At 45.6% G+C, this 288,358-nt stretch overlaps 1 protein-coding gene across 2 annotated transcripts; it reads right to left on the bottom strand.

Moving 5' to 3' along the window:
• Window positions 1-49,225: 49,225 nt before the first annotated feature.
• EGFR (epidermal growth factor receptor) lies at window positions 49,226-260,928 on the bottom strand. 2 transcript variants are annotated; one of them, XM_039242949.1, is made up of 28 exons: window positions 260,606-260,928; window positions 114,836-114,987; window positions 113,746-113,929; window positions 110,671-110,805; window positions 105,722-105,790; window positions 104,764-104,882; window positions 102,599-102,740; window positions 100,669-100,785; window positions 96,821-96,947; window positions 96,646-96,719; window positions 95,699-95,789; window positions 92,665-92,864; window positions 91,601-91,733; window positions 88,761-88,851; window positions 86,419-86,576; window positions 84,405-84,443; window positions 81,365-81,506; window positions 80,379-80,501; window positions 79,381-79,479; window positions 73,332-73,517; window positions 61,806-61,961; window positions 60,811-60,886; window positions 57,190-57,336; window positions 55,676-55,773; window positions 54,169-54,336; window positions 53,726-53,773; window positions 52,922-53,024; window positions 49,226-52,018 (listed from the first exon to the last, which is right to left on the bottom strand). In XM_039242949.1, the coding sequence occupies exons 1-28, from the start codon at window positions 260,691-260,693 to the stop codon at window positions 51,660-51,662; spliced, it is 3,624 nt and encodes a 1,207-aa protein (XP_039098880.1). In that variant the 5' UTR covers window positions 260,694-260,928; the 3' UTR covers window positions 49,226-51,659. The 2 variants fall into 2 exon arrangements, with proteins under 2 accessions (XP_039098880.1, XP_039098882.1); XM_039242951.1 differs by lacking the exon at window positions 84,405-84,443.
• Window positions 260,929-288,358: the final 27,430 nt, after the last annotated feature.

Raw genomic sequence — 288,358 nt, 5'->3', positions numbered from 1 at the left:
AGCCTCCGTTCAGTGTCTCAGCCACAGCTGAGCCTGCGCCCTCCACCTTCACGGACCTCCGGCCACCTGCTTGGCCCTGACGGCTGCCTTCCCAAACGGGACCAGTTGAGTGGACACAAGTGCAGTGTGGCCAAGGGAAATTGTATCTACACTCTACTTTTGCTTGTGAGGGCCGGGGGGCCCTGAGAGCAGTGCCTCGCGCTAAGCGCCATCAGCGAGTGCCTGACATCTGGTCACAGAAGCCCCTCACAGCAGCTGAAGGCCTAGGGCAGCCTGAGAGTTGGTCTGCATTCCATCCCCACTGTGTCTTGTCGTCCACATCTGAAACGAATCATAGCATCTCAGCGACAGCTTAATCCCCCTCACAGATTCCCACGCTGTTCCCTCAGAGCAAAAACCTGTTCCAAGAACCACACTTAAGCACGCGCGGCCCTCTGCGGCCAGCTCCCACCTCCGTCACTGGGCAGCAGGCGGGCCCCTTGTCCATTTCATGTCTTCTGGTCTGCAATGGGCAGAGCCATACCCGACCTAGAGGTGATTCAAGCCCAGGGCCTTTCTGCTTGGTTATCAAGGATGACTGTTGTGGGTAACTGAGACGGTAATCGAGAACCGAATTCACCAGTTCACTAAACATCTCTTCTGTGTTTCCCATGTGCTAGGCAGGGTGCTGTGCGTTAACAAGTGAGAATTTCTTCTGCTGCTTTCCCGGTAAGATCAGCAAATCGAACTTCCCCCCGCTCCCCGTTTCTGCACAAAAAGGTCCAGGACCTACATTTATAGTAATTCTCTGGATGACAAAATAATTCTACTGCTGATCATCTATGGAATACCAGAAACGTCTCAGCTTTAGATCGGGCATGAATCTTGATGTGTCCAAGAGGTGTTTTTCCTGTCCATTTTATTTCAGGTGGTTTTCAAATATGTCTGCACATTCCTTGACGCTTGTCTTATCAAGAGGTGGAGTCTATGACTCCTCTTTTATCTTAGTCATCTCGGACTGCTATAATGTATAATAAAATACCATAGGCTGGGGCTTAAACAACATTTATTTCTCACGGTTCTGGAGACTAAGTGTGAGTGAAGGGGCAATGTGGTTGGGTTCTGGTGAGCGTCCCCCTGCTGGCTTACAGATGGCTGCCTTTCTGCTATGTCTTCACTTGGCAGAGACAGAGAAGGCGCAAGCTTTCTGGTGTCTCTACGAGGGCCCCGCCCTCAGACCTCGTCTAATTATAATTATTTCTCCAAGACCCCATCTCCGAATATCATCACATTAGGGACTTAGGCTCTAACATATGAATTTCTGGGGCGACACAAGGCAGTCCACAGCACCTTGATCTTGGGCCTTTGTGACTGCCTTGATGACAAAATGTGGTGCTGATGCATGTACTATAAGGCTGGCTTGTAACAGCTCCTGTGGCTTGTGGGGGTTTCCCTGGGATGCTTACTTTTGGAACTGTGCCATCATGCCATGAGGAGACTCAGCCCACATGAAAAGTCTGCATGTAGATGCTCCACCAATAGCACAAACAAGACCCAGCTGACAGCCAGCATCAACCACCAGACAGTCTTTGAGGAAGCCTGAGAGAGGACTCCAGCCCTGGCCACTATCTTTCTAGACCACATGAAAGAGTCCAAGTAAGAAAGAAGCATCTACTGAGGCCAGCCCAAGAGTGATAATTACAATAAATGGTTACTGTGGTTTATGCCACACAGTGATGGATAACCGGAACAGCAATCCCATTGGCTATTTGGTTACTGACTTTCAGAAGAGGGCTGACTTTAGTGTGCACGGTCCCAGCACCCCTGCACATTAGGCTACATTAGAACAAAGGGGCCACGGTTTTCTGCCTCCCCTCACTGCACGTACATTTAGTGCAGCCGTAGAAAGATGCTGAAGCTCTTTGACTGTAGCAGTGATTCTCAGCCAGAGCTGCATATTAGAATCAACTGGGGAGGTTTTAAGACCTCCCTCCCCCATGCCCAGGCTACAGCCCAGACCATTTAAACCAGAATCTTTGGGGACGTGGTCCAGGAATCAATTCTTCTTAAGGTTCCCCAGGTGATCTTAATGTGTAGCCCAGCTTGAGACCCACGGACCAAGGCAGTGAGCATCCAGGCCCATTTGTTGGAGCAATGTGGGCATTCCTTGTCACCGAGCACAATGACACCTGTCCTCCTACGCCCCGGAGGAGCACTGTGGCTCTCGCTGGGAAAATAGGGACAAATGTACTCTTCTCCATTTCACTTTCAGTAAAATATATTGTTTCTGACCCTGATTATTGTTCTACCTAATGCCCTTCCCTTCTGTCTCTTCTCTTTCTCATCCCTTCTCTTATCAGTGCTCAGAGTCCAATTTCCCTCATGAAGTGTTCCTTATCATTCCAGGTGTATTGATTTTCTCTTTCTGCTGAATGAACCACCCCAAAACTCAGCAGGTTAAAACAACAGTAAACATTTATTGCTTCGTATCAGTTTGTGGGTCAGGAATTCAGGAGTGGCTTAGCTGAGTATCTGCCTTGGAGCCTTTCATGAGGAGTCATGTAAGGAAGGACTAACATTTAAAGGTTTCACTGGGGTTGGAGGATCCACTTCCAAGGTGGCACTTTTATGTAACAGGGAAACTGATGTTAAACTGTTGGCCAGAGGCCTGGGCTCCTTTCTATGTAAACTTCTTTGCAGGATTGCTTGAGTGTCCCTGTGACACAAAGTGTCAGAACAGCGATCTGGAGAGAGTGAGGAAAAACGCTGTGATGTCTTTTATGACCTAGCTTAGAGCCACACATCATAATTTTTGCAGTATCTTATTTTTTTTTTTTTATGTTTTATTTATTTCTAGGAGAGAGAGAGAGAGACAGCGTGAGCAGGGGAGGGTCAGAGAGAGAGGGAGACACAGAATCTGAAGCAGGCTCCAGGCTCTGAGCTGGCAGTCAGCACAGAGCCCGACGCGGGGCTCGAACCCACGAACCGCGAGATCATGACCCAAGCGAAAGTCGGACGCTTAACCGACTAAGCCACCCAGGCGCCCCTTGCAGTATCTTATTGATTGCACAGGTCAGGTTTATTTGTTGTAGAAGGAGACTCCACAGGGCTTGACTATCAGAACGTTTGAATTATTGGGGGTCAGCCCAGAAGCTGGCTGTCATGACAGGCCTCAATCATCTCTTCCTTCTTCCATACTGCACAGGTAATTCTCAAATCTGGATGATCTACAGGATCACTTGAGAAGCTTCTAAAAGTAAAGATTCCCAGATGCCACATGAGATGTTTTGATTTAGTAAGGCATAGAATCCTTAATTTTAGTCTCACAAAGCAATTCTGGTGGTCACAGTAGGAACTTAGGGTCTATTTGATTTGGGCACTTAGTTTCTGGTCTGGGTGGGACTCTTCTAGATTCTGTCTCCATAGGGGACTCTGGAATCCCAGAAAGCAGCCTCTGTGTTAGTTCAAGAACTGCTTTTTTTGTACTTTGCTCCTCTTCTGGCCACTCCTTTATTCCCTGCATCCCCTTGTCCTTACTCTCACCAGACCAATTGCCCAATTGATGGATCCAGACCTTTAACTTAGCCTCTCATCCTGGGAAGAGAGTGTTTTCAAAGATGGAAAGATGGCCTTATGACCTCCTACAACCATACATGGCCTATCATCATGGGAATGTGTGGGTGGCAAAATGGAGGAGATTTTGAGTAAACCTAATTTTTTTCATCTCAAAAATAAAAGTTTCAAAAGTCAGTTGGACAGTTCCTTAGGCATGCTGCACACTCCCTTCACCCAGCCCTTGTGTTTAGTGTCATTGAGAGCACAGACTCTGGAGTCAGACTTCCTATTTCCTGTCTTTACTGTCTGTCTGTGGTCCGGGTCCTGTGTGTGGTAGCCAGTGAGAATTGCTCTTGACCTTCCTTATCCTTCACAGTCTGTCCTTCCTCATGGGCTGTGGTGTTCACAGCATGGGCAGCAATCTGTGCTAGAGCCTGGAGAGGTGCCATGAACCTGAACACATGGACTGGAAGGTCGTGATGAGGCGGGTTTGGATTCGGGGTTCACAAAGGAAGAGTGAGTGTGACCTGCTGAGGAATTCCAGGAAGAATTCCAGGGTGTACAGGGAAGAGAAGGTAATGAGGATTCCCAGGGTTTTGACTTGAAAATGGGGGAAATATTGGTACCATTTTCTGAAATGGGAATGATCAGAAGGATCCACGAGTTTGAGTGGAACTGGTAGGAGTTTTGTTTTGATTTTATTAAACTTGAGACACCTATTAGATATCTGAGTCAGCACTGAGATATTTGAGGTTGGATCTCAGAAAAGACACTGGGCTAGAAATAGACATTCAATAATCATGAGCACCTTGATGTCATTGAAGCCAAGGGACCAATGAAATATGATGGCATATGACTAGAGATAGAAGAGATGTAGACTCTGGGTTCTGTTTAGAGGATGAGGAGCCAGTGAAGGCCCCTACAAAGGAGCTGTGCCAAGGCACAGTGCAAGGGGGAACATGGGTGCCAGAGAGATAACTTTGTAAGTGGTGGGAGATATTAGACCTTATTATATGCTCATGGTGATAAGCCAGGAGACAGGGGTAGATTTATGATGCCAGAGAGAGGGAAGATAATTATAGAAGAAACGTTCTGGAGTTCACAAGAAGAGGTGGGGTCCAGAGCATATGCAGAGGGGTTGCTTAAGGAAGAAGTAAGGACCGTTGGCTACCTTCCATGGAAAGAGCAGGGAGTGGAGGAGTCTAGGTGCAGGGAGTTCAGGAGATATGGTGGCAGGAGATGATTGCATATTCATGAGGATGGGGTGCTGGAGTCCAGCAAGAGGGAGGTGTGGGAAGTTCAAGCACTGAGGAGTAATGAAATAACCTTCAGAGGAAGTGAGAGAGCAAAAGATTCTAGAAATGTAGTAGGATGAACCCCCTCTCCCTGACAGGAAGCAAGAGTCCAGCTGAGGCAGAGGATTTGCCTCCACTCGAAGAAACTAGGAAGAGAGCTACAGGATGGAAAGCCAGGCCACATATCGAGGACAGATGACCTCTCTCTGGTGTAAGAACAGATGGGGCATTTCTGTTACTGTTGCTTGGAAGCAGCCAGAAAAGTAGCCAGGAATTGGCCAAGGGACCCGCTATTTCCCCTCACCAGGGAAACAGCTCTTCAGCCTCTTGCCTCTTTCTGCACTAAGCACTGGGAAGTGAGAACAGCCAACAGGGTCCTGCCCAGAGAGGCCATTTTCCATGCATTTGTCCAGTGTAGCTGCTCTGCTGAATAATTGTCAGAAGAAGGTTCTTGACTGCAGCCCGGCTTCTGGCACAACTGAGGCATTTGTAATTGGAAGGTGTGCTTCACTGTGTGCCCACTTGATGTACTTCCAACTTTGAGGCCAGTTGAGTAGGTGGGCCTTGAGGCACGACTTTGCCCAGCACTTAATTGTCCTCCAGGTTGTACCAGCAGCTTTGACTTCCTTCCTGAGGGAGGAAATCGAGCTTCTGGTCATAAAGTCTACCTTCAGGTCTGCTGGCCTCAAGCAGCAGGCATCTGATGAGCCATGATGTCCTCCAGCAGGGGCAGCCCCTAGCTGCCAGCCAGCAGCCAGAACACAGTCCCCATCCTTTACGCATGTGGAGTTCAATGTTAGCTGAGGTTTTATCTCAGGTTTTGTCCAGAAAACCACAGTATCAGATGGGTGTCATATCTACCAGACATCTTGGGACATAGCTATCCAAGAGCTTCATGGTGCATGTCCTAGTCAGCTCAGAATGCCATCACAAAATACCACAGATGTGGGGAAGAAGGCAGAGGGCTTAAACAACAGAAATCCATTTCTCATGGTTCTGGAGGCTGGCAAGTTCAAGATCAAGGTGCCAGCAGGATTTGGTTTCTTGTGAGAACTCTTTTCCTAGCTTTCATTGCATGCTTGCGTGGCAAACAGAGAGAGAGAGAGAGAGAGAGAGAGAGAAAGAGAGAGAGAGAGAGAGAGAGAGAAGAGAAGAGAAGAGAAGAGAGAGAGGTCTCTTGCGTTTCTTCCTCTGTAGGACCCCCGTTTTAATGCAACAGGGCTCTACTCTTAACTTAATCCTAATCCACTCCTTAAGGCTCTATTTCCAATCAGCTACATGAGGTTAGGCCTTCAACATATGAACTTGGAGGGGATACAACCCAGTTTGTAGTTATCCTATAGCCTCACCTGGACCTGATGAGTCCCTGTCAGAGTCCCAAACAGGCTGTGTCCAGGGATGTTCGGTTGCACTACCAGATAACCCAATGGCTCTGGAAACCAAAGTGGATTCTACTCTTAATGGGTGGTTGTACACACCAGAGTATGAGTTTCTGACTCAGCTCACTTTGGTTCTCTGGATTTCTGGGGGCAGGGGCACCACATCAGAGTGGACATGTTCTGCTCTTCAGAGTTATATGCCCTGGAAAAACAGGCTGGTGTTCCTGGTCCTGAGTCTGAAGCCCTGTTGGGGGAGAGCAGCAATCTTGCCACTTAATTTGTGCTTTTCTGGCCTTCCAGACACCATGATGCTATTTCAGGCATCTGATGTGCCCAATGTAAGGTGACCACCTTCTCCTGGCCTTGGCTCAGATCTAGCAGGGAGCTGTGTTTCTTGAAGGCTCTGTCTCCCTGCTGCCTTCCTAGATTCACTGTTTGACATGAACTCTGGGGAAGAGGAAGGAAATCTGTTGTTAATGTACATCCTAATTTTAGGTAGAGTGGATTTCCCTCCGTTCTAGCTGAGACTAGTGATAAAAGTAAACCTTGAATCTGCTTAGAAAAAACAAGGGACTTTCCTGACTCTTAGAACTAAGAATTCAGCGTGTTTCTTCAGCAATGCAGGATCCTGGTTCTCAACCCTTGTTGTCAAGAGTAAGTTTATCACTTTCTCTCAGCGCTGCTTTGCTCTGTGAAGCTCTTCCCTGGTGGCGGGAAAAATGACCTCCAGATGCCCCAGGTTTATATGATTCCTACAACTAACAATCTGATAAGGAAAGAGAATTGTGTCTCCTAATGTCCTCATCCTTCTCCCTGAATATTCTGGTTGGTTTTGTTGGATATTTTACCCCTTAACCAATCAGAGTCTGGAGGGATGGGGCATACAAATAGGCCAGCTATGTAATGGAAAAGGCTGCAATCCTCAAGTTTTCAGCCTTCACAATTGAGGGCAGAAGTTTCCATAAGAAAAGCATATGTCACAGACCCAAGTATAATTACATCTGCTATTTAACCTCTCTACTGCATGCCCGTCGGGTGGGGAGGTTTAGCTGGGATGTGTTGACCCACACAAGAGAGCACCAGGAATCATACCTGTCACTCTCAAAACAATAGGACCACTTGGCTCCACACTGCCAAGTTCACAGACACGTATCGTTCCGATGCCTCCATTTAGAGAACACTGCAGCTTGGTTTTCGTCCTTTGTACATCATACTTCTAGCAACTTTGCTGCCTTTGGGTTTTGACGAGCATTGTCTTGAATGATGGACACACAAGATGAGATTCAAGGAAACCTGACTTCCACATGCTAGTACCTCCCCGGATGTGGTACTTGTTGGCCATAATCTTACAGCGCTTTGACTTACTGCCAACGCATTTTTCGATTTTTGGCAAGTTTTCTTTGGTTTTATCTTTTCTTTTCATGGTTACCTGTCCTCCAGCATGTCCCCCGCCCCCGCCTCAGATTCTACCCCACCCAACAAAGGGAGCCCAGCTGGTGAAGGCTCATGATGGGGAGGTGGATCGCAGCTATGATGGGTTAGTTTCTTTGAAATCTTGTTCCTGGCTTCACTGAATATGTTTTACGTTTTTAATGAATATAATTTATTGTCAAATTGGCTTACATACAGCACCCAGTACTCATCACAAGTGCCATCCTCAATGCCCATCACCCATTTTCCCTCTCACCCATGCCCTGATCCACCTCACTTTGTTTTCTGTATTTAAGAGTCTCTTATGGTTTGTCTCCCTCCCTCTCTGTTTGTAACTATCTTTTTCCCCTTCCCTTCCTCTATGGTCTTCTCTTAAGTTTCTCAAGATCCACATATGAGTGGGAAAAGATATTTGCAAATGAGATATTGGATAAAGGACTAATATGTTTTAATTTTTGGATAAAAACCCAGCCCTTGCCCCCAATGTTCACCATCTGCCAAAAGAGGGATGTTGTAGTGCATGAATAACATTTGAGGAATTAATTTTAAAACTATTGCTCCAAGGCAATCACGGGAATGTCTCAATGTTAGATTACTGAGTGACTTTCAGAATCATAGCAGGAAAGGAGTAGATGTTTTGTTTTCAATCATCTGGAATGATGGCGATGCTGGACAAAGCTCAAGGCTCATGGAGGTGGGCCTGAGACAGAAGTCGGGGGAAAGCCCTCAGGTCTGAGATGGGGGTGTTTGATCCAGGCTCTGATGTTTGGGGCGTCTGGATCATCCTGACTGTGGGACTGTGGTGCCAATATGGGATTCTGAATGCAGGCGCCTGTGCTTAGTGCTTAGCTGAGAGAGAAAGAGAGAGAGAGAGAGAGAGAGGTGGCATCTGCTTAGGCCAGCATAGAGGTGGCATGGGGGCTGTGCTTGACAACATGAGACAAGACCTTGGAGGAACCCTCAGAAATACTTGGGCACACTTTAAAGCATGCTGATCTCTGAAGAGAAATACTCCTGACATGTGACCATCTCATGTTGACCATTCTCTGGTTTTCCCTGTTTAATACTTCTGCTCTGGTCTTCAATTCAACTATGTATTTTCTGGCTCTCAAACAGTGGCTTTGCTTGACTTTCCAAACTCTAGCTTGATCTTTCCCAAGGGTGGTTAGTGGTCGGCTCTGGGAAAAGTATTTAGTCAAACTTCTCTGGGTATTCATGTCCCAGATGGTGAATGCAGAGCCTCAGGTTCCAATCAGAGAATGACCCTTTAGGTGCTGCCATCGGTCCACCACATAAATTATCACCTCTAGGGCAGCTGTGAGAAAGTATTTCCTGAGTGTTTCCATGAAGACCAGAAAAATGAAAGTAGGCAAGTCCTTGCTCTAGCAAGGGAGTCAGACACCATTGCTTGCTCTTAGCAGAAACTCAGAAGAGGAGTAGGAAAGCTTCATGGTGGAAAAAACAGAAGACTTGAGTGTGTCCAGACTGGAGGCTGTTGTCATGGCAACGCTGGAGACGGGTACTCGAAGGAGGACTGCCTATGTGATTGGTTAGGATTGCCTATTTGGCTTTCTCTGACTGGTCTAAGCTGGAAATAAGGACAACAACTATTGAAGCTGTCAGTTGTTAACCAAGTCCTGGCCCTTTGGGGCCAATTGTTACAGAAGCTCTTGTTTGGCTTCCGGGATTGTTATTAGTGATAGCAGTCTGACTTCCCCCAAGTCTGACTTAGAGCAGGCCGGCTTCCTGGGCTGGTTGCTGCAGGTTGTGTGTTAGCTCTATTTTTCTAGGTAGGCTGGCCATTGTCTGTGTATATATTCATTCTCTCGAGCGCTTGGACATAGTCATAAACTTCTAAAACGTAGCTATTATTGTCATGGTCACCCCCACTGAGAATGCCCCAGTTGTTCACCCAGATGGTTTTCGAATTAGGTTTTGTTTAGGTCAGTGGCTTCTCTAAAGCATGCACGCCCTGGACCACTTTCAGATCTGGCTGATTAGCTTTGCAGCCTGTCCTTGCTGAGGGAGCTCTTCCCAGGCTTTGGCATATCAGTGCGCTCAGAGCCCTGGGTGCAAACGACTCCTTTTCTGGAGGCTTCAGGTCCCGCAACCGATTTTATCATACTTTGTGCTTTGTGTTGTAAATTCTCTAGTATTATAATCTTCTCTAGGCCAGAAGGGCCTGCTGCCTTCTGAATTCCTTGGTCTCTCTCTCTCAATTTCTTTTTCTCCTTGTCTCTCCCTTCCTCATTTCCTTTGGTATTTTCCCTTGATCTCCAGGTTTTCATTATTTTCTGATTATTCTTCTGTTTCCTCATTTTCACAGCTTCCAGAATACTTCCAGACTGGAAAATTATATTAGTTTTCTTATTGCTGCTATAACAAATTCCCGTAAACTTAGTGGTATAACACAGCACAAACGTATTCTCTCACTGCTCTGGTTGTCAGAAGTTTCACTGAGCTAGTACCAAGGTGCCAGCAGTGCTGTGTTCTTTTGGAAGGCTCTAGGGGGGAGTCCATTTTCTAGTATTTTCCATTTTCTAGAAGTCACTTGTGTTCCTGGACTCCCAGTTCCTCCCTCCATTTTCAAAACCAGCTGCCTATCTCTCTAAGTCTGTCTGTCTTTCTGTGACTTCTGTTTCTGTTGTCATACCTCCAGCTCTGATTCTGACCCTTCAGCCTCCTCCTGAGGACCTATAAGTACATTGAGGCCACGTGGGTAACCAGAGTAATATCCTCGCTTTAATATCCTTAAATGAATTTAATCGCATCTTCTAAGTTCTTTTACCATGTAAAGTAACATATCCACTGATTCTGGGGATTAGGACATGGATCTCTGTTATAAGCTGAATTGTGTTCCTTCAGAATTCCTGTGTTGAGTTCTAACCCCCAGTACCTCAGACTGGGACTGCATTTGAGGATGGGGGAGTCTCTAAAGAGATAATTAAGTTAGCATAAGGTCATTAGGGTGGGCCCTAATTCATTATGACTGACGTCCATGTGAGAAGAGGAAATTGGGCCCAGACACATGCAGAGGGAAGATGATGTGAAGATCCAGGGAGAAGACAGCTCTCAACAGCCAAGGAGGGAGGCCCCAGAAGAAACCAAGCCACCAACACCTCAATCTCAGACTTCCACCTTGGAGAATCATGAGAAAATAAACTCCTGTTGAACCCCCCCAGTCTTTGGTACTTTCCATGTCACCATCTGCATTACGGCAGCCCTCACAAACAAATACAACATGTTTTGGGGTATTATTCTGTTGACCACAAGAGTTATGGTCTAACGTTTGTCTGAGGTTAGTCTATTTTGGGACCAGTAATATTTCTCATTTTATTCGCGAGATAGAAGAAATCAGAGGCCTACCTGCACTGAAGTACTTAAATGAGCTGAGGCGATACAAGCCTCTTAGTAATGGAAAGGCTCTGAGTACAAAACTTGACATGGACCTCTTTCAAAGATAGGTGGGAGTAGATGTGTGCGCGCGCGCGCGCGCGCGCGCGCGCGAGCATGCTGGAGCTGAGTTACGATTTGAACACTGGTAGTTATCTACAACAAAGAGACACTCTCCTGTTAGATGTGAGAGGCTGTGGGCCAAGCTGTAGGTAGAGAGGTAACCGCATGGCCCCCCGGGTGCAGACCATAACGGGTGTACTGTCTCAGGTGAATTCACAAACCATCATAAAGTTGAGTAAAATACATCTGCTTTTTATCATCTCCACATGCTAGAAGTTCTACACGGTGTCAGTGACAGACTCCTGCCCCCCTGCAGCAGAGGGTAGGCCGGGATGGGAGTGAGGCTTCCTCCTTCCCCCAACACTCACCCCTAGGGCCACATGGTGTTAGAGGTGACTGGGAAGGAGGAATATGGAAGAAAAGAGGTTGTGTTACAGAGTCACAAAAATATTTGTGCAATTATTTAATGTGTTTTTCCCCCGCTAGCCCACAGAAGTGTGAGGACAGAGGCTGTGTTTTTGTAGATGGTCACTATAGATATAGATGGTTTACCCTCGTGTGTGGCACGTAACAGGCCCTGAAAATATTTCCTGAATTAATGAATTAATTGCATCTGCAAGGGATTTTGGAGAATGAGATGAGGGTGGCTTATCATTTGTAAGCTACTTTGCAATTTCTGAAGGACTACTATGTCCATTTTCTCATTTGATCCAAATCCATGAAGTTGCAAGTAGTTGGAGGGTTCTGACAATGATGGTCCCTTTCAGGAGGCACAGGGACATGCCCACAAGCCTGTGATCAATGGCAGGACTGTGATCTGTCCTATCCTGTTCCTACTCTATGACCCAGCAATTACTCTACCATGTATTTATCCAAATGACACAAAAGTAGATGTGAAAGGGCATATGCACCCCAATGTTTACAGCAGCGCTATTAACAATAGCCAAATTATGGAAAGATCCCAAATGTCCATCAACTGATGAATGGATGGAGAAGATGCTGTGTATACACACACACACACACACACACACACACACACCCCACACAGACACACACACAGGAACACTACTTGGCTATCAAAAAGAATGAAATCTTGCCATTTGCAATAATGTGGATGGAGCTAGAATATATTTTGCTAAGGGAACTTAGAGAAAGACAAATATATGATTTTACTTATATTTAGAATTAAGAAACAAAACAGATGAACACAGGGGAAGGAAAGAAAAATAAAATAAGATAAAAACAGAGAGGGAATCAAACCATAAGAGATTCTTAACTATAGAGAATGAACTGAGGGTTGTTGGAAGGGAGGTGGGTTAGGAGATGAGCTAAATGGGTTGTGGGCACTAAGGAGAGCACTTGGAATGAGCACTGGGTGTTATATGTAAGTGTTTAATCACTAGGTTCTATTCCTAAAACCAGTATTACACTATATGTTAACTAACTTAAATTTAAATAAAATCTTGGAAGAAAAAAATACTTTGCAATAAATCAGCAAAAATATGCAAGACGTCTGTAGTGAAAAATACAAAATGATGCTAAGAGAAGCTAAAGACTTGCGTAATGGAGACCTACACCATGTTTATGGGTTGGAGACCTGGTAGTATGGAGTTATCAACTTTCCCCACATAGGCATTCCCTGCAATCTCAATCATAATCCCAACAGGACTTTTTGTAGAAATTGACAAGCTGAGTCTAAAATTGACAGGAAAATGTAAAGGAGCTAGAATATTCAAAGCCATCTTGGGGGGAAGAAAAGAGCAAAATTGGAAGGCTTACACTTTCCAGTTTGAATACTAATATAAAGTTAGTAATTCTACAGTAATCAAGACATTTGGTGCGGGCAGAAAAATCAACAAACAGGTCAAAGGAACAGCATAGAAAGCCCAGAACAGGACCCACTGGTGTTTAATCACGACTTGACTTGGGGACAGTGGTTCTTTTGAATTTATGTTCAGCATACTCAAGGTAAGGAAGGGTGTGCCGGCCAAAAAAATACCCTAGTTTGTGCATAGCACATGATAGTATTTCAGGAACTTAAAAATTTAGAGCCATTCACCATATGCATTCGATAAAAGCATCATTCTCCCTCTTCCTTCATCTTATACAATAAGGCTTATGTGACAGATATAAATCTGACATTGTTAGATGGAACAATTGTTAAATAATTGATGCCACCTTCTCATGCCATCCATGTATCCTAGATGTTCTGTGCCAGTCTTGAGTAGTAGTCTATCCTGTAATTCGCAGATCACCAGTCCTAATTCGGGATCCAGAATACTGGCGTGAAGTGGTGGCCTGTGTTCTCTTTCTTAGGCAGTTTTGGTGTATTCCTCTCACATGACCTGGAGCCAGAACAAACCCATTCCACCACAGGTGGTAGTTACAACCACAGGTATTAAACCTCGCCTGCACAGTTATACGATAAGCACTTTATATACATCGGACGATGTAGTCCTAACTCAATCCCAAGTGGATTATGTTGACTACTAAGTTATTGACAACTATGTAAACTAAAACTAGGTTGAAGGTGAATTCTTCTAAAGAAACTAGGGACACAGGAGTCACTCGAATTAAAAGCTTTTTATGGATTTTGATGCAGGCTTACGAGTCTTTAACGGCAATTCTGAAATCCAAACAACTCTGAAAATGGGACACTTTTGCTAACAAATTTGGTAGCAAATCTGTATCTGACCCAATGGCAGTCCTACATGCTGACAGGCATTATGAATCTTCTAGAGGGGAGTAAAGTATTTGCCTGGGAGCATCTCAAGGGAGTTTTATTTTGGGAAGTGATGCCCTGAGAGGCCCTGATGCTTTGCATTAGCTATTTAAGACCTTCTAAGTTTCTTTTTTGCATAAATTTGTATTTTCCTTTCAGTTTACTTTGATTCACTCTTTATTGGGTAAGTATGCCAGATGGTTATCTGACAGCTTCCGATACTAGTTACCAAATCTATATGCGTGATCTTCAGGATTCATAAAGCAGCACTGTGTTCATTATTACGTTTGCTCCTCAGGAAAACCCTTTCTTTTTTCAACAACGTAGAAATGGAGACTCAGGACACACAGGTGGTGGAAGCAGAACGGGAGCCTGGCTCTGGCCACTAGCATTGCCAAGTTCCACAGGCCCAGTGCCCATCAGGAACAAACCAAACAGTCGGCTCCCAGACAGCTTGTCAATGACCTTCACCAGCAGTAAGAGTCTCATGTATTAATACACAATCTGCATAATTACAAGTGAAAAAATTAAAGAGAGCCTCAACGCACCAGCCCAAGGTGGGGAGAGGAGTGGATGTTCCATCTGGGGCTCATTCCCTCCCAGGATTCAGACCCCTGGGAAGCCTGGGAGCACGCTGGTCACCCATGTGAATTTCAGCCATCTCTTTCCTGTGTCCCAGGTTTCTCTCCAGTCTAGTGTAAAGTGGAAAAGTCAAGGTAAAGCAGGTGATATGTTATTGACCTGAAGGGTATGGTGGTTCGGGGAGTTTTATTGCTTCTCTACCAGGTTATAAAAGGGTCTGGTTCCCAAATTTTGGCAAAAGCATGCGACTGATTCCTGTGCTGTCCACGGAATGTAGGAACCTGGGGGCCCTGTAGACCACCTGGCTCAAACTCCACTCTGGAACAGACCTCCGAGGCCCAGGAGGGAGAAATCACTCGTACAATGTCAGGAAGTCAACGGGAGACGAGTTGGGGCTAAAATGTAACATCTTCACTTCTGAGTGAGTAATTCTAACATGTCACACCGTCATTTCTGAATCTCAACCTTGACGGCCTTTGGCCTTTATGTTGTCAAGCATCAAGTGCCACCAGCAGAGGGCACCATTCATCTATTGGTGTTTTTGAGAATTTTGGTTTCTAGTCCAGGCTTTATAAGGAACACATTAATATTTGATAAAATATAAAATGGGGATGTTGCATCCACAGATTTTAAGAATATATGCTGAGTGTTTGAAGGCACCGCATTTTGTAAAAGGATATGAAACATCGTGATGTACTCTAACCTGGAGATAGGTATCTCTACGACAAATGGAAAGTCATTTGAAAACCAGATTGTGAGAAGCATCAGCATCGGCTGAGTAACTCAGAAGCCACTGAATATCTCTGTCCCTGTGTCATCCAGGCACGGAAACACACCGCCATTTGTGCTGAGATAAAACAGGTGGACACAATTGGATTTATTTCTTCTTTTAGAACAATTCATCACTGCGCATTACCGCATTCAAACGAAGGCATGCCTTCCGCAATGCAAGGTACCCGGGGCAGTTTAGCAGACAGATGGGCTGAAACTCTGCTCTGCACCTTCCCGCTGTCGGACCTCCTTGCAGGATTGTCGAGGGAATAAAATGAGATACTGTATGAAAGCCATCGAGCGCAGAGTCTGGTGCATAGCGAACCAGAGTGAAGATGGCCTGTTTCCAAGTGAGGGCTTTTGGGAGTTAGGTTGGGTTGGAGGCAGTCAGTCCTCTGCTGTGTTTGACAAACAGGACTCCCCATAGGAAAATGGCCTTGGGAGTCAGGATGAAAGCAGGGGCCCGGTGTTTTGAACATGGGCAAACTGGTGGGCACAGCTTTGCCCTTGGACTCAGGAAGGCCTTGATTGGAGGGCGGAGTTAGAATTGCAGCATGAATCAGGTGGGAGTTCAGCGGCCAGGGTCGTGGGTCCGTGGCCTGAGTACACGCTCCCTGGACTCCATGTGCATGTGTGTGTTGGTGTGTGTAGCACTGTGTGTGTGTGTGTGTGTGTGTGTGTGTGTGTGTGTGTGAGTGGGCATGCGGTGGGAAGGGCAATTTAAATGGCGGAGCGCTGTCTGTTCCCACCGGGTCTTGGACTAGCAGACCCAACCTGCAGGGGGTGCAGTCGATCAAGCCAAGGCTTCTAATTGCAAATAGGTATTAGAAATTACCTCGGGAGGGAGGCTTCTGCCCCAAAGTAGGTTCTCATTAAAATTCCTTTCCCATCCTTTCTTTCCCCTTCTCTCTCTGCCCACTCTTTACCTCCCTCTCTCCCCCCAACCCCCTCCCCCTTTTCCCTCTCCTGGCCCCTCCCCTTTCCTCCCCTCCCTTGCCTTTGCTTCCCACAGTTTAGAGAAGGTGTCTGTGAGCTCTCAGCCTCAGTAGGGACTCCTGTGGAAGCAGTAATGGCAGAATCAGCAGGACTCTGCGGGCAGAAATGGGTGAAAGAATGGCAAATGGGATGCTGAGTAGCGATGCTAATTGCAAATTCGGTGACTTGAAGACTTTGCTGATTTTTTTTTATTATTGTTCAGAGGGAAGCAGGGGAAGGAGGAAGTTAGGATGTTTGGTTTATATACGTGGACCTATTTGGATGCTTTCCATATGGAAGTTATAAATTAAGTGTGGATAAAATCTCTGAGGTGTAAGAAACCTAAGCTGCGGGGGGGGGGGGTGGCTTGGATTGAAAATTGAGATAAGTTCTCCTTCAGGGCGCTACAGGGGACAGAACAGCCCTCGGAGAAGGCTGCAGAGGGGCTGCAAGAGGTGTGAGCGGGAACCACAATGCAGTGGTGAGGGGGGCTGCAGAGACGGGCGGGGAGCACTGCCTTTGGAGCTCAGGTGCTGAGTGCTCATGAGCTGACATCCTTGCCAGGTACAGGGCTTTGCCGTTGAAGCCTCTTTACTGCGGAGGCTGAATGTGGGGCAAAAGGCAGCCTCTTCTCTGCCAAAATGACCAACAAGTCACCTCATGGGGACATTGTGAACGAGTGAGGTGGACTATAGTGCTGACCTGGTGCAACTGAAGAAACAAGATGGAAGGGGAAGGGACCTCCAGGCATTCACTGAGTGCCACTCTACTCCAGTCTCAGTTGCTCTCTGAGGAAGGTGTTATTATGTGCATTTCATAGAGGAGACTGAGTTTCCGTGTAGCTATTTGTCCAAGGTCACAGAAAGAGTAAAAGGTAGAACATGCTTCTAGGCAAGTTGAGTGCTTCTAAAATCTAGGTTCCTTCCACAATGCCCAGCTGCCTTCCAGAGACTCCGCGCCTACAGGACCAGACTGTCAGTTTTTCAGTGAACCAGTTCCTGCCTTGTCATGCCCAGCTGTCCACGTAATACAATTCTTCAACAGACACTTTTCAGTCCTTCCGTGGCATCCACCTGGTGTTTGACCCAGACTGTGTCCTTGAAACTCTCCTCTCTTTTGGTTTCTGCAAATCCACTGGACCATTTCTTTATTTTTTAATGTTTATTTTTGAGAGACAGAATGAGAAAGAGAGAGCAGGGGAGGTGGGGGGGGTAATGGAGGAGGATCTAAAGTGGGCTTCACACAGACAGCAGAGAGCTCAGTGTGGGGCTCGAACTCAAGAACCGTGAGCTGAAGTCAGATACTCAATTGACTAAGCCACCCAGGTGCATTCCCTACTTGACCATTTCTTCTATGTTTTACTGACTTCTTTTTCACTGTCCACCCTTTTAATTGCTAGTGCTCTCCAGGATTATGTCCTTGGATATCTTCTTTTTTTGTTAGGTTTATTTATTTATTTTTTAAGGAGAGAGAGACAGAATCCAAAGCAGGTTCCAAGGTCCAAGCTGTCAGTGCAGAGCCCGTTGGAGGGCTCGAACTCACTAACCATGAGATCATGACCTGTGCCGAAGTCAGATGCTTCACCGACTGAGCCCCCCAGACGCCCCTGGGAAATCTTCTTTACCTTTACTCTGGGAAACACAGACTAAAAAGACATTTGGGGCTAGGGAGGGAGCATAAATGTGAGCAGCCAGTGAATGTAAGATCACAGTGGCATGCCCGACTACTGCTAGGTTCAGAAAGGTGACACAGAGATGTATGGTCTAAGGGAGGGATAGGGAGGCAAGTGGATAGTAGGGTCTGTGAGAAATGGACAAACAGCGTCTAAAAAGGGCCGAGGCAGAAACAGACTGGGAGAATGTAGAGTCAGAAGAAAATCAGCCTTGAGGAAATTAGTACGATGTTTGGAAGGAAAAGAACCTAAAACTGTATGGCCTCCTTGGGCCCATCAGCTAGCAAAGGCTGGCAGATCACTGTTTCCACTGTGTCCTTAGACAGAAGCTCTGAGCTTTTTAATCAGTAAATAAACAGCAAGCAGCCTCTATTTGCAACAACCATCCCCAGCACACCCCTGGTCATGTTAAGGTCCCCATTAGAACTTGTAGCAGAGCAGGGGATGTGAATGGAGACGAGGACACTTTGTCATGTGGAGCCAGGTAATGAGGACAGGGAACCCTGAATGGGCACCAAAGGCGGAGTGGCTTCCATCAATAAACTGGAAGCCCCATCCAATTTTTCACATGAAGAACTTTCATTTTAAGAAGACTTCATTGTCCCTACCTGGTACACTGCTGGGATCACATAGTCATGTTAAAGTCTGACGACAGGCAAATGAAATTGTGAAGCCATTGCTGTGGCTTAATTTTTTTAAATTTTTAATGGATGGGGAAAATTGAAATGTGAAAGTTTCTAAGTGCTGTGTTTCTAGAGTCATGCTATTAGGTGGGTGTCCTTTTTGAATATACACTTCAGAAAGCCTGGGGTGTCAGGTGGCCTCCAGGAGAATGCTTTCTGTGGGAGTTCCTGAGCTTTTTTTTGAGACATGGCCCAGATGGTCTGAGGACCACGGGTCAGGATCCTTAGGCACTGGGATAAGATTCATGAACACAGGTGGGGCAGTAAGAGTGGCTTTACCCTCGGGCATGAGGGAGAATCTCTAGGAATACATGGAACTCCATCCGGGAACACCAGCTTTGGAAAAGGACCCTTAGGGAATGTGGTGGTGCCTCCCCCCCCCCCCCCCCCCCCCCCCCCCCCCCCCCCCCCTCTGATATAAATTCTTTCACGGGAAGGACGGCAAATTGGAAGAACAAAGTCACCTTTTCAAATGCTTGAGGTCACTTGGAGATTCGAAGCCGGGGCNTGTGTGTGTGTGTGTGTGTGTGTGTGTGTGTGTGTGTGAGTGGGCATGCGGTGGGAAGGGCAATTTAAATGGCGGAGCGCTGTCTGTTCCCACCGGGTCTTGGACTAGCAGACCCAACCTGCAGGGGGTGCAGTCGATCAAGCCAAGGCTTCTAATTGCAAATAGGTATTAGAAATTACCTCGGGAGGGAGGCTTCTGCCCCAAAGTAGGTTCTCATTAAAATTCCTTTCCCATCCTTTCTTTCCCCTTCTCTCTCTGCCCACTCTTTACCTCCCTCTCTCCCCCCAACCCCCTCCCCCTTTTCCCTCTCCTGGCCCCTCCCCTTTCCTCCCCTCCCTTGCCTTTGCTTCCCACAGTTTAGAGAAGGTGTCTGTGAGCTCTCAGCCTCAGTAGGGACTCCTGTGGAAGCAGTAATGGCAGAATCAGCAGGACTCTGCGGGCAGAAATGGGTGAAAGAATGGCAAATGGGATGCTGAGTAGCGATGCTAATTGCAAATTCGGTGACTTGAAGACTTTGCTGATTTTTTTTTATTATTGTTCAGAGGGAAGCAGGGGAAGGAGGAAGTTAGGATGTTTGGTTTATATACGTGGACCTATTTGGATGCTTTCCATATGGAAGTTATAAATTAAGTGTGGATAAAATCTCTGAGGTGTAAGAAACCTAAGCTGCGGGGGGGGGGGGTGGCTTGGATTGAAAATTGAGATAAGTTCTCCTTCAGGGCGCTACAGGGGACAGAACAGCCCTCGGAGAAGGCTGCAGAGGGGCTGCAAGAGGTGTGAGCGGGAACCACAATGCAGTGGTGAGGGGGGCTGCAGAGACGGGCGGGGAGCACTGCCTTTGGAGCTCAGGTGCTGAGTGCTCATGAGCTGACATCCTTGCCAGGTACAGGGCTTTGCCGTTGAAGCCTCTTTACTGCGGAGGCTGAATGTGGGGCAAAAGGCAGCCTCTTCTCTGCCAAAATGACCAACAAGTCACCTCATGGGGACATTGTGAACGAGTGAGGTGGACTATAGTGCTGACCTGGTGCAACTGAAGAAACAAGATGGAAGGGGAAGGGACCTCCAGGCATTCACTGAGTGCCACTCTACTCCAGTCTCAGTTGCTCTCTGAGGAAGGTGTTATTATGTGCATTTCATAGAGGAGACTGAGTTTCCGTGTAGCTATTTGTCCAAGGTCACAGAAAGAGTAAAAGGTAGAACATGCTTCTAGGCAAGTTGAGTGCTTCTAAAATCTAGGTTCCTTCCACAATGCCCAGCTGCCTTCCAGAGACTCCGCGCCTACAGGACCAGACTGTCAGTTTTTCAGTGAACCAGTTCCTGCCTTGTCATGCCCAGCTGTCCACGTAATACAATTCTTCAACAGACACTTTTCAGTCCTTCCGTGGCATCCACCTGGTGTTTGACCCAGACTGTGTCCTTGAAACTCTCCTCTCTTTTGGTTTCTGCAAATCCACTGGACCATTTCTTTATTTTTTAATGTTTATTTTTGAGAGACAGAATGAGAAAGAGAGAGCAGGGGAGGTGGGGGGGGTAATGGAGGAGGATCTAAAGTGGGCTTCACACAGACAGCAGAGAGCTCAGTGTGGGGCTCGAACTCAAGAACCGTGAGCTGAAGTCAGATACTCAATTGACTAAGCCACCCAGGTGCATTCCCTACTTGACCATTTCTTCTATGTTTTACTGACTTCTTTTTCACTGTCCACCCTTTTAATTGCTAGTGCTCTCCAGGATTATGTCCTTGGATATCTTCTTTTTTTGTTAGGTTTATTTATTTATTTTTTAAGGAGAGAGAGACAGAATCCAAAGCAGGTTCCAAGGTCCAAGCTGTCAGTGCAGAGCCCGTTGGAGGGCTCGAACTCACTAACCATGAGATCATGACCTGTGCCGAAGTCAGATGCTTCACCGACTGAGCCCCCCAGACGCCCCTGGGAAATCTTCTTTACCTTTACTCTGGGAAACACAGACTAAAAAGACATTTGGGGCTAGGGAGGGAGCATAAATGTGAGCAGCCAGTGAATGTAAGATCACAGTGGCATGCCCGACTACTGCTAGGTTCAGAAAGGTGACACAGAGATGTATGGTCTAAGGGAGGGATAGGGAGGCAAGTGGATAGTAGGGTCTGTGAGAAATGGACAAACAGCGTCTAAAAAGGGCCGAGGCAGAAACAGACTGGGAGAATGTAGAGTCAGAAGAAAATCAGCCTTGAGGAAATTAGTACGATGTTTGGAAGGAAAAGAACCTAAAACTGTATGGCCTCCTTGGGCCCATCAGCTAGCAAAGGCTGGCAGATCACTGTTTCCACTGTGTCCTTAGACAGAAGCTCTGAGCTTTTTAATCAGTAAATAAACAGCAAGCAGCCTCTATTTGCAACAACCATCCCCAGCACACCCCTGGTCATGTTAAGGTCCCCATTAGAACTTGTAGCAGAGCAGGGGATGTGAATGGAGACGAGGACACTTTGTCATGTGGAGCCAGGTAATGAGGACAGGGAACCCTGAATGGGCACCAAAGGCGGAGTGGCTTCCATCAATAAACTGGAAGCCCCATCCAATTTTTCACATGAAGAACTTTCATTTTAAGAAGACTTCATTGTCCCTACCTGGTACACTGCTGGGATCACATAGTCATGTTAAAGTCTGACGACAGGCAAATGAAATTGTGAAGCCATTGCTGTGGCTTAATTTTTTTAAATTTTTAATGGATGGGGAAAATTGAAATGTGAAAGTTTCTAAGTGCTGTGTTTCTAGAGTCATGCTATTAGGTGGGTGTCCTTTTTGAATATACACTTCAGAAAGCCTGGGGTGTCAGGTGGCCTCCAGGAGAATGCTTTCTGTGGGAGTTCCTGAGCTTTTTTTTGAGACATGGCCCAGATGGTCTGAGGACCACGGGTCAGGATCCTTAGGCACTGGGATAAGATTCATGAACACAGGTGGGGCAGTAAGAGTGGCTTTACCCTCGGGCATGAGGGAGAATCTCTAGGAATACATGGAACTCCATCCGGGAACACCAGCTTTGGAAAAGGACCCTTAGGGAATGTGGGGGGGCCCCCCCCCCCCCCCCCCCCATGCCATAGGCTCAACCACAGTCTGATATAAATTCTTTCACGGGAAGGACGGCAAATTGGAAGAACAAAGTCACCTTTTCAAATGCTTGAGGTCACTTGGAGATTCGAAGCCGGGGCTGGAGCCTCCTCCCATAACCACAGAAGAAGAATGGAGAGGGATTTTGGAGGGAATCCCAAAACTTTGAGTCCTCCTCTGAGTCTCCTTCCATCAGGTTCTCTGAGCTTCTTTGCTATTATTATCGTTATCAGTACGCAGCTGAAAAACACCTGTCCTGCCCGCATGCCCCGGTGGTCTCTCTTGCCCCTGACCCTGATCTACATTACTATACTCAAAGCAAATACAATCCCAGTGATTGAATTCCACCCCACCACCTCTCTGGCCAACTCTTAGAAGGGTTCGTCAGTTAAATTTTCAGTCCGAAGCAGCTCCCAGGATTCTGAAATCATTTGATGTATTTTGACAGATGCTATACAACAAGGCTCTTCAGACAGACCTCAGACTTCCTCGTGTGGCTCTGAGGCTCTCCACTCTCTGGTCTCAGATTTGTCACGAGGTGTCCATGGCTCCTTCCCTGCCACTTCTTCCTCCACACCCTTGGGGTAAACCTCATTAGCCAATCAAGCCGTTCTCGTCCACGGTGCCCCAGACCCCCGGCTGGCGACTGCTTCCAGCTGATGGGAGCTGGCACTTGAATTGAGACAGAATTATCTGCCGAGGCTTGCCTCTTTCTAGTCTTGCCTCTTAGAGCACCCTGTATCCTCACTTTGCTGTTAGTTTCTGATTTGGGGCTTTACCCTCCTAACTATCTTTTTCATCTTGTTACTTCTGCCTAGGAAGTAACCACCCAACAATTCCTCAAGCCAAGTCCCCGTCTATTCAGACATCGCCATTCTTGGCTGCCAATTGTAGTTCTAAATTGTGCATGGCTGCCTTCTTAAAAAAAAAGTTTGTCTGTTTGTTTATTTATTTAGAGAGAATGCATGAGTAGATGAGGGGTAGAGAGAGAGAGAGGGAGGGAGAAAGAGAATCCCAAACAGGCTCCATGCTCAGTGTGGAACCCCGTGTGGGGCTCGATTCCACGACCCTGGGATCATGACCTGAGCCCAAACCAAGAGTCGAATGTGTAACCAACTGAGCCACCCAGGCGCACCCCTGCCTTCTTTAGCAGTACCCGCCGGAGGAAGGCAGAGAACGTGGGGACCCATCCTGCCTTCTGCTCTTGGTAGTGTGGCTGCGTTCACCAGGGCACCAGGCAGAAACTCCGTTGGGTGTGTGAGGACTCCATGTCTACCCAGAAAGGATCCACCAACACACATGTGGGTAGTGTGGGCTGGAGGCATTCTCCATTCCCTGTTTTCAGACAGTGTGACCTGGAGAAGTCACTTCCTTCAAGGGTGAACGAATGCATCTTTCCCTGCACAGGTCAGTTACCCCCTGCAAGAAAATGTGCAAAACTCTGGTAGTTGGAGCAGTGATGCCTCAGTGGAGCAACTGCCTGCCTCCCACACAGCAAGCTGCACCAGCTCCAGCCTGTTTCTGAAGCAAGGTCAGCTCCACACCATGGTAATGAAGTACTGCTACCTACGGAGGACTATGCAGATATTCAGGGGTTTCCATTGCAACCCTCTATTACAAAATTCTCTACATTTTCCCCCCTTTCCCTGAATTCTTTCCTGGAGTCAGCAACCTCATCTCTCCACCTTAAAGTCAGTGCATCTGGGCTTTGGTGGCCAGGCCGGCTTCAGCCGTGTCCTCCCAGACCCCCCCAACCATGTCTTTCCTAAGATAGAACAAACTCCCATTTGTATCTTCTCGTTCACCCTTTTGCTGACCTAACAAGGACTCTGCTTGGAAGTCGCTCCCCGTCCTAGAGGCTGGCGGTAATCTCCAGTATCTGCTCTCCCACTTTTCTACAATGAACGAACTCAAGTATAGTACCCGGGCCCAGCATCCCCATCACAGTGAGGTGTGGCTACATGAGAACATGGCAGGATGGCACGTAAGCCGAGCGTGGACACAATTTCTGGGAAGTGTTCTTATGAGCACGAGGCACAGCCCTTTCCTGCCTTTGTGTCCTTTTTGCCTGGAATGTGGATACTTTGGCAGAGATTGGAAAAGCCATCTTGGATTACGAGGTAGAAGCTTTGTGCTGAAGAATGCCAGAGACAACCAAGAGAGAAAACAGGGGCCACTGATGGATGATTAAAATATTATTTAAATTAAAAAATTATAAGTATTCTTTTTTTAAAATGTCTAATTTTTATTTTATTACATTTATTTTATTTTTGAGAGACAGAGTAAGAGCATGAGCAGGGGAGGGGCAGAGAGAGAAGGGGACACAGAATCCAAAACAGGCTCCAGGCTCTGAGCAAACATTCAGCACAGAGTCCGACGCGGGGCTCGAACCCACGAACCATGAGATCATGACCTGAGCCAAAGTCGGACGCCCAACCGACTGAGCTACTCAGGCGCCCCTAAGCATTCTTGATTATATTTTGTCCTACATGCATTATTTTTGTAATCAGAAATAACCTAAAATTCCACCATTTGAGACCTAGTTGAAATTTTACTTTATCTATTAAGACTTCGATTACTTTCTGATATCAGAGAAAATAAGTAAAATAATTGAGAATTCGATTCTTAAGAAATTCCACTGTTTTGGTTAAAAAAGAGAGGATTTTGGAATATTGGTGGCAGAGGTCAGATTTGGACCTGTGATTTTTTTTTCTCTCTGGATACTCAAATCATCAGCTGAGCCCCGTATTTAACGGGTCCTGTTGTCCTGCAAAATATCTCAACTCTGAGGCTTTCTTGAGTGCAACGAAGGAGTAGAGCACCTTCAAAGGGTGGTGCTAGCAGAGGAGGAAGAAGTCATCGATTCCCTTCCATATTCCTGTTCTTCAGGAAGCTGATCATATGTTTTTACCTAGGGCGAAGGTGGTTGCTGGCAAGTCAAGAGCTTTGTCTCCTTATTTCGAGGCCCAGCCCCTTGGGGTGGGAGGGGGGCTGTGTGCCCAAATCCAAGTTCTGCGGCCTTAAATCATTTGAAATCCTCTGGAGGAAATGATGGCCTGACTCTCAGACGGTGTGGACTAGCCTCCTGTTTTTATAATCTGCAAGCCCCTTTTACTTAGTGGGACGTACAGACCCGTTTGCCTGATCCTCCTTTAACCTTCAACTTGGGTCAGGAACAAAAGGAGCAGCTGAGCAACAAAGCTTGATGGCAAAACCAGAGTAAAAAGGCTTTTACCTCTTCCAGCCTTTCCCCTTCTAGAATTCTACAATTCAGAGGTGCAGCGTCTCCGCAAATAGAATTAAGCCTCCGTTATAAAAAAGTTGCAGGGTTCAGGTTTTCTGGCTCTTCTCTACCTTTTTAACCAAGGAGGTTCCATTCACAGGACCCTCTCTCTTTCCATTCTCTCAAATTCAATGATAAATACTATGTAATGTAGAAACCAGTGTGCAAGCAGCCGGGGGAAGAGCTGGCTGCCTGCAGAAGCTCATGACCTAGGGAGAGAGAGTCCCACAGGGTGATCTAAAAGTCAAGAGCTACACATGCAAAACTCAGTGGGAGTATGGGTAAGGGAGAGATTCATTTGGCGCTGGGGAGGGGGATGTTTGGATCCGTGACAACCTTATGGAAAAGGTGGAGTCAGAGCTAAATCCTATAAGATGATGGGGAGAAATGTCACCTCAGGCAGAATAAACAGCTTCTGGAGACACTGAGCCAAGCCGGGATTGGAGTGTGAGGCAGTGGGCCGGTGGGGGTGATGATGGTGGACATTATCATGCAAATTGAGAACCAGACACAGGGTACTTGCTAGACACCTTTGGACACCACAGATGATACTTTGTATGCCTGTATAATTTTGGCCAGTTCTGTAAAATGTTGGAAGACAAAAATGAGAGGTGAGCATCTGTGCCTCAGAAAAAAGAGTAAAAAACAAAGGTCATTGAGGAGTAAAAGTATCCACGTCATGTCAGTGAAAGACACGTGGGAGGGAGGAAAGGGCTGGATGCCTGTGGAGAGGGCGGGAGGCCAGCGTGTGCTGATCTGTGAAGGGGAGGGGGGTGTGAGGTGACCCTATGGAAAGGCCCAGTGTTTGGCCTGATTGTGTGCAGTGTTTTCTGGAAGAGAACTGGAGAGTCAGCTGGCTGGTCAGTCTCAGGGCAATTTCCTAAGGAAAGGATTTATAATCCCATTTCAGGCATTGATAATCCCTATAAAAATCAGAACAAGCTTTCCTGTGGAAGACGGGTTGGGATAAAGTCCCAGACTGACTGTAGATGCCCAGGGCGGGGGAACCAGCCCAGTGAAAGGAAAGGGGCTCAGATGAGCCACATTATCGTGAAATTTCAGAACTCCTAGAACAAAAGAAACTACTAAGGGCTTCCAGAGTAAAATAAACAAATAATAATCACAACAAAGTCCTGCCCTCAAGTGGCAGGAGTCAAAATATGTAACACTTGGCATGGCCAGGGCACTGACCCATCAGAATGGATGCTATTGGAAGTAGCACTTAGATAGGGTCTTGCTGGGCTGGGCATTAGCCCGTTAGCTGTCTGGGTGGTGGAAAGGTCTGGGGGATCTGAGAGGAAACTCTGAGTGGCTGAGACAGCCTGGGGAGACTTTGGCAGTGGGGAAGGGGTGGTCACAGGACACTCTATTTTAGCAATGAGAGTAGCTGTTCTTAGCGGGAAACACCTGACTATCCACCCTGCCTTCTCTCTAACCCACACCACCAAACCGGGGAACTGAATCAATCTGGTGTTCTTAGCAATGATTCGATGCTTCAGGGTATCTGAGAAACAAAAAAATCAAACTAGAATTCTGTCCTTGGCCCATTTATCCATCATTAAAAGTCATTTTTCGACTAGCAAAGCCTCAGGAAATGTACTTCCAATAAAGTGATGGAATCAAGTTTGGTGGGACCTGAAGCTTATGCAGTTTGGGGGAGGTTCTCTTCAGAGCGATTCAAAATTACTACTCTGGGGGTACCTGGGTGGCTAAGTTGGTTAAGTATCTGACTTCTGCTCAGGTCATAATCTCACAGGTTTGTGAGTTTGAGCCCTGAGTTGAGCGCTGTGCTAACAACTCAGAGCCTGGAGCCTGTTTCAGATTCTGCACCTCCCTCTCTGTCTACCCCTCCCCTGCTCATGCTCTGTCTCTCTCTCTCTCTCAAAAATAAACATTTAAAAAAAATTTTTAAATAAAAACAAATTACTACCCTGTAGTTAGCTTAAAAAGTGAATACTAATTTAGACTCATGAAGGAATCGCGATTAAACAAACATGTTAGCTTTAAATACTATAAACCTTATAAAATCAAGAAAAATTTTGATTCACTGATTGATTTCTGTCATTTATTTATTTATTTATTTATTTATTTATTTTTGAGAGACAGAGATACCGAGAGAAAGAGAGAGAGAGAAAGAATGAGTTGGGGGGGAAGGCAGAGAGAGAGAGGGAGAAAGAGAATCCCAAGCAGGCTCTGTGCTGTCAGTGCAGAGCCCGACATGGGGGTCCCACCCATGAACCGGGAGATCGTGACCTGAGCCGAAATCAAGAGACAGATGATCAACTGACTGAGCCACCCAGGCGCCCCTCTATCATATTTTTTTTCTATATTTCCCCCATACTTTTTGGTTTCTTTTTCACCTGACAATATATTTTTTAGTGTTTACCTATTTATTTTGAGAGAGAGAGCAAGCATGTGCGAGGGGTGAGGGGCAGGTGTGGTGGAACCCCATGTGGGGCTCAAATTCATGAACTATGAGATCATGATCAAGAGTCGGATGCTTAACCAACTGAGCCACCCAGGTGCCCCAGAGGGGAGATTTAAAAACTCTCCTTGATCCTGATTTTAGACATTAGGCACTCATAATATCTTTGCCAAATCAAATGAAACAGCCCCTGTTTTCATGGAGTCAAAGTCAAAAAAGGAACATGGCGGGGACCCACAAAGAGGAAAGTTTTGGTGAACGCACTTGGTTCTCTTTTCTTTTTCCTTTATTCTTCATCATTGCCATCTGACACAGACAAGCATAGAAAAGTAGTGACAACATAGGAAAGGAAGGTGACAGTTCCCGGCACGCGCTAGTGTGACGTCCCAATGGCGATGTTTTTAAAGGAGAGCAAGACTGAAAAGAGAGGTAGAAGGACAGAGGCCCGTGCAGGTGCGACAGACAGAATAAAGATGATAATGGGGAGCCCGGGAGGTGCAAAACCTTGCAAATTCTCTCCCTCTTCTTAGCGCAACGCAAGTCTCTTCGCTCACAAACACAAGCGTGGGACGGTGGCAAAGCTCCTCAGCGCTTGTCCCGCGGGGCATGTCATCCTTTCCAGGCTGCAGGCTGGCAGCTGAAGGCTCCCCGGGCCCTGTGTTGGCGGGGGTCCAGGGAGACACCAGCGCTGGGGCCGGGCCTTTCCAGCTCCCCTCCCCTCTGCGGACAGAGCCACCTGGCTCTCCTGTCACCTCGGCCAGACACTTCTGCCTTCAGAAAATCAGCTAATGAAACTCAGCCTCGTTCCAGAATCCCTGCTGGAATGCTAGGGCTCCGGTCTAGCACCACCCTGGAAGCCAATGGCTTTTCGCTGTCCTGGGGACACGTTTGGCCCGAGGTCGGCTCTGTGTCTGCCTCCCCCGCTCCTGTTTCTCTTTTAGGGGCCAGGGGAAAAAGTGGCCCAAGAGGGAAGGAAGGGAAGTCAGGCGGAGGCAGCTTTTGCCATTTTGTTTTTCTCAGTTCTGGCTCACTGTTCCGGCATAAGCTGGGGCTCACTTTTGACTAGACCCGGAAGCATCCTGTGACACCGATACAGTGGCGTCCCCAAACTCAAATCCAAATAGCTATATGCCCTTTCCATGTGTTCTTCTTCCCCACTCTTAGCAAGAGAATCTCGTTTTGTATTGTCCTGTACGTAACATTGGGGTCCCCTTATGGCTTATGGCTTCCCGCCACTGGGGACCAGGCTGGGCCACGTAGGCATTCCATAAAACATTTATGTGGAGTCAGTGAGAAAACACTTGCGCTAGGATATTGCAAAGTCCAAGTTTTCCTCAAGATGAATCTTTTAAAAATGATAAAGCACATCACTGTGGAATCATTGCACATTTTTAGGCTGCCTGCTGTTTACTTCATCTATACCTGTAAACATCACACCAATGGCTAACCTGAAACCCTCATTGCCAAGGTAGTGTCGGCCCACGTGCAATCCAAGCTGGCTTCCTCTTGTTTTCAGAGAGCTTAAAACAAGGTAAATAAAACAGCATTTTCCTGCCCTTTGCGTGAGGCTTGTTACACACGTGCAGCCTAGAGCTTCTCGATCTCCTTTCTTCCTGGTTATGTTTTTTTTAATGTTTATTTTTGAGAGAGAGAGAGCTTGAGGGGCAGAAAGAGAGGGAGACAGAGGATTTGAAGCAGGCACTGCACTGACAGAAGAGAGTCTGATGTGGGGTTTGAATGCATGAACCATTAGATCATGACCTGTGCCAAAGTCAGCCTGAACCAACTGAGCCACTCAGGTATCCCCCTGGTTATATTTTTTAAAGCAGGGACAATGGGGGACCCCTGAGGGGCTCAGTCAGTTAAGCGTCTGGCTTCGGATCAGGTCATGATCTCTCGGTTCATGAGTTCAAGTCCCGCATCGGGCTCTGTGCTGACAGCTCAGAGCCTGGAGCCTGCTTCGGATTCTGTGTCTCCTTCTCTCTCTGCCCCTCCTCTGCTCACGCTCTGTCTCACTCTGTCTCTCAAAAATAAAATAAATGTAAAAAAAAAAGAAAAGCAGGGACAATGGGAGAGCAGCTGGCCTGCTGGGAAGTGCACACATTCCACAGGCAACTGTGTGTAGACATTTTGACGGCACACGCCGCCAGGAGAAGCATATGTAGTTTCTGTAGTGTCTCTGGGATCTGTTGCTTACAGAGTGTGGACTCTCGGGGCCCTTGGGTGGCTCAGCTGGTGAAGTGTCTGATTCTTGATCTCGGCTCAGATCATGATTTCACGGTTCATGAGATGGAGCCCGGCATGGGGCTCTGTGCTGACAGCCTGGGGCCTGCTTGGGATTCTTTGTCTACCCCTCTCTCTGCCCCTCCCTCGCTTGTGTGCTCTCTCTCTCTCAAAATAAATAATAAACATTAAGAAAAATAGTGTGACATTTGGGGCAGGACTCAGTTCAAATCCTAGCGCTGGCATGCAGTATTTGTGGGACTAATAAGTGTATTTTTAAGAAAGTTACCCACGGTCTTCGAGATGCAACTTCCTCATCTGTTAAATGGGAACAATATTACTGACACCCTAACCTTGGCAGGGTGTATAAAGACACAATGCCTGGGTCTGGCACAGAGTAGATGCTCAGTGACTACTCAAGACATAGAGGAAGGTAATGTCTAGATCTAAATTTCTTTTTCTCTACGTTGAACTCTCCTCAAGTAGATATTTGCACTGGTTTCTTCTATTCTAGACAGATTGTCTGACCTTGGGACTTAGAGGTGGTAGACTTTAGGGGCCATCTGGTCCATCTTCTTTATTGTAGGGGGATATAAGATTTATTTAGGGTCACACCCAGAACTGAGTGGCAAAATCCAGGTGAGCTCCTTGGATGAGTAAGGGAAGGTATGTTCCGCATCCATTTATGAGATAAACCATACTTACTTATGGGATAAGTGAGGTTATTTCTTCTACTTCCTAATTTTAGAATCTGTAAGGTCAGCATAAGCTCATGGTTTTGAGGCTGACTCAAAGTGCTTTTGTTACTGGAAAATCCATATAATGGGCAAAACCCAGACTGTGGTTTTATTGTTTTGTTGGGAAGGAAAGACAAACCAAAGCTTCCGTCACCTGCCAGTGGTCTTGGTTTACCTCCAAACTAAACTTGCGCCCAGTGAAGCAGATTAATAAGACGATGGGGCATCTCTGGCTGCTGAGAAACTTTGATGAATGTACATGTAGAACAGACAGTGCAGCTTAAACCCATTTCTCACCTTGGAGCAGGGGCAGCGAGGGTTTTATCTTCTTAGTTTTTTCTAAGATAAGGTATGCTAGAATGGTGGGGCCAGAAGGTACCTCAGTGAAGATCATTTGGCCCAGTCCCCTGGGTTCAGAGATGAGCAGACTGAGGCTGGGAAGGAAAGTCCACTCAAGGGCATGCAGCGAATGGCTTGCAGATTCCTGTTCCAAATGGCGCTCTGTGCCCAGAGTATCCCTAGCACTGCCCTTATGTTTTCCTGTGGACGCTTATTGATTAAGGCCACATGGAAAGCAAGTTGTATGCATTCAAGACCAAGAGAAATGTGACTTATGATGATTTCTGTCTGTGTTGGGGGCTCCCACGGGGTCCCCTCTCTTCACTGTATAGGTTATGATAATGTCATCTTAGACCCCGCTAAATGCATTCTTGAGAGATAATAGGACAATTTCTGTTTTCTGAAGAACTGTCTTATACCAGAGGGGCAATAACATAGTTTATAAACTATAAAAGTGGTTCCTGATCTCACTAAGCAACGTCACACACGCAACAGCCAAATACCCAACATTGCATCGTGAAAGTGTGAGCCATCACAACATTCACCGTGGAGGACAGAATGCCATCGAGGCTAAAAATAGGAGGATCAGGGCCCATCATGCTCCTCATCTCTTACTGAATGTGAAAGACACGACAGCACTGAAAATGAATTTACTCCAGCTCAACAAAACAGGAGGAATCTCACCGACATAATGCACACTGGGAAAAGCACCCCCGGGACACTGCCTCAACTCGGGATTCATTTGTAGAGTGATAAAAATCAAGCAAGATGGGGGCGCCTGGGTGGCTCAGTCGGTTAAGCGTCCAACTTCGGCTCAGGTCATGATCTCACGGTTCGTGGGTTCGAGCCCCGCGTCAGGCTCCATGCTGACAGCTCAGAGCCTGGAGCCTGTTTCAGATTCTGTGTCTCCCTTTCTCTCTGACCCTCCCCTGCTCATGCTGTCTCTCTCTCTCAGAAATAAATAAAAAACATTAAAAAAATTCAAGCAAGATGAAATAATATACTGTCTAGGAATGCATTCATCTGTGATCATTTTTTTTTTTAAAAAGCAAGAGATCGATTTAACCCATAATTCAGGATGGTGGTTCTATGTGAGAAGGCCACAGGGGAATAGTGACAAGAACTGGTGATGTGCTTATTCGTGAATTGGGTAGTGGATCAAAAGAGCAGAGAGAGGGCAAGCTATGAAGCCAACTTCTGGATAGAACTTCTGACTTCATAACAATTGTGCCATCTTTTTAAAGCAAGACATCTTAATCCAATTCTTAGGTGATTTACTAGCAAGAAGATACCCTATTCTCTATATTGGTTAGGAATGAAAATCTTAAAGTAAATGGAGCCATGTGCCACAGTGCTTCACTGATGCTTGCGCTGTAGTAAAGGATCATCATAGCTTTCATGTTATGTTCTATTAGATGGAGGAAGACAGGAGACCAGGAAGTTGAGGGTACACACTGAGTCACAATATGCAAGAGATAACAAAGTCCTAAAAGAAAATCTTTAGGCATCCCTCCTGGTGACAAGATGGCCACTGTGCTTCCAAGCAACAAGTTACAATTCTAGGTGGGAAAGGGGGTGAGAAAAAAGTAAAGGGGTTCCTGATTCCCGTTGTGGGGGCCTGAAGTGTAAACAGCTTGTAGGACTCTAATGTGTGTCTACACCCTAGGTTGACTCAGTAGATGAAGCGCTGCTATATGAAACAGAGAGCAGTGGTGCAAAAACGAATCAGAAGGTGCAAGTCTAGCACAACTGATAAGAGCCAAAACCCAAGTCAAGAGAATGCAAAAGAAGTAATGGGGGCAAAAAGAGAAGGTGGTTTGTTTTTTCCATCTTTCCTCTAGAACCACAAACATGGATGGAGCACCTGGGGGAAGGGAGGTGGAAGGAGTGGGTTGTCTGTTTCATTATAAAGATGGATACAGAGAAGTTTGATGAATAAGGAAGAGCTGAATAGAATGTGTTAGCACCTGTGTCCTTAGACTTTCCCCTTCCGGCCACTGTTGCCTCAATTAGGAGGAGCTTTAACAGGCCTGATCATTTCCAGCAAGGGCTGGGGCAGGCAGACTCGGAGAGCCTCATCCCAACCAGTGGCTGGAGGCTACACTCCGTCTCCCTGCTTCAACCTTGTTCTTGGCATTCCTGAGGTACACCTGGAGGCAATTCTGGGTCAGTGGATGTCTACAAAGTCCGAGCTTTCCTTTTTAATGCTCGCTGTGTCTGCCTGAGCCATATAATCATCTATGTCTTGATTTCCTCGTTGCCTTCTAGATTCTTCCTGAAGCTGCCGCTGAACCCTGCTCTTTGACCCACTTAGCCCAGCCCGGACACTGTGTTCCAGTTCCTCTTCTATGGGATGGACTATGCTCTTCTTAAAAAAAAAATTTTTTTTAATGTTTATTTATTTTGAAGAACAGGAGAGAGACAGAGCACGAGCAGGGGAGGGGCAGAGAGAGAGGGAGACACAGACTCTGAAACAGGCTCCAGGCTCTGAGATGTCAGCACAGAGCTCGATCTGGGGCTTGAACCCACAGACTGTGAGATCATGACCTGAGCCCAAGTGGGACGCCTAACCAACTGAGCCACCCAGGTGCCGCTGGACCCTGCTCTTCTTAACCCCACTAGTTTTCTAGTGTTCTGCTCCACACCGGGTAGAATTATGCAATATAACTATAGGATTCAATAGCTCTGGCATCCCCAACATTCTAGAAACACATCCCAGGTCATCTTGGGCACTCCTTGTATCAAGCTTGGGTTTGTCGGTCTGTTTGATGGAAGCTGTGATAGGGCCACTGATCACCACCCTGGAGAATTTATATCCTTTACCATAGTCACATTTTCCCACAGATTTCTTTGCTGTGTGCACTGGCTATTACTTATCCAACAGCATTTCCTCTCTTTTATCGTCTGGTGTCGAAGCCCCAGTTATTTGGGTACCTGGCAGATATTCCTTGATCCTGGGAGGGCAGATGAGTCCTCTAGCCCAAATGGATGAAATATGACTGCCCTACAAGGGTTATGTGCTCCTGTTGCCCTTGACCAGTGTTTCGGCAGGTGATCTACGATTAGTTTCTAGACTTCCTGATCAAAAGACACCAGCTTCCTTTGGAATTTCTCTTCATCTGGAATTCCTCTTTGCCTCTTCATCCTCCTCACACCTTCTTGCCTGGAATTCTATATAATCTGGAGGAGCAGAGTCACCCTGCAAGGCAATCTGTTGATGAAAGTCAACACTTTCTGTGTCAGAAGGAAAAGATCTGGTGCCCGAAGGCAACGCTAAGCATCTGCATCAGCCTTGAGCTGCCTACCTCCAGGTTTACCGTAAGGAAAGGAAATTCTTTTTCTGTTTAGGCTTGGATCCTTGGGATTTAGGTTGTTTTCTGACAAAAGGGAAGGTCTTTGACAGAGGGGAAGTTCCCTCCTGCTGAAAAAGTGTAGTAACCTCAAGCCTGCGGGCTCCAGAGAAGGGGGACTCCTTACAGAATTCATAGGCACTTGGGGGTGGGGGTGACGGAGTTTTCTTTCCTGCTGTAGGAGGACTGGCTGTGTGACTGACCCTTTCGCATGGAGGCAGCTGAGTACCACTCTGGTGGCCAATAGCATCTGAGGGTTCTTCTTGGGAAAATTGTCTAGGCTGAGACAGAACCTGCCAAGATTTTTCAGATCCCCTCACTGCTACTTTCTGGGAGTACATATTACTTTGCCAGGAAGCAACAGACAAGTGTTTTCAAGGGTTGTTAGGAATCGCATGAACCTCCTACCAGTTAAGTCTCAGGGTTTCTCGGTAGTTCCGAGGCTCCGTGAGAGGCATGGGAGGCCGTGAGGGAGGACATGAGCAGCTGCGGAGGACACAGACCTGGTCGGATGGAGACCGAGGCCTCAAAGTGCCAAGTGCAGAGCGCCGAGGATAGAATGGACAGCCTCATCCGCAGGCTGTGTGGTCTAGCACCGGAAATGGTAGGTAGTCCGTTGAAAATCATCCAGCAGAAAGTAAAAATAGTCTGGGGACAGACAGAAATACGGGAAAACATTTTTATTTCTTTGGGGAAAAGGAAGGCGTTCTGAAACAAGATGCACAAAACAAATACCACAGAGAAAAACATAAATTTGATGTAAAGAACTTTAAAATTATGTTTCACCAATGATAATATTTACAATATGTATGTGATCAGAAAATTAAAAATGAGGATCCAGGATACATAAGGAACTCCTCTAAGTCAATAAGAAGAAGATGTACCAATAAAAAAAAAAAGGTCCCCAGTGAAATTTGAATGGATAATAAAGTATATATTTTATGTATTTGTATTTATATTTATTGCATGCTTTATTTAAAATAAGCATATTTGATGTGCAAATATAAGCACTAAAAAGCTGGTGATCTTCACTAAGAAAATGCAGAAAACAAAAAGAGGAAGAAAACTAAAACTAAAACAAACCAGTTATTTAACCTCTATTGACCTGACACAAATTATACAAAATTTGAGAATATTAGGAATTTGCAAGGATGTGAAGAAATGAGTCCCGCATATTCTGGCAACTTGACAGTGTCTATTTAAAATATCCCACCATTTGACAAAGTAATTTCCTATTGCAGGACCCCGGAGAGCCTTGTAGAGTTACAAGAGGGGATACAAAATCATGTTCATCACAATGTTTATGAAATTCATGATAGTTAAAAGCTGGACACAAACTACCAAAGTCTGTCAACAGAGAGATAGTGGCTTTTTAAAAAAGCTATGGTCACACTGCTGAGTATTAGGAAATATTTAGATAGAATAAACTGAATTTCTTTTTTTTTTTTAAACAAAATGCTTTTATTTTATTTTTTTTTACAAATAGTTTATTGTCAAATTAGTTTCCACATAACACTCAGTGCTCATCCCCAAAGTGCCCTCCTCCATGCCCATCCCCCCTCCCCCCCACATCCATCAGTCCTCAGTTTTTGTCAGCATTCAAGAGTCTCTCATGGTTTGCCTCTCTCCTTTTCCCCCACCATTTCCGCCCTTCTTCTCCCCCTTGTTCCTCCGTCAAGTTCCTCCTAATCCTCCTATACGTGCACACATATGATATTTGTCCTTCTCTGCCTGACTTATTTCACTCAGCATAACACCCTCAAGGTCCATCCGTGTTGCTACACATGGCCAGATTTCATTGTTTCTCATTGCCATGTAGTATTCCATGGTATAGATAAACCACATCTTCTTGATCCATCTGTCCGTTGATGGACACTTAGGCTCTTTCCATGTTTTGGCTATTGTGGAGAGTGCTGCTATGAACATTGGGGTTCATGTGCTCCTATGCTTCAGCATTTCTGTATCTCTTGGGTATATTCCTAGCAGTGCTATTGCTGGGTCATAGGGGAGTTCTATTGTTAGTTTCCTGAGGAACCTCCACACTGTTTTCCAGAGGGGCTATACCAAGAATAAACTGAATTTCTATATCATTATAGAGAGAGGTTTCCAAAACATACTGCTGAGGGAAAAGAGTAAGCTACAGAATTATAAAAAGAGTTACTAACGCTCCACATCAAAAAAAAAACAAAAAACAAAAAATCAAATCCAGCTGTGCCTGGGTGGCTCAGTCAGTTAAGTGGCTGACTCTTGATTCTGGCTCAGGTCATGATCTTTGAGGTTCTTGGGATTGAGCTCTGTGTCCACACTCTTTAAACAACAGATCCTGGAGGTCTCTGCCTGTTGGGAAAGCAGGTGTGGAAGACTGCTTTGGATCCTCTCTCTTCCCCTGCCTGTGCTCTCTCTCTCTAAATAAATATATAAATAAATTTTAAAAAATCCATTACTGTCTGCAATATTTTAGTTGTTAAAAAGAAGGATGAATTCACATAAACACGTTACATGGATATATAAGTAAGCATTAAGGGCTATGTGCCCTTAATTTATTAAAGAACATTTATTAAAGGACAGAAGTGGAGTGAAAGAGGAGTGTGGTGTGGAACAGGATAGAAGAAAGAAACTGATATGTTCCTGATACAGGTCATGAAAGAGAGATGTGATACAGAACATCTCATGAGGGGAAATTTCAACTAGAATTTTGTTGGCCATTTCATTCTGCTAATAAGCCCTTTATTACTGAGAAATTAATCTTACAGGGCAAGTAGAAAGTCACTATGGATGCCACCACTTTCTGGATCTAAGTGAAAGATTGCTTATTACGTGAAGAAGAAGGGTATGGTGAAGGCAGGGATTATATTCCTTTCACCAAATCTTCACTGAGCACTTTTTAAAATTTTTTTTAAATGTTTTATTTATTTCTGAGAGAAAGAGACAGCCTGAGCAGGGGAGGGTCAGAGAGAGAGGGAGACACAGAATCTGAAGCAGGCTCCAGGCTCTGAGCTGGCTGTCAGCACAGAGCCCGATGCGGGGCTCAAACCCACAAACCTTAGGTGAGGTCATGACCTAAGCCAAAGTGACGCTTAACCTACTGAGCCACCCAGGTGCCCCAAAAGTGATTTATATTTAAGGAAAGTCTTCCTAACCCCCTTCTACTCCAACTCATCTTTTTAAAACACCCTCTCAGTCTTTCTGTAGCTGGTGCCTGTGGCCAATAAACTTTAAAAATACAGCTTTGTTTCTTAAGCTTTAAAATGTTGTGTATTGGAACTTTGGCCTCTACTGGACAACACTTGGATACTTGAGTCAATATCTCACTTAGAGAAACAAGACCCAGACAGAAATGCCAGGTCATATTTGGATCTCACCTATAGAACTTTACTCTCAGTGAAGTCCTCTCTTCTTCCCTAAAGAAGACTCTTAAATTAAAGACGTCTTTCTGGGGGTGCCTGGGTGGCTCAGTCAGTTAAGCGTCTGACGTCGGCTCAGGTCATAATCTCATGGTTCGTGGGTTCGAGCCCCACGTTGGGCTCCGTGCTGACAGCTCAGAGCCTGGAGCCTGCTTCAGATTCTGTCTCTCCCTGTCTCTCTGACCCTCCCTTGCTCACGCTATCTCTCTCACTCAGAAATAAATAAAAAACATTAAAAAAAAAAAGAAGAAGAAGACTTTCTGTTACAGACTCAGTGTTTGTATTTCCCCTCACCCCAAATTCCTGTGTTGAATTCACCCCCAGTGTGATGGTAATTGGAGATGGGGCCTTCAGGAGGTAGAGTTAGGTGAGATCACGAGTGTGGGGTGTCCGCATAGGGTTGGTGTCTAAGAAGAGACTATACAGAGACCTCGCTTTCTCTGCCTTGTGAGGACGCAGAGAGAAGATGGCTCTCTGGAAGCCAGGCAGAGGACTCGGAGCAGGACCAAATCATCCAGCGCCATGATCTTAGATTTCTCAGACCCTAGAAATGTGAGAAATAAGTAGTTAGCCACTCAGTCTGTGGTAGTTTGTTTTTTGTTTTTTTGTTTTTTTGTTTTTTTGTTGTTTTTTTAATGGCAGCCTGAGCTGAGTAAGACACATCCCACTAGCAGGGTCCGTCATCCTATGCTGTGTGTCCGTCCTTGGTCATCGCAGAAACCACGCACTCAGCGCCAAATGTGCTCTGCCCACCACATCCTCTCTGCCACCCACCGTGCCCGCGGACTGCATTCTCCTTCCATTGACGGCTTTCCCAGGAGATGCCGCCACAAGGATTTTTCGGGGCGGGAGGAGACCAGGAAGGAGAGAAGGCTAACCTAGAAATTGCTAAATGTCTTGAGGGGAGAGGGAAGGGAAAGCCTATGAACTGACATATGCTAAATTTTGTCCCCACACGATTTTTTTCCCAAAGTGATACACATTCATTATAAAAATCCAAACAACATGGAAGTAAAGAACATAAAAGGTAAAATTCCTCGTTGCCGCTTTATTATTTACATTTGGCTCCCTACTCACCGCAGCCCTCCACCATTAATGGATTGACGTTAATGTTTGCAGATGGTGTCCAGATTCTATACATAAGGGGGCATGCACACGCACACTAGCACAGTAGCTATATACACAAATATAAGCTTTTTTTAAAAAACCAAAGATATTATTTAGCATCTTGCGTCATTTCACCTAAAAGTATATCATATAGTCTTATGTCATATATCGCATGTCATATATCACATATCATATATCATATGGAGGGAATATACCTCCAACCCACTGCATATGGATTTATCCTGTTTTCTCTAACAACTGTGTAAAATTCCATACTATCATGCTCCATGATTTATTTGGTAATTTCACTTTTGATGGACATTGAAAACTGTTCATTTTTTCCCTATTACAAATAATGCTTTAGTGAACATTCTCATTTATATATCTTTGCATAGTTGTTTGAATATCTTCTTAGCCCAGGCTGTGAAAACACAAAATACCATAGACTGGGTGGCTTAAACAAAAGACACTTATTTTTCATAATTGTGGAGGCTGAGGGTCTGAGATTAGGGTGCCAGGATGGTCTGGCTCTGGTGAGAACGGTCTTCCTGGCTTGCAGGTGGCTGCTTTCTCTCTGTGTCCTCATCTGGCAGAAAGTGAGGACCTTATTTTCTTATAAGCACCCTAATCCCACATGGGATCTCAGCTTCACGACCTCATCAAACCCTAATCACCTCCTAAAGGCCCTCCTGGGGTTTAGGGTTTCACTATAGGAATTTTGGGGGAGCCACATTCAGTCAATAACAGCAATTAATAATAATGGTAGTAGTATTAATTAATAATTAATAATAATAGTCGGGTTTACTTCTACCAGTGAAATTGCCATACCAAAGGATACACACATTTAAAATTTTGATTATCCTCCAAAAAGATTGTGATACTTACTATTCCCACCAAAATGTGTCCTGAAAAGAGATTATCATTTCATTTTAACTGGCATTTTCTTAATTGTTAGAGGGGCCGAACATACACTTTCATAAATGTTTTAGTCATTTGTAATCTTTCCACAAATTGTCCGTTTATGCACTGTCAGCATTTTAATGGGTGTTTAACTTTTTTTATGGGCTCATTGGAATTCTTCGTAATTTTAAGATATTAATCCTTGCTGTATCTCAAATTTTTTTCCTCATATGAATTTTGACATTTTTTTAAAAAACAGTGTTTGGTTATTTTTTTTCTTTAAAAATTAAAAAAAAATAGAAAAAAAAAAGGAAATTTAGGTGGCCATATTGCCAATTTTTTTCTGTGGCTTTGGAGTTTTGTTGTTAGGCATTAGCAGCAACTTCTCATCATGAGATTCAAAAATACTCCCCTACATTCTGCCCAATCCTTGGATTGTTTTGGTTTTTATGCTTAGATCTTTGGTCTGTCTGCAATTTGTTTTAGGTGAGCCCTGAAATAGAGCTCTAATTAACTTTTAAATGCGTAAAAGTTTTCTGCATTTACTGGAGAGTCTTCCATTCCTCCACTCTCTCAAAAGTTATCATTTTCATATGCTGCATTTCCACACATTGCATGTGTCTATTTCCAAACTTCTGAAGTATTTCAATTATTATAGTTTTACATAGTGTATTTTTATATCATTGATATCCGTTGAAAACTCAATTGGTTTTCACCTGGTCTTGGCTATTGTTGTGGATTTTCTTTTCTTGATTCCACATTCTAATACTTCCACTCCCTGAAATAATGATTAGAATTTTCATTTGAATGCATTGAATTTACATAATTATCAGGGAGAACTGGTGTGTTTACAAGGTTAAGTCCTCATATCCACAAATGTAATATATTTTTAGTATATGTGCTGCCAAAGTGAGCACACAAATGTAACCTATTCTTAAGTGTTCTTACTAAACTTTTGTGGTTTTTGTTTTCATGCTGTTCTTGCACATTTAAGTTTATGTATAGGCATTTTGTAGTTTTACTGGCTATTTCAAATGAGATTCTTTTCCATTAGATTGTCCAGTTAATGATGGAGTGGTAAATGCAAAAGCTATTGATTCTATTTACGTATGGCCACCCTATTGAATTTTCTTGTTTCTTTCCTCACATTTTTATTTAAATTGTAGTTAGTTAACATATAATGCAAAATGGGTTTCAGGAGTAGAACTGATTCATCACTTAGATACAACACCCGGTGCTCATTATAACAAGTGCCCTCCTTAGTCATCAACCCTCAGCTTGTTCTCTATCCTTAAGAGTCTCTCAGGGTTTGTTTTAATAATTTTTTCCAACCAGTTGCTTCGGGGTCAGCAAACTTCCATAAAGGGCCAGATGGGAAATCGGTTTGGCTTTGCAGATCACAGGATCCCTGTTGGAACTGCTCGGCTCTGCCATGATGGTGTATAAGCAGTCATAGACAACATAGCAAAGGATAGGTGCAACTGTGTTCCAATAAAGCTTTACTTATAAAAAAACAGGCTGCTGGCCAGATTTAACCTTTGGGCATGGGACAAGTCTCGCTGGCTATAGTCTCAAGATGCAAATATATCATATATGAATAATGTGTTTTTCCTTGTTCCTAAAACAGTCAACTTCAGGAGAGTGTTGAAAAATAGAAGTGATAATAGTCACTCTTCTCTCATTCTCATCTAAGGTGTTGGTATTTCATCATTAAGTTCAATGTTTCTTTAAAAAAATTTTTTAAGTATTTATTTTGGAGAGAGAGAGAGACAGAGAGAGAGAGAGCACGAGAGGGGGAGGGGCAGAGAGAGAGGGAAACACAGAATCTGAAGCAGGATCCAGGCTCTGAGCTGTCAGCACAGAGCCCGCTGTGAAGCTTGGACTCACGAACCATGCGATCATGACCTGAGCTGAAGTCAGATGTTTGACCGAATGAACCACCCAGGTGCCCCAAATTCAATGTTTCTTATTAAATTTTTGATTGATATTTTTAACCAGTTAGAGATGTTGTCATTTATTCATAGGTTACTAAGAGATTTTAACAGCAATGCGAAAGAATTTTATCAAGAGCTTTGTGACCATCTCTTAATATTAACATTTTCTCTATTTTGTTTTTCATGCATATAAACAAAATACCTTATATTGAAATATCTTTGAATTCCTGGAATAAATGGTTTCATTTCCTTTATTTAGGATTTCTACATCTACATTTACAAATGAAACCATAATTTTCTTTTTGTAGTATTTATTTGATTTTTAGTACTATTCCAACATTGCAGAACGAATTGGGAAATTTTCCATCTTATCCTATGTTCTGAAATACCTTATTTTTTAAATTTTATTTATAATTTTTTTTTTTTTATTTTAGAGAGAGGGTGAGCAGGGGAGAAGGACAGAGGGAGAGAGAGAAAGAGAGAGAATGTTTGTGTTAAGTGTGGGCTCGATGTGGGGCTTGATTCCATGACCCTGGGACCATGACCTGAACTGAAATCAAGAGTCAGATGCTCAACCCAGTTGCCCCTGTCCTGAAATACTTTAAATGACATAAAAATTAAAAAAAAAAGTTTAATGTTTTATTTATTTCTGAGAGAGAGAGACAGCGTGAGCAGGGGAGGGTGAGAGAGAGAGACACACACAAAATCTGAAACAGGCTCCAGGCTCTGAGCTGGCAGTCAGCACAGAGCCCGATGCGGGGCTCAAACCCACAGACTGTGAGATGATGACCTGAGCCGAAGTTGGATGTTTAACGGACTGAGCCACCCAGGTGCCCCTAAATGACATAAAAATTAACTATTCTTTGCACATTCCCTAGAACACCCTGAAACTCTTTGGGTCTAGTGAATGTTTAGTGATGAACTTTTACCGTTTCAGTTTCTTTTATGTTGGTCTATATGAAAAACAGTGTTCCCGTCTGGAGGCCTCCTTATCCTTGACAGTTAAAGCCTGTGTGCTCTATTCGGTCAATTTCACTTAGACTTGCCCTTGTGGAAATTGGTCAGCCAAGTGTAAGAGCAGAGGAAAAGTCATAGGTTAAAATATCCTTGTTGGTTTATCTGCCCATGTCTGTTTGGGTTGAACAGTAGAAAAAGATAAAAGAAGATGGCTCACTTCACTGTTTCAAGAAAAAAACGGATCATGCACTTTAGAAAACTGAACTGCCCTTTAGCCTCCTGGAAACGAGTCAAAGAAACCCAGTTTTTATTATGCTGTCAGGTCTCATTTGCTCAAGCAAATGGGACCACATCTGGTCCCAGGTGTTGGAGACCCGGGGTTATACAGCTCCCCAGTCTCCCCAGTCTGTTCCCCCCATTCCATGGACTGTACCCTTTCTTCAGGGAGCACCCGCCTGGAGCTGCCCCCTCCCCCGCTGCCCTGCATCATGCTCAGGTCCTGAGATCCTAGGGATTTCTGGCCAAGTGCTCCCAGGATGGAGGCTTGCTCAGCATCTTCGCCTGCGCTAACTTTATGCCGAAGAGTGGTCCAGGGGTGGCCTACGTGGTGGGGGACTGAGCCACAGGTGAGAACACAGTGGGAGGCACCACCGGCCCACCTGTTCTCTTGCTCCGGATGTACGTGTGTTGGATTTAGGACGAAGAATGCGCTTTGCTTGGGCTCAGAAGGGTTTGCTTTCAAGAATGGGGTAAAGGATATATTTTTGTTTCCTTTAGACCCTAGCATCCAGTTTTTCTAGCTCGCTGTCCCGAGCAAGGAGAGAGATTCAAGGAAGGACCTGTAGAAGCATTTCAGAGTGTGGACTTGGCTGCCCTGCCCACGATCTTTATCTCTCAGGGCCCACAGTATGACTGATGGGGAGCAGAATGAGAGGCTCCCTCAAGGTACTAATTACAAATGCGCCCATAGGCTCTTTGTCCCATCTTGTTTACTATTTTTGAAACTAGAGTGGAATTCAGATCTGTTCTTAGGGCTTTTCTACCTACATTTTTAGATGTCCTTTCCGGGTACAGAGGAAATCCTTCGAGAGAAGCAAAGTCTGAAGACCTTGCCTCAGGAGAACTTGCCCAAGTCCTGAACAAAGGGGAAACCCAAAGAAAAAGAATCCTGTCCTTCTTTTCAGACCCTGCAGTTCTTGGGAAAACTTTTGTCTCCCCAGGTCGTTACAATGACTTTCACAAGGCTGTTGGCCCAAAGCAAAATCTCTTCAAGCTGCAACTCCATCTGCCCTGAGGTTCAGCTGGAATTATGGGGAGCAGGATGGTGGGCGGATGGTCGAGACTATGGTGCTGGGGAGTGTGCCCTGAGGCAAGGGCACTCCTCTGCGGTCATAAGCCACGGTCTTCCCTTGGACATGACATTTCAGGCTCAAGGCAGCCAGTGCCCCATAAAGCTCTCCATGTCTGCTTCATTGCTGACATTTGCTTTTCTCTACGTGGGGCTAAACCCCCTAATCGAAGGCTTTGGGCTCTCAGAGGCTTATTCCTTCCCAACGTGCCTGACAATACCAGCGTGTGGAAGCTCAGGAGGCCAGGAAGCCAGGGAGGCCTGGGGCCACCATGGGGAACTGGAAAGTTCCCAATTTGCTGATTCTTCAAGGACCTAGTTATTCTGAAGTCCTGCACGACTTACAATTTACACCTCTGTACGTAGGCGACCGATGGTCTTCGGAATGAACAACACCAAAACAAAGCTGCAACTTTCCTGGAAATGATGAGAGTCAACACTGCAGGGATCAGCGGTGGTTGTGGACCAGCCAAGCCCCACTTCCTGCTCTCCGTACCCCTGTGCGGCAGAAACAAGGCGGAGCATTGTGTGGCGACCAGCTGGTCCAGGAGAAAGCAGTGGCAGAGGGAGTTGGGGCTTTATTCCCTGGGGCCAGAGCGCTGAAAGTCAAAGAAACCTAAAGCCCTGTGGACGATTCAAGGCCAGCCATTCCAGGTGCTAGTTCTATGGTCTAAAGCCAACTTAAAACTGCAGGCCCACCCCTTCCTGCCCTGTGCCCTCTTACCTCCCAGCTGGTCAGCTGCTGGTCCTCAGTTTCCAGAAGCTGACCTCTCCTCCCCAGTGCTGGCACCTGCTTTATCACCAAGGTGGCTTTCCTTCAGTTGAGAGGGGTTCAGCCCCCCCTCCCCCGACTCTCACCCTGTGGTCAGTACACATGAGAAAACTGCTTATTCCCTTACGTGCTCAAGTACTTAGCTGGAGAACTAGGTTCTTACAGAACTTTTACCTCAACCTTGGCAGAACAATTTCCTTCCGTGCTAGGAGTTACTTTCTTGGCTCATGGGAAGCATAGGATGTAAGTGTTTCTGCCTCGCAGAGTCCTCATGGACTGAGAAAGCCCTCAGATGTAGGGGAGGCAGATGGTAAGGTGTAAGCTGTGCAGCCCGGAATGGGGAGGGGGGTGCCCTCACACAAGCGTCTGCCTTCTTCATTCCTCAGGCTTCTAGCGTTTGGGATTTAGCAGAATCACAACAAAACTTCTGTTGGCTTTGGTGCCTGCCATAGAAAAGTCTCGTACATCAGGGAATTCCCTCTCGGGAAAATGGGTGATGGGCATGGAGGAGGGCACTTCTTGGGATGAGCACCGGGTGTTGTATGGAAGCCAATTGGACAATAAATTATATGCATAAAAACATAAAAATAAAATAAAGGAATTCCCCTCTTGGCTGTGTGTTTCTCTGCAATGAAGGAAATCAGGGGAGGGGAGATCCGAGCAGCAAGTGCCAAGACGCTACCGACCCCGGTCAGAATGCACGCTGCTGGCATGCAGCACGGCACTGAGGAGCCCCAGTCACACACGGGAAACCTCCAAACATTAAAAAGTTCCCAGGCCACTTGGGTGTGGACGGGAGAGCGTGGAGGCTGGAGTGGGGGCAGGGAGGCTATGGGAACCCTCTGTACTTTCTGCTCACTTGTTCAGTGTTTGAAGTTAAGACCGCTCTGAAAATAGAGTTTATTAAGTAATTGAAAAAAGTTATCAGGAAAGAACATCTACAGTAGGTCAGAAATGGTTAATAACTACTGTCAACACTGCATTGTTAACAAAGGATACAATATTATTATTTATAAGGTACTTATAAGTCAAGAACAATGAACAATATACATCTAATTTTTTAATACTCCATATACAATCCACATGTTCTGATCAACAGTGTAAACCACATGAAAGAGAATCTTGCTTTCCATTTGTACACATATTGCTTTCATCACAGCAAAACTTTACATTGTTAAGATGTACCGTATATAGAAGCCATAAAGCTATTGGGTGCTTGTTTCAGAAATGAAGGTATTGCTTTCTGTTGAGAACCAGACATGCTCACCCTGATTATCAGGCATCAGATCTAAGGAATCTCTTCATTTCCAAGAGATGGTGCTACAGTATAAGCTTATTTTGTAACCAAATCAGGTCAAAAGGCTTTAAAAATAACAATACTTAAATGCACCTAAGAAAAATATATTTATGCTTTCCCTTGAAGTGTTATATGCTAGGCAATAGAGTGGAGGTGCATAGTAAGAACTTCTGTCGGCAGACAGGACAGACCTGTGACCTTGGAGGACATACCATGGCCATGAAGCTTTAACCATGAAGAGAAAACAATCCCGATTGCTTCAGTTTTTTTCCCCCAGATGCAATTTATGAAAAATATAGAAAAGTGTTTCTTAAAGCAAGAGTCCTTTTCTTGAACTCTTGTTTTTGTAAAAGCCTTTCAGCTACTTACACAATCTTCTTTGTGTCTCCCCTTTACAGCATAACTGATATGTCAATGTTTTCTTCTTTCCGGGGAAATAAAGGTTACTTGGTTACGGTGGGCGGGTGCCATGTTGGTTGGACCAGCAGCAAGCATGCTCCCTATCTTGATTATACCACCGGCCCACCTTTAATAGGGGAAATGGAAACAGGTATCTGTTCCATATTTCCTTCCCTTTTCATCAATTGGTTAACCTCGCCCTTCTAGTGCTTGGGCAGCTTGTCATGGAGCCTCCATCCACCCATAGTCCTGTTCCCCAGCAACGGGCACTGAGGTCCTTGAAGCATTGAGTTGTCCAGGCACCTAGATTGGTGATTCTCAACCTGGCTGCCCATCAGAATGACCCTTAGGAGTTTTCAAAAGCACGGATGCCTGGATTTCACCCATACAGATTTGTATCGAATTGGTCTGAGGTGTGGCTGGACCTTACTAGTTTCAAAAGCTCCCCAAGGTTCAATGTGCAGCCAGGGACTGAGAACACTTTTTCTGGGATGGGCAGGTTGGGTGATGAGAAGGCTTGGGAAAGAAACATGGACTTCACCACCGTACTGAGTAACCAAAACATGCTGTACATTATTAGGGCTTAGCAGATATGTCTAGCCTATTGGTAAGTGCATATCAAGTGTAAATATAAAAATAGAATAATTTGTATCAAAGTCAGATTAGTATATATAAGCCAACAAAGTGCTATATTATTGCTTTTTTTTTTTTTTTTTTACATCAACAGGATCATGCTGGCAGTTGAATAGGGTGTAGCTTGCAGTTGGTTGCATTGGTGATAGCGATTACAAAGTCATTCTTTTCCTCTAACACTGAGAGAGCCTGTGTTAGAGGAAGACTAAACCATGTGTGCTTTTTACCTTTTCTCATTTTATAAATATAAAAAGCATGATTCCTCTTTATCAGGACAATGACCTAACTTAGCTCTGAAATGAGGCTGTGCCTTTTTATAAGGAAGAGAATTCCCTTGCTTAAATTATAAATTAAATCCCTTCAAACAAAGATTTCAGTTTCCAATTTTGATTCTGTTTCACTCTTCCTAACTTTTAGTAGAAAAATGAGTTGTTCTAAAAACCTACCTTACATAGTTCAGTGCTACATGAGAGGCAGATCGTCTTCAAACAAGTTACAAAAATAGACTAACATTTACAAACCCTATCTGAAGGTGTCTTTCAGAGCACAAAAATGTATGCCCCTGATATGACAAGGTGGGGCTGGTAATAGAGGCAGGGATTTATTTTCAGTAAGGTTTTACAGCCCCTGGGCAAGGGTCTATAAACAGATCATTAGGTTGTAATAAAAACGTTCACTTATCAAAAGAAAGAAATGCAAAGTAGGCGGTCGAGGGCAATTCCACCAGCTGTCACTTGGAGCGAACACCTTGTTCCCTGCAGAAGAGGCTGATTTTTCTAACTTCTTAGAAAACGCGAGTGGTTTCAGAGCTTTATTGAGGCTCTGATTTGGGTATTTGCCACTTTTAGGGTAAGCTGCTGGTGACCAAGAATTAGAGGCTTTGGAATGGTCACTAGCAGCCAAGTCTCAGGAATACTAAGGACTCAACCACCTCCCTTTACCTGACTCAGGCTTTTCTAATTCTGCCTTGACTTGGGGGCATGGTATAGACATCTGCAGGTCATCTTAGAGATGAGGGTTTCAACTCTGCTTGCCCACTGGGATCACATGGGGAGGCCCCGAGAGTCCACTTACAATGGTCTGCGGGGACCCTGCCCCTTCTTTTTAAGCTCACCAGATGCTTCTGGTTGGCAGCAAGGGTGAGATCTGCGAGTCACCATAACCCAACAGCTTCAGCCCTGCTTGCATAACCTGAGGTCCGGCAAGCGTGCAACGGGCCAGCAGGATGCCCCCAGCCAAGGGTCAGGTCTCCCCATAGTCCTTTCCTTTATACCAGTGGTTGCCAAACCTTTGGTGCTCATCAGAATAACCTGAGGAAGCTCTGAGACGCCCAGGCTGCACCTGAGCCAAATTAAGTCAGAATCTTTCAGGCCTAAATGAAGCTCTTTCAACAAATACCTAAGCCTTGTTATTAATGGGGAAGCATTACGGTGCCTCCACAGTGCTCCTGGTTATAAAACCAGTGACAACCGGGACTCGGCAAATCTGGAACTTGGAAGATTCATCGTTTTTACTTTGTGAGGTGATGGAGCATTTTTCATAGAGTATGACTGCAGGGACCCCTTAAAGTCTATACAAGACGTGTGAGGACCCCGGCCCAGTGTAAGTGTTCGCTTCCAGCTATTCCTTTTCGCTAAACTGTTTCCAAAGGCCAGATCTGAGGTGGGGCCATGGGGAACGTTCTCCAGGAACTGACTGAGGAAGGAACAGGCTCTCTCTTGGGTCTTCGAACCCAGTGTCAACAAGGAGCAACTGAAGAGACAGTGCAGAAGCTTTGAAGCCTGGCCAATCAGGGCCACGAACTGGAGATACTGGTGCTGTGGGGAGTCCTCTCCTAGTCTGCCCACAGTGATGGCCGGAGCCCTTGACTCGGGCTCTGCATTCCCAGGCTCTGAAGCATCTACACGCCCCCTTCGCACCTCCCTGATGGGCCATAGTGAGGACATTCTGGGAAAACGCAGTCCTACAATGAAGAGAACTGAGCAACTCTATGTGGTGCAGGAAAACTGAACTACAAAAAAGAAAAAGCTTGAATAGTTTTTGCTGTTTTATTATGTTATAGTAAAATATTGCAAATTACAAAAATACTAGGATTTAACTGCTGCCGTCGGACTGACACATTCAGTTGCTCCTCTCATCAGTCACTCGCTTCTAGACGAGTAAGTGGTAACAAAATGCGCATCATTCCATTCCCTGGGGCTGAACAAACTTCTGACCAAAATATTTATGTTCTGAGGTGAATAAGTAACAAAAGTGGTTTACAGACAATGGCACAGAATTTTAGATTCTTAGAACGATGTTTAATCTTTTCACGAATCATTTTCAGCTTCCCAGAAGGACCCACGTGTAGGGCACTTGGGGAAAGCTACCGGCTAGTCCCCAGGCTTAAAGGGACAGCTTGGAAACACGACCTATGGCAGCCTTTCCCTCACGTCATTAGTGGTTCCTCTGGCCAATGCTTTCTTGGTCAAGTTTTCCTCTGTTGGGAACATACTTCCCATTTCCCCTGTAGCTAAGACCCTGGTCATGTTTTGGCGCAGCTCCACCACTCTGTCCCCGAGGAGCCTTCCAGGTCCCCCCAGAAGGATCCATCCACTATCCCCTACTCTGTGCTATCTGTGCTCGGATGACCTATCTTGCCTGGCATCCATCATGTTGCTTTAAGGTTGGCATGTATGAGTCAATTACCTGGGCTAAATTGTGACTTTCTTGGAATCAGGGATTATGTTTTATTTATTTTTATTATATCTTGAGTGCTTACGCTGGGCCGGGATACTTGCTTCAGAGTATTGAATACCATTGGGACAAGATCAATATTTTGGTAACAAAGCTGTGCGGCCAGGACTGGAGAGTCAATAATTTAACAGCAAAAGGACAATTGTGTGTGTGTGTGTGTGTGTGTGTGTGTGTGTGGCTGAACACATCTGTTGGCCGGAAATACTGTCTGCAACATTCTTCCCTTGATAAGCTGGATGTTGACTAAGAGTGGTTAAAACACCATGCACGAAGCACTGCCGTGAACTGATCAGACTGCCGGGACACAGGTTGGAAAAATACGTCGCGTCCTAAATTCACTGCGTCTTCCAATAACAGGGTAATTGTCTTAAGGGGGAACTTTTTTTTTTTCTAAAATACCCGTAGATGTTGTTAAGGCGTTGTCAGCAATTTCAAACTCTGATTTCATCTTTACCACTTTCATTCCTCTATATATAATGTCATCTTTATTTTCACCTATAAAGTGCGCCCCCCAGCGGCGAGGGCTGAAGTATGCTCCTGCATAGGGCCCCAGAGCCTGGGTCCCTTCATTCCCCGAAGAGCGACGAGGGGCTTTGGGGGCAGCTCACCAGAGAGGAAAAAAGTACCCTTTGAGCAAAAATCTTCTAAAGTGACATAAAAAGAAAATTATCTCCTGTAAGTAGCCTAATCTGATAGTGGGGCATGGGGGTGGGAGGCTAAACATGTTTTAGGCATGGCTTTACCTCTACAGTGTCCTGATATACTCCCACTCCTTGACCCCTAAGGGACTTGATGTATTTCCTCTGAGACTCAAATCTCAGAGCCATGTTCTTGTGTGAGCTTTTGCATTATTGTTCCACCTTGACTGAAGGCTACTGGTCTAAATATGAGCTAATCTGGATATGGTTTGATGTACCATCTCCTCTTACTGACTGGGAATGCATACTGGGTTTCAGTGGAATGGAAAAGAAACAAGTAAGTCTAATACTTCTAACTAGAAAACACTGGACAACCAATGGAGAGTAAGTACCGTGAAGGAACTTGTATAAAAAGAAGTCCGAAGAAGAGTTCTCCCCCCGCCATTTCTTCTCCAGTCAGGAAGGGTTCAGAGTGGCTTTATCCTCTCGTACCTGCTATGATTTGATACAGTACCAGTAAGTCCTGCTCAGGACATAGAGCACTTCTAGTTTTGTTAATTGTCTTGCAGTGGAAGAATCACAGAGCAGAGTCAGTGGAATCAAATGTTAGCTGGAAGACGCCGACCCTGGCTACTTGGTCACAGTTGGGCCCGGATCAACTCAGAGCAGCAAGTTGTCACGGGCAAGCTTCTTCCTCATGGAAACACCCATTAACAACAACATCAACAATGACAATGAAAAACCCCAAGGGCCCCCAAGCAATAAAACTCCTTATACAGGTGTCTTCCTCAGATGTATCTCCCTGCAAGGCGAACTTCTGCTCAAAGAGACGGTATTCTTGCTGGACGCCTTTTTGAGGAGGCCTCACAGTTTGAAAACAAAGGAATGTCCCAGAGACTTCCCCAAAGTGCATCCAAGTTGGGGGCACCTCCTGGGAGAACGATGGGTCCATCGGAGCAAATATGGCGGACCCAGTCCATGAGTCCAAGAGTTGACGTGGGCATGACTATCAGCACTGGAGTAGCTGCCGTGGTTTGACCCAGGGGCTGACACATCGGGGACTGTTGTGGCCAATGCTGTCCTCCGTGGTCATGCTCCAATAAATTCACTGCTGGGTGCTGCTACCCTCAGGTAGTCTGCATTTTCAGCCGCAGGCCCCTTAAAGAGGCCGTTTGACTTGGCTTCCTTGGGAAAAAAGTCCTGCTGGTAGTCAGGGTTGTCCAGGCTAATCTGGTGGCTGCCTTTCTGGGCCCAGAGCGCAGGGCTGTCAAGCACACCGCTGACACAGGTCGGGTGGGTGTTGAGATACTCTGGGTTGCTCACCGCGTTGCTGTGGGGATTCTGGTAGTGAGGGTCTCTGCCAGGAGCTGGATTTAGAGGCTGATTGTGATACACGGGATTCTGGACAGAACCTGCAGGCCTCTTGGGAACGGACTGGTTTATGTATTCTGGAATGGAAAAGAAATCAGAGGTGAAGTAATCAGCAAAGCCGTCGTCCCGAGCACGATTCCGCTGGATGATCTGAATCCATCAACATTCTTCCCCAAGGAGCCCAAGCTTAGGGACAGCCGCAGGGACGACTCTCTGGCTGTTGCTGCAAAATAAATGATGTTCCTTTCTGTATTGCTCAAAGTGGTGGAAACGTTTGTCTCCTGCCAATTTAAAGTCTGCAAAAGGATGGCTGGCCTTGAGGCGTATGTGTGCACAAGGTATGGAACATCTGGGGATAAAGCTCAGATTAAGAAAATACACATTTCAGGCGCCTGGGTGGCTGAGTCAGTTAAGCGTCTGACTTTGGCTCAGACCACGATCTCAGGGTTCGTGGGTTCGAGCCCCGTGTCGGGCTCTGTGCTCATAGCTCAGAGCCAGCAGCCTGCTTCAGATTCTGTGTCTCCCTCTCTCTTTGTCCCTCCCCTGCTCATGCTCTGTCTCAAAAATAAATAAACATTAAAAAATTTTTGAAAATATATTTCATAGGCCAAGAATGGAGCCAGGATCAAAACTGTCACATGTGCTCACACACTCATTGACACACACACAATCATACACACGCATACACACATCTTCGATGCTTGCTTCAGATTCGAGGACTTGAATTCTAGGACTTCAAATTATTCCGACTGACTCTAAAAGCACATCTCCGACTTGGACGTGGCTTGAACTCCTCACAAAGACCCGCACGTGTGCTCAGTCGGTTTGTATTTCTCTGCCTCTCACTCACTGTGTCTGCGAATTTTCCAGAGTCCCCACGCCTGGTAGCCTGAAGGAAGCACACACTCCAGGCACCAGTGGCTGGGGATTCGCTGCTGCCCGGGGAAGCCGCACGACCCTTTCCGGGGTTAGCCACTCACCAGGCGCTGGGAGGAAGCTGTCATCCATGTTGTCCTCAATCAAGGTGCCAGTGGGGTCTGAACTGTACCGCTGCAAAAAGCTGTCTTCCTTGAGGGGGCAGCTCTGAGGGGAGGGAATAAGGCAAGGTTACTGGTCGGTGTTGCCCCGACTTCAATGTGTATAAAAATCACCTGAGATTTTGTAAAATGCAGATTCTGACTCAGTAGGCTCCAGGGAGGGCCTGAGACTCTGCATGTCCGGCAAGCCCCTGGGTGATGCCAGTGCCGCCAGCCCGCACACTACAGAGCGAGTGGCAAGGACCTGGTCAGTGCTCTGAAGCAGGGCTTTTGGCAACGGTGGAAACGTCCTGTCATCTGTTCTCTTCAGTGTGGTCACCAATTTAAACTGAAGTAGACCCATGTGGCCGGTCGCTTCTCTCTTGGTAAATATGGGTCTGGATCAAGGCTTCATATGATCGAGCGTCAGCATCACCTACCGGCTCAAACACAGATGGCTGGCTCTGCCCCCAGCATTCCTATTCTAGTCGGTCCAGGCCACTGGCTGGACAGTTTGCATCTCTCACAAACTGCTGGTGATGGCACTGCCCCAAGTTCACCCACCACACACTGAGCAGCACTGCCATACGCCATAGCTACTACTGGCCTCAGGGTAGGGGTCAGAGAAACCACCCAGGGAAGAAAGGAAGGAGACATAGGAAGGAAAAAATCAAGATCAGTTGGGTGAAGACGGGCATTTTCTATGTCGAAGGGAGCCATGATCCAGAGCTGTGGTGTAATCCTGGTTTCTTGGGTGTTCATACGTACCCCATTTCTATCGATGCAAGTCACGGTGGAATTGTTGCTGGTGGCACTCTGAAAAAGTTAAACAAACAAAAGATAAACAACAAAACCAAAAAGCTGCATAGCGTACGCTTGCCTGTTCTCTCCCATTTCCACTGAATGGTGGGTCTCATTTAGGGGATATGATTAACGGTGCTTAATTTTGTCTTCACCCAGTAGCTTGAGAAAACTAGGCTTCGTTCTGATTTAATTCCAGTCCTTGGTAGATCCAAAAAGGTTATGATCCAGTAGTGGCAACACAATAAAATAATTAATACACGTAACTGGTTCATTCTGACGTTGGCTTGACCATTCGGTTAAGATTTACTTCTTTGTCTCTATGTAAGTTCCACCAGAGGGGCATCGTTTTCCCTCAACATGTCATTCAAACCAGTGGACACAGCTCGAGCGCGAGTGATGTTGCCTACCAGAGAACTCAGGAGGGGGGTCCGGGATGTGGAGGGGCTGTGGAAGAAGCCCTGCTGGGGGATGAGGTACTCGTCAGCGTCTACAACATCCTCCATGTCCTCCTCGTCCATCAGGGCGCGGTAAAAATTGGAGTCCGTAGGGCTTGGCAGGTGCATTCTCTCATCTCCCTGGTGCAGAGATTTTGAGACAGTTAGTGAGGCCCAGAGAGGTGCTAGTCTGCTTCCTGCCCGGGGGAGTAGGGATCTGTGGTCACAAACAGGGATGCCTATTTGGTCGCCAATTTCGTTATATAAAATCACCCTGGTTCTCAGAAGTCTAGCTGCTTCCTTCCCTCTCCTACTGACGTTAAAATACTAAAAGTTCTTTGATGTTTAAAAGGCCTTGGATGAGGGGTGCCTGGGTGGGAGGCTCAATGGGTTAAGCGTCTGACCCTTGATTTCGGCTCAGGTCATGATCTCACGGTTCATGAGATCGAGCCCTGCAACGGGTCCTACAATGTCAGCACAGAGCCAGCTTGGGATTCTCTCTCTCTCCCTCTCTCCGGCCCCCTCCCCTGCTTATGCATGCTCACACTCTCTCTCCCCCCTCTCTTTCTTAAAAAAAATAAATAAACATAACGTAAAATAAAGACCCTGAATAAAACAGAAACAGCTTAAGAGGAAGAAGAAAGGGACAGGAGCATTTACTGCTGTTAGGTGCTGTGATAATTTACAATAAAAATTTGTCCCTACTCTTAAGCAGAACTCTTAAACTCCAGGCATTTCCTAAGTGATGAGCTCTGCAAAGGTGTCTTTTGCTACATTAATGAGTGGCTTTAGGACCACACCCACGGACTGGAACTATCAGCCTCACCCCTGATGTCCTGGAAGGGGGGAGGGGCTGGAGGTGGAATCTGTTTTAATCAATCATGCCTGTTTAAAGAAGGCTCCATAAAAAGCCAGAAGGACCAGGCTCAGAAAGCTTCCAGGCTGGTGGACACACGGAGATTTGGGGAGAGACACTTGGCTGGTGTCATCAGAGAATCGCTTGCTCGGAGGTATGTGCAGACCCCCTCTCGCCCACCCCCCAGCACACCTGAAAGTGCTAAGCAGAACCTGTGGGTCCTATGCAATATGTTTTACATTCGCTACTTCACCGTCTTAATTAAAACAGCCCCGTGAGTTTGGTTTTGTTAACCTAAAGTGGGAAGCGGAGAGTCAGGGATCTGAAGCCACCAAGTCCTGCTTCTCCGTCAGGCCGCGCTATGGCTCTGGTTCTCTGAAGTATAAAGATGACAGGTGGAAAGGGGGTGTCTGGATACTAGACTTCGGAAGGGAATGGCAAATGAAGTTGGAGGCACCACACACGAACTCCTCTCGTAGTTTGAGGCTCACTATAGTGCGCTGAGGATTTAAGGATGGGACCTGGGAGACAGGGAGGCTGGGGCGGCCCTCGATGGAACATGGTGACATCTGATGCCCATCAGAGGGGCTTTTCCCAGCGGAAGTTCAGACCGTGATCTGGTACCTGGATGACAAGGTAGCGCTGGGGATCTCGGGCCATTTTGGAGAATTCGAGGATCAACTCACGGAATTTCGGGCGACTGTCTGCGTCTATCATCCAGCCTGGGGAAGGAACGAGGAAAACGTTACAGTCAGACGCTGAAACAAATGATGTAGGTGGCCCTGCTTCATGAGAGCATTTACAGTGGCCTCCCTGTAGCCAAATAAGGGATGCAGAAACCTAATCTCTGTGGAGGACGTTTTTGTCTTGGCAAACGAGCGCTGATCACGATCCACAGACCCGGGGGGCCATAGTACACTGGAATCAGAACAACAGAATAATCCTCTTTCTATGGCTGCTCTTCTGAGAGTTTCGCCGCCAGTGACCCAGTAGCCATGGACGCAGCTCTGTTTGTGAACTACTCTGACTGTAGGCAGCCCGGCGTCCAGGCTCTCCGGCAAAAAGTCCTCACTGGACGTTCATGCTCGTCTGTATTCACTTGACAGTCTCGCAAGGCTGGACACTAGATTCAATTTAGGGCAAGTTAGGGACTTTAAGAGCCTCAGGGTTTGGGAACTGCACACCCTGGTACTCCCGCTGTCCTACATGTTCAGTGACCAAGCGCGCAAGCGAGGGGGGTGTTCCCGAGTCTTCCTTAGGACTCTTTTGTTCACCCCGCGAGCACATTTGATTACGCAATGATCTAAGTCGGGACCAAACAGGCTGGAGGAACAGCTCTCAGCTGGAAATCCTCGCGTCTCTTGAGGGTTCACATTTACTCTCTACCAGCAGGATGTCAAGCTATTTTAGGACAGACTGCTAGTGACCTTAGATGGATCACGTAACCTCTCTGGGCCCCAGATTCCATGGCCCAAAGCGAGGAAGTTAAAGTAGGTTAACTCTGTGGTCTGAAGTTCAGAAAGGCATTAATATTTACATCAACTGCGCTCTATCATACTCCCTATGCTCCCTTCTTTTCTAAGAGTAATGTTACCTTCTAAGCCTACTGAACTCGAGGGTCTCAGGGAATAATAGCATCATCACATTACACACTCTTACTTAGATTAAAATGTGTGCTTGCTACATTGCACGAGACCTCACATTGATCTGTTATTTGAAAGGCTGAAGTCCAGGCACACATGTTGATTCTGTGGGCCTCATGTGCTTACTCATTGTTGGCCGTTTAAAAACATTCTGTCTCTCCGGTAACGGGCCTCAAAATGCAGAGCGCCTTTTTCATGAGCAACTCAGAGACTAGGATATTTTGGTGTAACGGCTTATGGAGGAATTTGATTTTATTTACTTGCTTGCAAACATGGGCACATGCCAGGTCACAGTGCTCAATGGGTCAAGCAAGTGCTTCCTGAAGAATGTTGGGAGGGGTATGTACAGAGGTTCCTGGACTTGAGCGCCTGCTGTAAAGAATCTGACAGTATTTTTTTCAGAGAATCCGAGGTCTCAATGTTTGACCCACAACAAGGGACTCTGAGTGCCACGGTCCAGCTAGGCAAGAGTGGATGGCCATAGCAGTCACTCACACTTGACCATGATCATGTAGACATCGATAGTGCATATGGGCGGCTGCGGGAGGCGCTCTCCTTTCTCCAGGATGGTCGAGATCTCACTCGCGGGGATTCCGTCGTAAGGTTTAGACCCAAAGGTCATCAACTCCCAAACGGTGACTCCTGAGAAGATGAAATCGTTGCTTTATGAGATGATAATAATCACAACACCTTGTCTTTAGTCGTCATTTAACTGATTCTAACATTTAAAAGCCCATGTTCCTGTGACTTTGGGCCATTAGCTTGAGTGCTAGAAGCCTCAGTTTACCTTTTGGTAAAGTGGGTTAATAACAGCATGTGTCTTAGAACATAGTTGTGCAGATCAAAGGAGATAACACAACTGAAATGTTCAGACACGGCCAGGTGAATAGTAAGTGGTCAATAAATGGTAAACTTTAGTAACAGCAACGATGACAACACAGCCACTGTAATGACATATGTGTTATTGTGCAAGGGAGGAGTCACACACTCACACACCTGCCCTAAGAGACCTGGATCTGCGGAAGACGGACACCTACAAGCAAGGTTGTATACCCTGCACGTTTTAAAATAATAATAAAAACTGGGGGCGCCTGGGGGGCTTAGTCGGTTGAGCGTCCAACTTCGGCTTGGGTCATAATCTCGCGGTTTGTGAGTTCGAGCCCCACATCCGGCTCTGTGCTGACAGCTCAGAGCCTGGAGCCTGCTTCAGATCTGCATCTCCCAATCTCTCTGCTCCTCCCCTGTTCACGCTCTGTCTCTCTCAAATAAATAAATAAGCAAACAAACATTAAAATTAAAAAAATAATAATAAAAATTAGAAACCAGAAAACCCTATGGTCTTTTTAACAAACCTAAAAACAACATCCCTTTTATTTCAAAAAGTGATCAATTATCATGATTAAAAAACAAAACAAAACAAAAAAATCAAAGCAGTTTTAGAATTGGTGTTTTTCCAGACCATCCCTGAATTTGACGATCCTTCCATCTCTGTGCCTCCCTTGATGTAATTCTCTGCTCTAGAAACCTGGACAGCAAAGGAGCACCGGGGTGGCTGAGGGAGGAGTTCAGTGGGACTGAGCCCAGACTACACGGGGAGACATAGGATCCTGGCAGTTTCCTGATAAACCGATTGGTCTGATGACAGACTTTCTTTAGAGCTGGCCTCTAGCTATGTGTTACCACAGGTCTGCTTGGATCATCCAGAGGCCATCCCCGAACTGAAGGGACTGAATATACAACATGCTTCAGTGAAAAATGAAGGCAAGAAAGTAGATTCTTCTGTCCTTCCTCACCAGTGTCAGTATGGACTGGATGAAAAAATAAAATCTCATCTCCAGATCTATGAAGTCAATTAATTCTCCTCTAACTAGGTTTAGACATTGTGTTTAAACATGCACATTGAGGGGCGTCTGGGGGGCTCAGTCGGTTAAGTGTCCGACTTCAGCTCAGGTTATGATCTCAGGGTTCGTGGGTTCAAGCCCCGTTTCAGGCTCTGTGCTCACAGCTCAGAGCCTGGAGCCTGTTTTGGATTCTGTGTCTCCCTCTCTCTCTGCCCCTCCCCCGCCTGTGCTCCCTCTCAAAAATAAACATTAAAAAAGGTTTAAACGTGCACACTGAATTCCCCTGGGAAGTCAAGCTTTCCAGGTTTTGGAACAAATACTGGAAGAGAAAGTAGCATATATACCTGGTCGTGGCTGTTGAGTGGGCCTGAAACGGGGCAGATTCTCTTTTCAACACATACATTCCTACTTTATTAAAATATTTTGTCTTGAGTGGAGACTAGGGGATGTGTGTAACAGGATATGTGTTTTAAACTAAAACTTCAGGCTTACGGTTTAACAATCCCAGTATCCTGCCAGTGACAGCAGAACTCTCCTAATCACTGACCACACACTTTCCACTGAAATGAAACCCACACGACCGCGTGGTGATGCGGACTCTCTGGTCCTGGTCATGGTCATTCAAAGGTATTAAGTCACAGAATTTGAGAGAGTGCTCATCTATTCAACAAACGTGGACCAGCTATGGACTGTGAGTTGGCTCATATCAGTGGCAAGAAGGGAAATGCGGCCACGTGATCCTGGATGGGCCAGACCCCTTGTGACTATGATCTGACCCACTGTGCTGAGGAGCTCAGGTCTTATTTGCAACATATGTGGAAAGCCAAAGAGGGATGGTAACCAGAAAGGCAAAAGTCTCTTGCCATTTAAAAGTATTTTTTGCCTGTCGTCTGGAGAATAGATGAATGTGTGTGCAGAACAGGAAGAGAAAAGACCCACAGCAACTCTTGCTATGGTGTCACTGAGGGAGGGAGGTGACAAGGGGGATGCCTTTGGATGGGATTCAGGATCAGGAAAAGAAGCATTTCCTCCCTTCCCTCTTGGGGAGTAGACATATCTTGGAAATGACTAAACTAACAAGGCATCAGAATAGCTTTATTTCCTCATCTAGCTCATTAATTGCAAGCAGCTCAGCTCACAGGCATGGTAAAAATTCACTTATTCACCCACAGAGATCTCTGTCTTTGTAAAGCTTGCGTTCTTAGCAGGAGACAAAGATCCGTGAAATTAAAGTACATTTAGAATATTAGGAAGTTAATAATACTATGAAAAAAACACTAAACGGATGATATCCTGAATGATTTGTTTTTGTGATAATAACTAAATTACTCTTGGGAATTTGTTTCAATATTGCTCTCCCCAAATACCCATTTCTATGGAGGGGGGTGGCCCTTCCCCTTCACTCCTTGCTTTAATAGTGGAAATAGACAGATAATGGTGGAAATTGATAAACAGTGGAAACAGACAGATAATAGGTAAGTGTATTCGATGAGCTGTTTTGCAGCCTTCCAACAGATGGCTGGGCTTGTGAGGGTGGACGGTGAACAGGTGCAGGTGCTTAGTGAAATGTGCCAGGGACAATTTCTTAAGTGGCAAGGCCCTTGTAGGCTCCGGACGTCCTTCGTACAAGGCAATGAGGCAAGAGTGGGAAAGGAGTGTTTGCGAGGAGGGGCACAGGCCTGTGCAGGGTCACGGCGGGGGGGTTTGGAGGGGAAAACAGAGAATCAGTCCTGATGAGCTGTCCTCACTAGAACCGCAAGCAATAACTATTTCCCTTGCTTGTTTTTTTTTCCCCAGACACATCCGCACAATGCACTCTTGTCAAGTCATTCTCTCTGGTACACAAAGACCACATTCACTGCAAGACACAATAGCCACTGAGTTAGTCCATCCCAAAACCTCATTTCTCTACCCGAAAACTCTTCCCCATGAATCCCCATTTGTCATCTGCCTTTGGTTCACTTCAAATCCGTGGCAAGAGGTCAAGATCAGTTTGATGTGGCAGGTACAGGCATTTCCTAAGTCCAAGCTCTCTCTCCCTCCGTTACCTCCTCTTGACAAGTTCACGGATGTTTCCAGAGACACGGAGTGTGGTAGTTAGACTCAATTTCTTTTTGTCTTGCTCTTAGCATAATAGACAGCAACGATGACACTATTATTAGCCATTGTCTCGGAAGATAGTATTTGGACAACAGAGCATATAATGTAAATCAACAAACCATACAAGCTGACTTAGTCTCAGTACGCACTCATTAGCATCAAGCTTTTGACTCACCATAGCTCCAGACGTCACTTTGGTGGGTATAAATTCGGTGTAAAATGGATTCCAAAGCCATCCACTTGATAGGCACCTTGGAATGATGAGGGACAAAGGAATTAGGTAACCGTTAGCTTCCCTCTGTTGAAAAAAAACTAGACCACGTGGGAACAAATTACGAGTGACAAAGGTGGGGGAGCCAGGCCCCTGCACTCCGGGACCCCAGGAGCAAGTTTAAAATCTGGTAGAAGACAGGGCTATTCCGTTGGTCCCCACATGCGGTTTCATAAACCCTCAGCTCAGGACCTCAGCAGACCTGGGGGCTGCCCTGGTGAGCTGGGCGCATGTGCTGGGGGCTGGGGACCCTGGCCAGGCACCGTGGTCCTAGCCACCTCATGTTTAGGGGTGTTTGCAGAGGTCATGGTTAGGGTGGTTTGCAGAGGTCAGCCACTTGGAGCCGTAGAGGCCAGCGCGAAGCTCACGAGGGGGTACAGCTGATTCGGAACTTCTGGTGGGCCAAGCAGGGGACCTGCACCCCCAGTGCTGGGAGAGAGGACCCCCAAGCCTGTCTGGGAGCAGACAGCCAACTCTACAAGAGTCACAGAGACCCTGGGGAGCTCGAGGAACAGCACGGGGCGGGGAGGGGGTTCCATATTTCTGAGATGTCCTCAATACCTGTGTGCCACCAAATTAGCTGTGACATTCCCCAGGTGCTCCTCTGAAGGGTGCGATGTCCTGGAGCAGGAGGCTGAACCTAACCTTGGCTAACGGTCACCTGAAGATGGAGCTGGCTCATGGTTGTGGACAGGATAGAACCATCTAGACTCACTCTCCCGGCAAATCCTGCCCTCAAAGCAGCTCTTGCAGGCTGCGCTGCCAGAAGAAGACCCTGGCTAGAGCCAGGTGTCGGGGTCAGCGGCTGTGACCTCACCCAGAACGTTCTAAGGATGTCCCCTACACGGGTCAATTTGCTGGCAAGAAAACGCTTGCTGGTCTGCCAGGCAGCCTCTTACTTTGCCTCCTTCCGCGTGATATTCTTTCTCCTCGGCGCCCAGCAGCTTGGCCAGCCCAAAATCGGTGATCTTGACGTGCTGTGGCGTCTTCACCAGGACATTCCTGGCTGCCAGGTCACGGTGCACCAAGCGCCGGTCTTCCAGGTAGTTCATGCCCTGAAACACGGGGCCGTGCAGTGAGGGAACGCACGGTGTAGCCCACTGCCCTAGAGAGCACAGACCTGGGCTCACGTAGAGACGGCAAGGCGCCCCCCCCCCCCCAGGAGGGCTGGTGCTTGTGCACAGGGATTTGAGGCCATCATCACACCAGACTCTAAGCTTTTTGTGTCCGGGGCTGTGTCTACACCCATCTTCGTGCTTCCCCTGAGAGACACAGTAACTTGCACTCTAAACACCAGTAACTACCTACTAAATAGTGACAGAGCCAGAGGCCTGCTGTGGGGCTGAGACCTGCTGGCAGCTTGTCTGGACTGGGGTCCCTTCACTGTGCTTAGTTGATCTGCAAAGCAGGGAAGGTAATGCGGCTCACCAGGCTGGGGCAGAGCCGTGCTTCTCGGTGGAGGTGTGAAGCCATGCTCCATTCCCACTTCCCTAAACTACCTGATGGGATTCCCTACCAAAGGAGAAGGCTGGGTTTTTTTTTTTTTTCCCAGTTAAAAAAAATTTTTTTAATCTTTATTTATTTTTGAAGCAGAGACAGAGCACGAGCAGGGGAGGGGCAGAGAGAGAGAGGGAGACACAGAATCTGAAGTGGGCTCCAGGCTCGGAGCTGTCAGCACAGAGCCCGACGCGGGGCTCGAACACACAAACCCTGAGATCATGACGTGGGCCGAAGTCAGATGCTTAACCAACTGAGCCACCCAGGCGCCCCATCCAGTTTGGTATATATATATATATATATTTTTTTTTTTTNATATCTATATATATTTTTTTTTTTTTAATTTATTATTTCTAGGAGAGAGAGAGAGAGACAGCGTGAGCAGGGGAGGGTCAGAGAGAGAGGGAGTCACAGACTGAAACAGGCTCCAGGCTCCGAGCTGGCAGTCAGCATAGAGCCCGACGCGGGGCTCGAACCCACAAACGTGAGATCATGACCTAAGCGAAAGTCGGACGCTCAACCGACTAAGCCACCCAGGCGCCCCTGATATATATATATATTTTTAATTGCAGTCACGTGGATACTGCATTTGCTTTTACAAGGTGGCCCTTCCCACCCGTTCAGGTTGCCGCCCTCATTGTGTTGTAATCAGAATCAGTGCTAAAGAGAAAGAAAGAAAGGAGACTTGAGAAACACCTAGCACAGTGCCTGCCACCTGAATTCCAAGAACTACTACCCCTCAGCTCCTGTCCTTGCCCACAGCTTTCTTGGGGTCTGTCACGCGCGCTTCCTGCTGGGAGGCGGGGGTCGCTTCCGGCCGCTACTCCTTCTTGCTCCATGCCTGCCCCGCTCAGCCAAGCTCCCTGGGACCCTCCCAAGCTTCGACCTGTTGACATGAGCTTGGCAGCCTTTACCTCTGTGCAGGGCCAGGCTGGCAGGCGGGAGAAGCCGCTAAGCTCTGCAGACATCTTATGTTTGTCCCACATTCTCTCCCACTTAGTCACAAATGTCTCTCTCTCTCTCTCTCTCTCTCTTTCCAGCCGGGAGAATGGGCCAGGTTTCCAACCTCCATTACAGCTGACCCTCATGAGCTCCCCAGGAAAGACGGGCACAAAAATATTTACTGAAGGCATGAAAGGGAACTAAATGGACCTCCCTGACCCTGCATTACTCGTAGCTATGGTGGGATTTCCATGTTGGGGCAATGGCAGGGAGAGCCTGTAGACAGGGACGGATTCCCAGATCTTTTGGCAAATTCTTTGCTTCCTTTTGCACGGATATTAGGTAAGAATTATTAACGAAGGGACATTAACATTATTTTTCTTCCTAGAGCAAAGCAAACCATCATAGGAAAGGAGGATCTTAGGAAGACGCTACCAGGAATTAGTCTTTGTGGGCTATTTTTGAGGCCTTTTAAAGCTTTTCTTTCCTTGGGGAAGAAAATGATTCATCCCCATGTCTGCCTTCTCTGCTGTATGATCTAGAAAGTTCCTGAATGTTTAAGATGCTGTTTGACTGAAGTGCTCCCGTTCTAAGATTTCTCAGGTGCTGCAAATAAGGTCAACGGCTCGTGTCCACTCAAGAGGCTCTCCCTGACACAGCGCTTCCAAATTAGGGATCATTATTTAGGAATGGCATGTGGAGAGCGAGAGGGAAGGAACGGAAGCTGAGAAAACACTTCCAAACAGAAGGCTGACTCACGACGCCCTGTCACCTGTCCCCACGACCCCTTCACGGGGGGCTCCATTCATCAGCTTCCCTTTCTCCCTTGGTTCCCGGGACCCTGCTCTGTTCTCCTGCCTCTTATACCAGAGTAAGAATATTAAATGTACTATTTATTAAATATGGCTACTCTTACCCGTTCCAGAGGGTTAATCGAGCTTGGCATCTTGCCTGGTTAGCACAGCATGTGCATTCCAGGCTGTATTAGCTCACTTGTTCTCCCTCCTTCCTTCTCCCCCCACCCCGCCCTTGTTTTCTCTCTCTCCTTCCACCCTGCATGGCTTGCACTGCTCACCAGACCTTCCTGAAGACCTCGCTGGTGGTAGGGATCGTGTCGCTGTGGCGCATTCACAGAGTAATAATCGCACGTAAGTCCTGACACACGGGAGCCAACCTTGCCCCGTCCCTCGCGCTTTATCTCAAATTTGTGCTTTCGGAGTTCATTGGACCCACAAGGGGGGACGTCAGAGAGAATTGCCAGCTTCGTTTCACTCCCATGTCACACTTTTTACTCTGCCCCTTGGAATGCCTAACAATCTGTCCACTGGACACATGTGCACAAAAGCCTTGAAAAATGAATGAATGAATGAATGAAAGAATGAGTGAGTGATCAGAGCAGTGGACAGTTGTGAACACTGATGATGTGCCGGGCATTTCAAATATACCTCCAAAGAAAGCCCCTCCGGTGCCGGGGTCCTGGCAGCCACAGGACTGCCTAAAGAGCCACCCCAGAGGGTCCAGAGGCTGGGCTCTGGGTCCTTAAGACCACGATTGGACCCAGTTTTAATTTCCTGCTGAGGCGACCTACTGAGACCGGCATACTGGCCAAAGGCTGCTTGAGATGTCGAAGACACTCCAAATAAACAACCCCCACCCCCAGCACCTTGGCCCTGTGCCACTGAGTAGGTCCACGCCTTATGTAAACCTGATAAATTGACCTGAGCCCCACCTCCACCCCTCCGGTCCTTAAAGGACCAGAACCATTTTAATAAATTGTGATGTTTTCTCAGAACATCAGCCTTCAGAGAAGGCTTGGGAACGGGGAGGAAAGAGCCCTTTACATCCTCTGGAGCGCCCAGCTAATCAGCCAGCGGGGTTGAAATCAGAGATGATTTGGGGGCGGCAAGATTAGGCTCATTTGAACTTCGATAAAACTCTATTCATCAGTCTCTGTCCCACACTATAGAGGCAGTTTAAAAGGCCATCTCAGTGCCCCGCAAAGTTACATTTTAACCAGTCAGCAAAGATAAGAGACTTGATAAGAGCCCATCTAAACAGAGACCCACAGGAAGCAGTATCAGCACAGGCTCAGTGGGGCCTCTCTGGGAAGCTCATTTCCTGAAGAGATCCTCTCTTTAATTTAAATCAACATATTTATTTTTGTTAATTACGACAGGACAGCTCGGACGCATTCTGAAACACCAAGGTTAGAAGAGAATTTGAAGAGCCAGCCTGGAACCTCTGTGTATAAAAGAGAAGCCCAGGGACGTGGTTCACACGGATATTAAAGATTTTTCTGGCACACCACCTACGGAAGAAGAAAGGACTGGGGGTGGTTGGGTTTGACATTTACACAGACTCTTCTCCCCCAGGGCTGTAGCATCCTACAGCTCTTGGGAAGAGTCCAGAGTGAGAGGCTGGAATGGGATCCATTTCTGTTCTATTTCATAAACAGCCATGGGGAGGAGTCCAGTGATCGTGAACACGGAAATGGCACAACGTGGGAAGCGGAGAGGTTGTTGGCAGATGGTTTTGGCCGAGTAAACTCAATAGTGTGGCTCACCTACCGCTTAGCCCCTGCCTTCAGAAGAGGTAGAAAGTGTCAGGGTTTCTGATCCCAGCAGGGCTCGTAGGGCACCACCATCCTACTGTGAGGGGACAGGAGACCAGCTGGGCTCACTGGTCTGTGGGTTCTGCCCTGAGACACGACAGAAGTGCTGTCAAGAGTATGGAAAATGAGAACCACGATGAGATACCACCTCACACCTGTCCGGATGGCTAAAACGAACAACTCAGGCAACGACAGATGTTGGTGAGGATGCGGAGAGAGGGGAACCCCTTTGCACTGTTGGTGGGAATGCAAACTGGTGCCACCACTCTGGAAAGCAGAATGGAAATTCCTCGAAAAATTAAAAATAGAACTACTCTATGACCCAGCAATTGCACGACTAGGTATTTATGCAGAGGCTACAAAAATGCTGATTCATAGGGACACATGCACCCCAATGTCTAGAGCAGCACTATCAACGATAGCCAAATATGGAAAGAGCCCAAACATCCAACAGCTGATGAGTGGGTAAAGAAGAGGTGGTGTACATATACGACAGAGTATTACTAGGCGATCAAAACGAATGAAATCTTGCCATTTGCAACCACATGGATGGAGCTAGAGTGTATTATGCTAAGTCAAGTCAGATAAATGTCAGATGATTTCACTCACATGTGGAATTTAAGAAACACAACAGATAAAGGGAGGGGAAGGGAAGGAAAAATAAGATAAAAACAGAGACGGAGGCAAACTATAGGAGACCCTTAACTATAGAGAACAAACTGAGGAGTGCTGGAAGTGAAGTGGGTGGGGGATGGGCTACATGGATGATGGGCATTAAGGAGGGCACCTGTTAGGGTGAGCACCGGGGGTTATGTGTAAGTGGTAAACACTGGATTCTACTCCTGAAGCCGCATATTAACTAACTAGACTTTAAATGAATAAATTTTTTAAAAAAGAATAAAAGTATGGACTTGGGACAAACTGATGGGGGGCCCAATCCTGATTTTGCTACTTATTAGCTCAAGACCTCAGCAAGTGACTTACACATCGCCGTGCCTCAGTTTCCCCGTATGCAAACTGGGTTCATCAGGTGGTTAAATAAGTTAATCCATGTAGAACTCAGGATGGTGCCCAGTGAAAGCCCTTCATCATTTCCCCGTAACGGTCAAATCCACCCTCCCTTCTCCCTCCCTATTGCCGTAAACTTGAATTAGGCTGTGACTGCTCCACTTTCCCAAAAAGTCTGATCATGAATAAATTCCTGAGAGGCGCCATTTGCTTTCTTGACCAGAAGCTGTCTTCTTGTTGGGGCGTGCAGGGTCCCCCCTTCCCCTCCCCGGCTCCACACCACTGTCCCCTTTCCTTCCTGCAGCCTAGCCCTCAGCCCCTGAGAGCCTGTGGAATGGTCACCTCTCACTGTGTGCTCACGGCCAGGAGGCGGTCAGGCCTCCCACTCACGTCTCTAGCTCAGAACTCTCGAGGCAAAGGGACAGGCTGGTGTGCCCAACCCCTGACCGCCCCCTCCTGCCCCCTCTCCAGTGTCCTCACAGCACCTGGCGCCCGGCTGACGGTCTGAGCCCACCTTGCTGGACTCGTGCATTCTTCATGGCAGCCTGTGGGAGTCAGTCCTCTGCACACCCAGCTCTCCTACTCTGACCACTCACCCCTGCAACACTCTAGCTGTGCGATCCGTTTCCCTCACTGGCTGGTGAGCTGGGGAGATAAGAAATTTCATCTTATTTATACATCTATCTCACACGATTCCTAATCCTGGTGCACACCTGATCCTGGTGCCCAAGAAATGGCGAAGCGAAATATCTAAACATTGGTATTTTGCTGCTTTGATATTTTAAGAGCCCGGTAACTTTTGGCTTTTTGATGACTTCCTGCAAAATGATCATCTAGGTGGATTACATTCAACTGTAACCTTTTGTGGACCATTCGAGAAGAGGTAAAAAATAACCCAAATAACTGAAATGGCTGGCAACCGGATCTGCTGTGTGGCTCTGTTGCTGACCTGTTTTGTTGCCTGGGTGTTTACAGAGCAGTGTGCTTTGCAGGGGAATCAGCTCCTGGAAGTCAGAGGCCAGTGGTGAATCAGCACCCTTGGGCTGCACCCTGAACCTCACCTTGATGAATCCTGACCTGGAGCATACAGGGAGCAGACCTGAGTGGGGAAGGCCAGAGCCCAGGCGGGACCAGGGGCCTGTGTGTCTGAAGCTCCAGAGAATGGAGTGTCTACAACAGCCTGCTTAGACTAACGGACTGTAGCCCTTCTTTCAGTTCCTCACCCAGCACGATTTTCATTCTCTCACATCCCTGCTCATCTATTATGACCACAGTACAGCAGGTCAACATGGGTTTCAGGACAGGGCACCCAGAATGGAACACAGGTGGCCCGGAATGTTCTGGCTACATCAGGGTAGGACGATCACCTTCTTTCTCCTCACCTGGACCTGATAACCTGCACATGGACCTGCCCACCTGGTCTCCACCCCCTTTTAGCGGCTCCCAAGCAGTCGCGGCCTGACAAATGTGTGGCCCATGAAAAGTCCCGGGGCTCCTTCAAATAAACTGATACCAAACTAAGTGATACCCCCGCCTGCTCCAAAAATGAAACCTTTGAACTAATGTTTTTTTTTTTTTTAATTTTTTTTTTTATGTTTTATTTATTTCCAGGAGAGAGAGAGAGAGACAGCACGAGCAGGGGAGGGTCAGAGAGAGAGGGAGTCACAGACTGAAACAGGCTCCAGGCTCCGAGCTGGCAGTCAGCACAGAGCCCGACGTGGGGCTCGAACCCACGAACCGCGAGATCATGACCTAAGCGAAAGTCGGACGCTTAACCGACTAAGCCACCCAGGCGCCCCTGAACTAATGTTTTAAGTTGCACCGACTGACCTAAGCGTGGTCTGGTGCAGATAGAGTTGTGGTCAGAGAACGGTCCCACGGCCCATATCTTTCTTAGAGCCTCTCTCGCCTCCTGCCTTCCATCTTCAAACCCCACTGGGGCCTGACCTCGAGGCTCCACAACGTATGCCAGTTCCCGGAAAAGTCAACTCTGTGCGATCTTAATCTGGGTTAGGCGACCAGAAAGTTCTTTTGTCCCAAAGGTTTGGGAAAATCACAGATTCAGCACCCAGTCCGGAGATCTTCCTTTACTGCAGGACTTTGCAATAATGTGCAGTAGAAAGGATGCTCTGAAGGTTGCTCTGAGTTTTCCAAGAGACGGATGATAGGATGATACGATCTTTCAGATGAGAACATTTTACGATGTTATTGCACCGTCTGATATATTTTCAGACCTACCAGCTGGCTTATGTAGCCAGAAAGAGTGGATATACTTTCCGAGGCAGCTAAGTCCCAGCAAATGGGAGCTACCTGGCCTCATGGGCCAGGAGCTTAGGAAACAAGAATCTTTCCGACTGGGGGAGCTGGTGGCTGTCCTCAGGCCGGAGAATAGAATCCATTTTCGCCGTGTCTGGAGAGGGGGCTGTGGCTCTCTTCTGCTCTCTCAGTCCCATCCTGACCCCCTCCCTTCCTTCCTCTCTTTTCTTTTCTTTTCTTTTCTTTTCTTCCTCTCCTCTCCTCCCCTCCCCTCCCCTCCCCAGGTGATACAGTTTGTCTTCTCAGCAGTTCTGCCAGGAAAATAAACTTGCCTCACAGTGGCCAGCTCTCCCATCAATATTTGGCACAAATATTTAGAAATCTCCCCAAGAGAGTCCATGCCTTTGTGAATCAATGCAGGACATTTATAAGTCAATAAATCCCACTTTGAAAATGCCACGAGTTTAGTTTCTGGTCAGCCACTAAGTGTTTCTGGGTGGTTTCACGTCCCACTTTTACAAAAACAGTGTTTAATACTTAGATAAAAAGTCACTAACCCAAGAGCAAATTTCTCTCTTCACAACTGAGGAAACTCTTATTTTCCTTTCCCTCAAGGGACAGGCGCTCCATCACTACAACTATTCAATCCAGCGGGAAGAGATTTCTCCTCTGAATTAGAGAGCAAATCTATCCCAGACTGTTCACAGCCGCCGCCCGGAAGGGCTTCACTATGAAGCAAAACTAAACAAAGTACAACAGACAGAATGGTGGATTTCGATTAGTGGGTTGAAATTGTGACTAATGTTATATAGGGAACGATCTTGCAAAACTTTCAGGCCCTGGAAACTCAACTCGGGGACGTTGGTGACTCCGATAGTAGGGCCCAGGCAAAGCTGCATTCCTCCTTGCTGTGGCTACTGGCATATTTAGGTTTGTATGTTTTTTCCACTTCGGTCGGAGAAGCTGGTTTTTAGGGTCAGATACACCTCATCTTGTAGACTCCGGTGATCAGGCAGATTGAAATGTAGGGTTGCAAAGGAGAGAGAGGGGGAAAACAAGCCTCATGAATGAAAGAAGATCTGGAAAAGCTCAAATCGATGAAGGCTGATGGACAACTAGAGGAAGCCGGTGTTTTAGTCATTGATCCAACACGGTTTGGCCAAAATACAGAGAAAGAAATGGAGCATTTAGTGGGTACCGCATGCATGCGGGAGCTACAGGAGATGCTTCATAGAGGCTAACTGGGGTCCTCCTCACCACCCGGGAGGAAGGATGGCTGAATCTCGTTGAAAACTAAGGAGGCGAGGCACAAGAAGACCAAGCAACTTGCCTGAGGTCACATGGCGAATGAATGCCACCGCTGAGATCAGAATCTACAGTCCGCTAACTTGTAAACACGGTTCTTTGTTGGACAATTCTTGCTGAGGCACATTTGTCACTTTTGTGGAGCCGGGGCTCGACACGAGATAATCAGAGAAGAAATGCAAGGTCGCTCGGCACCCTGTGGGCCTCCTGAGTCAGGCAAGAGAAGCCGGCTGCTGCTGTGCTGAGGTCTGGATACCCTGCCCGGGGTGGGGGTGTGGCCAGGACACCCACTCTTATGGGGCTCACCTTCCCGATGCGGCAGGTGTGCACACACTCAAGTGAACAAGTACATAAGCCACAGCTTCCTGGGTAGCAAGATGTGCTTAAAAGCTAATAAAGCAAATAAAGCAAGGTAACAGAGACTGCCTAGGTACCGAGGGCCATACTCCTAGTTTGTTGCCTTAGATAATCGGGGAAGAATGCTAAGTGAGAATTTCTGGGTCCAGGAGTCAGCATATGAGTAGACCTTCAGGAAAATTCTATATGCAGTGAAACCTCCCCCAGATCAGCCACTCTTCCGGACTGAATTGGGCCCCCGAGTTTCACGTCGACCAGGAACCTCAGAAAGTGACCTGGTTTGTTTAGATACAGGGTGTTGGAGATGTAGTTAGGTAAAAGTCTCGGATGAACTCCTCCTGGATTTAGGGGTGACGGGCGTCTTTTAAGAGAACGGAAAAGGCGATTTAGACTCAGACACAGAGAAGGAGGCTGTGTGAAGACTGAGGGAGGGATGGGGGAGGCATAGTCAGGAGCCTGGGGATGCCTGGAGGCACCAGAAAAGGAAAGGCAAAAACAGATTCTTCCCTAGAGCCTTCAGACGGGGCACGGCCCAGCTGGCACCTTGATCTGGGGACTGCCGAGGCGCAGAGCTGTGACAGGGTGGTGGCTCTCTGTCGTGGTAAGCCACCAGTCTGTGATAATTTGCGGCAGCCTCAGGAAACTAACCCAGTCACAGAAATAATGAGCATTTTCATGGAACCACAGCGTCGGAGGCACCCCCCCCCCCCCATCCAGGACTATACTCTAATAACACGAATAGCCCCTCTGTTCCGTGACCGGGGTTATGGCTGGGGGATGCCTGGAACACCAGGTGACTGGAGGTGGTGACAGGAGGCGAGACCCCACTTCCCAGGGTTCTGGGACCCTCCCGGGGCTGTAGTTGAGAAATCGACGCCAGACAGCACCAAAATAAGCAGCAAGGTGCCGCTCTCCGGTCATCCTGGGAGGCGGCTGTCCAACGTCCCACTTGGCTAACATGGCCCAGAACCCTCATTTCAGGAAAGGAGCCTGCTTTCCCTTGGTGCCAGTGCTCCGAGCAAGACTTTGTCTTGTGTTACGGGCATCCCCTGGGTGGCCATTGCCCCAGAGGTGATCTTATCTGTCCTGTAAGTCACCTTGCATGCCTGCTAGGAATTAAGAAGATCAGAACACCACCAGAATGACTGCATGGGACCGACTACCACCGCTACCAGGGGGTGAGGTGGGCATGTGAGCAGGCAGGAACCAGACAAGGCCTGGTGGAAGACAGGCTCTCCGACTCTGTGGCCCCGGCACGCCCCTGCCCACCCTGCCCCACTGTGGAGAGAGATGACGGGCAATGACATACACGCTCAGAAAGGGGCTTGCCTACAAATTCCCCGCATTCAAGCGAGGAAAAGATTGCCAGGAGAAGACAGAGTTTGGCCAGCTGGGCAGCCAGTCACTGGTGCGGTGCTGGAGTCAAGAGGGGAAGGTCTGAGGGGCGCCTGGGCGGCTCCATCGGTTCAGTGACCGACTTCGGCTCAGGTCGCCATCTCGTGGTTCGGGAGTTCGAGCCCTGCGTCAGGCTGGCTACTGTCAGCCTGTCAGCACGGAGCGCGCTTCAGGTCCTTGGTCCCCTTCTCTCTGCCCCTCCCCACCTTGCACTGTCTCAAAAATAAATAAACATGAAAAAAAAAAGGAGGAGAGGTTTGAGATTAAAGCAAAAGTCCTTTGGAGGCCATTATGGGTTAGTTAAATGCCCAGCACATGGCTCTGCTTCTGCCCTCAGCACACAGGTGGGGCCACCTGGCCACCTCAGTGTTATCAGCCTTCCCTCACTCAGGCCTGTTAATGGGGGGCACGTGAGGAGCCCCAGTGATACAGCAGAAGCACCTGTTCGCCTGCCAGGTCTCGCCCCCAGGACCCGCCCTGTCTTCACAGCCACGGGGCCCTCTGAGTCCCAGCCTCAGCCTCAGCCTCAGCTCCCCCGTTTGCCTTGTTATCAAGTCCCGACTGGGTGGAAGCCACATCTCGTCCCTGCTACAAATGACCATAATATTCAACAAAAAAAAACGCCAGAGAAATAACGTTAGCCACCAAATCGTACTAAGCACCTGATAGAGAGAAAACTGGTTCCATGTAGCTGCATAATTAGATTTCCAACATGCAGTGGGACAGGCACTGATTTGATGCAAAAGGCAATCAGTTCAACTGAATTCAAAATAAAGGAGAGTGTTGGGCATCTGGGTACACACACACACACACACACACACACACACACACACCCTCTTGGCACACTTAGTTATCTCAGAATGGAGAACCTAATTGTTGATTCTCCAGCTGTCTTTATTTCCCCTTGCTGCTTTTCTTTGGGGCTTTCCCCAGTGCCCGTGTTGTCCCCAGAAAAGAGGGCTGGGCGCAGCGAGCTAAGGCAGCTGTGCCTCCTGTTTGGTGGGCATCTCCGCCCTGGGCACACCCCTCTGGGTGGGCTTCCGTCTCCACTTACCTTTGCGATCTGCACACACCAGTTGAGCAGGTACTGAGAGCCAATGTTGTCCTTGTGCTCGCGGACATAGTCCAGGAGGCAGCCGAAAGGCATGAGCTGTGTGATGAGCTGGACCGTGGACGTCAGGCAGATGCCCAGGAGGCGGCACACATGGGGGTTGTCCACACTGGCCATCACGTAGGCTTCCTGCGTGGAGGAGAGGAGGGAAAGCATGAGACGGGTCCCCCTATTATAGGGGCTGAAGGGAGAGGCAGACAGATCTCTTTCCAGGCAAAAAAAAAAAGCAAAACACAAACACGATTTTGAGGTCCAAACTGTGTCCCTGTGGAGGACAGGGTGGCCCATGCAAGATTTAGTGCAACAGATATTTCCATTCATGCGGGGTCTATTACGTACATACTATGCTGAGAAACGACCCTCGCGTGGAGGACAGGACCCTGTGGGTGGGAAGCAAGGCTTTCTGTCTACAGAGAGGCCCAGGCAGCACGCGGCGGTGGCAGCACACTGAGTGCAGATGGGCCCCGCTGAGGTCTGTGTTAGGAAGACCTCTGGGCGCAGGCTAACGCGGCTGCAGTCTGAAAGGTCGTCGGGTGTTCGGGGCCCTACGCCTCGGTGATGACTGTCTCACTGAATGGAGATACACACGCAGAGGTTTTTATGTATTTTTTCTGAGAGAGAGAGCTCGCATGTGCGAGCAAGTGGGAGAGGGGCAAGAGAAAGACTGAATCCCAAGCAGCCTCCATGATGCCTGTGCAGAGCCCGATGTGGGCTCGACCCCACGAACCGTGAGATCATAACCTGAGCTGAAAGTGAGTCGGACGCCTAACCGACGGAGCCCCCCGCCCAGGCTTCATTTCTGAAGAGAAGTGGTCGACGCTACCCCGTGCCTCAGTCTCAAGATGGAAAACTGTGCTGGTCTGCCAAACGCCCCCTCCTCATTTAACTGGGTGTCATTTTGGACACGGATCTGTGACCACGGACTTTATTTTAACCCTTCTCCTCTTCTTGGGTGCAGGAAGCAGATTTCATTTCCAGCTGAGCACACAATGGGGCCCTCTCTTCTGTCTGAGAATTAGGGAACCCTCACTTTGCACCCATAAATTCTGTCCTCCTTTCAAAGACCTCTAATCCAGACGTGGAAGGAACCATGTGGCCTGCAAGAGAGAGCTCAGAGGCTCTTTTTCATATTCCCACCACTCCTGTGAGTGGCATGTGGACTTGGCCACCAGGAGAAAGGGGGTGCTTGGGGTGGGAGCATCACAGGAGCCAGAGGTGACAGAGGAGACAGAGGACACAGGTCGCGGGGCTGGGGGTGGAGGGCAATGCACACATTCCCCAACACGGACCTGATGCCATCGTGTTCCTTGCCTTAGCCTTTCCCCGCCCCAGGCCTTGAACGTCAGCCCCTCCTCCGGACCCCCTCCCCTCCTTCCCCCTCTGGGCTCTCTCCACTTCCCTCAGGCCCTCGCCCGCAACAGGCCCTTTGCCTGGAATGCCCTTCCACCTCTTCCTTCCTTCTCCGACTCCTCCTCCGGGGGGCCTTCCCGACTCCCCAGTCTCAAACCCTCATCTCGAAGTCTTTCCTTGGGGGACCAGGCTCTTCACTGCCTGGGAACTTGCTGGAGATGCAAATTCTTGGGCCCCACCCAGGCCTACCTACCCTGACCGTGTGAGATGCCGAGGAACAAACGCCCCAGGGCATTGTGGGTGCCCTGGAGCACTCCTCACACACACACTCTGCTCTTCAATACTTGCGTGATTCTGAGACGACGCCCCCGCCCCGGGCTCTTTGAGGAAAGGACTGCCTTCTCTGCTCCTGTCATTTGCCAGTGCTCGTTAGCGTTGTTGGCAAACGCGGCTCATGTGTCACCTCGACATCCCCCATCCCCCGCGTGTACCTCACGTGCCTCAGCAAGTGGGGTAGATGCCTCGTCGGAGGGTTGACACCTAGTCCTTTTTGTGCTTCCAGGGGTGCCAAGCACCCCCCGAGGCATGAAACCGCCCCAGGCTATCAGGACTGAGCTGAGCTGACATACAAAGCCAGAAACTCAAAGCGCAATCAGAGACCTGCTCCCAATGGCAACAGCCACAAAAATTCCCTTGGCTTTTAATGTCTGTGTGGATGATTTCCGGAGTGCCGAGGCGCTCTCCTTACAGGGGGCGCTGGTGTTTCTTCCCCTCTGTGTTCTAACCATCGCACCACAACATCCAAGAGGAGGGTGGGCGTTTGCCACTGTGCACATTCGAACATCCCTTCATCTTGGAGAAGGGCTGCTGATAAGGAGTTAGAAGTGGAAGGTCCCGCAAGTGCATTTCTACTGAGGCCATTCCTCGTCTGAAAGGGAAACTGAGGCCCGGGGAAGCGAGTGGAGAACTCGGTGCCAGAGCTGGGCCCACCGAAGGGTGGCCCCCTCTGCACCCCACATGCCGCCCCCTGTGGCTCCTGGGATGCCTCGTTGAGTGCTCCGCCTCACGGATTTACCAGAAAGCTCGAGACCTCGTGACATGCCCAGCACGTATATAAACGTTTGCGTTCTTTTTCCACGGCCTTCCCTAAATTTAAACTGGAAAGTCTATGGAAAAATTAAGAGGCCCCGCGATTGCCAGAGAAGCACAGATCACGTCTCTCCCCCGAGTCTGGGAAACTGCACAACCATAACACAGAGAAATCCTCCGGCCGCTCCCCTTTTCTCAAGATCTGGTTGAGATTTGGAAACATATTGTATTCATTTTCGAGGGGAGGAAAATCTGCAAACCAGAGCGGCTGGAGCTGCCCATCTGTTGTGGGGCCTCGAGGAGCTGACCTGGACCGGGGAGGGGAGGTACGATCGGGGAACGGAGCACGGGGCGTGGGTGTTGGGCCACACAGAGCCTGGAGCCCTGCCAGGTCCCCCGGCCTATTAAAATCTGACAGCGCAACAGAATTGGGTCATCGCTTCCGCCCCACCCCCAAGTACAATGGAGACGTTGTTCGGTCGTGTGTCCTGTTTGGTGTGCGCAGAAGTTGAAGCGAGCTTTGTTCTGAGCTGTTTATCTTGGAATCTCAAAGGTGCACTGTGACCCGCAGAAAGAATGCGTGGTATTCGGCAACAGTGTGTGGACTGGATGCTCCCGCCGGGCGCACCGACTGGCAGGCGGAGACCAAGTTCAGAGCCCCCGAGGCTGAGTCACATGGCAGGGCGCCTCTGAGGCTCTGGGACCAAGGATGTCTCTTATTTTGTCCCGGTGGCTGAAAGGATGTTTGATGCCTTCCTTCTCGCTTGTCTCCTTCAGCTGTGGACTATTTTAGGTGAAGAATGGGGGAAAAGAGGGCGCCCGGGTGGCTCAGTCGGTTAAGCATCTGTCTCTTGATTCTGGCTCAGGTCACGATCTCATGGTTCGTGAGATTGAGCCCCGCATTGGGCTCTGCACTGACAGCGAGGAGCCTGCTTTCAGCAGGGATTCTCTCCCCCCTCCGCCCCCCTACCTCTCTACCACTGGCATTCACTCATGCGCTGTGCTCTCTGTCAAAATAAATGAACATTAAAAAAAAAAAAAAGAATTGGGGAAAAGATTCCACTAGATTTTAAACTCCTTCAGCAAGGCATATGCGTAACCTTAAGAATGAAGGTGGCCCTATGGTTTTGAAACTGTACCGGTTAACTAAGCCACAGGCAGCAGCTTAAACCAGAGGCTGCCGTGTGTGCATCCTGGGTCTCAGTGCCTGATCCCAGTGAGGGACGAAGACTATCAAGTATTGAGTTAGTGGGACCATTTACAAGTGAGTGTGAGCACTTCAAAGGACACATTCAGCCTCATCGGGCTTTCCAGTCACAGATCTGACTTGCCCTTAGCTCACTGTTGAAAGTGGCCTCGGAATCACTTCCTTTACCTGCTCCTCCTTTCCTTCAGTGGCTCCCCATCACCCTGCCCTGATGGGACTGCATGTGAGTTCTGGGCACACTGGGCTTCGGGAAAAGCAAAGGACAAGTTCTCGAGTGTGTCGCCCATGAACTGTGACAGGGATGTCTGATATCAGAGAAGATGAGTCCAGTTGAAACAAGAATCAAAGCTGGGAATTAAAACAGTAGGGGCAGGGAGCGAAGAAAAAGAGTTCGCACTGTGGCATGGTATCTAAAAAAGTTAAGAGAGTAGATCCCAAGAGATCTTCAGCAGGGAGAAACTTTTCTTTTCTTTTTCTTTTGCTTTTTTAATCGTGTCTATATGAGGTGAGGATGCTAGGGACGCTTACTGCGGTAATCACGTCACAGTATGTGTGAGTCAGGCCAACATGTTGTATCCCTTAAGCTTATGCCAATTATATCCCAGTAACCCTGGGGAAAAAAACTCAACAAAACAAACAAAACTTCCCCCAAAATGGAGGGAGAAGCGAGCAGGAGACAGAGCAAAAGGTAAACAGGGACTCATGCTTTGTAAACTTTCCAGTGTTTTCTTAATCATCCACCCCTCCTTTACTCCACCAAAGCAGATTTCCTCCAGGCTCAGGGGTCTGGGAGGTCCTTTTCAGTGAAAACGACTTCTCGCCCAAGGCACACCTATCGTCTTCAAAATCACCCTCATTCTGGGCGTAAACATTGCTGAAATTCACATTTCAACATTGCTTTGTGAGATTTATTAGAATGTCCTCAATGAGCACAACGGGAACGAAGGAAGCAAGCTCTGCAACAAAGCTTTTCTTTTTAACAGTGTACGTGAGGGAGCTGGGGGTTCAAGGTCAAGAGACTTCACAAACATATTTCTGGCAGTTATGTTCATACGATTTGACGGTATGTTAATTGGACTTCACGTTAATTTGTAAGCCATTGAAATGAAAGATAATTTTGCTTGATATGCGAATCTTCAACATGTGCCATTTGCTACTGCACTTTATTTATTAATACCTCATCTTTTAATTTAGGGTGTGCCAGAATGGGAATATCCTCGCTATAATAAAGGAGGGAAGTCTGCTGGGGAAAACTGAAGTGTATAGAGTGTTATGCCACGGGGAAGCTCATTGTGTCTAAAGACATTTTTTAAAAGGCGCATGTTTGCTTTGTTTGGTCTTATCTCCCATGAATTAGATGCAAGACTGGGGAGTATACATTTGCCTCCTGTCCCCACTGCAGGATAACTACATTCTCTAGATCTTTCGGCGGTAGGTTTTCTTTTTCTTTGACTTGTTTCCCCAACCCCTTGCTAAGCCTCTCCAGCTTCTCTTTCTCTGGCTCTGCCGTGGGACAAGAGCAAAGGTCTGCATCAACCCGCAGCAAGCAGAGGCCAATGGTGTTAACAAGGACACTCCAACAGGTTTGTCCCCTGGATCTTCCTGAGCGGGCTCGGCCGCATTCCATGGTGGCCCCTCTTTGAGCCCTCCTCTGTTTAAGAGGACGCAGCACCCTCACTGACTAGCGAGGGTCCAGAGAAGATGACGAAAGTTCAGTGGGACTGAAAGTAAAGACATGCAAATAATCTCGTGGCCGTTCCAAAGTCTTGCCCCGTAAACTAACGGGGGACACTGGAAATAACATCTCAATTATTTTGGGGGGAAAGTACAGAAAAGGGGCAACACTCCCTAGAGCTTCTAGAGTGTCCATACTATAGTCCCAGGCACCTTTAAAACAGCCATTTCAAAGATAACTTGGTGGAGCAAAATGGACACTTCCAAGGCAGAAACAGAGGCTGGAACCCTGTGTCAATCACATAAATGTGAGAAAGCTTCTGTATGGCTGCAAAGCATACTGAGCGTTAACGCCTGCACCACAGACTCATGAAGAGGGTTCCTCGCGTGCAAAGCATCTATTCCTGAGCCTGGCCCTTGGTGGACATCCAGCAACTGTTGAGTTTGGATCCTTTTGGGAGATGCAGCGGAATGGAGCACACAGGTCTTCTCTATCGGGGAAGCCCTGAGAGGGAATTATACCAACTACAGATGGAAGGGGGAAGGACAGGACACGTGAATGCTCAGAATGTGGTGATGGAGAAAATCTAAAATAGGGCATTGTGTGGCTTCTAAAATGTGGCTTCTGGTGGCCAGGCCTGTGGACAACTGGAAAACAAAGGAGAAACTCACATCAAGGATTTCCTTGTTGGCTTTTGGAGACGTGGCTTCTCTCAACTCCTTGATGGCGACGGGGATTTTAACCTTCTCACCTTCTGGGATCCAGAGTCCCTGTGACGAGGAGGGAGACAAGACATTAACTGGCGATCGTCAGACTATGCAATATGTTAACTCATGAGATGCATGGACTTTACTGGTGACACGATCCAAAAGGGCGGGGGACCTTGAGCACAGCTCTGCGCCCCAAGGCCCCCAAGGGCTGGGAGCCATACATCTCGGCAGCACTTTTGCTAGCGTGTTCCACGAATCAGTGTAGTTAGATAAAAACCCCTAAACTTGTGGTAGTTATAAAACCAGCGTGGATCCTTTTGTCCAGAATTCTGAGATACTGGCTCTAGGTCTAATGGAAAGCAGACTTGATGTCACAGGGTTCAGGAAAAACAAATTAAGAGCTGTTTTGATCTGGGCATTATTTGGATGCAGAAGTCCCCCTTCCGACTCCATCTCTGCCACTCACCCCTTTACAAAGTCAAGGCCGTCCTCCATGATTACTTTGTTGCCTGTGTACAGGCCTCGAAGGACCTCTTATTTGCCACCGTGACTATAAAAGATTTCCTCTTGGGGCGCCTGGGTGGCTCAGTCGGTTGGGTGTCCGACTTCAGCTCAGGTCATGATCTCACGGTTTGTGGGTCCGAGCCCCGCATTGGGCTCTGTGCTGACAGCTCAGAGCCTGGAGCCTGCTTCAGATTCTGTGTCTCCCTCTCTCTCTGACCCTCCCCTGCTCACGCTGTCTCTCTCTCTCTCTCTCTCAGAAATAAATAAAACATTAACAAAAATAATAAAAAAAAGATTTCCTCTCGACAACCTGGGGAGAACACTGGACTTTCCCAAACCCTGAGCTACACAGCAAGTGGAGAAACTTGATAGACAGTGGACAACCCAAGACTTTAAATATGCCTGCCAAGCTGCATCCCGGATGTCTCGGTGGCCTCGGTGTCTGGTGGCCTCACCTTGTACACTGTGCCAAATGCTCCAGAACCCAGCACCTTGATCTTTTTGAATTCTGTTTCCTTTAAGATCCTCAAGAGAGCTTGGTTGGGAGCTTCTCCGCTGGGTGTAAGAGGCTCAACAAGCTGTGAGAGACAAGGAAGGACCGTCACCACCTCCAGCTCAGGCCCCCATGGGAGGCGGTGCAAGCTGGGCCCAGACACAGCCACGTGTGGATGGGCTTCAGCACCAAGAACCCACCGTGCTCACCCAAAAGGAGCAATGCACACCTTCTCTAAAGGACTTCAGAAAAGATATGTTGGGACAGGGGCTCCCTGATATGGGTGTCCTCGAACAGAACATCTCCATTTCAACATATGCAGTTTCTATTTCTGTTTCCAGCCAATTAGCCAGAGTGAGAGAATTCTGGCAAGGAAAGTTCTGATATGGTTGGTCATTTTGCTAGCCTATCGGGTCTCCTGACACACACAAGTGCCACTATGCTGTGAGCTGCTATGGGTCCTTCCTCCCAGAGGCTTTGGCTTCTGACATGCTGCTGGACACAAAGATGGCGGTCAAAGACCCAACTGAGTGAGTCACAGAGCTCAAAAAGTAACGGCACTACTGTAGACAATGGGATTTTCCAAAGTAGCATCTCTACACGTGCCTTCACAGCAATCACGGACACCTCTCCGCAGGCCCTTCTCCTGTGCGTGTACATGAGTGCTGTACGTTACACGGGACTCATGCGGCTCTTGTGTCCATGTCGTGAGACTTACAATAGAAACATCTGCATTTCACTCCAGAGAGGTACCAAAATGCAACTAATTAGTTGTAACTGGACATTCAGAGATTCTTTCTGGTTTTTCCTTCACAAGAAAGAAAGCATAATAATACGATTCCGTATTTAAAATACTTGGCAACACTTGGCAGGGAGGCCTTGTGCCTGGCTGGGGTGTTGGGGACGGGGACACCGGTGCGCGCCTGCGGGGCCTGAGCACCCACTCACCTCTCTCTCTTGCAGCAGCCTGCGAAGCGTGCGCTTGCGGACGATGTGGCGCCGGCGCAGAAAGAGGCCCACGCCCAGGGCCACCACCACCACCAAGAGGAGGCCGCCGACAATCCCCGTGGCGATGGAGGGAATCTTGGGCCTGGAACCAGAGGGAGACATGGGAAAGTGAGGTTTGGTGACAGATGCCATTACAGCAACCTTTTATGTATTTCCTGCATGTTTTCATTCATTGACATCATTTAACACTGTCTCAGAAAATAGATACCATGTGGCTTCTAAAGACAGGAAAGAAACCAAAGAGTTTCTAGGGAAGTGTTTCCACTTTCTTGAGCATAAGAGGCCCTGCCCCCCAGGTTTTTTTTGGATGTTTTAAATTGAGGTATTATCTGGACATCTCCATAGGACTCTCTCTCCTTTTCTTTTCTTTCCTTTCCTTTTCTTTCTTTCTTTCTTTCTTTCTTTCTTTCTTTCTTTCTTTCTTTCTCTCTCTCTCTCTCTCTCTCTCTCTCTCTCTCTTTACTTTCTTTCCTTCCTCCCTCCCTCCCTTTCTTCTGTCCTTTCCTTCCCTTTCTTCCTTCCTTCTCTCCTCCCATCCTCCCTCCCTTCCTATCCATCTATCTATCTATCTATCTATCATCTACTATCTATGTTGAGAGAGAGCATGTGTGCGTGCGCGCGTGCACACACACACACACACACACACACACACACACACGGGGCAAGGGCAGAAGGAGAGGGAAAGAGAGAATCCCAAGCAGGCTCCACACCCAGCCGAGCTCGGTCCATGAGATCATGCATGACCTGCACCAAAATCAAGAGTTGGACGCTTAACCAACTGAGCCACCCAGATGCCCCAACAATTATATTTTAATCGTTTGATTAAGAAACCACATAATTCCAAAAGGAACTCTGACTTCGGTAATGCTTTTTATATGAATTTGCACGTATCCTCAGAGAATCCGCATACGTATGAAGCCTAGAACATGACATCATGTGCATAAGACATGCATTGACTACTGGTGTGCCTGGGTGAGGACCCTTTTCATAATGTTGAGGTTCTTCAAAGAGTTCTTGGTTTTCAAGATGGAATGCCAGCCTTGTGGAATGCTTTATGAATAAGCTTGGGGAAGGTTATCATGTGATAGGATTTCAACATAAAAAGCATCATTGTCATAAATGAGTGAGGTCACCATACAACATCAAACCACTCTACCACGCTCTTCTTCCCACAAAGGTTGTGCTTGATTCAGAGATGGCAAAAACTCAAAATTCAGGTTCTAGAGCTCACTGAGGAAAGAACCATCTGAATTCATGGGACCTTAATTTAGAATCTTCAATTCTATAAATATAATCGATATTTATAGATTCTATAAATTCTGTGATATAATCTTCAAGTTCTAGAAATATAACCTGTATTAATTTAATATTAATTGTGTGATATTAATACTATTAACATTAATTTAATATACAAAGATTAATATTATATATTAAAGTTAAATAAAAAACCTTAAAATTATTGTTCTCAAGTATCTATTCCACTTAAGTTTCTGGCAAACTTCATATTTTCAGGAAGAGATGTTAAAGGCTATCGAAGATTAATTAGTATCATTAGCACGTTAAGTATCCTAACATCCTTACAAATCGCTTATAAGCGGGTCAAAGGGACTTCGTGACAATGATATTTATAACACTTTCTTCTCAGTGAGTGCACAAATCACCTCCTGCATTATACCATCTCCCCAATTAATGCAGTTTGGATTCATGAGTTTTTATTATATTGAAAGGAACACAAGAAAGATATAAAGAATAACTGATTACAGAGTATGTGCTCCGTGGGGAGCTACAGTAAGGGTGAGTGAATAAAAAAAGGAAGAAAAAATAAAAAGAGTAAAGATCACAAAGAATGGTCATTGGCTAGTTTCCAGGTGGGGCTTTGATGGAAAACCTCATTACGAAGCTACCAACAGTGGCATGGAGAGAGGACAAATTTTGCTGATGTCCCGGTAGGCTCAGCAAAGAGGAAGCGAGAAACTGCCTTATTTGTCTTTAATGTTTCAGTTGAGGGTGGGGCTGATTTGGGGGCAGAAGAGTCAGCTGAGCCGAAGGGCAGGTTGTTGACGGGATTTTGTAAACACTACCAGGAATGGAGGAGACAGCAGTTTAGTTAGTGTTGGGGATGTTGGGAATGATAAACAGGTGCTTTGTGCATCATTCTATTTCCCCCCTAGATACTGTTCATTGATAAAATCACTGTCTTGAGGGGACTAAACAGCAATTCCCAATCCTGCTTTTCCTAGCGCAGCACTTGAAGCAAGGATAGCAAATGAATCAGAATTGAAATGTTAACGGAAGCCGTAGTTGAGAAAGGGAAGTAAGGGGAGAAAATCCCCCCAAGCTGGAGCTTGGTCATCAAAGATGAAGGTTTGTGACGGGGTCTACCGGGTCATCAAGCAAGAAAAGAAGAGAAGCCAGAAGAAGGCTCTCACAGAATTGGTATAACCCAGAAGTCATAAACCCACTCCACATAAAGGAGGCACCGGGTACTGAGTCTCAGCTCCACATGGAATAGGTCCCAGAGCTCACATCCTGCAGCCCCACCGAAGCACACTGACGAAGTAGGCACAGGAGGGGTGGGTGCACCCAGCACAATGGTCTGCTGGGATGCGATGCCAGCCCAGAGGAGAAATAAGAACCTGCGACAGTAGGGGCACCCATGTGGCTCAGTGGGTTAAGCGTTGACCCTTGATTTTGGCTCAGGTCATCATTTCGCATTCGTGGGTTCGAGCCCCCCTTTTGGTTCAGAACCTGGAACTGCTTTGGATTCTGTGTCTCCCTTTCTCTTTACCCCTCCCTGGCTTGCACTCTGTCTCTGTGACCCAAAAAGTAAGATCAAACATGTTTTAAAAATCTGTTGAAAAAAAAAAAAAAGAACCTGTGAAGGTAGAGGGGAATCAGAAATGTAGGAAAGCATTATCTGTGCACACAGAATGTATGTTCCTTTCTGAGAAGGGCCACTGGACACAACTAGAACACTTACCCATCTATTGCACAGCCGTCAAGACCTGGTCCGACACAGCTGTGGGAATTGAGAGAGAGATACACATTTTGATCATTCTACTTCATTACCATTTTGTCTTCGAGAGTTTTTATCAAATCATAAGTCAGCGTGCATTTAACTACTCTCAGATCATTAGAACCACCATGAATCTCACTTTGGGGGACAGTGGTTAATCATTTATTTATTTTGTATGTATTCATTCGTTCACTCACTCAGCACATATTTTTGAGTGTTGGACTCTGTGACACAGACTGTTCTAGCATTGAGCAAAGTAGAAATTCTCTGGCCTTTGTTCCTGAAATGCGTTGGTGCGTACCTTAGGGTATAGGCATAGCTGTCTCATATCTGGCTGCAGAATGTCAGTACAGGCTGCGAAGGAGAGGCGGCCAACACTAGAGCCATACTGATTAAGGGGTAGGAGGGGAGGAACAGAGGCGTGAGGATGGGTCTCCGGGGCAGGGCAATGGCAGTGATGATTTTAGACCCAGGAATCCAGAGGTGGTACAGAAGCTGGTTTCCTGAAATGTCTTACATGCAACGGAGACAGCATTGGTCTTAAATGACTCCTGAGCAGCTGGGTCCTCATTCTAGTGAGGGAGGCCACCACCCCTTATTTTGATTACAGGATGACATAAAAAAGCAGAATACATTGGCTTCGAAGTACAGCAACATTTGCCAAGACAAACACCAATAGGAAAACAAAATATTCCAGTGAAATGGAGGAGACAACTCATGCTGTTGAACATGGATGGGCCTGGCGGGTAGTACACTAACTGAAATAAGTCAGACGGAACTGTAAGATTCCACCTATACACAGAGTCTAAAAAATAAAACAAATGAACAAATAAACAGCAGCAACAGACTCATAAGTACAGAGAACTGGTGGTTGCCATTGGGAGGGGGTGGGAGGATGAGTAAAATGTGTGAAGAGGTTAAGAAGTATAAACTTCTAGTTATAAAATAAATAAGACATGGGGATGAGAAGTACAGCACAGAAAATATAGTCAATAATGTAATAATTTCTTCTGGGGACAGGTGGGGACTAATGTATAAAACTGTCAAATCACTATGTCCTCCATCTGAAATGCACAGAACACTGAGAGTGTGGGCTATAGATGGGGGAGACTACCATTTCTCGGCCTGGGGAAGGAGGAAGGACTACATTTCAAGTATGTGAACAGGCCAGAGGCACCTGTCAAGTATCCCATTTTTACCTCAGTCAAGGGCTGGGATTTGTACCCAGTCTGTTCCCTCCCTCATTTCCAAGCTGCCCTGCTCCCTTCTCCCCAGTGCCTTTGGGCTTTCCTTCCTACAACACACACACACACACACACACACACACACATACACACACACACACACACACTGGCTTTTTCAGAAGTGGATGCATGGGAGGCCGCGCTATTTCACACTCTATTATCTCCTAGGGAAACCAGAACTCAATGACAAAAGGCATCACTAATTGAGGGACCACTGATAAGCTCCCCGCTCACTAGCTTCCCCCCCTTCTCCCCCCCCACCCCCCGCCCCAGTCTCCAGAAGGGAACACTATGCTAAGTGTGAGTGTAAATTGAAATTGTCAATGTTGGGACCTCATGCAGCGTTTTGGTCTTGTGTGCGTGTTTTTTTGCAGCCTCTGAAGGTGCCGCAGGGGTTACTAGGAGGAAGCCACTGACACAGAAGTAGCTCAGAGGGAAAGAAAAGCCAGTTTACATCTGAAAAGGCGACGTGCCCAGGTCAGTGACAGGACGGAGCCTCGATCTGATTGGAGTGTGGAGCTGGAGCCCCTTGTGAAGGCTGATGGCACCTTGGCATCATCTCGCAGAAACCATCGTCCAATATGAAGTAAAAGAGGCCACATCACGCTACCATTTAGTGCTGTCAGAAAACTTACCCTCTGTCTTCTATTTGACTTTTTTTCTTGTGACATACAATTAAAATAGGAAACGTTCTGTCCTGCGTCGTCGGTGCCGCAGCCAGAGCTGTCACTCACCCGTAGGTACAGTTTGGATGGCACAGGTGGCACATGCGATTGGCGTCAGCAAACTTCCAGACCAGGGTGTTGTTTTCTCCCATGATGCCCGCGGGGCAGGTCTTGACGCAGTGAGGGCCGTCGATGTAGTGGGCACACTGTACACAGCTGTCTGGTCCCTACACCAAGAAGGAGAGAGACATTTATATAGGTTTCTTTCTCTTTCGGAACTGAAGTAACTTTTTTTTTTTTAAATATTTTTATTTATTTCTAGGAGAGAGAGAGAGAGCAAGCGTGAGCAGGGGAGGGTCAGAGAGAGAGGGAGTCACAGACTCTGAAACAGGCTCCAGGCTCTGAGCTGGCAGTCAGCACAGGGCCCGACGGGGGGCTCGACCCACGAACCACAAGATCATGACCTAAGCGAAAGTCAGACGCTTAACCTACTAAGCCACCCAGGCACCCCTGAAGTAACTTTTTATTTATAATACCTAAAGTGAAAAAAAGTCAAACAACAGACATTCTTAAAGCGGAAACACAACAAGCTCGTCTGTGACTGCCACCGCTAACACCGTTAACTTGACCACTGTTCCCAGCCTACCGTGAAAGCTTCCTGACTTCAAGTGCATTTGCGATACGACAACAGAAAAGAAACTATACGCTTCATGAGAGGCTACTTAACAGATTGTGGGCAAGTTTCTTTGTCCAAACAATCTTGATGAGTCTACCCGTACGTTTACATCTCCATCGCTCAGATGGCATTGTTTGCATATCATATCTGAACTTAAGGTAACAGCTCTGTGGGAAGCCAGGCTTGCTAAGGAAGACTGAGGAAAGCCCACATCTGTGTTTCTCCAGAGACAAGTAGGCGGCAGGCAGGACAGTGGAGGGTGCATAACTGACTGTGTACCATGTGTATTTGATTCTGTTTGCCAAGTTCCGAGTGTTCTTTTTTTTTTTTTAATGGGCTTAAGTGATTTTTAAAATTTTTTTTAAATGTTTTTATTTATTTCTGAGAGAGAGAGACAGCATGAGCAAGGAAGGGTCAGAGAGAGAGAGAGAGAGAGAGATACAGATTCCGAAGCAGGCTCCAGGCTCTGAGCTAGCTGTCAGCACAGAGCCCAATGCGGGGCTCGAATCCACGAACCGTGAGATCATGACCTGAGCCGAAGTTGGACGCTTAACCGACTGAGCCACCCAGGTGCCCCCGGAGTGTTCTTAAAAAACTCATAGTAAGTGAAACGAGATTGCTCGCGTTGTGCCCTGCACATCGCATGAAGGGAGTGAAATACAGCTGGTCGCGGAGGATGTGCTCATTGGTGGAGTTCTCTGATGTCTCCGTTTTGTCCAAAGACTGAGCGTTCCCTGAACCAGAACAATCAGATGACTCAGTCAGAATCATCAATCGACTTATCTCAGTGACGAAAATTTAACCGAACACCATGTGAACTTGTAAACCAATGGTTTACTTTGTGACCTTCCCTGGGAGCAGCCTACACCTCAAAACACAGCCTTCGGCCTGATTCAGAGACAGCTTCTGAAAAATGTTTGCAATCAGTAGATTTAGATACGGCTGTGGAAGCTCAAAGCCACACAGAACTCCTTATAAATAATATTGAGAACGAACAACATTGGGACACTGGTGTGAGGAAGACCTGAATTCTCACTTACACTCTTTATGTAAGTAGAAAGCTGAATTTTGAAAAGTTTTGCTAGGTGTTTCTTTAAAAGAATTTTTTTTTAACGTTTATTCATTCTTGAGAGAAAGAGCGTGAGTGGGGGAGGGGCAGACAGAGAGGAGGAGACACAGAGTCCGAAACAGGCTCAAGGCTCCCAGCTGTCAGCACAGAGCCCGACGCAGGGCTCGAACCACGAACCATGAGATCATGACCTGAGCCAAAGCTGGGCGCTTAACCGACTGAGCCATCCAGGCGCCCTGCTAGGTGTTTCTTTACAAGTTCTTCAAGTAACTGTGAATGAATGTTAAGTAGGAATCTGATGGTGCTTGATTAAGATGACGAATCAATGATGACATGGTGACAGATGTCAGAAACAGTGAAAACTGGCTGTCGAGGTACCCAGCCTCCTACAGGCATCCCTGGTTTTTGGTGAAAGAGTAGATGTCATTAGATCCATTGGAGGGTGTTGGACAGAAAGGGTGAGGGCTCCCGCAATGTGGGTTGCGTGAGGAGTCAGCTCGACCACAGCCTCTTTGGCCCAGCTGTGAGGTCACAAGGCCCCCGTATGGGCATGGCTGGCTGTCTTTGGCAGCCACAGACTGACATTGGCCCATCGCTATGGTTCTGCTGCTGGACAGGTGTGTCCCTTGGATGTGTGAGTGAATTAACATCAAATGTGCTCCTTACTCTTCCTGTGCAGGTGACATTCATGGCCTGGGGCAGGCATTCCGGATGGCACTGTATGCACTCAGAATTCTCCACAAACTCCCTTGGCTCCCTGAGAGGAGAAAGAAAACGGGTCAGTGCCATATCTTTAGAGATACTAATTCAAATCCCTAGCAAGTTATAACCCACTGGAACCGTGTGAAATTCCAGGTGACACAAATCACCTTTCTCAGAAATGCAAGAAAGAATTTTGGGAAACATTTAACAGTAGGGAATCCAGGATTCTATTGTAATATGATAAACCATTTGTGTTAACTGAATCCTTCATCATTTCTCCCTGAATAAATACACAAGCTTCATTTATAAGCAAAACATCTTACCTACATTTTTCTCTAAGGCACAGTTTTTGTCTATTAGGTAAACAAGCTAATAAATGAAAAAAGTAATAGTCCTTAAAGGTGACCTCCTACCCCCCCAATATCAGATTCATGGATATTTAAATCAAGCTAGAAAGAAATGGTAACTGTAGATTAACTCACAGGAAAAGGAAGGAGAGATATTAAGACTTACTCAATGGTTATTAATAAAACAAAGTACGGAACACAGGTGTGAACAATTGTGCTTGTAATAGTTTTGCTATTCCTCAAAGATGTATGGGTCAACATTAAGATGATGTTTCTAAAAAAATTTTTTAATGTTTACTTATTTCTGAGAGGGAGAGAGTGCAGGTAGGGGAGGGGCAGAGAGAGGGAGACAGATTCCGAAGCAGACTCCAGGCTCTGAGCTGTCAGCACAGAACCCAACGCGGGGCTCGAACTCATGAACCGTGAGACCATGACCTGAGCCAAAGTCAGACACTTAACTGACTGAGCCTCCCAGGCACCCCAAGAAGATGATGTTTGATTGAAAAGGCGAAACAGTGTGACAGCTATTAAGACTGAAAGCTGCCTAGTAACCAACTGCAGGTCTTCATGCCCATGAACAAGGAAACACAAGGAGTAATTACACCCCGCAACGTGTTCCTTAAGTCTTTTTTTTTTTTATTTTTTTAAAAAAATTTTTTAATGCTTTATTTATTTCTAGGGGAGAGAGAGAGAGAGAGAGAGAGAGAGAGACAGCATGAGAGGGGGGGGGGGTGAGAGAGAGGGAGTCACAGACTGAAATAGGCTCCAGGCTCTGAGCTGGCAGTCAGCACAGAGCCCGACGCGGGGCTTGAACCCACGAACCGCGAGATCATGACCTAAGCAAAAGTCAGACGCTTAACCGACTAAGCCACCCAGGTGCCCCTGTGTTCCTTATGTCTCAAGTTTTCCCTTATGTCATCAATTAAACCAAATGCGCCCAATTGTTTGTTTGTTTGTTTTTTCCTTCCCTTCTTCTCTGGGTCAAAATGCCTGCTGGAGAAGCCAGCGTTGCAAACTGAGCAAGTGCTGCCAGACACCAGGGTTCCCGAACCGAAAGGCATGGGCACCAATAACATGGTTCCCTCTCCCTTTAAAAATGTGGAAAACATAAGATTCATATCTATTCATAGCAGTAAGGATTGCACTCAGATTCCTTCCTTGTTGAAACAACACTGTCAATTATCCACATGACTCTGTTAGGTTACTCAGCTTCTCTGCTAAAGGATTCCTACAGAATTAGACTTAGTCTTCTCACCCTGATCCTCAATATTTCTCTTTTTTCATGTATATTTATTTTCAGAGAGAGAGAGAGAGAGAGAGCACGCAAGCGAACTAGTTGGGGGGGGGCACAGAGAGAAGGGGACAGAGGATCTGAAGTGGGCTCTGTGCGCATAGCAGCAAGCCCCAAGTGGGGCTTGAACTCACGAACCGTGAGATCATGACCTGAGTCCTGAGCCGAAGTCAGATGTTTAACCAACCGTGCACCCAGGAGCCCCTGAGTATTTCTGAATCCATGCTGTGGCCCAAGACCTGACTGAAATAAGGAGGAAGGCTTCCTTTAGCCACCTGTAATTCCTACGTCTTGTCTCTCTCACAAAATGTCCCTTTTCTTTAAATTAAAAAGAAAAAAGGCCCCTGCTTCTCTCTATCCTTATATTTTACTTTCCTATTAATTTATTTTTAGTCATTATTTGTAGTCATTTGTGGTCAAAGCTTTACATCAATATCAAGATTCCCATAGATTCAAGAGACTGTACTTTTAACCGAGTACAAATAAGTCCAACAAAGTTTATATGATTGTTTATTTCATGGGGCGCCTGGGGGGCTCAGTCGGTTGAGCGTCCAACTTCAGCTCAGGTTGTGATCTCACAGTTTGTGGGTTTGAGATCCGTGTCGGGCTCTGTGCTGACAGCTCAGAGCCTGAAGCCTGCTTTGGATTCTGTGTCTCCCTCTCTCTCTGACCCTCCCCTGCTCATGCTGTCTCTATCGCTCTCTCAAAAATAAATAAAACATTTAAAAAAACTGTATGATTGTTTATTTCTTTGCCCATGGCTATATTTCAAGTTATTTGCACTGTTTGCTATTTCTTGAACATAAAACAAAATTTAACCAGGAAATACACTTTGTATTACTATATTTTGATCCTGCAGGAAGTGTGTCCTGCAAAGAAAAGTCTAAGTGGCTGTGGTCTTGGCCACATGAACCACTTACGACTTTTCCATTTGTCTTGGGAACTTTGTGTGGCTTTGAAAAATATCAGATATTTCCCAAACTGAGACTCTATAAATGAGTGGATTGGATTAAGTAAATGCAAAGTGTTTGTTCATTTCCTTTTGTGGCTAACAGCTGTCAACAAACAAACAAAAACAAGGGGAAAAGTATCAAAGTGAACAGCGGTAAATCGATCATAATCGCCTTATTTTTTATCAAAACAAAGGGGTTAAAAAGTAACCTTACCCCTCCAGAACATTGCACTTCTCCACACATTCCTTGCCACGGGTGACGTTTTGGCAGGACACACAGTCTTTCGGCTCCGGGCCCCAGCAGCCCTCCGATGAGCATAATGGATGACAGACGTGGCCTATGGCCTCTGAGAAGACAGAGTGAGCCACACGGAGTCAGCTAGGACAATGACTAGTGGGGCCAGTTGAGGCAGCACCTATAAATGGGGTGCTGGGTTCTCTGTGACCTTGAGCTGCACAGACATGCTGCGGGGCGGCGGGGGGAGGCTGCAACAAGCGGTAACACAAAATGGGCTTCTAGAGGCCAACTGCAAGTTCCCTTTTCCTGACTGGGAGTCAAGGGTTCCTGGCCTGGACCTGGAGAACATTTCACTGATGAGTGTCATAGCTGACGGGGACACGGGGAAGGTTTATGGTTTCTTGCTGTGTGCCGGGCACCGTGTCAAGAGTGTTATATACAGAATGTCATTTCATTCTCTCACTAGCAGTGGGAATCACTGCTGTCTCCATTTCATGGATGAGGAAGCCAAAGCCTAAAGATATTAAGTACATTGATCAAGGTCTGGAAGCTAAGAAGGGCTAGAGGCAGGATTTGAACTCAGATCTGGTCCTCCCAGTGATGAGGGTCTCAGTAAAACACAATGCCCATGACTTGGTTTCAAACGCAGCCTGTGGCTCTAAAATCAGATGAGGAAATGTCACTGTAAAATGCCCATTCTATCTGCATGCGTGTTGCTAGCTAGAATCATTAGAGGCTGAAATGAGTGGGGAGAAATCTATGGCTAAAAGGTAAAATAATTAATGCTAAATTTAGCTCTGTACATTACACATAATTGACAGCTTAAACCTCAAGGCAAATTCGTCCTATGAAATGTGAATGATCTGGAAACAATTCCAATGAACTTCCCATGATGACTTCACATTGTAGGACTATATAGATTTCTGTTAATTTGCTTCTTTAGGAATAAAAAATGTTAGTTAAAATGTTTGGGAATCTTCTAGATCAACATAAATGACCCATGTGAACCATCCCCATGATCAACCAAAGTGATTACTTACTGCAGCTTTTTTCATCCTTGTTGTTTATAATTTTGGTTTTCTGACTTGAAGTCCCAAACAGTTTTTTCCAGTGTATTGTGTTTGCATAGCACAATTTGTGGTTTCCTGAAATGATCACATCTCCATCACTTATCTCCTTGAGGGAGCGTAATCCCAAGGATGATATGTCCAGGCCGACAACCGCAAGAGAAAACTGACCACTACAGTGGAGGGAAGAAAAATGACATTGTGAAAAATGAGGGAAAAATCATATCACTAAAAGCTTTATTTCTATTTTCTTCTGGACCACCTTATATTTACTACAAACCTCCTCCCAGTGATTGTAAATCTTATGGCAGGAACTCTGTATTGCAACTTTTGAAAATGACAGATTTTTTTTAAGCTCCTCCAGGGAAAAGCTAGTTCTTTGTTCATTTACTATCTTTAACCCCAGTGGAATACTGAAGGTGACCAAATGTTAACGTCCTTATTTTATTTACTACGTTTTTTGGGGTTTTTTTTGTTTTTTTGGCCTGGGAACTGAAAAGCATCTTCTTTTTTTTAATGTTTATTTATTTATTTTGAGAGACAGAACAAGGGCATAACAGAGAGAGAGAGGGACAGAGAGAGAGAGAGAGAGAGACAGAGAGAGAGAGAATGCACAGGGGAGGAGCAGAGAGAGAGGGAGAGAGAGAATCCCAAGCAGGTGCCACACTGTTAGCATGGAGCCTGATGCAGGGCGTGAATTAACTGTGAGATCATGACCTGAGTCGATCAAGAGTTGGACACTTAATGGACAGAACCACTCAGGTGCCCTGAGACCATGTTCTCACCCCTCAAATATTCAAAATACACTTCAAAAATCATAGGTTCATTTTTTCCATCCACCCACCTACTCATTCATTTATTCATCTACTCACCCATCTATCACTCCACTTGTCTATCTACTTATCTAGGCATGCATGCTTCCATCCATCTATTTTTCCACCTATCTATCCACTTCTCTATCTATCCATCCACCCATCCATCCTATCATCTATGCATCCACCCATCCATCCATCCATCTAGCCACTCATCTATCCACTCATTCATGGATTCATCCAACCATCCATCCACTCATCTATCCATCAATCCATCCATTGGCCACCCATCCATATACTGAACAAACATCTGAACCACCCAAGTCTGTGCTGGAACTCTATAAGGCTATCAACATGTTTCCATCAAGTGACTGGATAAAAGTAATTCCGACTAAAAGGAGGGAAATCCTGAACCACCAGGAGGAACAGGAAGGTGAGAAAGCACCCGATGGGTGCTGAGAACCAGGAGCTACTGCAGGAGCAGAAATCTGGAGGCCAGGAGGCTTGGGCAAGGGGTCTGGGGAGGGTGGAGGAGGCCAGAGCACAGAAGACCTGGGACCCCCTGAGCTTGGTTGTTGTCTGCAAATGACGGGGGACCACAGGAAAGAGAGTTGCATTTTCAGGAAGCTCACTGGACACCAGGACAGGGAATGGACCAGCTAAGGCAGCACTGAAACAGGAGACATCAGGCAGGAGATGACAAAAGTTGAATGTGGAGACCTCTCCTCTCCTTGTTTCTCTTTCTCTCCTGACCCTTTCTTCCTTCTCCCTTCCCACAACCTAGCTCCAGTGGAGAGCAAGGAGCCCTGTGTTGAAGATCTGTAGCTCTACTGTTCAGGAATTCTCTCTCAACATGTGCCCACGGAAGCCTAGGGACAAAGCCGGTGTCTTCCTTGCAGGGCAGACTGGGCTCTGATTAGCTATACCTGGAGCCAGCGATCACCCTGCCCTGGTAGGGATTGTGTATCCCTGGACTTCCCATTAAATGTGAAAAGGTAAAAAAGTAATTCTAATTTTGCATAAATTCCTAAACCCAAGCCAAGTGGTACTTGCCAGTCACTCAAGAAAACTGATCTAAATCTCTTATCTCTGTAGGAATCCTGGGCAAAAGAAGTGTTCTCGAGAACTCAGAACAAAGGGGTCTTACTGGGAAGCAATGGTTAGTGTCAAAGACGCACACCCAAGAATGTTTTTACAAAGTGGTATATATTTTATGGGTACTGTATTTCTCATTTTCTTTAATACATTTTTAAATGTTCATTTCTTTTGAGAGAGAGAAAGAGAGAGTGCACATGAGCGGGGGCGGGGGGCGGAGAGAGAGAATCTTGTCAGGGCAAAGCCTGTGACATGAGGCTCGAACTCACCATCTGTGAGATCATGACCTGAGCCAAAATCAAGAGTAGGACACTTAACCAGACTGAGCCACCCAGGCGTCCCAGGATTTTCTTTAATATTGAATGATATTATGCAGTCATTTTAAGGGACAATTAATGAGGAATAGTTCTCAGCATCAGACTGTTTCTAAGGCAGGTCTGACAAAGAAATTCTCAAAGTCTTTCTCACCGCAAACTCGTTACGACTCTTAACTAAATTCAAGATGCTTCTATGGGAGTATATCACTGTCAGAGTTGGAAAAGTGGAAACCCTGAACAAATCATTTATTAACAAGTCTGCCAGCCCCGTCTGATGGGGTGCGCTCATAAGGACATATCATCTCAGTGCCCTTCTTAATAAAACATGCATGAGCTCCATGAAATCATGAGAAAACATTGGCCCTTCTACAAAAGACTTGACCAGGACTTTTAAAAACTGTCGAGGCCATAAATGAGAAGACGATACTCAGGAACCGTTACAGATGGGAGGGGACTAAGGAGACACAGCAACTAAGTGCAGTGTGGGGTCCTGGACCGCACACTGACACGTGGCGTTCACGGGCAAGCTGGTGACACAGGTGTCACAGACCACAGATGTCTGGTGGTGGAGTCAGTGCTGTGCCGATGCCAATGTCTTCCTTTTCCTCTCGTGCCATGCTTAGGTGAGATGTGAACAACGGGGCAAGGGGCCTGGGGTACAGATGGCAGCTCTCTGTAGGATCTCTGTAACGGCTATATAAGCCTAATTTCAAATATTCCATAGGTCTTATTGAAAAGAAAACTGTTTTTAAATCTACCAGGCTTTGGCTCGGGTCAACTTACTGTTGCTTTGTTCTTCCACGTATGATTTCTAGGTTCTCAAAAGCGTGGAGGTCAGTCCTGTTTTCAGGCCAGGCCTGAATCAGCAAAAACCCTACAGAGGCAGAAGGAAGGCTCAGACACGCACCAGCATATACAGTTCTTTTTAATGAGACATGTTAGTTTTCTTGAGAGACTGGATTAGGAGCCACAAAGGTGAACATCTGATTGGATTCGGTTTCTCATCTTTACCCTACCCACGAGGAGGTACAAGCTGAGGCACAACTGTACAGTGGGGATCCTGCCCCTCCCATAGAATCCCCCGTCCCTTCCTGCCTCTCCCCCACCACCCACCACCCCCACGGGCTGTCCCATGGTGCCGCGGCCCCGGCAGCCTTGCTGGGCTCTGATGACCCAAACTGGCTCCTTGATGACAACTGCCATGTCTTGAGCTGTTATTACACAGAAAGAGATTCACAGATTTTCCTTACTTTATTCCAAACTTCCAAACAATCTTAATATTTAGGTCGAATTATTCCCTTTTTAGGGATGAAGGCAGCGGAGCTCTGATGGCAGTCACGAACCCAATGCTTGCCGGTGGCCGCGCAGGGACGTGGAGTCCTGTCTGTGAGGCTTGAGAGCCTGTGCTCATCCCTCAGCACTCTGCCCTTCTTTTCCCTACCCGTGACAGTCACTGGGCCATCAGGACGGCTGGCCGGGGCCGAGGAGACACAGGGTTAAACATGTTCACGCAAAATCTGGAATGACTCAAGCCTTTGATTAAAGTGTTCACCCCTCACATGTGAGGGAAATTGCATTTGTGAAAATGACCAAAGAACTCATTAGTCATTAGTGGTAGACGTTTGGAAGAGATGTTTTTATGCCGAGAGAGAAGAGAACACATCTACAAGTTCTCTCTATACAACACCGATTTCCTATTTCTGTTCATGTGATATGTTAGCAGCACACACCTGTTATTTCCTTTACAGTTTTTAGAATATCCAGTTCCTTTGGATCTAGAGGTAGAGTTCGTGTGAAGGAGTCACTGAAAAACAAGCCACGAAATGATTATCGATTAACAATCTCTACCAGCAAACAAAGTGGATTCTGTGTTTCTCTCTACCAGTGACTTAATCTGCTACTTACCCTCTAAATGCTACTGGCAGGATATGAAGATCTCCACTGATTGAGGTGCAATTTTTGAAGTGTTTAATATTTGTAGCATTTATGGAGAGTGTGTCTTTAAATTCACCAATCCCAATTCCATTACAAACTGTGAAGAGAAGGGAGATGTTTACTCCACTCACATATGTTGGATTAAGAGTAGCCAGGGCTCTACAAGGGGAGGGAAGCGGGAAGGGGACAGTAGCCATGAACCTATCAGCACCATGCCATCATTCATTCGTTCAACAAACATTCATGGAGGCTGGCTGGGCACCGTAACTATGGCGGGGCTTGGAGTTAAGTGGCTGGAGATGGCGGAGAAGGTCCTCATTGCCGTTGCTACCCTCAACTGGATTTGGGTTCTCCTCCTAACGATTTCCCTCCTGAACTTAGTCTAATTGCTCTTTTTTTTTTTTAATGTTTATTTCTTTTTGAGAGAGAGACAGAGACAGAGTGTGAGCAGGGGCAGGGGAGGGGCAGAGAGGGAGACCCAGAACTCGAAGCAGGCTCCAGGCTCCATGCTTGAACCCACGAACTGCGAGATCATGACCTGAGCTGAAGTCGGACGCTTAACGGGCTGATCCACCCAGGCGCCTCTTAGTCTAATTGCTCCTAACTACTCTTGGCTTCCTCTAGTTTGTGTCCTTGGCAATCCACCTGCTGCCGCCAGCAAGCCTCTGCCCGGCATTGCCCTAAAACCCAACACCTTTCCGTTGTTCTAACCTGGCTGCAGCTTTGTCGTCTGTCTTAAAGAAACAATGGGCACAGATTTTTTTTTTTTTTTTAATTAGAAAGAGTAAGGTGCGTTCATTTGAGGATGTTGAAAAATAGAATAAAGGGACTAAAATGACCAGAAGTTCCGCTATAGGGTATTTTGAAAAGCGCCCCTTCTGGCTATCCTCCACGGTGATGTCACAACAGATCTGTATTTTTTCTCCACTTATTCTGCTGTGAACATTCCTCAGATCATCTAAGCTATTCGTCGAACGTGACTGTTAATGGCTGTCTTCTATTACATCATGGGGAACACTGTAATAACTCTTATCAGATAAACTGCTTTTTCTTCCCCTGTGTTTACTTGAGCCACATGCTTTGATCTGTGTCCTATTGCTACACCAGAGTCTCAGATGCTCTTTTCCACACCCTGAGCCCATTTATTAATTTATATCCACTTCTAAGTTTCCATCTCAAATGCATCTCCACCCTGCAGCCCGTATTTATCTGTTGTAATTTTCCATCTAGAATTTGCCGAGAAATTTTGGTACCTATCTTCCAGACTTATCTTGACTTTGAAGTACAGTCACTGTTCAGGATAAGGTCCTATCCTGTCCTCCCTTGAACTTCTAGGAGGTGCAGTCAAGCCCCTGCTGTTCCACCTCCGTGCTCTGTTCCACCCGAAGTCTCTTGTTGCAAGGAAACTTTCCACCGGCGACTCTGGTGGCCCAAACTGTCCACTGGGTCTTCAGGCTCACTCTGTGTGCCGGCCTCCTCTCTGTTCTGGGGAGCGGCTCTAAGGACTCCTATGTTGACCAGCTCAGCCAAACCTTCCTGGGCTGCACCCACCTGCATTGTGGGCTTGGGGGTTGGCCAGGCCTCCCGAGGATTCATAGGGTCTGGCTGACAATAGAGAATGAGGTGACCATATAAGGACTTGCTATTTCATTACAGGTCTGGCAGAGAATTCCATGCATTTGAGAGAATATTCATTCTCTCTCTCTCTCTCTCTCTGCTTGTGTGTAACAGTGGGGGCAGGGTTCCTTTAATTCCTAAATTCAGAGATAAATTCTGTATTCACCCCTAGACATTCCTGGCACTGCCATCCTTATGCAGGGGCGCTGCCCTATATCTGGAGGGATCTGAAATGGGGATGTGCAGAAAAATAGGTCAGAATAATTACAGGAGAATCAACTGTTTGTTGAACACAAAATGAATGGAGCCAAGCCCACACCACCTCTGACTGTACGAGTCCGTGTGGGGCTGAAGTAACCCTCTCTCTCTCCTCGGCAGTCTCTTCTCTTTTACTCCCTCTGTGCCAGGCACTGGCCCACATGCTTATTTTGGTCCTTCTGTGCCTCCTCTGCCAACATCCCTTTCCTGAAGCCAGAGGCTACTCTGTCCATCAGGGCACTGACCCGCCTGGCCCACAGGAGTTATAAGACCAGGAAGACATGGACTTGGCTGATGAGCTCATGGGTCTGGCCTGGGACCAAGCTTGCATGGACTTGAAATCTTGGCTGTTAGTCTTAGCTGTTGAAACGTGGGCAAGTCATTTAGACTCTGTTACTCAGCGTCCTCATCTGTGGAATGGGGATTACGATAACACACACCTCCCAGAGGCGTTGGGAGGATTCAATGCCATGGAGGACACGTGTCAAATGCCTATGGGAGCAAAGAGGGGAGCAATCAGTTTCAACTGAAAAGACAGATGGCTTCACAGGGAAGGCAGCACCTGTGGATAATCGAGGTAAGCAGCTGTGCACTGAGGTGTCGTCTAGAACACCAAAATAGTGGAATAATCAAAATGAGCGCATAAAGGGAGATCGGTTGAAAAAATTCTGGCACAGCCACAGAGTAGGGCCTATGCAGCTGTACTGCAGAGTGAAGAAGATTCACGCGGACTTATCCGGAGTGATTTCTAGGATTATTAAACTGAAGAAGCAAAGTACAAAGAGTGTAGACAGTAGCTTTCGGGCAGATGACATGACTGGGACACAGGCACCAACTGGGGAGGCTCCCGCCAGCCACATGTTGAGCTAATCTGAGCACACAAATGAATGACAGGAACGAATGACAAGAAATTGAATAAAGAAGGATTCCACGAGTTTATGTAGGAACTAAAAAAATTTTTTTAAAGAATGCCAACTAATACATGTAGAAGAAATGACAGAAAGGGAAAATCCCTCTTTTATAACCACCAAAAAGTCTTTTCTGGTTCGTCATCATTAGTCATGAAATCACATGGCATCATATGTCACTTGCTGAGAGACAACGAGAGGAAATCGATACGGCTTAGGCAATGCTCCTGCCCCAAAATACTCCACGTGAAAGCAACCGTAAGAACAGCCAGTGAAGCTAAACGGAGGCGCCTTCTGCAACATATCTGGCCTAGACCTTCACATCAGGTCATGGAAGACAAAAGGAAAGCAAGTGGGGAGGAGAGCGGAACCACCATCATCAATGAATGAAGAAAATGGGGGCAGGATATCTACAGGAAGCCCATGATTGTTGACTGGGGTCTGGCTTAAAGAGCAGCTAAAAATGACTTAATTGGGACAGAACGGGGAAGTCTGAACTTGCTAGGAAAGAGTACTGAGTCGACGTTAAACAATCCTGAGTGTGAATCTGCCCTTCCTTACTTAGGAGAATGGCCCCCTTTGTAAGAAAATATGCTGACAGATGTAGGGGTGAAGTGTTACGATACCTGTAACCGTCCTATAGATCAGAAAACAATTTCACCCATGCGTGCACACATACACATATGCACACACACATCCACACAAATATGGAGACAGTGAAAGCCGTGGGGCAAAACACTAACCAGTGGTGAACTCCTATATGGGTGTTCACTGCACTATACTTGCAATATTTCTGGGGTTCAAAAATTTTTACAAAAATGATAAAGTAAAGGTCAAAGTGGGAGTACATTGGCATTGAGGATTCTCTGAGAATATGGCACAATATGATGGAACAAATTTCCGAGCTTGAAGAAAGAGATTTCCTCAAATCTCTTCCGAGTCTGATGCCGAGGGGGTCTGGCGGAGGTAGGGCGAGAAACCCCTGCTTCTTGACCAGGGAGAAAGCCTTGGCTCCACACTGTGCAGGCCTCTTACCTTTGCGGCAAGGCCCCTCACACTTTTTACACTTGCGGACGCCATCTTCCTCCACCTCGTAGCTGTCAGAACTGCAGGCACGGACACACGAACCGTGGTCTGTCACCACGTAGTTACCTGGGGAGAGACCAGGAAAGGAAGGTGGTGAAAGCAGCACCAGGTGTTTCTAGGCCTCACACAATTGTCTCCTGTCCTCCTACAAAGGGGCTGGTGAAAGAGGCCTCTCACCCTCTGCTTTTATTTACCTTAAGGACAAAGAATGAAAGGTCGCAAACAGAAAAGGAATGACGTTCAAGAGTTTTGAACAGCTTATCCAGCCGCGGTACAGAGAGAGAGATTTCAGCACGGCAGGAGACGGACGTGTCAGGTAGAGCCTGGTGTCTGCTCACAAGTTTAGAAACATCTCTTCACAGCTCATTTTTCTGAACGTTCTACTTTCAGGACCTATGGTTAAAGCTTGAATACTTATTAAAAACTAAGTGACCTTGACCAAAGCCCGCTCTCCCACAGAAGCTGCCCCATTTGCGGATGCACGTAAATTGTGTGGCCGACATGCTCCCCTCTGCGGTCTTGTCCGGCCTGACAGCCTTCCCTCTGCTGGGGGCTGGTACCACCAGCTGGTGCTACATCGAGCCAGGCACAAAGCCTCCCTTCACATGACTTAATTCATTTACATTAACATTAACACAAATATTAATGTGTTTCTGGAGCAAAACAGGTGTTCTTATTTTGACTTCCCCCAGTATGTCCTCACACAGATTTCCTGGACATTTGTAATTTTTCTTTCTGTAAGTTGTCTGCTTTTCTGCCAAGTTCTGTTTTCCTGTGGATTTAAATTTTTTTTTTAATGTTTATTTTTGAAAGAGAGAGAGAAGGAGTGCCAGCAGGGGAAAAGCAGAGACAGAGGGAGACACCAAATCCAAAGCAGACTCCAGGCTCTGAGCTGTCAGCACAGAGCCTGACACGGGGCTCGAACTCACCGACCATGAGATCATGACCTGAGCCAAAGTCGGATGCTTAACCGACTGAGCCACCCAGGTGCCCCTGTTTTCCTATGGACTTTTAAACTCTACCTAGTAATCTCTCATTCAGAGATAATACCTGTGTCATAACTGTGGCAATTTTTTGAAATGCTAGTCAGTTAGCTCCAGTATAGCAGTGTACTGTTCAACTTGTGTGTTATTTTTTTCTGTATAGAATTTAAAAGCTCTCATGATCACAAATCTGGTAGGGCAATGGTCCCCCTCATAACGGTGCCTACGATTTTTTTCTCTTAGTTAATTTCCCCCTCCCAGAAATTAGGAATGGTTTCTAAAGCTCTTTAATTAGATGAGTCTACACTTTCTCTATTAGGACATAATTCACATCACCATTTCCCTGAACACTATAGCCATCTGTAAAGGGCAAATGCAAATAAGCAAAGCCCAATCCAAAACAATGAAAACAAAACCAATCAACACACAAAGTCCCTCCTGTGCAGTGTCAGAACCCCTAAGAAGCCCAATTTTGACCAGGATTTTAACCACTGAAGAAAGCGGGTCATGTGACACACTCTCTAACGTTGGTGTGCTGGGGACAAGAGCTAAGCAGTGAAATGGCCCAAGGGCCGTGGGTGTGTGCCAATCAGACAACCGAATATTCGGGACTGCTTCAGCCGGGCCTCGGTCCCAGGGTGTGTTTCTTGTCCTGGTCACCATGGACACAAAAACTGACCCCGGTGAACAGGGCACCAGCCATCGCCTGTCACCGACGGCAGTGTTGGGACACTTTCCTATACAGTTGGACAGGCCTGTGGTCGCCTGCCTGACAGCGAGGCAAACCTATGGACAAAAAGATGACCCGAGACAGAGGGACTCAAGGATTCCAGTAGGAGACAAAACAGGACACGGATGCCCGATAACTGAAAGGGTTTTGCATGTGATGAACTCACGGGGGCATTTCTTCACGCAGGTGGCGCCGAAGCTGTATTTCCCCTCTGGGTTGACGTCCATCTGGTAGGTGGTGGGGTTGTAGAGCATGAGAGGCGGGCAGGTGTCCTTGCACGTGGCTTCATCCCGGAACTTGCGGCAGACCTGTTGACAGGAGGGACATGCACTTGGTCAAGCTGGCAAGGATGCTCACACCGTGTCGTCTGTGCAGAAAGCTCAGGTTACAGTTCTTTGTTTTTTTAATCTGTGTGTGTGTGTTTATTTTTTTTAATTTCTGAGGGAGAGAGAGATAGCATGAGCAGGGGAGGGTCAGAGAGAAAGGGAGACACAGAATCCGAAGCAGGCTCCAGGCTCTGAGCTAGCTGTCAGCACAGAGCCTGACGCGGGGCTTGAACTCACAAACCATGAGATCATGTCCTGAGCCGAAGTCAGACGCTTAAGCAACTAAGCCGCCCAGGCACCCCAGGTTACAGTTCTTAATGTCCAGGAATTTGATTAGAGCAAACACAAAAGCAAAAGCAAAAACAAAACAAAAAACCAAAAAACCAGCAAAGTACTTTCAGTAGAGTCAGAAAGACCTTTCTCTTAAAAGTATGACTTTTCTTACACTGTCTGAGCTGTGACAATTTATGGTTTATGATGGAAAAAAATACATCTTTATTAATTACAAAAGGATGAAAGAGTTCACATACTAGAGTGATCGCTATGGAGTGAAATTATTTTTAAGCTCAATTGACATTGGGTTTCCCTTATATAGAACACTTGAGGATATGTTTTAAACATTTATTTTTTAATTTTTATTTGGGGGCGGGGGCAGGGGGAAGAGGGAGATGGAGAATCTCAAGCAGACTCCATGCCCAGCGCGGAGCCTGGATGATATATTTTAGAACTTAATGCCAAATTGCAGATAACCTGGAAATCTGGCCATGTGTAGCAACATGGATGGACCTTGAGGGTGTTATGCTGAGAGAAATAAGTCAGGCAAACAAGGACAAATACCATATGTTTGCACGTATAGGAGGATTAGGAGGAACTTAACGGAGGACCAAGGGGAGAAGAAGGGGGGAAATAGTGGGGGAGGGGGAGAGAGGCAAACCATGAGAGACTCTTGAATGCTGAGAACAAACTGAGGACTGATGGGTGGGGGAGGGGAGGGGGGAGATGGGCATGGAGGAGGGCACTTGTGGGGGTGAGCACTGGATGTTGTATGGAAACCAACTTGACAATAAACTATTTGTAAAAATAAAAAAAAAAAAGAAAAGAAAGAAAAACAAATTGCAGATAACCTTGATGAGGAAGGGTCCCATGCAGAGGGGAGCAGATCATATACGGTCATGGACCTGAGATCTGCCTGCCATCTCCCTTCCAGGGGCACATCAGAACCAGCCCAGACCATCCAAGTCAAAATCCCGGCCAGGTCCAGCCTCTGGCCTTTAAAAATCCTTCCTTCCCTTAAACTGGAGACTTCCGGATTCCACCCCCTGCCTGAGCCCACGAGGGTGTCGTCCGTCGCACTCGGTGCTGCCTCCGGACTCCCGTCTGCCAGCCCTCGTGTCCCAGGGCTCCCGCGGTGCCCACAGTTGAGGCACCACCTACATGTGGTGCCCACAACCCTCTGGGGCAACAAGGCATTTGCTAGAGCTTTGTAGTATCAGTGACAAAAGTGACTGCTTCAAAACCCCACGTCGGGGAGGGGGGCGGTGGGCAGAGGCTCTGAGCTGCAGTGGGAAGAGCAGAGGGACTCGGTCAGAAGATCCAAATGTAGCTCCAAGCCGTGCTGAGATTTGTGGGGCTCTGGATGTGTCTCGTAACATCTCTGTATATAGGTCGGGGCCTTACGAAATCGGCTCCATAGGTTTATACTGAGACCCACAGGGAACAGTAAAGAGTGTGAGAACAGTGCTGCTGGCCACAATAAACGTCAACCCCAGACAGCTCGTATTTACTCTGATGCCCCTTCTATGCCCGGGTACCGGTTATGCATGTCACATGCACTGCGGCATTTAAATCACCTAACAGGTGGGTACTTGCTATCCATCGTTGTCAGGTGAGGAAGCCGAGGCACAGAGGGGTCATATAATTTGCCTGAAGTCACAAGGTAGGTGGTGAAGGCAGGGGGGTTGGATACAAGATGCTGGGGTCGGGCTGGGGGAGGGGAGGGCCTTACCAGGCAGTCGCTCTCACGGGGCCCTGTGCAGCCGGCGGCACACTGGTTATGGCAGCAGTCGCTGGGGGACCTGCCGCGGCAGCGCCCTGAACACTGCTGGGCGCAGATGATTTTGGTCACTGAAAAGGAGCACAAGTCACCTGTGAGCTGAAGAGCCAGGGAAGGGTCATTTCTCAGGAACCTTGCAGAGCGCTGGCCGACGGCAGATGAAAAAGTGAACCAGGTGGTAAATGTAGTGACTCCCCGGCTCGTTCGAGTTCCCAAACATTTACATTCTGCCTAATAACACTGAATTATGACCTTTCTTTATTGCACCTCTGTTTTCTACTTATTTTTAATCACTTAGGAGAATTAACCACATCAGGTCTAGACTTCTGGACCTGCTTGATAATTACATGCTAGTTACACTGGAGATGCTGGATGATACCGAAAGCATACCAAATAACAGAAATGCCTGCCAGAAAGTAGGGCTTAAAAGGACAAAACCATCACATTACAAACTGAAGGGCAGACCATGAACTTTTAAGGTAACAGGTCCCCAGATTCCTTGGCCATCCGTGCTCCTAAGCTAGGATCCTGCAAAAAAAATCCTCCAGAGAAGATTGTTCCTGCTTCTGGGTAGGCGGGCCCCCCAGAAAGAGAAAATAAGAAGTGTTGTGACACTCAGGTAACACGGACCAGTGCTCTGTTCCCAGAAAATTCTGCCAAACGTATTGCTCAGAGAGTGGCTGGGTGCGCGTGGCTGGCTTTCACTCACTTATGACAGGCGGGAGTGCCCCAAAGGAGCCCACGCTGGATTACCCGCATGCAGGGAGATTTGCAAGAATGTTGTTCCCATAACCGCACATCTCGCCTTACTGCTTTTAGGAGTCTTCAAAGGGAAAACACATACAGTCCGCTAAGTATAAGGGGGGAAATGTGGGCACATATTTATCCGAAATTCTGTTTGCTGACTTACATTTCTGGCAATTCTCCTTTCCCGGACCCCAGCAACTTCCATTGGGACAGCCTGGATCACACTTTTGGCCTAAAACGCAAAGGTAATAGTTAAATTTGTATCTCAGAGGAAGCAAACAGGTTGATGACAATCTGCTCAAGCCGCTGAGCAACGTGATGCTCTAGAAACAAGGAACGGCTTTCAAATGTCTTATTCTGGTTTGTAAGGTGATTCAAAAGACTTTCACAAGAAAAAGAGAAGACGAGCCATGTTCTGCTTTTATTTACATTTCAGCTATAGGAACAGAGACAGAGAGTAATTATTGACTTGTCACGGGCCATGAAGACTGGGATTCAAATTAATTCGGTGGTCCAATTTCCCATATGAGTTTAGGCTTGGAGAATTTTCCAGCTTCTCCCATGATGCCAAGGGGGTCTAATCTGGTGGGGCTAGTATGCACCCACTACATTCTCACTACGTCAGTTTCGAGTGACTGGGGAGGAGGGGGGTGGATCAGCGATCCTGAGGGAGAAAGGGTCCTGCAAATAAAGACTAGACCCCAAGCCAGACAGAGGCTCCAAATGCTGCACAAAGGGTCAAATGTTCACAATGTACATCACCTTGCTGATTAGCAAAACCTCCACTATTGATTTGTAAGCTACTGTCTGGAAGTATTTGCAGTTGATCCATCAGTTTTTGCAGTTTTTATAAACGATCAACTACAAATTATAGCCACAGAGGCTTTTAATCTCATTGGTTGTGTTTTGCTTTTATTAGCACGGAGATACCTGAAGACGAAAGCTGTATCTCTACCTGTATACAGAGAACAGGGTGGCCTTTGTTAAAACAAAGGTCAGCCATGAAAGTACCTTCCATTGCAAAGGCAAGTAACCTAAAGGAAGTCATATGTGTCCCAACGTCTTCGGCAGTCAGGGAGAATTTAGGTCCTGGCAGAATATGGATTTCAAATGGAAGAGCTAACGATTTCCCAAGTTACTATGGAATCAAGACACCTTTTTAATGAGACTGACCATCTTTACAATCACCCCAGTAATGAAAGGCACCAGTGAAATGCCCACACTCTTTAAAATCATGAGAGATGCCGAGGCCAATCCCCAATGTACAGTATGGACTGTGCATTGTGAAGAAGAGAAAGACAAAGAGACAGAGACAGAGACAGAGATAGAAAGAAAGAGTGGAAAGAACAGAAGTACACAGAAACGTTAAGAGTGTTTGCGTCTCTATAGCGATATGTTATTTTTACTTTTTACCCTATACTGCTTATACTTCTCAAATTTCTATTATAAGCATGCAATAGGTTTATAAATCAAAAATATTTAAAATAAAAATGCTTAATGGCATCTTCCTGTAACAGAGAAAACATCTACCAACCAATGAATCAAGGTTTGCCTATAATTCTATTATCAACTCCCGTGACCAAAAAAAAAAAAAAAAAAGAAAGAAAAAGAGAGAGAGAGAGAGAGAGAGAGAGAGAAAAGAAAAAATAGAGGCACATTATATAAAATATGGGCAATAGAAAAAAGCAAAAGGAAGAAATGAGAATCATCCAGAAGTAATCTATACATATGAGTATACACACACACACGTATACACACATATAAGAATTGATGTCACACATTTGAGAAACTTAACAGAAGACCATGGGGGAAGGGAAGGGGAAAAATAGTTTCAAACAAAGAGGGAGAGAGGCAAACCATAAGAGACTCTTAAATAGAACAAACTGAGGGTTGATGGGGGAGGGGTGGAGGAGAGGGGAAAATGGACAATGGGCATTGAGGGGGGCACTTGTTGGGATGAACACCGGGTGTTGTATGTAAGCAATGAATCATGGGGATCTACTCCCTAAGCCAAGAGCACACTGTATATACACTGTATGTTACGCAACTTGACAATAAGTTATATTAAAAAAAATTGATGTCACACTACACACTGTAGCATGACTTTTAAAAAGCTAATAAAATGTTATGACAATTCTTCCATGTCTTTATTTAAAGCATTTATTTAAGCATGATTTTTGCTGGCATGGCTGTACCATAATGTCTTTAACCAAGCTCTTATTTTTAGATCTCTAAGTTGTTTCCAAAATCCATTATAAATAAGGCTGCAAGGAATACTTTTGTACAAAAATATTTTTCTATAGCCTATAATTTTCATTCCCCTTAATTGTTTTTTTCTTATAATTCCTAGACATGAAGTTCATAGGTTGGGGGGGGGTGGCATACTTTAAAGGTTTAATATATATTGCCAAAATTCTATCCTTGACCATGTTTTATTAATTTATATGCCCACAAGAAGAGTATGAGAATTTCTGCTTCTCCACACCCCTCCTGATCTGGATATCTAAAAGTCAGAAGGAACCCAAATCTTTAGCAAAGGCAAAAATGATGCTTCTTTATTTTATTTTGACCTTTTAAAAATTACAGTAAGAAATAACTTCTTTATTTCTTGGCCATCTTGTGTGTGTGGGGTACAAACTGTGCATGTCTTTTTATTACTGGGAGGTTCACCTTTTTCTTGGGATTCCTAAGACTACTTTATACAGTTTTCTTATGAAGAATATTAGCCCTTTTCAAGTCAAGCAGATGATCCACAATATTTTCTTGTTTGTCATTAATATTTTTTCCATGGAAAGTTTATGGTATCTGACTGGCTTTTCTCCAACTTGATATTACACACAGTCATGTTTATGCTTCCTTCTAGCACTTACCTATATATTCAGTAATTTATCACATATAATATGATTCAGAATTGATATGAGTGTACAAAGTAGATGATGGATTTATTTCAGTTTCCTCTTAAGTAAATCCACCTGATGTAACTTCAATTGCCAAACCACATCAACAATCACATAATGTGGGGGCACCCTGGAGAACCTTTCTGAATCTCAAATCCATCATCCATAAAATACTTTAATCACCTTATGAGATTTTGGGGATAAAAATTTAATGAGACAAGTTCTCAGAAGGCATGTGTGGCCTGAAAGTCACCGGCAAAGGGCAGGCCCCTGAGCTTGTCACTGGTTGGGGAATTAATGAGGACGGCAGGGGAATGGTGTTTCCTTCTTTTTTTTTTTAATCATTATAGTTCTATCGCTTTGGTATTTTCTCCTTAATAGTTAAATCATTCTGGAACAATTTATTGTAGACGATGTAGATAATGGATTCTTCCCTTATTTGCTTAAAATGTCATTTCTTTATGGACATTTAATTTAGCACGGTTTATTCTTACTCTTTCTCTTACATATTGGTGGCTTATTCTTACATGTCTATTCTTAACCGAATATCATATCAGATTGCAGTTTGTAGCTTTGTCATATCTGAATCTTGTTATTGCATGCACCTGTCATTCTTCCTTCCCAACACTTTCTTCAGGGTCTTTCCCATGGTCTGGGCGTGATGAGGGCACATGCGCCCTTTGGGCTGTCTGACCTCATGGATATCACAGCCTTCCTGTGTCAGTGTTTGTTTTTGTTATTGTTATAAATGTGCACAATTTAACCTCCTCACTATCCATCAGATAGCTGCGGAAAGGTTAGCCGTTATGTGATGGATAATACAAAATTTTGTGTCATAAGATACAGTTTTCAGTTTCTTGCAAACGCAGCAGGGGCCAAGCTGAGTCTGTGTAGGAACAATCTATTTATAAAACAAAGGGGCTCAAAACCCACGTTCACAGCAGCATTATTCTTAATTATCATACACAGAAGTAACGCAAGAACTCACCAACTAATGCATGGAGGACAAAGCATGTACACGCAATGGAATATTATTCAATCATAGAAAGAGAAGAGGTTCTGACGTATGCCACAACATGGAGGAAACTTGTGGATGTTATGACAAGTGATAGAAGCCAGTCAAGTACTCTGACTCCGCTTGTAAGAGATCCCTAGAACAGCCACGCTCACAGGGATGGGAAGTAGCATGGTGGCTGCCAGGGGCTGGGGGCCGGGACAGGGAGTTAGTGTTTAATGGGGACAGAGTGTCAGTTTCATGAGATGAAAAGAGTCTTTGAAGAACGGAGGGTGGTGACGATCACACCACAGTGTGAATGTACTTAATACCGGTGAACTGTACACTTAAAAGTGGTTGAGATGGTAAATTTTAGTTAAAGTATTTCACCACAATAAACAAACAAACAAATCAGTAAGATTAAATGAAATCCCCACCAACGGGCTCCAGTCAGTTTTGAAGATCCATGTGCGCTCCAAAGTCTTTGAGACCAAAGAAAACAAAAGCAACAACCAAAAAACCCCAAACAAAAACACGCATCCACTGCACAGTTCAGGGAAACAGAGAAGCAAGAAATGGTGACGGCTTCTTATTTTAAAGGACTGAAAGATAAGGGAGATCAGAAAGGGGGATGCTAAGCGGAGCTTGGTAACCGTAGGCAAGTGTCTGCAGTTTCCCACACAGCACTGCCAGGGGGCCAGGTGGTGATGCCTTGACCTACAGCCTGGCCCCCTGCCAGCCTCTCCCTGGCACGGGCGCATTACTGATGAACGGCAGGGACTAGGTCATGGGCATTAGGGTGAATATGGACAAACTCCTGCCCTGCGTGCTTTGCCCAACCTTGCCTGGGGCTCCGTGTAGGAGGGTGGAGGTCACGGCATCGCTTGAAGGCTCAGCCGCAAGTCAGAAGCACACAGAAGTCTGGCCTGGCTCCTCCTGCGAGGATGTGGGAAGCCCATGTGCCAGGACTCATGGCCACACGAGGGTTCAGCTGTCCCAGTGCGGGGGAGGGGGTGATGTGCAGAAACAGACTCTCCCTCTGTCTTAAATAAGTCCTCTCCTCGTGGGCAGATCAATTGTTCACTAGTTACTTGGGGTTGAGATTAACGTGACTTAAACATCGACCCTTTCCGTCGCCCCCTCCCCCCCCACCCCAATGCGCTGCGGCTCTGTCCCAGCACCGGAGCTACAGGCAGGGGGACGTGCCTGTAGAACACTTACAGGTGCCCATGTGATTCTGGAAGTCCAACGACATGTTGCTTATGAAATCGCTGTCCACGATATCTCGCCACTGGATGGTCTCCACGTTGCAGAGGACAGGGTTGTTGCTGAACCGCACGGCGCCCTGCAGGATTTCTGTGCGAGCAAAGAGCCTCAGTTAGCCATCTGCTCCCACAAAGTGCATATGCATTTCTCCACATTTCGAGTCCTGCCAAACCAATGCCGGTATGCAAATGAGACTCCCTACGGAGCTTTGGTGGGGGCAGCTGAAAAACGAGTCCATGACAGTGCCTTGGAGGAATTAGGTCCCCCCTGCCCCCGCCCCAAAATGGGCCTTTGATCAACAATCGGAATTCAGAACTATGGGGAGGAGGAAGGAAGCTGTACGATGATGTGAAGGGGCCAGGTACTCGGCTAGGTGATTTAAACATTCTCTTTAAAATATTTTTAATGTTTATTTATTTATTTAGAGAGACAGAGAGAGACAGAGCATGAATGGGGAGGAGCCAAGAGAGAGGGAGACACAGAACTGAAGCAGGCTTCAGGCTCTGAGCTGTCAGCACAGAGCCCGATGCGGGGCTCGAACCCACAAACCGTGAGATCATGACCTGAGCTAAAGTCCGACACTTAATCAGCTGAGCTACCCATGCGCCGCTAAACACATTCTCCTCATTAATCTTTGCAGTGGTCCCAGGTCTCTCTGTAAGTTTAGATCCGTAAATAATGCCCAGCACCCCTCCCCAACACCCCTCTGCCAGGAAATGGCTCTGGATCTGCCATCTGCACGAAGTACCACCGTGGAAAAGGAAGGGGGCCCCCGAGGAAGAGCTCTGCGGCTGCTGGAAAGAATGGAATTCCCCAGAGCAGCCAGGAGCGGACCACGGAGGAGCACGGAGGGAGGCCACAGCTGGCTTTCTCCAGCCAGGAGACTGCAGCAAACGCGCACCCATGAGGTCAGTGGGCATTTTCTTTGGCGGATGGTGGGGAACAAAGGAATCGCAGAAGGAAGGCTGGGAGGTCCAGAGGGCCAAAGCTGTGGAGCTTTGGGTATAAAGTCAGAGACAGCAGCAGGGCCATGCAGAGAGAACATTTGGATGAGAGGTCAGAACTGGAAACACACACTGGGGGCATCGAAGCCGCGGTGACAATCGGGACAACAGACCAAGGTGGCAGGAAAGAGAGCGTGATGGAAGGTCACGGTGGGGCCGTGCAGAGCACCCACCATCTGCCATCACGAGGAGTAAAAGGAAGGCAGCAAAGGTACCAGGCGATTCAGGTGCCCCCACCTGCTAGCTTAGCGAGAACGAGGTGGGCAGTCTGGAGACGGCCATTCCTTTGTTTTTACTTTCAGTATTTCATGATTATATACCTGGTGGTGGGCACCAAGCTAATTATAAATAACAGTACTTACACTAAAAAATTCACAATCATTACCTAATAACATTAACTGATCTGCATTTATACAACCCCATGCCAACAGCAGAAATAATACCAACAACAGAAATAATTTCTAAGTGCTTTCTCTATGGTAATCCGCTTAATTTTCTCAACGCCTGTAGGAAGTGTGTTACCATCGCCATCCACATTTGTCAAGAGGAGGAAACTGAGACACAGAGGCTCTGCTCCGGGGGCATCTGGCTGGTGAGTGATGGAGCCAGGGGCTGGAACCCAGACAGCTTGGCTCCAGGGTCCACGCTCTTAACCACATCAGCCAGTCACCACGAGACAGCACGAGGCCAGGCAGGCAGATTGAGGCACGCCGAATGCACACACTCTTTAGCCAAATGTGTAAATAGGGCAAATTAGTATTAGCGTAAACACAGACGGGGTGCGTGGGCGCTCAGAGCAGCTGACGTGGCAGGCGGGAAGTCTCAGGGCAGTTTTATAGAATGGCCAAACCCAGGGGCCCCGCTGTGTGGCGTGCCAGCCGCCTGCGCGCCCGGGTTTGGATGTGTTGGCATATTCTCCACGACCACCGTCAGGCCTCCACTGTCCCCAGGACTCTTTCTGTCATGCATTCTCTGCTGTCACACCCCCCCCCCATCCTGCTTTCCTGGTGGGCCCCCTTTCCATCAGAACTGCACAGCACATCGGAAGGGTAAGGACTCTGGGGGCAGACATTTGGTGGCCATTCCTGGCCATTTTTTCACTCACTTGGGACCTTTGCCACCATATCTTTATGTATAAAATGGTGGGCGTTTAATCAACGCCTGCTCTGAAGGGAGCTGACGGGCACAAAGTTCCTGATTTAACATGACCGGCACCGTGCCTGCCACATAGCAGGGTCACTAATGACGAGGGCATGCTCGTCATTATCTTCAATTTTGTTTAAATCCACTTCCTGTCTCTTCTTTGATCTTCCTTAGTTTCCACTGGGAGGGTCTTCACAAGCGTCCTACTCACAGGAATTCAAACTCCTTCTGTAATCACGTCATTCCCTGCCCTTTACTTAGACATGAATTTCTGTGTAACAGCATTAATCTGAAACGTTCTCAAACAGGGGTTGGTTTTTAATGCATATTCCTAATACCTGAGGTCCAGGGAGTAAGATGGGCAGTTTATTCACTCCCCAGGCACAGAAAGTCTGCATTCCAGCCAAGGTCGTCTGGATATTTTTCCATGAACATAAGAGAAGTGCCTTAAATCTTCCCTTACCATCTCATCAGCTACCATCTTCTTAAAAACTTCCATCTACTGTATCTTGTACACAGTTGGCACTCAATAGATTTGCATTTGATGAACAAAAGTCTTCTCTAGTGACATTAAGAAAAGTGACAGATTTGCTGTGGGGGTGTCTGGGTGGGTCAGTCGGTTAAGTAGCCAACTCTTGATTTCGGCTCAGGTTTCAGATCTCATGGTTTGTGAGTTTGAGCCCCGCATGGGGCTCTGTGCTGGCCTTGTGGAGCCTGTTTGGGATTCTCTCCCTCTCCTCTCCTCTCTCTGCCCCTCCCCTGCTCATGCTCTCTCTCTGTCTCAAAATAAATAAACTTAAAAGAAAAGAAAAGCGACAGTTTTGCTGAGTACCATCTGAGCGACTCTCTGCACCCACAGCCTCCCTGTGCCCTGGTCTCTCACCGTGTAAGTTTCTCATGGGCAGTTCCCGCAGTCCGGTTCTATTCGTGCCATAGTTGGATAAGACAGATAAGGCATGGGTGTTTTCATAGAGCACATTGCCTCGGATGATCTGCAGGTTTTCCAAAGGAATCTTCTCCACCGTGTTGAGGGCAATGAGTACATAGCCGGCAACTTCCTGGATGGTCTAAAGAGAGAAAACACAAGGATGTCATTTCTCTTGTGCAGAAGTCAAGAATCCAAGATCTAAAATGGGTCAAGAAAGCCCAGGGCACCTACATGAGCGCTGACAAACATGAAGCCCGTAGATAACTACAGGGGGGACACAGGAGGGGACAGAATTTATGATGACTCCTGTACTTTCACCTCTTGAGCCTGCTGGCAATAATAAAGGGCAATGGGCATTATTTAGGAATGCCGTGACTCTCATTTTACTTGGTGTTCAATATATTCAGAAGAGAATAGAAATGTTTTATCAATTCATTTTGTATCTGTCTTCCATGCTTTCTTATTAAAAAAAAAGAAGAAAGGAAGGAAGGAAGAGAGGAGGGAGGGAGAAAGGAAGGAAGGAAGGGAGGGAAGGAAGGAAGGGAGGGAGAGAGGGAGGGAGGGAGGGAGGAAGGAACCCAGAAGGAGGCCAATCAAATCCAAAGCTTAACTACCGCCAACACCTGACGCCTTCCCAGCTGGCTCCTACTGGCTCCCTAGAGCCTACTGCGAAATATTTGTGAACTGGTTTCGATGAATTCAACCAGAGTAGAATATTTACACTAAAGGCATAGGCAAATGTTACAAAGCAGGACTTTTTTTTTTTTTTTAAGAGCTAATGTATCAGGATACCACAGCTAAAGCATTGGCTAAACGTTTAGTATCTATGATGATAGACGAAGGCCAGGCTCTTACTCTCTGACATGATTTCACAGCTACAACTTCACACCAGCTGGTGAAGTGGCTTTCTGATAGAACCTAACATCGGCCCGTAATTGCCACAGCAAAAGCAAACAGATTTCCAGTTAAATTCTGTTAAGATCTTTATCTACTTATATTTCCCTCTATCATATTCGGGTAAGACTGTCAAATTCATCGAACTAACTTTTAAGAAGGAAAGGTCGTAATTCCTTTGCATGTAGGTGATTTCCAAATTCCCAAGGACCACCTCACAGTTATTGAACATCCTCTGAAGGCTGAGAAAGTGGTCTTCAAAAGTGCCCAACTGGGTGAGCCGGTTACTTGTACCTTGGCAAACTGCAAAAAAAGGAAAAAAGATATCACGTGAAACGCCAGGTAGAGTAGCAGAAACAACATAAAATGTTCACAAGTTTCAACAAACTTTTGAGAGTGACTTACAATGTAAATTCTGGTAAAAGGTCACTCAAAACAAATGTGGCAGAAAGTGTTTGTTTATCTAAGGTACAGTTCATCGTAAGAGATAGCTCATCCCTATGATTCATGAAATCTTTATAAAATGTTAAAAATTCAAGGGGACACGGGAAAATTCTATGAAAATCTTTAAGATAAAATAGTCTTTTAGAGCTTTGGTAGACAAAAATGTATCATTAGATAATAAGCTAGTTACAATGTTGAATTAATAGCTACGTAATGAACTTTTTTACATTATGAAAAAGATAGAATTCTCACATTACTGTACCTCCAAAGGATATTTATGAACATAACATCCAGCAGCTGATATTTTCTTTCTTTATTTTTTTATTTATTTTTATTTATTATTTATTTTTTTGTAATTTTATTTTTTTATTTTTATTTTTTTACAAATAGTTTATTGTCAAATTAGTTTCCACATAACACCCAGTGCTCATCCCCACAACTGCCCTCTTCCATGCCCATCCCTCCTCCCCCCCACATCCATCAGTCCTCAGTTTTTGTCAGCATTCAAGAGTCTCTCATGGTTTACCTCTCTCCCTTTCCCCCACCATTTCCCCCCTTCTTCTCCCCCTTGTTCCTCTGTCAAGTTCCTCCTAATCCTCCTATACGTGCAAACATATGGTATTTGTCCTTCTCTGCCTGACTTATTTCACTCAGCATAACACCCTCAAGGTCCATCCATGTTGCTACACATGGCCAGATTTCATTGTTTCTCATTGCCATGTAGTATTCCATGGTATAGATAAACCACATCTTCTTGATCCATTCATCTGTTGATGGACACTTAGGCTCTTTCCATGTTTTAGCTATTGTGGAGAGTGCCAGCAGCTGATATTTTCTGACCACAGTGTTGTACAACTTAAAATCAATGACGAGTGTAAATCGAAACCCGATTGGCCAGAGATTAAAAATATTCTTCTAAAGTAACGCATCAGAGAATGAATCAATGGTCTAATTATACATCTAGAAAATAATGAAATGGCAACATACATTTAAAAACACACTCGGGCACTAAGAAACCAATATGTCCTTTTATCTGTCCACACTCTATGCGAATCCACCCAGCACAGGGGCAGATGCAATCGCACACAGCCTTTGCACGCTTAATTCCCTCATGTTTTAACTTACTACAAGGAGTGTAAATTGGGGGAACAGAGTTAGACTGTGGAAATACACTTGACAGTCTATATTTGAAAGCAAAGGAGATTATAATAAAGTCATAGCTCTTTGAAAGACATGTTCAAGCAAGCATGACAAAACAAAGAGGTTTGGGGCTTTTGAAGCAGGGAGCTTGTCAAGCGACTATACTTTGAACCAAAATTATCATAAGAGTGAAGAAATATGGCCTCTGGCTTTGGAGGTTACATTCCAAACTAGCCAGGTTCTGCTACATGTGCAAAGGCATGGCTGCAATCCGTAGCCAGGTGGCTGAACACAAAATCAAGGCCAAAGTCAATATGCAGGTACTTTCCTCAGAAACTCTTTCTAAATTTACATTTCCTTTCGATAGACTTCTTTGTTCCCTCCCCATGGGAACTGCTCTGAAGGGCATCATCTGACCGTCTGCCCTTACATTTTAGTGCCGCTGCAGCAAGCACATGTTGAGACACCTCACACTCGACGTGAAGCATCTGCACCAACATTAAATATGAAGCAATCGCCACATCCTCTTTAACTCTACGGGGATTTCCCTCCACTGCTATTCTGTGGTCTCATTCAAATCTGGCGGCTGAGAGAACGCTCACATGGGAACTTCGACAGTCGACAAGACTGAGCCCCCATCTACTGATTCCATACTTCTTCCAACCATAACACTGGACGGATCCGACGTCCCGGGGCTGCTTTCACTCAGGAGGATGGGCTGCTCCGATTGCAGCCTCACTTTGGAACAGCTGCGCACAGTTGGCAGCAAAGCACATAGGTGGGGCCAGACTGCTTTCCCAATCCCAAGGTCCTTAAAGGTGCCACCACCAGTGTAGGTACGGGGTTGTGACAATAACTCATGACCTTTCAGTCGGCATATGTGGACACCAGAGCTCCTTTCCTGGCTGGCAGACTGCGGTCCCTACATTTCAGCCCAACCGACTGGCTATCATCGAAGCGGCTCAGTATTGACCATGCCCTTATTCCGGTCAGGTGAACTCCTAGTCAGTCCTAGAACTCAGGGTTGGAGCTCATTTCAGACTTTCTTCAGGACACAGAGAAATGAAAAGCAGTAACAATTGCTTTTGTTAAATTTTTAAAAAATGGTTATTTATTACTGACAGAGAGAGCAGAGCACAAGCATGGAGGGGCAGAGAGAGCGGAAGACAGAATCCGAAGCAGGCTCCAGGCTCTGAGCTGTCAGCAGAGCCCAATGCGGGGCTCAAACCCATAAACCGAGAAATCATGACCCAAGCCCAAGTCAGATTCTCAACAGCGCCACCCAGGCGCTCCTCAATTGCCTTCATTTTAAATAATAAAGGATTTCAGCTTGTAAATTTCTCTCAGCAGAACCAAAGAATTTTCATTAATAAATCAATAACAAAGTAACTTTCGTCAGTAAAAAAGGAAGACATGCCCTTTAAGTTTAGCCTACTACATCCGAGCAAAAATAATTCAAAAATCACTGTATTTGTGCTTTCATTCAGTCATTCAAAAAATGCTAAATGAGCTAAAATATTTATTTGATGAATCCCTCCCATCACCCTGCATTGTTTACAATTAAATGTGAGCTACTTCTGTCTTCAGAGAAAGATGCTATATATGGAAGATAATAGCAACACTGCACAATGTTGATATGAACATGTATTCATAAAACATTTTAGGAAGCAACTAGACAGCTTGTGTAAACATATATGCTTAAAAAGGCTTCATGCAAAATGTTCATTTTTTAAAATGATGGCAAAAAAAAAAAAAAAAAAAAAAACCCTGCAAAAAGCCCTGAATGCTCAATTGTCCATCACATGTATTTTTGGGAACAAGAAAGCAGTTTTAGGCTGTGTGATTCAGTTTAAGGCAGGTCCATCTTGAATTCTATTCCAGGATTAACTACTAAAGGATCAAAAGAAATCATTACAGACATGTTTCTTCAGAGGCTTTCCCCTGCCTTGTGCCCCACAGGAGATAACAGTGTCTAAGTGAAATCCAGAGTGAGGATCAGAATAGTTTGACCTAGGTTTCTGGATTCAACAAAGTATAATCTTTGCTCTCTAGTTATACCAAATGTCTCACATTATGAATATAAAGTAATGAAAAGATTTAAATGTGACACCACTGAATGAGTAAAATTATTTTTTAAATCACAAATTAGGCAGATTTAAGACAAAACTGCAAAGAGCAAGAGCTTTTTTATTTGTCCAGGAGAAAGTTTTTGTTTAGCCACTTCCTCATTATGTGACCCTGAATGACTTCAAGTTCTCTGTGGCACTCTTCCTCAAGTTGTAGATATGGTGAAGCTAATATTGACCTTCCAGAATTGTTTTAAAGGCTGGATGAACACAAAAGCTTTCAGCTGTCTTTTGTTAAAGTTAACTACGGAGAACTGTGACAGTAATACAAGCGCACCTGCCCAGATGTTAGTGGACCTCTGTGGATATATACCTGCCTGAAGGCATTGTCTGAACTGGGAATGTCTGGATCTGCAGACAGCCTTATTCAAATATTGGACATTAAATAGACTTACTCTGTAGAATATTTATCAGAAAAGGAAGGGAAGAAAAAGGAACACATTTAATGAGTTTATTAAAATATGCATTGAGGGGCGCCTGGGTGGCTCAGTCGGTTATGCATCTGAGTTTGGCTCAGGTCACGATCTCGCGGTTTATGACTCCAAGCCCTGTGTCAGGCTCTGTGCTGACAGCTCAGAGCCTGGAATCTGCTTCAGATTCTGTGTGTTGCTCTCTCTGCCCCTCCCCTGCTCGCTCTCTGTCGTCTCTCAAAAATGAATAAACGTTAAAAAAATTTAAAAACATGCATCAAGGATTAGGTGCATTTATTATTATTATTTATTATAAATTAGCCATTTATTCAAAGAGAAGTTTGATATCACTTTAGGGCTATACATTTGAAGATCAGACAATTAAAACTGTATCAAGCTCCATAGAAAATGTGGTTGATTTGCTCTACCTCTTACAAATCAACCGACAAATTCTACTGATTCAAGAGCAGCAGTCCCCAGGACACAGGCTCTACAAAGCACCTGTCTTTTCATTCCCCAGTTTTATTACGAACATTCATAAATGTGCAGACAAGCTGAAAGAAAGATATACTGTGAATATTCCAAGACTCGCCTTGTGTTTGTTCATCTTGTCACCTATCTAACCATCTTTCTTTTTTTTTTTTTGGATACATTTTAAAGGTATAAATATCAGTACATTTCGCCCTGGCATAACTACTGATCACAGCTCAAGATGAATGTACAGCTATTGCTGTTGTTGACATCATCCACAAGTGTGCAACATCTGCAAACTGTGGGGTAATCAATCTTCAGTGTAGTATTTGAGAGTTTCAACAAATGCACACCCCTGCGTAACCTGCACTCCTACCGCCATGTAGAACATCGTCCGTAGGGGGCCCCCTTGTGCCAGACAATCCGGGCCCCTGTACACCATAAACCACACTCTGGTTTGTTTTCACTTAGAAGAGTTTTGCCTATTTTAAAATTTAATACTAGTGGAATGACGCACTATTGCCTTTTTGTGTAAGGCTTATTTAAAAAAATGTTTTTTTTAATCTATTTCTGAGAGGGAGAGAGACAGTGTGAGCAGAGGAGGGTCAGAGAGAGAGAGCACAGAGCTGGCTGTCAGCACAGAGCCCGACATGGGGCTCGAACTCATAAACTGTGAGATCATGACCTGAGCCAAAGAGGACACTTAACCGACTGAGCCACCCAGGTGCCCCCCCAAAAATGTCTTTTAATGTTTATTTTTGAGACAGAAAGAGAGAGTACAAGCGACATAGGGGCAGAGAAAGAGAGTAGGAGACACACAATCCGACGCAGGCTCCAGGCTCTAAGCCGTCAGCACAGAGCCCGACGCAGGTCTCCAACTCATGAACTATGGGATCAGGAGCTGAGCCAAATGGACACTTGACTGACAGAGCCACCCAGGAGCTCTCCTAGCCTGCTGGTTTGAGATTCATCCATATTGTGTGGCTCTAGCTTTTAGTGACAGATTGAGACAAGTGGTTTTTTTTTTATTAAAAAAATTTTTTTAATGTTTATTTTTGAGAGAGAGACAGAGAGAGAAAGAGAGAGAGCACCAGTAGGGGAGGGGCATAGAGATGGAGACACAGAATCTGAAGCAGGCTCCAGGCTCTGAGCTGTCAGCACAGAGCCCGACGCAGGGCTCGAACTCACAAACTGTGAGATCATGGCCTGAGCCAAAGTCAGATGCTTAACCCACTGAGCCACCCAGGTGCCCCAAGACAAGTGTTTTGTGGGAAGTTGTCTGTGTATTATCCTTGGACTGATCCACAGTCTGGTTGTCCTTTTTTCTCAAGAACCCCCCCAATTTCTCTTAACTGAAAATAAAGCAATCTGCCTCCTTGATGTCTTGGATACCCTTGGCTTTATGGGATTAGGGCCTGTGGCTTTCCCGTGTCATTACGGGGCTGTACGCCTCTCTTTCCCCACAAGCCTGGGCAAATCTGTATTGCTGATTAAGACACAACATTAAAACAAGTTTCTCCAGATGTTCCCAAACCCACTTAGACACTTCTGAAATTGCCTAAGAAAATTTATAATTGTCTTAATTTGTTGTTTTCTCAACTACATGTTACTGTCTGCCAAAGCAGTTGGGCTCTTGTAAACCCCTGCCTTTGGCCTCCTAAATTGTCTGCTTTCATCCGTGCCCCATTTTCTGCAGAACACCTTGTTTTGAAGCAGAAATCACATCACACCATTCCCTGGCTCGAACCATCCAAAAGTTTCCCAGTGTAATGAGAACTCAGTACAAGTTGCTTTCTCGTCAGCCCTCCTTCCTTCTCTCAGCCTCTCCCTGCTCACTCCCCTGGTTCTCTCTAGCTGGCCTAGTTCTTGCCCCCTTCAGGGCTCGAATGCTCTTCCACTGCCCTCCAGATTTGTGCATCTCGGCCTTCGTTTTATTACTGGGATTCCCACTCAATGGCCATCCCTTCAGAAAAGACTGTCCTAAAACCAGATGAGGTTAAGGACCCACCATTACATTCTATCACATCACCCTGCTTTCTTTACTTCTTAGTAAACTTATCCCTACTTAAAATGATTGTTTCTGCAAATATATATATTTATTCATTTTTCTATATGGTGGGGAGAGCTGGACTTTATATAGATACATGGGTACCTCATTGCCCTGACTACTGTGAGATGTGTACTTGTGTCCTTGCATGTATATTTTTGATGGGAAAACAATGGGTGGCTGTGTGATCTGGATGACAGAGATGTGACCATGAAAGTCATTGATGATGTGACATGGGTCTCTTTGCCTTCTTTGTTTCCATATGTCTGACAGAGGAGGCAGGATGCCTTACGAGTGTCTATCCTCACCACGTTCTGGTTGGTCACTGTAAACTCTTTCTAATCTAAGTAGCATATTTGATTAAGCCAGGGGACTTTTTCCACTTTCATGCTGAACAGGTTTAGGGAAATCTCAAATAAGATGATAGTTATACAATGGGTTTAAAAAATACAGAAGAGGGGCACCTGGGTGGCTCAGTCAGTTGGGCGTCCGACTTCAGCTCAGGTCATGATCTCGCGGTTTGTGGGTTCGAGCCCTGCGCAGGGCTCTGTGCTGACAGCTCGGAGCCTGGAGCCTGCTTCGGATTCTGTGTCTCCCTCTCTCTCTGACCTTCCTCTGCTCATTCTGTCTCTCTCTCAGAAATAAATCAGAAATAAATAAAACATTAAAAAAACAACTATGATCTATTCTTCAGAAAAAAATACAGAAGAAAAAGATACTCAAGAGAATTTGCCAGAGGTTTTATTGTATTGTGAATACAATACTGAAACTGTATTGTGGTGGTAACTTCAAATGTGCTAAAAATGCCCAGAAAACACACTGAGTTGTTAACGATGGTCTTTTATGCGTAATGGAATTCAGGGTGTTTTATGTCTTCCTTATAGTTTTTCAATTTTTCAAGCTGTCTACAGTGATCATATATTCCTTTAGAATAAAAAATTACTGAGGGGAAAATTTACAAAAATCTGTGTTGAATAAAGCTAAAAGAAAGACATTTTATTTACTTTTTATTTTTTTAAAGACTTAAAAAAGTGTATGTGTGTGTGTGTTTAATTTCTGAGAGAGAGAGAGAGACACCATGAGCAGGGGAGGGTCAGAGAGAGAGGGAGACACAGAATCCCAAACAGGCTCCACGCTCTGAGCTAGCTGTCAGCACAGAGCCCGACGCAGGGCTTGAACCCACGAACCGTGAGATCAAGACCTGAGCCAAAGTTGGATGCTTAACCGAATGAGCCCCCCAGGTGCCCCAAAAGAAAGACATTTTCATAAAATACATTTTTATAGGAGAAATGATCAACTATGTAGTTCCTCAAAGTTGTGCATTATCCCTGTTAAACAGCTTTAGAAAGTGCTTCAAAAATTAGAAATAATTGATGAACGTGAAGTGCTATATACAGAAAATGTTAGAAGGGGAGTACGCCATAGATTATTCCCCTCATTATTGTTCTGAATAGCTGCGTATTGGAGCTCTTGGAAAACACCATACATTACACACAGATAGTTTTCCTTCAAACAGTGATGGGCTTCTCAGATTGCATTTCCCCCCTGATCTATAAATACATTTTTACATTGGTTTTGGGGGGGCACAGGGTACATGTCTCCCATAGAAAAATATTATAAATTGTGATCCAATTTATATACAACGGCATATACAGATTCGATCCAATCCAGTCCAAGGGCAAACTACAGTCACTCCAATTAAGTTAACAAGCAGAAGATTTTAAAATAACGTCTCTTATTTTTGAGTTAGGGAACAGAACACCAAAACTGGCTGAATTCCATTCCCATGACTCTCCTCCTAGCCACTAACATAATCCCAAGCCAAGTTTATGATCTTTTTAGCAATATATGGAGTTAGGATACCTTTGTATATGGTGTTCAGTCTCTTGGGACTTAACTAACGTGTCTGAATCCCAGGAAGTCCAGTTCAATGACAGACTGTGGAATATGCTTCCAGTGACATCAAACATCAACACCTATCAACATCTATCGGAGTGACGATGGTGATAGTATCATTATGGGATGTCTCCCCCCCGTGCCGCCTCCCACCCCCCCCCACCCCCCCCAGTTAACTCTCTGGGTCTCAGTGTCCTGACTGGTTAAAAATGGGACCAACTAGCATATTTGACAGGGTATGGTGAGCAGTAATGAGGGCACAGACATGAAAATACTTCATAAATCACAACTCTCTCAAAATATAAATTATGTCTGACACTGAAGCTTTACCCTAGCAGTATTCACAGCAATCAACCCTTTGCAATATTTCTGCCTATGTGTTCAATGGTACCAACAAACTATTTTTCCCCCGGGGGCTTAAAAAATTCTTTTAGGGGTGTCTGGGTGGCTCAGTCGGTTAAGAGTCCAATTTTTGGCTCGGGTCACGATCTCAAGTTCATAGGTTTGAGCCCTGTGTCGGGCTTTGTGTTAACAGCTCAGAGCTGGGAGCCTACTTTGGATTCTGTGTCTCCCTTTCTCTCCGCCCTTCCCCCTGCTCACACTGTCTCTCTCTCTCTCTCAAAAATAAATAAACATTAAAAAATTAAAAAAAAAAAGAACTAGACTTCTATGTGGCTAACACATACCTTGACTGAATGTTAAATGCTGAGCAGGGCACACTGAAGAAAAGGCAGAGTGGTGGATTTGGTTTAAAACCTCTTTATGTGAAAATATAAACAATAGTGAATTTAGTGTGTCTGGCTCTTTCTTCCTAGAGATATCATGAGTAAGCTCCTCCTCTCTGGACCAAGTTCTGTTTTATTAATCTCCTAGCTGGGGATTATCGCTTACTCATGCTCAGGGGCCCTCTCCTCACATATAGGAATACTTCTAAAGTGACTAATACCACTTCCCTTCCAAAAGTCAGGTAGCCAAACCACTGCTTATATCCGATGCCTCCACTGCAATTTCAAGCTTCTGACCTCTTTTTCCAGAGCTCTGTTGTCTTCTCAGACTGGCCAGTGCGGGGCAGTGCAGAGTCAGGAATAACATTACTGTGTGACATCTGCACAGTACTTCCGGTTTTGAAAGCTCATCCTCATGAAACCTGCCCGTTTCCTGGATGGGGAGGAACCGTGGAAAAGCCATTACCATGGAAGAATCCAGTGAAAGAGGATGGGTTTGCCCATCCAGTTCGTTGTCTGCCACACAGACAACGAGGGGACTCGAAGCAATGGGGCGGTGGGGGGTGGGATGGGTGGTAAAGGTGACACAAATGATTATCATGGACATTAAGTCCGGAGGACAGCTGTCGGAAGGAACTGGAAAACATAAAATTCCAAGATGGGGTTGGTGTCAAAGACACTGCTTGAAAACCGAGTGTAAAACCTGTGAGAAAGTCTAACTCAGGCCTGCCCTCATTTTTACCATCACCTTTAGATTCTGACGTAGCTCAACCCCGTTTGGTAGAGACCAGGTAAGCAGAAAACAGTATGAAAGGTCGAGGGTTGGTGACAACATGCCAGAGCCCTGGGCATGCTCGGCTGGCAACTCGCTACATCTTCAACATCCTCTCATCGTGGAGTCTAGCATCGCATCTCAGGGCACAACTCTTCTCTTCTTAGCTACGCCCTCACAATCCATGTCCTTTCCAGCAAGGTGACGTGGAGGTAAAGTGAGGCCGGGCTGACAAGATTTCACTCCTCTGGGCACAGTCCTCACCCAACTCACATTCCTTCTGTTTTACATTCTTCCCAGGTTCACATGACTCACTCCTTAATGACAAAGGGTGAGTAATACTCCCCATATTGGGCTGTTTCGAGGCTGCTTGAGTTGTCCCTCCAGAATTCATCTGAATGCCATGCATGGCTCAGAAGCATCATGGCAAGGTGGAGTCCTTACCCTTAGGTGTTGCTACAGACTCTCGGTAAGGGTTCATTCCCCAGTGCCATCTCCACCTGGGCCACGAAGCATTGTCTATTCTTTTGTTCATTCACTCATTGAACTAAAGCGCAGTCAATAAAATAGTATAACCACAGTTGCCAGGAATGAATCAGAAGTACTCACTGCCCTGAAGGGATACATTAGCTCTTTGGGGAGATGACTTGACACATGAAATAATCACAGGACATCCCAAAGCCTCTTGAGATACAGACATACTAAAGGGACACAAGTCCAAAAGCAGAGAAATCGACAACTTGGAGTAATCTGAGAAAGGGATTCCAGTACCCCTTACTACCAAGCAAATGGAAACATGATACTTCACATTCAGAGTAAAAGAATAAGTTGCCCACAAGTGGCAGGTGTGGAGCCTGGTGACTACAGTCCCACAGCAGACAACACTCAGAAAACGAGTTTCTTCCATTCCAATCTGTTTTTCTGCATTCCCTTCCTCTGGGTCATTGCCCATATTCTAATTTGGGGGTACAAGTGACCCCTCCTGTGTTTGTTTATAGTTATCCATAAGCGTCATGTCCCCATCCGTACTTAGTGAACAAAATTCTGAAAAAGATTTCTGGTTTGCAAGGAAATAAAATGTTTCTAATCCAGAAACGGGGGACAAGGATCTTTTTTGCAAGAGTTTCTTTGCAACTCTATGAGGCAACTCATGTCTACCCCAACCCAAGATGGCTTAAATGTTCTCCTAAACTTTCTCTTCCATTATTATCCATATTTTAAAAAAATCAGTCTGCAATGCACAATTGTTTTTAAGTCTATATTTTGCAGAATTGTATTTTAAGTCTCTAAATACACACACATTTGGGGTGTGAGCCTGGGGTGCTCAGTCAGTTGAGCATCCGACTCTTGATTTCAGCTCAGGTCATGATCTCAGTTTGTGAATTCGAGCCCCGCACTGACAATGCGGAGCCTGCATGGGATTCTCTCTCTCCCTCTCTCTGCCTCCCCTCTGCTCGTGCTCTCCCCCTCTCTCAAAATAAATAAGTAAACTGAAAAATAAAACTTAAAAAAATATACACACATTGGTTTACCCATGAGCACTAGAAAAAAAACACAGAAATAGCCACCACCACCCCTACAAAAAACAAAACCTAAAAAGCAAAATACAAAGCAAATGACAACAATAAAAATTGAAACAAGGGAGCAATCACTAAGACACCAGGAAGAGGCCATTATACTCGAGTTTCCTTCTCAAAACAAAGAGACTTCCAGCTAACCCCAACCCCCCCACCCCCCACCCCCAGGCAGCACCTGCCGCAGTAAGGTATGTCTAGGACCTTAGCTAGCCTGCGAACCTGTGCAGTGAAGACTTCCAAAGGTGGCTCTTGCGGAACCACAGGCAAGCCTGGAAATGAAGCGCATGGAGATCAAAGAGCACTGCTACCCGGGAACCTCCAGTAGCCACGGTGGATCTGGAATCTGCCTGGAGCGTCGACATAGAACAATCAGTACCCAAAGGAGCAGGGGAAAAATGAAGACATCAGAGGCCAAAGGAAACTCAGCCACTCTGTAGGGGGTTCCTGAGAGACAAACGGATTTGGGAGATGGGCTCAGAGTATGGGGGGGGGGGGGCGGGTTGAGGAGGTGGGCGAAGCTGACAGGCTGAGGTTTCCAAGCCGCCTCTCCGTCTGAGCTAGCGCTGTGCTGCTTTGGGGTGGACTTGTTCTCTGTGTCATCCATCTCCTCCCTTTTGCTGCTGGGAACAAATGAGAAGCAGGGAGCAGAGGAAAAATAATCTGCCTACAAAGATTAGTGGCTTGATTTCACTAATGAGTAGAGTCTACTACTTGCTTTTTTCCAAGCGACTGAAACATACTAGGTCCTCAGCAGAACTATGTGAACCAGTATTTCACTTTTTAATTTTTTCTTTTTCCGTTTTTTTTTTTTTTACTTACTCTGTTTTGTTTTTACTTTTTATTTATTTATTTATTACTTTTCAAATCCTTTGTGACATAAAAGTGAAATACTGGTCAAAGGATTTGAAAAGTAATAAATAAATAAATAAAAAGTAAAAACAAAACAAAGTAAAAAAAAAAAAACGGAAAAAGAAAGAAAAAATTAAAAAAGGACCATGTGGAAGACCATCTCCCCAGCCATTTTGACTACAGAACAATAAGGAAACTTTCACTGGCATCTGTCAATATTCAGTGATCCCTGAGGCACAAGGTCTGGATTAGAACTCGGGTCCCACCATTACGGAAGCAACTTCTTGATCGCGTTTAATCTCTTTTTCTTCACCTATGAAACAGGGACTTACAACTCGGGAGGATTCGATGAGACGGCTGAATTACTGGCCACAGCACCTGACACGTGGCAGACCCTTAACTGTGACTATGGCTTGAATCTGAATTACATCTGGACTGGACCCCAGTAGAATGAATCTCTTCCTTCCTCCGAGCACTCTGAGCGGTGGTCCCCTCTGCCTTCTGCTCGCAAGCTGTGTGTGGCCTGGCCAGCAGCTGTGAGCTCTCACCACTGAGCTACCCAGTCCGTCTGGGTCCCAGGGACGTGCCCATGGCTTGAAAGGAAGGCATCTGGACCCCATACATGACCCCGGAGTCCGTGATGGGCACTTAAAGCTGAGGAAGCCACACCTATTATGTGCCTTGTAGAATTCCCTTAAGAGAACTCCCAGCTTGCTGCTCAGAACATTCTCTACTGTTATTTTTCACTTAGAAAAAGCCCTCGTCTGACCCTTTGTGGTGGTTTCGTAAGCGTAGTTGGATTTGTGCGCTGTGTGCGTGCACATGTTTTTATTTAATGCTTGCTTTAAAATGGACGTTTTTGGGGTTTTTTTTCATTTACTCCTACTTAATCTAAATATTCCCTTTAAGTTTCACTTTCAAATGGGAAGAGGAAGTAGCAGTGTGAACAGCAGATTTAGGAAGACAGACCTGGTCCCAGTGGGGGAGGCCCAAAGCCACTTTCTCTAGCTAGCTCTGTGTCCCCAAGGCCACTTCCCGGGTTCATGGACAAAGAAAGACTGACCTGAAAGACACTGACACCTACTAAGTTAACTCAGGAGAAGCCCAAGCCAAGTTTCTGCCACAGGAGAATTCTCATGTTAGCTCATACACTATGGTTTCTAGAATATATTAGCCCCAACATAAGGAGAGCTATCATTTAACAGTAGCCGTTCTTCTATGCAACCATTTGCTATTAGATGTGTCACCTGCCTGAAAAAAGGAGGAAATGGTGATGTGATGCTGCCCGAGCTGGCTTTCCCTTGCCGCAGGTCTAAATCTAGAAAGGAGAGAGCTTGAAACATCCTTTATGATGTTCCAGAGCAAGGGCTGGCACATGGTTTCTGAGGATAGCCAGAGAGTAAATATTTTCAGGTTTGCAGTTCATAAAGTGTCTGTCTCAACCTCTCAGCTCTGCTGCTGGCAGGCAAAACCAGCCAGTAGCTGGATTTAATTTAAGCAAATGAATGGGCATGTGGCATCATGTGCCAATGAGTTTTATTTACGAAAACGGCCAGGAGCTGGATTTGAACCATGGGCTGTCCTTCACCAACCTCTAGAGGAAAAGCCTAATAGGAGGTCAGGATGTACAGGATTAGATTTCCCTTTCCCATGTACTTTCTAGGAGGCACATGTGGTTAAACAGAACCATTTTCCTCCAGGGCCAAACTCCAAAAGAATTTTCTTAGGGTTAAGATCTTCCTATTTCATCAGAAGCTAAACAGAAGAATTGAAGATAACAGGGAGCTAAAACCTCATAAAGAAGTCAGGGGCAGGGAACTATCGTTGACTTGTTTTTGTGTAGGCGGTGTTACGGTTCTGTGCTAGGCATCATTTACTTTTGGAACTGAATGTCCAACTCTGTACCTCCCCACCTGAGAATCCCAGTCTTCCATGTTCATGACAAATGTCTGTCAAGTCCTGCTAGTCTGTCCTGAATTTTAAACTTGCTATGAGTTTGTGAAGCAATCTAGTTGTATTTACAACTCTATCACATAACTATTCCTTATAGTGATCTGAAGTTGGACCCCTGGCTTCACACAGAGGCAATTTATTTCTCCTCTGCCTTACAGCTCTTGCAGATACAGGAAGACAATGATTGCTTGATTGCTTCTCGCAGCTCTCACCCTGGGGCTTTGCTCAGTGCTCTTGGGAATTCCAGGTGTGTGGCACCTTCACAGTGACATACTCCAGAAAGACTACCCCATCCAGCTCCTCTTCCCAGGTCCTCCAGCCATGGCTGCCTCTTTATGGACTTGCACTTGCTCATACTTGGGTGGTGAAAGCGTTCTGTTGTTTCACAGCATATTTTGTCTCTTTAAAGAATAATGTGTCATCTGAGAACAACAGCAAACATTCTGTTTGCCTTGGCTTCCCTTTAGTTCATTACACTGAGAAATTCAGCAAGGAATGAGCGACGAATAAATAGTGCTGAATTACTCAAATTTCTGCACTAACGTCATATGTGAGTTCTCAGCAGACTTGATTCACTTCTTTTAAGTATAATAACTAATATGGCAGTTGAGCAATGAAAACGGAATCTCTCTGCTGCATCTATTAATAGTAGGGTTGATGGTAAACTCCTCTCCAATTTGGACGAGGAAGTATTTTTCCTTGCTTGGGTCTCTCTTCGGTTTGCATTTCTATCACATCCCACTAGCCTCAGAGAATCAGCCTGACTGCAGATGTTGAAAGTCGTTTTCTGATTGAACACATTTGAGATTTAACCTGAGCAATCAATGTCTTCCCCAAACACTAGTCTGTTAGAATAATAAGAAAACATATCACTACTATCCTTGCTTCATTATTAGTATCCGACAGAATACATAAAAATAACTCACCCAGGTGATTTACAAAACGTATTTCACATCTTCCTTTGAAGAAATTCCTACTGTCCACTTTTATGTTTTTATCTTGCTAACAGAAAACATTTTGTAATTCTCTTCTTCCATAAGCTTTCCCAAAGAGCCTTCACATTTAAAAAAAAATTTTCTTAATCTTAATTTTTGAGAGAGAGACAGAGTATGAGCAGGGGAGAGGCAGAAAGAGAGGAAGACACAGAATCCGAAGCAGGCTCCAGGCTCTGAGCTGTCAGCACAGAGCCCAACGCGGAGCTCGACCTCACAAACTGTGAGATCGTGACCTGACCCAAAGTCGGACACCCAACCGACTGAGCCACCCAGGTGCCCCAACAGCCTTCACATTTTTTTTAAAAATATTTTTATTTATTTCTAGGAGAGAGAGAGAGAGACAGCGTGAGCAGGGGAGGGTCAGAGAGAGAGAGGGAGATACAGACTCTGAAATAGGCTCCAGGCTCTGAGCTGGCAATCAGCACAGAGCCTGACGCGGGGCTCAAACCCACGAACCGCGAGATCATGACCTGAGTGAAAGTCAGACGCTTAACCGACTAAGCCACCCAGGCGCCCCAGCCTTCACATTTTTAAACACAGTGACTAAGATGAACTGCTCCACCATGATAAAAAAAAAAAAAAAAAGTCCAGGCCAAAGAATACTAGAGTGGACTTCCTTCCCTCTTGGTAAGAAACTATTTGATGTTTTTCCCTGCGGGGACAATTAGAGACTTATCTCCAGGAGACCACATATGCTGCTTTGGATCAAAAGTGTCTCTCAAAATGCAGGTACTGTTAGATGAAGTGACAAGATGTCCACCAGGATGTTCTGTGATGAAACGAACCCATGGCCAAGTCACCAAGCCACCAAGCCGAAAAAAGCACGAAGGATGAAAGCTGCTTACCCCCATGATCTGTCTAAGGACCAAATCCTGGCTCAACAATTCACTCCAGGAGATCGGAAACCTTCCTATCTGTTCTCGTGCCAGCCCTGGCTTCTCGGGCTGTCCCATTCAATCTGACAGAACATGTTGATGAAGATAAAGTCGTTCTTGGCAACCTGGGCTCTACATGTCCCTGCAAGGCCAGTGCCTGCGAGGGTGGCATCCAACGGCCTTTGAAATGGCTGGAGGCCTAGGCCCCGTATAATGGACATATTTCAATAGGTCAGTAATCTGTAATCTAAAGCGCTTTTCTGGTTTTTTGGGTTTTATTTTTTTTGTCTTTTGTTTTTGCTTTTCCAGCTGATTATCTGGTTATTGAGGCCAGTAACCAGAGAAGTAAAAAACCGTAAGTATGTCCTTTATGCCTTAACCGAACTCATCCTTAAGCTGTTTATTCTGGCACGTTGTCAAATCTTGAGAAGTGGGGGAGTGGTGGCCACAGAAGGGTTATTCCTAAGGGGCCGTAGGAGTGCCTTCCACTGCACGAATTTCTACTCTGTTGAATGGCCACTCAAATCGGATTGTTTGCCTTGCAGCCGAGAAAGTCTTCTACACAAGCATTTCTTTGTAAGCTCAATTAACTTTTACAATAATTTGGGCTTTTCGTTGAAGAGCTACAGATGTTATGTGGGTGGTGGTAAGGGTGAGGGGCTGGGGATGAGAACATGAAGGAATACGGCCTCCCCCTCTGGAAAATGTGGCCACACTTCCTTTCATGGAAAAAGCACATCAATTTTTAGGATTACTGAAAAAATTTAAATCGTTCATAGAACTGGAGAAAGCCAGGGCTGTTTGGTTTGGGGGAGGCCAGACCGGGCCATCTCCCAGCTTCCCTCCCTCCTAACGAGAGCCAGATCTTTGTGACAGGATTATCTGGAATTGTAATTTTATGCTTGGAAACAGTCCAAAAGTTGGGTGGCAGAACCCAGTCATTCATCAAATGCTTGCCTCAATTTGCAAAAGAAATACAAAACCAAAAATATCAAATAACAATTAGGAGTAAGTATTAATGTGCCAAGGGAGAGAGGAACTCTTATTAACTTAATTAATTTTCACTGGGAATGGTTTGTGCCATTTGAAATACACTTGCTCTTTTCCTCCTGAGTCTATTCATTTATTATTGTGTGTTGATTTGAGGTTAAATGGGGGTGTTGGTGTTTTGCTGGATGTTGGTGTTATTTCATAAAACAATTCCTAAATCCCACAATACTTGTCATATAATGAATGCTATATTCATTATACACTCATCCACTCGCCAAAAAAAAAATAACATTTACAAAATGCTTTATAGTTTACACTTGCAAATCATCTTGACTTTATGATTCCTGTCTCATACTTAAGCTCTTTAAAAAAAAACAAACTAAGAAGGACATCATTGAGAATCAAGTCCACCAGAATAAAATGCCCCTTGTAAGCTTTTTGTCCACGTGTGACTTCCACGCAAGTAGTTAATGAGAGCCAGGTCAGAAAAGATTTCCCTTCACCGTTCATCCAGCATGGTGGCCAAGTGCACAGAGGTCGGCCATCAGGGCAGAAGGCTGTCCTGCTGAAGCACGTGGGTTCCAGCTCTGGACGCCTGCCTGTGGACAAGCAAGTGGTGTCACCTTGGGCAAATTACTTCTTGGGGAGCCTCACTGTGTTCTTCCGTGAAACAAGGATAAAAAGGGCCTCCCCCATGGCGTCGTCATGAGGGTGCAGTTAACATCTGTAAAAGAGTGTCGGGCTCATGTAAGCCATGGTCATTGTCGTCATCGTCACCGTGGTGCTGGTGTGTGCCAGACAACGCTCGAGGTCCGGGGACATGCACAGATAGCAGTGACGCTGCTCCTGCCTCATGAAACTTACGTTGCCGTGGGGAAGGCAGACTTGCACCAAATTGTCGAACAATTCGGGACTAAGCTGCAGTTGTGATCATGGCTGTGTGGATGCTTCTAGAATATAGAAACCCGACCTGGTCTGACAGGTCATGGCAGGATTCTTTGAGGAATGGCCGTTCAGCTGAGCTCTTAGGGACAAGAGGAGCTTAGCAAAGCATGTGGGCTTCCTTGTGGGAGGAGTGGCCCTAGTGAAAGGCTCTGCGGCTTAACAACAATCTAGTAGAGAGGAAGCTGGGAAAGTACGGGAAATTGGGAGGCAGAGGGCGGCCAGCTTGTTAAGAAGGATTTTGATTCCATTTTACGGGCAATAAGAAACCACTGACAGGTTTTAAATAAGGAGGAACTTCCTCAGACTGGTGCTTTTAAAATACCTGTTGCTTTTTAATGAAGGATCTAGAGGGTGCCCAGAAATGGGCATGCCTATAAGAGCGAAACAGGAGGGGTCCCTGTGGTGACAGAAGTCTTGTGTTGCCGTTTATATCCTGCTTGGGAAATCACATGTTCCCTCTGGAGAAAACTGGGTAAAAGATACACAGGACTTCTCTGTTTCATTTCCTACAGCAGCATATAAATCTGCAGTTTCCTCAAAACAAAAAGTTAAAAAAATTTGTTTTTAATGTTTACCTTATTTTTGAGAGAGAGACTGAAGGAGGGAGAGAGAGAGAGAGAGAGAGAGACTGAGCATGAGTGGGGGTGGGGCAGAGAGAGAGAGGAAGACACAGAATCTGAAACAGGCTCCAGGCTCTGAGCTGTCAGCACAGATCCCGACGCGGGGCTTGAATTCATGAACTGCGAGATCATAACTGGAGCCAAAGTCGGACACTTAACCAACTGAGCCCTCCAGATGCCCCCAAACAAAAAAGTCTTAATTACACAGCTTATTTAGAAGCACACACTGTAAGGCAGAGGTCTCACAAAGAACAGTCATCCTTCGGTATGTGTTAGCCTTGCAGGAAGAGCCTGCACCTAGTGCTGGAGCCCAAGGTGACTCAGCCTCTAAGTGGGATAGACAGAGTCAGCATAATAGCTTATAATTTTTAAACACTGTGACTTCTTTCTGATACTGATAGAAGCCATTTTTATTTTTCATTTTATTTTTTTAAGTTTTTTTTTAAGCACGTGGGGGAGGGGCAGAGAGAGAGAGGCAGAGGGAGAGAGAATCCCGAGCACAGAGCCCGATGCAGGGCTCGATCTCATGAGCCTGGAAGATCATGACCTGAGCGAAAATCAAGGGTTGGATGCTTAACCGCCTGAGTCATCCAGGAGTCCCAAGAAGCCATTATTGGTTTTTTTAAAAAATGTTTATTCATTTTGGCAGGGGGGAGAGGCAGAGAAGAGGGAGACAGGCTCCAGGCTCTGAGTTGTCAGCACAGAGCCCAACACAGGGCTCGAACTCACAAACCACGATATCATGACCTGAGCCGAAGTTGGACACTTAACCAACTGAGCCACCCAGGCTTTTTTTCATGTTTATTTATTTTTGAAGAAGCTATTATTTTTTAAAGCATGTGGTTTTCAATGGTGCATACTTGGTTTATGACTAAGAATTATTTTTCTCTAGGCCATGCTGCGTCTTGGTAAAATTAAATAATCTCCCTCTTCTAACTTAAAAAGAAAAAAAGTCCTCACTACCGTGTGGAGAAGGGGGTGTGGCCTCCAGAGGGAGCATGGACAGACCAGTTAGGTGGCTGCAGCTGAAGTCTGGGGCCTCATGGCTCTGGGTGCGGTGTGCAGGCTGGCAACATCAGCCTGTTAGAGACGGGGTGTCCTGGCCCTCCTCACAGACTCTTGGGATGAGAATCTGCATCTTCACAAGCCCTCCAGGGGCTAGCCTCTGCACCGAGCTTTCCACAAGGTGCACCAGGATGACGCAAGGGTCCCGGACAACCCTGCAAATATTAACCGGAGTCGGAATCAACAGAACTGGGGATGGCTTAGTTCTAGAACCACAAAAGAGTATCTGAGGCCATTGACCTTACCAGGTAAACATCCAGAACACTCAAGCAGCAGGGAGCTAGATCATCGTGCAAAGGCCTAGATCACAGGGGAGGAATTTCATTCCATCTGGCTAGGGCAAGAAGGGCAGGCATCCTCGGGCAGTGTGTGGTGTCCCTGCTGGAGCTGTGGAGAAGAGCAGGGCACCCAAGGGATGACCGGGTGGTGACGACTCTTCACTGTTGTATTGGGCTCGAGTCAGCAAAGCGCATCACCCGTGACGGCTCCATCCTTTGCTGTAGATACACCCTGTCCAAGCCTGCATGTGACAATGCACATTTCATCCAGACCCCAAGACCCAGAGTAACCGCACAGGGTCCCCTATCATTTTCCAACCATACTTGACAACCGAAGAATATCGTAAACACCACCATAATTCTGGGCTTACAGTGGAGATTTTGGAAATCTGAAAACTTAACAACACAGTCCAGAAAGTCTCTGGAGCCGTGCTCGGTCCACAGAGGTAGTATGTAGCCTCTGTTTTGAATGATGTTAGTCAAGTTCATGCCTACCGTGCCTTACAAAACATGGCAGAGATGCGAAACATATTGATATCCATAAAACATGCTGAAACACAGCGTTTGGATTCGATTGAAGTAGCATGGGATGCCAGAACGTTTTGTGCCAACAGCATGAGGGGCATATAACAAGTCCGGGCATCTGAAAAACATGACTGATCTGGAGCAAAGCTTTTTCCTATAACTTAAGCTATAGTTTCCTTGCTTATATCCTTGTTCCTGCATGTACCATCCCTAATTAGACTTTGGAACTACACACAGACACACACACACACACACGCACGCACACGCACACTGCCCTCCACACACACACACACACACAGCTTTGATTCCATGTTTGAGCTGGGACAAGTCAGCTGTTCTAGGCTTTTCTTACATTACCCCCACATTTTGATCCCAGTCTGTGTTTTCTCCTGCAGGCTTTCCCTCTCTTCGGTTTGCACTGACAGATCAGTGAGACATCGCAGCTCCTCTCCTCATAAAATGAAGCACGTGATAAATACGAGATGGGACTCCCCAGGATGTGGCTTGCAAGTGTTTGTGTACAAGTAAACTCTGAAAACATCTTACAAGTAGGTACACTTCAAATATAAGGAAATGCATTTCGCCAGGGGCGCCTGGGTGGCTCAGTCGGTTAAGCATCCGACTTCGGCTCAGGTCATGATCTCACGGTTCGTGGGTTTGAGCCCCGCGTCGGGCTCTGTGCTGACAGCTAGCTCAGAGCCTGAAGGCTGCTTCAGATTCTGTGTCTCCCTCTCGTTCTGACTCTCCCCTGCTCACGCTCTCTCTCAGAAATAAATAAAACATTAAAAAAAAAAATAAGGGGAGAAAAAAAAGAAATGCATTTCCCCAGGCTCTGTACTAAAGTGGAACGAGGTACCAAAGAGCTTGTAAGAATACATCCTTTCTGGGGCCTATAATCTGAAGCAGAAATACAAATTATCTTTACTTAAGTTTTCTTTATATAGGTTTATAAAAGAAATGCTAATTAGTATAAGTAAATTTTGAACTTTAATTTCTTATTTGGTTGAACAGATATTTATGTGCCAAAGAATTCCTTGGTTTCACCACAATGTCCCTATTATTTCATTAATTAATCTAACCTTATTAGGTCATGCTTTTTTTTTTTTTTAGGCAAGAAATTAAAGATGAGACTGGTAAAATGGAAGCACCAATATCTCCCATAGCAAGCCGGTAGATGAAAAAGGAATTTGTGATCTAGTCTTAGGAATTTTTGCTCATCATAGATTAGCCTTGTCATCGTTCGAAAATAACCCAGCGTGTGGATTATTTGAAAGCGATCTTTGCGCCCAAGGTGTGCTCCTTGTAAACTATTCATTAACTAATCAATTCAATCCTTCATCACTATTTCGCCCCTCAAGGAGCTCAGTCAATGACAGACACGGAATGCAACATGCTGGGAAAGAAATTAAAACAAGCACTCACGCTGTTGGTTCTCAGCTAGGAGAGGATCGAGGGCACATACCGAAAAAAAAAAGCTTCCTAAAGGATGTGATGCTTGAGCTGTATTGTGAAGAAGAACTTGCAGGTGCACAGGGAAAAGAGGGGAGAAGAGCAAAGGAACAGAACATGAGAAGACACACAAGGACCTCTACTGAAGAGTGGGAAGGGGTGCTAGATGGAATAGCCCGGCTAAGTGAGCCAGGCACTGACTAGAAGGGAGGGGGCGCACAGAAGCCAGCAGGTCGGGAGGTTTTGCAGGGCCTGGGGCGGTGGGAGGGAGGGAGGCCGCCCCTGAATGGGCAAGAACGTTGAGCGTGTAGCCTGCTTAAAAATGGGACTGAGACGAGACTGCATGAAAGCTGCTAGATGAAAGCCCCCCGCTATCAAAAGACAGGGGTGACTGGTCTGGCCAGCCAGGAGCAGGGAGGAAGGCGTGGGGAGGGAACTGTGGTTGTTTGAGGTCGCAGAGGTGGAGAGAGACTTCTGGGTGTGGGAAGGCCTCCAAGGGCTCTTTGGGAAGAGAGTCCTCTGATGAGTTTTAGGCGTGATTCATGAGGACTACCTAAGTGCATTGTTCTCATTTCTTCCAGAAAGTGGGCTCAGATCCACCTTCTCAATCTTTGTGGATAGTAAAGAACCCCTAATGTGGATTAAAGAGACTCAAATGGTCTGAACTGACTTTCAAACCATCAAAGAGTGTGTCTATTTAAGTTTTAAACATTTCACTGTGGGAAGACATTTAACGTGAGACCGAGCCTCACAAGTCAGAAGTGCGCAACCCAGTCCGACTTGATGGAATTGGACAGCGAGGAGCCCCCTGCACTGAACAGACCCTAACAGGAGGCTCGCCATTCCCAGTCAAGGTCACCAGTCACATCAGGATGACAAATGTAATTGTTAGATGACCGAGTTAATTACAGCACACACTTGACTGATGACTGCATCACTGAAATGTCTTTTCACTGCGGTAGGGAAGGTTCTCCAAAATACTAAGTTCAATGAATCAAATGTATCCAGGAGAGCTTGTGAATCTAACACAAAAGACAAAAACCACCCATTATGCTGCAGAGCGTTGTATTTCTGGTCTGTTTTTAATGGCAAATCTCTGAACCAGGGGTTCTACAGAAAGAAGGAAAGAGTGGGTGTGGTTGGGCAGGGGAATGGGGAGGAAGACAGAGCAACAGAAAGTATGGTTCCAGCCAGCTGCTTATAAGGACAAATGAAAACTCCAGAAGGTCTGGACCTTTGTGTTCTTCCCATCCAGGAAAACACAAAGATGCCTAAGACATTCTTGTAATGGTCAAGCCATTACCTGAGAGGCAGGGAAGTGCATGATGCCATGGAAATGACATATCTATTTTGTTCCAGCTCTGGGGGTGGAGTAGAAATGTCTGTTTGCATCTCCTCCGTTGAAATGGCTTCTAAAAGAGCAGAGGCAAGGAAAGGAGAAGGGAACTGGCTTTTCCCGCGAATACCTGCTGAAGACTCACGTTCCTTTGGAATCTGAGTTTTAGTCATCTCTACTCATGGCTGCCAACATCCAAGTGCTCCCAGCTCTGTGGGCCCCCCAAAGGGGATAGCGTGAAGAATTTCTGTTTCAATGTTCAGTTGGAGGCCTTCATTGCCCTGCAGTCTGAGACAGTTCCCTGTGTTGTAACACTTGGATCTGGTTCATGGAATCTTCCCCGCTTTCAAAACAGATGACCTCTCACTAGAAGATTCACTTATCTCTTTCCCCCTGGCTCTGTAAACCAGTCCAGCGAAGTCTTAACTTGCAACAAACAGGCAATTCACTCCACCAGAAAGCACAGATTATCTAATCTCCCAAAAATGACACCTGGCAAGTTTCTAACCGTAATGCCGTTTGACTCATTTCCATTAACATTTCTTCTTAAGAGCAATATTAATGATGCCTTTTAAGCCCGAAGGTGCTGTAACCAGTGGAAAATAAAATAATAATAGCACGCAGCCTGATGAGCAGACTACACTCCAAGTGATTATTGGAAGATGTGTCAACAACGCTCCAACGAGAACGAATGGGTTTGTGCATCGTTCATCAAATGTTTATCGGGCCCTGAATATGTACCAAGTCCTGTGCTCGTTGCTGGAGACACCAGCGATCTTTGCCCTCATGGAGCTGAGAGTCGAGGAAGGAAGACAGACACAAAATACTGCACTATTGGTCACACCACCACTTACTAGCTGATTACAAGGGAAGATGAGTACTTGCCTTTTCAGAGGGGTCATTTCCACATAAATGTCCCCACCATTGTCATACACTCTTTTTTTCTACTAATGTGAATGACACAGTAGATGTTATTCAAGTGAAAGGATGGAAGTGATTATGTGTCAAACCCAGAAAGGACTTCCTTTTGCCATTAATCACGTTGCTCATCCAGGGAGTGAGCTAAGTTTTCCATACAGAACACCAGGAAGTTGACAGCGAGTCACAAGCCCTCTTTGGCCATCTATGCATAGACAGACGGGCCAAGCAGGGGGGCGGGGACCCCAGTCTTGGAGAACAGGCATCTGTACTGTGCTACCGGAGATGCCAGAAGCCCACACTGTCCATGGCCCTCCTGCCAGGAAGGACGGCAGCTGAACTTACAGAGAGACATGGCAATGGGAGAGAAACCAAGGAAGGGCAACCTATCCTGGCCCAGGTGGAGGGCCCTGGGTCCATTCAGGCTAGCAAGAAACAGAAAGCTTCCGCACTTATATCTAGCCACCCGATTAGAACCCTGACCTCAGCAATATGTGTATTTCGGGAGCTCATTAGATCCCCTTCTCAAAGCCTAACAAACACACAGATTGCCCAGGACGTTATTAAAATGTCGATTCAGGGGCATCTGGGTGGCTCAGTTGGTTAAGCGTCCGACTTCGGCTCAGGTCATGATCTCCCGGTTCGTGGGTTCGAGCCCCCCCATTGGGCTCTGTGCTGACAGCTCAGAGCCTGGAGCCTGCTTCGGATTCTGTGTCTCCCTCTCTCTCTGACCCTCCCCTGCTCACACTGTCTCTCTCTCTCTCTCTCTCTCTCTCTCAGAAATAAATAAAACATTTTTTTAAAAATGTCGATGCAGAGATTCCCAGGGAAGCTGAGACTCTGCATTTCTAACGAGCTCCAGATGAACTTCATCGCAGGAGGCATTAGGGAGATGACTTAGACTGCTCCCAGATGGCAACAGTGTCCCCCTAACAGGAGAGGCCGCTAGAGACACAGGAGAGATCTCAAGGAGACAGGAGAACCTGGACAGCAAGGGGTCGGTCCCCAAGGCAAAAGACAAAAGCAGATACCATGTTGTCAAGTCCTGCGAAAGGATCTAGCAGATAAAGAGGCAAAGGCATGTGCTAGATATAGCTACGGAGCGATCGTGGTGGTTAATGTGAACCTTTCCCCAGGCGAAGGTCAGTGGAGGGGCTAGAATAGAGAGTGTCCTCTGCAAAACTTCAGGCATTGAGTAGGCGGGGCAAATGCACAGTGAAATTCGCTCCTCACAGCATCTACGGGGATAAGATCATCTCTGACTACACTGAAATTCTAGTTCCCAAGTACTAAACATCTGCTAGAGATGCCAGCGTTATTTCCACATATTTTCCCTAGCTTTACTGAGGGCTAATTGACAAGTAGAAACTCTATATTTAGGGCGTCCAATGTGATGATTTAATATACGTACATGATGTTAAACGATTAAAGCACAATCAAACTAATTAACACATCCATCACTTCACATAGTTAGCTTTTGTTGTGGGGGGTGTGGGGGGTAAGAACACTTAAGATCTACTCTTCTGGCAAATTTCAATATACAGTACAGTATTATTAATTATAGTCACTATAGGGCGCCTGGGTGGCTTAGTCGGTTAAGCGACCGACTTTCGCTTAGGTCATGATCTCGCGGTTCGTGGGTTCGAGCCCCGCATCGGGCTCTGTGCTGACTGCCAGCTCAGAGCCTGGAGCCTGTTTCAGTCTGTGACTCCCTCTCTCTGACCCTCCCCTGTTCACGCTGTCTCTCTCTCTCTCTCCTAGAAATAAATAAAACATAAAAAAAAATTAAAAAAAAATTATAGTCACTATATATATACATTTTTTTAAAGTTTATCTATTTTTGAGAGAGAGGGAGACAGAGTGCAAGCAGGGGAGGGTCAGAGAGAGGGGGAGACACAGGATCTGAAGCAGGCTCCAGGCTCTGAGCTGTCAGCACAGAGCCCGACACAAGGCTCAAACCCACAAACCCCGAGATCACGACCTGAATCGAAGGCAGACGCTTAACTGACCGAGCCACCCAGGTGTCCCTATAGTCACCATATATTTTTTAAACACCCCAAAGCCCCCCCTCCCCCGGACCCTTATTCTTTATTTCTTGACTTTGGAAGAAAGGTAGACTTTGTTAAAAACCAAAATGTCTTTGAAATGTATTTTTAAAGTTAAACTCTAGCTTTCCAAATGGGAGTTTTTCAAGTGAAATAACCTGACCAATTTTCCTGACAGTCTGGTACTGAGAACACATTCACGGGCAACATGTGGGACTTCTCATCTGTCACTTCGATAGTCAGCCTTCCCGGGGAGCCTTCCCGAGGGACCAGCCAGTCTCCCATCCTGGTTTTGGCATACTCAGTTCCTAACGGGCCCTGCACGCTAGCGTTTTGCCTACAACCCGAAGGGGTAACTGGCTTCCTGCTAAGCATTTTATGAAGACAAATGAAGGGCTCGTTCATAAAAATTACACTTGTGTTAGAGGCTTTGAAAGTGACGAATAATGTAAGGATTATTTTTTCGCTTTTGAGTTTTCGTTTAAATTCCAGTTAGTTAACATACAGCATGTTAGGTTCAGCTGTAGAATTTATTTATTTACTTATTTATTAATGTTTTATTTATTTTTGAGAGAGAGGCAGCATGAGCAGGGGAGAGTCGGAGAGAAAGGGAGACGGAATCTGAAGCAGGCTCCAGGCTCTGAGCTAGCTGTCAGCACAGAGCCTGACGCAGCGCTTGAACCCACGAACTGTGAGATCACGACCTGAGCCAAAGTCAGACGCTCAACTGACTGAGCCACCCAGGCGCCCCTCAGCTGTAGAATTTAGTGCTTCACCATTTACATAAAACACCCAGAGCTCATCACAAGTGCCCTTCTTAGTCCCCATCACCCATATAGCCCAGCCCTCTGCCCACCTCTCCTCCAGCAGCCCTCAGTTTATTCTCCATAGTTAAGAGTCTGGTTTCTGGTTTCCCTCTCTTCCTTTTTCCCCCGTGTTGATCTGTCATGTTTCTTAAATTCCACATATGAGTGAAATCACATGGCATTTGTCTTTCTCTGACTGACTTATTTTTGCCTATCATAATGCTCTCTAGCTCCATCCACATCATTGCCAATGGCAAAATCTCATTCTTTTTGAAGGCCCAGTAATATCCAATTGTATATACACACCACATCTTCTTTATCCATTCGTCACTCAATGGGCATGTGGGCTCTTTCCATTGTATGGCCACTATTGATAATGCTGCTATAAACATGGGGTGCATGTGTCCCTCCGAATCTGTGTTTTTGTATCTTTTGGGTAAGTATCCAGTAATGCAATTGCTGGATTGTAGGATCATTCTATTTTTATCATTTTGAGGACTCTTCATATGTTTTCCAGAGTGGCTGCACCAGTCTGCATTCCCACCAACAGTCTAAGAGGGTACAATTATCATACCGTCCCAACACGGATTTACAAATACTGAGTCTGGGTGGACTGTGCATATTTAGGTCCTGTTCTCCTCCTTTCTCCTAGCTCTGCATGGGCCCTAACCTCGGTCTCCCCAGTGTGAGCATAGAGGTTCTAAGTGCAATACTGCTCCGCGTTTCTGTCTGCAAAATCCAATCTTTTGCAATTTCCAAGACCTGAACTACACCTTATCGGTGGTTTTCTGCAGCCACGGCACCACTCTCGAGCACCATGGCACAACTACGCACAAACGCAAACCTTACGAGACAAGATTTTCCTTCACACTCTGCTGAGGGCATTCTGCAAAACCCGCATGCAAAAGTCTGAAAAACCAGTCTGCAAATTGCTTCTCTGGGTTATTTTGCTGAGTTCTTTCAGTCAAGGCAGGGCCCTGTTCCCGGAGGGCTTTCACCGCTCATTCAGAGCCTTCCTTCCCCTCCCCCCTGGCCTGCCATAGCTTTCCTGGGATCAAATGTCCCCCGCCCCCCTCCCCCACTGCTGCAGCGGCTGGGGCCAAAAGTCCTTCCGTTTTGACGAGTCGCCTTGTTTGTGTTTTGCAGCTTAACTGTAACATGCTTCCTAAATGTGGGAGTTAGAAAGCATGGGTTTTCCCAGAGGAAATGCTCCTCTCCTCTCTTCTAGATTGTTTAATATCTCTTCGGACGATGATAACTCAATCGCTCATGTTCATTCAGTCCCCATCTACTGATCGAACAAGGCAGCAAGACAACCTTTAACCATATCCCAATCCCACTTGATAAACTATTAGAATCAAAAGAGCAAATACTTTCCCTTTGAGTTTGAGTTGCTGAATAATTACGTCATCGGTACGGGAGGTGCGGACAGCAGTCTTTTAGGGTTTATTGTGAACCATTTGTTAATTACAGCGACTGCCTTTGTCAGAAGTTATTTTTCTCAAAATCACTTAAAAACAGATATATGCCCAAGTTGCCGGAGTCACCAAACACTGTGAAACTGGCGCTAGCATCTGATGCTAGACTAGCATCAGAGAGTTTCAGTTCCGGTTGCTTCTTGACCACAGCTACCTGTGGGGTCCGAGAAAAGTCACTCAACCACGCTGAGGCTCAGTTCCGGTTTAGGGGAGTGAATGGTTGGGCTGGATGGCTTCCAGTCTCTCTTTTAAGTGTCGTCCTCTATAATTTTAGAAACGGCCATGGGAAAACTATGAAATTTCACATTATCTAGGAAGAGAACAAAGCCAAGACTGTATGTCAGCCCATCATTCTCGGTCATGGTTAATAGCGGCTCATGGCCATACCCAACCTTCATGCTTTGCTAAAGAAAGGAAGCTCTTCTGTAACAAATACAAATTTGTGTTTAAGAAAAAGAAAGAAAATCTGCGTGCCTGGGTGACTCAGTCGATTAAGCGTCCGACTCTTGATTTCAGCTTAGGTCATGATGTCACAGTTTGTGAGATCGAGCCCCGTGTTGGGCTCTGCACAGAACCTGTTTGGGATTACCTCTCTCTCTCCCTCTCTCTCTGCCCTTGCGTTCACACACTCTCTCAAAATAAATTAATTTAAAAAAAAAATCTGTTGGGAGTGGGGTATAAACAAAAAGCCATGTGGCTCATGGCTTTGCTGGTTTGTGCTCTAGGGCAGGTGATGGGAGATTTCTGAGCACAGTAGGGGAGATTTCTGAGCCCGTACTGTGCTCAAAATTCCCCCTGGGCAGCATTCCAGGAGTAAGCACCCATCTTCCTATACATCATTTGTTGTCCTTTTTTTTTTAATGTTTATTTATTCTTGAGAGAGACAGAGAGAGACAGACAGACAGACAGACAGAACATGATCGGGGAAGGGCAGAGTGAGAGAGGGAGACAGAATCCCAGGCAGGCTCCAGGCTCTGAGCTGTCAGCACAGAGCCCGACACAGGGCTCAAACTCATGAACCCTGAGATCATGACCTGAGCCAAAGTGGATGCTTAACCCACTGAGCCACCTAGGCATCCCAAGGAATTTTTTAAAATGTTTATTTATTCTTGAGAGAGAGAGAGAGAGAGAGGAAGAGACGGAGAGAGACAGAGCATGAGTGGGGGAAGACCTGGCCGTTTTAAATGTAAAATTATAACAATGCATGATTGCCCTGAGGACTCTAAAGGTTACTGATGCTATTCTCCTCTCTGGCTCTGCAATCAGGGGCCAGCCAGTGCAAGTGCACAGCACAGACGCTGGCCTGTAGCTGTGAGTGGACTCAGATGGCAGAGGGACGGGCACACAGGAAGTTCTCCATGTAATTGACAAGGCTGATGTAAATAAATAACCAGGTCAGTATTTGTTCAAAGCTCCGTAGCAGCAGCCTGATCTTCTGAAGAAAACTTGTGGGTGGAAGTGAAACCTGTGGCGAGCCTGTGTCTCTTCTGGTGTAGCGCCCTATGCCAGGTGCTGATGGATTCCCAACAGTCTCCACCTTCGAGAAGGCTTCCCAGAAACCCTGGAGATGGGAGGTCTGTGAGTCACCGTCCCATCCTGTGATTGATTATAGAATCAATCTATTTCTGGGGTGCCTGGGTGGCTCTGTCGGTGAAGCGTCTGATTTTGGCTCAGGTCATGATCTCAGAGTTTGTGGGTTTGAGCCCCGTGTGGGGCTCTGTGCTGACAGCTCAGAGTCTGGAGCCTGTTTCGGATTCTGTGTCTCCCTCTCTCTCTCTGCACCACCCCCCGCCTCGTGCTCTCTCTTTCTTGCTCAAAAATAAATAAACATTAAAAATCTGAAAAAAAGAATACAGCTATTTCTAAAAGATAGACTGTCTAAAATCTTAGGTAATGATAATACTTCTTTTTTCTTACGTTTATTTATTTATTTTGAGAGAGAAAGAGACGGCGCGAGTAGGGGAGGGGCAGAGAGAGGGAGAGAGAGAATCCCAAGCGGGCTCTGTGCTGTCAGCACAGAGACCAATGTGGGGCTCAAACTCACAAACCTCAAAATCATGACCTGAGCCGAAAGCAAGAATCGGTCACTTCACTGACTGAGCCACGCGGGCGCCCTTATAATATAACTTCTTAAATGTGATAGAGGACAATGCATACTTGTCAAACGGAATTCATGAAAACAGCAACCACTGACTGAATATTTACTTTATGCCGGCAGTACGCATGATGTTTTCACAGTAAAATCCTAGCATGTAAAATCCTTTTGCTGCCAACCTCTCCTGGGGTTAAAAAAGATCATGCCTTTAAAGTATCTGACACACTTTTATTATACTTTTGCCTAAGTAGAGTCCTGGTGATGTTTTAAGTTAAGGCATTTTTTGAAATCATCTTAACTTTCCACATGAACTTAAAGGTTAATAAATAAAAGGCTGCAACATTTTATCATTTCTATCCAGTCTCCTCTCAAAAGCTGACATTTACATAGGTTATAACAATATATTATATATAGATACTTCTTGGTAACTCCAGAGGAAAAAAACACTACATCTATTATACTTCCAGTCTATTGGACACATTTTCTAAAAATATTAAATGGCACAGAAAAATCTCAGGATACTTGTTAATGAGTAAAAAACATATACACACACATGTGTTAATAATGGTATCTCTGGATAACAATATTCTGTGCGGTTATTATTTATTACATCATGCTTGTCTATATTCTTCTAATATTCCTGAATGGCCATGTCTTACTTTTTAAATCAAGGAGAAGGTATGAAGTGCAGACAGAAAGGAAAGAAGGCATTAGTAGCATCTTTTTGGAACAGAGTTTCCTGTCCTGTATCCACAGAGGAGTCCCTGGGAGCTATTAGAGCTGTCTGCCATCAGAGCAGAGCCCAAGGACATCAGAATGTCAGGGTGGGCTCGGGCAGTCAGCCTTTGTTCAAAGCTCCCTACGTAGACCCAGGGTCACTGCAGTAAAGCACGTGCTCTGCCTTCTGTCCACTTCTTTTGTGGACATCTGGACAGGACTTGAACTTACATCAAAAAATTAGAGAATCCAAACAGCCCTGGCTTCTTATCAAATCATGTTGGAGTCCTTGTCAAAACTAAATATTCAGGGATATTTCTATAGAATGGAAAGCCCTGTGAACTTACAGGGCAATAATGTTGAATAGTTGGATTTCAGGGCGCCTGGGGGCTCACTTGGTTAAGCATCTGACGTGTTTTTTTTAAATTCTTTTTATTATGTTTATTTTTTTGAGACACACACACACACACACACACACACACAGAGTGTGAGTTGGGGAGGGGCAGAGAGAGAGGGAGACACAGAATGGGAAGCAGGCTCCAGGCTCTGAGCTGTCAGCACAGAGCCTGACATGGGGCTCAAACTCACGAACCCTGAGATGACCTGAGCTGAAGTCAGACATTCAACTGACTGAGCCCCCAGGCACCCCAAGCATCTGACTCTTGATCTCCCGGCTCCGGTCATGATCTCACAGTTCATGGTTCAAGTGCAGAGCCTGCTTGGGATTCTCATTATCTCCCTCTCCCTCTTAAAATAAATAAATGAATTTAAACAAAAAAGTTGGATTTCTGAAATATGTTCTTGGGCGAAGAGTGAATCTAACTGAAGCTTTCAATGGATTTCCCCTTCTTGATTATTTATTGGAGGAAATCCATTGAAAAAATACTGGGAATATGGAGAGAAGGTGATTTACTTATCTACAGGACAAAAACATAATGTTTATATACACCAAAGACTCTTCCCACTATTTGAGGGGTAACAGGAAACTAGAATCACCATCCTGGAAACACGGGGAAGATGAGAGCTATCAGGTGTTTTCAACTGTATATTCCACTTGAGAAATATGGAAAATAAGAAGATTGTCTGAATGCCAGTGATCTGACTAGGAAGTTGTTTTATGGGATTAACACGTTTCCTGAAAGTTCACTATACACTAGGCACGTACATTATCTTCCTGAGTCAACCATGGGACCTAGTTAGCAGGGTTATCAGCACTGTTTCATGATTAATCAGCGTGTGTATGCAATGAGTCGTTCTAACTCACTGAGCTTTCTATTTAACTAGAAGCTGAGTCATGAAACCTCTTTCCAATTTGACTTTTGAAAAACTTTCTGAAGTATATGGGACGCACTATGCTCCGGGGTTCTGGTTATCTTCTCTCTTTTCAGTCTAAAAAGTGTCCTGGTTTGGAGGGAAAATCATATGGACACCCCGAGTCTGTAGGGCATAATTTTATCTTCCTTTGATGACTATCTCAAGATAGTGATACAATCACTGCCTGTCGTAGAAGACCAAGGCTGGAATTCGGGGACTCTGACTGGAAGGCTCAGGGGCAAAATGAAAAGTGCCCAGGTGAATAGTGAAGGTCAGGAGACAATTCCAGTGCCTGTGTGACCTTGGTCAGTTTCAAAAGCCCCGTGGACTGCAGTTTCATAGCTTATACAAGGATCGATCGTCAAGATATCCTATTCCAAACAGTATTCATACTCATCATTTCTTATTTTTCAATTCCAGTAGCAAGCCTGAGATGCAAGTAGGAAAACCTGTCTCCCTTTTCTTGTGAAACTACTGAGGCAGAGACAGGGGCGCCTGGCTTTCTGATTTGGATCTGCTGGAGCCCTTCCTCCCTGCCTCCCCGTCTGCCAGAGAGCGTGCCAGGGAGCCCCACAGGTTCTGAGTCTATGTCTAGACAACGGCTAAAGCCCTTGATTGAAAGTGACAACCTCCAGCTAATCATCTGTTTGTTTTGACCCCAAATTACGGGTTTGAGGATAGACCCCCTCCTACCAGCTGCCTCAGTCGTCTGGTTGTCATGCTCTCACAATTGGCCCGAGATTCTGTCCCCTGCCATGCAGGGCACTGACATCTTGGCCGCACTCAGAGCACAGAAATGCTGGGACTCGGGAAGAGCCCCGAGACATGACTCACGCACCCTTAAAACGGCGCTGGCAGCAACGCGGACATCCACACAACCCAGGACTGAAAGTTACCGCTTTGTGAAGTTGTCTTCCTATTGTAGCGAGGAGTCAGCTGTGAGCACAGACTGAATTGTTTCTACTGCGTTGGGGGCTTTTCCTCTAGCCTGAGAAGGAGTATGTAAAGGGCAGCTTCTGTGCATCAGGCAGAATGGGCTGCCCCACTGCCTACAAATCTCCATCACTGATCAGGGGAGGGCGTTTCAGGTGAGGCTGGAGAGCCCAGGAGTAGGCGTCATCATCGCCTTGAGTTCCAGTTCTAGCTCGGTCAGGCATCAGCATGAGCTCTCAAGCCCATCCCTCGGCCGCTCCCAGCTCCTGTGTCCCCACCCTAACCCCATCCCTGGACTGACTCTCAGATTGAGCAGGATAACGTGGACCAAAGCACTTAGCACAAATGCCGGGCACAGAGTCCCATGTAATCAAGGGGTGTACATTTCACCTCCTTCCTCTTTTAAAACCGTTTCCTTTCATCGGCACCATCCCAAGCCCGCCTCGATGTGGTGTTTCTACGGTATTTACCTGGAGGGCTGCTGACACAGGAACCCCCGTCTTTCACAGAGGAGTTCTCAAAGAGAAAGGGCTCCAAACTGCTTCTCTGGGTGATGCTCCTCCATTTTGATTGTATCTTAATTTAACTTCTTTGGCTGAACTCATTCACTCCTGAGGTAGAGCCAGCTCTCTGACACAAGTCCAGGAATTCATTTCTATAGGGTTTTATCCGATCTAGATAGTAACCGTATTTTTAGAGCATATTTTGGGGCAAATTCAAACCTACAAATACATTTACCACTGCACCGTATTCAGGAAGGCTGGCAGGTCCTGCTAGGACCCTGAGTCAGTGGTCACTGAAAGGCTCAGGACACTGAAATCCAAGTCTAATAATAATAATAAATTAAAAAAAGGTGTGAGGGTGGGAAAAAAAAAGAAATCCTTAAGCAAGCAAGATGAAACCTGCCCAGTTGGGCAGCTGTTCCGAAACTGGTGACTGTGGATTGCAAATCATACCCTGGTTGATTGAGCCCCAAAACCACAAAGAATGAAGCAAAACACTTGAGTTTGAGCGCACTTTGCCGTGGATGGGAGTCCGCGGCGTTCGAGGCCCTAGCAGGGCCAGCCCAGGAGGGCACGCACCACTTGATACCCTAACCCAGCTGCCAGGACTCCTTGGGAAGAGTGCAGTCAGCTGTCTGCTAGCATTCAACGATTCCAAATCCAATTTCTATGGTTTCTGAATCAGTTCCTGGGATATCAATGGAAGGGGTGAAAGCAACAATGATGCTTCCAAGAATAAAAGCAGTAGAAGTCTGGAAACCCCCCAAAACCCCGCTCCCTGGAAGGAAGCTTTTCGGAAGGCACTTGAATCCCCTTCATTTCTGCATAGCGTCAATGGAAAATGAAATCACTCCCTTCTTGGCTTTGAAATGCTTCTCCGGCTACTTCACACCTGGGCCCAAGATCTGCCAGGGGCCAGCTGGTCATTGTGCAGGCTGGTGGCTGACTGCCAGCGGAGGCAGGAGAAAGAAAAAACGGAGCTAAAATTGGTCCCAAATAAAGTCTGAAAAGCAGTATTTGAAATTCAACTTCCGGATAGGAACAGGAAGCAGCGTGGAAACCCAGCAATTACAAGCTAGTTGCCTGGGTCCTTCATGCTGTTCACGATGAGTCGTCTCTTACGAACTTCTTGGTTACTGATACATGTTCATTGAGCTATCAATAACTTAATAATCTTTAGACATTTAAGATACAAAACAAAGGCCTGTAAATCATGGGTTGGTGCCAATGGAAACCTTGGGCCGTGTCCAATGGCCGCCTGCCTTTCTTGGTGGCCGATGGCAGGGGAGGGCCGAACCCTGCCGAGAGGGTGTCCCCGGAAGGTCGGCTGGGCTTGGCTGCAAGGACCCAGACACACACTTCTGTTTTGTTACCTACTGGGATTAGTGGTGATCAAGTCACAGAGGCGTCTATCTCTAAAGAGACCTTTTTCTCTCACTTTGGCTACATTCCTATGAAAGTTCGAAACTTCAGGGGCGCCCGGGTGGCTCAGTCCATTAAGCGTCCATCTCGTGGTTCCGGCGCAGGTCATGAATTCACAACTTGCAAGTTCAAGCCCCGCATTGGGGCTCTGTGTTGACAGCACAGAGGCTGCTTAGGATTCTCTCTCACTCTCCCTCTCTCTCTCTTTCTCTGCCCCTCCCCCTGTCTCTCTCAAAAATAAATAAACTTACACACACACATACACACACACACACACACACACACACACACACAGGCCACTTCTCTCTCCTCTCTCTCTTTGGAATTTCTCACAACGTTCACATGCATCCTCTCCCCTTCCTTCCATCTCAACAGAATCCTATAATGCTACCATCACACTTCTCAACAACATAGGTTTATATAATTATATCCCCTATTTTTCTATCTTTTTAAGCCTCCCAATGTACCGTCACATTTGCTTATCTAGATAACCTTGTTCAGTACAGAGAGGAAACTTGCTAGAGGGCGCTCATAGCAGAAGCACAGCCAACCTTGGAGCAGGAACAGGGCTCTACTTCCTTCTTAAGTTCACAGGAGAACTATTTTGGTACTGATTAAAAAAAAATGGTGTTATAGGTATGTTTTTATTTGCTGAAAGGCCAAGCAGACACCTCTTTATCATGCAAATAAACAAATGCCCACAGTCCTGAGCTCAAAGAATTGGTAGAGTAGGTTCTTGAGACAAAAGCTTACACTTAAGCCAAGAGGAAGTATCGCTTTAAAGCCTGAAAGGAATTAAGCCTCTCTGCAAAGGTAATATTCTAACAATGACTCATATGGGAAAAGAGAGGAGGGCTTTGAATTACTGCTTCAGGACCTGTCTTGTCTTGCTTTCTGCCTGGTCCTGGGCAGCAGGGCCGCTCCGATCAGGGAGCCGCGAGGACTCTGCGCCTTGTGCAGGCTCCTGGTTGCTTTGCAGGCAGCCAAGAGGCCGCTCCTCAAGGGCAAAATCAGCCTGAAGTTACTGTGGCCTGGGGAACACATATCTAGATCTGGGGAACCCAATGCCTGAAGATCTTTCGTTCCTGTGGATATTCCTCAGTTTTCCCCACAAGAATGTCAGCATCCCAGTTTAACTACAGTAACACTTGATCCTTGGGAAGAATAGGAGCCCTTGTCAATAACCTGTGTTTGGATGACATCAATATGCCGTATGCGGAAAGAGGCTTTAAGTGACTTTGCAGACCCCGTGATTTAATAATCCTCCATGCCTATGAATATACACACTCCCTTTGTAACCTCCAAGGCTGTGGGATCGACCGCCCGGCAAGGCAGCGTGTTCCTCGCTGGGGCGTCTGCTGTGTATCCTATGAAATGTCCTCGTCCCTCCTCTCTTCTCTTCACTCTCTATCATGTTACCTTATTTGATTCAATGAGCATTGACCATTCTGGGACATTTTCTTGTTTCTTTACAAGTTTACTTCTTCAGTTTGCATTTTTCGCACTGAACTGTAAGCTCCCTGAGGGCAGGCAGTGGGCCAGCCTTTGTTCTTCCTGCCCAGGCCTCGTGCACGCCAGGCCCTGGGGATACTGGTGAGTTTAGATAATCCCGAGCCTATGGGAGCTGTGTATTGAGTCAAACTTTGGTATCATTCATTACTCATATTCTACCACCTGATGTCCTAACAGATTAAAGATGACCCTTGTTGGGGGCACCTGGGTGGCTCAGTCGGTTAAGTGTCTGACTTCGGCTCAGGTCATGATCTCGCGGTTCGTGGGTTCGAGCCCTGCGTCGGGCTCTGTGCTAATGGCTCAGAGCCTGAAGCCTGTTTCAGGTTCTGTGTCTCCCTTTCTCCCTCTGCCCCTCCCCTGCTCGCACTCTGTCTCTCCCTGTCTCAAAAATAAATAAATACTTTAAAAAAATTTTTTTTAAGATGACCTTTGGACAACATTGGTTTGAACGGCACAGGTCCACTTAGAGGCAGATTTTTTTTCCAGTAATTACAGTCCAGCACTATAAACACATTTTCTCTTCCTTATGATTTTCTTAATAACGTTCTCTTTTCTCTAACTTACTTTGTGGTTAGAGTACAGTGCATGATACATGTTGCATAAAATTATGTTAATTGTATTATGGCTCACATTATCGATGAGGTCAACGGTAGGCTATTAGTAGTTAAGTTTGGGGGGAACCAAGTTATACTTGGATTTTCGACTGTATAAGAGGCCACTCCTCCAACCCCACAATGTTGAAGGCTCAGCAGAGAATCTTACTCTTCTTTTGAATGACAGTTCTTAAAAAATTTGAGGTTGACTGTCATACCTGCAACTCCTCTCCCTCTCTGCTTTCAAGATAAATACCCTTAGCCCTTTCCACTACTATCCACGATCCCAGGCTGGCTCTTTTCTTCAATCTTACTGCACTTTCTTACTTTCTTCAAGGGTAGCACCTAAAACTGTCACACACACTTTCGGTTTTTTTGTTTTTGTTTTTCTGTTTTGTTTTGTTTTGTTTTCAGTGTTTATTTTTGAGAGAGACAGAGAGAGAGAGAGAGAGAGAGAGACAGCATGAGCGGGGGAGGGGCAGAGAGAGAGAGAGACAGACAGACAGACAGACAGAATCTGAAGCAGGCTCCAGGCTCTGAGCTGTCAGTACAGAGCCCGATGCAGGGCTCGAACCCAAGAACTGTGAGATCATGACCTGAGCTGAAGTCAGACACTTAACTGACTGAGCCACCCAGGCACCCTGGAAAAAGGAACTTTCAGAACATGGTTATGAACATGAGTCATAAGCTCTAAATAATGGTTTCAAACATGAATAGGGTTCTAAGAGTGTTGAAAATTCATCATATATATCTGTACATACACGTGCATACATATCCACATGCACACACATGAAAGGCTACATTGGGTGGAAAGCTATAAACTTGTTATTCCTCAGAAGGGTAGGGATGGCTTGTGGGGATATTTTACTTTGTGTCATATATTTCCATAATTGTTGAAAGTTTAAAAATATATATATATATATATATACACATACACACACACATACACACATATATATGTAAAAGTCTAACATTACTTTGATTATCAGAGAAGCAAAATGCTACTCCAGAAGTGGTCTGGCTAGAGAAACAGATCAGGATTAACTCCCTCCTTTGCTCTGAAAACCAGACACCTTCCCGCTAATTCCTAAGAAGGGCTCAAGAGGACTGTGTAGGAATGCCGTGTGCGGGTGTGCACTAGCTTTCAGGGTGGGGGTGGGAGCAGCCCACGTGGCCTCTCATGAAGCCTGCAGCCAACCGCACGGCTGGGTTGTCCCTCCAGTCCCCTGGGCCGCCCTTGGCCAAAGAGCCTCCCTACGGCCGTTTCCCACCACTCATGGCTTTGCTAGGCTCTTACAGAAAACACAGGGCTAGCTCGGGGGCAGCGAATTTTATATTCGGGAAAGTACAGCAAAGGATCTCCTTTCAGAAGTTCTGCCAACTTAAAAAAAATAGAACTCTTGTTGCAATTTCATCTTTGGAGGATAACTGAAGGGGAACCACAGATCTAAGAGGTCCAATGGGATCCAGTAAAAAGACGACGCGTTTCCACAGCAGTGGAGTCGTTTAGGACCTGATCCTTGTTGATTGACATTTTTACATATAATGTAAGATAATTTGGATTGTAAGTATTTTTCTGAGTTTGCAGATCATTTATCTTACACATGGGCCTATCTTGCCGGTAGATTCTTTCAGATAACGGGTGGGGAGGGACAGACGGAACGGGCAGACCGTAGGTCACGTATAGGCACTTGTGCAAAAATCATCTTCCGATCTCATATGCAAACATTGCCCTGTCTCCCAATCTGTGGCCTCAGGAATTTGGAAGTCAAATGTGCTCGGGACAAGCAGAATTCACCCCTGCACTTTACGATATGCTGGGGACAACACAAGAGCCAGACGGACAGGAGCCCTGGACTCACTCCTCACTCTCTCCAGCATCTCCGCCTCACGAATTTCCTTGGCTTGTGTTAAATTGCCAATATTTCATGGGAAATCATTAAACACCTGAAATAAGAGAGTTTTTACAGCACTGATCCCCATAGGAGTTTTCTTCACTGAGGGAATAAAATTCTTCTAGTGATCATTTGCTTATCACGTGGCTTGTCAGTGGAAACTGAAAAATAATAAACACCTAGCATCAGAAGGAAAAAAATGGAGAGGAAGAGGAGGCATGGACACAGAGGGAAACAATAGTTATAACATTCACTATTTTCTGTAAACAATGAAGATGTTTGTTGTTTTATTACAATTATTTTAAGTATTTATTTTTGAGAGAATGAGAGAGAAAGAGAAAGAGCAGAAGTTGCGGAGGGGCAGAGAGAGAGGGGACACAGAATCAGAAGCAGGCTCCAGGCTCCGAGCTGTCAGCACAGAGCCAGACGCGGGGCTTGAACTCACAAACTGCAAGATCACGACCTGAGCCGAAGTCAGATGCTTAAGAGACTGAGCCACCCAGGCGCCCGAGAATGTCTGAGTTTTGATAAACCAGATGCTTCTTAATATATTTTTTTCTGACAAAACAGACCGACTTTTCCTGTATTATAATTTCCTTGGAAAGCACAAAGTTGGAAGCATATACATATGCCTCTACTTAAAGTTCTGTATTTAATGTGTTTATCATGAAAACAAATTCAGAAATATTTGAATTACGAGAACTGGTGACAATTTGTGGTGAATAGGGTGATGTCTTGATTCCTTGATTTTTAACATCTCCAAATACCATTTAAAAAAAACCCTGATTTTAAAATATACATTGCAAATGTAGGGTTAGGGGAAAAACTACTGCATTAAGGATACATGTTGATAGAGTGCAACAAAATTTCAGAGTTGGGGAAAAAATGTCTTAGAATTAAAGTCTGAAAAGTCATTTTGCATGAATCAGGTCTAGACTTCCACATGAAACAGTATGAAAGGTTTTACTTTAAGCCTGACATTGGGGTGCCTGGGTGGCTCAGTCGGTTGAGCATCCGACTTTGGCTCAGGTCATGGTCTCGTGATTCGTGGGTTCCACCCCCACATCAGGATCTGTGCTGACAGCTCGGAACCTGGAGCCTGCTTCGGATTCTTTGAGTCCCTCTCTCTCTCTCTCTGCCCCTCCCCTGGCTCATGCTCTGTCTCTCTCTGTCTCAAAAAGAAAGAAACGTTAAGTCTGACATCAAAGGCACAGTCTCTCAGACCTGCGGACAGTGAGGCACACATGGCATTCCAGACACATGGCCTGATGCGTGAAGGTTAATGCGTAACAACCACTGGACGATTTGGTGCCCAAAGAACCGGCATCAATTTCATGTTAGGAGCAGGGCAAAACTCATCATTATTACAGATCAACTGCTACAAGTACAAAAGGAAAGGATGGGTATGGCTGCTGGAGAGCCTTCCTGGGTAGGGATGACACCCTGGGTCTCATCAATTCTGACTGATCAGAATGAATTCTTGATCTGAGGTGAGGTGTGCAGCTCTCACTCCTGAGCCAAGAGAGGGCACCGGCCAACGGTAAGACACTCGGGTTCCAACGATTCCCCATAGTGTCCAGGAGGGGAGGATTAAGCATGTATGTTTATCTTTAATATCTAGCTATGCGCTCTCACAATCATCAAGGCCTTTGAGCTCCGCATTCTCACACAAAGTTTCCATTTGCTCTCTAGAATGGCCATGCCCGTGGCTTTCCACTGAAGTGGTCCAGCCGGCAGGTCTTGCAGCTGGCCGCAGACCTGGGCTGCTGCGGGGACTCTGACGACTACCTGACACACCTCCTTTACCAAATTCTTCAATTCTGCTGTTTTCAAGGAAGAACTCAGAAAGCCATGGGTCAGCCCTTCTCATCCCATGCTTACAACTTCTGACTTAATCTCACCATCTTCTGCCAAAGGGAGGAATAAAAATATCAAGTATTAAAAACCTATTCATTAAACAGAACATTTATTTTAAATGACGTCCCATTTATCAAACAGAGCAATCTACCAAAACAGCTAAGTTAAAATAGTTTATACATTTGGAATAACGCTTACCATAAAAGAACGTTAGCATACAATCAGGGTTCTTTTACTCTTTTTATTCATAGGCTCTAGTTAGAATAAGTTCTGGGATTCACCCTGGATGTTGATAAATCCCATAGAGTCAGGTCGAGGGGGCTAGGTTTACCCCAGAGCTCCCTGCGCACCCCTTAAGGTGCACTCCTGCCTTATTCACTTCTGTGCATCATGTATGCAGGCGCTATTTTCACGATGAAAAGTTGTGTCTAGGGCATGGACTTGTTGGATCCGGGGTCTTTTTTTCCCCACCAGCCTTACTGAGGAATAATCAACAAATCTAACCGTATGTGTTTCAGGTGCACAATGTCATGCTTTGATATCCAATGATTACCAAGATCAAGACAATTAACACATCCATCACTTCATACAGTTAACTCTTTTGTGTGTGTGTGTGTGTGTGTGTGTGTGTGTGCGCGCGTGCGCACGCACGTGCACACGGTGAGAACACAAAATCTATTTTCGGTGAATTTCTTTTTTTTATTTTTTCTTTTTTGTTGTTAATTTTGGACAGAGAGAGCAGGGGCGAGGGGGGGAGGGGGAGAGAGACAGAGAGAGGGAGATAATCCCAAGCAGGCTCCATGCTCAACGCGGAGTACAGCATGGGGGCTTGATTCCATGACCTGAGCTGAAATTAAGAGTCGGATGCTCAACCGACTGAGCCACCCAGGTGCCCCAAATTTCAAATCTACAATACTTTGGGGCACCTGGATGGCTCAGTTGGTTAAGTGTCCGACTGCGGCTAAGGTCATGATCTCACGGTTTGTGGGTTCGAGCCCCGTGCCGGGCTCTGTGCTGACAGCTATCTCAGAGCCTGGAGCCTGTCTTCAGATTCTGTGTCTCACTCTTACGATGAAACTTACAAAACCACTTGGAAAAAGATTTAAAAAAGTAACAGCAAACAAACTGGCTTCATCTCAAGTACTTGAAGCAGTTAAGACACAGCCTTTCTGCTACTTCCCACGTGTACAGTCTCTCTTCTTTTCGGCCATAAACCACACCAAAAAGTACACGGAATTATTCTGAAGGAGCTATGTTATAACTGAACATATTACTTCTGCCGAAGTATTTGACATCAGGGCAGAGAGCAGAAAATAACCACTAAAGACACACAGGCGGTGACGACGCTCTCACACCATCATAATTTAAAACACCGATTATGCTCCAAATCTGAAAATCAGAAGCAAACTTTCACTGTGCAATTTTTTTTAATTTTTTTTTAATGTTTTTTATTTATTTCTAGGAGAGAGAGAAAGAGACAGCATGAGCAAGGGAGGGTCAGAGAGAGAGAGGGAGTCACAGACTCTGAAACAAGCTCCAGGCTCTAAGCTGGCAGTCAGCACAGAGCCCGATGCAGGGCTCGAACCCACGAACCGCGAGATCATGACCTAAGCGAAAGTCGGACGCTTAACCGACTAAGTCACCCAGGCGCCCCCCACTGTGCAATTAATATGTAAGGGGGACTCATTGTAGTATAAGTTGACTATGTGGACCCCAGAAGGTTATTAATTCTTAATAACATTTCTCTCACTGTAAAGATGACTAACCCAAATTTACCGCCCTCCCCCCAACCTTTCCATCATTGAGTCGATGTCCATTAGATCAAATGATGCTGAAGCATAAACAGGAAGTGATTCAAAGGCACTTTCCCTGCCAGGCTGTCCGTGTCCTACTTCACGGGAAAGCAACTGAAAACAAGAAAAATACAGGGTCATTGACATGGGTTTTGAATGAAAGGAGTCAGTGCTCCTCCACATTAGCCACCTGACCCCTTCCTTATTACGGGCTGTGAGGGCAGGTTGGCTAAGCACCCTGCAGAGCGAGGCCAGGCACAGGTGGCCGTGTGACTTGGTGCATCCGGGCTCCTTCTGCTGAGGATATAAAGCACTGCTACCCACTGTGGACTCCCAGGTGCCAGTCAGTCTTAGAGTCCTTAAGGGACACCCTAAAGGGGACCCCACTTTCTTCTTAAGTTACAGATGCTAAATGAAGCTCAGGAAAATGACTTTGCCAAGGTCACACGGCCTGGAGAGAAATGGGGGAGGATTTAAACCCCGCCTTTCTCACCACCCGATGGAACTTCAAATTTCCATCTATATCTAGACATCGCTTATCCATGGGGGCTCTTGGACTAATGTACTAGGGCTTCAACCCAGCCTGGCAAGTTGTTGGCTGCGTGGCCTTCAGAAATTTACTTGGTTTCTATGCCTCAGTTCCCTCGTGTTGAATTGCTTAAAATGCCTTCTGCTACACAGGGTTGTTAATGAGAATCTAAGGCCCACGGGACAGTACCCACCACAGAGTAAGCATTTGATAAATATGTCCTATTATTATTAGCAACAGATGTGCTTTTATACTCAGCGAGCGTGGGTAATTCCAGGTGCTGTATATTTCCTCTAAGTTGAGTTTAGATTTAGGCACAGATTTATACTGCTGTTTTAAAAATTTTTTTTAATGCTTATTTATTTTTGAGAGAGAGAGAGAGAGAGCATGAGCAAAGGAGGGTCAAAGAGAGAGGGAGACACAGAATCTGAAGCAGTCTCCAGGCTCCAAGCTGTCAGCACAGAGCCTGACGCAGGGCTCCAACTCACAAACCGTGAGATCATGACCTGAGCTGAAGTCGGATGCTTAATCGACTGAGCCACCCAGGCGCCCCTACATTGCTTTTTTTAAAATATGAGTACAGGCACGTCTATAGCCAGACACGGAAAAATGAAAATGTAATTCAAGGAGTGCATTTTTAGAAACCGTATCATTCAAGAAAAAAGAATTCTCATCTTTCCATACAGCATCGTTCATTCTTGCAAAAGATGGCCAGACCTGTGTGAATATTCCCAAATCATGTTTAGGCTCAATTATATGCAAAGATATAAGAAAGGAAGAGGCAGTTTCCAGAATATTGAGGGGTTTTCTATAGGGTATTATTGTATAGACTCCCGTGTTTGGAAGAACATGATTCTGATGTCTAAATTTCCTTGATAATACTCCTTGTTCATATGCGGGCACCACCAACAACTACCACCTCATTTCTTCCCAAGAGCTCAATCTGCATGGCTCTGTCTATTCCAACTTTCTTCCATCGATTAAGCTTCACATGAAATATGCCAGCATTCAACTCATTCTCTTCATGGGATGCTACAGGCTCATGAATGTTTGATTGATTCTGTAAGGTATCTTTACATTTACATGGCAGTAGACAGTGTTAGGGGTAAAAAGAGGTAGAGGTGTTTTAAGACATACTACAATTATGAACTTCTTCAATGAGGCCATCTAGTTAGCTAAACCACAATATTATCTGTAAATTAGTTTTTTAAAGAATCACGCTAAAATAAAACATCCCTTTCCCCATGTGAAGCACATGATTCGGATAATGCTCAGAGAGGACACTTTTTAGGGACTTGTCCAGACTTGATAGTGATCACCAACTTAATAAAACGTTCCGCCTCTCTCATCAAAAGGTTCAAAAGCAGTCAAAGTCTCGGGGATTTCTTTGGGATTCGTAGTTAGCAGTTTGGTCTTTAAAGACACTGGATGTGGAGAGAACCCCTTAGTGCAAAGTGTCTGTCTGCCTTGTGTGTCCAGGAATGCACTCCCTGTCTACCATGGAGACCTCAAAGAAGCATGAGATTTGAGCTCTGGAGCAGCTCACCACCTCGCGGAACCAATACTGAGACCAAACCTAAGAACGTCAATGCAAAAGATCCTTTGGGACCCATTTGGGAACTCTTTTCCTTACATTTTTCTCCACCTTCCCAAACTTCCCAGTTTCTTCCAAGGAAAGAGAAAACCAAAGAGGTTTTCAAAATCCAGACTCAAAGCGCGTGGCTTTTTATTACACGACCGGAAATTTCCCTCTCAAATATGAAGACTCCAAAATCCGCAGAGACTGATTTTCCATGCTCCATGTGAAGTACATTATTTTAGCTAAGTCTAACAACCGACAGCTACATCATGTGTCTTATAATGATTTTCATCAAGGCTATACTTATTATTTAAAAAAAAAAAAGATTAGTTTAAGGCTCACAACAAAATTGAGGGGAAGCTACAGGGAGTTCCCGTTTACCCCCAGCCCTACCCACGCATAGCCTTTCCCATTACCAACATCCCTGCCAGAGTAGTGGGTTTGTTACAACTGATGAACGTGCACCGACAAATACTTCTCACCCGAGGTCCACAGTTTACACGAGGCTCCTCTCTGAGTGTTGCACGTCCTATGGGTTTGGGAAAATGTACGATGACATGTGCCCGCCATTGTGGTATCTTACGTAGTCATTTCACTGCCCTAAAAAATCCTCTGTGCCCTGCCTATTCATCCCCTGACCCAACCCTTGGCAAGTACAGATCTTTTTACTGTCTCCATAGTCTTGCCTTTTCCAGAATGTCATTTCATTAGAATCATACAGTATGCAGCCTTTTCGGATGGTCTTCTTTCACTTAGTGATATGCATTTAAGGTTTTGCCATGCCCTTTCACGGCTTGAGAGTTCATTTTACTGCTGAATAGTATTCCATTGTCTGGAGGTACCAGTTTATGTATCCATTCACCTACTCAAGCACATCATGGTGTCTCCCAAGGTTTGCAATTACGAATAAATCCATTATAAACCTCTTTGTTTATATAAAACCTTTGCAGGTTTTTATGTGGACGTAAATCTTCAACCCCTTTGGGTAAATACTATTGCATATGAAGAAAATTCTTGAATAATGTTTTAAATCTTATTTTAAGAAGTATAAATGAAGTGGGAACCTGATGGGGAGAACATGGGTCAAAATAGCTGAACCACCATATTGTTCAACCTTAGGGAATCTTGTGCTGCCGAAAACCATCGACAGGCAAATGCTCTCATTTTCCAAAAGGGAAGGAAGAGGAAGATAAACACCTATCTCAGGAAAAATACAGTTCTTGATATTTGGGTGTATGTGCATTTAAAGACAAAGGATCTGTTACTGGTACATCCAGGGAGTCCAGTAAACACAGATCATACGTGGGTAACTTGCTTCACTTTGGGGGCAGCACTACGAAGTTGACAGATCAGGCAGTGGCTGAGGCCAGCAAGCTCCACAGATAACAATGTACTTGGCAAGTCCGCCTCAAAGCAAAGATGTGCTGGCTGATAGGATTTCACGGATTCCTGCAGAGTAAACAAAGCCCGTTGATAGTGGATTGATTTCTAAGCAGAGGAGGTGTGCTGTAGTTAATAACGGAAACTTGAGCTTCGTTCAACATTTTCCTCTCCAGATGCAGTAAATAGAGCCCTAGGAAGCACGATGAAGCAACGTCAAGTGGAACTGTGTGTGTCAGGTGGGCAGGGCTGGGTCTGAGGTGAACTCGAGAAACTAGAATGAATAAGTGCTGGTGGCAGCAGTAATTTTTAAGAAGGACAAGTGCCTTCTGTCGGCCCCGAGCCCCGATTAGACGGGGGCAGAGTGCAGCGGGTGGGGGTGGGCCGGAATGGTCACGATAACAGGTCTGGGTGGGTGCCCTCCACTCCGGGCTGCTCGGGAAACACCGGATCCCTTTCTGGGCAGCGCTCACAGAGCTTGTCAAAGTGACACCAACTGTCAGCTGCTTGCAGGGAGGGGGCTGCTCAGCCTCTGGAAGGGGAGAATCAGCTGTCTTTAAATCGAGGGGCTGGCGTGACAGAAAAGAATCTTAGTATGTGGTGTTAGAGGGCCAGAATAAAGGTGAGGCAGGGCCTCACGTTAACACGTTTTTATTTTTCATTTTTTTAAATGTTTTTTATTTATTTCTAGGAGAGAGAGACAGCGTGAGCAGGGGAGGGCCAGAGAGAGAGGGAGTCACAGACTGAAACAGGCTCCAGGCTCCGAGCTGGCAGTCAGCACAGAGCCCGACGCGGGGCTCGAACCCACGAACCGCGAGATCATGACCTAAGCGAAAGTCAGACGCTCAACCGACTAAGCCACCCAGGCGCCCCTAACACGTTTTTAAAAAAAGCGTTACAGCTATCGAAACAACAACAAACCCCCTCAAACATACCCCCCCTACACACATACACAGAGATTGTCTCTTGTGGTGGTAAGCTCCCCGTCATTGTGAGTGTTCAAGGGGAGTTAAGGGCCCCAGCAGCCCTGGGGGATGCTCTGGAAGGCTCACGGCTGACTCCCACATAGCACCGAGCATCTGTGGTGGCTCGGATGGCTCCTTTTCATGCATCCCAGTGAGTGCAGGACCTCAAGGACGACAATGAAGTCCCCTGCATGGCACTCAAAGAGGGTGGACGCTGAGATCCCCTTTCAAAGCCTCGCGTAACCACAACTGCGAGCAGCGTCACTGTGCAGTGACAGCTGTGGTGGCTCGAAGGCCACTTCGAAAACAGCCATAGGAAGGAGCGAACTTCCTGCAGACATGCCTCTCTCTCGAGGGCCCTCCCGCCCACCTCAGACCTCACCCAACCCTGGAGAATCGGGGGAGGACGATGTTTTCAAGACGCAATTACTACAACTGTTTACACAGAACATCTGCCGGGTCACAGAGGATCGTTGTATGCACGACACAGCTGTGATGGAAGCAATCTCCTGACCGTGAGCTCATGAGGGACCCAAGGGAGCCACCGTTTTTGTGAAGCAATTGACATAATTAAAACTGAAAAAAAAAAATAATAAAACAAAAAACTAGGTCAGGTGGCCCGGCACAGCTTCTGTGGAAAGCTTTGAGATCTTCTAGTGCTTTCTCTTCTCCGTGAGCATGGCCAGGTGTCCAGAGGACACTGAAGAGGCAGGCCACTCTTGGGGCACTCTCGGAGATGAGCTCGCCAATCAGACTGGCCACCAAGCCCACAATGAAAACGGACCTCCTTTTGACAAATCGGCGTGCACAGAGTGCTCCTAGACCCAATGTCTTAAAAAACTTTTTTTTGAAAGATAGAAACCATAAAACGCAGCCCACCTTGTCATTTCTGTAAATAACCATGCACTTACCACATCTGTTCTATTCCTGAGATGATAAACAATTGATTAGCTTCTCCTCTTCTACCAAAAACGTTCCCGTTATAACATTAAGTTGAGAATGAAGGTCCTTCGGGTTTTTTTTTGTTTGTTTTTTTTTTTAATTTCACAATTCCGCATCTGTTCATAGAAGCTGGCAGAGATACTGGGAAAGACTGTGAAACCCATTTGTGCTTTCTCACAGATCTGATTGAGGGGGACGCCTCCCACCCCACCGCAGCCTGGTGAGGCCGCTCACAAAGGGGGGCCACAGCTGGTGACAGCCGGGCAGCCCTCACAAAGGTGGCTTTGGCAGCAGTGAGTCCTGCAGCGGCTGATGGTAGCTCTCAAGGCTATGTATGAAGTGCAAAGTGCTCTCTTCCTAGCTAATGCAGAATTCCTCCAATGCCTCTGGGACCGTATCCTGCTCTGCAATTTCAAGCAATCATTTTACCTTTTCATAAAAAGGAACGTCGCCCTAACACTCATGGCTTGTTTGAAAGCCAAATGGTGGCTTTTAATTCTTAAAGGAAAGTAACATTAAAAAAATCACCCAGTCCATGACCGCCCCCCAAACACAAGGAGTCAGATGGAGCCACCCGCCCCCAGAAAAGGCACCTGTGATATCATCTGAAATGTCTGTGCAATTGAAAGAAATGGTGGAATGGGGGTGGGGGTGATCAGCCACTATATTCACAGCATTCTGGTCATGGAATCATGACTCAATTAATTCCAGAGGATGGATCAAGACAGGAACAGAGAGAAAACCAAGCCCCACAATTACATGCACAAAGAACAGGTAAGAAAAAAGAGGAATATTTTAGTAATTGATTTCCCCATGGGAAGGAAGAATGAAAGAGGGGAGAAAACATATCTATTAAGAGCTAGCAAAGGGCTGAATGCTGTGAAGGTACCTTCAAGGTTCTATCCTTGACAGTGAGACAAAACCAGACCGTGCCACTGCTGCCTGGGAATGGAAGACTTTGGGAGTCAGGAGTCGAATTACTTAATAAATCAACTCACGGACAAACACTTGAATACCTTTCAAGGTGTGGGCATTCACATATCATTTCATTGCCTTGTTGAACCTTTTCTAAAATCTTTATATTTTTCCTAAGTGTTTATTTTATTTCCTTTTATAGTTTACAGTGTAACATTACTTTCAGGTGTATAATAGAGTGACTCACCCCTCCCATACATCCCCAGGTGCTCATCACAACTAAATGAACTCCTTAATCCTCCTCACTTATTTAACCCATCCCCCAACCCACCACTCCTATAACCATCAGTTGGTTCTTTAGAGTCCAGTTGGTTTTTTGCTTTGTCTCTCTCTCTCTTATTTTTCCTCCTTTGCTTGTCTATTTTGTGTCTTAAATTCTACAGATGAGCGAGATCTTATGGTATTGGTCTTTCTCTGACTTACTTCACTTAGAATCATACTCTCTAGCTCCACCCAGGTTACTGCAAATGGCAAGACTTCAATCTTTTTTTATAGCTGAATAATATTCCATCACACATACACACACACACACACACACACACACACACACATACACACACACACACAAGTCTTCTTTATCCATTCATCAACTGATGGACACGTGGGCAGCTTCCATACCCTGGCTAATGTAAGTAATGCTACTAGAAACATAGTGGTGCTTGTATTCCTTTGAATTAGTGTTTTTGTATCCTCTGGGTAAATGCCTAGCAGTGAAATTGCTGCATCATAAGGTATTTCTATTTTTAACTTTTTGAGGAGCCTCCATACTAGTTTCCATAGTGGCTGCACCAGTTTGCATTCTCACCAAGAGTGCACAAGGATTCCCTTTTGCTCGTGTTGGTGATTTTAGCCATTCTGACAGGTGTGATATCTCATTGTAGTTTTGATCTGTATTTCCCTGAGGGAGTGATATTGGGCATCTTTTCATGTGACTCTTGGACATGTGGCCTTTTTTTTGGCAGAAATGCCTGTTCATGGGTTCTGCCCACTTTTAATTGGATTGTTTGTTTTTGCGGTGTTGAGTTTTATAAGTTCTTTACATTTTGGATACTAACCGTTTATTGGATATGTCATTGGCAAATATTTTTCTCCCATTCAACAGGTTGCAATAGTTTTATTGATCCTACCCTTTGCTGTACAGAAGCTTTTTATTTTGATGAAGTCCCAATAGTTTATTTTTGCTTTTGTTTTGCTTGCCTCAGGAGACGCGTCTAGAAAGAAGTTGCTATGGCTGATGTCAACGAAAGAAGTTAACTGCCTGTGCTCTCTTTTAAAACTTTTAGAAGATTTCAGGTCTCATATTTAGGTCTTTCATCCATTTTGAATTTATTTTTCTGTATGGTGTAAGAAAGTGGTCTTACACCATACAAGAAGAGAGCACCAGTTTCATTCTTGTGTATGTTGCTGTCCAGTTTGTTGAAGTGACTGTCTTTATGCCATTGGATACTCTTTCCTGCTTGGTCAAAGATCAGTTGACAATACATTTGTGGGTCCATTTCTGGGTTTTCTATTCTGTTCCACGGATGTATGCATCTATTTTTGTGTCAGTACCGTACCGTTTTGATGACTACAGCTTTGTGATACACATTGAAGTCTGGAATTTGATGCCTCCAGCTTTGCTCTGCTTTGCTTTCTCAGGATTGCTTTGGCTATTCGGCGTCTTCTGCGGGTCCATACACATTTTAGGATTGATTTAAAAAAAATTTTTTTAATGTTTACTTTATTTTTGAGAGAAAGAGAGAGACAGATTATGAGCGGAGGAGGGGCAGAGAGAGGGAGACACAGAATCCAAAGCAGGTTCCATTTAGAAATGCATTGTCAAGGGGCGCCTGGGTGGCTCAGTTGATTAAGAAATGCATTGTCAAGCAGGTGCACCAATAGAAGGTGAGTAGGAGTGCCACACCCCTTCCCACAAGTCCACAAATTGGTTATTCAGAGAAACACGAGCTATTCACATCCTGAAATATCAATGAGCTGTCAGCTTCCGATAAGGCTACCAACACCCTTATTTTTGTCCTCTCTTCATAGTCTGAAGCCAAACAGAACCTAAATTTAGGAGACTTTTTTCCAGCATCTATATCATCAATGCAAAGGGCATCTCTGGGGTCACATTGGAAGAAACATCAATTTTATATGTGTTAGCAGTGGTTACTGCTATTGACTTGAGAATTCTTCCTCATTATATTTTTAATTACTTTTCAAACGCCCTTTGAAAAAAAAAATCTATCCTTTTCTAATTGGGAAACAAATAGACTGAATGTTATTTTTTACAAGTTTGGGGACTCAAGAGTACAGACAGGTGTGGGGCAAAAAATATATAATTTTTAGAGACACTTAGATGCACACAAATACATATTTTTTTCACAAACAGAACTGTCCCGTGGAGATTATGGGGCAAAGTACAGAATCCACCTTGGACATTGCTCACGGGGCACCCCATCATCTTCGTCAATCTGTTTGCTGCTGTGCAGTGTCTCCCCTGGGTGACTGCAGAGGCGGACACGGGGTTTGTGAGTCCTGAGGCAGCTGCAGACAAACATTAGGTACAAAGCGAAAGTGAATACTGGAACCAGAAATCCCCAAATCTGACAACATGTTTTCCTTTTGCCAATTTCATAACGTAGACGACCCTGCTGGTGCCCTGCCAGGACCACCCAGGGCCTCAGAAGGGGCTTACGTTGCATTAGCCTCAGCCCAAATCTCCCCTAGGTGACTGTGAGGTGACACACTGGTCCCTTGGCTCTGGCAGATATTTGGCGGATACAGTTTTGTGTTGTTGTTTTATGAAAACAATACCAGGTAAACGTTGGAGGGGGAGGCTGAACCCATCCCCCTTCCTCGTGGACCTGAGAACACCCAGGCCACGGTCAGGAGCAAGGAGACCGGAGCTCCGCATTCTAGGTGGTAGCACTTTAGGAAAGAGATGTTCAAATGTCATCAGAGTTACCTAGGTGCTTGTGAAATTGACGATTCCTGGGCCCCGCTCCACAGACTCTGATTCTGTACGTTGACGGGCAGGGCACAGAAATCTGCATTTTTAAAAACATTTTTAAACGTTTATTTATTTTTGAGAGAAACTGACCGGGAGCAGGGGAGGGGTGGAGAGAGAGGGAGACACAGAATCCGAAGCAGGCTCCAGGCTCCGAGTTGTCAGCACAGAACCCGGCGCAGGGCTCGAACTCACAAATATCGGGATCATGACCCAAGCCGACCGACTGAGCTGCCCAGGCGCCCCCACCCCTGCCCCCAGCCTTTACAAAATTTTTTTTTTAATGTTTGTTTATTTCTGCGATAGAGACAGAGAGAAATCTGCATTTTGGAAAACATCCTCAGAACCTTCTTTGTATACTAAAGTTCTAGAACCAGTAATTCAGGCTTCAGAAAGAGCATGGGCTACGGTGGCCTTGGGTAAGTCACAATTTCCCTTATCAGTCACAAGAAGCTAGTAACATGTGCCTGAGGATTGGTGAGGAGCTGGGGTAATGGATTTACATTGCAGTCATTCTATTCCATCAGATTCATTACACAGGACTCGTGCACGACGGCCTTATTTAATATCTCATCCACGCAGAACCTCTGGTACCTTCAGGTAGCTTCGGGAAGGGAAAGCTGTGCCTGCCCTAAGCCACACTGGAGCTGACACATGATTCTAAAATGGTGCAGACTCTCGCCTGTGTAAGGAAGTGGAGAGATGGCTTTTTGAAAGGGAAGCAATGCATTTATACTTTACCAGCATGAAAGTGGAAGTTTAATCAGGAGCAGCTTGGCCTCGAACACCCACCAGAGCAGAAATTTATATTAGAGCGGAGAAAACATTTGGGGTTCCTGGTCCCTGAGATCATGACGCTTCATCCCTTCCTGGCAGTCAGGTGGCCATACACAGAATTTGTTTTTAAGTAACAGGCGATCACGGCTATCTAATTCCATTGCTTGATATAATGTTTACAAAGGATCAGAAAAAGTAAGCTTGAATTGAGAAGATACCGTATCTCTGTTACATGCATTCAGGCTTTAAGTCACCGGTGCCCCAGAGTTAACTCTGAAACAAATTCTAATACACATGGGTATGTTTTAGAGGATTCTTACTTGTTACAAAGTATTTTGGTCAATATAAATGGAAAACCAAGAGTTTAAAGTCTTCACTGGGTCAAGATTTTGCAAAGTGGATTTTATGTAAATGAGCAGAGAGAGAAAGGGTTTCTAATTGCAGGAGGAATGATGGTAATTATCAAGACGCTTGGAAAGCCGGACACAGAAGGACCGAGAATATGCCTCATCAGCTGGTTCAAACGCTCTTAGCTAACGCCACAGGGCAGCCCTCGCCAGGGAAGCTACCTGCAGCACTTTTCACAGCCGACACCCTGAATCTATAGAAAAGGAAACCGTGTCCTGAAAAAAACCAAGAGGCAGTGATGTTCCCATAGCTGATTTCAAAACCACTGAGATGGTAAATTACAGGCTTTGGCCCCGCCTCCCCCCAAAGCAAGACCAGAGGGCTGCACTAAAGATCTCTGAAGAGATGATGAAGACAGACTAAAGACCTGAATGCCAGAATTTAACCAGGAGGGAAAAGGGGACCCATCTTGAAGGGACAAGAGCTTCACTATGAAAAAGTGAAATAGGTGTTTGTGCACCCCTAGCATTTTTTTTTTTAGCAACAGTATTTAAGTTTGGGTTTGGGATATTAAACTTCAAGATTTCTGAGGTGAAACAGCTCCAATGCTCTGGGAGTGGGTAGAAAAGGTGATCTGGAGTCGAAGATCCTTGGCGTCCTGAATGAGTCATCCTCCTGAGTACTGAGTGATAAGCCTCAAGGATGAGGAGGTGAGCACCTAACTCTCTGGACAGGGTGCGGGAGACACACAAAGGGCTGTCCGTCCCTGGAGGAGTCACCAGTGCAGAAGCAAACAGAGAGCAGAGAGGGCGAGGCTAGAGACAGGTGGTGGGCCACAAAGGAGCTGGAGGTAAGGGACTTGTTGCAGAACAGGTCAAGGACCCAGCCAGTAGCACCTATGAGTATGTAATTTTACATATGAGGAAAATGAACAATCAACACTCAATAGACACCTGATAGATGCTTGCTGAACAAACGAGCGAGTGGATGAGCGAACGCATCCTTTACTAACTAGCCATCACTGACGGTAACTCAGGATATGCCACCACATTTGTTTAATCCGATGTAATTGTCAGCTGATTGGGAGCAGAACTCTTGCACGATAACCAGAGAATGACCATCCGTAAGAAGAAACTTACCAATGTACAAATTCAACCCTTTTTACGTGCCGAGGAGACAAATCCCCCCTATGGTTTCTAGAAACGCGTTGTAAATCAAATTCAGACAGGCAGAGCCAACGCTGCTATGAAATAGAATCAAGAGGCGCCAGGCCTGGGAGACACGAGGGAGAGAGCTCCCAAGCACCAACAAGAAAATTAAAGGGAAAAAAACCTGTCGACAGCTTAATTGGGTCAGAATTTCAGTGAGCCGTGCTAAGCCACTGGAGGCCTGAGCCTAAGTGTCCATCAACGGATGAATGGATCAAGAAGATGTGGTTTATCTATACGATGAAATACTTCATGGCAATGAGAAAGAATGAAATCTGGCCATGTGTAGCAACATGGATGGACCTCGAGGGTGTTATGCTGAGTGAAGTAAGTCAGGCAGAGAAGGACAGATACCACATGTTTGCACGTATAGGAGGATTAGGAGGAACTTAACGGAGGACCGCGGGGGAGAAGAAGGGGGGAAATAGTGGGGGAGAGGGAGGGAGGCAAACCACGAGAGACTCTTGAATGCTGAGAACAAACTGAGGTCTGATGGGGTTGGGGGTGAGGGGAAGGGGGGTGATGGGCATTGAGGAGGGCACTTGTGGGGATGAGCACTGGGTGTTGTATGGAAACCAACACGACAATAAACTATAAAAATAAAACTCATCTTTTGCAGTCTGAATTAATCACTCTAGGTGAGGCATTGATGTTTAAAAGCTTCAGGGGCGCCTGGGTGGCTCAGTCGGTTGAGCATCAGACTTCAGCTCAGGTCATGATCTTGCAGTCGGAGGGTTCGAGCCCTGCATCGGGCTCTGTGCTTACAGCTCGGAGCCTGGAGCCTGCTTCCGACTCTGTGTCTCCCTCTCTCTCTCCCTCTCCCCTGCTCATGCTCTCTCTCTCTCAAAATATAAACGTTAAAAAAAATTAAAAGCTCTTCAAATGACTCCAATAACCAGTGGGAGCTGAGAGCCATTGAACTAAGGGCTGGCGAAGGAAAGAGCAGTTTCCGGAAGATGGAAGCAGTCACCTGGCTTCTGCCTGTGTCCTACCTGGCTTCGGTCAGGATGCCACGTGGCCCCGTCTGCTGCATATTAACGCAGGCTCTGATTTGAATAAGACGGACTTTGTGTGTGCCTGTGCACTTTAATTATGAAGACAGACGCACACAGAAGGAACTGTTTTGGGTTCACAGTGCCCCACTGGGCACTGGCGTCTCCGTTCTTTCCCTGGTGCTTGTGACTCCGTTTTCCTAACTTGGAGATTCCGTTTCTCAGGCATGGGTATGTTTGCATCACATTTATCCTCGGTCCCTTTGATGTAAGCTGCATAATTATTATTATTTACTGCTATCGGATCACATAAGACTAAGAGTTCGACAAAAAAGACACTGAAAAATATCTGAGCATGTGTGTGGGTGGGAGCCAGAGAAAGCGACATGGGGACGAGGCTTGCGGGGGCCTGGGATACACACTCCTGTGTCGTGCTTTGCTCGCCTCACACTGTCTCCAAGTTTCCTTCTGTAAAAAGTAGAGAGGGATGAGATCCACGGTCTCCCTCTTGACTAGTCATTGTTACTTCATCTGTGAGTGTCTCTGTGTTTCTTTGTGTGTGTGTGTATGGGTGTACCTGTATGTGTGTCTACGTGTGTGTAGTATGTGTGTATCTGTGTGTGTGAGTCTGAGTGTTGTGTGTGTATGTGTTTATGTATGTCTATGGGTGTGTGTACTATGTGTCTGTGTCGATGTATGTCGTATGTGTGTGTCTGTATGTGTATGTGTGAGTCTGAGTGTGTGTGTATGTGTGAGTCTATGTGTGTATGTCTATGGGTGTGTGTACTATGTGTGTGTGTCTGTGTTTGTGTGTGTTGTCTGTGTACATGTGTATGTGTGAGTCTGAGTGTATATGTGTGTATATGCGTTTGTGTATGTCTATGTCTGTCTGTGTGTGAGTCTGAGTGTATGTGTGTGTGTAGTGTGTGTATGGGTGTGCAGTGTGTGTATATGTGTCTGTGTTTCTGTATGTGTATGTGTGAAGTCTGTGTGTGTATGTATTTGTGTATGTTTATGGGTATGTGTAGTATGTGTGTGTGTCTATGTGTGTGTATGTGTATGTGTGAGTCTGAGTATGTGTTTGTATGTCTATGGGTGTGTGTAGTATGTGTGTGTCTGTGTGTGTCGTATGTGTGTGTCTATGTGTGTATGTGTGAGTCTGAGTGTGCGTGTGTGTTTGCGTATGTCTATGGGTGTGTGTAGTGTGTGTGTGTGTGTCAGTGTGTATCATCTGTGTGTGTCTATGTGTGTATGTGTATGTGTGAGTCTGGGTGTGTGTGTTTGCGTATGTCTATGGGTATGCGTAGTATGTGTGTGTGTAGTATGTGTGTGTCGTATGTGTGTGTCTGTGTGTGTGTGTCTGTGTGTGAGCCTAAGTGTGTGTGTGTGTATATGTGTCTGGGCGTCTCTGTATGTGATCCTTTGATATCAGGAGTAAATTCTCCCACTGCACATGTCAGGAAACTGAGGTGCCTCGGCTAAGCAGGCCTGAACCCCCACAGCTACACAGAGCAGGGCCACGGCCCCTGAAGCGTCACTGTCCCAGATGGCAGGGTCTAACCCAGCAGCTAACACGGCACCACTGCAGCAGCTCGGGAAAGTGAATCGCCCCTGACGTGCCCGCTCGAAGCCGAGATGGCATGAACAATACGATACAAAGAATGGCCACTGAGCTTCTCGGGCTCGTATCACGTGACAACTCGATTCACTGAGTCCATACAACTGTCTCATGATTTCCGTACTTCAGAGAAGAGGAAAGGGACGTTTAGGAAGGTTAAGTGACTTGATCTTTTGGGTTTTGCAAGGCACAGGGCAAACTGAGTAAACAGCTATGACACAAGAGACGGGCCTAGAAGGGTGGCTCCTGGAGTTGATAAGTGTGGGTGGGGGGTGAAGAGCAGGGCCCAGTGACGAATGTGTAAGTAGGGGCCGGGCCGTGGGGCAGGGCCATGCAGGAGCCGCCCGCGGCCTGAGAGCCATTAGCTTCTCAGGGAGCCTACTTGTCATGGCTTCCTTTAAGACACAAGTCATTTCTTCTCTTTTACGAGGCGAAATAAAAGCCAGAGATAAGAGAGCCAAGAGATAAGACTTCTGGTGCTTGGTGGCACCCCGGCTCAGCCTGTGGGGAGGGGTTCGCTGGCGCTGCCTCTGCGCTGTCCCGCACGGCATCCGAGGCCCGCCCCAGCCTGCTGTCCACCTCGCTCTGCGTGTCCGCCGGAGGCCCTCGACACTGGAAATGCTGACTCTGGCGTGCAGCATGCATCGTTGGGGGGGGGGGCAGAGGGTTCTCTGAGGTGGACTCCTCTGTCAGGAAACCTGCCCCGTGATTGTGGGGACACCTGGAATTGTGATTTCGGGAGGAGAAGGAGAAGGGAGCTCCCGGAAGCTGGTGACCAGGAGCAGACTGCGAGGCGGGCCGGCTTAGGGCGCTGTACACGCTGCTTTCCCCAAAGCTGTGGTTGGCTCTGTAAGTGCCACCAGGATCTGAGAATGAAAACAGTCGGTCCTCACGGGATGGCTTCCATCAAGGCTATTCTGTAGTGCTTACTGAATCAAGAGTAAATGAAAACACAGACTTCCGTTTTAAAACACAATTTTCTCCTTTCTCTGTGACATCGATGCAACCAAATCTTCCAGAAAGGCTTCCCTTATCAGTACCGAGCGTAGATAAAGCCCCAGGGTCAAGCTGCCTTCATCCCTGATTTTCCTGTGTAGCTGGAGATAGCGCTCTCTCCAAGGTCACAAAGTCATTCTCCCAACAGTTCCCAAGTGTATGTACCCATGATCTGCAGTGAGCATTTCACGGTACAGACACGCTTTTGAGAGATCATGCCATCGATGCCCTGAGTCTCAGCACCAGGACAGTTATAGACGAGTAAGACCAAGTTAGTGTCCTCGAGGAAATGACTATCTTTTCTATTTAATTGTTTTTTTTAATGTTTTATTTATTTTTGAGAGACAGAGAGAGAGAGAGAGAGAGAGAGAGACAGCGTGAGCAGGGGAGGGTCAGAGAGAGAGGGAGACACAGAATCTGAAACAGACTCCAGGCTCTGAGCTGGCAGCACAGAGCCCGACATGGGGCTCAAACCCACAAACCGCGGGATCATGACCTGAGCCGAAGTTGGATGCTCAACTGACAGAGCCGCCCAGGTGCCCCCAGGAAATAACTATCTTTACCTTCATACTAGCACCACATTTCAGCTGAAAAAGGGCAGCTCCAAATTACCGGAGTCTTTGCTTGAGAAAGGAGAAGAAGCGAACAACTCAGGAGGGGCACCCCTGTTTTCCAAAGTCTACAAAGCAGTTTCCCAAGTCTGGAATCCCTCCCCCCCCCCAAAACCGTTTCTTTTTGTTTAACCAAAGTGAGAGTCAATGAATTTGCATTATGACCAGTCGTGGGTTCGAATCGTCCAAAGCGCTTCTGCAGAATCCATCTGGGCCTTTCTAATACCCCCGAGCTATCTGCCTCATTGGCTGAAGAGCAGAGTCTGTCTGGAGTCTGTAAGACAGACACATGTGAAAATGTAATGCCAGAGCCCAAAATACACCTCCGGTACTGGGCACTTAGTTCTCTTCACCTGCTTCCACACAGGCCTGAGATAATGGCATAGATACACAGCCTTAGAGGATCTAGTCCCGTGAAAGATGAAGTTCGAAGGGAATTTTTGGAATGCTCTGAAGTACATTCCTTTCCTATGGGCTCTTAATAGAAAACTATGACCTAGATACTGGCTTCCAGCTAAGATTCTCCAAGCACTGGTCATGGGCTGCCCCAAACCCAGCTCCCTGGAAACCTCCTTATGAGCAGACTTCCTGCACAACAGTCCAGTCTGTCCCCAAATGACCACCTCGAGAGGAGGGCCCACATCTGTGAGGCGCTGCTGCGGTGCTCAGGAAGAGCACTGTGCAAAGCTGCTGGACTTAGCACAGGCTCTCTCTCCTGAGAGTACGGAGCTTGCATGCCGGTCGGGTCAATTCATTTCCCTCCTCACCAGTCAACAGAAACTCACTATAAGCCTAATTTCCAAATGAGTCAATGTTATCACCAGATGTCATTCTGTCAAGCAGCCCTTCTTGAAAACAAACTTTTCCTCGGTCATGGAGAAAATGTGACTTCGGTGAGCCTGTGGCATAGTTCCGTACAAAACTTTCACATGCCTCACGCCGGCTGTATTATTAGTTCTCGGTGGACGCGCTTCCTGTCCCACGTATGGTTTTGCCATCATCCGCGATGTAACTGATATTTTATGGAGCCAACTGCTCTGTGTCCATCGGCACCTCCACACTCCCATTTGCTTCCTCAACAAATCCCTGGGCTTCCAGGAACAGTTACTACACCCACAGGAAAATGCGAGGCCGCTGCCACGAATAGACCTTAACCCACACCGCCCAAGAGAAGCTCAGAGACGTTCATGCTGAGATGACAGACACAAATTTCCTCATGCCCTAAATGAAGAGAAACTCTCATATGCTATGACAAAGCAAGCAAAAAGCAAACAAAAACCCTAAAACAAACAAAACCCTAGTCTCTGGCAGAAGGTCTGCGGCAGAATTAGAATGGGCATAAACGCAGTGTCCTTGTCCAAAAATCACACCTTTGTGATTGACTGTGCGCAGATGTGAGTAGAAATTACCTTTTCCGGGAACAGAAACTTGGGTCGCATCATGAGAGGGCAAGGAAACATAGTGAGAGGTGCCTCACAATCAGGAGAGAAACGCTCTTGTTTTATCATTAACTAGAACTCACCCCTGCAAATAAGTAGTATAATGAAGGCACGGATTTGGGCCTCTTGTGATTGAGTGATTGACTGATGTTTAAGGTTTGTTAATTTTGAGAGAGAGTGAGAGAAAGCTGAGGCAAGTGGCAGAGAGAGAGGGAGGGAGAGAATCCCAAGCAGGCTCTACACTGTCATCGCGGAGCCGGACGTGGGGCTTGAACTCACGAACCGTGAGATCATGACCTGAGCGGAAACCAGAAGCCAGCCCTTAACTGACTGAGCCACCCAGGCACTCCACCTGTGTGATTTATTACTAACCGTGTGTGACCAATTTTGGTTATCGGTTCACCAGGCTAAATGACAAATACAACCACCAACGCAAGAGCAATTCCATTTAAAAAGCACAGAAATGTGATCTCTATCATTTCAAACATGGAACACAGAACTGAAACAGCAGAAGGAAAATCTGCTGCAACAGACAAAGGGGCTCTATAGACTGGACCCGCGCGTGAGCAGTTCACAGGCACGTTGGTTGGAAGGGTCCCCGTAGACCGGCGACTTCATCTCCTCTCAAGATGTCAGTTGAGGAAATCAAGACACAGCCTGAATGGCTTCTCAAAGTCCAATTTAAGTTTGGATTCTTTTGATTAAGTTAAAAGGCCCACCTGAAAACGTTGGGCAAGTTAGAAGGGTAGAACACATAAAGGTGACCAGCTGAGTAGACTTTGTCTGAATGGGTTTCTATATAGGTTTTGGGGCTAGAATGCCACATTCTGGTTAACTCTATCAATACTAGCAATGGAAGCCCTCTGAATCCCTGACGCTCAATGAACAGACCTTTAGCAACATCATCAGAATCACATTCATTATCTGCAAATTGCTCAGGAGGCAGCACCAGCTGGCCCTGCCCAGGGGATGACGCCAGGGCAGGTGGCTGTCATTAGCCCTGAGCAGAAATGACATTCATCTGCTCGTCCCTGGGCTCGGTGACATTTGATAAGATGGCATGCTTTGAACTGGTGACAAAGGTTGATTCCACAGAACTCTCTCAAGTGACAGAAAATTCAAACACTTTTTTCAAAACCAATTCTTCTATAATAAATATAGAAAAGGCAGGGGTGCCCGGGTGGCTCAGTCGGTTGGGCGTCTGACTTTGGCTCAGGTCATGATCTCATGGTTCAAGGTTCGAGTTCTGCATCAGACTCTGTGCTGACAGCTCAGTGCCTGGAGGCTACTTCGGATTCTATGTCTCCCTCCCCCTCTGCCCCTCCCCTGCTCACTCGTGCGCATGTGACCTCTCTCTCTCTCTCAAAAATAAATAACATAAAAAATATGTGTTTGTTTGTTTGTTTTCAAAGAAAAGGCAGTTCTGGAGAAGGAAAATCAGGATCATCTTATTTGCTCCATATGTGGGGCTGCGTAAAACGTAAGAGTGGTGGACTGTAGATCTAGGATCTGCACGGCCCCGCGCTGTAGACTAACAGGGACACGGGAGCACGCTGCCCACTGAACGTGGCTTCACCACAGGGCTTCCAATGTGGCAGGAGCCGACACTACCGATGCAGATCTTGCCACGGCCATTAAGGTAAACACTCAGCCCAACAGGGAGCCACCTAATCTCAGCCTCTGGGTATTTTCTGTCCTCCTCAAATAAATGCGCAGGACTCAGCATCTATGTGAATGGTCGGGCCAGATGCAGAAGGAAGCGAGGGACAGTGCACAACATTTCAGCCACGATACTGCGTTACAGGCCACTCTCTTCTCAGCGCAGCAGGAAATTCAGGCACGGGGGGAACTGTACACGCTTCTCCCGTGGGCGCTCGCAACAAATTAGGGTTGGAAGTGGTCGCACTGGTGTGCAGCTCTTCCAAAGAATGGTGGGCCTTCTCTGAGGCAAGTTCAAGTGCTCCTCACGGACTCTTGCTTGCCACTCATCAGGGCCAGATTTTAGAACGTGGCCCGGGCTTTATTGACTGACAGCTTTGACATTTCTTGACATATCCGCCTCTCCTCAGCCCTGCTCTCTCTGGCAGGTGACCATCAGAGGTACACATGTCAGAGGAAGGTCGGAGGGGTTGACAGCTGATCATGTGTTCTCTCCGGCCCGGACTTCATCTCTTTTTCCCAAGCTGCTGCTAAGTTTTCCAACCCACGTACCTCTCTGCTTTAGGAACGATCACCAGAATCTGTCAAGACCACAGTACCCATCAAGTTTTACCCTATAATTACAGGCAAGAGACTCACCGATGGTATTCTATTATCATAGCTCTTTTCTAGATATTGCTGATCCTTTTAATTCGAAGGACCTATTTTGCAAAATTGAGGGCGTCCTCCTTTAAAGCACGATACTGTAGGGGCGCCCGGGTGGCTCAGTCAGCTGAACGTCCTACTTCAGCTCAGGTCATGATCTCACCGTTCCTGAGTTCCAGCCCCACGTTGGGCTCTGTGCTGACAGCTCAGAGCCTGCAGCCTGCTTCAGATTCTGTGTCTCCCCGTCTCTCTGACCCTCCCCTGTTCATGCTCTGTCTCGAAATAAATATAAACATTAAAAAATTAAAAAATAAAGCATGATACCGTGAAAATCATACTAATCTTTAAATTAAAAACTGGGGTGAAAATATTCGATTTATTATCTGGCGGCCTGGCGATCTCGGGAACTGGGGATGGTCTCTTCCAGCTCCAGGTGGTACCACTCTAGTTGTGCTGAGAAGGTCAAATGAGATCATGTTCAAAGGAGAGGTGTCTGGCATGGTGCCCGACAACTAGAATATCCCATATCTGGAAAATCAAAATCCACACAGCCACAAAACTCACGTATAAAAGCACAATTTGTCTTTTATAAAACACACAACTATAGGCTAGGTCCTTGAGAACCAGAATGCTGTTTGGTTTTTCAGAGTTAAGACGAGATTTCTCCGTCTGGCTGGTATTGCTGCTTGCAGATAAAATGTTACCTTTCAGTGGCCTCATACCTTTAAGTCAAGATGGTTGTCTTTACAATTTTTTTTAATGTTTACTGACTTTGGAGAGAGAGAAAGAGTGCCGGCGGGGGGAGAGGCAGAGAGAGAGGGAGACAGAGTCCGAAGAAGCTCCAGGCTCAGAGCTGTGAGCACAGAGCCCAAACCCGGGCTCGAACTCATGAACCGTGAGATCGTGACTTGAGCCAAAGTTGGGACGCTGAACTGACGGAACCACCCAGATGCCCCATGAGATGGCTGTCTTTATTTAAAAGAAAGATATAAAAAGATAAGATCTACACAGTATGTTAAAAGTCCGAACAGTAACAGATTACTCCCTCAACACACGAAGCTTGTCATTCCTTGGTATCTCTGATCATATGCCTAAATTAGGCTTTGGCTTTTATCATTTAAAAAAAATTTTTTTAACATTTATTTATTATTGAGAGACAGAGCATGAGCTGCGGAGGGGCCTAGAGAGGGAGGGAGACACAGAACCTGAAGCAGGCTCCAAGCTCTGAGCTGTCATCACAGAGCCCGATGCGGGGCTCAAACTCACAAACCGAGAGATCATGACCTGAACGGAAGTTGGACTAACCGACTGAGCTACCCAGGTGCCCCTCATGTGCACTTTTCAAAAGTCTGGCAAATCTTTCAAGTTGTAAAATTGGTGTTTTGGCAAATCATATGTTTTCTAGTCTTTTAAATGCTTCTATGTTACGATTTATCTTCCATTCGGTCAGTGTATCTGAATCCTAAATTGCACTGCCATTTCCAGGGAAGCTGGAGACGTGATATTAGAGCAAGCCCTCCGTCTGGGAGGTCGGGAGGAGCACAGGCCTTAGCCTGTCACCTCACCCCTTTGTACCAGCAGCAAACAAGGGTGTGCATCTTACAGATCATCAGAAGTCTTTTCCTAAAGAACAGACATTATGAGCAAACTAAAAATACACACGTAACCCTTGATGCACTAAGAAGCACAGAGCATTACCTAACAAGAGGTCAGGCTGGAAAGCTGAATGTGCATCTGATCAGAGCTTCCAGCAGCTCGCAGTGGCGGGAAGTAGAGAAGACAGCCAGGTGAGGTGGAGGGGAGCATGGGGAGCAAGTCTGGCAGGTGGGGCGTTCCCCAGAGTTAAGTGGCCAATCAGGTTCCCACAGTCCCCTCCACACCACGGAAAGGAGCTGCCCCCTCGCGGGGCTAGAGAGCACGAGGCAAGGTGAGGTGCGGGCCCAATTTTGGGGTCATGGTTTCAGCCATCTACCGGTAGAAAGGCATTCTGAGAATGTCTTTTATGTCATCTGGCTGTTCGATGACATAAAAACTGGTGGTTAAGTTTTTAGGTGTGATGATGGTGGTGATTACACAAGAAAAATTTGTGTTTTTGGAGAAGGCACGGTGAAGGATGGAGCCCTGGCGGGACATGATTCCTTGGCTGAGGTGTTATTGGCTTTAAAATATGTCAGAAATCAGGGGCCCCTGGGGGGCTCAGTCAGTTAAGCATCTGATTTCAGCTCAGGTCATGATATCAGGGTCCGTGAGTTCGAGCCCGACGTCGGGCTCTGTGCTGACAGCTCAGAGCCTAGAGCCTGCCTCAGATTTTGTGTCTCCCTCTCTCTCTCTCTGTCCCTTTCCCACTCACCTCTGTCTCTCTCTCTCTCAAAAATAAACATAAAAAATTAAAAACATAATAAAATATTTCAGAAATGGAAGGGTGGATGATGAAAGGAAAAATAAGCTTCATGATCAGGGGCTCTGGGTGTGTATTTTGAATTCTGTGTGTTCAGCAAAAAAAAAAAAAAAGTATTGAAAAATCCATTCGTGGCACTCCCTTTCCAGATCTCTTCTGGAAAACCACTTCTGACACACACAAGAGAGGCCTGTATAAACACGCTTGTTGAAGCCCTCAGTCTATCAAAGCAATCTAAATGTCCATCAGTGTGGGGAGGATGAGGCAAAAATCACACAAATGAGGCTGTTTGGTTTTTTTTTTTAAGTTTCTTTATTTTGAGAGGAAGAGAGAGCATGTGTGAATAGGGGAGGGGCAGGGAGGGAGGGAAAGAATCCCAAGCAGGCTCTACACTGCTAGCATGGAGCCCGATGTGGGGCTCGAACCTGCAAAGCAAGAGATCACAACCTGAGCCAAAACCGAGAGTTGGATGCTTAACTGACTGAGCCACCCAGCCAGCCCCCCAGTGAGGCTGTTTTATACCTACTGCAATTCAGAAAGCTCTCAAGGAAAGTGAAATTAAATTAAAAAGAAAAAACCACAATATTCAGGGTATGAACCCATTTGTACAGAAACAGAAACAAACCCTATTTTTATTTGAACATTCATTTGTGCGTAAAATAAGACAAAAAAATCTGGAACAACGCCTCCCACACTCTTGACAGTGTGAGTAGGATCTGAGGGTGTCTGAAAGCACACTGCTTGCTTTTTACTAACTTCCAACTTCTGTAACCAGTGAACTTTTCCCCAAGAGGATATGGTTTTGTATCGTGTCATTAAAATGCAGCCAAATGAGGGCCGCCTGGGTGGCTCAGTTGGTTAAGTGTCTGACTCTTGATTTCAGCGCACGTCATGATCTCACTTCATGGGATCGAGCCCCACATGGGGCTCTGCACTGACAGCGTAGAGCCTGCTTGAGTTTCTCTCCCTGCCCCTCCCCCTAACTCCGTCTCTTTTTCGCTCTCAAAAGAAATAAATAGCTTGGGGCACCTGGGGGGCTCAGTTGGTTAAGCATCCGACTTCGGCTCAGGTCATGATCTTGGGGGTTGTGGGTTCAAGCCCCATGTCGAGCTCTGTGCTGAAAGCTCAGAGCCTGAAGCCTGCTTCGGATTCTGCATCTCCCTCTCTCCCTGCCCCTCCCCTGCTTGCACTCTGTCTCTCTCTCCCAAAAATAAATATTTAAAAATTTTTTTAAATTTAAAATACAGCCAAATAAATTTTTAAAAACCATAGAGACAGAAAAAAAAAATGGAGGGAGTGGAAGGCCAAGGAAAGACCAAAGGAATGCAGGAGAGCAAGGCAAGCTGGTAAATTCCAGAGCCTGGTGCTTTCATATGCAAATGGCCAGGGGTGAGCCCCGGCAACATTTTAGTTCAAGTGGCAAAGGCCTTTCATTCCAAAAAGAAAACAATGTCAGCATTAAGAAATGGGGTTCATAATGGAGTTAGGTCCCCATTAGCAGGATGAAGGAGGCTTTCATCAGGGCTGCCAGGCAAGGATGAGCACCCCGGGTAATCACAGGGAAAGTCAGATGACCGTGCAGGCCACATGCCCCAGGTGCACCCTGTAATTTGTATCGTAAGGAACTATTACCTTAGCAAAATCATGTGCCACGCATTTAATTTGCAAGGGCAGATGCCTGGCAGTTGACTTGAAAATTGCTCGGAAATCACCCTGTGTAATCTGGACAGCCAGAAGTGTGACCAGGGTTACTTAGGGAGAGTCGCACGTGGGAAACTGCAGGCTGTGGGGCGACAGTTCCAGCGAAGGTGTTCGTTGCACCTGTGCTCTGACTCATGGAGAAGTCCTAGAACAGTGGCTGCACGTTTTACAGTTTCACAGATGAGATTCTGGGCTTTCGTGGGGTCCTTGGTGCCAAGGGGGGCTCTCCCCCGAACTGATCCCATCTTCAGAGTAGAGACACATGGAGACTTGGGGTACAGAGTCTGAAAATGGGTTTTCTTCTTCTTGGAGGGGACCACCCTGTTCCTGACTCAGCACTTCAGGCTTCGTGGGGCTGTTTATGCAGATGAGAGAGGAATGAGCAGGCAGTACAGGTGCCACAGATGTGGGAAAGAGTGAGCTTTCTACTCTCCTACCTTACAGCAAGGTTTGACCTTACAGCAAGGTTTGAGGACAGAGATCACCATTTCCATTTATTGCCTTCCCGGTGGACCCACCTCAATCAGCTGCGAACATACATTCCTTTCCCCCCCTCTGATTACATGATTAAGAAGAGAAGCTCCCACTATCAGTTCTTTTCTTCCCTGGCCTGTGAAATGAGAGGGAGGAGCTGAGGAGGAGGAAGAGAGGCCGATGCACATTGAGTATGAGACTGTCTCCCGCTCACCCTCCCGCTCGCCCTTTCTCCATCCTGACGAGAGCATGGCCGGGCTGGGTCTAACCTGGGGACCCGGATGCTCGCGTGCTAATAAACCCAGTGGGGAAGCTTCTGACTCGTCACAACATCACAAAAAGCCTATGAGAAAAATGCCACTCTCTGCTTCCTCCTTCAAAGTTTGATCTTGTTCTGAACACTCCTAATAAAAAATCATAAATCCTTGGTGTTCGTAAAACACGTTTTGCCATACCTTTTAAATGCTTTCCATGCTTCAGGTGCAAGCTGCCTTTTGTTAAAGCAATGGCCCTTTGTATTCTGGTCGCATAGACTTAGACTCCTAGAGTGAACACCACTGAGGTCCCCACCCACCAACAATTTCACTCAGTAGGCACCAGGCAGAGCCTAAGAACGTGCATGTAAAATTTTTTTAATATCTATTTGTTTTTGAGAGAGAGAGACAGAGACAGAGACAGAGAGAGTCAGAGGTGGGTAGGGGAGGAAGGAGGGGCAGAGACAGGGAGACACAGAATTGGAAGCAGGCTCCAGGCTCTGAGCTGTCAGCACAGAGCCCGACGTGGGGCTCGAACTCATGAGCCGTGAGATCATGACCAGAGCCGAAGTCGGCTGCTTAACTGACTGAGCCACCCAGGTGCCCCGGAATATTCATTTTTAATAAGTCCCATTGCTGGCATTAATGCTAAGAAATGTTGGCTTTACAGGGATTGTTGAGTGTGCACTCAGAGCACAGACTTCTATGCACATACTTGAGAAACATATTGAAATGAATATAAAATAGTGTTAACGTGAACTTCTGTGCCAGGCACCACGACACAGTTCTGCTGACTTTTGAATTCTCGATGGAAACAGGCGCAGCCTCTGAACATTTGCGGTCAGATGTGAATAGCACACTCGTGGCAGGGGGGGAATATTTTCCCTTGTTTCAAGTGGGCAGCAGAAGTAGTGAAAGCCTAAGTAAACTCTAACCATTAGATAATGGGCCATTATAACTCTGGACGACTTCCTGAATGGCTCTAAAAAAAAAAAATGGGTCTCTCATTTCCTGCCTGCAGGAAAGAGAAATATTAGGATAGGATTGAGTACCAGAAAATGCAAGCATGCGAGCGTGCAACGGGAGGTGGACAGAGCAAGGGAGTGGGGGATGGGGTGGGACAGAGGGAGAGACTGATTCATGGCTTAGAAGGGAAAACACAAAGGGGAAAGAAAAATGTTATCTCTCATGGGCCAGCAAAGCCCCACGTGTGCCTTGTCCACAGCTAGGTGGCCACCCTCCATCCTCCACACACCCCATCCCGGGAGAAGTCAAGGCTGCCGTACCTGGAGGGCTCACCCCGGTGCCCAGAGCAGCAGAGCAGGCCGACGAAAGGAAGGGGTCAGCGATGGAAGCATGAGAGAAAAGAGTCACCCTGCAGCTCCTATGGAAGCAGAAAACTCCGGAATTGATGGTTTGATTCCAAGAGTTTGCCAGGAAAGAAAAGCCACAGCTTCATTTTTTCCCATACTCAAGTGGCACATCCTTCCATGCTCTCTTTTCTTCCAAGGGAGCGAAATAATCTCACTTTATTGGATTACCACTGTCATTGTGGTTGTAACGCATTAAGAGTGTCCCCGGCCTAGAAGCCCCTGACCCTGTACTGACCAGCTGCGTGAATCTGAGCAAATCACTCTCTGGGATTCACTTTCCTCCACTGCGCATGGGAGATATTAAGCAGAGAGGCTGTAAAGCAATATAGAAGTTACATAATTCATGAAAAAACTACTTAGTACGGGGCCTGGTACACGCAAGCGTTTGACAAACAGCAGCTATGAAAATACTATTAATAATGGTTTTAAACGAGGTCCGAGACATAAAGGAAGTTGTGAGTGGAAGAAGGTCATGTGCTCCAGGGGCAGGGGTGATGTTCAAACACAAATCATGAGTATTGTCAAACTTAGGGTCCCGTGAAACATGGGGCCAAATATGCATGAGCTTGAACTCTGCATCCGTGCTGTGTCCCGTGGGGGTGTGATGAATCCCCATTTCCTTATTTTCACACTAAAACGTTAGTTTGTGAGAATTAAGAGATACGATGTAGGGGCACCAGGGTGGCTCAGCCGGTTAAGCATCTGATTCCTGGTTTTGGCTCAGGGCGTGATCTCACAGTTTACGAGTTCGAGCCCCACACAGGGCTCTGTGCTGACAAGGTGGAGCCTACCTGGGGTTCTCTCTCTCTCTCTCTCTCTCTCTCTCTCTCGCTCTCGCTCTCTCTCTCTCCTCTCCTTCTCTCTGCCCCTCCCCCACTCGTGCTTGCTCTCAAAATAAAGAAAATTTTTAAAAATTAAAAGAAAAAGAGGTATGGTGTATAAAGAACCTAGTATTGCACCAGGTGACAGAAACACACCTTAAATGACAATTCTCCCCTCGGTCCTGATACCCAGCAAATCTTATTTAACAGATTTTCACACCACCAACTTGAGGGTGCGGCTAAAACTGAAGGTCTAAATGTTCAGGGATTTCTTGTCCAATTACTTCCGACGTATTTTCAGAAAGTAGGAGAAATCGTTTTGAGGTACTGGCCTCTTTCATTCCTTTAGAGAAGAGACTCATCCTCACTTTACAGACAATCAAATGGGCTTCATAAGATGGAGGGATGTCTGGGGGCCAAGGAGCCCAGAGCCCACCTGAACCCCGGAGCCCACGAGGTTCCCATCCCACCAGACAGACCCCCGTGGAAAACCAGATGCACGCAGGAGACCTCACGAATCCAGCAATGACCTGAGTTTTTGTAATTTGAGAGGATGGGCAGGATTGCAGTGCAAAGGGGGCAAGTACATGTCAGCCCCCGTTCCTCCGGCAAGATCCAACTCATACTGTGGCCGTTAGTATTTGTTTTCAACCCGGTAGGAGCCCCGTATGTGGTTAAACATGAGCTCCCTGCGCGACTGGTTTTAGTCAAGGCAGGCTGACTGCTGTCCACTTTTGAAGGCTTCTGGGGTCCTGACTTTCTGTTGCTACAGGATCAGCTCAGGGCCTACAGGCCCAGAGAAGGCAAGGAAGTACCTTCCTGGGATCTGAGCACGCCAGTCAGTAGATCGTTCCCAGGAAAACGCGCCTCTGCCACGTTTCTCTGTCATGTCTCCGCTTGCTAAAGACCAGGGACAGGCTGTCTTCCTCTGGAATTCAGACAAGGGACTGAACGGAGGGGGCCACGAAGGAATGCGGCAGGCGGGCGAGCACCGGGCCAGAATGAGCGCCCCAGGACACCTCACTCCTGTCTGAGGCCAGGACACCGAGCACGTCAAATTCCTCCTCCCAGTCACTGCCCTCCAGTGACCTGAAGACAACGGGCACATCCTCCCTTCGTTTCCCCCCAGAAAAACATCCCACTCCATCTTTATCTGATGCTGAGACTTTTTCCCAGTGCCATCCCCACCTCTTGGCCTGGTCCGGTTTGCAAACACCCCTCCCCCGTGCAGCTCTGGAACTGAGCACTTCTAATCGACCTAAGCGTGTCCCGCTTCCCAGCCCCTTCTTATCCCTTACTGCAGCTCGACCCAAATGGGCGACGGGTGATACTCTTGCGGGCAGGCAAATGGCAGAGGGGTAGGTGTTTTGCGGAAGTCATTAAAGTCCCAAAGCAAAAGGGAGGTGACCTGGGTGGGCCCGACTCAATCAGGCAAAAGTTTTTTAACAAATGTCTGCACCCTTCCTGGCAGGAGATACCTGAAGCAGTTGTTCTGTGAACAGGCTCTGGAAAGGGGCAGCCTCTGGGAGCACTGGCCTCAGCCCGCCGCCTCCAGGAGCTGGATTCTGCCCTAACCCAGATGAGCCTGGAGAACCATGAGCTTCAGACGGGAACGCAGCCTGACCACGGCCTTGGGAGTCCCCAGGAACACAGGCATGGGAACAACTCGATGATATGCGTGTATTGTTCGAAGCCATGACATTTGAGGTAACTTGTTACAACGTCACGGGTCTGGGCTTTTATTTCATTATGGTAAATGGCCCCAACTGTTTTTCATAGGTGTATTTATTCAGTGAGATTTCCTCCACCCTGTGGCAGGGCGGCTGGTTTTGCCCTGACCTTGTTATGGATGAATTCCCTAGCTCTGTTCCACTTATCGTGGCCTATTCTGTTTTAGGATCCCTATCTTGCCAACCTTTCTGTTATCACCTCTCCCCATTTCCTGTATTCAGAAAACCCAGGTACTCACTGGACCTGGACAGTCATTCCGAGCACATTGCCACTGACCCATGTACATAATAATATACAGACACAGTGGATTTCATTTCACCAAAGACTCCTCAGTATATTTAAATGTTAATGGCTGGGTGCGTTACATTAGTGCACATCTATTTTTTAAATTTTTTAAAAGCTCATTTATTTATTTTTGAGAGAGAGAGGCAGAGAGAGAGGGAGAGAGAGAATCCCAAGCAGGCTCTGTGCCGTCAGCACAGAGCCCGACACAGGGCTTGAATCCACCAACCATGAGATCACGACCTGAGCCGAAGTCAAGAGTGGGATGTTCAACTGACGGAGCCAGCTAGGCACCTCTAATGCACATGTGTCTAAAGCACAATGTGGGCTCATGAGTAGCAATTTTTTTTCTCAGGGAGAAGAGAATTCTTTCCTCGGTTTTCAATGATCATTAGAAGACCCAGCAGAGGTCTCCCATTGGCCTAGAAGAAACTTAAAGCTAAGGATACATATGGTGTCTCACGGTATCACTTTGGTTATGCCTCAGATAGGTTTTCCTGCCCCTGTACGAACTGCTGGTTGTCATTCCCATAATGCGCTTGTCAAAGGCAGTATTCCACGGAGAGTTCTAGACCATTGGCACAGGCATCCGCTAGAGTCCTTCTGGGACTGTGGCCAGGATTCCATGGAGTGAGTCGAGAAGAACACCCAAAGGAACTCCTTCACTGTGGCACTGCAGGTACTGCAGTGGAGACCACCACCAAAACCAAAGTCCCCAAGGAGGAGTGTGTACAATCATGGGCGTCCTAATCTCCGTCTGGTTCCTGTGACTGTCCCCTTATTTGGCAGCTGGTACTCCAAAGATGTAATTAAGTTAAAGTAAGGTCACACTAGATCAGGGTGGGCCCCTAATCCAACGACTCATGTCCTTACGGGAAGAGGGAAGTTTGAACACATATGCAGAGAGGAGAACGCCATGTGACGGCGGAGGCACAGACCGGAGCGAGTGGTCCACACGGCAAGGAACACCAAGGATTTCTGGCAACGCCGGAAGCTAAGACACAAGGGAGGATTCTCTCCTGCAGGCTCTGTGGGAGCAAGGCTCTGCCAACACCTTGGTCTTGGACTTCCGGTCTCCAAAACCGGGAGAGAATCCACTTCTGTTGCTTGAAGCCACCTAGTCTGGTTGTACTCTGCTACGGTCGGTTGTATTTGCTATTAGCTATTAGGGAACTAATCACGATGACGGCCCTGAGCCTGTCACTCTCACACCTCTACGTGAGGGTCTCAGAGGTGACTTCCAGAGATGCATGGAAGAGTGGCCGATTGCACAGGTAGACTGAGGGGCTGACAGTCGAGAAGGGGGCTGAAAATGCGGACCCTGGACAATAATCCTTCAAGAAACAAATCCTTGTTTGAGGTTCTGGAAAATACCCATGTGAAGATGCTTTGCTCCCCTCGGTGGTTTTGTGTCTGAGGAATCTTGGCCACCAGCTGATTTTAAATAAACTGTTTCTGTGCAAGTCATAGGTAGGAGACAAAGGAAATGAAAGGAAAACAAAGATGTTTATGAAGGAAGTGGGGGGGGTGGAGAGAAGAAGAGGGTAAATAATATGAGGTGATGTACCTCCTATAGCCACATAAGGTTCAAGGTTACCATTCTAGTCCACTAGGTCCTGTAAACACAGTAATTATTTCATGCATCTTTACATATAGCTATATGTATACATCATGATTTTAAAATGCATTTCTTGGGCAGCTGGGTGGCTGAGTCGGTTAAGCATCCTACTTCGGCCTATGTCATGATCTTGCTGTTCCCGAGTTCAAGCCTCACGTCATGCTCTATGCTGACAGCTCACAGCTGCAGCTCTGTTTCAGATTCTGTGTCTCTCCCATCCCTTTGCCCATCCCCCACTCACACTCTGCTCTGTCTCTTTCTCAAAAATAAACATTAAAATTAAAAATCTTTTGGGGCGCCTGGGTGGCTTAGTCGGTTAAGCGTCCGAGTTTCGCTTAGGTCATGATCTCGCGGTTCGAGGGTTTGAGCGCCGCGTCGGGCTCTGTACTGACTGCCAGCTCAGAGCCTGGAGCCTGTTTCAGAGTCTGTGACTCCCTCTCTCTCTGACCCTCCCCTGCTCATGCTGTCTCTCTCTCTCTCTCTCCTAGAAATAAATAAAACGTATTAAAAAATTTTTTTAATTAAAAATCTTTTTAAAAAATAAAATAAAATGCATTTCTTACTTTGGTTTGGTTAAAAATGTTCGAAAGCCATCGAACATTTCTGTCACCGTGCAGCCTTTGCCTGTGCCAGCTTTTCACGAGTCTACGTGTGGCCTCAAATTTCCTTTCGGGAGAAGCAAGAAAACACTTAACAGTACGTTCTGGAGGGAGGAAAACAGCTGGCAAATTAAAAACAAACAAACGTCAGCCCCTCTGCTGCCAGCAGGCACCCAGGAGCCGTGCAGAAATGGTCACTTCTATTCCAGGTTAGTGGCTAATCTGGCAACTGCCAATATCTAGAGTACAGGCCCCGGGCCCGCACTACATCCGAAGATAATGTTCCCGCTGCTACCTAAAGTCCACAATCGATAACTGCCCTGTTAATTATTTGCACTCCCTATCTGCAAGGAGCCTTGCCAAGCAAGGCACGTTTCAAAATGCTTTCTGATCAGGTTAAACGGCTGTTGCTCTTTCCATGAGGAAAATTCTACCAGTTAAAAAAAAAAAAAAAAGACATAAAGGAATGTCCCCGATTTGTTTCTACCACATTCATACTGCAGTGACTGATATCCGATTTGTTCCTACCACATTCGTACTGTAGTGACTGATATGTGTTAAAGACCCAACAAATAGAAACTAGAGCTCCTGATCATTATAGCTATATAATAACTTGAAATCAGGTAGTCTTTTCTCCAAATGTTGCTGGAACAGCTAGACATCAGAAGGGAAAGAACGACCCTCTAGCCAACCCTCACATGCTACATAAATATTAACTCCTAACGGATCCCAGATTTAAGTCTAAGATGCAAAACAACGAAACTTTTAGAAGGTAACGTAAGAGAAAACTGTCAAGACTTGGATTTTGGTACAAGGTTGTTAGACATGATGTAAAAAGCATGAGCCATAACAGAAAAAAAATGGAAAAATCTGACTTCACAATTAACAACTTTTGTTCAGCAAAAGACCCTGTGAAGGGGTTGAAAAGCTAGAGACTGAGAGTAAATATTTGAAAACCACATGTCTGCCCATAATAATACATAATACACAAGAAACTCCCAAAATATACAAATGCTCGCTTCTGGCAACAGCTGCAATGTTCCCAGCTTTCGTAGATACCTGGGCGAGGGGAGGAAGGGCTGGTTTCTCACAGATGATCGGCCTCTTCCCTTTCTCTCCTCAGGTATTTCAGATGCTTCAGCAAGGCTCGAAGGGAAGAAGCAAACAGGGCCAGCTCCTCAGACATGAAATTTAAGGGGGCACCAAAAGACTATAATCAGGATACATAATATTTATTGCAATAAAAAATTTTTTTAGGTTTATCTGTTTTTGACAGAGAGAGACAGAGTGTGAGCAGAGGAGGGGCAGAGACAGAGAGAAGCAGACATAGAATCTGAAGCAGGCTCCAGGCTCCGAGCTGTCAGCACAGAGCCCCACGCAGGGCTCGAACTCACAAACTGTGAGATCATGACCTGAGCCGAAGTCAGATGCTTAACGGACTGAGCCACCCCGGCGACCCCAGGTGTGCTACTTTACTCCAGGTTTCCCCGCAGTTTAGGAGCCACTGCGTCCAGAATGCCTGTGGCTCAGAGCAGGAAGGAGTGAACAACTCCTGAGCGGTGAACTTGTTTTCTCTTCCCCCTTTTGAAACCCCAACTGAACATAAGCTCCCTGCCTGGGACCTGGAAGTGGGGAAAGCCAGGGGTGCCCGCATCATACGCCATGCTACCCAGGACGGGGGGCTGTACAGAACAGTGGAGCTCCGGAACCTTCTTCTTCTCTTTTCGTACCCCATGTCTCTGCGGCGAAGGCAAAGGTGACAGAGGACATGTTCTGGGACCCAGAAACCTAGAGCGTCCACGGGCAGCCCAAAGCTCTGTCCTCAGCAAACCCCATGTCGCAGACCTGTCACAGCATCCAAGCTCTTAGTGTGCTGGCCCGCACCGGCAGTCGCTGAACCCTGCAGACTCGCCAGCTGCAGCATACCAATGTGGTCCCCAAATGACAAGGACATAGAGACACTGTCCGCAGGTGTGGAAAGACACATGATAGCGTCTAAACACAGTTCTCCTCCGGGTGCTGGGAACCGAGCAAAGGAGGACGTTTACAAACTCTTTGTATACGTAGGTATTATCTGGAGCAGTACATTCGGCATATATTCTAAAGCGTTAAGGGAAATAAAGTAAAAAATATACACGTATTTTAAATGTCTATGGTACCTCTGGAGGCAGCGTGGTACCTAGAGGTATGGCCGCCAGGGGAAACCCTTCTGGCACTGTTGTGGGGGTGCCCCCAACAGCTGTCCCCTTGTTCCCCTACCTACCTGCCCCCCCTGCCCGCCCCCAGGCAACAGAAGGCTCAGGAACTGGAACATATTACCAAGGGGGAAGGGGTAAATACTCCAGAGTTTCCAGAAAGCCATGAGGGACCTATGCAGCCTATTCCAGACTATTTCTCCACTCAGACTGGGAAGCCAGGCCCACTGTGTACTTTACCCCGAGAGCCAGCTAAAGTGCCTCCCCTCCTTCCCCCCTCCACACCCACAGAGCTGTTGGCTCACCACCATAGGGCTTAGCTGGTGAAACATTGCAATTGTGTGAAGACTTGCACCCAAACAAAACAAAACTCAATGGCGTCAGGGCCTACTCTCCAGGCCCAGCCCAGGGGACAATGTCCAGCTGTCTGCTGCTACCTTAGTTTAAAAGAAAAACCAAAGCTACGTCCAGAAAAGCACCTCTGTGAGGCCTCTTTTTACGAGCATTTAACCAACTCTAGCGCCGAAGGGTCTCGGTGGCCTTCCAGAACTTTTCTGGAGGGACCTGATATTTCTGCTCTTGCCTGCTTTCCGGCTCTCCGGCCAGCCTTGGTCACTCAGTCTGAACACTGGGTTAGTTCCACTCAGAGGTCAATGTCTCTGTCATTGATTGCATCATAACCCTGCACAGTCAATCTAGATATTAGCCCAGGGACTGTATGGTAGGCCATGTGAAATGACATACAACACACACATGGTTTTCACCATTAGAGAAGAAAATACAGAAGGCAGATTCTGACAAGACCAAGATCAGAAAATTTAGTAATAAAATTGTGCAACTTTTACTTTGAGCAAAATATCTATTTACTCTTTTCACCACTTGGGAAAATAATCTCACAGTCTTAATGTGCTTTCACCTTCAAGTTTTATTCTATAATTATCCAAGAATTTAGAGGTGCCGAGGTCCTATGCTAGGCACACAGATGTGTCTCTTAAAAAACACCACATCTCGCACAGAATATTAAACTGCCAATTTTCACTGATATTTACAAAGGCTGAAGATCTGGTCTAAATATTATTTTTTGGAATTTTTTAGTTTAAATAATAATCTATAATTGAGCTTATCGAGACATCAAATAAGTTTGGTTATTTTTTTTAACACTTATTTATTTTTGAGAGACAGAGCATGAGTGAGGGAGGAGCAGAGAGAGAGGGAGACACAGAATCTGAAGCAGGCTCCAGGCTCCGAGCTGTCAGCCCGGAGCCTGACGTGGGGCTCAAGCTCACGAACCATGAGATCATGACCTGAACTGAAGTCGGCTGATTAATCAACTGAGCCACTCAGGTGCCCCGACATCAAGTAAGGTTTATTCAAACTCCTCGCTACATGGCTGTTTGTTCAACTGTACTGACACAATGATATGAATGTGGATTTTTGTACAATTTTCATTCTGCCTTTTATGTTCCATAATGGTAGTGAACTCAGTTTTCAAACACCAAAGCAGAGAAGCTTCAGATCCTTGGTGGCTCGTCAATTTCCCTCATTCTCTCTGTTTTATTTATCATATGTTTATGGACAGCCTACAGGACAATGTCGGTGACGGGTGGCAGGCATTACAAAGGTCCAAATAAGTAAAGAGGTGTTCAGAGCTCTATGGACATTATATTCTAGGAGAGGAGGGACCACATATATACAAATAACTCCTTGGAGAGAGAATGGACCCTATACTCTACACATGAAATTCGAAGGAAAAATTTTCTTTGCAGGAAAGACTGTTGTAAGAAGCAGGATCAAGTATTAAGTAGGTCTTATTCAGGTGAGCTGTATTTCATACAAACAAAATAGGTGAAGGCAAAGGTGTGTGTGTGTGTGTTTGCTTGGTTGTTTTTGGCTGGTGTGTATGTGTGGAGGAATGTGTGTGTGAAAATAGGTATTCCAGATAATAGAAATAAAAGGGTTGACTGTCAACACTGTGTTCCCAAGTACAATCCACACAATACACTGAAAATTTTAATCATAAAAATGAATAAGCACAGGGGTTACTGGGATTCTCTCTAACCAACATGACCAGCTTTTACTGGGATCCTGGAATCTTGATGACAAAACTGTCTTGTGGGGCACCTGGGTGGCTCGGTCAGTTGAGCATCCCACTTGGGCTCAGGTCATGATCTCACGGTCTGTGGTTCAAGCCCCGCATCAGGCTGTGTGCTGACAGCTCTGTGCTGACACATTCTGTGTCTCCCTTTCTCTCTGCCCCTACCCCTGCTCACACACTCTCTCTCTCTCTCAAAAATAAATAAAACATTAAAAACAAAAACAAAAACACTGTCCTGTAGGGCCCCTCATTATGATGAGAATCGTATTTGACTTCAGAATCTCAGTTAGGTATGCCACCTGAAAACCTAATAAAGCTCACATATACTTTGAGTTTTAATACATTTAAAGCCAATAAAAAACGGTAATAGAATGTCATAATAAGCAGCAGAAGTACCTCCAATGTTTCAATATCCAGTGCCCTATTCATAACTAATTACTAATGGATAATTGCTAGGCTGGAGAAGAGGACAAGAACAATTTATTGAGGTAAACAGGCTTGGACATTCCAGTTTAATGGAAATTATCATGTAATGTGCTTGCCTGTCTTTTTAAAACTGTTATGCAGAGTTGTATTATCGTGCTCTCACCAACTGAAAGCCAGCCCATGTAATTTAATGGTCTTTTCAGCTGAGCAAATTCTGATTTGGAGAGTTGATTTGCATGGATTTTTGTGCAACGCTATTTACAAACCAACTGAAAAAAAATAAAGCATTCCAAGTCCTGAGTACACTGTGTAGCTTGGAGCTTGCCAGAGAAGGCAGCTGTGGTGCACTTGTGATGGCCCCTAAGCGTCGTCCTCACCACTGTGGCTGGCTCCACCCCCTGAGGTGTCCCTGTCGGGGGAGCCCCAGCCTCAGGTACCACGTGGTCATCAAGCGCAAGAAGATGTGTTCGCAAGGTTCAAGAGGGGCACAGCTCTGCATCAGCTGCGATGGGAGTGTGACCAAATCGGGGGAAAAAAGTCAGATGGGCAAATTCGTTCCAAAAGGCACTGAGTTTCTTTTTTTGTTTGTGTCCTTGTTGTTGCTATGGCCACTCCCCAGTGAGCATATTCTGAAGTTCAATGTAGTGGTTCTATTATAAAAGCCCTAAGACAGGAACCTCTCTCATTGTGTCTACAACTCAATTGATAAAGTGACCTCCATCAGTCAGGCTAAGACCCAAAGGAACGTGGCTGCAGGTGCCGAGGAAGCCGAGGAGGCTCTGATCATCCTACACCAAGGACGGAAACTAGTGTGGCCCAGATTGTCTCAGGTGGTGCCCTCTGGTTGCTGGAATTATTTAAAATGTGTTTCTTGGGGCGCCTGGGTTGTTCAGTCGGTGAAGTATCAGGCTTCGGCTCAGGTCATGATCTCGTGGTTCGTGGGTTCCAGCCCCCTGTCAGGCTCTGCACTGACAGCTCAGAGCCTGGAGCCTGCTTCCGATCCTGTGTCTCCCTCCCTCTCTGCCCCTCCCCACCTCAAGCTCTGTCTCTCTCTGTCTCAAAAATAAATCAACAATTTAAAAAAAAGTTAAAATAATAAGTAAAATAAAACATTTGTTTCTTTTTAGCTTTACCTTCTGCTGTGTCTGATTAGCCCTCCCTTTAGAGGAATGAAGATGAGAGCTGCTGGATCCTGTTCTTGCAGCTAGTTGAGGGTTTAGTTACCTATATACCCTTTACCTTCTATTTAGTTACTTACAAGTGTTCTGTAAAAGTTGCAAGAGGGGTTACACAATGATTATAACAGTATTGTGAGATGTCTTCTTGAGTTGTTGTTTTTTTCATATTGACTTTCCATTCATGTGACATTTTCAGTAAGAAACTTCACTGAAGATGTATAAAAATAGATCTCTAAAATACCTTATGATCATAAAGTTCAAATTCTGGATGAAAACATTATGTGGAAATAGCCTTCCAAAGAGAACTCTTTATTTAGTGATTAGAGTGATAGGTTAGCCATTATTGTTCTGCCTTCTTAAGCAAAAATAATCTTGATTTTTGCCAGCTAATCAGCTTATGAATTATTTACAAATTTCTTTTGACTTCAGTGAATGGGCCAATTTGTAGTAGTAGTTTATAATTTAAAAAAGCATCCCTAAATATTGTATATTCTTTAATAATACTACATATCCCAGGTAAATGCATCAGGTGTATGGGGAACTGGTAAGAAGATGTTTAAAATAATTATTTTTTAAAACTCTGTTAGTGTCGGGGAGCCTGGGTGGGTCAGTCTGCTGAGCGTCTGACTTGAGCTCAGGTCATGATCTCACGGTCTGTGGGTTCAAGCCCCGTGTCGGGCTCTGTGCTGACAGCTCAGAGCCTGGAGCCTGCTTCAGATTCTGTGTCTTGCTCTCTCTCTCTGCCCCTCCCCCACTCACGCTCAGTCTCTCAAAAATAAACAAGTGTTAAAAAAAGTTTTAAAATCTGTTAGTGTCAAAAGTAATTCTGAAAAAACTCCTAGTGACCTTTCACAGTGAGTGAAATAATACGATGTCACTACTTATACTTTCTGTTTCTGTTTTGTACACACAACCCCAACAAGGGAACCAGCTGTAACCCAGGGCTCTGTTTCGATGCCATCTTTATACTTTCAGCCCTAACCTGGAGACAGCTAGCACACAAACGGAGCGAGAGTACAAAAGCCATGAAGCAATCGATCAGCTGGCTCAGTGGGGGTGGGATCCCAATGGGATGTCATCGTAAACAAATGGGCCTCTAGAAGTTTTTCACGGTTGCAGATGAGCACTTATGTTCAAAGCAGATATCCTGAAACCTTTTCAGCATGACTCAGAGCCAGAAAAGAGGGCAGGGAGCTAGCCTCTCTGTTTTCTCTTGGGGTTAATAGTGTGTACCTTAGGACGAGACACAGCGCTGTGGCAATAACACAGTGTGGCTGTGTACTACCAGAGACACACAAATTGTGGACCAGAGAGCCACTGATGACCCCTAGGGCCACCGCCGAATGTGCATCAGAACCAGCCCAACACAGACCCCAGGGCCTATTTAACTCAATCTAAGAAATCGTGATTTTGATTCTAAAGGGAAAGAGGTGTCAACAGTATTTTAATCATAATTTGCCTAAAACTTAATCCCTGTAGAGGACACACAGCTCTGTCAGTATGCAAAGCCTTGAAAGAAAAATGTTATAATTGTTATAATTGCTCAACTGAGGGCACAGACTAAACAGCACATTTTTTTTTTTTTTAATACAAAGCTGATAATATCTTCAGAGGCAAGGAAAACCAAATCTGATGTGGATGTAGATGTCTCTATATAATTAACAGGGCAGCAAAAGAGCAGGAATGGGATTCAGATTGACTCTAGAAAGTTCCTTGGTTTCCTCAGGGAAAATGGGACAGAGCACACAGACATAGACGTTCTTACCAGCAGCTGAGAGCCAACCACATTCTGTACATTCAAAACTGAGTTCACACTTGAACCTTATGAAATATTACACATTTCACTTCCCTGTGGGCCACACACAGACTGGTTGCTGCATTCAAGGTCACGGTCAGGGAGTTTGGGGTAATATGCATATATCCTTGCAGTATTTACACTGAGCACGGCACCAATCCCAGCGATGGTAGAGGTAGTACGGCTCATGCCTTGTCCACATACTGTGCTAAAGTCTTTATTCTCATGAAAAACCCTGGTAAGGAGGCACCGCTCTCACACCAACCTCACAGATGAGCCAACAGGCTGAGAGGTGAGGCACCATTCCAGGCCACACAGAATCTGTTAGTGTGACATGGATGACAGCACTCGGCCATCACGTTGCACTGTTCCCCCAATACCTGAGTACCCCTTCTTGGATCCTGGACATATCCGAATGGAGTATTTGGGAAAATCGTAATTCAATGGGTAACGAACAGAAAAATGGGAGGGAAAATGATGACCAGGCAGGTCAGGTGGCTAGCCGAAAGCCTGGCCTGCAAGGGTGATCGCATATGGTAAAGCCTGAAGATTTCTGACCTAAAAGTAAAATGAGACATTGACACGAGAAATTTTAGTCTGATTTTTAGGGAACTTTCCAGACGGTGAACTGAACTGAGCCATAGCCACGTGCCTAAAATAAATTAGCAAACGTCCATTGTATATGACATTCTAGAAACTGGGAAATACACAAGAAAACGGGTTTTACTCGGAGATGTCAGATGATCCCTGACCTCTTTTCATCTGCAATGTCACCTTTCAGGGATCTTTAAGGACCACTAAAGGAGGTGAAACGCCAGATTTTTAAAAGCATATGTCAGTATTTATGTAGACATAACCGAACAGTTGACTCTAGTCCTATTCGTGGAAACAAAGAATGGATAGACGAGTTGACATGAAACTGTCCTTATGCCTTTGCAAGGACAGTCACTTCCCTGCCAGGGAGGCCATCGGCGGCATCACTGACGACAGCAGCCAACGCTCCGAGTACCAGGCACTGTTCTACTTACACCGGCAAACTCACCCCGCCACAGCCCCCTGGGGGAAGAGCAACGATCGGTCCCATGGTCCCACAGGAAAACACAGGCACAGGCGACTTACGGCATTTACTAAAATCCCACGGCTGCTAAGTGGTAGAATCGGGATTCGTACCTCATTTGTCTGACTCCGAGGTACCCACTTTCCCACTGTGAGAAAACACTGCAAGTAAAGCACTGACATCAATCCACACTGAGGAAGCTGTATGTGTCTAAGTCTGAGCAAAGTGCCTTGAAGAAGAAAGTCTCAAATTACTTTGCATGAGAGTCATAGCGGTGACACTTAATGTTATGTAAATTTCAAGTGAAGTTTGCACCTGAAGTGTGTAAAGTATACACATTTTCCTTTCCTGTAGGGTCCATACCAAAAGAACGCTGCATCCTAAGTCCTGGTCAGGGAGTTTTGGGGGAGCGGGCCCGTGTTCCTATGGTATACCTATTGGCAACTGCACTGATACATGTCAGGCTTTTCTTCACTGTTTCCTCTGTGGTGCCTTCTGATCCGATCCAAGGGAAAAATGTCCTGCAATATCAACTTTTATTCTGTTGATGTTGCTAAGTTACCGAATATTTTGCCTTGACTTGCCCAGAAAACAGTGTTGTCTTTAAAGAGATAAGCTACAATCGAGAACATCTTTGTCAACATGAACTAACCTTGCTGAAGGTTATTTCTGTAAAACAAATTTTGGTTATTTTTATTCTTTCATATACAGTTTGTAGAGGATCACGTGATTATGCACAGATCAGACATATTGGCTGGCTTGGTCGGTTGAGCATTCGACTTTGGCTCAGGTCATGATCTCACGGTTTGTGAGTCTGAGCATCAGGTTTGCTGCAGTCAGCGCAAAGCCTGCTTTTAGATCCTCAGTCCCCCAATCCTTGCGCCTCCCCCACCTGCACTCTCCCCAAAAAATTAATATTTGAAATAAAGATTGCAAACATATTAGTATTTAAGCAGAATTATATCAATTTAGTATCCTTGTGAGCTACCCACTGCATTCACAGATAGACAGACAGACAGACACACACACACACACACACACACACACACACACACGAGCACACTGGTAAGACTGTTTAAAAAGGAAGAACATTCACACTTGAAAAGAGATAATAATATTGAAGGGAAGAGATTAATAACCACGACTGACAATTTATACAGAAAGACTGTACAGAATAGAATAACCTGGATCCTGTACTTTAATACACTCAGGCTCCCTGTTTTCAATTTTATTCTCCCAAATAAAAGTTGTGGAGCGCCTGGGTGACTCAATCAGTTAAGCATCCGACTTCAGCTCAGGTCATGATCTCGCGGTTCGTGAGTTCGAGCCCCGCGTCGGGCTCTGTGCTGACAGCTCGGAGCCTGGAGCCTGCTTCGGATTCTGTGTCTCCCTCTCTGCCCCTCCCCACTCGTGCTCAGTCTCTCAAAGATAAACACAAAAAGAAAAAAACTTAAATAAAAATTGTGAGAGAACTTTCTATTGATTTCTAGAAGATTCTGTATTTGAAAAAAAGAAAAAGAATAGGTAAAACAGAACTATAGGTAAGAGAAGACAAACTGAAGTATAGGTTCAAAATGATTGTTTCTTCCCTTTTGCCCCTAAAACCCTTAACACAAAAACATACAAAGTTAATTTCGGAAATAAGCAGATACATTTGTATCTTTTATGAGTTTTCCACTGTCACATATAATTAACCGAATGGGAGTGACAGGCCCCTCTTTTACTCTAAGAGCTCTTCCTGCTTTTGAACAGTAACACAAATCCTCCCAATTCCTCGCTACTTCTTCCTAACAGTGTTGCAAGCTGCCCAGACTATTCGCTGGCGTCAGTGGTTGGGACTAAGGGCTCTTTAGGTGGAAACACTGAGGGAATAAGAGCTGGCATTTTGACTTTGGGGCTCACCTTCACTGCCTCCAGTTCGAAGAATCTGGCACAGACCTCACCTGCTCTGAAGCGTCCAGTGGGATGTGTATACACCCATGTTGCCATGGAATGAAGCAACACTTAGAAAGCTGGGATTAAATAAGATTCTTCTGGGAAGAGAGCCCACGCTTTGTTCATTTCTTTTTCTTTCTTCCACCTCCTTTTCTGTCTGCAAGACAGGATATGGAGGAAGAAGAGAAACGGAGCCTCGGATCAGGGAGTCTGTCTATGGACAAAAACGGCAAGACAGGAGGAAACGCAAGCCCTGGCTTACGTGATTTCTTCTGGCACGCATCTGCTGGCTGATAAGAACTAGCCGTGAATAATGACATACACTGAGCCATCCACGTTTGTCTCTCGTCTGTAAAAGGTGACCACTGAGCTGGAACAAGGTCCCACTCCAACTCCAGTATCTTGCTCTCACCTTAAAAGCTACTGCTACTTTACATGAAAAAAAAATGCTCAACATCACTCATCAGCAGGGAATACAAATCAAGACCACAATGAGATACCACCTCACACCCGTCAGAATGGCTAACGTTAACAACTCGGGCAACAACAGATGTTGGTGAGGAGGCAGAGAAAGAGGAACCCTTTTGCACAGCTGGTGGGAATGCAAACTGGTGCAGCCACTCTGGAAACCAGTGTGGATGTTCCTCAAAAAATTAAAAATAGACCTAACCTATGACCCAGCAACTGCACCACTAGGTATTTGTCGAATTTTCTTACAGGATATAGGAGTATTGTTTCAAAGGGGCACATGCATCCCAATGTTTATAGCAGCACTATTGATAACAGCCAAAGTATAGAAAGAGCCCAAATGTCCATCGACTGATGAATGGATAAAGAAGATGTGGTCTACATATAGTGATATATATACATACATACATACATACACAATGGAGTATTAGTCAGCAGTAAAAAAGAATGAAATCTTGCCATTTGCGACAGCATGGATGGAACTAGAGTGTATTATGCTCAGCAAAATAAGTTAGAGAAAGACAAATATCATGATTTCACTCATATGTGGAACTTAAAATACAAAACAGATGAACATAAGGGAATGGGAAGCAAAAATAATATAAAAACAGAAAGGAAGGCAAACCCTAGAAGACTCTTAAATACAGAGAATGAACTGAGGGTTGCTGACGCGGTGCTGGGTGGGGGAAAAGGAAAAGGGGATGGGCATGAAGGAGGGCACTTGTTGGGATGAGCACTGGGTATTATATGCAAGTGATGATCACTCAATTCTATTCCCGAAATTATTATTACACTCTATGTTAACTAACTTGTATTTAAATTTAAATAAGTAAAATAAAATAAAATACAGGCTAGTGCTACTCTCTCTTCCGTATGCATTTACGTATGCGTATACATATGTACTTAAATTCCAGAACTCTGTGGAAATCAGACAAGAAATTCCACACTTTGGTTCTGTTCCCATTCTACTGATGGCCATGCTTTAGAAAATGAATCCCCTTACTATATATATACTTCAGGCCGTGGGGGTTTTGCTGAGGCAGGAAAGTTAGCGATTCTTACACATACCTAAAAGAGAATTTAAAAAAATCAATGATATTAGCAGCCTCAGAAGTGCATAATTTTAGTTATCAACACCTGTGCCTGACTAACCAGAAATAAAGGACTGTATTGTGCATTGTGCTGGTGGGGGAGGGGGGTGTGCAGCTTCATTATTCAAAAAAGACAGCCCACATTCCCTTTCTGCGCACATGTGACCTGGGATGAGGGAGAAATAGAACCTTCAGAGAAAGCTGGGATGAGCCATGTAGGATCGTTTCCTTTTTAAAAAAATTTGAGGAACATCTGGCTGACTCAGTGAGTAAAGCATGAGACTCTTGGTCTCTGAGTTATAAGTTCAAGCCCTACGTTGGGTATAGAGAAGACTTAAAAATAAAAAAAAACTTTTAAATAAATAGTTTAAAACCTGTTTTTCTGGGGTGCCTCAGGAGCTCATTCAGTTAAGCGTCCAACTCTTGGTTTCATCTCAGGTCATGATCTCACGGTTTTGTGAGTTCAAGCCCCACGTTGGGTTTTGCACTGTGTGTGGAGCCTGCTTGGAATTCTGTCTCTCTCTCTTTCTGCCCCACTGGCACTGTGTCTGTCTCTCTCAAAGTAAATAAACTTAGAAAAACAGGGTTGTTGTTTTTTAAGTATATGTGCGGTCACGTGTTTCCAAGTGTGCTGTTTGAAAAATAACACAGCCCGTATCACTCTTTATTGATCTAAAGAAACTTCAGGTAATATCTCCCTTTGGTACAGGATGAACCCCTAGAAACTTTTCTGAAAGAAGAATCTTACAGCTAAGCAACAAGATGTGTGTGTGGGGGGGGACAATACGTGGTTGTATGTAATCAAATCTCTGGGGTTAGTGCAGGTATCAGGTAGATAACTTTTTGGGGTGTCCTACAAGGACTTTCCCCTTGAAAACATGGGAAATCTACACAGGCATCTCCCTGAGTTCTACCCAATTCTGCTGTCAGTGGTCTGTCATTTAAATTCCCACTGACTGTGACTCTGGTAGCTGGGCTGGTGAGGAGGGAAAGGGGCGGCCCCCTGACAATCATGGTATCACAACCTAGAAGGTCTTCAGTCTTTGAAAGGAATACAAATTTAAGGGGGAGAGGGAGTTCGGTCTCTGCAGGTAAAATAGCTGTGAGTTCTGTGGCCTCCAGGACTGAGCAAGACCCCAGTGTGAAGAGCCCGGTCACCAGGGCCCTGTGGCCGGAGACGAGACGAGGGTTCTAGGCACGGCACCATCCACCCTGGCAGACCCTTACTGCCTCTCTTCCTGAGGCTGTTTCTTATTCATTCAACAAATGCTAATTAGACATATGTGTGTAGCAAAACCCCCACAAAGACTAAAAATTCACCTCCTACTGGGTAGTCACAAATGACTTCATTCTGCAGCTGAGCCCATGGAACTCAAGAGACTCTGTGGAAAGTGCTTTTCTTCTCTCAGCACAACAATTTCAGGAGAATCGGGTGCCTTAATTATCTGAATTTTAGAAGAAAAATGAACTGTAGAGTTTTCCCAAGGTTTCTTTGCTTTTCCTGAAATGAGAATTTTTTTTTAATTTTTAATATTTATTTATGATTGAGACAGAGAGAAATAGACCATGAGTGGGGGAGGGGCAGAGAGGGAGGGAGACACAGAATCTGAAGCAGGCTCCAGGCTCTGAGCTGTCAGCACAGAGCCCAATGCGGGGCTCGAATTCACAAACCATGAGATCATGACCTGAGCCAAAGTCGGATGCTTAACTGACTGAGCCACCCGGGAGCCCCAGAGAATTCCATTTTTTTAAAACAATACAATAAAAAGAATAAAGCTTCACATTCCTCTGTCATCAATCTGGCACTGAATGTCTCAAGCCGCTTTACAAGAAGACTTGATTCTTATGATTTTTTTCATCAATAGTAGCAAAAAGAAGCAAATACTGTTCCCAAAGGGTCCTAGAAGTTCAATAATAAAGCCAGACTTCTCTAAATACATGGCCAGATACCTTCCCCCGTGCCCCCCATCCCATCCCTATCCTCCACGCTCATTTTTATACATTTGTAGTAAGCGTGGAGGCAGACTTTCATGGGCTTCTCTCTCTCTCTACTTTCAGCTTTATCCAAGTTCGTTCTCAGATGTGCACAGTATATTGCCTCCTGGCCAATGGGACGTTTCCATACTTCAGTCCTTGGAGGCACTGATGTTTTCCTCTCCCCAATCCCCGCCGTCCCCTAGCACCGTGGTGTGGCTTCTTAAAGGCCTGGCCTGAGGACAGGATAGCAACCACCAAGGACAAGACTTCAGGGCGCATCGAGCTAGCTGGAGGTCACGGCACCCTGCACACGCAGACACCAGCAATCGCTGCTCTGACCTTGCTGGGCGGCTCATACACTCTAGGCTGTCTCTTAGGAAAACCACTGTCTAATCTGACCCAGTATGGCTACGATGACCAACGCCATCGGGAACGCTAACCCGAGGAAACCCGAGATAGCAGAAAATAGGAGATGAAGAGAACGGGGGGTGGGGGGGGGAGGCCTCCGTCGATGTTTCTAAATCTGGTCTTTGTATCCTTCTGTACTTTCAGCAAAGAATTTCACTATCGGAGCCTGAAGTCTATGAGGACTATCTGAAACAGAATGAGAGTGCTAACTGGGGAATTTTGCCCCTGGAAAATTATTATTGCTCTGAGATTCTGAAACAAGAAGCCAAACCAAAACAGTGAGTGTTCTTTTGACAAGCGAGGCAATGGAGCGTGCTCACCTCAGGTTCTGAACACCATCGCCTAGTAACTAGCATTGCAGGGGCTTTTATCATGATTCTGGCTGTCGCTTCGGCCATTCATTTGTTTACTGCACATTTTCCAGACTGATGACTTTGTCTAATAAGTGCAATGGTTTTTAATAATATTCTCATGGGTTCCACGTCCCCCCTCGTATGGCGTCCCTAATTAGTCCTGAAAGCATTGGAGGGCATGACAGCCTTTTCCATCTTTGGTTTTTTCGCTGACCTGCATCATTTACTCGGAAACAGCAGAATGGTTCTCATTCTGACGCAGCCTCCGTGCGCCAGGCACTGTTCATCAGTGCAATGCAGCCTCCCCTCCAACCATCCCAGGGGTGGTGGAGCAAAAAAGGTACCTGAGGATTCAGAACAGGTCTCTTATCACTTAGTCGGCTACAGGGTGATGGAGCTAAAGTGTCCTAAGGACCCTGGTGGACTGCCAGCATCTCTGTCTCACCACCTTGCCTCGTGGGAATTACCTATCCCAACCCCAAGTTCTATAATGTCAACTCTACATGAGTCTATTAATTATTTTCAAGCTTTGGGCTGTGAGCGTGAAATGCTGTGTTTTTGCTTGCTGTATCTTTTTCAAGCTTAAGAATTACACACATCAGAGCACCCAGTGGGGCATGGGACTCTTGATCTCAGGGTTGTGAGTTCGGGCCCCACACTAGGTATAGAAACGGCTTAAAAATAAAATCTTGGGGAAAAAAAGACTTACATCATTAGCTTAGGCTGCAGCGCATTTCAGAGAAGAGGACTGTGCAGCCAACCTCAGGGGCCGCTGGAGAATTTGACCTTCAGGTACAACAGGGCTTTGCAAATCCACAGCACTAAGTGCAGTGAAAGACACTCAGCTCGAAAGTGGCCCCTCACCCAGCAGGCAGGATAAAAGAAGTTTATCTTATTTTCCTAACATCGATCTAAGAATCAAAAGTTTTGGAACTTGTAACCCAGAAAACCAAACTTGACAGTGAAAAGAGCCGCCTCTGTGAAGGACAAGATAATGTTACAGTGAGCTCTGAATTAAAATGTGTCCAGAAATCCTGGCTTCATACTGGAACCGAATTCTGTCCGGTGTAGGCTCCTGGCACTCCTCGGCTGTGGTGCATCTGAGATTCTAACCTGAGTTCCCTGCTCCTCCCCGTCCCCACTCGCCAGGGCACATTTCACACAAAACGCTTGTGTGGATTTTTTTTAAGTACAGCCAAAGTCTGAAAATAATAGAAATCATGGCAATGACTCATTGTCTATCAAATGCCATTTCTAGATTGTGACCACAGTATTGATTCTTCAGGTACTAATTCTGTTTGTTTTTAACCTGGTCTGTAAGTCTCTGAAATGAATCTCGATCACAGTGATTTGCAAATGTCACTTTCTATTTCCGAAGATGAGAACACCACCTGCTAAAACGTTAAGAGAGTCTTTCTAAATAGAGAGGAACATGTTAACTTGCACAAAAGGGAAGGTAGGAAGGGATTTGCTCCCTAGGGGGACTTCTCCAAGTGCCGATGGAGACCACTGTAGCACCGTACACAGGTGTCACATCTGTCCTCTATTTTAATCATGCAGTCACTGCTAGGAAACAATTATGCTAGAAGCAACGTGGAACTATTTGGAAAAGTTTACTTTTTTCGTAATGCATAAGAGGGACACACTTCAGGAAGCCCTCTCTGGAAGTATAAAGGGAGGCAGCGGTGAAAGTCACATGGTAACAGAGGGTTGTTTCAGAATGGCAGAGTCTATATGACTCAACGTCATCTGGTAGAAAAACTATTTCACTTACTCTGTTGCCCCTTTAAGCCTTGCTATGCATATTTGAAGCCTGCTAGTGGAAAGAAGAGGGGATATACAGTCCCTGTCTCCTGCTTCTTCCAGCAACTTCCCGTGATGCTTCATCTTACCTCTGGTTGTTCTCACAGACCTCCCCCCAGCTAGAGTTCACATGTTTACAATATGATTCACGGTGCCATGATCCCAAGCAATTTCTTGTTCCTTTTGCAACAGGCACCTTTTAATGAATACTCTCAAAAAATGGGAAACTGGCTGTCCGTTTTTAATGACTTTCCAGCTCTTGCTTTGTACTTTTAATCTTAAAATAGAACCGATCTTAAGGCTACAAATGTGTTAATAGGCAGCCAGATCCTTCTGGTGAGTCAATTACACTGCGGGAAGAGTAAATTAGAGGTTTTTGCAAGTGCATTAACTCTTTAGGCTCACACAGCACTCTTGCACGGGGAGGGAATTTCCACCCGGTCCATGAGTCACCAAGGAAAGGTTACTCCTCGTCCACCCTCTCATCTCTAAGGAGTTACTTAGTTCGAACATCCAAGTGTTTATACGTGAAAACCCCAGAATGCAGCAAGAATCTCCAGGGAGACTAAGGAATTCCAGAATTACACTTAACACTTCTGAGAAAGAAGAGGGGAAATTCCCTCCTGGCTCTTCCCATTTAGTGGGGATCAAGCCATCATCAAAAAAAAAAAAGTCACCTTCCAGATAACTCAGGTTGTCTTGTGTAAGCCCTGAGAATGCTTACTGTATGCATCTGGATACGTATATCCCTAAAACACTTGCTATATGCCTTCCAATGTTACCATGTTTGGTCTGTGGTATGGCGTGTAGTTGAACTTTTCCATGGCGGTACAGGTTGGTTATGGGCGATGCTACGACAAACAGGTCCCCAGGGCTTCTGCTACAGGTGGGACATTTGCCATTACACGAATGACCTAGCCTTGTTGTGTCCACTTGTCACTGTATCCTTTATCCCCTGACCATTCCCTTGCTTCAGAATCCTACCTGAGAAGTTCTAGAATTCAACAAGAGAATCTATCATTGTGCTGTTAAATGGGCTTTACCTTGCTATATCATTGCTTCGCCCTCTCTTCTTGCTTCTGTCTAGCTCTCTAAATCTGTTGTGGACATGTAAGTCCTTCTGATTTCTAATTAGGTTTGAACTGTGCCTAAAATAGGAGTGAATGGCACTGAGTAAGAACTTGAAGGACCCAATGAGGGGAAAAAGTGCATACACACCAGTGGAATTACTTTAAGAGTTGCTATACTTCTAAAACAACAGATGTCGAAAAAGCAGAGGCTCTTTCTGGATATTAATATATCCTACTTAACAGAGCAGTGAAGGCCGCTGTGTAAATAAATATCCAATTCTGGACTCATGAAATTGCAATGAGCCCTCCATTAAATTATTTTCCATGTGTGGATGGCAGAGCTTGCTTAATTGGCTTTCTGCTGGGGAAGAACATGACACGATTATTATAAATTAAAATTACTTCTATTTGACAGTCAAATATGGCCTCTGAATGATACAAATAACCTATTATTAAACATTCATTCTATATCTATTGGTTTATATATAAACTTGCGTGCATTATTTTTAATGTCTATTTGTTTTTGAGAGAGAGAGAGACAGAGCATGAGCGGGGGAGGAGCAGAGGGAGTGGGAGACACAGAATCCAAAGCAGGCTCCAGGCTCCGAGCTGTCAGCACAGAGCCCAATGTGGGGCTTGAATGCATGAACCATGAGACCATGACCTGCGCCTAAGCTGGACGCTTAACTGACTAAGCCACCCAGGCACCCACGGAGTTTGCATGCATTTTTAAATTAAACTCTGAATATCAAGCACACAGTTGAAAGAACTATATATCCTGTTGTACATCAAAAACTGATGTCCACCTGGGCTTGAAAGTTTCTATGATGGCTGAAAGACACAACATTTTTTTTGAAGTATAGCTGACACACGATGTTATGTTAGTTTCAACTGTACAACACAGTAATTCCACAAGGCCATGGTTTATGCTGTGCTCACCACAAGTGCAGCCATCATCAGTCACTATAAAATGCTATTACAAGGTCACTGACTATATTCCCTAGACTATACCTTTCATCTCTGTGATTTATTCTTTGCACCACTGGAACTCTCTACCTCCTACTCTCCCTTTACCCATTCTGTCCATCCTCTTCTTTGGCAACTACCAGTTTGTTCTTTATATTTATGGGTCCACAGCATCCCTTAAAAAATAAATTTCCTATTATGTTCAGGCAAATAGACCTAAAATACTTGATACAATTTTTCCTGCCACTTGCTCACATCACAAAGCACTGCCAAAATAGGAACATTAAAAGGAATTACCTTCCCATTAGTAATGAAAAACAGCGGCAATCAGTGTTGCGTATTAAGATTTTTACTCTCTGAGGTCTGCGTGTGGAGGTGAAAAGCCGAGGAAAACAAGAAAAAATGTGTAGCACCCAGCAGAAAATCACAAGAAACGCTGTGCTAATTTGCTTCACTGTTTAGTTTAAGAAGAGAAGGGTTGGAATTTGCAATCCAGGACAAGTTAGGAATTGCCTCCCATCTTGAGGCGGGCGCCCTGGTCTGCCCCATTGTTTCGTCTCCCTTATGAAGGGCCTATCTTCGCATGTCTCTCAATCCATGTGGTTTGCTCCTCTCACTTCACAGACCCAACGCTACAATCCATACCTGTTTCCATGCTCATGGTGCTCTTTTTGTTGGCCTGGCTGGCACTGGGTGTCCTCCAGTTGATTTCAAGATGGCCCCAGCTCAGGAGATTGAGGGTAACCTCGGTGTGTGTCAGTGGTAAGATACTTTGAGAGGATCTCCTGGGAAAAGAGCTTTTTCCAGAAGTGCTGGTTTAGTATTCATTTTTTAAAGCCCTGGTTTCTTGTGGATTATATTTCCTTCCCTACACCTGGTCTTTTCATCTCAAATACAGGCACTCAACCCCTCCACAATTCTACTGCTGTCTGGAGATTTCCATAATCACATCAGCACATGCAGTTCCATCTAAATTATGGGCCAAAGTAAAGTAAGAGCTTGGGCCTAATGACTTCACCAGGGAAGGGATCTCAAACAAGATCAAGGAGGAAACACGGGGGAAGAGAAAAAGAAAAACTGCCAAAAGGCAGAAAAGAATGGGGATGAGAGGAGGTGAATGGAGCCAGTTTTAATGAGGGCAGACGTTCTTGCTTCCGGGCACGGATTTCTTAATTTCTCTTATTGTTTGAAATTTGACCCCATCTGTTCTTTCCATCTGACCCTAGATGGTGAGATTGGAACTGCAGTGTCATGGTGTAGAGGAGTATACAACCCCAGGCTCCCATTTTAGCTCTGTGAGTTTGGAGAAATAACTCTACCTCTCTGGCCCTCCATGAAAAGGAACCAGGGTGTCTCTCTTGCAGGCTAATTTTAAGCAGTAAAGTGAGGAAGTACTGGGTTAAAAGCACAGCGGCTAGCACGAGACAAGCCTCCACAACATGATAAGATTCATCTCATACGAGCCAGGGCTCCATAAATTTTGCCTGAAGAGCACATGTTCTAGCCCAGGGCCTAGCTTTACATTTTATTTTAAGTAGCTTTGCAAAGATGCAGAAAGTCAGTTTCTGATATTTTCAAAGAACTGAGCAGGAAAGAAGGCAGCTGGGAATCCAAAACAACAACCCCCCTCACTCCATAACCATCTCCGTGTAAAATAATAATGTGAACCTTGTTACAAAGAAACAGCTGAAAATGGAGTTGCTGATACTAAGCCCCACCGGACCTAATACCTAACCTAATGGAAGCTTCAGTCAATCACTTTGGAATTTCTTCATCTGCACCATTGAAGTAATCTGCATAGTAAAATCCTCACCCTAAATAAAGGTGATATTACCAGAAACAAGACTTTCTTTTCTTCCTGCTCTTGCCCCATTTCTGCTTCTAAGAGCTTCCATTTTACCCAACTCATCAGAGCCCCCATCTCTTTGTCAGCTAGGATACAGCCTCAATTCACAAATCATTAAATAATGCCAATTAGATCTTTACATTTACTCCATTTACTCAGTTCAATTTTTGTTTGTTAACAATGTGCAGTAATACATGGCCGTTTGCTGGCATATCAAATATGATCCACATGGCACAAATATAATGGAAAGAAGCACCACAAAATTATATTTAGAAACCCAAGTAACCTTTTCCATGCAAATGAGCAGTGATAAAGAGAAAACATAAGATATACATGATCAACAGCTGATTATTTACAAACTATGTCCAGTGCTATGATCTTTTTGGTTTTTTCTTTTCTTAAATTCAATACATTTCAACTAAAAACAAAAGCAAAGACAGTTTGTCCATTTCTCCAACTTGTCACCACTGCCCCTTCCCACTCCACCTCTGGCAACTATTAATCTGGTTTTTGTATTTATGCATATATATGTTATATATCTTACATAGTGTATGTGTATGGAATATGTTATAGATCTTACATATAGCGCGTGTATAGAATATATTATATATCTTATCTACAGAGTGTGTATACATTTTAGACTCCACTAGAAAAAGAGATCATATACTATTTCTCTTTCTCTTATTTCACATAATTTCACAGTATTTCTTTTTCTCATATTTCATAATGTCCTTGAGGTCTATCCATGTTGTTGCAAATGGCATGTTTTTTATGGCTGAGTAATATCTGTGTGTGTGTGTGTGTGTGTGTGTGTGTCTATATATATCTATATTGTATGTATATAAATACCACACCTCTTTTATCCATCCATCCATGGATGGGCACTGACTTGTTCCCATATCTTGGCTATTGTAAACAATGCTGTAACAAACATGACAGTACAGATATTTTTGATTTAGTGTACTCATTTTCCTCATATAATTACCCAGAAATGTGTGTGAGGTGACATCTCATTTTTTAAAATTTTTTAATGTTTTATTTGTTTCTGAGAGAGAGAGAGAGAGAGAGAGAGATAGACAGTGTGAGTAGGGGAGGGTCACAGGGAGAGGGAGATACAGAATCTGAAGCAGGCTCCAGGCTCTGAGCTAGCTGTCAGCACAGAGCCCAATTTGGGGTTCAAATCCACAAACCGTGAGATCATGACCTGAGCCAAAGTCAGATGCTTAACCGAATGAGCTACCCAGGCGCCCCTGTAGTATAGTTTAAAATCAGTGAGCATGATGCCTCCAGTTTTGTTCTTCTTTCTCAAGATGGCTTTCACTATTTGGAGTTTTTTATGATTCCATGCAAATTTTAGGATTGTGTGTTCTACTTCTGTGAAAACTGCCATTGAACTTTTGACAGGGATTGCATTTAATCTGTAGACTGCTTTCGGTAGTGTTGATATTTTAACAACATAAATTTTTACAATCCATGCACAAAATATCTTTCCATTTATTTGCATCTTCTTCCATTCTTTTTCATCAGTGTCTCATAATTTTCAATATACAAGTCTTTCACCTCCCTGGCGAAATTTATTCCTAGCCATTTTATGGACTGGTATTGTTTCAATGTTTAGTAGATTTGCCAGCGAGGTTGTCTGGTCGTGAACTGTTGGGAGCTTTTTGATTACTGATTCAATTTCCTAATTAGTAATCAGTCTGTTCAGATTTTCCATTTCATCATAATTCAGTCTTGGTATGAATTCAGGCTGTACGTTTCTAGGAAGTTATCCATTTCTTCTAGATTGTCCAATTGTTAGCACATACTTGTTCATAGCAGTGTCTTATGATCTTTTATATTTCTGTGGTATCACTTGTAGCATCTCCTCTTTCATTTGTTTTATTTTTTGCCTCTTTTTTTCCTGAAAAGTCCAACTAAAGGTCTGCAAATTTAGTCTATCTTTTCGAAGAACCAGCTCTCAGTTTCTCCGGTCTTTTCTACTGCCTTTTTAGTCCTTATTTAATGTATTTCTGCTCTAGTCTGTTATTTCCTTCCTTCTAACTAACTCTGAGCTTTGTTTGTTCTTCTTTTTCTAGTTCCTTGAGGGGTAAAGTTCAGTAACTTACTTGAGACTCTTCTAGATTTTTGAGGTAGGCCTAACATTGCTATCAACTTCCTTCTCTGAATTGCTTTTGTTGTGTGCGATAAATTTTGGTATGTTACATTTCCATTCTCATTTTTCTCAAGGTATTTTAGAGGCAGGGGCATACAGAAAGGGAGAGACAGAATCCCAAGCAGGCTCCACACCCAGCACGAAGCCCACCGTGAGGCTCGATCCCATGACCATGAGATCATGACCTGAGTTGAAATCAAGAGTCAGACACTCGACTGACTGACACAGCCGGGCGGTATTTTTTAAATTTCTCTTTTGATGTCTTCTTTGACCTATTGGTAGTTCAGTAGCATGCTGTTTAATATCCACTTATTTGTAATTTTTCCATTTTTCTTTGTGTAACTAATTTCTAGTTTCATGCCATTGTGATCAGAAAAAAGTTTGATATGATTCCAATCCTCTTAAATGTATTGAGACTTGCCTTGTTGACTAACATATGATCTATCTTGGAATTGTTCCACATGTGCTTGAGAAAAATGTGTATTCTGTTGATTTTGGATAGGATGTTCTTTAAATATCTGTGAAGGTCATCTGGTTTAATGTGCCACTTAAGGCCATCAAGTGGCTTTATTGATTTTCTGCCTGGATGATCTATCCATTGGTGTGAGCGGGGCTAAGATCATTAAGATGATCTTAATTAAATAGATTTAATAAAGGGGTACATGGGAATCCTTCATTTCTCTACTGTTTAACTCTTCCGTGTACACAGATTACTCCAGTGTTGATTTAGACACATCTAAAGCCAAAACTCCTTGTGATTACACAGTGGATCGTGAATGCAAGAGATAACTGCCTCAATCCTCTGCCATGTCTTTGAGGACTAATCAGAGTTCAGAAATGAAGTTTCCTTCTCTACAAAGTCTTGGGTGCTGCTGGTGCTGGGACTGAGTCTCTCCTTATCTTCTTCCTCATTCCACCCTTAGCTTCTAGCTTTTGGGTTCCTGTGTTCCTAAAAGCTGGAGCTATTACTTTTCACTTATCTCCCCAGCACAGAGTTCCTCGCCTGGCTCACCGGGGTCTTTTAGTTCCTCCTCCAGGGTCCTAAATTTTCCCAGATTAGAGCTTAAAGTTCCATCGCCCTGGGCAATTAGGTCCCTGCTCCCCCATTCCAACCTACAGAAAAGTGACCCCCAAACACTCGATCTTCTGAGGAACGGTTAGTGCAAACCACTCATCTCCAAACACCATACCCATTCGTGATTCTGGTGTCTGCAATACACAAATCGACTCCTTTCTTGGATGGCACAGAAATGATGCCAATCAAGTTATAACAAACTGCCTCGTAGGATAAGGAGATTAGATCACAGTCTATGTTTTTCAGTCTCGTGGCTAAGTTCCACTTATCTCGGTTCCAAAAATCTGCATAAGGGAAATGAAGTTTCACACAGAGATATGTTTATATTTATATGGTGGTTTATATCTATGACATCCTTTGGGAGCCTCATCCATGGTAGGGAAAAGTTTGCCTCACAAACAGCCAATCTGGCCTGTGAAGCAGTTTAATCAGAGAAGAGAAATTTATGCCGTGCAAGAGCTGCAATACAAGAGAGAGCCGTGTTATAAAAGCATATTCACTGTTGTCTCCTTTTTCTCTGTGGTTTAAAATTTGCATCGACATGGGAGAATTGCACTGATAAAGACACAACCCGGGGTTATGTATATTGGGGCTAATTGGAAGCAGCTGAGGACAGTGGGAGGCAAAGCCATCCACATTTGGACAATTGCTTTCCTTACCGTGGGTGGGCCAGTTTATAAAGGCCCTGTAGCCTTCCCAGGCCTGGGACCTGATGGCTGAATTGCAGCACATATCTCACATAAAAGGCAGAATCCCCATTCACACAAGAGACCCAACGTCCGTTACAAAGTGGCCTATTAAATATAACGAGCAAAACCCACTGGATTCATTGAACACGATTCACAGTGGAACATACTGTTTTTCATCACAAATGTGGCCGGTGGAAATATGGTCAAGAGCAGCCCGCATGGGTGCTTTGGCTGTGGTCTGTACCACCTTGTTTCAACAGTACCAGGAGTCACTTCCAACATGCAGTCTTCCTTGTTTAGGGTCGCTTCCAAAGATGGATATGGGGCAGGGGCACCTGGGTGGCTCAGTCAGTTAAAGCGTTCAACTCTCAATTTCAGCTCAGGTCATCATCTCACCGTTAGTGAGATCGAGCCTCGTGTCTACCTCTGCACTGACAGCGTGGAGCCTCCTGGGCATTCTCTCTCCCTCTCTCTCTCTCTCTCTGCCCCTCCCCCATGCAGGTGCACTCGATCATGCACGCAGTCTCTCTCAAAATAAATAAATAAATAAACTTTAAAAAAAAAAAAGAGACTGTTATGTGGCAGCAGATAAAATACAGTGGATTTGACCAGGTCCATGTGAACAATTGAAAATAAAGATAATTTACTGAGCCCCTACCCTATGCCAACCAAAACATGCATGTAATTTTTAAGGATCATGTGGTTACACAGTTGGTAATGGGCAGGTCTGAGATTTAGCCCAGGTCCCTAGGGCAACAAAGCCTGCACTCTTTCTCGAGGCCAGGCGGCATCCAGAGTTCTAAAAACCTACTCAGCTACTTTTCAGAGAAAACTGCATTATTACACTGGGATCAATCCCAAATAATCATGTAAACCATGGCATCTATTATACAGCCAGCCTCCTGCCCATAACCATCTAAGGCTCCCAAAACAGAAGGTGAAACGTTATAAAATGTTTTCCTGAAATGGAGGTTAAATATCAAGAAACCCACTGTGGCCAAACTTAGGCAGGGGTATTTATTAGATCTTGGGTTCTCGAACTAGTTGGGTATTCCAAATACAAAGATAAATGGAAAAGATACTTTAAAAAGGTCAATTTTTAAAGTGTGTGTGTGCGCGCGCGCTTCAATACACTTTCCTTATAGAATGTGGGACTTTAAAAATCAGCATTACATTGTAGGGGCGCCTATGTGGCTCAGTAGGTTAAGCATCTGACTTTGGCTGAGGTCATGATCTCACAGTTCATGGGTTCGAGCCCCACATCGGGTTCTGTGCTGGCAGCTCAGAGCCCGGAGCCTACTTTGAATTCTGTGTCTCCCTCCCTCTCTCTGCCCCTCCCCTGCTCACGCTCTGTCTCTCTCTCAAAAATAAATAAACATCAAAAGAAAATCAGCATACATTATAAAATTCAAAAATTTACCATGAGACTACATTCATTTCACTTCTTGAACTACACCCTACGGAAACAACCCAAAAGAGAAAAAGAATTTTGTGTAAAACTACGGAAAACTGGAGTCTGACACAACCACACAAACTGGCCCACGGAAAGGAGGGTTGAACAAACCAGAACACATTAATATAATGAAATAAAGTCATGTGACTATGAGAATTCCATGATTAAACGTTCATAAAACTGTGCACTTAAAAAGTTAAGAAAGCTGAAATGGACAGATATAAATTCAAATTAAGTTGTTCTTTGGGGAGTGCCTGGCTGGCTCAGGCAGTAGAGCCTCCAACTCTTGATGTCTGGGCTGTAAGTTTGAAGCCCACATGGGGTGTAGAGATTTCTTTTTAAAAAATGGGGGGGGGTATGTTGTTCTTTTGGGGGTAAAGAGAATCTCAGCAAGTTTTTCTCACTCACCTGTGGGTTTTTCTCAGGTGGCTAACACAGATTAGCCTGTAATCCCCCGAAGCTGCTGGCAGATAACTCAACATGGGCTCCCTTGAGGCCCAGCAGTGCCAGGAACTGAGAGCTGGCTTTCTGCGTCTCCCACTCAACTTTCCTCCACAACCAGCTAGTTATCTGGGTCAAGAACACCTCCAGTGTCCCCTCAGCACATCTCTGTGAGAACACTGTTTTCTCATCATGATGATGTAATGGAGAAGAAGTCTTACAAAATGCTGCTTATTCACGCATTCACGCACACACTTACTCAACAAATAATCACGAACACTCGCTATAGGGTTGCCAACATTTCACGCTGTCAAAGTACGGTAAGTGTACAGTAATGCACAGTGTAAGAATAACTACATTTAGTAAAAGGGTCAGTGGTTACCAGCAGGTTCGGAGAAGAAAGAGGATTTTTAGGGCAGCAAAACTATCTTGTGGGACCCTGTAGAGGTAGACATATGTCATCATGCATTGGTCAAAACCCATAGAATCTGTAACACCAAGAGTGAACCCTAATGTAAACTTGGACTCTTTTTAATAATAATGCATCAACATTGGTTCATCAATTGCAGCCAATGTGCCTCATTAATGCAGGATGGTTTGGGGAGTTTTTTGATGTTTTTATTTATTTTTGAGACAGAGAGAGACCAAGCATGAGTGGGGAAAGGGCAGAAAGAGAGAGGGAGACACAGAATCCGAAGCAGGCTCCGGCTCTGAGCTGTCAGCACAGAGCCTGATGCGGGGCTCGAACTCACGGACTGTGAGATCATGACCTGAGCCGAAGTTGGACGCTTAGCAGACTGAGCCACCCAAGTGCCCCCAGGATGTTAATAAAAGGGGAAATGTAGGGGTTTGGGGAGGAAGAGCAAGTATACAGAAGCTCTGTACTTTATGCTCAATTTTTCTGTAAACTTAAAACTGCTCCAGGGGCGCCTGGGTGGCTTAGTTGGTTAAGCGTCCGACTTTCGCTTAGGTTATGATCTCGCGGTTTGTGGGTTCGAGCCCCGCGTCGGGCTCTGTGCTGACTGCCAGCTCGGAACCTGGAGCCTGTTTCAGTCTGTGACACCCTCTCTCTCTGACCCTCCCCTGCTCACGCTGTCTCTCTCTCTCTCTCTCCTAGAAATAAATAAAAATATTTAAAAAAAAAAAAAACTGCTCCAAAAAATTAAGCTCTTTGATTCATAAAAGAAAAAGAAAAGGTTCTTTTACTCCCATCGAGGACCACCACTGCCTGGCACAGAGAAGACAGAAGATAACTAATACAAACTTGCTGCCTGGCTCCTCTGTACTCTGAAAAGCATAGCTTCATGTTCTGTGGCTGGAAGACTTTTCCCCCAGAATATCACAGGTGACAGTTGATCCTTGGTTCATTTCACTGCTTCGTATCAGTGCTCACAAGACACACAAATCTAAAACCTTAGGACACAACACCAAGCCCAACAGAAGAAAGAAGAGTTACAATTCTGACTCTCCCTCTGGGCACCTGGGTGGCTCAGTCGATTAAGCATCGGACTTCGGGTCAGGTCATGATCTCATGGTTCTTGAGTTCAAGCCCCGCACTGGGCTCTGGGCTGACAGCTCGGAGTCTGGAGCCTGCCTCAGATTTTGTGTCTCCCTCTCTCAATAATAAATAATAAACACTAAAATTTTTTTTACAAAGATTCTGATTCTTCTTCATTTATTTCGGCCTTACCATCACTGAAAACCTTATTGTTTCTTTTCCTTTCTTTCTTTTTTTCAGAGACATAGTTTTAGACTCCTAAATCAGTATTTGCCAAGTCTTAATTGACATACCATGTTTAACATAACTATATATAAGCAACAACTTACTTGTTAATAACAAAACTACCACCTGCTTTTAAGCAACTTTGATCAGCTATTTTATTATTTTTTTAAGATTTAATTTTTAACTATTCTACACATCCAACACGGGGCTTGAACTCACAACCCTGAAGTCCACAGCCACATGTACCACTGACTCACAGAGTGAGCCAGGCAGGCTCCCCTGATCGGCTATTTTAAAAGAATTCATTTCTTTTTCTTTTTTTTTTTTTTAATTTTATTTGAGAGAGTGTGAGTGGGAGAGGGGGCCGAGGGAGGGAGGGAGAGGGAGAGGGAGAGGGGGAGAGGGGGAGAGAGAGAGAGAGAGAGAGAGAGAGAAAGCAGGCTCCACGCTCCGTATGGATCCTGAGACCCTGGGATCATAACCTGAGCCAAAATCAAGAGTTGGACACTCAACTGACTGAGCCACCCAGGTGCCCCAAGAATTCATTTCTTTAGTGAAACAGACGTTAGTGTTTCAATGTCATCGATCTTTGTACATTCTTTGCCAGGTAGTGTCTCCCACAAAACAGAGGTTCTGTGGGAGACAAGAGCGTATCTCCCCTGGCTTCCTGGAATGCAGCATATCACACAGGTACTGACCTAGCTGAATTCAGGGTACAGACCACGAGAACTTGAAATGTTCCAGCTCCACCCAAATTTTATGTGAGAAAATCAAGCCCATCCTTTTGCACGACTTGACCCAAACACAGAAGAAGGCCTGGTGAAACTGTGTTTTGCACAAAAGTGTCAGTTCAAAGTGAAGTCCAATGAAATAACTGACGTATAACCACACCCACCACAGATACCCTTTCTCTCAAATTCCAGTTTTACCCTAACCCAAAATCTTCAAAGTAGGTATGTTTTATTTAACAGCGTTACTAAGAAATCCAGGCTGCAGAACTTAACGTAAATAACATGGCTTCTTGTAAATCCCGAGTTTGTTAACTGCTGAGATGCTTGTGGGAAGAGATCCTTAGGGCCGGGAAGCCCAAATTCCTAGCGAGTGCTGGCATCTCCCCTCTGGAGAGGAGATTACTAACAACTGCCCATCCCAGCTTTGCTTAAACACTTCCAGGGCGAGGCGTTTACAAATTTATGAACCGCAAATTCCATTTTAGGATCGCTGTAGCTGTTTATGAAATTCTTTCTTATGTTGATCCAAAATCTGCCTCCCTCCAAATTCACACCATTCTGTACTGGGAGCCAGAAGCCTGCTGGCCTCACCACACCGCCGCATCTCAAATGCTTGAGGAGGGCTGTCACAGCACCCAGGGGTCTGGCCACTCTGCCGAGTGTCCCTCTGCCCTCAGCTACACTTTGCACAGACTCTAACTCTCTACCTCCTTGGTCACACCTCACTTCACAAGCTCTACTTGAGGAGGTCCCATTATTTTATTCTTTTTCTTTTATAATTTATTCTCAAGTTGGTTTCCATATAACACCCAGTGCTCATCCCAACAAGTGCCCTCCTCCATGTGCATCACCCCCCTTCCCCTCTCCCCCACCCCCAGCAGTCCTGAGGTCCCCTTAAAATGGGACCGGAATCACCTAGTAAGTTCCGCACACATGCTGACCAGCACACGGTGTCAGCCAGATGATTGCCTCCCGAATTCAGGACACTGTACTTTTCTTAACAGACTCCAACATCCACGTCACACTGCTGTTGTTGGCTCATATCGAGCACGCAGCCAACTAAAACACCCAGATCTTTTTCACACTTACGCAATTGGTGTTTTTCATTCCGTCAGTCATTCAACAAATATTGCCTTCAAGAAAATTATTTCCACACCGAAAGCTGACCATTTTCCATAAGATGATGGGGCGACAAACAGATTAAGGAAATCCAAGAACTTTTGACCCACAAGTGAACCCTGAAATTAAATGTGTCCTTGTTAATTTAAAAGTTCACTGTATTATTTATCCGTTAGTTGTCAAAGGCAAAGCAATCACACTGAAATCCAGTGGTAAGTGAAATGGGAACTGCAAGAGACAAATGAGGTAAAATTCCATCGTGTTTTCCTTCATGTTTAAAGGAGTTTGTTCAGAGGGGTACAAAGTGTATTTCTAAGAGTCAGACGCTGACCACCTATCACCAGTTTGAAAATCAGTGGAAATCGAATCTTTAGGTCAAAAGATTATGCATAGAAATGACAGAAGTAGTACTTACTGGTAACTGCTTCACTGAGTAGGACACATCACAAGTTCCTTCAATTTCCAGGTATTAACTACACAGAACCCAGGATGACTATCCTTTTACCTACATATTGAAAATACAAGGTTTCCATAAAACTCTCGAGCTACCAATATCACTACAGAATTACAAGATGCCTTCACTCAATCCACCCTCACCTATCTGGTTTTCCATGTTTTGTGAATCATTTGCTCCAAGCCAAGGATATAACTCACCTTTTGTATTCTCTTTTCAACAGATAAACTGTTGCTGAATCACTTTATTCAGAGCAAACTAAGCTCAGAGCTGGAAGAACCCAGTGGATCAGTCAATCCAGTGCTTTATAATAGAAATGAGGATACTGAGCCTCACAGAAGTTGCCCTTCCTTCCTTCAGGTACATTGAGCTCCTTGCTAGGCATGTGAATGCCTGAAGCTCAAATAGGTGGAAATATAATTAGGAAGAGAAAATGCGGGTGAACAAAAGAGCAAGTCACTCAGACTTAAAGGAGTTCAAGATAAAGGTGAGTGTAGCTAACATGGATCCTCGTGTGTGTGTGTGTGTGTGTGTGTGTGTGTGTGTGTGTGTGGTGTGTGTGTGTGTGGTGTGGGGACCAGAGAAGGAGGAGAGGACAAGGTGAGAGGGGAAGGTAGATGACCAGATGTGGATCAGTTCAAGGTCAGAGCCATCTGCCATACATTTATGAGGAAAATAACCATGTGTACTATTAAATATATCACATCTTACCTACAACTACAGTAAACACCTCCTAAACAATGCCCGTGGGCTGCATGAGTTAATGCACAAGTGTAAATGCGTATCCTAATCCCAGATATGTTCCATTTTGAACTTTAGATAAAGGGAGCTACCTAAAAGTTACAGAGTTAGCATATGATCAGACTGGCATTTTAGGACAATTCTAGCTACACATTTCCACCTGGAAAATGGTCAAAAGATACCTGTAAGGCCCCTTTCACACCCACAATAGCAGAATCTCAGGAGTGGGGGCTGGCATGAGTTGTCAGGGCTCCTCAGGTGGCTCTAATGTGCGGCCAAGGTCGTGAACCTTGTTCTAGAGACGGTTCTGGCAGCAAAGCAGAGAAGCTCTGAGATGGAGCAGGCGAGCCGAGCCGAGGAGGGCGCAGTTAGAGACGGTGCGGGCTGACCCAAGACCATCATCTTGGGGACCCAGGGGACAAGCTGGATGAAGTGGGAAAACGGGGACGTCTAGGGTGGCTCCGGCGTGTGACTCGGGTGTGTAAACGAATAGGAGTGAAAGCTCCGCCGTACTTCAGGAGGAGGCGGGCCAGGGTCGGCCTGCGTACCCTCCAAGGGGCCCTACGGTGCAGACGGGACGCCCTCCATCTGCAGGTCAGAGGCAGCCTCTAAACGTGAGCATGGAGAGGAGCATTTGGAAGAAGGTGGGAAGTCAAGGATGGGGGTGGGGGGATCCTGCCGTGAGAATAAAAATGCCATGAGGAGCCGCCAGGACGGACATACAACCACATGAGGATTCCTGCGAACACGGACGCACCTGATTATCCACTGCTCCTCGGTCTGTGTTCAGACTTGGCCCCCAGGTGTTCCAGACTTTCCCAAGCAATTTTCGCACATTCGGGCTTGTTGCCAAGCCCCACCTCAGACTAAGTAACCCAGTTTGGAACTAAGACACCAGCAGTGCCTGGAGCACCACATTCGCTGACCACCTAGAGCGACGGATGAGAGACGTAGGCCCAGCCGCCGCGGACGAGCCAGGACTAACGGGCATTTGTGGGACCGCTGGGAGAGTGGCATTAAAGCCAGGTCTGCACAGACCCATGCCAGGCCTGTCCGGGCAAGCGTGGCCTTTCCTACGGTCTTCAGAATGGGTTTCAGGCCTCAGGTGGTATTTCCCGTGCAACGTTCTCGAAGTCCTAGGCACCAAAGTGAGGCCAGCATGGGGGTGAAGTTCCCAGAAACTCGCTCAAGGTCACCCAAGGTCAAGGAGGGTGTCAGACCAGAACGGTTAGGTTCTAGCTCCAGGCTGGGGGCCCTGGGAGACACGGGTGAGGCGGTCTGAAGGAGTAAAGTGGAAATGCCCTCTGTAAGAGCTGAGACCTTGCAGGAAGGGGGAAGGTGGGGACTCCAAGGGAGACACCAAATCAGAACAGGCAGCCCGGGAAGCAACACCTTCGTCTCCCAGGCCTGACAGAAGTTTCTGACGCGCACTGCACTCAGCAATTATTATTACAAATGGGAACTATTCCATGGAGAGGCCAGGCTGGGGGCACCTGTCTTTTTTGTGCACTGGGGAAAACAAAGATTCCTCCTCAGAGACTGAAGAAATCCTCACTGTCCCTTGGGGACTGGGTTTGTCTGCTTCAAAAACTAGCTCAGTGGAAAGCAGATCAGTTAAAAGCTCAAAAAAAAAAAAAAAAAAAAAAAGACGGCGAGCTCATGTGAATCACCTCAAGGGAATGGCCAGGAATCAAATGTCCTCCTAGGAAATGTGCCATCCCACTGAGGTTACCTGGGACCCAGGGGATGGCAGCGGTGGGGAGGGGACAGACAGGGCAGGGCCGGCCAGAGCAGGGGGGGTAGGCATTCGAGGGTTCACCAACCTTGACATTTCAACTATAATCTTTCCTTTTTGGGCCCTGGGAGACTAGCAGACAATTACATAATCCACGTTTCTTCCAGGTCTAGCAGGAGGCAGACAGGGACAGGCTGAGGATGGCTTCTAGAACTCCTGGCACACAGGCCTCCCAGCAGGCAGCCGCTGCCTGGCTTTTGTCCCCTCAACCTGTCAACCCAGGTTGACCGCGTTGTTTCTAAATGTAAAGCGGTGGAAAGGGAGCTCTCTAATGAATGCCTCGTTCTGTGGTCCCCTTGTGAACCTCCTGGGAACAGACAGCGTGCCCAGCAGGGAGGCAGCCCCGAGGCTTATCAGCACTGGAATATTCTAGGGTGGCTGGGTGGCTCAGTAGGTTGAGTGCCCAGGTCATGATCCTGTGCTTCGTGGGTTCGAGCCTCACGTCAGGCTCTGTGCTGACAGCTCTGAGCCTGGACCTGCTTCAGGTTCTGTGTGTCCCTCTCTCTGCCCCTGCCCTGCTTGCGCTCTGTCTCCCAAAAATAAATAAATATTTTAAAAAATTACGAAGAAACACTGGAATACTTCAGACAAGGCCAAAAGACGCCCAACTCAGGGAGTGCTCTCACGACGTCGCCAGGGGCGAACGGAATGCCCTGGCATGCACACACTTGCAGGCCAGGCATCGTCCCTTGTTGCTGAGGACACAGTCGATTCTTGCCAACGGTGACCTCGGCCGCGTAGCTGGCCTCTTTTCTAGAGGCATGGCCTTCCTGCCCAGTGGTCACGGAGGTTCCCCGGCCCCAACGCTAAGGATTAGTTCCTGCAGGAGGTAGGCTGCAGAGTCTTATTTACTCAAACACGGAGCTATGACATTGAAGCATGTCAGGGAACCACAGGGATTTTCCTTAAATAAGCAAAATGCACATTAAACTGGTCATAATTAAAATAGTCTGCCCTGAAGAATGTGCAACGGGCTGCATTTTCTCCCTGACCAAAGACAGGCAAGGATCCTTGAAGAATCAGAAAGCTACAGTAGCATCTTTCTCCTCAAAATCGTATCCCCCAAGTGTTCACATGGCACTGTTTTCAGACAAGGGGGCGGGGGGTCGTCCAAGGAGGGGAAGCCCAGGTCTCCTTGCTTGGGTCCCCTCCTGACCACTTCACTGTCTTCAGGGTCACTGAGGAGCTGACCCGCCCCGGGGACGCAGGGACAGGAAGCGAAGGGGGCTAGATGGCTGTGCGAGCTCTTATCTGCTGTTTCTCCAGAACAGTCACTTTGTTGGTCGCTTTATAACGAGGCAGCCAGCCCCATCCCCACCCCACTGGGAGCCTCTCCTGACCTCACAGCCCTGCCTAGAATTTGCACCTTGGCCACTTAGTTCAATTTCCCTGGGCAACAGCCTGGCAAACGCAGGGGGAGGCCAGGAGCACTCCTCCGCCCGCACCTTCCGTCATCCACCAGGGACCACACACCTGTGGGGCAATCTCCCTGAGTTTCTGTAACTTACTTCTTTTTTTAATGTCTATTTATTTTTGAGAGGAGGAGGGGCAGAGAGAGAGGGAGACACAGAACCCGAAGCAGGCTCCAAGCCTGAGTTGTCAGCACAGAGCCCGACACGGGGCTGGAACTCACGAACCATGAGATCATGTCCTGAGCCGAAGTCGGACTCCTAACCGACTGAGCCCCCCAGGCGCCCCTGTGGTTTGCTCTTCATACAACCCAACCAGCATGGGGCGGGATTCCTCTCATTATTATTATTGCTATTGATAATTGAGTGATCACTAAAATTCTTAAAAGAAGAATTTGGTTTGTAAAGAATAACAAGAGTTAGAAAGTAGAGGGCTCAGGCAGGGACATCAAAGACCAAGATGCCCAATCAGGGCTGGGTGCCTATCACTTCCTGAGAAATCATCTCTCCATACATATTTAATTAAAGAATAAATTGTGCACGAGGAAGGAATATTGCAGATGTTTCTCTTGCAAGGCTTGGAACTGAGTGTCCCCCTGTCCTAAGTGTGCAGGCACTGACTCGGTGCCCTGCCACATTATTTTACAGGAAAGGAAACTAAGTCCCAGGAAGAATTAGGGACCTGACCAAACTCACACGCTAAGCACGGTGCCACAGAGCCGGGATCCAGGCTCTTTCACCTTCGACCCAGCACATTTTGTGTCCATCCCACTGTCGCCCGGTGCTGAGCTCTGTGGGTACACAGGTCAGAGAAGCAGGTAAGAGCTCTGCCCTGGTGGTGTTGACAGTCTAGCTGGAGAAACATTTAAAGAGCAAACAAATACTCTTGCAAGGTAAGCGAGATCCTACAACAGAAGATCCAGAACACAAGCTTTCAGGCAGAGGGAACAGCTTGTGCAAAGGCCCTGAGGGAAGAACTTGGATTTGATAAACTAAGCAGCCCGTGTGACCAGAGCCAAGTGAGCCAGGAGACAGCGGGTGGAACAGAATGTGCTGGAGAGTGGGGCCAGAGCATGACTGCAGTTCTTGAAACATTCCTTTTAATGTTTATTTTTGAGAGAGAAAGAGAGACAGAGACAGGGTGTGAGTGGGGGAGGGGCAGAGAGAGCAGGAGACACAGAATCCGAAGCAGGCTCCAGGCTCAGAGCTGTCAGCACAGAGCCCGACGCCAGCCTCGAACTCACGAACTGCAAGATCATGAGCTGAGTGTAAGCCAGACTGGACACACAACTGACCGAGCCACCCAGGTGCCCCCTGAAAAGTTCCTTTTAACGTGGGACAAGCAGACGTGAGAGGTTCATGACCCTCACCTGACTGAAGGAGGCCGAAAGCCGGTCTTTGTATAGAAGGTTCTTAGAGTCATGCCTGCCACACAGGTCATTTCTCCGGTGACCAGCTAAACTCTTGCAAAGACCTATGGCCGTGGCAGCAACCAGACTGCAGAATAACAACTTTGCAAGGGCTCTCCTGGGGGCCAGGTGCTCTCACGCTGCTCAAGTTTAATCCAAGAAGAGCATACGCTTCAGACTAGGATTTCCAAAGTGAATCAGATGTTATGCCCCCCCCACCCCCTCCCATCCAGGAGCCCCGGTCCTGGAGATGACACAGACACAGACGCATAGAACAAGGTGCAGCTGTGGAGGGAGGGGCAGGGAACAGCCACTCCCGAATGCTGTGCCTCAGTCCAGGACGCTTGAGCTTTTTCGGTTTTGTTGTGTTGTGTTTTATAAGAAGAAATAAGATTTCCCCAGGCAGAGACCTAGGAATCGTTTTCCAGACGAGGAGCAGAGCGTGGACACAGGCAGAGGGCGATGGAAGCGCAAGGCCCCTCCAGCCACGGACACTGGGCAAGGCGACCCAGACGGGCCCGCAGGAGACAGACACGGACGGTCCTGGCCTCCGCCTCCCCCCGGGCTGGGGAGCCGTTGAAGACTTTCAGCCAAGGAGTGATGGGATCATATCTGGGCTTTAAAAGAGAGCACTGGACACCTATGTTCAAAGCAGCATTACTCACATGGACGCAACCCAAGTACCCGCTGGTGGAGAAATGAAGAACCAAAATGTAAACACGGACCGAGGGACAGGCTCCAACATGGATGAGCCCTGAGGGCGTTGGGCGAAGTGAGACCAGCTGACCGGTGGGCCACTCACCAAGGACAAATCCTCTGTGATTCCACTCACCTGTGGTCCCGCGAGCAGTGAAAAATCGGAGACAGAAAGTAGAGCGGTGTGGCCAGGAGCTGGGGGGAGGGAAGGCCTTGGGTTTCATGGGGACGAATGTAAAGAGCTGTGGGCGTGAATGGAGATGGTGGCCACGGGGCCGTCTGAACCCCTCACTTAACATGCTCAAGACGGCAAATGCTGTGTTATACGTATTTCATCACAACCAAAACCAGTTTGAGACAGACAGACAGACAGAAGGGTGGAGCTGATCAAAGGAGGCTCTGATCGCAGTGACGCAGTGAGACCAGGGTGGTGGAGGGGGCTCTGTGTGAAGGGACAGATTCAAGCAGCGTCTCCGGGGACAATGTGGGAACCCATGGATGTGAGGGCACGCGTGGGGATTCCGCTGTTAAGATGATGCCCACATTCCGGGTCCAGGCTAACTTTAAAACTTGCCTTCTTGGGGCGCCTGGGTGACTCAGTCAGTTAATCATCCGCCTTCGGCTCAGGTCTTGATCTCACAGTTCATGGGTTCAAGCCCTGCATCAGGCTGTGTGCTGACAGCTCAGAGCCTGGAGCCTACTCTGTTTCCCTCTCTCTCCCCCATCCCTGCCCATGCTCTGTCTCTCTCTCTCTCTCTCAAAAACAAATAAATATTTTTAAGAAATAAAAAATAATACAGTTGCCCTCTACACCATATGTAAGCAAGGGATTTACGCTCCTCTGATCGAGTGGACACACAGCCCAGATTGGGTTTGAATTTATCCATTTATAAATCAAAGAGCCCTGCCTGCTCCCTGCTGGACCCTGGTCTGTCAGCTCCACGCCGCTCAAAGGCCTGGAAGGGCCATGATGGATGGCCAGGGCCGGGACTGGCAGTGAGCTGCTGACAAGGGAAGGGTCCGGAGGAAGAGGGATGAGAAAGTGAGGGCCTGATGTGAAGGAACACCTAATCCCCAATCATCAGAAACCAGCTAGGAAAGAGGTAACAAACTGCCTTCTCTGGAGATGCGTAGAGGCCCAGGTCTAATCCCAGTGCAGGGTGCAGTGGGCAAGGCCCGGGCAGCCAAGTTCTCCAAGGATTTGTGCTTCAAGTGAAGTAATGCTATTCCCTGGGGCAGGAGAGTGCAAGAATTTCAAGTTTTCCCCATACGGGAGGCATATTAAAATTCTATTTTCTCTGTGCCTCCCACTGAAGGTCATAAACGTGGAGTAGAACTTTCCATGCAGGTATCAATGATCATTACTCCTATGGTCAGCCTATAAAGATCGTATCAGGATTTTATAATGCGGGTGGGATTCACACTTTTACTAGTTTGAGCATAAAAAGCCACATCGTATGGATTGCATTAGTAAGATTAGAATACTTCATATTGCTAAAGCATGCAAACTAAAAGTAAATAACACTTCTGTTTATTTTAAAGAATGGAGAATATTATTTAAAAAATCCACTGGAATATTATTCAGCCATTAAAAGGGGAAAGATTGTGCCATTTGTGACAACTTGGATGGACATAGAGCAGATTGTGCTCAGTGAAAAGCAGAGTGAGAAACACAAACACCATACGATTTTACTCATATGTGGAATCTAGAAACAAACAAGCAAAATGAATAAACCAACAGACAAAAAGCAGGATCAGACCTGTAAACACAAGGAACAAACTAGCGGTTGCCAGAGTGGAGGGGCACGTAAAGAGGAGTGAGAGGGACAGGCTCTGGTTATGGAATAAGTCACAGGAATAAAAGTCACGGGACAGGGAATCGAGTCAATGGTACTGTCACGGTGTTGTACGTTCCTGATGGAGTTACCCTCGTGGTAAGCTGGTAAGCCCAGCACAAGGTCTAAAGAACCTGAACCACTATACTGCACATCTGAAACTAATGTAACACTGTGTGTCAACGACACTCTAATAAAATATATATATATTATTTTCAAATAGCATTTTGAGTTTCCAGTTCTATCTCGGATGTAACCGCAGGCCATTGGGGCTCCCAATTATTAAAGCACAGCCTCTCCATGAGTCTATGCCATAGGAATGTCTTCTTAGTAAGAAGTAAGTTAGTTGGCTTCTGTTATCCTCACGGCCTGAGGTTTTTCCTAAACGACTTTCTTCTTTCTGATGTTACAGACGTAACAAAGGTCTAAAGATCTAAGCTTTGGTCCTAATTCTTCGCTAACCAGTCGCCTGGTCTTCTGACCAGGTTACCTTGGGGAGACCAGTGCCGGAAACAGCACCCAGTTCTATAAAAGTTGCTGAACGCACGACCCAATTCTGGCTACACACTTTCACCGATCTTTCACAGCTAATAAAAATACTGGCGCAGCACTTTTTCTGACTAATAAAAGAATTTCAAGCTGCTGTGCAGATTTCTTTTTCTTTCCAAACTGTGAGAGAGTGCGGGTGCATATAATAGTTGAGACCTGTCGAGTATGTCCCATATCACAAACCTAACCACGCGTGCTTCATTTTAATTGTGCGGAGGGAGGTGGGTAAGCGTTAGACATAACATACACTCATAACAGAGTGTTTTCTTCTTTTTTAGAAGTTAAATATAGATTCAATTTTCCATGAAGGCTGGTTAAAAGTGACCCAGCAATAAACATTTGGAAAAATGAAATATGACTTCTGTACAATTTAAACTCAGAGAACATTTTAAGCATTGGCTCAGTTAAGGCATAGCCAGGGCAGTATATCCTGCACAGTTACACAGTCTCCAGAGAATGAAGTGCTTTAAAAGGCAAAAAGAACGAGGGCTTGTTTGGAGCTGATTTTAAACACAGGGTCACCCTTTGTACGTTTCACAGACACCGTACCAGTACCCAAGCTATCACCCTCATCCACAATATACTTGTGGACAAGATTTAACTGTAGTGGCTCCTGGGACACCTGGGGGACTCAGTCGGTTAAGTGTCCAACTTCAGCTCAGGCCACAATCTCACGGTTTGTGGGTTCAAGCCCTGCGTTGGGCTCTGTGCTGACAGCTCGGGGCCTGGAGCTGCTTCGGATTCTCTGTCTCCCTCTCTCTCTGCTCCTCCCACATTCATGCTCTGTCTCTCAAAAATAAATGAACATTAATAAATTAATAAATAGTAACTGTGGTGGCTCCAAATTCAGGCAACAACAGTCGGATAATTTTACTGCCACGTGATGCTAGAATTCAAACACCCCAGCCCATAAAATTACGGATCCCCTCTTGGTCCTTAGAAGGTCACACAACTTGGTGTCTGCACCCAAAATCAGAGTGGAAAGTTTGAGAAGTATTTTTAACAGAGAAAGGAGATCCTCGGTGAGCCTTGGCTCGGGGTGTATAAATGGTTTGTTGACCCCGGTTAATAGCCTGGATTTCCCTTAACTAAGAGACAGGTCGTTTTTGACGTACAACTCCCTTCTAGAGTCATCAGCATCTCAGGCTATTTTAATTCTTGAAGTCATTCAAAAGAACAGTATCTGTTTTAGGTCCCTTCCTTCAGTCTTCTCCTTGTTGAATTCTGCATCAGCTGCTACTGTATTTTAGCGAGCTGTGCCCCAGCTGGTGCCACATAATCGCCAAGGACATCTGTCCTAAGCTGTCTCATTCAGTGTCTCCAACAGAAGGCAAAGACTCAACCCTCCCTCCTACACTGAGGGATCTGATGCTGGACCATATCCAGGGTCTCGCGGCCGGCGAGATGCAACCCTGGTTTGTACCCAGTCTGTCGATTGCAAGATGCCTCTAACCACTGTATTCTCCTGGCTCCACGAAAAGTCTGTCAACCAAAACAAACAAACAATCAAAACCATCTGAAAAGCATCACGGAAGGTCCTATCATGCTGAAAAGATGTGCGTGTGCCGCGCCAAAGGTAAATTACAGGTGATGTCCAAGGTCACCCAAAGGCTATCAGGGCAACCCCAGCTGTGTTTTACCTAAACTTCACCAAATTCATCATTGTTTAGAAGGCACATGCCTAGCAGGACCCAGACACCAGCTTACACACCTTTACACACAACACACGGTTGTCACCTGTGACCTACACACCAGCCCAGAATAAGGCATATGCCATTTTAAAAACTTCTTATAAATATCCCTCATTACTGATAGATCAGCGGATCAAGGAGAGCAGGAAGGTCTGGATATTCTTGATCATTCCTTGCTTGCAAAAATCATTTTGAGAACATCCCTCTAATAAATGTTTTCTAATTATGATGCACTCATATAGCGTGCTGATATAAGTTGCATATTATGAAGTAAGACATGATGGGGCGCCTGGGTGGCTCAGTCGGTTAAACATCCAACTTTGGCTCAGGTCATGATCTGGCGGTTTGTAGGTTCAAGCCCCACATCGGGCTCTGTGCTGACAGCTCAGAGCCTGGAGCTGCTTCGGATTCTGTATCTCCCTCTCTCTTTGCCCCTTCCCTGCTCTTGCTCTCTTTGTCTCTCTCTAAAATAAATATTTAAAAAAAGAAATAAGAAATGATGAGATACAAATTAAACAGAAGTTTCTCCTCCTCAATGGAATATTTTCCGAGTAAATGAATATGCTAGTGATTTTTTTATTTGACTGACTACTTTGTAGCCATGCCATAATATGTGTTTAGGTGATTCACCATACAGATTTCTTCTCTTTTTAACCCACCTGTCACTTCACATTCTTTTCTCTCTCTCTCTCTCTCTCTCTCTCTCTGTGTGTGTGTGGTAAGGGAGTAACTAAAGATTTATTATCTCAGCAAATTCCAGGTACACAATACTGTTAACTGTAGTCACAATGCTGCACATCAGACCACCAGAAACTATTCATTTTATAACTGGAAGTTTGTACACTTTGACCATCAGCACCCATTTCCCCCAGCCTCTGGCAATCACCATTCTCCTATCGCTTTCTAGGAGTTCAACTGTTTTTAGTTTTTTTTTTTTTTAAAGATTTGACATATAAGTGAGATCATACAGGATTTGTCATTCTGTCTGCGTTATTTCACGTAGGATAATGACACCCACATTCATCTGTGTTGTCAAAAATGGCAGGATTTCCTTCTCTTGTTTAGAGCTGAATAATATTCCATTGTATCACTTTTTTGTTATCCACGTGGCAACAGACACTTAGGGTGTTTCCATATCTTCACTATTATAAATAATGTTGCAATAAGCATGGGAATGCAGATACCTCTTCAAGATTCTGATCCAGTTTCCATCAGATATATACCCAGAAGTGGAATGGCTGGATGGCACAATAGTCTTATTTTTGATTTTTTGAAGAAGCTCCATACTGTTTCCCACAGTGGCTGCCCCAGTTTGCATTCCCACCAACAGTGCAAGAGGGTTCCTTTTTCTCTACATCCTCGCCAATATTTATGTCATCCTTTTGATAAGAACCATTTTAACCGCTGTGAGGTGGCATTTCATTGTGGTTTTGATTTGTATTTCCCTGATGATGCATGTATATGTCTTCTTTGGAAAAATACCCATTTGGGCTCTTTGTCCATTTTGAAGTGGATTATTTGGGGGTTTTGCTATTGAGTTCTATGGGTTCTCTGTATTTTTTGGAAATTAACTCTTTATCAGATATATTATTTTATTTCTACTTCTTTGATCTTGATTTTAATCTTTGCAAGGCAGTAGGCCAGATCAAATACATTTTCTTCTAAAACAAAAACATCTTGATTGAAAGCAATAGGTTTCTTTCTTTCTAGGCATTAGTTTCTTCTTTTCTTATGTTTATTTCTTATTGAGACAGAGAGAAACAGAGCATGACTGGGGGAGGAGCAGAGAGAGGGGGAGACACAGAATCTGAAGCAGGCTCCAGGCTCCAAGCTGTCAGAACAGAGCCTGACGTGGGGCCTGAACCCACAAGCTGTGAGATCATGACCTGAGCCAAAGTCAGATACTTAACTGACTGAGCCACCCAGGCGCCCCCTAGTTTCTTGTTTTCTTAAAGAAGTTTTTCTGCATTACAATTTCTCCAATAATGCAGAGTCCTCTAAACTGAAATCTGCAGCAACTACGTGTTCAAGAAGATACTCCCAGACTTGACCTTGCACACTATAACCTAGGTAGCAATTACACCAGGTTTTGGTGGGGGGGGAGGTATCAGGTACCTGCAAAGGCTTCCCCTGCGGCAGGGGAGGCTCAGAACTCACTTTCCTGCTCAGCGGCATTACCGTCTCCATTTCCACTCTTTTATGACCGCATTCTTGTTACTTTATAATTTTTCTGGAATGGCGCTCTGTCATATTTGTAACACTTATAAGATGTCTCAACTCTTTTCAGAAAATAGACTATAAATAAGTCCAAATTTAAGGCAGACTTTTGTAATTTTTCCCCTTACTTTACTTCTGTAAACAAAGCACTTTTACAAAAAGTGGACGTGTTTACAAAACGGCAGTCCCTCTCATACTTATCAGCGATTTCTTTCTACAAAGATCTTGCAAACATTTTCAGAGGAACTGTTTCCACCCGCCCTTCCCTAAAAACATTGCTCAGGTGAGTGGATCCTTTTCGATATTTTAGAGAGTGTTTCTGAAAGTGTTTCGGAAGCAGCGAGCTGTGCCTTACAGGCATTCTTTGAAAAACTGATCGGTAGTCAAATAAATGTAAGTAACTGTGGGTTGTAACACGTTAGACCAGCCTCTTTACTGCAGGACTTTTCAGAATCTTTAATATAAAATGTATACAAGGCGTGGTCTTGTAGGGAAAGCGCTTCCCAAGCTCACTTGACTACAGAATACTTTTTCTTCAAGAGCATCTATTAAGACTAACACGTGTCTAAGGAATACTGCCGGGCACCACAGATTCAAGGAGTACCAAGGGAAGTGGTGCCCTTGATAATGACACCCAACGGCATAAAGGATAACCCAGGAAGTTCAGTGACACCTTCTCAGTGGGCTCCCTAATGAGTAAGGGATTGGACCTCACTTCAGTTCCTGGAAGCAGATTCATGCCTAGATAACATTTCCTCTTGGTCAGAACAGAATGGTCAGGAAACAAGTTAAATTCACGTTTGCCTAGATGTTTAGTTTTTTTTCAATCTATGCCAACCCTTCAGAGAAATAAAGCTAGAAAAAATAAAAGATTTCAGGGCCAATTACGATGCAAGGGTTGGAGGCAGAGGAGAGTAGGAGATCGTTTAAGGTTATAACAAAAAAAGCGGCATATTTGAGACCAATCACTGCATATACTACCCATTGTACCATCTCTAATGCAGTGAGAACTAAGTTTATACATCGTTGAAATTTGTCTAATAGCCACATTAAAAACAACAAAAATTAAGCCGCCGAAATTAATTTTTAACAATATATTTCACTCACTGCAAGATAGCCCAAATATTTTTATTTCAATGTAATTCATTCAAAAAAGCATTACATAAGATTTTGTACATACTTCCTCTTACACTAAGTCTTCAAAATCAGCACGTACCTTATGTCATCGGCACATCTTAGTTTGGACGAGCCACATCTCAAGTGCTCAACAATGACCAAATGTGGCTCACGGTTACCATGTTGGAGGGCAGGGATCTAGAAAACTACAACAGCAATACTAGCAGCAGCAGCATTAAAGGATTAAGATTTATTGAACACCTTCTATATGTCTCATATATACGCTTCATATTCTGCCTCTCTGAATCCCCACTACAGCCTCAGCCCCAGATCCCACTTTACTGGGTGTTTAACCGGTGCGGAACTAAACATACCAAGTGGTCTCCACCAGATCACACAGTCACCAGGGGATGACACATCTCTGGAGCTCTGGGACCTCCCCCCACCCACCGCCGCCATGAACGCTCTCCAAAATCCTCCCTGTAGGCTACTTTTCTTAGACTTGGAAGACCTTAGCCACCATGCAGTCTAACCCCTTCTTTTTACACATGGGAAACCTAGCGTCTTTTGTTGGAGAAAACATCATACACAAATTCAAATTAAGTTCAATCAGTTATATATAGCCGGGTGTAGTCACACTAAGCTTGATTAAGATGTGTCCCATTTATTTTTAAAAATATGTTTGATTCTCTACAAATTATTAATTTACACAGAGAGGAGACTTGCATAGTATTTACATACAACGATTACTAACATACGATAAAGTAAACTTTTTTAAACATCTTACTTAATGGAGTCAAATATTTGAAAATATCTACTTCAGGGGCTCCTGGGTGGCTCAGTTGTCTAAGTGCCAAACTCCTGGTTTCAGTTCAGGTCACGGTCTCTCAATTCGTGAGTTCGAGCCCTGCGTCCGGCTCTGTACTGATGGCATCAGACCTGCTTGCTTGTGATTCTCTCTCTCTCTCTCTCTCTCTCTCGCTCTCGCTCTCGCTCTCGCTCTCTCTCTCTCTGCCCCGCCCCTGCTCTGTCATGCTCTCTTAAAATAAATATTTAAGAAAAGGAAAAGAAAATATCTATTTCGTTGCTTTAAAACTAATCATTGTACTGAGGTCCTCAATCCCCTGACTGTTCGTTCTTTTGATTTTCTTAACTAGGTGATGAGATTTGGGGAAATTTAGAGCTGAAGCAATTTTGGAGGCCCTTTTATAGAAAGTTGGGAACAGGACCAGGAGGGCCCCCATGCCAGCAGGGTGGCCTTTCGTGTGTTTTTCTGGGTGTACGAGCACATGATTCACAGGGCCACACAAACCACAGGCCATGAAAGCAACCTTTTTCCTTTGTAATTACAGAACCTCTGTGGACCTTGAGTTTCTTTCCCTGTTAAATGAGAGACTTGGGCAAAGATCCTATCTAGTCCTGAGGTCATTCATTCTCCAGCAAATATTTATTGAGCACCTGGTGTATGCCAGGCATTATTATAGGATGTGACTGTAAAATTCAAGAAATCATTGTGTTTTATGATACACATGAATTACGAGGGAAAGACCATTGTTACTCAACTCAAGCTCACAACCAGATGTGTTTTTCAAGTTGGCCTCTACTTCCCACAGGACCAATGGTTAAGTCACCTGCCGTGTGCAAATGCCCAGGGAACACCCCACAGGTGTGTGGCTCTGTTACAAGATGCTGGCAACTCCCTTCAGGCATGGAAAAAGTCATGGGACTTCTCAGCCCTTTGGGGGATTTCAAAACTGGTGGGTCAAGGCCCAACTCTGACCTGGTGACCTCTGCCCAAGGAGGCTGCCTTTCCATCTGCCATTAGGTGTAGTAATCTAAAACCTTGAGGGAGTGACTGGGTGGCTCAGTCAGTTAAACATCGGACTCTTGATTTCAGATCAGGTCATGATCTCACGGTTTGTGGGTTTGAGCCCCATGTCGGGCTCCATGCTAACAGCGTAGATTGGGATTCTCCCTCTCACCCTCTCTCTCTGCTCCTCCCCTGCCCATATTCACTCTTCACTCTTTCTCTCTCTCTCAAAATCTATAAATAAACTTTAAAAAATAAATAAATAAAAACTGAGCACAAACGGCATACTACCGAGCAGGGACAGGTATACATTTACTGTTCCCTTGTATAACTCACACTATTCAACACACTTTCAGCCTTGGGCAGGCTGCTATGAAGAGAAAGGAGATTTCGGAATGGAACAGCTGTCATGTCTCCATGACAAAGCTGGGCTAGAACAAGATGGTTTTTCTTCTGGGAACTGAGAAAGCGCGCGTGGTGAAAGACTTCTTTACCTAACGGGTGCTCCCACATGGCCAGGGAGGTGGAATAAAGAAGGAAAAAGAAAAGCACATGTTTTATGTTATATTTCCATTGTTTTTACAACAGTGAAGGAGCCTATTTTCAACTCCCAGGGCCTCGCTGGTTCTTTTTCAAGCAAGTTTACGAGTGGGTATAATTAAGGCGTCTTCACATGACTCTTGCTTTCACTTGGTGAGTTTTCAGGTTGGACAAGCCGGTGCAGGTGAGGCTGGAATGCTGGCAAATGCGATCATGGGGAACGCCAACTTTCATGCCGGCTGCCTCGCTTCTGGGTGCACACAAAACCCAGGCAAAGGAATAATTAACTCCAAAGCAACAGGCATAAAGAATACAAATGGATTCTCCTGTGATATTAAAGAAATGGCTAAGAGCTGACTATGGTTGGCTCAGCCTAACCCAAGGTTCCTTAGTCGTCACTCGTAACATCTTGGGCTGGGGACCATTCTTTGTGGTGGGGGCTGCCCTATGCATTCAAGAAGGTCTCACAGGGTGCCTGGAGGGCTCAGTCGGTTGAGCGTCTGACTTCAGCTCAGGTCATGATCTCACTGTTCGTGAGTTCAAGCCCCACACTGGGCTCACTGCTGTCTGTGTAAAGCCTGCTTCAGATCTCAGATCCTCTGGCCCCCCCTCTCTCCCTGCCCCTCCGCCGCTTGCACTCTAGCTCAAAAAATAAAATTCAATTAAAAAAAGAAAATGGGCTATCTTGCACTGAATGTATAAAAGCATATGATACTTAGGACATGAATCACTGAATTCAATAAACTTTGCTTTCCCTGTCCTTGAAATTCAATTTAATTTCAGTAAGAACTCATCATTTAGTGCCTTTGGTCTAAATCGCCGTACCTACTCTGGGCAATTCTGGGCACACAAAGAACACAGCCCATGACAACGTTTACTCTTCTTGTTAGTAAACAACCACCAGCCATTTGACTTTTACAATGCTCCGGTGGGGAAAGAGCTCATTGTTCACAGTGTTTCTTGAGGTTACAGTTAATTATTATTTCCAAGTAAATGAAAGTCTTATTCTTCTTTGATGTAATATGTAAGAGTTGCCATGATTATGACCTTTTATTATGCGCATAAGTTTATTTTATCATACTTGATGTAAAAATAGTTTTCCTTTCATTACTGAGAGGGCTCTGAAGATCATATATTTCTCTGAACTGCCTACTAATTTCTATGGATTTGAACTAAAAACAAAATAAGGAATTTATGCCTCTGTGTTGTCTGGATGACGGTGAATACCGCAGATATCTCTTAGACCCCTCTTTATGAAGAGATCCAATCGTGATTATATGAAGTGAAGATACACTCTTCCTTGACACCTCAATTTTAATCCAACTACCAATTCCTTAAAAATATTCCTAAACCAATGCATGTTCTTTAGAGACGAATTCTCCGAAAAGTAAAGCAAGTAAGAAAACACTTGCCTTACTCCTTTAAGACATGCTTTTTTTCTATATTCTGCAAATTAAGTATAAAGAAGGCCAATGAGGAAATTCATGAAATGAGATCATCATAATCTTTTTTTAAAAAATTTTTAATGTGTTATTTATTTCTGAGAGAGTGAGAGACAGCGTGAGCAGGGGAGGGTCAGAGAGAGAGGGAGACACAGAATCTGAAACAGCTCTGAGCTGTCAGCACAGAGCCTGAAACGGGGCTCGAACCCACGAACCATGAGATCATGACCTGAGCCCAAGTTGGACGCTTAACTGACTGAGCCACCCAGGCACCCCGAGATCATTATATCTAATAATTTGCTGGTTTAAACAAAGTCTACCTCCCCCTTTTCAAAATACATCCACGCTTGCCAGTGAATGAAGGTGTGTTAGGATTTCAGAGGCTTATTTGAAATGCAATCATACTTAAGATATGTTCAATGCATGCACTTATTTAGTACCCACTGTGTACATGGCATGATGCTGTACGTTATGAGGCTGAATTAACCCTTCGGCTCCTTTTTGCGTGGAGCTTACAATCTAGTGAGAAAGCTTTACCACCAGAAGATAAACGATGATGATGCCATAGAAACTGTCACAGAAGTACAGGGTACCTCAGCCTTACTCCATGTTTGTTTATACATCCATTGCTTTGACTCATAACCAATGACTCTTTGATATCACATGTGTAGTTACAACATCTACCACAACAGAGGCTCAGACTGAATTTACCAAGGTCACACACCTTTGTGAAGAGTCCAGACGGCCCTCGTTAACTCTGGAAAAGACTTAAGTTTGGTCCGTGTTTCTGCCACTGAACGAGGCTTTCTAACTAGAACCACATATATTCCTTTCTCACACAGTTAATTTTACTCCTAGATGAATAACAAACATCTTCTGATACCAGCCACAGTAGACCTCACCTGATATTCTTAGAAGTTTATGGGGGAATTCTAAATGTTCCACTGACCTCTTCCCCAGTTAACAGCATAAAATATATACAAAGGTTACTGAATTTCTCATGCTCCTATAAACAAGATCAGATAAACATCCAGTGCCTATTTAATGTTAACCTGAGATTTTTCTGGGAAAAGGCACGCTGTCCCCAAAACATGGTAGTTAAAATAACATATTTTATTAAGTAGACACCAAAAAACAAAAACAAAGAAAGTTCTCTCTCCAGTTATTTACTTATCCGATGATGAAATGCAGAGTAAAGGAGAGTTTTGGAAAGCACTTTTAAATTTTATTTTGTAATATTTCAAATCAGTTCCGAAATAAAAATAGCAGTGGGTAAAATGAATTGCAGAAGTCTAACCCACCCATTTTGTATTTACCAAAGCTTCTCTCCAATGGAAAAATGTTCCCAGGGACGTCTGGGTGCCTCAGTTGGGTAAACACCCAACTCTTGATTTCAGCTCAGGTCATAATCTCATGGTTTGCGTGTTCAAGTCCCGCATCGGGCTCTGGGCTGTCAGTGTGGAGCCTGCTTGGGGTCCTCTGTCTCCCTCTCTCTCTAACCCCTCCCCCACTCACACTCTCTCTCTCACTCTCAAAAATAAATTAAATTAAAAAGAAAAAGAAAATAAAAATGTTCCCATTATCAAAGAGAAGACTTATAGAATTATGTAGATCTTCCAAACCCATCTTTATCTTAAATATCTGTGAATTCGGTGTGATTTTAGCTGTGGGTCTCAGGATTCTTATATATATATATGTATATATATATATATATATATATAGTAGTTCTACAGAAAGTTTAGAGGCGATAATTTAGGCCATATAGGTACAGAGGGATAATTTACTTTTTCCATTATCTTGGTGGCGGAGGAATCATTCTTCTGATGTCACATGGCCAGATTCTGAGCTTGATGCAGAAAACTCAAACATCCCTGAAACAAAACCTGATGAAAATCAACCTTCCTTAGGGCACCTGGGTGGCTCAGTCGATTGAGCGTCTGACTTCGGCTCAGGTCATGATCTCGTGGTTCGTGTGTTTGAGTCAACAGCTAGCTCAGAGCCTGGAACCTGTTTCAGATTCTGTGTCTCCCTCTCTCTCTGACCCTCCCCTGTTCACGCTGTCTCTCTCTTTCTCTCTCTCTCTCAGAAATAAATAAAACATTAAAAAAAATAAAAAAATAAAGAAAATCAACCTTCCTTGTCAGAACAAAGCCCCACGAAGAGAACACTGGTTCCAACCTCTACAAAAACTTCTTTAAATCATTCACTTATAGGCTGTGACATATCCCGGGGATTCTGAATTTCTGCTTCATCGTCCGTGTGGGAGCTAAGAGGACAGCCATCCATGTGCCTGAGCCTAACTAGCTGGTCTAAATATGAGAAAGGCATCCATCAAGAGTGAAGTCCCAGAAGCCCACCACCCCGTGTCTCCCCCTCATGGCTCAGGAACAGTCCCTGTTGGGGTCACAGTTCAGCTGCCTCCTTGGCAGCCAAAAAAACAACACAAGAGACTATGAAAACAAACAGATGCACACAATTTAGTTCCTCAATACCTCCCTACCCCAGTATTCCTCAACCTTCTAGTCTCACCCTCTCTATAAACGAACCCATATCTCACTAATAACCCCTACAAGTGACAGCTTATTCTCCAGAAATCTCCACTGCTACAGGCACTCCTTCCTCTTGGAGGATGATCTGGGAGCAGGTGTATCTGCAAGGATGCGTACCTCCACGTGCCTTTTACTGCCTCTTCCCACCCCCCCTATGCCCTACAGGCGCTCTACAAGCGCATCTTCTCCCCATTAAATACCCTCAGTGGTCGAGTCTCAGTCGGTTAAGTGTCCGACTCTTGGCTTCAGCTCAGGTCATGATCTCAGGGTTCATGAGTTCGAGCCCCAAGTCAGGCTCTGTGCTGACAGTACGGAGCCTACGTGAGTCTCGCTCTCTCTTTCCCTTCCCTGCTTGTGTTCTCTCTCTCTCTTAAAATAAACTTTAAAACAAATATACACGGATCTATTTATTTCATGATCAGCTCCCTAACCTATCAAGTGGACCAAATCGGCCCATCTCTTTGATCCTCTGAGCTCCACGACATCTTATACATTTGCTTCTAGTGATATTTCTCAAATTTAGCAACGTGTTGACCCTTTGTCCGAAAAACAAATTTCTGCAGACCCCAATTGGAGACTAAGTTTTACAGTTCTAAAATTTTCAGCCACACACTTCTGCGGCTAGCAACCCCTAACCTGCTCCCAGACGGACCCCCATGTGGTAAACAACCAAAAAACCAAGCAAAATATTGGAGGCAACTCTTTTCAGGCAACAGACAAGGGGGCAGCGCAGGACTGAAAGCCCTCAGAGAAGGGAAACACACGTAAATATGTGAGGCGACACAAAACAGCAGTTTCCCTTTTCTCTGCCTTCACTCCCCTAAGACACAAGTGACTAGAACAACATCCCTGCCTGGTGGACTTGCCCATATACACGCATACGCGAGGACTGTGATTTACGGCTGTAAAACGGAGGTCTGCACCCATGTTCGCAAGAATTTAGATTGCCCTTGAAAATGAATAAACAAATTGTTAGTCTAAAAAAAGAGAATAAAATTCCCGGGCCCTCCTCCGAGGGTACACTTGTGGCTGTCAGTTTGAGAAAATGGTTTTGGAGCAGCTTCATAACTGTGCCCCTGCTTCTTTATAGCCTCCCCAATGGGGGGATATCAAATACAAGTTTGTTGGCGTCCCAGGAGCAGGCGCAGGTCATGCCACACAGCAGGTGCTAAGCGCAGGCACCCACCTCCATAAACCACGCACCTCCAGCCCAATGTGGCCCATCGGCAGCATGCGCTACACCCAGGGGCCGGCGCTTCCTCTTCTGGGAGCCACCTGACAGCTGAGACCGTCAAGTGTTTGCTTCAGTCTCATCGATGCCATTCCCACCGCTGCCTTGTCCATGTCCTCAGGCCTGGGGTGGCAGTCTCCAAACGGGGGTGTCTCCCTGCGGTGCACAGACTTCCCAGGGAGTACAGGGCGTGACACACCAACGTCCAGGTCCTCGCCTTCCATCTGAGCTCCTTCCTAAAGCCAACCTGCCTGCATGTGCCACAGGCTCCTGGCTCTGCTCCTCCCCATGCCAGTGCTCCTCTCCCCTGGTCCCAGGCCTCTGGGACAAGGCCCTTCCGGTGCCACGCAGAGGGACAGCAGAGTGCCTAACTCAGCACCGAAATACCGAGGCTGAAGGTGACCAGCCCATGATGCGTCCTTCTGCCTCGTCTTCCCATCAGTGCGGTCAAATGCCCATCCCAGAATGGGCATTCGTTCAGGGCGTCAATCTTTGGAGAAAAGCATTAACAAAAAAATTTTTTGATCAGGAAAACAAGTCAATCTTTCTGGCAGAAAATCACTCTTAAAAAATGTCCAAATCAGTCTGGTAGAGAAGCATTGACTACCCACTTTAGCAAATGATTGAAATGATATCTCTTACAACTATTAAACCCATGGTACACAATTTAGATGTCAACTTAAAAATGTGAAGAGAGGGGAGCCTGGACGGCTCAGTCAGTTATGCGGCCGACTTCTGATTTCTGTTCAGGTCATGATCTCAGGATTCCTGGGATCGAGCCCTGCATTGGGCTCTGTGCTGACAGCTCGGAGCTTGCCTGGGATTCTCCTTCTCTCCCTCTTTCTCTGCTCCTCCCATGCTCATGCTCTCCCTCTCTCTCTCTCAAAAAAAAAAAAAAAAAGAAAGAAAGAAAGAAGAAGGAAAAATCAAGAGATCTAAAAGGGAATTCAGGCCATTTTTACATGATTATTCAAATGAGATCAAGCATGTCAAGGACTCTGAGAAAGCTATAGAGCGTGCTGCAAAATTACATTCCACTTAACATTCATCTACACCCACTGTGGTTTCTGTGGCCATCATTCAGTTCTGAAGCAGTCACAACCGACACTAGACTAAATTCTCACTTGGGATGTGACAGAATGAACTGGAGGCTCCTTACGGGCAAAGACGACACTTTCTAGGTAGCCCAGCACCCAGCAGCTTTTTGGCATACGGGATGCAGTAAACACTGAACGCATGCCTACTGAGCTGAACCAAACTGGAAACTCAAAACAAAACGTGCACAGAAGATTCTGCCAAATTATACCCATCTACTAAACACACGCCCTGCTGTACCGCAAATGTAGGTTAGGGCTGTGCGATATAACAGGTATAAGAATCAGGGCTCAGAACGCTCAGAGGGCTGGAAGGTTCTGGACGCTCCACAGGAGGACCTGCAGTGTGGTATGCATTTGCTGTGCGAACCGAGAGCTTTCCTTTACCCTGGGACTGACTTTCTCTTCTCTTTCCCAGGGTTGGTCTGAATATAGCCCCATGAGAGCCTGACGTTGGGAAGTAACAGACAAGGACGGAAGGTGTGGTTACCCTCAAAGACAGGGTCTTTCTGCAAAGTTCTGCTGGTTAATATCTGTTACCAGAGCCCTTCCCTACAGGGATTTCTAGGTCCATGTAAAGGAGAATCGTGCTACTTTGTTGCTACTCTCTTTTCACCAGATTTGTAAAATAATTAATACCTTAGAGCAAACTGAAGTAACAGTAAGAGTCATCTCACTTTTAATTTTTTTAATGTTTATTTATTTTTGAGAGAGAGAGAGAGAGAGAGAGCGAGAGCGCATGAGCAGGGGAGGGTCAGAGAGAGAGGGAGACAGAGAATCCGAAGCAGGCTCCAGGCTCTGAGCTGTCAACACAGAGCCTGACACGGGGCTTGAACTCAGGAACCGTGAGATCATGACCTGAGCCAATGTCAACGCTTAACTGGCTGAGGCACCCAGGTGCCCCAGAGTCATCTTACTTTTAAGGAGACTTTTGTTGTAGAGACCCAAACAGAAGAAATGCATTGCCTTGACCAAAACCTGACACCTTCTTTGAGATCCTGAATTTTCTAATAAAATATGAGCTTGCCCTGTAAATTATCCTTCCTACGAAGTGACAAGGAGTATGGTGTGTAAAAATTTTACTGCAGTATAACATTAATGTAGAAACGTGTATGAATCAAAACTGTGCAGATCCATGAATTCTTCACCAAATGAATACATCTGTGTAATCAGTATCTACCACCAAAAAACATGACATCATCCGCATTCCAGAAGACACTCATCTAGGGCGTCTAGAAACTTCATATAAAAAAAGCATGTTAGGCCAAATAAAGGAAAATACAGAATGAACAAGAAGGAATGTGTATTTGGTGGATACACAAAAACCCGTCCATTTGTGATTTGAATAGAATAGAAATTTAGCTTCTGCAAATTGATCCAAAATCTACAAGAGTGTTTGGTTGGTCCAATCAATGAATGATTGGACCCTCTGCCCAACTCCCCTCCAGCAACCCTCAGCTGTTTTCTATAGTTAAGAGTCTGTTTTATGGTTTGCCCCTCTCTTTTCTCTTTCCCCTATGTTCATCTGTTTTGTTTCTTAAATTCCACATATGAGTGAAATCATATAGTATTTCTCTTTAATTTCTTTTGCTTAGCATAATACACTTTAATTCCATCCATGTCATTGCAAATGGTAAGAGTTCATTCTTTTTTATAGCTAAGTAATATTCTTGTGTGTGTGTGTGTGTGTGTGTGTGTGTGTGTACCACATCTTTATCCATTCATCAATCGATGGCATTTGGGCTCCTTCCACAATTTGGCTATTGTTGATAATGCTGCTATAAACGTCAGGGTGCGTGTATCTCTTCGTATTAGTAGTATTGTGTTCTTTGGGTAAGTACCCAGGTCTGCAATTGCTGGGTTGTAAGGTAGTTCTATTTTTAACCTTTTGAGGGCACTCCATACTGTTTTCCTATTTCTGTGTCTATTTGTCTGTCTGTCTGCCTACCTATGCCCTCCCTCTGTCCCTCCTTCTCTTTGCCTCCTCGTTCTTGCATAGCACCCCCAAGGTTAAAGACCAAAAAGTTTCATTAAAAAATTAACTTCCAAACAGTATTGTGAAGACTCTGATTTCTATAATATCGTCTCACTAGTTAATTAAACCAGTGGGCGTTTAGCCTAGGTCAATATTAGATAAAGACGCCAAACTAAATATTTAAAACCTTGTACTAAGATGTTACCATGGTGGGGGGGGGGGGGTTCAAGGAAAGGGTGCATCCACCTCCCTATGCCTATTTTGCAACTTCCTGTGAATCTGTAATTCTTTCAAAATGAAAAGCTAGCAACAAAAAGCTTTGCTATTGCAGCAAACCACTATTCTTATTTATATAACACGGGCAGTGCTTTGTTTTCAGTACAATTTTTCCCAGAACGACAGCAAATTTTAAAAGCTTTCTTAACTTCTGTAATAACTTCGAAAACAGTACTGAGGAGGAATGAGATCAAAATATCAAGTTCAAACAAATACCTACTCTAAAATGTGTGTTGAAAGTGAAGAATTTAATGCCTGAAAACATTGAGTATGCCTAATAGTTCACTTCCTTAACCCTTCCTTCCTAACCCAACATCCTCCCCACCCCCACCTGCTTTAACACTGAAAAAAAAAAATGCTAACAGTAAAGTTCATGTTCAAAGAAAAAAAAGTTTGCTTCCCAAAGCCTTACATGCTGGAGTGACCCTATCTTCCCTTTGTGCCTGTCATGTTTCCAAATAGACCGCTCCAAGCATGTCACATCCCCTTCACCATGACATTATGAGTCTAGAGACCTCAGGGACTGAGAAAACGGGCCCAAAGGTTCGACCTCCCTTCAACCCATTTGTATATCAAATCCCCTCATAAATCGTCTCACTGTTTAAAACCAGCTAAAAGCTAGCGGGCAAGGTTTATAAGACAAATTATCATCTTTGAACTGGTAGCTTTTCCATTTTTGGTGTTTCTTGCAGCAAAAGCAATTTATTTTTACTCACGGATTTAAAACAACTTTCAAAATAACTTTAATAATACACTGCCGGTAGGAAACAGCGAGGCTCTAGCATGTATGAATGTGTGACCAATCTGTTACTTTGCAAAACTTGAAAGCAATAATAGAGGAGTGGATGCATTTTCACGGACCGTAGAAACACCAACAGGCCTTGCTGTAATGAATCAGGCGAAGAACAGGACAGCAAAGGATGTTGTGAGGAAGGAGTCCCAGAAGAAGGCATCTTGGCGAAGGGCATGCGGTGGTTCAAAACCGACCACAAGTGGAGCACCCGGGTGGCTCAGTCGGTTGGGCCTCTGACTTTGGCTCAGGTCATGATCTCGGCGGTTCATGAGTTCGAGCCCCATGTCGGTCTCTGTGCTGACAGCTCAGAGCCTGGCGCCTGCTTCAGATTCTGTGTCTCCCTCTCTCTGCCCCTCCCCCACTCGCGTTCTGTGTCTCTCTGTCTCTCAAAAATAAATAAATATTAAAAACAAAACCCGACCACAAGTGTGCTAAGCATTACCTGAGACAGCTTCGTTAATTTCAGGTCGAATAATAATTAAGAGAATACAGATTCTATTCTTTTCTCTGTTGAGAAAGCATAGCTGTGGCTGAAAGGACCAGGGGCTCTTGGCTGCCTGTCTCTCTCCTTGGGAGGTGGTCCGGGGACGCAGGGAGCCGTGAAGACCTAAAGGCTGGACTCGGTAAATACGCGTGGCCATCACTGCCACGTGTGCCGTGGAAGGGGAGAAAGGATGAGCAGGAAGAAACAAACAAAACAGTAGCCTTCCCAGCTCCATGCAAGGAAACAATAATCCTCTTCTGAGTGAAAGTAAGGCCCACCATGGAAGGAAATAGGGATCGTAAGGGTCACAGTTGGGGCTTAGAAGTCACAGTGCGAGTCAGCCCTTCAAACGGTGATCATATCTGCCCCTTCTGGAATGTGCTCCGGGGACAGAGCCCTGTGGTCCTTCCTCTACAGGGATCATCTCATTTCATTCCCTCACCAGCTCTGTGAGATAAGAGCCATTATCACTTCCATTCCACGGAGGAGGAAACCAGAGCTCGTCGTAGTTACCCAACTTGGCCAACAGCATCCTTCAACCAAACTGGGGCCTGGGTCCGAGCCAGCACCCCTGAGGTCTACCATGGCCTGCAATGTGTGTGAGGAAAGCAAAGTGTTAACGCATCACCGCTCTCCAAAGAGAAGGACCACACAGCAGGTCTAGAGATTTTTTTTTTTTTTTTTTTTTGGCATATTGTCTTGTATACTTATGTTTTAGTCCTGCGTACCCATTTTGGTTTTCCTACTTATAAAAAAATTTAACCTCAAATAGATGCTGGGCATAAGAAGGCGATTATTGCCCTTTCTGGAACAAGGCCAACAAGAATGCCCATCAAATGTTAATGGTGATTCGCTGCATTCTTTAGCCTATTATAACAATGTTCACATTGGGAAAACCATTCACGGACATGATCAGTTTGGACACCCATAGAGCGAGTGGAAGTTCACAAACACCTACCCAGGGTGGCCTTTGTTTTAAGAGCAGAGTTATTCTGAGAGCCCTGCACACCTGCACAGGTGGCTTTTGTTTTTTTAATGTATATTTATTTATTTTGAGAGAGAGAGGCCAGTATGAGCAAGGGAGGGGCAGAGAGAGAGAGAGAGAGAGAGAGAGAGAGAGAATCCTAAGCAGGTTCCATGCTGTCAGTGCAGAGCCCGATGCGGGCCTCCATCTCACAAACCATGAAATCATGTCCTGAATTGGATGTTCAACCAACTGAGCCTCCCAGGTTCCCCCCAGGCAGTATTCTGACCTCTGGCCTGGTGACTCCCCTTCACCCCAAAACCTAGTCAATTCCTGGCTGAGGAAATGTCCCCTTTTCTTCTTTGAGTCCAGAAACCCCAAGACATTTTTCCCATTTTAAGTAAATGACATATTCATTCCACTTTACAGCCAAGGGGAAAAATGCAAATGGACAGAGATTCTTCAGGAGAATCAATTCTGTGCCAGCAAGTGGGCGCATCTAGCTGATAAGTGACCGTGAGCACCTGATACAAAATAATACTAACGGGGGAGGGGGTGTAGTGTAGTCAGAGGGCCAGAGACGCAGCGGCCTACACGCACACACACATGGCCAGGAAAGCACAGCCGCATATCTCTCGGGTCAGCATGTGCTTGTAGATGTACCCTTGCCACTCATGTTCTGATACACCCCCCAAATATCAGAATCAACGTGCATCATAGCAGGGTTCTACTTGCTAACATCTGAAGGCACAGGAGAAGCATGTGCAGGCAAAGCTCTCGTCAGAGAATGAAACTTCACTGGATCCAACTGTCTTCGAAAGGAAATTCACCCACAGACATACTCTCCTCCTGGAGAGGTGCACTGAGGGCTCAGTCCTGCTAACTACGCTCCTTCCTCAGACAGACACGAGCTTGCTAATTTCATCATTCTCTCTCCATCTCTGAGTTGACCCTACTGAGTTGACACGTGTGTGATGGCTCATTTCAAAATCCGTGGGTATTCACTACCATCCGTTACTTTTAAAACTCCTCTTAAACTTGGCTTAGGCTTTTTTTTTTTTTTTTTGGCCTAGCAGGACATCTTGTGAACAGGACACATGACGATCATAAGATCAGAAGTACTATTATTATCCTACATGGTACCTAGCGGTTCTCTTTTAATTAAAAGTCAACCTTGTAGGGGCGCCTGGGGAGCTCAGTCGGTAGACCGTCAGGCTTCGGCTCAGGTCATGATCTTGCGGTTCGTGGGTTCGAGCCCCATGTCTGGCTCTGTGCTGACAGCCAGCTCAGAGCCTGGAGCCTGTTTCAGATTCTGTGTCTCCCTCTCTCTCTGACCCTCCCCTGCTCGCACTGTCTCTCTCTCTCAGAAAAAAAAAAAAAAAACACATTAAAAAAGTCAACCTTGTAAATAGTATTCAGAAGTCACCTAGCCTGTAAAGCTTCTGCCAGACAACAAATCCGCGTTCAGCATACCCTGTCTGGCCAGCACTGTGCTTGCCTTGTGGCTAGTGCCCCATGTCCCCCTTCCCTTATCACCTAGATAAGAGAATGCAAGCCCAGACCCCTCTTCCCAAAACGTCCAACTTCTTCCCAAAACAAGGTCCCAAAAGGAAAGAAAAAAAAATCCCCCAAATTGCAAAAGAAGTGTATACGCTATGGGCAACTTTCCTCACCTTCCTGAGCACGGTGCAGGCCTTGACTTCCTGACTACCTATTTTCCTGGCTGTTCTTTGAACATTCTGTTTTTGCAACTGGGCAACATTATACATTAGTAGCCAGCGCCCAGCACTCTAAAAGCCGGTCTTTTCTAGCCAAGACTTTAAGAACAAAACTCCATCATGAGAGAAGATGGACTCAGGTTAACTACCCGTGGCTTGGAACCTTCTGGGACTTTTCCCATTCAATGCCTCCCCTCCAAACAAGACACGTCGCCGAGTGTGCATTTAAACGAGTCTTGAGAAGTCAGAAGTGAAGTGAAAAACTGAGCAACTAGACGGCCTCTGTGTTGTCCCATTTCAGCAAATTGCTCAAGTATCTGTTCTGCCCTGGCTGGGCAGACTTCTGTTGACTGAAGGTGAAATGGCATAGTGTTTGCCCAAATAACTTTTGCAATGCAGGCAGGCCAATTACTAAGCAAGCCACCCTGAAATCAATACACTAACTGCCTGTTGGCTGGAAGAATTCACTTATTCAACAAAAGATGCATTTTTGGCTCTAAAAAAATCAACATCTTCCCTTCATGATATTCTCTGAACCTATGCTGCATCCATGACAACCAAGGATCAATTATTATTTACATATAAGGTTTTTTTCTATTTTGCTTTATAATTGAGAAATATAAACACATTGGGGCACCTGGGTGGGGCACCTGCTTGGTTAAGCATCCAACTCCTGATTTTGGCCCAGGTCATGATTTCACAGTTGGTGGGATTGAGCTCCATGTTGGGCTCTACCCTGACAGCATGGAGCCTGCTTAGGATTTTCTCTCTCCATCTCCCTCTCTCTCTCTCTGCCCCACACTCATTCATGCTGCTCTCTCACGTGCTCTCAAAATAAATGAACTAAAAAAAAAAAAAAAAAAAGGGAAAGAAAAGAAAGAAATATAAATGTGTTTGAGGTGAAATTCTACAGGAGCACTGAAAAGTTTCCACGATGTTAGAAATAAACAAGAACTGGGGCACCTGGGTGGCTCAGTCGGTTGAGCATCTTATGGTCTCATGGGTCGTGGGTGCGAGCCCCGCATCAGGTTCTGTGCTGACAGCTCAGAGCCTGGAGAGTGTTCGGATTCTGTGTCTCCCTCTTTCTCTGACCCTCCCCTGATCATGCTGTCTCTCTCTCTCTCAAAAATAAATAAAACATTAAAAAATTTTAAAAATAAAATAAAAAATTTTTAAAAAGAAATAAACAAGAACACACAAAGCTCTTTCTTTCCTAATGGAGGAAAACACACACTGCATTTTGAAAATTCTTGTGGAAAAGGTAATTGCCGTTAATGAGAGACCTACTAAGTGTTACATTCCAACTTCTATTCGTTCGAACAATGAAGCGCCTCAAAGTGGGAACTGTGACTTCTGTAGGAATATCTCCTTAGAGTCAATGCTTCCACTATCATCTCGGGCAGAAAACGTTCTTATGAAGGATCTGATACAGAAAACGAGCGATCCTGGAGTATACACAATTTAAGTTTGTCTCTCTTCATAAGAGCTATTTACATACCCTCATGAGTTTAAGCGTGGGCTTCCTTTAAATCACATAAATGACTCTACAGATCCGTGTGAGTGAATTCCCACCTTTTGTCATAGGCACTGCTCACCGACCCAGTTGCTACATCAAGCTGCCTTCTCTCCTCCTTTTTAAAAAATTTTTTTAATGTTTATTCATTTTCAAGAGAGAGAGACACAGAGTGTGAGTGGGGGAGAGGTGGAGAGAGAGGGAGACACAGAACTCGAGCAGGCTCCTGGCTGAGCTGTCCACACAGAGCCTGAAGTGGGGCTCGAACTCATAGACCGTGAGATCATGACCGGAGCTGAAGTCGGACGCTCAACCAACTGAGCCGCCCAGGCAGGTGCCCCACTCTCCTCCTTTTCACTCAAGTATTTACAGGTCTGGCAAATTTCCAGAAGTTTATGACTTAACTTCAAAAAACCATAGTTCTAATTTCTAAAGTAGATGTTTTCAAGGTTCATAAATGTATTGCCCTGTTCCTTACGAAACGGGCAATTACAATACACAGGTGAGGCAACTCTAGAAAAAAATACTTCCTAACAAGAAAACAGTGGGAAAGAACAACACCTGAGCAGAATATACCAAAGTGGGGCGGGGCACTGGGTATAAGTAATAGTAGTATAACAAAAAAATTGGGGGATATTTTATGTTAGTCTTTTGATTCACAAATAAGACTCAAAGTGAGAGGCATCATCAAGAGTAGAGAGGCAATAGGGTCTTGGAAGAGGAAAAAGGAGAGTTTTGGAGACATCTGATACTGCCATCGGGAGGAAGTGTTTGTCCCCACACCTAAATGTTGACTAGCCTGGCGATCGTTGGCAAACTGTAGAACTTGAGTCCCTCACCTTCGAATGTGGATAATTATTGCCATCATCCTGTGGGGTTGTTAGGAAGCTTGGAGAGATGGATGTGAAGGCATTGTGTAAACTGTACAAATGCAAGGTGTTATTATGATTTTGACATCAGTGTTTTAGCATCTAAATTATAGGGACAGCATACTTATTATTTAAATGTTTAAATACATATCTTGCATGCGTTTATATTTGCTTTTAATTTCATAGATGTTTCCAGCTGGAAGGAGCCATCAAACAATCTAGTTTAGTTATTTTATGGAAGTTGAAACTGGGGAGGTTGATTCTAACCTGTGCTCTCTTCCTTTTATAACAACGGATTACAGGGGAAGGTACATGAAGCCATGTCCTCAGAAACACTCCTTTAGCAATACAATTTTTGAAGGAATGATACGTATATATCCATATTTGTATTAAAAATATTGTGAACACTGAATGGCTTTGACATTCTAACTTTTAAACACTACACAGTATATTTTGGCAGCCGTTTGTCACGGTTTTTCATTTATAGTCATACGTCAAGGTTTTCTTTCTTTGTGAGGACTTGTGCATAACAGCTTGCAAAAAAAGAAAGAGAGGAAGGAAGCAGGAAAGGAAGGGAGGGAAGACAGATTAAGGCAAGACATTATTCTCACTCATAAATATGCTCCAAGCCTACAATCTATTAAAGTACCAGGAAATGGAGGCAGAGGTGAAGAAATCAAGAAGTAACCATAAGGGTAAGGTTTCTGATTCTCCATAAACTTTGCAGCAAATCAAAGCCAAGACAAAGTTCTGAGATTCATCAGAGTTAAAAGCCCCTTAAAATCAGTATCTTAAAAACCAAACAGGTGGAGTAATAATTCTTCAACAACCACCTTTGTTTTTCTGGCATTCATCTGGATGTCATCAAAAGTAGAGGAAATGGGGGGGGGGTGTTTCTGGGTGTTTTTTTTTCTTTTCCTGAAAAATATACGATAATTAAATTTCTAATACTATATAAAAATATATTTTTTAGGGGCGCCTGGGTGGCTTAGTCGGTTAAGCGCCTGACTTTCGCTTAGGTCATGATCTCGCAGTTCGTGGGTTTGAGCCCCGCGTCGGGCTCTGAGCTGACTGCCAGCCCAGAGCCTGGAGCCTATTTCAGAGTCTGTATCTCCCTCTCTCTCTGATCCTCCCCTGCTCACGCTGTGTCTCTCTCTCTCTCTCTCCTAGAAATAAATAAAAAATATGAAAAAAATAAATAAAATAAAATATATTTTTTAAAAAGGATCTTGCAAGTTAATACTAGAACACGTCTAAAATAGTTTGCCTAATTTCTCTTGCTCAAAACAATGTATCCATCTGCTATGGCTTACAGCATATAAGAAAGAATTAGGGGACATTGTATAAATGCATAAATGCAGAAAAGCCACAGTGATGAAATTCCCCTGCAATTGTCAGGTATTCAGTGTTTCCTGGTAAATGAGCAAAACCAGGTTTGTGACGTTACAAACAAAATCGTTCGGAAATCTCATTCACGATGGTAAGAATTTTTCCAGGCAAACACGCCTGCCCTTGAGGACCAGCACAAATTCAATAAATGATTTATTTTTATTCCAGACTCTAAAACGGTGATAAATTTGTGAGTATGGGCAAAGAAACTAAAACACACACAGTTTTTCACATAAAAATGTCAGTTTGTCATATCGGAAAAATTGATGATACATGCTGCATCAATTTTCTACGAAACCTGGGGTAAAACACAGGACTTTCAAACTGTTCTATTGATATCACCTGGGTGTAAACACAATTGTTAAGGGAATCATGACGCCACCCAGCACGTGCACGGAGCAGTACACCTTCAGGTACCACATGTCTGAGTTTCTGTTTTATTATGATTTTTAAAATTCCTTTATGTTTATTTTTGAGAGACAGAGTGTGGGGGGGGAGGGGCAGAGAGAGAGGGAGACACAGAATCTGAAACAGGCTCCAGGCGCTGAGCTGTCAGCACAGAGCCCGACGCGGGGCTCGAACCCACGAACTGTGAGATCATGACCTGAGCCTTAGTCAGAGGCTTAACCAATTAAGCCACCCAGGCGCCCCCAACCCCACCATTTCTGGTTTTAATATAAAATCCTTCAAAAGCGCTCTTAACACAACCGCACAGCAAAGCGGTCTAGAACCACTTCGATATTTCCCCTTGCATAAAGAAAGGCCTAAGCACCAACAGGTACATGTTATCCTTCATTTCAAATCTACCAGTTCGCAAATGATCTCTGCAAATGAACAGATCAATCTGTGCAATTATCAACAGGGCATCAGGACACAGATGCCTTCAAACTCACAAGTCGCAGTAGTTCAATTAATTGAAGACTCATTTTCTGATTCAGTGTGATACAATGGGTCTTTATTACATCTAGAATTATGCAGATTTTTATTTCTTTTCTCTCCTTGCTTTCTGTGGTGGGAGTCAAGTAAAGAATGTAAAGCTATCATTTTCTTATTCATAACAAGTTTTAGGGCCAAGTCATGCTACTGGGAAGAATGTTAAAACTATCAACTGTAATCCAGATTCTAGTTCAATTCTTCACATCCGGCCGTAAGTTTTTTCAGACATGCCATTTTCATTTTTAAATGTAAAATGTGTTACCTCTCAGGCACTTTACTTTTGACACTGTAAGATTCCTCAGGGGCATTTAGAAACACAAAGCAGGAAATTCTAAAGCTTTAGCCTGTGCTCTAATAAGGCACTCACGTTTAAATGGGTTTTTTTTGCCTAGGAGAGAGAGAGAGAGACAGCGTGAGCAGGGGAGGGTCAGAGAGACAGGGAGACACAGACTGAAACAGGCTCCAGGCTCTGAGCTGGCAGTCAGCACAGAGCCCGACGCGGGGCTCGAACCCACGAACCGCGAGATCATGACCTAAGCGAAAGTCAGGCGCTTAACCGACTAAGCCACCCAGGCGCCCCAAGGCACTCATGTTTATAAAATGATCGGGGATGGGCTCGCTGACGGATCACCAAGTTCACAAGCATGGCCTCCTTTTCCCTTTGCCTGGAGATGGGCAAAATCTCACTGCTGAGATCCAGCTAAATGTTCTCTTTCTGAGAAACTGCCCCCATCACAGAAACAAAATTAACCCCGTTTTGGAGGCTCCCACTGAAATCCCAAATCACACTTATTATAAGATGTTGCATTAACAGTAGTTGCTCCTAACTCTCTCTCTCCCTATTCAGCTCTTCCAAATATGAGTGCTTTGAAGACAAGCAGTTACCCTACTCCCTCCAAACTTCTAGAACCCAGCATGAGGTCTGCGTGGAGTGTCTGTGATTCTGGAACCGGCGTGTTTCAGTGTCCCCGAGAGGCCTCATGTTCTCAGACCATGAGCCCCATCCCGAGTATCCGGTTCAGAGGTCCAGGTAGGGGGTCCAAGAATGTGCGTCTCTCTCAGCGTTTTCAAAGTTCCTTGGGAAACACACCCTGGGAGCCACTGCAATAGACTTTTCATGAATTCATGAGAAAAAAATTCAGCTTCGAGACTGATTTCCTAATGAAATACCAAACTGTTCCTGGATCTTGAGGACGCTCAGGCAGTGAGTAAGAAATGGAAGTCTGAGAACCAAGAGAAAATTTCTTCTCTGCCAGAAGCGACACACAACGCTTAATACACTCATCAGGGTGGCCTAGGGAATTTTTAAAAACGTGTGTGCTGGCACTCCACCCTCCCCCTCCAGAGGTCTAGGGTGCATATTCTTTTTCATTCTCCTCGTGTGATTCTAAGGTACATTCAAGGTTCAAAAGCTACTGAAGAGAAGAGAAGAGAAGAGAAGAGAAGAGAAGAGAAGAGAAGAGAAGAGAAGAGAAAAAGAAAAGAGGAGAGGAGAGGAGAGGGAAGAGGAGAGGAAAGGAAAGGTGAGGGAAGAGGGAAGGGAAAAAAAGAGAAGAAAAAAGTCACCTCCTACCCTTTCCGTTCAGTCCCTAACACAGCCACCAAATAGTCTGATGCTGCCTTAAATAAGAACTGGGGGCTACCCATCTGAGGATCTGTGGTATTACACAAATACGAATCCCGATGTACTCCCACGCATAAGATATTACTTATCAGTTGCTGATAACTGCAACTAATCGGGCACCACAGCAGCCTAATGAAGAAAGAAGCCGGTAATCCAGAAGAACCCAGCCTGGCTCAAAACGGATGGAGACAGTGCGCATGAGACAGGCAGGAGGCGGGCTGTTTTATGGCCAAAGACAATATCTGCAATTGAAACTAATAAAACGACAATTCAAGGCCACGCTGCTCACTTGGGCTCCAAACCTGGATGCTCTACTGCCCCCTGGACTTTTCCATCTGAGCCCCCCCCCCCCCCCCCCCAGCTGACCTACCTCCTCTGGGACCATTCCCAGCCTCTGTGAATGGCTACAGTGTTTACCCCGCCTTCCAAGTCAGAACCTGTGTGTCACCTGGGACTCTGTTTCTTGTACTGGTTATATATTAACTGCCTCCAGGTCAGCCTGAGTCACTTTTCCTGCATCCTCACTGCTCCCCCTTCTGTATCTCTCCTGGCCCGCAGGAATCACCTTGCTCCCTATTTTCACTGTTGCCTCTGGAATCCATCCCCCGTGATGCTGTCAGAGTCACTGGTCTCAATCATCACAGCCATCACACAGGTCCCAGCTGAGAACTCCCCAGTGAGCTTCCCTTCCCAGGGAGGACGGTGAAGCCCTTATGAACTGGAGCCTCCCAATGCCTCCCTTCTCTTCCCACTGCATTAAATAACCAGCGCTCGTCAGACCTTTGCTACGACTGGCACTACTCTTGGGACGCCTTCCGATTATATTCTCCAGGGAAATACCCACAGGCTCAGGTGAGCACGCCCTTCCGTTTGGGGTCATTCCCTTCACCAGGTAGAATTAAAAGCAGACTAATACCAGAAGAATTCGTCATCTTGTACACAAATCTGCCATTGCTTCTGGGACTCTGTCTTAAATTTGTTATCTATAGATTTCTCTTCCCTGACTTCCGGACACTTAAGGGCAAGTACCAACTCTGATGCATTTCTAGATCTCAAAATGTGGATGGAACAGTGCGAACTGCTCACTGTGGCTCAAACACAAAGGGGAAAAAAGTAGCAAATAAGAGCCTAAGTTGTAATAGGTAGCAATATGCGCCCTTATACTCAAAGGACAAACAATAGTGGTGAACTTCGGTAATTATTTCTCCTAAATCAGGGCCAGGTGTGCTGGCCCACCAGCACGGGCTAGAACTTGGAGCGAAGAGGGAAATTCGATCCCCCTGTGTTAGCTTTCACGTACTACTTTCCGAAGCAAGCTGCTGAAATTTGGTAGGAGTAAAATTTATTTTAAGCATATGCAATTCACAGATGCTTAGTCAACAGGGCCAGTCAGGCATTTGATATTATACTTCAGGGCCTTCAGAGATTAAAACGTCAAATCCAGCACTTAGCTTCTAACAGGGCTAAGTAAACAAGCCACCACTGCTCCCTGGCCCTGGATATCCCTCCTGCTCCCAGCTGGCTCGGGGAACTTTCTAGACAACTGAATTGACTGTGTCTATCTACATGCGTAGGAAGGAGGCTGTATCTAACGACTCTGAAAAAGTGTAAATTTCAGTCAAACCGGTTATTTGACATCACACTGGATCCTTGCCCGAATTCAAACTAATGTGCTCATGCCATGGGCTGGGTAGCAGACTCCAGGCATGCGAAGAGCAACTGCTGGAATTGACTTGGAAAAGACAACCTTTCGGGAGGAAAATGAAAAGGAAGGAATGGACAGAATCGCTGATGTCAAATAGGAATGGCTCAGAAGAGCAAGATTGATACTCTATTCCATGTGTCGATGGTTTAAGAATAAACCAGTAATAACTGAGGCCAAAAACGTTTCCAATGACAACCGCAAATGTCCAAAAATGACAGAAGGTAACAAAATGAAAGTAGTCCAGCAAAGATCTGAGGAGCAGAGTCTAGTTTTGAAACTATACACCTGGATACAATGCATGGGTGAACCATATTCTAGAACTTGGAGCTTTTCTGAAAACACTCCCCGAGTACTAAACACCTAACTTTAAATAAGCCCCTTTCAACTGTACTTACTAAGTCCAAATTAAAACACACACACAAACACACAACTTTCACAGCAAGCCACGTGGCAAGGGCAAATGATCTCCTAGGTGGGTTGTTGAAGAAGCCTCGAGTCTCCAACATCCTGATCCCATCCTGATATTGAGACCCGGGGCCCCAGGACAGGACTATCTTCTCTTAACATCCATAATCACCAACTTAATATTAGAGTTGGCTCGCCACTCCTGTCAGAAAAGTTTCAAACCTTAGCTGCTAGCCCTGGAGCTTAGATCAAAGGGGGGAGGGAAAAAAAGAGTATTTTCTTTGTAAACAGGGCGGAATCCTTCATCTTTTACTGACACTACCTCCAGAAACATTTCAAAACATGTTAGCGCTGTCACGTGGACCAAGTCTAATCATGCAGCACAGTGGATTGGGGCCATCGGTTTCTTCAAGCTTGAGAATGAATTTTGGAAACGTTATAGACTCTGAAACTAGATAAAGCCAGAAATAATGCTCAAAAATCTGCTGGAGTTCAACCAGTTATTACTAGACAAGAGCTACGCACGGGTGTGAATGTATGATGGACGCACAGCCCGTTGGTCTCCTTTTCAGATCTGAAAAGCAATTTCCTAATTCAGATCTCCCCTGACTTGTGATGGAGTTACGTCGCCATAAATTAGAAATATTCATTGACATGCATTTATGATACCTACCATCACAGCTTAGCCAAACCCACCTCAAACGTGCTCAGGACACTTACATTAGCCTACAGGTGGATAAGTCCTCTAACACAAAGCCTGCTTTATATGAAGTGTCGAATGTCTCATGAATCACGGGACAGGATTGTACCGTGTATCACCAGCCAGGGAGAAAAACAATCCAAATTTAAAATTCCAGGTCCCGTTTCTACTTCGCACGCATCGATTTCACACCATCATAAAATGAAAAAACAAAACAAAACTGTGAGTCGAAGCACCGTAAGTCGGGCACCATCTGTACTTGATCGGGGACTTAAAGAATCAAAGTGTGGAAACAGCATTAGAAACCATTAAAGTCACCCCTGCCCCCTTTTAACTCATAATGTCTGCTACACGCTATGCACTCAATAAACACTTCTTGAAATCTGAAATGAGGACTCAGGAGCTTAGAGCTGGTAGATGACATGTCCACCTTGCCTCAGAGCTGGAAGGAGAAGGCAGGCATCCTAGCTGCCCGGCCAGGACTGAGCTGAACGTCCTCACATCTAAACTCCTTAGAGAGAAGCAGGCAGTGGATCTTCACTTGGGATACAATTCAAATCCCACCCGGGGTCTCATTGAGAAAGACGTCTGCCACCTTCCCGCCCCCCAAGCCATCTCCACCTCACCACTGCTCTGGTGACTGAGCTGTCGCCACAAAAGGCAAGCAGAAGGACTACCGAGTAAATGAGTCTCGAGCACCGCACAGGCCGGTGTCTGTTCCAAGTTTCACACAGACACCAACCCTAACACGCCCGTTCCTGGGGCTCTTCCTCCCCCTCTCCCAGCACCTGACATTAGACGTTCACGCGCACCAGACCCGGCGCCCCAGAAACCAGGACTCACACAAGGCGGTGTAACTCAGTGAGGTGGTTGGGGGAGAGCGCTAGGGCGAGAAGGCCCGAGTTCGAATCCTGGTTCATTCTTGCTAAATGTGGAAGTCACTTTTACTTCTCTGTGCCTCGGTTTCCCCTTTTATAAATAGAGTACCTGCCACGTATGCTTAATGAAGGGACAGTACTCAGTGCACTAAGAACTCAGTGCACTAACAGATTTAGATACAGTCTAAGAAACTGTATCTTAGACCAAAAAAGTCTCTCTAAAATGAGTAACTTTTCCCAAACAACACTGACTGAACTTGACACTGGTCTTTAACACCTTTTGTAAAAATGTTTCATTTTATAGGTTTAATGATTTGCCCTTTAATCAGTCAGAGAAAGATATATGTTTCCACTCATATGAGGATCTTGAGAAACTTAACAGAAGACCATGGGGAAAGGGAAGGAGAAAAATAGTTACAGAGAGGGAGGGAGGCAAACCATAAGAGACTATTAAATACAGAGAACAAACCGAGGGTTGCTGGGGGGCTGGGAAAATGGGTGATGGGCACTGAGGAGGGCACTTGTTGGGATGAGCAGTGGGTGTTGCATGGAAGCCAATTTGACAATAAATTATATTTAAAAAATAAGCAAAACAGGAGTTTTAATGTTACTTTAACAGAATGACATTTGTTCGCCTCCTCACAATTGTATTCAGGAGCATTCTGTTTTAAGCGGATACGGGACAGTCAAATTAAGTGGTATTTATATTTTTCTCAGAAACAAATCTCTAAGCAAGCACTAATAGCAGTGTTCAAAGGCGTTAACAGCAAAGAGCTGCGAACATTTCTGGAGTAAAAAAAAAAAAAAAGAAAGAAAAGAAAAAAGTGATGCTTTGGAGGCGCTCTAAGAGTCCATTTAAAATACAATAAGGAAGGGGTCCCCTGTGGCAGAGAGGGAGAAATACCGCTTCCCTAAGAGGACCCGATCGGATCGATCGATCATCGATCATCAGCTGATTCAGGAGCAGGACAGGGCTCATAGCAAGTTGGAGAGGGAGCCCTTCAGACTCGTTAGGGGACAGAAAGCTTGCCACCAGATTTGTCAGTGAAAAGCCTAATCCCTTATTACTGAAATCACCCCACCCCCTTTTTCCTATATTCTGCAAGACTGTGAAAACTCCAGACGTTCAAAAAGTTCCTTACAGTGGCAGGTAATCTTTCCATAGACTTCACCGCCCTGTCCCCTATGGCGGTGATTCCCAAACCAGGCTGCCCCCAGAATCACCAGGGGAGCTTTTAAAAATCCCAGATGCCCAGAGCTCATCCCAGATCAATGAAATCAGAAGGTCTGGGGGTGGGAGCAGACGGCAGTTTTCCTCTTGTTTGGTTTGGTTAAAATCCCAAAGGATTTCAACGTGCAACCAAGTTGGGGAGCCACTGGTCTGTGCCTTACCGCTCCCCTAAGAAACTCACTCAGCTCCAAACCCTGACTCCCCATGCCAATGACATCAAGAGCAAGTACAGACCTGACTTGGAACCCGGGTTGCTTGATTTTGAAATTGTGTAATTAAACCTTCCGAGGCATGTTTCTCATGTCAAGTGGGTTTATGGTCGGTAGTCACGAAGCCAGACTCGCTCATGTTTGGTCTGGACATTTGGCACACATGAACCACGGACATCAATCTCCCGCCCTCCCCCCCCCTTTTTTAAAATTATGTTTAATATTTTGGTTGGCCCAATGTCAAATTCTTCAAAAAGCTAAAGGAAACATCCCGAAGAGAAAATCCCGGGATTTTGAGAAGGAAAGTTTGCTGCGAGCCTTCTTTTGAGAAGCCGTGGGGACCTGGCCAGGATGGGTCCCGCCCCTAGGAAGCCCGGCAGCGGGACCCAGCTGTCCCGCCGCCCGCCGGCCCCACCTCTCGGTCCAGCCCCACCAGAAAGCCTGGAACCGAAGCGCTGCAGGTGGGGGCAAATCTCAGGAGTTCTGGGGAAGCGACTGCACAGGACGCCAGGAGCCCGGGGGGCGTGGATGCCTGGGAGGGAGCCCTGGGCTGGTGGGGAGCCTGGGTACGTACCCCTGACCCACGCTGGGCTGACAGCAAGGCGAGCGTTGGGAGTCTGCGCCCACGGGGTGGGTCCGACACCACCCCCTTTTTGCCGAAGAGGAAAACTAAGCCCCCAGCTCCCTGTAGCCACAGGTAGAGGCAGATACGAGACCCCCTCGGGCGTCTCAGGTCAGGGCTGCAGCACCGCACCTAGGAGAAGGGTTTGTAGGGCGCTGCGACCTGGGCCTGGACCCGGGCTCCCAAGGCCAGGGCCAGCAGGGTGGCTTACGTACCGGACGCGGGTGCAGGGAAACCACCCGTCCTAGGCGGTCCGAGAGGGGTGCGATGGATTCCCGGGGGCTGTTCCCCGGCTGCCTGACCCCCGCCCCGGGGCGCGCGCCCCCACCCGACCCGGCCCCCCGCGAGGACAGCGCGGTGCGCACGTGCGGGAACCGCGGCCGCCCGGCGCCGAGTGTCTGCGCCCGGACGCGGGGCCCGCGCGGGAGTCCGGGGAAGTGCGGACAGAAAGTTGCGAGCGCTCTCGGGCGCCGAGCTCCGGCCGGCGGTTCCCACACCCCGCCCGCCGCCCCGCCGCCCCGCGCGGGGAGAGCCTCCGGTCCCGGGCCGCCCCGGCCTCGCCCAGCCCAGAAACGAAACGTCCAGTTCCTCCCACGGTCCGGCCGGAGCGCGGCTGATCCTCGAGGAAACAGGAAAGGAGGGGCGGGCGGCGCGGGGCGCGGGGCCGGGGCGGCGGGTGCGGGCCGGGGCGCGTCGGGGGCGGCGCGCGGGGCCGCCGGACTCGCCCTTACCTTTCTTCTCCTCCAGCGCCGGACTCGCCTGGAAGTGCGCGGCCAGCAGCGCCAGCAGCGCGGCGCCCGCGGTCCCGGAGGGTCGCATCGCTGCCCCCCAGGCGCCGGCTCCGGGTGTCCGCGACGCGTCGGGAGCGAGGCGGGCGGGCGGCCGTGCGCGGCGAGGCGGGACGCGGGTGGGCGCGGAGGCGGCCTGTCGTCCGGCCCGGGAGGCGGTGGCCGCCGGGGCTCGCTCGGGACCAGCTCGGCACCGCTCGCGCTCGGGTCGCCCTGGCCGCGGGCGTGCACACCGTGCGGGGGGCGGAGGCTGCGGCCGCGGCGCTGCGCCGGGGGCTGCCCAGACGTCTAGCTCGCGGGGGCGGGGGCCGGGGAGGCTGGGCTGGAAGGAGGAGGGACCAGGCGGCGGAGGAGGGATCGGGAGGAGCAGAGGAGGAGCGGAAAGCTAGGAGGAGGGAGGAAGAACCGGCAGCTTGGACCTCAGGCGGGCGGCGACTGGAGGTGGCGGACAGGGTGGCCCCCGCGGGGTCCAAGCGCTCGGGGCGGGGCTGGGGTGGCGGGAGAAGGCGGCGTCCGGGAGCCGAGCGGGTGCCTTCAGGAGCTGGTTTGCGAGTGGAGACGTTCCCTGCGCTGTTCCTCCGGACCCGGTGCTCGTGGACTCGCAGTTCCTCAGGGACCCAGCCTCCGTGGAGCCAGATTTGTACCCATTTCCGCCTTTCGTCCAACCTGCGGAGCAAACTTGTACCAGCTCCGGGCAAACTGGCCGAGCCTGAGGCCCGAGGCCGGGTAATGGCAGGAGTGGAAACCCATCCCTTTATTCTGGCCCCCAACACCTCCACAGCACCCCGGGACCCTATTGGGGGTCAGAGGCTGGCCTGCCCACGCTGCGCCCGCGTGACGAGAGTGCCAGGCGGCGGAGACGCGAACTCTCAAGTCTCCGGGCCTTTCCCATCCCGCCAAGCGCCCTAGAAATCTGCTGGAATTGAGGGCACCCAACTCCTGGCTCAGAGACGGGCCTTGGAAAATATTAGTTGAACGAATGCATAAGTACCGAGTCCCCAGCATTTCGTATGCCCGGAACCAGTCACCGGGACCTGAAAAGCAAACATGCGTGTTAATTACTTTGCAAACGACGAGCGCTTGTAATAAAGATTCAACACAAACACTACAGGAGACACACTGCTCTGGAGCAGAAGCGCCAGGGAAATTCACGAAGGGTTTGGCCCGAAGAAATGAGACTTTCTGCGGCAGCGGAAACTTGAGCTACATTTCTTTTTCGGAGTACGGTCTGTTCTCATTGCTCCTTCCAAGACCTGACAGATACCTGCGGGCCCCTTCCTACAACCAGATTCCCTCCTCTCCTCACAAGATTCACTCGTGACTTTCGGGCCTGGTTCAGCTCAGCTTTAAGTAGGAATTACTAACCTGAGGTAAGTGGAGGTAAAGCCCAGAACTTTGTCGCTGGAGGAGCGGTCCAGAGCACAGGGCTCCTTACCACCCATAGAACCTATATGTATGTGTGTGTATATATATACATATATACACACACACACACACACATAATCTGAATTTAGAGTCATTCTTGTTTATTCCTTTGTTTTAACCAATCAAGATCACTGAGCCTTCTGAACTCACTCAGCCCCCGGATGAGGAAGACTATGAAGATTCTAGAAGCCTCATTTAATTCCCCCCGTGTGTTCCAAACAAGGACTGAAAGCCCTCTGCAAAGAAACACAGCTACGGAAGCGTCCCAAAATGGAGGAGAACAGACCAGAAACACCACAGGAGAACATGGAATGAAGCTGGAAGTGAGTCTTGCAGAAGATTTGCGCTCAACAAAGTCCCATGCGTTTACTTAACAAGGCCACAGATTTGGCTCTAAGGCGTCTGTCAAGAAAATATGATGGGTAGCACAAATCATATTGTCATTGGTTACAACATGAATCAATTAAAGCTACAACTAAATTTTAAGACTGCATAGCAATTTCTTCCATGGACTCCTGGAAAGAAGACAATGTATACAGACTTTAGAGTTCTTTCCTAGCCACCTTTTTGTAATAGTACCAAGCTTTAGAGAGCTATTTTGTTCCAACAACCTTTGATATGATCTGATGGCATCTCAGGAAGCAAAGCTTTATGAAAACAATTACTCAAGGAGGCAGTGGGACACTTCAGGCATACAATCTGATACTGGGTTGATCCCAAGGAATGGGGAGGCATGGATGACTTTTGCATCCTAGCGGGACACCTGTCTGAAGTTTCAGTTTCTCCCCTGAGTTTTTGATGGAAGGGGTGACATTCCAGATGAGTTTGTGCTCTTTGGCAGTTACAGGGAGTGTACAGATAATACGTTATTTCTAAAGTGGGAAACTATATGGCCAAGCTGCAGAAATGATATCCTCTTAAGAGAGCACAGCTTCGCCCAGACGGGGCCTTGCATGAAGGGTTCTCAGGCACTCAGTCTCTGCAGAGAGTGTTCCCACGGCATAGCCTGGGCCACATCTCGGGCAAAGGCTGCCACCGCCACCACCATAGGAATAGCAGGGAGACAGCCCCAACTCCATGCTAAGTACTAATCAGAAGTTAGCTCATCTGATTACCCATTAGTTAGGTTGTACTGTGTTTGCCTTTTACAGGAAGATGACACTGGCTTGGAGAGATTAAATAAATAATTTCCCCAAAGTCCCAAAGTAAGATTTGCTAGTCATGAAGCCAGCCTTGAACCCAAATCCAGGCCGGGTCTCCGTCACTCTAATACTACATTTCAAATGGAGACATCAGGACTCCAAAGATATTTTAGACTATCTTGGAAAGTTCTTAGAGAACTTACAACCAAAATTTCTGCTTGAGCAAAAGATTCTGGAGAAAGCTTCCATGCACACCATATTGGCAAGTATGTACTGACACACTAGTACTTCCCACATTAAACCTCATATGATCTATCAATTTTCATAACACAGGCTGTTCGTTCTCTTGGCCAGGTACAAATCGGAAACTTTTTTCTTCCTCTGATGAGCAGTCTTCTTCTTAGAAGAGCTTTCTCAGTATTTTAACTAAGAGTTTAATCTTTTCTAGAAGGAATGTGGTGGTGAGTCCTCTGCAACCATACACCCTGTAGAAAGGGAAGAGAAACAAGTTATTTGACAGAATAAAGAAAGGAGGACTTCAAATATTTTACGTTCCTTCTTAGGCAAGAGGTCTTGGACCACCTGTTTTCTCTGGCCTTTGAGGGCAAAGCAAGGATTGATGAGGAAAAACACCAGATGGGCAGATTTCAAAATTTTTAAAAATAATCTTTTATAAACTACGAGAGCTATTGAAAAGTGGAATGAGCTGCCTCGGAATGGAATGGTTTCTCATCCTTAGAAAGCTCGCTATGCAGGAGCGATGCTAAGGGAGGCTGTGAATTAAGGACTGAACCAGGTCCCTCCCAATCCTGAAATTCCAAAAAGGCACGCATTTCTAAACTAGGTTTCCATTTCAATGTCCATGCGTTCAACAGTTCTTCTGAAGATATATTTTAAGAAGATGAAAGAGTTCAGTAAAGGAGTTGCCTCTGGGGAGGAGTATTAGGTAGCTGGGGGTCAGGGGTTGGACCGAAGCATATTTCTCAACTGTCCTTTTATACCTTTGCAATTTTGGACTGTGAACGGGCATCACCTATTTCTGTAAGGTGAGGGTCGGTGACCTCAGTAGGCCTGCTGCCGGGGGCGGGGGTGGGGGGAAGCTCCTGGCAGCATTTCTTGGTTTCCTCAACCATTTATTCTCTCCCTTTGAGTCAAGTTACTTGCATTTGACTCTGAGTTGAGAGCTATCTCTGGCAGAGTAGGGAAGAAACTGCTTCTTTTTCAGGGATAATATGCTAACACAAAGCTGCTGAAGCATTCATTTGTCATTAGTATTCTTATTAGCATTAAATGTCATTAGTATTCTTCATTATCTCTAGGGTTGAGGGTTATGTAATGCTTAAAAAGCAAGATCACATTTCTGAATGCTAGTTTGTGGCATTGTTGAGATGTTTGTTAATTACTTTGCAAAGGATCTTGTAGGAAGTTTCTGGATACTGCACAATGCTTTGCCCATGTTTAAGGTTTAAAAGTGAGATTAAATAATTTTGTCTAAGGTATCCCTGCTTGTCTCGGGGACAGTTATAAGTGGAAGCATTAGCCTCAGAGTTACAGCTGGTGGCCTGAAGACCAAGTTCAGGATGTGGCTTGTGTGGCCTACTCAGTATTTATTTTAACTGAATTAACAAAAACATTTAAAACTCAGGAGATTTCATATTTAAAATATGAATTTTGTGTTTCTCTCTCTTTTTAATATTTATTTTTGAGAGAGAGAGAAAGAGAGAGAGAGAGCAGAGGAGGGTCAGAGAGAGAGACACACACACACAGAATCTGAAGTGGCTTCAGGCTTTGAGCCATCAGCACAGAGCCCGACGCAGGGGCTCGAACTCAGGAACTTTGAGATCGTGACCTGAGCCAAAGCCCGACGCTTAATCGACTGAGCCACCCAGGAGCCCCAGATTTTGTGTTTCTCTTGAAAAATGGGATGTGCTGGCCAACTGTGTCTTCTTGCAGCGAGATGGCAATTTGCTGGGTGATAACTGCCCCCTTCAGGAAGGACATTAAGTCTCCAGCTCACACTGATACCACCAAGCTGGATTCTCCGGTCCATGGATCTTTGTGGCTACTGCAGGCATTCAAGTTCACAGCTGCATCCTTCCTGGTTAATGGATGCTAATGCCAATGAGGCATTAGGTATGATTCTCGTCCCTGGTTTTCCTATCTTCCCTTCTCTCTCCAGCTTATCCTCACTCACCTCATGGGTGTGCATGTGCATTTGTAGATAGATTTCGGTCCAGAGGTCATAACTGCATATGATGATAGACCTCACTTTAAATTAGCATATTTCAAATATTAGCACATTTTGATTTTTTTCCAAAAAACACAAATGTTTATCGCAGCTCATGTTTATACCATTATCATGACTGACATTCCAGATAGATAGATATTGATATATACATATATCAATTAAAATTTATTTGGGACAAATAGAGTCCTATTATAGGATAAAGAAAGAGGGACCTTCCTTCTCAATGGATGGTGTATGTACAATGACCATGTACTGTGAGCTGACCTTACGCTAATGTTGGAGAAAATCAGGAGTAGGAGGTGGGAGTTTAGAAGGGTGTGTGGACTAAATATTATTGCAAATCAGCAAGTTTTGTCCAGCTTATCTGTCTAATAAACTGTAATACATGATAGAATATGTACTTCATAAGGAAACAACTAAAGAGACATTTTGAGGTATTTTAGCTATTTATAATTTAATATATTTTAATTTATCATTTAATTTATGATTTAATATATTGTTTTAATTAAGTTAATTTTAATTTTAATTAATATAATTGTTTCTCTTCTCCTGTAAGAAAGGTCATGTGGAAAAGACCTATCGTCAAGCTTAGGTTCTTCTAAACAGGAATTCAGGGCACTTCACAAAGTGAGAGAATTGTGTCACTTCATTTTTCTACATACCGAATATAGATGCAATGAATGAAGGATTTATCTGTACTAACGAAGGAAAAAAATCACTTTTGAGGAAGTCTCCAGAAGTTAGAGTCAAAGTAGCATTTTATTTATTTTTAAAATTTTTTTAATGTTTATTCTTTTTTGAAAGACAGAGAGAGAGAATGCAAGCAGGTGTGAGGCGGAGAGAGAGGAGAACACAGAATCCGAAGCAGGCTCCAGGCTCTGAGCTGTCAGCACAGAGCCCAACACTGGGCTCGAACCCACCAACCGTAAGATCATGCCCCGAGCCAAAGCTGGACGGTTAACCAACTGAGCCACCCAGTTGCCTCTCAAAGTGGCATTTTAATTTTTCTTTAAGATTTTATTTTTAAAGGAATCTCTACACCCAACGTGAGGCTTGAACTCACAACCCAGAAATCAAGTCACATGCTCTACTGTCTGAGCCAGTCAGGTGCTCATTTCTAGATGATGGCGGGGTCTGAAGAGTCTGTATAGGGTAGGATACTGTAGGTTAAAAATGATCAACAGGGCTACAGAAATCCAAGTTAATTGCTTTTCTATTTCTGCAATTCAGTGGAAAATTAGGAATTATTGCAGTTGTTAATTTGTAGAACTGAGCCACAAGAAAGCCTGAATCAAGGCTTAGATTGGGGAGGGACATCAGAGAGAGGGCCCTGCCACTTTGCAGATGACAGGGTGAGCACCTTGTCCAAATGGACTGTTTCAGGGAGAGGAAGGACTAATAAATAATATTTCAGTAATAAAATAAAACCCAAAGGAGTTCTCAGGGTTGTTAGCTATTTTATTAAAAGTCGCAGTTGGACTAAATGGCATTTACTCTTTGCTCAGTGAGTCTTAAGTGGTTGGGAGACAGAGGTCAGTTACCAGTTCCTGCTCTCAGAGAAATTATAGGCAGCCTGTAAAAGGTCACTAGATGAACCTGATGTGTGTATGTAAGAAAAGAACCTTTCTACCTTAATCACCAATTTCACTGATTTCTGAACACCGCCCCAAAATGGGATGGTTTACTATTCCACTGTAAAAATGAATTCTCAATGCCTGCACTGAAATTTAGGGAAATTACTATGTCACTGGAGATGAGTGAGTTGTTCTGACAGTGTGGCATTGAGTTTTGTTACCTGGTGAGATCATTTGGCTCAAGTGCCCGCTGCCTTTCCTTCTTAGTAATCTCAAGCAATCCAGTGTAGCCCAATGGGGCACTGTAGTGTGTGCCTCAGGATCTGGCTATCCCAGCTCCCAAGGGAGAGTGATATGTTCTGGTCCCCCGGAAGTCAGCTGCATGACATGTTAATATAGGAGACCATGTCACTTCTGGGCAGAAGCCCTCCCCTTCTGTCACTGGTGTCCCTGTGACACCTCTCTTTCTATCATGTTGGCTGGTAATGCTCCAGAGAGTGGCTTCCTCCTCAACCTGACCCAGAGTGGAATTGATGGCAGGGAGCAGATCCTTTTGTGAGACATATAGGTCACATCTGTGTGACGGGCATAAACTGTGGCAGACAATCATCCCTTAATCAGGCTATCAGGATTTTCAGGTTGTTTTGTACTCCCTTATATACCAACATAATTTATAAAAGAAGTATTCAAGGGCGCCTGGGTGGCTCAGTCAGTTAAGCATCCAACTTCCACTCAGGTCATGATCTCACCGGTTCGTGGGTTCGAGCCCTGCATCGGGCTCTGTGCTGACAGCACAGAGCCTGGAGCCTGCTTCAGATTCTGTTGTGTCTCCCACTCTCTCTGCGCCTCCCCCACTTGTGCTCTGTCTCTGTCTCTCTCTCAAAAACAAATAAACGTTTAAAAATAAAGAAATAAAATTCATGGGAAAGAAAAAAGTATTCAACCCCTAATTAAATATTTGGATATTTTACGTATACTTTTATACATAAAATTTATATATAACAATATGTTTAGTAATATTAAATTATTTTGTTTGCTATAAAAGCATTCATATGTTTCTAAAGTATATACATATTAATATTCTGTATATGTTATATACACACAAATATATATATATGTTTTTAACTTGGGAGGAACATGGAATAATCGTATGATCTAAAAATTGCCATAATCTAAATGTGACTTTGAGCATGCTTTATTTTTTCAATCTCTCCAAAGAAAAGCCTTAGTTCTTTTCCTCTGTACATTGTCATAAATATTTGCACAACAGGTTTGTTATGACTTGAAATAATGTAGGCACAGGTTTGTTAAGCACAGGGCACTTGTGTTTTTGGAACTATGGGTTGCAGATATAACATTCTTTCATTTCCCTGGAGATTTTCTAGGCTTTCTGTATATGCAGACAGCAGTAAACAAAGACCATTCACTGGCTCAGCCCTGAGCCCCCTGTCGTGAAGTGCACCCCATTAGATTTATCCCTCAGTTAGTCTTCATGGTCATATGAACAATCTAAACATAGAATTAGTGTGTTTTGTTTTTTTTTTAATTACAAAAAGTAAGCCCCTTTCCCCATGGCATAACTTAGCAACAGCGATTTCTCCCTGAGATTTCTAATTATGAACTTGGAGGACCCTCCTTGTTCCTGGCCTTCAAAAGAACTGCTCTTTGGTGGAGCAGCTGCAAGGGAAAAAGGGCGATGCATGTCCGCAAGCGGGCCGGCCCCCCCGTCGGTGCTCCAGCGGTCCGCGCACGGACGCGCCAGCGGGGACGGCGCGACTCACTCCTTCAACGGGCACAAAAGCTCCCCGACTGCCTTTCTTCAAAGGTTGCTTTCAATCCCGCTTCCCCTCCTGTGGGGTGGGGGTGGGGCGCAGCCTCGAGTTCCAGACCGACGTCGGGATCGCAGAGCAGCTGTGAAGGCGAAAGTTAGCCGTGTTCCGGCGGGAGGGATTTAGAGGCCAAGTGCAGCGCGAGCGTAGAAGGCTGGCGGGGCTCTGAGGGCCTCGACAAAGACCCCCCCCCCCCCCGCCCTCCCGGGAAAGCCCAGGGACCTCCTGCCCCCAGGCGGGATTTTCGTGGGGTTTTGACCTTGTAGAGCTTTGCCTGAGACCCGTGGCCAGCAGGCCCGGATCCAGCCACACCTTGGAATCTGTATGCAGTGTTTGTAATTCCTCCCTTTTACTAAGTTTGCTTTTTTTTTTTTTTCTTTTTTACCCCCTGGGTAACTTTTTGTCTCTTTGTAAATCTTTCACTTTTAAATAAAGATTGGAAGCGAGACCAGCTCCGGAGAATGCGGGCAGGGGGTGGGGTGGGGTGGGGGCAGGGCGGAGCGTTCCATGATTTCAGCAAGACGAGGAATGGAAATATGTGTTCCTCCCCCACACCCTCACCCCCTCTTCGGAGATTTGGAAGGTTTCTCAAGTTTCTTTTCGGAATTGCCCGGCACCTGCAGGAGGGGGAGGTCCCAGACGTCTCCGGGGCAACTGGCTGCGGCGGTTTCTCTTTCAGCTGGCAGCACTGAGGGGGCCATGGGGACACCTGCGCCTCAGGGAACCAGAGAAAAAAGCAGAGGCTTGAGCACCCGGTCCCACAACCACGGAGGGCATATTCCGCTCTGCGTGGTTCCTCAGACAAGCCCTGGAATGCCTTTCTTCCCTTCAAAGGTGGTTTTGTTCTAAGTTCACCTCAGACTGAGCCAGGGCTCTCCTGCAGCCTGCACTTGGCATTGGGCGGAGCCTTTCTTCCAGTGCCCCTCCCCCACCCCAGTCCAGTCCCCTGCTCCCCTCACCCAACTGCGCCGAGTAACTGCGCTCAGTGGGAAACATCCGTTTCCTCCCCGGCCACCAATTTTAACTCTTCTCCGAGAAAGTGACTGAAAACACCTGACCCTTTGGATCGTCCCCACCAAGTCTTCAGGGAAGTGCCAGGTGGTAACCCGCGCACCTCAGCTCCCCAGCGCCCCTGAACTGACTTATGTGACAGAGGCTAGGACCTCCGTGAAGAGTGGCCACATCTTCTGGAGAAAAGAGGACAACCCTTGAGCGGAGAAGCTCTCATGTGCTCCCTGTCACCAGATCCCTTCAGTTCCCATACGGCCAGCCCTTGGGGAGGTCGGCTGGCTGTGTTTCTACTGGGGTGTGACACCTTTACCTATTCCTGGGCGATCCAATGACCCCAAGTTCTAGATAAAGATGAAGGTAAATCCTGTGGCTTCAGACAGCTTCACGGACCAATCTCCGTCAGTGATGTACTGTCCCCTGAACTAGAGGCTGCCTTCTGGGGCACAGAAGACAGAAAGAGACCATTTTCTGGGAAATGCAGGTCTTTCGCTTCCTGTTTCCACTGCTTTTTGCCCCTGCAAGGCGCCCTTCCTGGGTTCCAGGATTCTGCCTCAAATGTTATTTGACCCAAGGTCGAGGCATTAGGGCTCTGCTATGACCAGAGGATCGAGGACAAGGTCCAGGCTGCCGTGCTCTCTCCAGGGTGGTTGGTACACAGAAGTCACCAGTTCTTTTTCTGAAGCAGCAGCAGGATGGTCTTCTGGTTGCCTTCCCAGATAGCTCATTGGTTTGTCGCCTCTTACACCAGCTGTGGGACACAGAGCTATAGGAGAAGAGACCTTTTCACATCTCAGTCTGGGGTTAAGGAGAAGAGCGAATGGAAGAGGGCCTTCAGGGAGTTCCAGGTAAATGTGTAGCAAACTCCGAGGCCATCACACGTGTATACATGCACTTGATTGAGAGACTTCTGTGTGCTGAGTGCGGCTTCCTTTTCCATGCCCCTATTGGGAGAACAGTGCCCGGCACATACTCTAATGGGCGAAGGCTGCCAGTACGCAGAATTTTTTAGGATAAGGGCTGGAGAACAACACAGGAAGGAAGGAGCATACAGATCAGTGAATTTAAATGAGATGGCGTGGAGGGCCTCGGTGAGAAGGGAACATGTGAATGCATGGGAATGCAGCGAGTCTGACAGGGGTCTGGGAAGAGGAGGCCTTGTTTATACAGGGGACAGCAAGAGGGCCAGTGTGGCTGGAATGGAGTGGGGAGTGGGACAGAGGCAGGGGCTGAGGTTCCAGGGGCAGGGGGACCTCAGGGCCTTGGTCGGGCCTAGTAACATTTTCAGCTTTTCCCAAAAAATAGATGGGGAAAACATTGGAAGACTTTGAACAGAGTAGTGGCATGCATGATTGACTTATGTCTTAACTGGATCTCTCTTGTGGCTGAGTCCAGCATAGAATGAAGGCAGAGAAGAAGCTTTTGCAATAATCCAGGTGAGATGGGGTCCTGGCTTGGTGCTGTGGAGGTGATGAGATGTGGTTAGATTCTGGTTGGATTTGGATGCAAGAGCTGATACAGATTTCTGATGAGTTGAATCTGGGCCATGAGGGGAAGACAAGAGCCAAGGATGACCTGAAGGCCCTGGTCTGCAAGTAGAAGACAGTAGTCTTCACTGAAACGGAAAATAGAGGTGGGGAGAGGGGGATTTGGAAGGGAGAGATCTAAGAGTCTGGTTTTGAACTTGCTATGTGTGAGATCCTTTTAGATTTTCAAATGGAGATATTGGGTAAGGAGTTGCATCTACAAGTTAAGCTTTAGGAGAGAGGTCCAGGTAAGACACAAAAATTAGGATCATCATACAGATACTACTCAAAGTCTTGAGACTGAATGAGATCATAAAGGGATTAGAAGAGAATATTAATGAGAAGGACAGGTGATTGAGTCCTGAGCATTGGGGCCTCTAATGTGAAAGAGACCCAGGACATAAGGAGGAAAAAGCAAGGGAGAGGAGTGGCCTGCTCTACTGTTCTGGAAGCAAGTAGAGAACAGGTTTCAAAGGGGCAGGGTTAATCAGCTACATCAGAACCTGCAGATACATCAGTGGAATACAGTTCCTCATTCTTTTTGCCACAGTAGAGTGCTTCCTTGGATGTATATACTATAAATTATTTCCCTGGTTCCTAATTGAAGGACGTTTAGAGTATTTGTGAACAATGTTGAAGGAATAACCCGGAGTACGGATTTCGCACATTTGCAAGTGAAATTTCTGGGTGCTTTGTTTCTCATTTGAAAAGAAAATTTATTTTAATTCTCTTTTTAAGAGCCGAACTTTAAAAATTAAGGTATAATTTACATGCAGTAAAATGCATGCATTAAATGGTTGGTTTAAATTTGCATTTCTTTATTGTTTTCAGGTATTGAGATCTTTCATGTACTTATTGGCCATTTGTGAAGTATCTGTTTTAAATCTTTTCCTATTAAAAAAATTATTATCAACTTGACCAAGGCATAGTTTACTTATAATAAACCGTATCTGCTTAAGGTGTACAATTCAGTGAGTAGTGACATGGTAAGCACCTGTGAAATCACCACCACAACCAAGATAGAGGGCATTTTGAGAGGGCCTGAGTGGCTCAGTGGGTGGAGCATATGACTCTTGATCTCAGAATTGTCCGTTCAGGCACCCAGTGTGGGTGTAAATAAACTATTTTTTAAATTATCATTATTTTTTAAATGTTTATTTTTGAGAGAGTGCAAGTGGGGGAGGGGCAGAGAGCGAGGGAGACACAGAATCCGATGCAGGCTCCAGGCTCTGACAGCTCAGAGCCTGATGCAGGGCTTGAACTCACCAGCCTTGAGATCATGACCTGAGCCAAAGTCCAAGGCTCAACAGACTGAACCACCCAGGTGCCCCAAAATTAAATCTTTAAAATGTGCACCCCAATGTTTTTAGCAGCGCTATCAACAGTAGCCAAATTATGGAAAGAGCCCAAATGTCCATCAACTAATAAATGGATAAAGAAGTGGTATACATATACAATGGAATACTACTCAGCAATGAAAAAGACTGAAATCTTGCCATTTGCAACAATGTGGATGGAACTGGCATGCATTATTCTAAGCAAAATAGTTAGAGAAAGACAGATATCACATGATTTCACTCCTGTGTTGAGTTTGAGAAATTCAACAGATGAACACAGGGGAAGGGAAGGAAAAACAAGATAAAAATGAAGAGGGAGGCAAATCATAAGAGACTTAAATACAGAGAGCAAAAAGGATTTCTGGAATGGAGGGTGGGTAGATGTGGGGTGTTAAATAGGCAATGGGCATTAAAAAGAGCACTTTTGGGGATGAGCACTGTAAGAGGTGTCATATGTAAGAAATGAATCACTAGGTTCTACTCCTGAAGCCAAGACTAACTTGAGTAAAAAAAAAAATCATTGAACAGAAAAAAATTTTTTTTTAAATATAAGGAACATTTTCACATCCCTCAAAAGGTTTTCATACTCCTTTGGAGACCCATCCCTTTGCCCCTTGCTTTAGGCAACTACTGATCTACCTTATGTCCCTAGACTCTAGTTGGCATTTTCTAGAATTTCGGAAGGAATCTAGACTTCAAAAGGAATTATACAGTAAGAAGTATTTTGTGTCTAGCTTTTGCACTCAGTTTCTTGATTTTGATAGTCATCTATGTGGTTGTGCTTATGATTAATTTATTCCTTTTCTTGCTGAGTTAATACTCTCTCGTATGGGTATGCCATATTTTGCTTACCCATTCACCAGTTGTTGGACATTGGGTTGTTTCCAATTCTTGGTCATTATCAATATCAATAAAATTGCTATGGATATTCATGTACAAGTCTTTGTGTCGATGTATGTTGTCATTTCACTTGGGTAAATACCTAGATGCAGAATTGCTGACTTGCAGGGCAAATGCTGGTTTCATTGCTCATTCCTCTTCTGCTGCTGTATCATTGTGTGCCTTCAAGCTGCTATATTTTGGTAGGGCTGCCAAAACATTTTTGCCATGATTACCAAGGAATAGCTAAGGATGTTAAGGTAAATCAGATGTTATTTAGACAGTTGCCCGGAGATCATTTGAAACATTCAGACACGACAGTCAGCTTACCTCTCTTTTTGACACTGAGGTATAATTGTACCTACAGCTAGAAAGGGAAGATGTTTGGTGACATGGTTCTCTAGATACTGTTGTTCTTTAGCAAACTGTAAAAGCTTAGCGTAACAATAATCTCTATTGATGTTTCAGACTTCCTATGATTTCTGTTTGGGTAGAATCTAGAGGTAAGTTTGGTCATGATAACAGTGATAGGCTTGAGTAAGACAGCTCAGGACTGGTTCACATCCTGCTTTCCTTACTATGATTCGGCCTTCCCAAAGGAAAGAATAGAACGTGAGTTCCTCATGGATGTCTCTTTGTAATCAAATATATTTGACTCATATATAACACCAGTCACCTGGCATTTACTAGAAGAGTGCCTACACTCCATTTCAGCATTAACAGTGTGGTGTTACTTAGTAAATTAAAATTAGGGGTCAATCTCTCTTCAACGGGGTACACTGTTTTCAGACTTCTTGAGAAATCATGGAGATACTAAATATTATTGAAACTGCACCCTCTATTTCTCACAAAACACTAGTAAATAACTTTAAATATTTAACTGTAGCCAAAATGAAAATCATAGAGATAACAGAATTTCCAACTAAACTAATAAAGATGAAAAAAAGTACACACAAAATACAACACTAATTGCCCACCTAACATATCTTTGATTCATTACATACATAAAGTAATATTTTTGTAAGAGCTTAAAATAAATACACATGGCATTTAATTATTAAGATATTTACCATCTATCTAAGGTAAAACTAAAAGGAGATGGAGCACAATTCACACATAAAGACCTACCATGGGAAGGAGAGCGAGGAAATAACCAGAGAAGGATTCAAACAGAATTATACATGGCAGTGAAGCACAAAACAAAACTCATCCAAATAAGGGGACATAGAACATGAACATATAAATGAGAGTAAATCAAATAGAAATAAAAAATATTTTTGAGGGCGCCTGGGTGGCTCAGTTGATTTCAGCGTCCGACTTCGGCTCAGGTCATGATCTCACAGTTCTTGAGTTGGAGCCCCGCATTGGGCTCCGTGCTGACAGCTCCGGAGCCTGGAGCCTGCTTCAGATCCTGTGTCTCTCTTTCTCTCTGCCCTTCCCTCCCTCATGCTCTGTCTCTCTCTCTCTCTCAAAAATAAATAAACATTTAAAAAATAAAAATGAAAAATATTTTTCTTTCTTAGAAATCCAAGAAAACTTAATTACTTTTCAGTGAATATATTCATATATATATGGCCAATGCGTTCAGGGTGAAACTAGACATTTATTCCTTGCTGGTAGCATTCTCGAAATTTGAGAATATGAAAAAAAAAAAAACACTTCAGGATCTTTAAAAATGTTTATACCCTTGGAGCCACTGAGTTTATTCTTTTTTTTTTTTTAATTTTTAAATGTTTTATTTATTCCTGAGAAAGAGAGACACTGTGAGCAGGGGAGGGTCAGAGAGAGAGGGAGACACAGATTCTGAAACAGGCTCCAGACTCTGAGCTGTCAGCACAGAGCCTGATGCAGGGCTCGAACCCAGGAACTGTGAGATCACGACCTGAGCTGAAGTCGGATGCTTGACCGACTGAGCCACCCAGGCACCCCCCACTGAGTTTATACTTAAAGCAATTCAGAAGTAGCACTCCTCCAAATGCCAGCTCGCAAGGTACGGGACCAGCAGACGAACACAGCAAAGCCCACCATCTGCACCTGCAGCTCTCCTAAGCTCTCTTTTATGTAGACAAATGATCCGTTCTCAGTCCAAAAAGACAAGCAGAGAGGCTCGCTTGCCCTCCTGGCCTTCCCAGTGTGGGTGGGGCCTCCGTCTTCACTTTCCTGCTGCTGAGAATTTGTTCACAGCTCCTCTCTGACTGTTCAGAGGCCAGAGGACCTTGAAGAGACCTCAAGTTGTGAAGAGATGATAAAAATGACCCAATGAAAGTTTTCGAGGGATGCTGGCTCCAGACAGCAGCTCACAGAGGCTGCCTCTGCTTCAATGGCTGCCCTCCCAGCTGGAGGTCTGACCATCCTCCACTGCAGGGAAAAGGGGGGAAGGGAAGAAGGGCGGAAGGGGAGGTGTCCCCAAAGTCATGAAGTCTCTCCGCCACCCCAGAGGCTGCCTTTCAGGCTGTCTTCCCGGAGGACACACATGCTGCCCTGACTCTAATAAATGCCCTTCGTTAAAAACAAGAAATCAGGGGCGCCTGGTTGGCTCAGTTGGTTGAGCTTCTGAGTTTTGATTTTGGCTCAGGTCGTGATCTCAGGATTGTGGGATTGAGCCCAGAGTAGGCTTAAGAGTCTCTCTCTCTCTCTCTTTCCCCTCCGCACCCCCTCCCCCATTCATGCATGTTCTCTTTCCAAAAGGTAAAAAAAAAAAAGTAAAAAAGGTAAGAAGTCCATGTTTAGCTATAGGACTCGTAATGGAATTACTATTTCTGTTTTTGGTATGCCCATAAAGTAGATGTACAACCTCTATGATCTGGACAGGAGAGAATAGACAGTCACTAAATCAAGAGGAGCTGCTTAATATCCAAGAAGGAAATGGTAAATGAACCCTTGAATGGTCCTTAGAGGCTCTAGATGGTTCAGAAACCCCAAGAAATACACACATGTGAATACACAGTGAAGCATTTTCTGAAACGTCAAGGAAATACAATCTTTCTGCTTACTATATATATAAAGGAAACGTAATATTTTGTAATGTCATGTTGCCAATAAATTGGTCACTCTGAAGACTGTGTAGAAACACGAAGCAATGCAAAATTTCAATGGCGAGTTCCAATAGGAACACATGCAGGAATTTGGATGCCATGGTGAGAACAATGTCAAGTGTACAAATTCTCTTCCTGAGAGACAACATGCAAACATGGAAGTAGTGATTTTGTCGGGGTAGAAGTACAAAGAGCATCATGTCATTAGTGGATATTTTTTGCAGGTTAGGGCTCTGTTAGTGTTTCAATACAGATTTACATTTCCTTTCATCATTAGTTTGCACGGCCAAATAATTCAAGTGTCTACTTTAGGAGGCACATTGGGGCAAATCAATTTCCTCTTAGCCAACTTGACAATAAATCATATTTAAATAAATAAATATATACATAAATAATATTTGGTAGAAAAGGAAAAAAGTAATTTTAAGCATGTATTTCAAGCTTGTAGAGTATATGGAGTTAATTATTAGCATAAAGATCAATTTATTACAATTATTTGTTCATTTCTATTTGTTGAACTTTGCTTTAAATTAAAGACTAGGGTTTTAAAACACCAAGCACCGATTTAATGACGAATAAACAGGTAATGGTGGGTAAGAAAGATAGATGCCGATTGATGGAGACAACTTTAATCAGGAATAAATGATTGAGGGTACTGTTAAAAACGCCGTCAGCAATATACTCTGGTTTGAGTGATAAATTCGACCTAAGGCCATGGTGACAATATTAATACTAAAATCTAATATGGTATTTTTGAGTCAAGGGAGATCCATCTGGAAAGGGTCAAACACAAACACGCCATTCTGTTTGATGGAACAGAATAGATGATGAATGAGTGAATGAATAATTGAGTGATGAAAGAATAAGTTCTTTTCATCAAATTTCAGGCTCTTAAGTTAGTAACTTTTTTTAAGTTAGTAAATGTATAACAAACTGCATGGTTACTTTCATTAATGAATTTTTCATATGGATGTTGAAGCCGATACATCAAGAAATCCCAGCTTTCCTACAGCTTACCAGCTGAGATATTGTCAAACATTTTTTCCCACCTTAGCAGGTGTGAAAAGAGTGTCTTAGATATTCATTTCTACAAGTTGTCCAGACCTCTTGGCTGCTTAGGCTAAGAAGAAAGAGAAACTAAAATCCCAGGTGTGGGATAAGGTCAGGACTCTTTCACTTGCAAATAACAGGGAAAAAAAAGTAAAAGAAAAACAAAGAACCCCCACACTCTGATTGATTTAAGGCAAAAAAGGAATTTACAAGCCCACTAATAAAAAGACTAGATCTGGCGTTGGCAAGTAGTCGGGTGAGCCAATCTGGCTGATGGCCTATTATTTTTGCACTTTTTAAGTGGTTGGGGAAAAAAATCAAAAGAAGGGTGGCATTTCAGGGCACATACAAATTATGTGAAGTTCAAATTTCAGTACCCATAAATAAAATTTCTGGAACTTAGCTTCACTCATTAGTTTACATATTGTTTGTCCCTGTTTTTGTGCTATGAGGGCCGTGGTCACAACAGGCCCACAAAACCTAATTTCCTAGTTGACCCTTTACAGAAAAAGTTTTTGCCCCAGCCCTGGATGTATGATGGCACTGACACTCAAATTATGCCCATTGACATCATCTTCCTGACCCCCCACTTCTGCTTTTCTGTGTATTGGCTCCATTTTCTTTTTTTTTTCTTTCTTTCTTAATAAGAGACGGATTTTTTTTTAAGTTTATTTATTTTGAGAGACAGAGAAAACGTGAGTGGGGGAGGGACAGAGAGAGGAAAGAGTGAGTTTCCCAAACAGGCTCCACACTGGCAACACAGAGCCCAATGTGGGGGGCGGGGGGGGGCTTGAACCCATGAACCGTGAGATCATCACCTGAGCCAAAGCCAGACACTTAACCAACTGAGTCACCCATGTGGCCCTCCATTTTCACTTTCTTGGTTCAAGAGTGCAGAAGGCACCACACACTTACTTCTACTCTCTCATCAAGGAAGGAGGAAGGAGAGTTTCTTTTTTTTTTTTTTTTTCCACTCAATTCAAAGAACCAAGATTGAATCCCACTGGCCCAACTGTGTCTTTCTGTGTACCAGTCACTTTGGCCAGGAGAAGTGGTACCCTGATCAGACACGGATCACTCACCCAGCCCTGGGGCCAGGGATGGGTCAGTCCCACCCAACCACTCAGACTGAGTTGAAGCAGCATGCTAAGTCAGTGCGCTTAGGGGCCATTATCAGAAGGAGTGCTGGATGCTGAACCAACTCAAGCAATCTGAATCCACGGAGGATGGCCTTCAGGTCTTAAGAAATCTCTTTTATTGGAGAAGAAAAGTTGGACCCAAGGATAGGAAAGACCGTCTGGAACTGATAAAACTGTCATAGATCTATGCAAAATTGCCGTCAGTACTACGTCTAGTTCAGACACAGCTGCCATTTTAACTGCACTCTTGTCCAAGTTAAAAAAAATAAATAAGTTTATTTTAAATTTCTATTAATGGAGGAGCACCTGGGTGGCTCAGTCAGTTAAGGGTCTGACTTTGGCTCGGGTCATGGTCTCACAGTTCGTGAGTTCAAGTTGCATGCTGGGCTCCGTGCTGACAGCTCAGAGCCTGGAGCCTGCTTCGGATTCTGTGTCTCCCTCTCTCTCTGCCCCTCCCCTGCCCACTCTCTGTCTCTCTCTCTCAAAAATATTTCTATAAGGAAATATACCTCAAATAGTGAATTGAAAGTTAATGCAGAAATATAATTTACCGAAACAACAACAATCACAACAAAAAATTATTGGCAATGACTCAGCTTTGTAAAATCAAAGAAATCTAATGACGAAGTAAAGTGTTTATTGCCTTATAAATAAGTGACACATTCTCTACTGATAACACCACATCTCTCACTTTCAGCCAGATACACCGGCGTACTGCCTACCTGCTGCCTAATATATATAAGCTGTTGATACCGGAAAGGCCCCCTACATTTCTTCTTCTTCCCTTCATTTGACAAATACTCACAAATCCTCTCTGTGCAAAATGCTGTGCTTCTCTCTGAGGCAAACTAATGAGCAATCTCCATGCCCCACTTCTCCAAGACTATACTTCATTGGGAGAGACATTAATCACATGGATACACAATGGATAGGGACTTATGAACAAGTATGTTGGGTATTAGGGGAACTTAATCCTGTGTGTGTGTGTGTGTGTGTGTGTGTGTGCGTGTTATGGGGTTCAAAATGTACATGGACCCTGTGGAAGTAACATCTGAGTTGGGACCTAAGGATTGACCAAATGTGGGATGATAGAAAGGGGTGATCATGTTCCAGGCAGAGGGATAGAATTTGTCAAAGCCTTAAGGCTAAAGGGAGTATGGTACATTCTAGAAACTGAAAGAAGGCCATTGGTGGCAAGGATCCAAAAATAGAGAATTAGTAAAGATCGAGATGGGCCTAGAGATAAAAGCAGAAGTCAGGTCATTGAGGAATATATGGACCATGTGGAAATTGGTGTTTTATTCTATGGTTAGAGTGGGGATAACATAATCAGATTTGTGTTTTAGAAACAAATCTCTGGTGACAACATGGAGAATGGATTGGAAAAGACCAAGGATGGAGGTGGAGAGGCCAATTAAGTGTGGTTCCAGAAAAGAAAAAAAAAGATAATTGGTAGGTAGGTTTATATGTGAGGATTGAGGGAGAAGCAGATAATAAAGATCATGCTAAGTTCCTGCCTTGCTCAAGTAGGTAGATGGGCTCATTTATTACGATGAGGACTATTAAAGACAACATGGCAATGGGTCAGTTTGTACTTGAACAGGTTCAATTTGAACTGCCTTTGGAATATCCAAAGAGCAATGCCAAGTGGGCAATTGCTAAGTCAAATCTGAAGCTCAGAAGGGTAGTGTAGGATGGGAAATAAAATTTTAAAGAGTCATCAGCTGGTCAATAATATCTAGAGTCATGGGAATGGATGAGTTTACCTAGAGAGAGGAGGTGTACAGACTGGGAGACAGAAGAGAAAGAAGTCTCACCTTGACCTTGAAACCCTGATATTTATTGCCCGGATAGAGCAGAGTGAAGTGGCAAATCAGACTGAGATGGAGAGGCAAGTAGGTAAGAGGAAGACCAGGAGAGAGGGTGCAGGGAAGCCATGGGTAAACAATGATTCACAAAGGCGGAAACGGCCAGAATGCCAAATGCTACCAAGAAGCCATGCAGGATAAAGAATAAATATTACCCATTGGATTTGTTGATGTCAAAGTCATGGGTGACATTAATGAGAGCTGTTTGGGGAAAGTTTGGGGGTAGGAAGCCAGATTTTAGTGAGCTGAAGAGTGACTCAGATCCTGTCTTCACGGGACCCCTGACATTTGATTCTGTCCTTTCCTAATCCCATGTCTGGCCTTTGAGCCTCATCTCTGCCGTGACTCTCAGAGCTGACTCAGCCACCATCTACAAGAGCTTCCTCCCTTCCTCCCTTCCTAATTCGTCTCTTTGGACCCTAGTTCTTGGTTTTGGCTCAACCAGCACCTCAGACAATCAAGGAGCTAACTCATAAATGAAGATAGTTGAAGATTTACCCACCTAAGTAATGGGAACTGTACCTTAAACTTGAATGCAGGCTTTCCCACTAGGTGCACAAAACTGGAAAGTTGCTTAACTTGTTTCCTCATCAGTGAAATGACTAATCACACCTATTTTGCTCTGTTACTGTGAGGATTAACATTCCTGGTACATCATAGTTGCTGAATAAACAGTGGTTACCTTTTCCCAAGTCTCCTGTCCTTCTGGGAAATAACATCCTTTAACTACCTTTCTGAGGAGCATTCCTCAATTTAAAAAAAATGTTTCTAAAGTAGATATAGTGTAATTAAGGAATATAGGTGCTTCTCTGGTAACATTTCTTTTTTTTTTATTTTTTAAAGTTTATTTATTTATTTTGAGAGAGATGGCGCAAGTGGAGGGATGGGCAGAGAGAGAGGGGGAGAGAGAGAATCCCAAGCAGGCTTCATGCCACCTCATGTGGGACTTGAGCTCACAAAACCATGAGATCATGGACCTGAGCCAAAACTAAGAGTCGGACACCCAACCGACTGAGCCACCTAGGTGCCCCCTGGTAACATTTCTTTATTCACCCAACATTTATTTATCAAGTACCTTACAATTGACAAGCACCGAGCCAGGATTTGTCAGTCAGTGACGAATCAGAAGGACATGGCTCTTTGCCACATGGAGCTCATACCTCTTCCAGTAGGTAGGCAAGTGTAAAAAAAACCCCAGTAAGGTCATAAATAACATGATTATAAATTTTGATAGGTGCTGGGAAGAAAACATAAAGGGTGTTGAGAAACAATAATGGGTTAAGGCTGCTTCCAGTACAATCACTGGAGGGGTTTCTCCGAGGGTTTGATGTGCAAAGTTCCATCTGAAGGGCATGAAGGAACCACAGACATCCATCGTTCTTGACACTCATGGATAGACTGGCCTATCATATGGCAGTCCTCTACGAACTAATGAGGTCTGGGGTCTATTAGCTTCTAAACTGAATCCACATCTAGGTGGTATTGCATTTATTAACTTTCAGTATCTCTCCTTCACCATCCATCAGTTGAGCAAGGCAGCTACCTTTTATTATTTTTTAAATTATTATTATTTTTTAATGTTTATTATTATTGGGACAGAGAGAAGCACAGCATGGGTTGGGGAGGGGCAGAGGGAGAGGGAGACACAGAATCTGAAACAGGCTCCAGGCTCTGAGCTGTCAGCACAGAGCCCGACGCGGGGCTTGAACCCATGAACTGTGAAATCATGACCTGAGCCGATGTCGGACACTCAACTGACTGAGCCACCCAGATGCCTCAGACAACTACCTTTTAAATACTTGCTATTTCTAAGGTAACTGTGGGCTGAGGAATCACGTAATCATGCTGGTTAGAAGTTGGTAAGGATGAAAATGAAATTGGCTTTGGATGAAGCCTCTGCCATGAGTAAAGTACCTAAACTTCAGAGCCTGAACCTTGCTTCAGTTCATCATGTTTCTCAGGGCACAGTTTCGCTCCTGTGTTCTTGGCCAAGTTCTGACAAGTGGGGTTCAGAGGTTACTGACCTCTGGACAAATGAGGTGATGCTGTGCAATCCTAAGCAATTATGACACATTTTCTTTGTAAATTAGGTGACCAGTTGAATATGGGTGGAGTCCTGATTGGCAAAGGATTAACTGTTAAGCTGGGAGGGCCCTGGGCAAACAGACTAGCTCCCTCTCTGATTTTATGGTTTTCTGTCTCTTCATTGATAGTGTCACCTCTGTCACATGCTAAGGTGTCCCCTCATCAGAACCTCAATGTTTGCATTCCTGGGACAGACAAATTTGTCAAAGAGAACTGTGCTTGGAGTAAAGAGGAAATGCTCTAAGAGGAAGGCTGAAGTGCCTTTATGTCATGAGTCAAGTTCATGGTTGAGTTGTTTTAGGAGCCCCGAGATACCTTCCACACATTGAACTTGAGTTTGACTAGGAGCATAGCAGACAGAACAGGAGGAATGTTTTTATAACAATCCCTTTTCCAGTTTCATCTGAAATTAACTTGCCCCTCTCACAAGAGAGCTTGGTGATGGGGAAGTGAGTGAAACAGAAAGCAAGTCCTAAAATGATATTCTCTCCTTAACGAGAAATAGAAATTAATGTGTTCTCTTTGTGACCATAGCTTCCCTGCAGGAAAATTTTTTCTTATTTCTAGAGCATCTTCTCTTCCAAGAATAGCAGGCCTGTTTCAGATAACTCCAAGTCAGAGCCAGCTGGAGAGACAGGAGAGCAAAGGGCAGATTTGATATTGAGATTTTATTCTTGCTACTCAAATGCTTTTCTCAGTTGTGTGGTTGAATTGGAGAGGATGTCTCCCTCCTCAATAAACGAAGAGTTCAGCCCCTGAGAGAACTCAAGTATTACAAGTTTGCAGGAAATACCTATGAGTTCAAGATAGAAATGTAGTCATTTTAAAATGTTTTTTAAAATTTATTTTTGAGAGACAGACAAAGCATGAGGGGGGAGGGGCAGAGAGAGAGACACACACGGAATCTGAAGCAGACTCCAGGTTCCAAGCTGTCAGCACAGAGCCCAATGTGGGGTTGAACCCACAAACCACGAGATCATACCTGAGCCAAAGTCAGACGCTTAACCAACTGAGCCACTCATGTGCCCCGTAGAAATGTAGTCATTACAGGGGAGGCTGGGTGGCTCAGTCAGCTAAGCATTCGACTTTTGATTTCCCCTCAGATCATGATCTGAGTTGGGAGAGTTATTGAGAGAGATCTGAGGCGTGGAGCCTGCTTGGGATTCTCTCTCTCTCTCTCTCTCTCTCTCTCTCTCTCTCTCTCTCTGTCTCTCTCTCTGTCTCTCTCTCTCTCTCTCTCCCTCCCTTGCTTGTGCTTGCTTTCTCTCTCTCTCAAAATAAATAAACATTAAACATTATTTTAGAAATGTAGTATTTATATACTCTTTCTGTTGTAGCTTTCCAAAAAGCTGGCCTAGTGCAAGAACTGCGAGAGAGGAATGAGGGGCTGGGAGAGCTCCAGGTGGCCTCCTCCTGTTGATGCTAATTTTGGCAACAAATGATTGACAGGCAGTGGGTGTTGTGGACAGCCCTAGGGAGCAATCAAGGGACCTGGTGCCGGTGGTTGACCCCGAAACGAATTCACTGGTTAACTTTGAGCAAATTACATAATTTATTTTGGTCCTAATTTCCTCTTCTCAAAAATGAGACCGTACTGTCATAATTGGTATGGACTCTTCCCAGCTTGGAAATGCTGCCTTTGTGGGCAGAGTAGGCACTTGTAAGAACAGTCTACATCTGGGGCACCTGGGTGGCTTAGTTGGTTGAGCGTCCGACTTTCGCTTGCGTCATGATCTCGTGGTTCATGGGTTCGAGCCCCGCGTCGGGCTCTGTGCTGACTGCCAGCTCAGAGCCTGGAGCGTGTTTCAGAGTCTGTGTCTCCCTCTCTCTCTGACCCTCCCCTACTCATGCTGTCTCTCTCTCTCTCTCCTAAATAAATAAAAATATTAAAAAAAAAAAAGAAGAAGAACAGTCTACATCTCCTGTGAATTTGCAGAAGGCATAAAAATACATTTAGACGTTTTATACCGGGACGTCGAAGTCAATACAGCATTCAATAAATTCGAGGATTAGGTAAATTAGAGGTGGTGTGTACAGAGAGGCAAAAATACTTCCCAACTGGTAGTTAGTGTTACTGCCATTGTTACCTATATGATTCAAATGGCAATATTTCATTTAAAATCATAACCTAAATTGTACCTTGTGCTGATGATAACTATCAAAACAGGGCCCCTTTACATGTAGGGAAAAAGACTGGAAAGAAAGAAAATGCACTCTTTTGAAACACAGCTATATTTGGACAATGGAACTAGGAAGGTTTTTTCTTTTTCTACATGTTTACATTTTTCTTTGAGTATGAACTATTTTGTGTTCAATAAAGTAAATGAGATTTCATTTTGAAGTATTTTGTACTTAATATTATGCCAACATGAAGAGTAGCAAAATTATTTTAGCATCCTGGCCAAATTAATGAGTCTGGAAAGATGCTTCACATTTATTCCTAAAAGTTTGCATTAGATATTTAGTTTCTATGCAAGAACTTACTTAAAATTTTGTTTTTATGTTTATTTATTTTTGAGAGAGAGAGAGAGACTGACCGTGAGTAGGGGGAGGGGCAGAGAGAGAAGGAGACACAGAATTCAAAGCAGATTCCAGGCCCTGGGCTGTCAGCAGAGAGCCCAACGTGGGGATTGAAACCACGAACCTCAAGATCATGACCTGAGCCAAAGTCAGACGTTTAACTGACTGAATCACCCAGGTGCCCTGAGAAAATTTACTTTTCAGAGAAACGTCTGAGGCAAAGGCAGCACTCAGTTTTGTAGTCCTCTCAGAATTACTTTAATTAGTTGAATTTCACAGGCCACATTGGTAACAGGGAGAGAAAATACAAAGACTCTTCTAGGTAGCAGAACTTGGGAAATATCCGCCTCGTGGAAAAGAAATCCTCTATACTTAGAAAAGTCAGCAGCTGAAATGATTTGCTGGCATTTTGGCATCAGACATTCCACATATAGTTTCTCTTGGAGGATGAGAAGTCGGAAAAAAGGACTCCGTTTCTTTCTAGCAACACAAGGGCCGTCCAACCCCATCTTGGTTTGGAATTCCTCACTTTTCATTAGTTATATTGGTTCTTATTCAACATGGCTCTTTTCTAGACTTCAAAGAAAGTCAGTTCTTGTTATTCTATTTTTAGGAGACGTTAATTCCAACTCTTATTCCTGCCCTGCCCTCTACCAAATTTGAAGATCGGATTTCATTTCAGGTTTCCAATCGCCAGCTCCAAGTCCCTCTGAGATCTTCTTGCTCCCAGGATTTCTGGAGGGAGAGGTGTTTTCTCTCTCTCTGAGGGGGGCTATATTGGAGTCCTCCTTTACCTTTCCCACAGGGATATCAGAGACGATGCCTTTGGGGGAGTAGAGGGGCCCCGCTTTCTGAGCTGTGATGGCAGCCCAGCTGGCCTCCATTGGATGCTTCTCACCAAAGCTCCTGGGATGTGCACGGGCCGCGGGAAGCCTGTCATCACCTTCCATCCTTCAGGGCTTCTTCCTGCGTTCGCAGCTGTTCACCACTAGTGTCATTTATGCTTCTGCCATCAGTGGCTGCCACTGGCTCCCAGCAGCAGTAATCCCCCAAAGCATCTCTTACTCCAAAGGCTCTGATGAGAAGGCCCAGCCGCGATCATCATTCGGAACTCGATAGTGCTCTCTGCGCCCCTGCAAGCACTCTCACCTCTGAATCGTTGGTTGTATCCATGATGTCTGCTGAGCTGGGTGCTTCTCCAAAGGGCAAACGCAGCTCCATCAGGCACAGCCTGTGGTGAGAGGTACCTTCCCACCAAGCTCTTCCAGTGAACATCATCGGCTCATTCCTCACTCATCAACAATAGTTCCTGGAATGCCAGGTATGTGCAGACACTCTGCTGGGTGGGAGGGATTTCCCAAGAGATTTGAAAATTGGCTGAGCCTCTAAGACTAGCACGAAAGAACCAAATTAAAAACAGAGCAAAACAAACAATAAAATCAATTAGGCAATGTCAGGAATGTGTTTCACAAACCCCAGAAGGGAGAGGAAGCAAAGATGAACCTTTCTCCGAGATCCCCACCGTCTTCATGGAAGAGGTGAGTGCTCAAGCCTGTCTCTTGGAACAGGGTTGGAGAAGGAGAAGAGGAGCATGAACAAAGACAAACAAGTATGGACCGGCCTGGAAGGTTTTCAGTTGCGATCGGATGCAAGTTTCTAAGAACAAGGATGTTGCAGGAGATAAAGCTAGAAAGGAAGAGAAGGGCCATCCATGGCTTGCTGGGCATTACAGATCCTTTGCTACGGAATTTGTACATATTATGAGTACTTTCGGTGCAAAAAAGAAAGAGAAACGTCACCCCGAATTCGAAAAGGTGACCCTAAAATAGAATTCCCTGGCAGTGTGGAGGAAGGGCAGGCAGAAAGAGACGCCTGAAGTAAGCATAAAATGGTTGGGTATACTGAAGTAGTTGGCAGCGTCGGAAGTCCTCGGAAATGCCCTGGGTGGGGCCATATTCTTTCAGAGGAGCAAAGATTGGGGAGATGGGGGAGGTGAGCGAACACCCAGGAAGCAACAGGGAGGTTGCCCAGGACATGTACAGGTTGGCATCCGGCTGACATGCTTTTGTTCTTGAGCATAACCTTGATACCCCTCGGGGCCTCCCTGAATTAATTAGGTAGAAGTGAGGAATAGTGCGTCATCGCCGAGATCCTATGGAGGTAAGAAGCCATCAGACTTTGATTTTAAATTCTATCTGCAGATTGGTAAATGTTTGGGGGCAGTTAAATTTTTTTCTCATGTCTAGACAACATGTAAGAGAAGTATTTGTCACATAGCAGAGTATTTAACTCCCTACAGTGAGATTTTGTTTCTCCTTGACAATCAAAGTAAAACTCAAGAGAGGCTGAGTAATTTGCCTGACATCACAGAGTAGCACTCTTGTTGCTTGTGTAAGGGAGAATCTCTGAACTTGGCTTCATTCCTGATTTTCTCTCCTCAAGGAGAATTTGTTGAATTTTGGGGGGGAGTGCAGTAGTCATTTTTGATGCTGAAATTCAGATAGTGTTCCTAAATGAACAAACACAGTATGTTTCTATAATAACATTTGTATAAAAATGTGGTTTCAGGGTCACCTAGATGGCTGTCAGTTGAGCATCTGACTTCAGCTCAGGTCATAATAGCACAGTCAATGAGTTCGAGCCCCGTGTCGGGCTCTATGCTGACAGCGCGGAGCCTGGAGCCTGCTTCAGATTCTGTCTCCTTCTCTCTCTGACCCTCCCCCACTCATGCTCTGTCTCTCTCTCACTGTCTCAAAAATAAATAAACATCAAATATTTTTTTAAAAAACTTAAAAATGCTTCAGGCATCCAAATATTAAAAAAAAATAACAAAAGAAAGGAAAGCATATACAGTAAGTTCCAAAACACCAACACTTTTACATACACACATCGAGAAATATACCATGAGGTTTTCATAAACATTACTCAGCCACGTGAGATGTATTCCGAGTTAAGTACTCCGCAAACATCATCACATCTGGTCTTCAAAAATGACATTTCCTTTATGTGGTCTGTGGACAGTTTTGCAATT

The sequence above is a fragment of the Hyaena hyaena genome, unplaced genomic scaffold, assembly GCF_003009895.1.
Source record: "Hyaena hyaena isolate Hyena2069 unplaced genomic scaffold, ASM300989v1 scaffold_218, whole genome shotgun sequence".
Classification (NCBI taxonomy): Eukaryota; Metazoa; Chordata; class Mammalia; order Carnivora; family Hyaenidae; genus Hyaena; species Hyaena hyaena.
The sequence above is the reverse complement of the archived record's forward strand: the minus strand, read 5'-3'. Positions and strand labels throughout refer to the sequence as shown.

Bases quoted from the DNA above. Each gene is read 5' to 3' on its own strand.
- EGFR (XM_039242949.1), bottom strand. From the start codon at position 260,693: ATGCGACCCTCCGGGACCGCGGGCGCCGCGCTGCTGGCGCTGCTGGCC. The intron at 73,518-79,380 runs GTGAGTTTCTCC...TCCTCCACGCAG, and splicing joins CCAACAAGGAAATCCTTGAT to GAAGCCTACGTGATGGCCAG. The intron at 54,337-55,675 runs GTACCAGATCAC...TCTCTGCACCAG, and splicing joins AGCGCTACCTTGTCATCCAG to GGAGATGAGAGAATGCACCT.